Source organism: Oncorhynchus clarkii, chromosome 27 (genome assembly GCF_045791955.1).
Source record: "Oncorhynchus clarkii lewisi isolate Uvic-CL-2024 chromosome 27, UVic_Ocla_1.0, whole genome shotgun sequence".
Lineage (NCBI taxonomy): Eukaryota > Metazoa > Chordata > Actinopteri > Salmoniformes > Salmonidae > Oncorhynchus > Oncorhynchus clarkii.
Genome location: NC_092173.1, coordinates 23,325,636 through 23,613,993, shown reverse-complemented (window position 1 = coordinate 23,613,993; position 288,358 = coordinate 23,325,636). Strand labels below are relative to the sequence as shown.

General features: G+C 42.3%; 12 protein-coding genes and 1 pseudogene across 21 annotated transcripts; 9 read left to right on the top strand and 4 right to left on the bottom strand.

Annotated features, from left to right (window-relative positions):
- Positions 1-49,041: 49,041 nt before the first annotated feature.
- On the bottom strand, positions 49,042-50,427 carry LOC139385740 (proline-rich protein 2-like). The gene is made up of 3 exons (XM_071131012.1): positions 50,296-50,427; positions 49,323-49,903; positions 49,042-49,222 (listed from the first exon to the last, which is right to left on the bottom strand). Exons 1-3 carry the CDS (start codon positions 50,425-50,427, stop codon positions 49,042-49,044), a joined length of 894 nt encoding a protein of 297 aa, XP_070987113.1.
- A 7,456-nt stretch (positions 50,428-57,883) lies between these two features.
- Positions 57,884-88,120, top strand: LOC139385537 (protein Aster-B-like). Of its 2 annotated transcripts, XM_071130678.1 has the most exons (20): positions 57,884-58,022; positions 64,128-64,344; positions 66,644-66,664; positions 67,815-67,838; positions 70,026-70,046; positions 77,763-77,847; positions 78,089-78,192; positions 78,365-78,460; positions 78,592-78,672; positions 78,793-78,908; positions 80,802-80,988; positions 81,233-81,416; positions 81,588-81,734; positions 81,852-82,116; positions 82,212-82,315; positions 82,434-82,640; positions 82,807-82,897; positions 84,780-84,887; positions 86,682-86,802; positions 87,388-88,120. In XM_071130678.1, exons 1-20 carry the CDS (start codon positions 57,895-57,897, stop codon positions 87,475-87,477), a joined length of 2,397 nt encoding a protein of 798 aa, XP_070986779.1. In that variant the 5' UTR covers positions 57,884-57,894; the 3' UTR covers positions 87,478-88,120. The 2 variants fall into 2 exon arrangements, with proteins under 2 accessions (XP_070986779.1, XP_070986780.1); XM_071130679.1 differs by lacking the exons at positions 57,884-58,022; positions 64,128-64,344; positions 66,644-66,664; positions 67,815-67,838; positions 70,026-70,046 and adding an exon at positions 75,194-76,541.
- Positions 88,121-97,873: 9,753 nt separating this feature from the next.
- Positions 97,874-112,014, top strand: LOC139385931 (dapper homolog 3-like). The gene is made up of 4 exons (XM_071131230.1): positions 97,874-98,104; positions 102,517-102,649; positions 110,001-110,114; positions 110,293-112,014. The coding sequence occupies exons 1-4, from the start codon at positions 97,874-97,876 to the stop codon at positions 111,771-111,773; spliced, it is 1,959 nt and encodes a 652-aa protein (XP_070987331.1). The 3' UTR covers positions 111,774-112,014.
- A 1,663-nt stretch (positions 112,015-113,677) lies between these two features.
- Positions 113,678-116,126, bottom strand: LOC139385932 (C5a anaphylatoxin chemotactic receptor 1). Its single transcript, XM_071131231.1, has 2 exons — positions 116,088-116,126; positions 113,678-115,183 (listed from the first exon to the last, which is right to left on the bottom strand). Exon 2 carries the CDS (start codon positions 115,169-115,171, stop codon positions 114,119-114,121), a length of 1,053 nt encoding a protein of 350 aa, XP_070987332.1. The 5' UTR covers positions 115,172-115,183; positions 116,088-116,126; the 3' UTR covers positions 113,678-114,118.
- Positions 116,127-142,190: 26,064 nt separating this feature from the next.
- LOC139385739 (peptidoglycan recognition protein-like) lies at positions 142,191-144,712 on the top strand. The gene is made up of 6 exons (XM_071131010.1): positions 142,191-142,205; positions 142,427-142,477; positions 142,620-142,678; positions 143,925-144,140; positions 144,231-144,349; positions 144,438-144,712. Exons 1-6 carry the CDS (start codon positions 142,191-142,193, stop codon positions 144,710-144,712), a joined length of 735 nt encoding a protein of 244 aa, XP_070987111.1.
- Positions 144,713-145,797: 1,085 nt separating this feature from the next.
- LOC139386388 (forkhead box protein G1-like) lies at positions 145,798-147,105 on the top strand. The gene has a single exon (XM_071131946.1). The coding sequence runs from the start codon at positions 145,798-145,800 to the stop codon at positions 147,103-147,105; it is 1,308 nt and encodes a 435-aa protein (XP_070988047.1).
- Positions 147,106-153,624: 6,519 nt separating this feature from the next.
- Positions 153,625-154,972, top strand: LOC139385954 (small nuclear ribonucleoprotein Sm D2). Its single transcript, XM_071131268.1, has 3 exons — positions 153,625-153,757; positions 154,167-154,346; positions 154,541-154,972. Coding segments are annotated over exons 1-3 (357 nt in total). The 5' UTR covers positions 153,625-153,755; the 3' UTR covers positions 154,716-154,972.
- Positions 154,973-159,997: 5,025 nt separating this feature from the next.
- LOC139386060 (vasodilator-stimulated phosphoprotein-like) lies at positions 159,998-189,361 on the top strand. 3 transcript variants are annotated; one of them, XM_071131476.1, is made up of 15 exons: positions 159,998-160,129; positions 160,250-160,302; positions 177,646-177,817; positions 179,565-179,745; positions 179,910-179,976; positions 183,297-183,379; positions 183,494-183,729; positions 183,903-184,030; positions 184,195-184,246; positions 184,363-184,390; positions 184,501-184,546; positions 184,688-184,744; positions 188,711-188,780; positions 188,874-188,931; positions 189,093-189,361. In XM_071131476.1, the coding sequence occupies exons 2-15, from the start codon at positions 160,298-160,300 to the stop codon at positions 189,128-189,130; spliced, it is 1,221 nt and encodes a 406-aa protein (XP_070987577.1). In that variant the 5' UTR covers positions 159,998-160,129; positions 160,250-160,297; the 3' UTR covers positions 189,131-189,361. The 3 variants fall into 3 exon arrangements, with proteins under 3 accessions (XP_070987577.1, XP_070987578.1, XP_070987579.1); XM_071131477.1 differs by lacking the exon at positions 160,250-160,302 and having other exon boundaries at positions 160,033-160,129; XM_071131478.1 differs by lacking the exon at positions 184,688-184,744 and having other exon boundaries at positions 160,097-160,302.
- Positions 189,362-191,514: 2,153 nt separating this feature from the next.
- Positions 191,515-217,686, top strand: LOC139386025 (clathrin heavy chain 1-like). 4 transcript variants are annotated; one of them, XM_071131409.1, is made up of 33 exons: positions 191,537-191,871; positions 192,497-192,704; positions 201,711-201,979; positions 202,269-202,430; positions 202,567-202,680; positions 202,804-202,977; positions 203,923-204,120; positions 204,293-204,493; positions 204,679-204,831; positions 204,965-205,087; positions 205,242-205,379; positions 205,540-205,704; positions 205,898-206,078; positions 206,223-206,386; positions 206,524-206,649; positions 206,769-206,911; positions 207,106-207,340; positions 207,456-207,578; positions 207,783-207,928; positions 208,083-208,266; positions 208,415-208,607; positions 208,872-209,029; positions 209,169-209,441; positions 209,609-209,776; positions 209,963-210,112; positions 210,287-210,418; positions 210,532-210,642; positions 210,823-210,993; positions 211,194-211,415; positions 212,158-212,178; positions 216,034-216,071; positions 216,156-216,231; positions 216,406-217,686. In XM_071131409.1, the coding sequence occupies exons 1-32, from the start codon at positions 191,830-191,832 to the stop codon at positions 216,184-216,186; spliced, it is 4,917 nt and encodes a 1,638-aa protein (XP_070987510.1). In that variant the 5' UTR covers positions 191,537-191,829; the 3' UTR covers positions 216,187-216,231; positions 216,406-217,686. The 4 variants fall into 4 exon arrangements, with proteins under 4 accessions (XP_070987508.1, XP_070987509.1, XP_070987510.1 ...); XM_071131407.1 differs by lacking the exon at positions 216,034-216,071 and having other exon boundaries at positions 191,515-191,871; XM_071131410.1 differs by lacking the exon at positions 212,158-212,178.
- Positions 217,687-232,708: 15,022 nt separating this feature from the next.
- LOC139386024 (trafficking protein particle complex subunit 4-like) lies at positions 232,709-234,677 on the bottom strand (annotated as a pseudogene).
- A 265-nt stretch (positions 234,678-234,942) lies between these two features.
- LOC139386202 (small ribosomal subunit protein eS25-like) lies at positions 234,943-237,284 on the top strand. Its single transcript, XM_071131678.1, has 5 exons — positions 234,943-234,998; positions 235,704-235,799; positions 235,906-236,089; positions 236,864-237,034; positions 237,230-237,284. Exons 1-4 carry the CDS (start codon positions 234,996-234,998, stop codon positions 237,028-237,030), a joined length of 450 nt encoding a protein of 149 aa, XP_070987779.1. The 5' UTR covers positions 234,943-234,995; the 3' UTR covers positions 237,031-237,034; positions 237,230-237,284.
- Positions 237,285-239,400: 2,116 nt separating this feature from the next.
- LOC139386023 (gamma-sarcoglycan-like) lies at positions 239,401-253,019 on the top strand. Of its 2 annotated transcripts, none has more exons than XM_071131406.1 (8): positions 239,401-239,784; positions 243,245-243,442; positions 246,886-246,990; positions 247,808-247,895; positions 248,705-248,821; positions 249,909-249,981; positions 250,124-250,247; positions 252,796-253,019. In XM_071131406.1, the coding sequence occupies exons 2-8, from the start codon at positions 243,248-243,250 to the stop codon at positions 252,961-252,963; spliced, it is 870 nt and encodes a 289-aa protein (XP_070987507.1). In that variant the 5' UTR covers positions 239,401-239,784; positions 243,245-243,247; the 3' UTR covers positions 252,964-253,019. The 2 variants fall into 2 exon arrangements, with proteins under 2 accessions (XP_070987507.1, XP_070987506.1); XM_071131405.1 differs by having other exon boundaries at positions 239,440-239,784; positions 243,248-243,442.
- Positions 253,020-255,873: 2,854 nt separating this feature from the next.
- Positions 255,874-287,862, bottom strand: LOC139386022 (sacsin-like). 3 transcript variants are annotated; one of them, XM_071131402.1, is made up of 10 exons: positions 287,742-287,862; positions 287,398-287,516; positions 286,277-286,427; positions 282,089-282,179; positions 281,863-281,948; positions 275,305-275,416; positions 274,977-275,123; positions 273,350-274,832; positions 273,120-273,211; positions 255,874-268,978 (listed from the first exon to the last, which is right to left on the bottom strand). In XM_071131402.1, exons 2-10 carry the CDS (start codon positions 287,460-287,462, stop codon positions 257,403-257,405), a joined length of 13,803 nt encoding a protein of 4,600 aa, XP_070987503.1. In that variant the 5' UTR covers positions 287,463-287,516; positions 287,742-287,862; the 3' UTR covers positions 255,874-257,402. The 3 variants fall into 3 exon arrangements, with proteins under 3 accessions (XP_070987503.1, XP_070987505.1, XP_070987504.1); XM_071131404.1 differs by lacking the exons at positions 273,120-273,211; positions 273,350-274,832; positions 274,977-275,123; ... (4 more) ...; positions 287,398-287,516; positions 287,742-287,862 and adding exons at positions 271,593-271,920; positions 272,261-272,274; XM_071131403.1 differs by lacking the exons at positions 273,120-273,211; positions 273,350-274,832; positions 274,977-275,123; ... (4 more) ...; positions 287,398-287,516; positions 287,742-287,862 and adding an exon at positions 271,593-272,229.
- Positions 287,863-288,358: the final 496 nt, after the last annotated feature.

Genomic DNA, 288,358 nt, shown 5'->3' with positions numbered 1-288,358 from the left:
AAACTTCTTACCTGGGAATATTGAAGACTCATGTTAAAAGGAACCACCAGCTTTCATATGTTCTCATGTTCTGAGCGAGGAACTTAAACATTAGCTTTCTTACATGCCACATATTGCACTTTTACTTTCTTCTACAACACTTTGTTTTTGCATTATTTAAACCAAATTGAACATGTTTCATTATTTATTTGAGGCTAAATTGATTTTATTGATGTATTATATTAAGTTAAAATAAGTGTTCATTCAGTATTGTTGTAATTGTCATTATTACAAATAAATAAAAATCGGCCGATTTAATTGTTATCGGCTTTTTTTGGTCCTCCAATAATCATTATCGGTATCGGCGCTGAAAAATCATAATCGGTCGACCTCTAAACTGGACCATTACCATTTCAGACTAATCACATCTATATCTCCCTCAAGGGATGCAAAACCAGTTTGTTCACACCGTGTTATCTGTCAATGGTTCACATACACATACAGTAGTCCTTTCTCTTGCTGAATAGTCCTGTCTTGGTCTGTCAGTCAATGGTTCACATACACATACAGTAGTCCTTTCTGCTGCTGAATAGTCCTGTCTTGTCCTGTCAGTCAATGGTTCACATACGCATACAGTAGTCCTTTCTGCTGCTGAATAGTCCTGTCTTGGTCTGTCAGTCAATGGTTCACATACACATACAGTAGTCCTTTCTGCTGCTGAATAGTCCTGTCTTGTCCTGTCAGTCAATGGTTCACATACACATACAGTATTCTTTTCTGCTGCTGAATAGTCCTGTCTTGTCCTGTCAGTCAATGGTTCACATACACATACAGTAGTCCTTTCTGCTGCTGAATAGTCCTGTCTTGGTCTGTTTTGCTGTGAGGGAACTGATGGATGAAGACTGAAAAGACTAACAGTGGGCGTATGTGTTACATAAGCCACCACAACTCAATATTAATAATCCCATCATCAATTATTTAGCTATTTTCATCTTGTTGGGTAGCGGCGACACAGCTAGCGAACATAACTAGATATTGACATTTTTCTCCATCTGCTCTCTTGTAGCCTTAAGGGAACCACTGCTTCTGACTGCCTCTGCAGCACACAGCTATGAATTAAGCATTCATAAAAGAAGCTGTGACAAATGACAACACTTATTTCAGGGCTGTGCCGTTGATCCAGACCCACATTTGATGCCTGTTTGTCATATGCTGCGCTGGCTCCAGCGTTCCCCTCCCATTCTTTGTATTGCTATGATTTACAATGTAGTGCAATGGGGGCTGTCACTGCCAGCAGGGTGTGTAAGCGCATGGTCAGAGCAGCCTTGATGGGAACAAGGCACTGCTTCTTGCCCAGGTGATATAGTGTAGTGAGGGAAGGTGGAGGATGGTCTACTGGAAGCTCTACGTCCACTGGCTGGCTTTCCGTTACAATACGATGGCCATGTTAGAGGTTATATGTGCAGCCCCTCGCAGTCGCAACACCACAATACATTTACTTCATGCATTATTCACTCCCACTGTATATCCCTGAAAATGGATGGTCTGTCATTCTAGCCTTTGCACACCAATAAAGTACAGGTTCCAGGTTTCCTTGTTTGCAGTGAGGTTCTGTCTGTAGCAAGCCTCAGGTGAAGCTATTGTAGTCACATCTGGTTCAAGGTCATTTTCAGTGTACTTGAAAGCAATGCAATAAGCATTACTTGTGATGTAATTGTCCCTGTTACCACAAAAAAATCGAATCAAATTGTATTTGTCACATGTGCCGAATACAACAGGCGTAGTAGACCTTACCGTGACATGCTTACTTACAAGCCCCTAACCAACAATGCAGTTCAATAAATAAAGTTATGAATGAAAGTTTAAAAAATAAGTAACACAAACAATAACGAGGAAATATGCTGGGGGTACCAGTATCGAGTCACTGTGTGGGGGTACAGATTAGTTGAGGTCATTTGTAAAGGAGTCGTAAATAGGCTGGGTGGCCATTTGATTCATTGTTCAGCAGTTTTATGGCTTGGGGGTAGAAGCTGTTAAGGAGCCTTTTGGTCCTAGATTTGGCGCTCCGGCACCGCTTGCCGTGCGGTAGCAGAGACAACAGTCTATGACCTGGATGACTGGAGCCTTCCTTTCACACCACCTAGTAAATCGGTCCTGGATGTCAGGAAGCTTGGCCCCAGGGGTGTACTGGGCCATACGCACTACCCTCTGTAGAGCCTTGCGGTCAGATGCCGAGCAGTTGCCATACCAGGCGGTGTCGCAACCGGTCAGGATGCTCTCGATGGTGCAGCTGTCAAACTTTTTGAGGATCTGGGTACCCATGACAACTCTTTTCAGTCTGCTGAGGGGGAAAAGGTGTTGTCATGACTTCTTCACAACTGTCTTGGTGTGTTTGGACCATGATAGTTCGTTGGTGATGTGGACACCAAGGAACTTGAAACTCTCGATCCGCTCCACTTCAGCCCCGTCGATGTTAATGGGGGCCTGTTCAGCCCGCCTTTTCCTATAGTCCACGATCAGCTCCTTTGTCTTGCTCACATTGAGGGAGAGGTTGTTGTCCTGGCACCACACTGCCAGGTCTCTGACCTCTTCCCTATAGGCTATCTCATCGTTATCGGTGATCAGGCCTACCACTGTTAGCAAACTTAATGATGGTGTTGGAGTCGTGCTTGGCCACACAGTCGTGGGGGAACAGGGAGTACAGGAGGATGCTGAATGCTGAGCTGTAGACATTGAACAGCATTCTCACATATGTGTTCCTTTTGTCCAGGTGGGAAAGGGCAGTGTGGAGTGCGATTGTCATCTGTGGATCTGTTGGGGTGGTATGCGAATTGGAGTGGGTCTAGAGTTTCTGGCATATTGTGCTAATGTGAGCCATGACCAGCCTTTCAAAGCACTTCATGTCTACCGACACGAGTGCTACGGGCGGTAATAATTTAGGCAGGTTACCTTTGCTTTCTTGGGCACATGGACTATGGTGGTCGATTTGAAACATGTAGGTATTACAGACTCGGTCAGGGAGCGGTTGAAAATGTCAATGAAGACATTTGCCAGTTGGTCAGCGCATGCTTTGAGTACGGCTCCGCGGCTTTCTGAATTTTGACCTGTTTAAAGGTCTTGCTCACATTGGCTACAGAGAGCCTGATCACACAGTTGTCTGGAACTTATTCTCTTGTGCATGCTTCAGTGTGGCTTGCCTCGAAGCGAGCATAAAATACATTTAGCTCATCTGGTAGGCTTGCGTCACTGGGCAGCTCACGGCTTGGTTTCCCTTTGTAGTCCGTAATGTTTTTCAAGCCCTGCCACATCCGACGAGCGTCCGAGCCGGTGTAGTAGGATTCAATCTTAGTCCTGTATTGACACTTTGCCTGTTTGATGGTCTGTCTGAGGGAATAGCAGGATTTCTTATAAGCATCCGGATTAGTGTGCCACTCCTTGAAAGTGGCAGCTTTCAGAGGCATGATAACTTGCAGTGATGACGCAAAAAATGACTCAGTATCCCCCCCTTACCCTGTCCCTTTCTTGTTTTTAAACGGTGAGAGAAGTGCTACACCTGGTGGAGAGAGGCTGTAAAACATAATTCGTTGCTTTATGCGTGCTGTACTTTACGCCATGACAAGTCACGATGTAACGTACAGCGTCGGAGGGGTCCATTTTATAAAACGTTTTTCCAATTCTATAGAGCTATTACCATGTCAATCAACGCTTGAATAGAAACTTAGTTCACACCCCAGATTTTGATGTCAACACAGTTGTTACAGTCCCATTTGTTTTCTTTGCAGCCTCATTTGAATGTCGCGATTGCGCACATTTGGACGGAATGGACGGAATGGGGTTAGCGTACGTTAGCTCTTTAACAAGCAGGGCAAATCCCTTCAATTGTATTGTATTCCCTGAACTCAGTCATTTCAACATTGCGAAAAGTAAATCTGTTACAGAGGAAGTACTGTTTTATTCTTACATTCTTACTCAAGGGTTATTGTGTGTATAAAAATGTGACTATGAGCTGTCTGTTTCATAAGGTAAGGATTGTAACCTGAAGGAATGTATGACTCTAGATTCTACGGCTACAGGTACAGCTTTAGTCTAAGCTCAAGTGCGACCTAGCTGTGTATTTAGTCAGTTAATGTATAAACATGGTACGGCGGCATTAATAGTTAAACTGGCTTGTGTGACTTATGGACCACTCTGGACATTCTAAGCACTTTTTAGCTGGACTTCACAGAGAACACCCATCAAACATGCTGTGAGTACAGTACCTTAATTACTGATAATGCTATAGGCTGTACCAAGGGTAAATACTTGGCCATTGTTTAGGCCCTATTCCTTAGGAGTTGGCTGAATTTCTGTACGACAATCCAAAACAATACACTACTATGTGCGCTTTGTCTGACTCAAAACAGTGTTTCTAATCATTGCCTAAAACATGTTTGATAGGGTCTGAAGTTGTCTTAGATGTACTGTTGTCTGTCTAGAGTTTCAACTGTTTCAATGGCAAATATATTCCAGTTTGTATGGAAATCCCAGTGTGGATTGTATATAATTATTTCATGCAGCAGTAAGATTGAAAGTGAGACAGTCAGACATGGTATGACACTTTTTTTCAATCAGACACTTTTAGCCTTGAAGCAGATTTAGGTCAGATATTTCCAATCTCTGACACAAGGGACGACAACTCTGTTAGGAGAATATATTGGAGTTGGGTCTTCTTTAAGTGTCTTACCAGATATCAAAACTGATCCAGATATCAAAACTGATCCAGATATCAAAACTGATCCAGATATCAGAACTGATCCAGATATCAAAACTGATCCAGATATCAAAAATTTTCCATTTGTACTGTATGACATCCAATAAAGATTTGTTACAGTTTTAGATAAGTCATCTAGTTATACATCAAATTGACCCATTTGGTTAGTGTGAGTAACTTACTGTAGTTACAATGGAACTTATCGTGACAGTTTAACAAGTAATGGTTAGTGTTCAATCTGCATAATGCAATACAGCTATGTCAAGTTTATATTTGGTGAATGACAAATGTTAACCCTGCTCATGTTTTTTGTAAGTGTCTATTTCTTGTGAATCAACCACTGTTGATACTTATACAGATAACATAATAGGAGATATGGTTGTCTAATAGTCTATTAAAGTCCTCAATTTTGTTTGGATTGTCTCTCAGAAACCCATCATGAAAAGCAATTGCTTTGGAAAGAATTCAAAGCCCAGAGAGAACCCCATTACCACTACTCTGGCTGCCTCTAAGTCTGTAATGCCAGTGCTCTCTAAATTCACAGTAACTATCATGTTTTAAGCACATAGTGAATCAATTGTGTATGAGTTATTAATGATTTAGTGAGGCCTCATGCCACCTCCAACATTCATTGCTTGTGTTCTGAAAGAGGCATGAACAGTTGTGCAGCATATACACTCCATACACTTGCATAAAGTCTAACCAACACACACATGCACACAAACTCAGAGCAGTGAGTTTACTAAAAACCTACACCTGATTTCTTGTAGAGCAGGTGCAATCCAGACATTGCTGAATGTTTCACTTGGGTATACATCTCCCTCCAACCCTCAAAACAACCTTGATAACTACCTGGAAAACTTAGGCAGAGCTTCACTGTCTGGCGCGCCAGTTGAGAAACCACAGAACCTAAGTTGACAGTGGGGCATATTACCTAAGCAAAAGAAAGGCCCTCTCTAAAAACCTCTGGAGTCATGGACACAACCACCATTTCACAAGGTCTCCAAACACGTAATGATTGACTGTTCTTCACTGAAGCATTGTTTAGCCTAGTCTGCTGTTTTAAACTGGTTCCTCAGAGGCAACATGATGAACAAAAAATATTTCACCAATGACTTTACTTTTTAATATCATGAATAAGACTGAAGGAAAGAGAGCTCTCAGCTTCTCTTTGGATAATTCTGAACATCTGTCTTATGCAAATGTATTATGTTAAAAACTTCCCTTTTATGATCATGTTAAAGGTAATGTCAGATATCTTTGAAAGTGATCATCCTCAGATGTCTGACCATTTCTCCATGTCAGCTACCTACAGGTAACTGCCAAAATAAAGGAAACACTTGAGTAAATGGAGGATGCAAAGTATATTGAAAGCAGGTGCTTCCATACAGGTGTGGTTCCTGAGTTAATTAATCAATTAACATCTCATCATGCTTAGAGCCATGTATAACAATGCCCAGTTGCCAATTATTTTTGCTACCATGACTAGAAGAAGAGACCTCAGTGACTTTAAAAGAGGTGTCTCAAAAGAGCACAAGAGGTTTAAAGTGTGTGTGTTCAATTGAACACTTATGGTAGATTCTGGAGTGGCGCCTGAGACAGTGTTTTCCATCAACAAAACACCAAATGATGGAGTCTTTAGTGGAAGAATGGTGTCCCATCCCTCCGATAGAGTTCCAGACATTTGTAGAATCTATGACAAGGCGCATTGAAGCTGTTCTGGCAGCTTGTGATGGGTAATACCCTATTAAGACAATTTATGTTGGTGTTTCCTTTATTTTGGCAGTTACCTGTATGTCTTCAGAGTTTCTGGATGGACTTAATATACCTCCAACTGGGAATCAAATCAGTACTTCACACAGAGATCGAATGGGTAGCCAAGCAGCACAGCAGGACTGGTGGGATTCTCTTAAGTGCCACAGTATAGGTGAACTTCTTGTATGATTCATGATCAGTGTTTGTGTGTCTTGTAGGGCCATCTAGTGGGTATAACTAAGAGGTATATATATTGTGGTATTACACGTACTGAAGTTCGCATTCTCAGGACACAGAATCACCGTAGCAGTGAAATTCTCTGTGAATGTACCTGAAGGAGTGGGTAGGGCCACATCGTATGTTTTCACTGGATTTATAGTGTGAGTGAGTGTGTATTTGTGTGTGACTGACATGTGTTCCTCTCTGTTGTGTTCTGTCACCCAGCAGCCAGCAGAGCAGCCAGCAGAGTAGCCATGACGATGACTCCACTCGCTCCCTGACTCCCTTCAACCTAGAGGAGAGGTAAATATAAGAATATTCTGAATTTACTTGTATGTGTGTTTTGTATTCTACGTTTTGTATGTATGCAAAAGTATTTAATCATTGGTGATGGTCTGGTTTGATGAAAGCAAGGGGAGAGCACTGACGGTATGAATCAGGATGCTCAAATGACTGTATTCTCCGTCTGCTCCTTATACTGCTGCTTTTTCACCACTAGATGGCAGTTGGTCCTCAGCACTGCTGGGCACTGCTGCATCTGGATTGTGTAACACCCATTATTGACCATTTAGATGCATTTTCCATGTTGTTGGTAATGAGTGCAATGAACATGTTCTTCTTTGGGGCATGTCAGTCTTCCGTTTAGTCATTTGTAATCCTTTCAATTTGTGATAAGGTAAGGATTCAAGGCACTTGATGTTCTCTTCACTAAGTGAGTGACCTGTGGTAATTAAGCATGCTAAATTTGCTAGCAATTGTAATTCACATGTTAGTGGCAGTGCTTCAAATGTGAGTGAGAACATACTTTTCCTTAATGTGGGAACCTACCTCTCCCTCTCTTGGGCTGTGTGTGAGTGGGTGGATAGCTTCGGCTCCAGCTCTATATTACCTCAGCGGTGGGGATATACTGAAGTGTTCTCAGGGAGCACAGATGTCAGGCATGGGAAGCAAATTAGATAGAGCATGGTGCCTGCCTGACTGACTGACTGACTGACTGCCTGACTGACTGCCTGCCTGCCTGCCTGCCTACCTGCTGGCCTGGTGAGAGAGAGGATCATACCTCAGCTATGAGATACCACATCAGGAGGAACTCAATGGCCTGCAGCTCATTCTGGAGAGAGGAAGGGCTGTTTGAAGCTTCCAAAGGCACCTGTCATATCTGCCTCTTTCAAATGCTGCATTTTTGTAATGAAAATGGATTCGTCATACTGTGGTTTAGTGGTGAAAGAAAAAGATTAGACATTCAAACAAATCGCAGCCAAATTGACTGTGAGGAAGCTTAAAGCCGTGATAATGGCTTTAAAATAAATGAAATACAGAGTATTAACCATTATTGAAAAATCAGCCGCCTGAGCTGGTGCTGTTGGAATACCCCCCTTTTAACTCTTTATTTCTCTCTTTCTTCTATAGTATCTACGATAGATTACAACATTCTACTCTCCCTTTCCTCTCTCTCTCTCTTTCTCACTCTCTTCTACTCCCCTCTCCTCACTGCTCTTTTTCTCTACAGTTATTCCTGCGCTATTTCTCTGTGTACTGCTCCGTACCTTACGTTTGACTTTATGGGATTTGTCCTGCATGCTCCTCTTTTCTCTCTGCTTGTAATACCTGGCTACTGCTGCTGGGGGGTAAACGGTCTGTACCCAGCTTTAGAGGACATGGAATGTCCTGTCTCCTCTGCAGGTAACAGCTATATTTAATGTCTGCTCTGGATTTTGTCGATGGCTGTCTGCAGCGGTATGCTTGCTCGCAGAGCAGCTACAGCACGGCACAGATTAGCTGGTTTACCGGTAGGCTAGCTGGGATGCCGGTAGCAGTGTGTGGATGTTCCGGTGTAATAGGAGCAGGCTAGGTTATTAGCATTAAGTATTCATTGCACGAGTTTAAGCGGTTTTGCCTCGACAAGTGGATTTTGTGGTTTGTTGTCTTTGCTTACTAGTTTACAAGATTATCCAGGATGACCCCCTCTTCTCTCATTGTTTTGGTGCCTGTTGTAGAATGCTGCGACTGGACAATAACTGTTGATTATGCCATTTTTCTCAGGATACATTTGAGGCTTTGGTCACAGCCTGACCCCACTGTTATAGATACCAAGATGATGAGACAATGACTTGTCAAGCTATTCACCTGTATGAGGGAAGTATATGAGGATGCCCCTGTGAGTGACATCTGCTTTCTCTCTTCTCTGCCTTCCAGGTCTGACAGTGCAGCGGACAAGATCAGGTAAGCCTGCGCTCTTCCTTATACGTCCTATTCTCAGCTGGGTGGTGGATCCTGTGTTGTGGGTTTATGGTATGGTGTATAGATTGGGTTTGTGGTGTTAGATGGCGTGGTGTATAGGTTGTGGTGTTAGATGGTGTGGTGTATAGGTTGTGGGTTTATGGTATGGTGTATAGGTTGTGGGGTTAGATCGATCAATCAAATGTATTTATAAAGCCCTTCTAACATCAGCTGATGTCAAAGTTCTGTACAGAAACCCAGCCTAAAACCCCAAACAGCAAGCAATGTAGGTGTAGAAGCACAGGGTTAGATGGCGTGGTGTATAGGTTGTGGGGTTAGATGGCGTGGTGTATAGGAACCTGCTGTCCTGTCACCCCATGGACCCCAGCCCGCCCACCCTGCATGTGACAGATGGCTTTGTCCCTGCTGACTGAGGTGTCTGAATACACTTTACATTTGGAAAGGCGAGTCGTGAATACAGTTGCAAGCCATGGAATGTCATTGTTTGCTTTTACTGGACAAATAACATCAGTTACAATGTGGGACACAAACAGGGCTTTGTTAGTGGACAGCAGGTTGCTGCGATTAGTCTGTTAGCTACTCTGTTTGGTCAGGTTTGGAGATCTGTGTGCAGTCACTTCATTCTGAAGGTTACACCTGTGGAGACACTTGCCAGGTCTGAGTAACACGGCTTTTTATGACACAAGCCCAAAGGTGAGTGATAGGATTGTAATGGGGAGGTATGAGAAATGGTTTGTATGTGCAGTATGGTAGTTGTCTTTGTTCATCTGTCATTACTCATTGTGTATGTGTGCTATCCACTCACAGTTTGGTAGGTCTGTCAGCAGTGTGTTGTTGTAGTATGTGTGTGTATGTGGGATGACTGGTTGTTGCTGTGTTAAGGTTGGGATTACTGATTTAAGTGATATTATTTTTTTTAGGTAGAAAGAGGGTTGTTGATGACAATGTTGAAGTATTTGCAGTTGAAGCTGCATAACACAGGGAGCTGATCCTCAGTTGTCCCTCATCATTCTTAGGCACGTTTGAGGTACTTTGTCTGGGTTTACCATGGTTACACAGATATACACTACCGGTCAAAACATTTAGAACACCTACCCATTCAAGGGTTTTTCTTTGTTTTTACTCTTTTCTACATTATAGAAGAATAGTGAAGACATCAAAACTATGAAATAAGACATGGAATCATGTAGTAACCAAAAAAGTGTTAAACAAATCAAAATATTGTATATTGCCACCCTTTGCCTTGATGACAGCTTTGCACACTCTAAGCATTCATTCAACCAGCTTCACCTGGAATACTTTTCCAACAGTCTTGAAGGAGTTCCCACATATGCTGAGCACTTGTTGGCTGCTTTTCCTTCACTCTGAGGTCTAACTCATCCCAATTTGGTTGAGGTTAGGGATTGTGGAAGACAGGTCATCTGATGCAGCACTCATCACTCTCCTTCTTGGTAAAATAGCCCTTACACAGCCTGGAGGTGTGTTGGTTCATTGTCCTGAAAAACAAATGATAGTCCCGCTAAGCCCAAACCAGATGGGATGGCATATCGCTACAGAATGCTATGGTAGCCATGCTGGTTAAGTATGCCTTGAATTCCAAATAAATCAGTGTCACCAGCAAAGCAACCCCCACACCATAACACCTCCTCCTCCATGCTTTACTGTGGGAAATACACATGCAGAGATCATCCGTTCACCCACTCCGCGTCTCATAAAGACATGATGGTTAGAACCAAAAATCTCAGATTTGGACCAAAGGACAAATTCCCATGGTCTAATATCCATTGCTCATGTTTCTTAGCCCAAGCTTAGCTCTTCTTATTGTTGTCCTTTAGTAGTGGATTCTTTGCAGCAATTTGACATGAAGGCCTGATTCATGCAGTCTGCTCTGAACAGTTGATGTTGAGATGTGTCTGTTATTTGAACTTAGTTACTATGCTGTTACTAAGCAGTAATGTATTACGGCAATGTTATGTTACTACACCTAATAGTAAATGCACATGCGCACTATGGGGGCTGTTGAGCAGGAGAGGTTTTGACTTAACGAAACTAACTGTACTCCCGTCTCCTGCCTGGTCATTTCTCCACAATATTACATGAAGCATTTATTTAGGCTGCAATTTCTGAGGCTGGTAACTCTAATGAACTTATCCTCTGCAGCAGAGGTAACTCTGGGTCTTCCATTCCTGTGGCGGTCCTCATGAGAGACAGTTTCATCATAGCCGTTGATGGTTTTTTCAACTGTACTTGAGGAAGCTTTCAAAGTTCTTGAAATGTTCCGTATTGACTGACCTTCATGTCTTAAAGTAATAATGGAATGTTGTTTCTCTTTGCTTATTTGAGCTGTTCTTGCCATAATATGGACTTGGTCTTTTACCAAATAGGGCTTTCTTCTGAATACCCCCCCACCTGGTCACAACACAACTGATTGGCTCAAACGCATTAAAAAGGAAAGAAATGCCACAAATTAACTTTAAGATGGCACACTTTTTTTGGTTATGTCATAGTTCTGATGTCTTCTATTATTCTACAACGTAGAAAATAGTCAAAATAAAGAAACGCTTGAATGAGTAGGTGTTCAAAAAAAATTGATCGGTAGTGTATCCTCTTTCATAACTATTTTATTCCATTTTCAAAATGCATTCCTGTTGGTCCAGATCATGAAGGACAGGACATGATCAGGCAAACTAGTAGAGTCTGGTGGGGTGTGTCTGGTCTGGTCTGGCCTGGCCTGAGTTGAGTGGCCAGTCATGTGGGTGGTGTGACAAACAGACAGAGCCAGGTTTGGACCACTATAGCTACTGACTACCATCACATGAGGCACAGATAGTCTACTGAACTACATCTGAATCTGTTTATATTGTGTCCAGCAATTAAGCTCCCTGCCTTTCAAAATTACTGATACAATAAGGGATAAACGCAGACTTTCTGTGTACATTACCTTGGAAAAAATGGACGACACAGCAGCGTTTAATTTGCGGAGTTAATTTTTCCAAGGTAATGTACAGAATGGGTTCGTTTATACCACAGTTGCCAAAGAAAACAATACTAAGCACACATTTATCTGTAAATACTTTGTCATCTTTTGGTTGCCAGAGACACGACCCAGTTGTTCGTTCTTTATGTTCCGTTGCCATGTTCACTGGCAATGTTCTTACCCCTTGCTTGCTAGCTAGCCTGCTATCTATGGCTAACATAGTCACGACCAGCAAAGTAGCTGTTTTCTATTGACATTAATTTAGATACAGACATAACAATGATTCTTTTCATTATCAGATGCTCCAAAAAATGTCTCGAATTGTGTATCAAATTTCAGTATGTAGTTGTTGGTTTAGCATTGTAACTTTAGCAAGTATGGTCTGCATGTGTAGGCACATATTGTATCATGATTGCAAGGTGTCCTGATATATTTTCCAACTGTCCCGTTATATGGTTTTAATGTCCATTTTAGAATTTCCTTCTAGCCAATCAGAAACGAGTATTCAACAATGCTGTGGTGTAAGCCCTAATACAGTGCCTTCAGAAAGTATTCACACTCAGAAAACCCTCCAGCCAATGTCTATTTTCACAGCATTCAGCTCCTGCTCTGGTCCAAATCAGCTCTACTACCTCTTAACTCAGCTGTGTTAAGCATGCAACTACCACCCATGTTCGCAGTGAAAAAACAAATCACCTACTTAGGCATTACCATAACCCCCTCTATTCACACTACTTGCAGGAATAACTACTTAGAAACCTTTCAAAATATACAAAAAAAGATGGTCCGCTATGGCCACTTATTTGCATGCTAGAATCTCAGTTATTTAAGTAAATGTCCTCCCTCGTTTTAATTTTATGAGTTCCATGTTACCACTGCCTCCTATAGACTATTGGTCTAAACTTGACTCTGTCATAAAGAAGATAATTTGGGGGAGCAAGTGTCAATAGTTTCACCAATTAGATTACAATATGAATTATTTTCTGGATTGACTACGAAAAATGTGCATCATTGTTTGGATGCATTATAGCATACTCAGTAAATGTGTGGAAAGCTACACAGAAGCATATGAGATCTAATCTTAAATGGCATTCAGACTCACCAATGTGGCGTAATAATGAATTCTTAGCATGTAAGAAACCACTTATATAAGATTCTTGGTCTAAGAAGGGTATTTATACTTTCAGACATATTCAATGTGAATGGACTCCTCTGTTTCCAGGAAATCCGTCAGTGTTTTAATGTCCCAAGTTCATAATTATCAAAAAAGTTAATAACTCCGCCTATCTATGTGAGCCTACGGGTTCCCCTGGGGAGCAAATTAGCAGTAAAACCATTGGTCAAACTTCTAACGGATAGACACCCATCAAAATGAGTTGTTTCTGATATCTATAGTCAAAAAAAATACATATATATACAGTGCCTTGCGAAAGTATTCGGCCCCCTTGAACTTTGCGACCTTTTGCCACATTTCAGGCTTCAAACATAAAGATATAAAACTGTATTTTTTTTGTGAAGAATCAACAACAAGTGGGACACAATCATGAAGTGGAACGACATTTATTGGATATTTCAAACTTTTTTAACAAATCCAAAACTGAAAAATTGGGCGTGCAAAATTATTCAGCCCCCTTAAGTTAATACTTTGTAGCGCCACCTTTTGCTGCGATTACAGCTGTAAGTCGCTTGGGGTATGTCTCTATCAGTTTTGCACATCGAGAGACTGAAATTTTTTCCCATTCCTCCTTGCAAAACAGCTCGAGCTCAGTGAGGTTGGATGGAGAGCATTTGTGAACAGCAGTTTTCAGTTCTTTCCACAGATTCTCGATTGGATTCAGGTCTGGACTTTGACTTGGCCATTCTAACACCTGGATATGTTTATTTTTGAACCATTCCATTGTAGATTTTGCTTTATGTTTTGGATCATTGTCTTGTTGGAAGACAAATCTCCGTCCCAATCTCAGGTCTTTTGCAGACTCCATCAGGTTTTCTTCCAGAATGGTCCTGTATTTGGCTCCATCCATCTTCCCATCAATTTTAACCATCTTCCCTGTCCCTGCTGAAGAAAAGCAGGCCCAAACCATGATGCTGCCACCACCATGTTTGACAGTGGGGATGGTGATGAGCTGTGTTGCTGTTACGCCAAACATAACGTTTTGCATTGTTGCCAAAAAGTTCAATTTTGGTTTCATCTGACCAGAGCACCTTCTTCCACATGTTTGGTGTGTCTCCCAGGTGGCTTGTGGCAAACTTTAAACAACACTTTTTATGGATATCTTTAAGAAATGGCTTTCTTCTTGCCACTCTTCCATAAAGGCCAGATTTGTGCAATATACGACTGATTGTTGTCCTATGGAGAGAGTCTCCCACCTCAGCTGTAGATCTCTGCAGTTCATCCAGAGTGATCATGGGCCTCTTGGCTGCATCTCTGATCAGTCTTCTCCTTGTATGAGCTGAAAGTTTAGAGGGACGGCCAGGTCTTGGTAGATTTGCAGTGGTCTGATACTCCTTCCATTTCAATATTATCGCTTGCACAGTGCTCCTTGGGATGTTTAAAGCTTGGGAAATCTTTTTGTATCCAAATCCGGCTTTAAACTTCTTCACAACAGTATCTCGGACCTGCCTGGTGTGTTCCTTGTTCTTCATGATGCTCTCTGCGCTTTTAACGGACCTCTGAGACTATCACAGTGCAGATGCATTTATACGGAGACTTGATTACACACAGGTGGATTGTATTTATCATCATTAGTCATTTAGGTCAACATTGGATCATTCAGAGATCCTCACTCACTTCTGGAGAGAGTTTGCTGCACTGAAAGTAAAGGGGCTGAATAATTTTGCACGCCCAATTTTTCAGTTTTTGATTTGTTAAAAAAGTTTGAAATATCCAATAAATGTCGTTCCACTTCATGATTGTGTCCCACTTGTTGTTGATTCTTCACAAAAAAATAAAGTTTTATATCTTTATGTTTGAAGCCTGAAATGTGGCAAAAGTTCGCAAAGTTCAAGGGGGCCGAATACTTTCGCAAGGCACTGTGTGTGTATATATATATAAATATATATATATTTATATATATATATTTATATATTTATTTATTTATTTATATATATATATATATTTTTATATATATATATATATTTATATATTTATATATATATATATTTATTTATTTATTTATTTCACCTTTATTTAACCAGGTAGGCAAGTTGAGAACAAGTTCTCATTTGGCCAAGATAAAGCAAAGCAGTTCGACACATACAACAACACAGAGTTACACATTGAGTAAAACAAACATACAGTCAATAATACAGTAGAAAAATAAGTCTATATACAATGTGAGCAAGTGAGGTGAGATGAGGTAGAGGCAAAAAAAGGCCATGCTGGCGAAGTAAATACAATTTAGCAAGTAAAACACTGGAATGGTTGATTTGCAGTGGAACAATGTGCAAAGTAGAGAGAAATAATAGGGTGCAAAGGAGCAAAATAAATAAATACAGTAGGGAAAGAGGTTGTTTGGGCTAAATTATATATGGGCTATGTACATGTGCAGTAATCTGTGAGCTGTTCTGACAGCTGGTGCTGAAAGCTAGTGAGGGAGATAAGTGTTTCAAGTTTCAGAGGTTTTGAAGTTCGTTCCAGTCATTGGCAGCAGAGAACTGGAAGGAGAGGCGGCCAAAGGAAGAATTGGTTTTGGGGGTGACCAGAGAGATATACCAGCTGGAGCGCCTGCTACAGGTGGGTGCTGCTATGGTGACCAGCGAGCTGAGATAAGGGGGGACTTTACCTAGCAGGGTCTTGTAGATGACCTGGAGCCAGTGGGTTTGGCGACAAATATGAAGCGAGGGCCAGCCAACGAGAGCATACAGGTCACAGTGGTGGGTAGTGTATGGGGCTTTGGTGACAAAACGGATGGCACGGTGATAGACTGCATCCAATTTATTGAGTAGGGTATTGGAGGCTATTTTGTAAATGACATCGCCGAAGTCTAGGATTGGTAGGATGGTCAGTTTTACAAGGGTGTGTTTGGCAGCATGAGTGAAGGATGCTTTGTTGCGAAATAGGAAGCCAATTCTAGAGTTAACTTTGGATTGGAGATGTTTGATGTGAGTCTGGAAGGAGAATTTACAGTCTAACCCGACACCTAGGTATTTGTAGTTGTCCACATATTCTAAGTCAGAGCCGTCCAGAGTAGTGATGTTGGACAGGCGGGCAGGTGCAAGCAGCGATCGGTTGAAGAGCCAGCATTTAGTTTTACTTATATTTAAATGCAATTGGAGGCCACGGAAGGAGAGTTGTATGGCATTGAAGCAGAACAAAAACCATTAACTCTGTCCACTGTATGGGAGAACGATTTTACACTGACAGACAAACTGGGAAACAGTGTGGAAAAATATATTTGGATCACCTAGAAACCCCAATCTCCAATTAATTAATTTTAACATTTTCCATAGGTTCTATCTAACATCTCAAAAAAGACATGGAAATGCCCGGGAGTGGTTGAATTCTGGGGGAAAGTCAAGGATGTAATATCTGTACTTACAGATCAAATAATGCCATTAGATCCAATAGTGATGTTTCTTTGTGATGACTGTGATTTGCACTTGTCAGAGCGCCAGTGGAGAATGTGGTTGGCAGGAGGTGTATTCCACCTCATGAGTTACCATTGCAACAATGGCTACTCACATTTAAGGAAATTGTACTTATGTACACGCGGAGGGACCTAGTGAATGACCTGCAGAGAGCTGGGACCAAAGTAACAAAGCCTACCATCAGCAAGGGCATTGAAGATGAAACGTGGCTGGGTCTTTCAGCATGACAATGATCCCAAACACACCGCCCGGGCAACAAAGGAGTGGCTTCGTAAGAAGCATTTCAAGGTCCTGGAGTGGTCTAGCCAGTCTCCAGATCTCAACCCCATAGAAAATCTTTGGAGGGAGTTGAAAGTCCGTGTTGCCCAGCAACAGTCCCAAAACATCACTGCTCTAGAGGAGATCTGCATGGAGGAATGGGCCAAAATACCAGCAACAGTGTATGATAACCTTGTGATGACTTACAGAAAACGTTTGACCTCTGTCATTGCCAACAAAGGGTATATAACAAAGTATTGAGAAACTTTTGTTATTGACCAAATACTTATTTTCCACCATAATTTGCAAATAAATTCATTAAAAATCCTACAATAGGATTTTCCGGATTTTCTTTCTCATTTTGTCTGTCATAGTTGAAGTGTACCTATGATGAAAATTACAGGCCTCTCTCATATTTTTAAGTGGGAGAACTTGCACAATTGGTGGCTGACTAAATAATTGTTTGCCCCACTGTAGTACCAGTCAAACATTTGGACACACCTACTCATTCAAGGGTTTTTCTTTCTTCATACTATTTTCTACATTGTAGAATAATAGTGAAGACATCCGAACGATGAAATAACACACATGAAATCATGTAGTCACCAAAAAAGTGTTAAACAATTATAAATATATTTTAGATTCTTCAAAGTAGCCACCCTTTGCCTTGACAGCTTTGCACACTCTTGGCATTCTCTCAACCAGCTTCATGAGGTAGTCACCTGGAATGCATTTCAATTAACAGGTGTGCCTTGTTCAAGGTTAATTTGTGGAATTTCTTTCCTTAATGCGTTTGAGCTAATCAGTTGTGCCATGACAAGGTAGGGGTGCTATATAGAAGTCCATATTATGGTATGAACAGCTCAAATAAGCAAAGAGAAACGACAGTCCATCATTACTTTAAGACATGAAGGTCAGTCAATCAGCAAAATTTCAAGAACTTTGAAAGTCTCTTCAAGTGCAGTCGCAAAACCCATCAAGCACTATGACGAAACTGGCTCTCATGAGGACCAACTTAGTAAAGGAAGACCCAGAGTTACCTCTGCTTCAGAGGATAAGTTCATTAGACTTACCAACTTCAGAAATTGCAACCCAAATAATTACTTTACAGAGTTCAAGTAACAGACACATCTCAACATCTACTGTTCAGAGCAGACTGCGTAAGAAGATACTTACTTGGGCCATGAAACATAAGAAATGGACATTAGACCAGTGGAAATCTGTCCTTTGGTCTGATGAGTCCAAATTAGATTTTTGGTTCCAACTGCCGTGTTTTTGTAAAATGCAAAGTAGGTGAACGGATCATCTCCGCATGCTTGAGTCCCACCGTGAAGAATGGAGGAGGAGGTGTGATGGTGCTTTGCTGCTGACACTGTCTGTGATTTATTTAGAATTCAAGGCACACTTAACCAGCATTTTTACCACAGCATTCTGCAGCTATACGCAATCAAATCTGGTTTGCACTTAGTGGGACTATCAGTTGTTTTTCAACAGGACAATGACCCAAAACACACCTCTAGGCTGTGTAAGGGTTATTTGACCATGGAGAGTGATGGAGTGCTGCATCAGATGACCTGGCCTCCACAATCACCCGACCTCAACCGAATTTTGATGGTTTGGGATGAGTTGGACCGCAGAGTGAAGGAAAAGTTCTCAGCATATGTGGGAACTCCTTCAAGACTGTTGGAAAAGCATTCCTGCTGAAGCTGGTTGAGAGAATACTTTGAAGAATCTCAAATATGAAATATATTTAGATTTGTTTAACACTCTTTTGGTTCCTACATGAACCATATGTGTTATTTCATAGTTTTGATTTAGTAAAAATACCTTGAATGAGTAGGTGTGTCCAAAATTTTGACTTGTACTGTGTGTGTATATTATATATGTGTGTGTGTATGTATGTACGTATATATATATATATATATATATATATTTTCCTTTATTATTTTCCACAAACCCTCCCATCCTTCCCTTAGTTGGAGTAAACTAATTGACAGTCACACCAGCCTTCGCTTTGGCTCCCACTCCTGTCCAGCTCAGGCATCCAGCGTCGCCGGTCTTCTAGCTGCTGCCGAACATACTGCTGGCAAACGCCCTTCACTCATCAACCCCGGACTTGTCTCTTCATCATTACACACACCTGGTTCCAATCCCTAGTCTATCACTGTATATATACTCCCTCTGCCATTTGTCTGTGTCGGTCATTGTAAGTGTTACTTGTTTTCCGAAGAGGAATTTCTCCTATTTCCAAAGGACTTTATTACATAGCGCTTTGGGTTCACCCTGTGCCTTTTTGTTTATGAAGATATTTTGAACACAACAGCGTTTGAGTTTTATCACGCTTTGATCTATGGTCCTTAAATAAATTCAGTACTTCTAAACCTGCGACTGCCTCCTGCCTACTCCTCTCTACACCAGTGACATTGACAACACTTAGGCTTCTACTTCCAGTTTATACATACTATATAAATTTTTACAGCCACAGTATATTTAAGCATTATGGCCTGAGGGGGTGTGATATATGGCCAATATACCACGGTTGCGCGACGCAACGCAGAGTGCCTGGATACAGCCCTTAGCCAGGGTATGTTGGCTGTACCACAAACCCCTGGGGTGGCTTATTGCTATTAAAACTGGTTACCAACATAATTAGAGCAGTAAAAATAAATGCTTTGTCATATGCTTGGTATAAGGTCTGATATACCACGGCTGTCAGCCAATCAGCATTCAAGGCTCGAACCACCCAGTTTATAATGTACATTAGTTATCTTTTCTTTGTTTTTAGTTCCATCCTTCATCTCCCCTCAACCCCTCCCATCTATCTCCGAACACCATCCAGTTTTGATTTCTATTTGTCATATATTTTTCAACTCTGATGTGATGTTTCACAAGTTCTGAACCTTTCTGTTCTCATAGTTTCTACAGCTTGTAAATTAGATACCATTTTTTGTTAGGAGTATTATTATATTATTGATCGATTGACTATGACTTTTCAGGTCACCCAGCAGTGCTATTTTGTAGAATGAACTAAATGTTGCAATACTTCAGCCATTCCTGAACCTGCGACCAAAAACAAGCTACATTTGGACTGTACCACAACAAATGATTTAATGGTTTTGTCTCTTCTCAGCAAAATCTGCAGAGCTGGGATGGTTGTATCCCCCATGTATATATAACATTCTATTGGTTGCAAGAATTTTGTTTCATAATTTAATTTGAAAAACTCAAAGTTTTGAATCCGGCACCATTTTGTGTATCAGTTCATAAATCATGTGCTGTAGAATCAGTACATCGAACATCTCTTCCCACTATTCTGCAATTTGTATGGCAAGATGTACATTTTTTGGACCTTAAATGAAACTTGTATACTTTTTTATTTATTACAATTTTCTTTGAAATATCAGAGTAAGAACTCGACTGACACTATGAAAGCTCAAACCAAGTTTATTCACCCCAAAGGATTGAACAGCTGAACAGACAATGACATGGTTCCACAAGTGGTGGTATATATACCCCAATTTGGGGTGGATCTCCTCCTCCTCTCTAAACACTACATCTTTGTTGCTAGGCAGGAACAAAGATGACCTGACTTCGGCCCCCTTCCTCACTAATCCACAGCTATCCACCCTTATCACTGCCTACTAAGATATGATCGTCTTTCCTTCACTCTGTACATTCCAAGCTTAATTGCCTCTACCATATACATTCCTCCTACAGATAACCATTAACTTCTGGTGTAGACCCTAGACTATGGCACCCCTCATGTCTCTAGTATAACTGATGATTAACAATATTTAAAGTTTAGAAATCCAAACCCATCAGCTGCAATTAGTTGGTTGTAATTTTGGATAGATCAGACATTTCCATGTATTTTTTTTCGCTGCTTGTGTGACATAACTCAACCAGTTGTATTTATATGATTTACAAAGATTATACCGTTATTTTTTTAAATCCCCAAAATATTGCTTTTTTTTAGCAATCAGTAAATTTGAGTTTAACCATAACATTTCTTGTAATATTTGTTTTGTCTACTTTCTATGGCTTGTTTTTAAAAAATTGAGAGGATTTCTTTTTCAAATAACCAAAAGTGAAAGGTGGTAATCTGAATAAAGGGAAAAGGGCCATTCTTTCTAATCTGCTAGAGAACCAGTTCAGATTTAAGATGAAATGTTGTATTACTGAAGCCTTTAGTGAGAGGTCTAATGCTTTAATACTTAATAATTTCTGCCCCCCCCAAATTCATATTCATTATATAACTTGGCCCGGTTAATTTTGTCTGGTTTGCCATTCCAAATAAAATGTCATATTTGTTGGTTATATAATTTTTTAAAAACAAGTTGTTAGGTGTAGGCAGGGCCATAAGCAAATGGGTGAACTGGGATATGACTAAAAAGTTAATCAGGGTGACTTTTCCACAAATAGACAGGTATTTTAATTTCCATGGTATCAAGATCTTATCTATTTTTGCTAACTTTCCATTAAAATGTATAGTAGTGAGATAATGTATTTCTTTCAGGATATGAATACTGAGTATGTCCACTACACCATCAGACCATTTTATTGGTACACTACATGGTAATGTAAAAGTTTTTTATTTTTTTGTGATCCAATATGTAATATTGTAATATTATCATCATTTAGTTGTAATCCAGAGAGGTTAGAAAAATTCTATAGATCCTCTTCCTATGGAGGAATCCAAATTGTGGATAAAAAAACAAACATGAATCAGCGTACAATGACAACCTTTATTTTTAAGCCCTGGATTTACAGCCCCTTGATAGAATTGTTGGTTCTGATTTTAATAGCTAACATTTCGATGACCATATTAGATATGCCGATAGTGGAAAACCTCTTGACAGTTTAATACTTTGAGAAGTAGCCATTATTTACTTGTTTACACTTACAGTATGATTACTATACATAACTTTAACCCATTGTATGAAATATTCCAGGCATTTATATCTAAATTCCACTCTTACTTTATCAAAAACCTTTTCAAAGTCGGCTATGAATACCAGGCCTGGTTTCAATGATTTTTCATAGTGTTCTATTGTTTCCAGTACTTGTCTTATATTATCTTCAATGTATCATCCATGTAAAAAAAAAAACTGCCTGATTAGGATGAATAATATCCAACAATACCTTTTTAATTCTATGCGCTATACATTTTACTCAAATTTTGTTTGCATCACAACACTGAAGTGTGAGGGATCTCCAATTCTTTAAATGAACTGGAACTTTATATTTACCACCTGGGTTCTGTTTCAGTAATAGTGAAATCAGACCTTGTTGATAATAATCTACCATTTTTATAGGAGTTGTTAAAACATGCTAATAATGATCCTCCGAGTACATCAAAAAGGTCCTGGACTTTAAGGCTTGAATTGCATCAAGAAGTTCCTCCTCTGTAATTTGGCCTTCACATGAGTGTTTCTGTACGGCTGTTCATTTAACATTATTAATAGAAACGGTTCGTGGAGATGGAGGAAACTGCAATGAAAACACATGCTTAAAGTACTTTTCTTCCTCTTTCAAAATATCATTTGGTGAATCATGGGTGACGCCATCATTTGTAACACGTTTCAGTAAATTATTTTTGGTAGCATTTCTATGTTGAAGATTCTAAAATAATAAGGTGCATTTTACTCCGTATTCCATCCAGTTGGATTTTATAATATATTACACTTGATCTTTCTTGAATAAGTTCCTCCAGCTTTTTTTGTTTTTCCACTAACTTATTCTGTGCCTCTGTGTGTTACGGTTTTCTTTGGGTGAAGGAGAGTCGGACCAAAACGCAGCGTGGTATTCTTGATTCATGTTTAATAAAGACGACACACGATCAATACAAAAACAAGAAATGTATCGAGAAAACCTAACAGCCTATACTGGTGCACAAACAAACACAGAGACAGGAACAATCACCCACGAAACACTCAAAGAATATGGCTGCCTAAATATGGTTCCCAATCAGGGACAACGATAAACACCTGCCTCTGATTGAGAACCACTCTAGACAGCCATAGACTTACCTAGAAAACCCCACTAAGCCACAATCCCGATACGTACGAAAATCCCAAGACAAAACACCCCACATAAATAAACCCATGTCACACCCTGGCCTGACCAAAATAATAAAGAAAACACAAAATACTAAGACCAGGGCGTGACACTATGGTCCAGTTTTTATTGCTATACACTACCGTTCAAAAGTTTGGGGTCACTTAGAAATGTCCCTGTTTTTGAAAGAAAAGCTACAAATTTTGTTCATTAAAATAGCATCAAATTGATCAGAAATACAGTTTAAAATTGTTAATGTTGTAAATGACTATTGTATAGTGGGGAGAACAAGTATTTCATACACTGCCAATTTTGCAGGTTTTCCTACTTACAAAGCATGTAGAGGTCTGTCATTTTTATCATAGGTACACTTCAACTGTGAGAGACGGAATCTAAAACAAAAATCCAGAAAATCACATTGTATGATTTTTAAGTAAATCGTCAGTGTATCAAATACTTGTTCTCCCCACTGTAGCTGGAAACGGCAGATGTTTTGTGGAACATCTACATAGACAACAGCATTTGTGGGTTAAGTTTCAGGTTCAAAATGGCCAGAAACAAAGAACTTTCGAATGAAACTTGTCAGTCTATGCTTGTTCTGAGAAATGAAGGATATTCCATGTGAGAAATTGCCAAGAAACTGAAGATCTCGTACAATGATGTGTACTACTCCCTTCACAGAACAGCGCAAACTGGCCCTAACCAGAATAGAAAGAGGAGTGGGAGGCCCCGGTGCACAACTGAGCAAGAGGACAAGTACATTAGAGTGTCTAGTTTGAGAAACAGACGCCTCACAAGTCCTCAACTGTCAGCTTTATTAAATAGTACCCACAAAACAACAGTCTGAACGTCAACAGTGAAGAGGCGACTCCGGGATGCTGGCCTTCTAGGCAGATTTGCAAAGAAAAAGCCATATCTCAGACTGGCCAACAAAAAGAAAAGTTTAAGATAGGCAAAAGAACACAGACACTGGACAGAGGAAGATTGGGTAAAAAGTGTTATGGACAGACTATTCTAAGTTTGAGGTGTTTGGATCACAAAGGACGACATTCGTGAGACGCAGAAAAAATGAAGATGCTGGAGGAGTGCTTGACGGCATCTGTCAAGCATGGTGGAGGCAATGTGATGGTCTGGGGATGCTTTGGTGGTGGTAAGGTGGGAGATTTGTACAGGGTAAAAGGGATCTTGAAGAAGGAAGGCTGTCATTCCATTTTGCAACTCCATGCCATACTCTGTGTTCGGTGCTTAATTTCCTCCTACAACAGGACAATGACCCAAAGCACAGCTCCAAACTATGCAAGAACTATTTAGGGAGGAAGCTGTATTCTGTCTATAATGGAGTGACCAGCACAGTCACCGGATCTCAACTCGATTGAGCTGTTGTGGGAGCAGCTTGACCGTGTGGTACGTTAGAAGTGCCCATCAAGCCAATCCAACTTGTGGGAGGTGCTTCAGAAAGCATGGGGTGAAATCTCTTCAGATTACCTCAACAAATTGACAACTAGAATGCCAAAGGTCTGCAAGGCTGTAATTGCTGCAAATTGAGGATTCTTTGAAGGACACAGTTATTAAAAATCATTATTTATAACCTTTTCAACATCTTGACTATATTTCCTATTCATTTTGCAACTAATTTCATGTATGTTTTTATGGAAAACAAGGACATTTCTAAGTGACCCCAAATGTTTGAACTGTAGTATATACAGTATCTGTACTGGTAGTCCCTCTATTTTCTTTGTTAACCCAAATTGCTTTCGTTTTAAGGATTAGTAGTGAAGTGTATGGCCTCTAAAGGCACAGTTGAAACCACAGTCACACAGACTCAGCCGTTGATAAAATATCTGATCCAAAAATAGAACATTTATTGCGTGGGTGGAACGATTCCTGAAATTGCATTTTTAATTTGAGCGTCTCGTGTCTTTGTTGTTTACCCTTACCATAAATAAAAAGTTTACATTTTATTTATCATAATATATATTAGTAAACTTACCATTAAAAAGTACCATGATGATTGAGTGTCCATATAGCTGTACCATGATATTTGCACTGCTACTGAGTAAGCCTCCAATTGTTCTCCACTATACCACCCTCTAAAACCTCCCCCCATCCCAATGTGGGTTGTCGTCCCAGTGACTGGAAGAACAACCCTGTCCATCTGGATCCTAGGGCCTTTGAGAGGTTGGGACCCATCCTTTAAAAAGAGCACACAGTGCCACCTAAAGAACAGAAGCAGATTAACAGCCACTGGGCGTGATGATGGATGACTATGATAATTCTGGGTTGGGGCAGGGCAGCTAGAGTACTATGCAAAAGATTTAGTCAGGTGTGAAAAAATACTGAAAAGTAAGAATGCTTTCAAAAATATACATGTTTATAGATTATATTTATCAATTAACAAAATACAAAGTGAGTGAACAGAAGAAATATCTACATCAAATCAATATTTGGTTTGACCCCCCTTTGCCTTCAAAACAGCATAAATTAATGTAGGTACACTTGCACACAGTTTTTCAAGGAACTCTGCAGTTAGGTTTGCCCAAATATCTTGGAGAACTAACCACAGTTCTTCTGTGGATTTAGGCAGCCTCAGGTGCTTCTCTCTCTTCATGTAATCCCAGACAGACTCGATGAGGTTGAGATCAGGGCTCTGTGGGGGCCATACCATCACTTCCAGGAATCCTTGTTCTTCTTTACGCTGAAGATGGTTCTTAATGACGTTTGTTGTATGTTTGGGGTCGTTGTCATGCTGCAGATTACATTTGGGCCAATCAGATACCTCCCTGGTGGTATTGCATGATGGATCTGCCTGTACTTCTCAGCATTGAGGAGACCATTGATTCTAACCAAATACACAACTCCATTTGCAGAAATGCAGCCCCAAACTTGCAAGGAACCTCCACCATGCTTCACTTTTGCCTGCAGACATGTACTGCTGTCCAGCCCTTCGGCGAACAAACTGCCTTCTGCTACAGGCAAATAGTCCATCAGTCTTCCGATTGCGAAGGGAAGTAAGCATGATGTGTCTCATCTGTTGCAGTAAGTTTCCTTGGCCGACCACTGCGTCTACGGTCCTCAACGTTGCCCGTTTCTTTGTGTTTCTTCAAAAGAGCTTGGACATCTGGAAACCCCTGTCTGCCTTGACATGTCTGTCTGGGAGAGACCTGATGCAGTACAACTACCTTGTGTCTTTTTGCTGTGCTCAGTCTTGCCGTGGTGTATTACTTTTCACCTAGTTAGGTGAGTTTGGCTGTTCCTCATCCAGTTTTATTCCTCCTACACAGCTGTTTCTGTTTCAGTTAATGATTGTATTTCAACCTACATATTGAATTGATGATCATTAGCAATTGTTTAATCATACACCTGACTATATGCCTACATATATCCTTTGACCTAAAATCCTTAAATCCTTGCACAAATCCTTTGACTTTGCAAGTGTACCTACAAGAATTGATGCTGTTTTGAATGCAAAGGGTGGTCACACCAAATATTGATTTGATTTAGATTTTTCTTCTGTTCACCCACTTTGCATTTAGTTAATTGATTAATATAATCTATTAAAATGTCTATTTTTGAAAGCATTCTTACTTCACAGCATTTTTTCACACCTGCCAAAAACTTTTGCACAGTACTGTATGTCTGTAGGAGATACTGTGAGGTCATGACGCAGCTGCACTTCTCCTCCCCATTCCCTCTCTCCCCTCTCTCTCTCTCTCCATGCAGTGAAGATAAGTGCTGATGTGCCTATTCACAGAGACGCCGCAAGGCTCCAGTCTAGAGCAGCTTGTGCTGCTAATGCATGCCTCATAGCTCCTACAGCACTGAGAGAGAGAAAGGAGGAGGGGAGAAAGAAAGGAGAGGGAGAAGGATTGATAGAGAGGAGAGCAGAAGGAAGACCACCCTCATTAGGCAACCACATCTCTGTGAGCCTACCATGAACCGTCCCACACACACCATGGGAAGCCAACCAATCAGAGCGTTCGCATCCTTGATCTATCCTCCTTCGTGCAACTGCTCATCCACACACAGTTGAGAGCAGCAGCAGCAGCATCCGTGGAGGAGAGGTACTGTAGGAATGTACGTTACCCACAGACCACCTGACCTGAGCCGCAAACAACCTCTTTACTGGAGTTGTACAGGAAATACTTTAACATTTTTATCAACCATATGGAATTCAATGCAGAAGGTGAGGGTCGGATGTTGTGTTTTCAATTTTTACTTTGATGGTTATAATGGAAGCAATCAAGTCACTCAACCTTAATTCTTTGGACTTAATTCTTTGGGATGAGGGTTTTAATGTTTCTCAGATGACCAGCCTACTAAGACGTTTCCTGTCTACGTTTAGACATCACTTTTTATGCTGGCATGAGACTTGAGCTGTCTTTTTTTAGAGCTTGGGTGTGTAGTGTGAGAGGGGACGTGGTGATTGTACGTGTGGAGGCCGGGAGGAGGACATAGCAGGCCAGTAGTGTTGTGACAGACTGAGGCTGAGAGAGGGACACAGTGGGACAGAGAGCAGAGGGGGCGAGGCCATGAGAGCCAGGAGAAGGGACAGGATGGTGTCTGTCTGTTCACCATGCACAAAAACAAGGTCAGGTTCTTTGTCTTGATTCTTATCAAGTTTTTACCTATAGTTTATTAAGTCTTGTAAAATTAGTCTATTCTGCTTTTGCTTCTACAGTATTTCCTCTGTTAATGGAATGTGGTCTCTTCATATGAGGTTAAGAAATGTCATCTTATGTGTATAAAAGTGCAGTACACTTTTCTACTTTTCTTTTTCTAAGTGAGTAGTGTGTAAAACTGCTGTGTTAAAGGTCCAACGCAGCCGTTTTTATCTCAATATCAAATCATTTCTGGGTAACATTTAAGTGCCTTACTGTGATTATTTTCAATTAAAATGGTCAAAAATAAACAAAAATAGCTTCTTAGCAAAGAGCAATTTCTCATTCAAGAATTTAGCTAGGACTGTAGGGTCTGAGTGGGGAGGGGAAAACTGAAAACTAGCTGTTATTGGCAGAGAAGTTTGGAACTGTCTTTCTTAATGGTGTATTAAAAAATGTACCGCCTGGTGATGTCACCAGGTAGGCCAAAATTCCATCCCACCAGAACAGGCTAAAATTTCAGGTGGTCTTTTCAAACAGTTCTTATACTAAAAGGGCATTATCATCATGTTCACAATATATAAAACACAGGAAAATCACCTTTTTGACTGCACTGGGCCTTTAAGACGTTTTCTTTCTGCTGATGATGACATTGACTTCTCTAATCTTTTTGTTAAATGCGTTTTGTTTCAATATCCAATGAACCTCCTGCAACTGTTTCAACAGCCCCAGTGTCCTCCCCTAAGCACTTCATAACAAACATAATACAGTATGTGGAATTTGATCGATTGTTACAACACTTATCTATGTAACATAATCAGATCAACACTCCTGTTAGCTGACAGTAGCATAAATCACTACAGAACATTAGACAATTATAGATGTTTAGAATTGTTTAAGACCTCCAGTGGAGTATAGGGATTTTCCAGGCGGCTTGATGGCCTTCCAAATCTGTACTGGGATCTGTGCTCCCCTGTCGGCTCCATTACGGGTAATTTGGCTAGATTTATGTTCCCTGTAAAGCTGAGAACCCAGTGCGGCCTGCAGGCACTACCTGTAACCCCACAGTGATGAATACCCGACAGGTAATTTTCTACTATCCTTGCATAACTCTGTCTCTTTTTAATTACTGTGAATGATTGTCCCTAATGAGCACATAGAGAGGGCTATTAGGAGAAGTCCATGTCAGTCTGCCATTACTGCAATGTAATGAGAGGATGAAAGGATTGACCATTTACTGTGAGAGAGGTAGAAGAGTGATTGCCATCTAAATGCTCTATATCAAACACTTCCCATTAAAAGGGGTCACTTGCTTTAGTTTTCACCTCTTGTAGAATTGATGGAATATGATATGTTAATTATAGAGGTAATGGATTGGTCCAAGTTAACCAGTTTACCAAGAGGGGTTTCTCTGACACACATAATAATATATGTGTCTTGGCTCTTAGGTAGATTTTTTTTAGACTAAGATTTACCACCTCGATGTCCCCACATCGAGGCTGATTTATTATACACACAAACACACCCAGTCAGACAGTCTATCAGTCACAGTCTCACATGGTTTAAACAGCTCCTGCTACATGCTGGGTGGGTATCTGTCTCACCTGAGATCTCTCTACACAGGTGACGCTAGTTACCCAGCTAGTCATTCAGTGGTCCCAACTGGTGTATTAATGATATATATGGCTGGTTCTCTATGTCTCTCAGCTCTGTCACCAATAGGGAACTGTACATTTTGTACTAAGGTTTTCCCCTCACTGATCCATCCTTACACATCCATTAGACCATGTGTCTGCAGGTAGAACTGAACCTGAGCTGCTGTGATGTGCTGACTAATCATCAGACCTCTGGTGACTGGCTGTAATTCTGTTAAGGTCATTAGTGAGGCCTCCCGGGTGGCGCAGTGGTTAAGGGAGCTGTACTGCAGCGCCAGCTGTGCCACCAGAGACTCTGGGTTTGCGCCCAGGCTCTGTCGTAACCAGCCGCGACCGGGAGGTCCGTGGGGCGACGCACAATTGGCCTAGCGTCGTCCGGGTTAGGGAGGGTTTGGCTGATAGGGATATCCTTGTCTCATTGCGCACCAGCGACTCCTGTGGCGGTCCGGGCGCAGTGCACGCTAACCAAGGTTGGCAGGTGCACGGTGTTTCCTCCGACACATTGGTGCGGCTGGCTTCCGGGTTGGATGCACGCTGTGTTAAGAAGCAGTGCGGCTTGGTTGGGTTGTGTATCGAAGGACACATGACTTTCAACCTTCGTCTCTCCCAAGCCCGTACGGGAGTTGTAGCGATGAGACAAGATAGTAGCTACTAACAATTGGATACCACGAAATTGGGGAGAAAAAGGGGGTTAAAAAAAAGATCATTAGTGAATCTATCCTGCTGCTTAGGCACTGTAAAAGCATGTATCTCACCATCAGAAGCCAAGCTACTGAATGCTAATTGTATTGCTTACCGGCACTCATGTACCGGTACATGTCCACAGGGTGTACACACAATATGTCATTATGGGCAGAGCCCATCTGTCTAATACACAGTTAGGTAATTAAGTTAGATCCTTAATTGTGGAGTAGCAGTGGGCTGGTGATGAAAACACTGCAGGCCCACATGGGTAACATACCAGGGATACTGCAGAACTACAGAGAACTGTCGACTGGCAGATGTGTTCAAAGAGGACATGCAGATCCCTCGTTTTCTAGGAGTTCTCTCCCAGACTTCATAAATCAAGAGGTGTAATCTGTATCCTATCTGTCCAGACGTGATTGATTTTCCCAAGCTGGCCTAAAAGTTCCATGTATTATTAATTCTGGGGCGGTCCACCTCTAGCCCAGGGGTGGGGAGATATGAAGCACCCTGGTTCAACGTCACCCCTCTGAGCCCCTAATTACCCCAGAGGGGCCAGCTCTCTGAGGGCGTTGGTCTCTCTCACTCTGCGTACTCATGGGATGAAAGCCCTAGAGGTCTGGCACTTATCAAAGGATGATCAGAGGGAAATGTGAGGGTCTGGAGGGACAGATAAACCAAAGCAGATGGTAGAACATGTCGTCTGTGTTGAAGCCACCAATTTAACAATACCTCTCAGGAAAATTTTGCCAAATTGTGATTTTTGTCAACAACAAAAAATCTGCTGAATGAATTCACCTCCAAATAACTAGAGGGTTTGATGGAAAATAATCAGCCAGCCAAGCTCAGAGAACCACTTTAATGGGTGCCGGGAAGCCCACTTTCACACATAAGTGAGAAAGTGGAAAGTTATGAGTCTGCCTAGTGAGTGGAATCCAGTAATGTAAGACTCTTACCCTCTGAGGATATGAATTGATAGAACGAACTAAAGGCCACCGAACAAAGTGATTAATGGGAGATGTGGGCGCAGCGCCTCATGTTGAGTCACTGGTGATAGTGATGGATGGAAGAGAGAGAGAGAGAGAGAGAGAGAGAAAGGCCTGGATGGATGAGCCACCGGCCTCCCACACACATCACTCCATGGCCTTGGGTGATTGTTTTGTCTGTGTTCCCTGTAGTCAGTGGGCAATGGAGAGTGGCAGGGCTTTCCACCATATGGGTCTTAATTTTTCACACATCCCTTGGTAACCCAATAGCCCTAAATGAGTTAGGTTAGGATAACTCTATTATTTTGATATAAGTAGATATCACAGAGTTGGCTCTATTATTATAATCTGAATGAAGCCTGTCTGTGTCTCTTATGCCATTATCCACACACACTCTTTATAATAATATAGCAGAAACAGAGCACACATCATCCTCAGCTGTTAAAGATCATGCCGCTCCTTTATCATGTTGAGCAAAGCCAGACAGGGACAATGTTCATATCCTCAGGCGTCTGCTAGCCTGGGCCTCCTTAAATAATGGGGGTTCTGCTGTATGTTATTCCTCAGAGGACCAGGTATACAGATACTGACTCACCGCCAGTGGGCTGTTGTGAACTGACAGAAATCTCATTGTGCTCCCACCCCCGCCCAGCGGCATACTGGGAGCTAGGTATCATGGTTATTCGCCTGTGTGCCTACCCATGTCCCGTTTCCTCAGCCATATTAAAGTCTCACACCTTCTTCTCTACCGATAGGCCAAGCAGAGGAAGTGGAAGAATCTGATATGGAGACCACAAAGGTAGGATATGCTGTATTCACTAAACAGACACAAGTACTGTAGTTTGTTTAAAAACACTCAAATCAAAGCCTTCAATATTGTACCATTCATACTGTACTGCTTATAATGTATATCCTACCCAGATGAAACACTTCACTCAGCTGTAACCATATTCAGGAATACCACAAGAGGGGGCATTCTCCATAGGGTGTGGATGCCCTGACAGCCCCTGGCACTGTGTAGACTCAATGGCTCCAGTCAGTCTTCACTAATCACAGTCTCATTAAATACTGTACTATATTTTCTGCCACTTGTCCTTATCTGCAAGCCCATGGTCTATTAGGTCTCTGTCAGCATTGCATTGTACAGGGACAGTCACTGTGGCTTTTGTGTGCTCTCTGCTGCACTGTACTGCCTGCACAGTCAACATGGTTAGCTGATCCAGAGGTGGTCCACCACTGTACTCTATTGTATGTCCCTAAAGAACAGGACAGCTGTATCCTAAAAATAGATCCAGGCTAGATGTATTTTAACAGAATGCTTCACCTGAGTTACCTTGGTGCATTCTATCTCTTTGTAGGTTTCTGGAATGGGATGTTTGGGGCTGCAAGGCTGTTTTGTGGAAGCTTTGTTAAATGATGCTGCTTTTTCACAGTGAGTGGCGTGGATCATCTGCTCAGCTCAAAATAACTCAAGTTCCATCCTTGAACGTCTTGTGGGGTTTTGTGGCATGACAACCAACAGTAAACTGATGAAAAGGCCTCTGTCTGTCTGTCTGTCTGTCTGTCTGTCTGTCTGTCTGTCTGTCTGTCGCTCGCAGGAAAGGTCTACATATGGCCTTCAAACAGCAGGCAAAGTACTCCTGACTTTGATAGTGATGCGTCCCATACATCTCTATTGCAACAGAGTATTCTTTCTGGAGTCTGGAAAAATACCAAATATACAGTTGAAGTCAGAGGTTTACATATACCTTAGCCAAATACATTTCAACTCAGTTTTTCACAATTCCTGACATTTAATCCTAGTAAAAATTATTCCCTGTCTTAGGTCAGTTAGGATCACCAATTTATTTTAAGAAAGTGAAATGTCAGAATAATAGTAGAGAGAATGATTAATTTCAGCTTTTATTTCTTTCATCACATTCCTAGTGGGTCAGAAGTTTACATAAACTGAATTAGTATTTGGTAGCATTGCCTTCAAATTGTTTTACTTGGGTCAAACGATTCGGGTAGCCTTGCACTAGCTTCCCACAATAAGATGGGTGGATTTTGTCCCATTCCTCCTGACAGAGCTGGTGTAACTAAGTCAGGATTGTAGGCATCCTTGCTCACACACGCTTTTTCAGTTCTGCCCACAAATTTTTTATAGGATTGAGGTCAGGACTTTGTGATGGCCACTCCAATACCTTGTCTTTGTTGTCCTTAAGCCATTTTGCCACAACTTTGGAAGAATGCTTGGGGTCATTGTCCATTTGGAAGACCCATTTGCGACCAAGCTTTAACTTCCTGACTGATGTCTTGAGATGTTGCTTCAATATATCCACATAATTGTCCTACCTCATGATGCCATCTATTTTGTGAAGTGCACCAGTCCCTCCTGCAGCAAAGCAGCCCCACAACATGATGCTGCCACCCCCGTGCTTCACGGTTGGGATGGTGACCTTCAGCTTGTAAGCCCCCCCCCCCCCCATTTTCCTCCATGGTCATTATGGTCAAACAGTTCTATTTTTGTTTCATCAGACCAGAGGACATTTCTCCAAAAAGTACGATCTTTGTCCCCATGTGCAGTTGCAAACCGTAGTCTGGCTTTTTTATGGCGGTTTTGGACGAGTGGTGTCTTCCTTGCTGAGCGGTCTTTCAGGTTATGTCGATGTAGGACTCATTTTACTGTGAAATAGATACTTTTGTACCTGTTTCCTCCAGCATCTTCACAAGGTCCTTTGCTGTTCTGGGTTATATTTGCACTTTTCGCACCGAAGTACGTTCATCTCTAGGAGACAGAACGCATCTCCTTCCTGAGCGGTATGACGGCTGCGTGGTCCCATGGTGTTTATACTTGCATACTATTGTTTGTACAGATGAACGTGGTACCTTCAGGCGTTTGTAAATTGCTCCCAAGGATGAACCAGACTTGTGGAGGTCTATAATTTTTTTTCTGAGGTCTTGGCTGATTTATTTTGATTTTCCCATGATGTCAAGCAAAGAGGCACTGCGTTTGAAGGTAGGCCTTGAAATACATCCACAGGTACACGTCCAATTGACTCAAATGATGTAATTTAGCCTATCAGAAGCTTCTGAAGCCATGACATCGTTTTCTGGAATTTTCCAAGCTTTTATTAAAGGCACAGACAACTTAGTGTAAACTTCTGACCCACTGAAATTGTGATACAGTGAATTATAAGTGAAATAATCTGTCTGTAAACAATTGTTGGAAAAATGACTTGTCTCATGCACAAAGTAGATGTCCTAACCGACTTGCCAAAACTATAGTTTGTTGACAAGAAATTTGCGGCGTTTTAATGACTCCAACATAACTTCCGACTTCAACTGTAAAAATACACTACCGTTCAACAGTTTGGGGTCACTTAGAAATGTTCTTGCCTTTGAAAGAAAAGCATTTTTTTTTGTCCATTAAAATAACATCAAATTGATCAGAAATACAGTGTAGACATTGTTAATGTAAATGACTATTGTAGCTGGAAACAGCTGATTTTTAATGGAATATCTACATAGGCGTACAGACGCCCATTATCAGCAACCATCACTCCTGTGTTCCAATGGCACGTTGTGTTAGCTAATCCAAGTTTTACATTTTAAAAGGCTAATTGGTCATTAGAAAACCCTTTTGCAATTAAGTTAGCACCGCTGAAAACTGTTGTTCTGATTAAAGAAGAAATAAAACTGGCCTTCTTTAGATGAGTTGAGTATTTGGAGCGTCAGCATTTGTGGGTTTGAATACAGGCTCAAAATAGCCAGAAACAAATAACTTTCTTCTGAAACTCGTCAGTCTATTCTTGTTTTGCAAAATGAAGGCTATTCCATGCGAGAAATTGACTAGAAACTGAAGATCTCGTACAACACTGTGTACTACTCCCGTCACAGAACAGTGCAAACTGGCTCTAACTAGAATAGAAAGAGGAGTGGGAGGCCCTGGTGCACAACTGAACAAGAGGACAAGTACATTAGAGTGTCTAGTTTGAGAAACGGACGCCTCACAGGTCCTCAACTGGCAGCTTCATTGTCAGTTCCCGCGTCAACAGTGAAGAGGCAACTCTGGGATGCTGGCCTTCTAGGCAGAGTTCCTCTGTATAGTGTCTGTGTTATTTTGTTCATTTTAATATTTTATTTTTATTGGCCAGTCTGAGATATGGCTTGTTCTTTGCAACTCTGCCTGGAAGGCCAGCATCCCGAAGTCGCCTCTAACTTTATACGGTTGTTTAGCTATGGGGAAGAGGTGTCCTGGGGGGGCAGCCTCGACCTTAATAATACCATCCCCCACCAGGAAACTCAGAGTGTGGTTTGAAAGGACAAAGGTTTGTAAGGACACAGATGGGGTTGCTTGCCTCCAGTGGTTTGCATCTGAACACAGAGCTATAAACAGATAAGAGGCCTGAAGCGGAAGTTGATCTCACCATGCATGCACATGGGCATTCAGTTGTTATGAGAATAGAGGGTAAAGGTTACGTCATAATGCTGTGACTACACTCAGCAGGCATCACTGTTGTGTACAGTTATATCCATTTGGAAAGGACCTAATACTCCAATGTGCAATTGACTGTTTTTTACTTTGTATTAAAGAGTAGGGGGAGTATTAATAATGTCAGTCTGGTGCTTGTTGTCTTGACCATATTTAGAATTTATGAAATTATGAGTTTCCCAGCTTTATTAGAAGAATGGCACAATCAAATCGAATAAAATTGATGGTCAAATGCTTCGTAAACAACAGGTGTAGACTAACAATGAAATGCTTATTTACAGGCCTTTCCCAACAATGCAGATAGAAAAATAAAAAAATAATAACAGGAATATATACACAATGAGTTGGCTCATATGTATAGGTAACTGCCAAAATAAAGGAAACACCAACATAAAGTGTCTTAAATTGGGCGTTGGCCCACGAGCCACCAGATCCACCAGAACAGCTTCAATGCGCCTTGGAATAGGTTCTACAAGTGTCTGGAACTCTATTGGAGGGATGCGACACCATTCTTCCACAAGAAATTCCATCATTTGGTGTTTTGTTTTGTTGGAAAATACTGTCTCAGGCGCTCCAGAATCTCCCATAAGTGTTTGAATGGGTTGAGCTCTGGTGACTGAGACACACACACACACACACACACACACCCTTTAAACCTCCTATGCTCCTTTGAGACTCCTCTTTCAAAGTCACTTTGTAGCCGCAATAATGGGCAACTGGTTATTTTTCTACATGACCCTAAGCATGATGGGATGTATTAATTGCTTAATTAACTCAAGAACCACACCTGTGTGGAAGCAACCAATTTCAATATACTTTGTATCCCTCATTTAATACTTTGTTTTTGCAGTTACGTGCATGTCCACTGCAATGATGAATAAGTATTGAAGGAGGAAGTCAGGGACAAGTAGTGGGTACAGTACTGTAAATACAATACTGAAGTTACAGACAGGTCTATGAGCATCACCAATGAGGTCACAGCCAAACAAAATCCATACAGAATGTAATAAAATGCTGATGAGAGCAGTACACAATCCCCTAGTCCTCAGCACACCATATGACATCACTTCCTGGAACAAGCACAGCTGACACTATTTTTAGCGTTCAGGGCCGCACTTGGGTTGAGTCATTGATATACTGCAATGGTACCGGAGCACATCTCTCACGGAAATGTCTAAACAGTATCCTTCAATTGCTTACAAGCGTCGGTCAATACTGAAGCCACTTTTTCAAAACTCTTCACACAGTCTGCATTACCAACATGCATCTTGACCAAACAGTTACCTCACCTCCCAAACTCACTCAAACCACCAAAACACTTCATAGGTCTAAAAATAAGCTTGTTTGACCATAACACTGGCAACAATTCTCACTCAGAAAGCATACATTGTCACTCATAACACACTGATCTAAAAAAACACTAACAAGGAGCATTACATAAATAATCTTTTCTCTTTGAAGTTTGAATGATTTTTCACATTCATCAGTATTTCATTATAGAATAAGAATAACATTTTCACTTTATTGACTGTACTGAAGTATATGTAACAAGAATGAATCAGAAATGCAGCCATTTGCTTCGAACCAAATAATCCCGAAGCCGTCCTCTTTTGTCTGTTTGGTAACAAGAATAAAAACAGGACACTTGGGTAGGCTTTCAGATGAAATTGCAGTCAGCTGGGTTTGGAATGATTAAATATTCTGCTGAGATTTTCTATATGTTTCAATCTGGTTACTGCAGAAATGCACAACATTTGCCATCATTCTGTTTTGAATGTGTTTTTAACAGTTTTGGAAACAGTGTGTTAGCATTTAAAAATGTGCTGCAAGTATATAGTTTTGCAGGTGGTGGAGTATGAATGAGAAAAGAGCTAATGGATTTCGGAGAATGTGGTTTGGTCCACATACACTTCTGTTTCGCTGACTGTGTGAAGAGTTTTGACAATGTGACTTTAGTTTTGACCAATGCATGTTAGCAATTGAAAAAACTGTAAGGTAAGGGTTAAGGTTAGGGTAAGGGTAGGGGTTAGGGTTGGGGTTTAGGGTAGGGATGTCCCGAGTTTCCCAGATAGCACTAACCCATCTCTTACTGTGGCAGAACACTGCTGCTGTTCACTGCAACCTAAATCTTGTTTGTCACATCATTTACTACCACCTCCATTTGACCCCACCACGCACAAGGAGAGAAGAAAAACAGAGGTGTGTTGATACCCTGTTGTACTCAAGTCTGTTGTGATCTGTTGTTTCTTTCTCCGTCCGTCATCAGTCAATAGACAAGTGTCTCTTGTTCAGTCAAGGTGACTGAAAACTGTTTGTATTTTTCCTCTAGCTGGCTATGTTAGAGTTGTGTATTGGTTTCTTTTTGCATGATTGAAAACCAGAAGGCATCCAAACAGCCTGTTCCCTGGCCCCGCCCCTCTCCTCTTTTTGTTCTGTGTTAATTGTGTGTGCTGGGGATTTGTTGTGAGAGCTTGTCTATGTTGTGTGCGTGTACGTGTGTGTGTGCATGTGCTTGCGTGGCTGTGACAGTAGGGCCATTACAGCTCTGTGTCTCTACTCATTGGCCATGTGGGGTTGGCGTTTTAAAAAATATATCTATATATTTAACCTTTATATAACTAGGCAAGTCAGTTAAGAACAAATTCTTATTAACAATGACGGCCTACACTGGCCAAACCCGGACGGCACTGGGCCAATTGTGCTCCGCCCTATGGGACTCCTAATCACGGCCGGTTGTGATACAGCCTGGATTCGAACCAGAATGTTACACTGTTATGCTGAGTTGCATAACAGTGTCATAATAGATGTACTGAGATGACATCATAAATGTAGAGATGTACTAAAACTACACATGAATGTCCTGATCTACAAGACATTGACATTGCTGTTCTTAAAAAAATATGTACATTTCAATAGGACATAACATTTGTATTTCTATTGATACATTTCTAAATTCCTGTGATAGAGCTGATGATAACTGACACACACCGTTAATAGTCAGTGTTGCTGCTAGTGTAATGCACTCAGTGTTGATGAGAGGGACAGATCTGTCCCAGGGTCAGATCTAGGCTTCCTGACAGGGAAAAGGCTATACAGACACTCCTGACATGCAAACCAATATTTTATTTTAGCATTTCTTAAAATTAGGTTACGGTTAGGATTAAGGTAAAGGTCAGGTTAGTGATTTTGCAGGTCAGTGGTCTCCTTATAATCTCTCCCACCTGACAGGCTTCCTCTCCTGCAGGGAGCTGTCCATTCAGCAGCACTCTGCTACTGCACTGGACCCTCAGCCTCACAGAGAAACCTCCAAAGAATTCTCCTGTTGCATTCTGTACAGTGCAGAAAAACAGCAAGAGCTGAAATCATCTTAACGTCAAAAGATCACTGGATAAAACTAACTAGTCAAAATAAATTAATAAAGTAAGTAGTGACTTTGCCACAACAACGTGCAGAAAACAAGACATAACTGCCCTAAAAACATCACAGACTGTAAAATGGCCACCTGAGCTTCCTCCTCTATGCCCATAGATGGCCAATGCCATTGATTACATTCATTACTCTGATTACATTGTTAGAGCCACAAGAGGTTTTGCGTCATCATTGGCTACACGGAAGCTGTCTTCACACACAGTCATGGAAACAATAATCACTCATGTCAATTTGTATCCAAAGACTGGGAAAGACCAAATGTGATGTGTCATTGCTGAAAATTCTGCTGGTTTCCAGGAAACATCATGTGGAGTGGAAGACGTGGTCATTTGTGTCACTGTGTTACTGTGTAGCCCAGTGGCTCTCTGGGTATTGTTTTTCTGGGACCTAAAGTATTACTCTCTTTGGTAGTGGTTAATCTTTCTCTTTGGTTGTCCATAAAGGAGCTGGGCATGAGTAAAGTATTATCCTGCTGTGTGAGTTAATCTGAGTCGATGACCCCCTCACTGTTCTATCTTTCTGAATCAGCTATAGCACACAAGGAGGGTCAGGACTGGCACTAAAGCTATAAACAATGTCTTCTGTCCTTGCTTTGTCAAATCAAATGGTATTGATCGCGTACACATGCAGATGTTCTCACGGGTGTAGCGAAATGCTTGTGTTCCTAGCTCCAACAGTGTAGTAATACCTAACAATACATGCAAATCCCCAAAATAAAAAGAAAGGAATTAAGAAATATAGAAATATTAGAACGAGCAGTGTCAGAGTCCGGAATATAAATTAATAAAGTAATATATATATATTATGGTGTGTATAGACAGTATGTTTATAGAAAAGGTGTGTACAGCAGTAGTTATATAGGATGAACCATGATTAGAGTACAGTATATATAAATGAAGTGGGTAAAAAAGTATGTAAACATTTATTAAAGTGACCAGTGTTCAATGACTATGTATACTGAACAAAAATATCAACGCAACATGCGACAATTTCAAAGATTTGACTGAGTTACAGGTCATATAAAGAAATCAGTCGATAAATGAATGAATTAGGCCCTAATCTATGGATTTCACATGACTGGGAATACAGGTATGCATCTGTTGGTCACAGATACCTTAAAAAAAGGTAGAGGGGCGTGGATCGGAAACCAGTCAGTATCTGGTGTGACCACCATTTTCCTCTTGCAGCACGACACATCTCCTTCGCATAGAGTTGATCAGGCTGTTGATTGTGGCCTGTGGAATGTTGCCCCACTCCTCTTCAATGGCTGTGCGAAGTCGCTGGATATTGGTGGGAACTGGAACACGCTGCTCAATGGGTGACATGTCTGGTGAGTATGCAGGCCATGGAAGAACTGGGACATTTTCAGCTTCCAGGAATTGTGTACAGATCCTTGTGACATGGGGTGGTGCATTATCATGCTGAAACATGAGGTGGCGGATGAATGGCCTCAAGATCTCGTCACGGTATTGCTGTGCATTCAAATTGCAATCGATAAAATGCAATTGTGTTCATTGTCCGTAGCTTATGCCTACCTATACCATAACCCCACCACCACCATGGGACACTCAGTTTACAACGTTGACATCAGCAAACCGCTTGCCCATACGACACAATACACGTGGTCGGCGGTTGTGAGGCCGGTTGGATGTACTGCCAAATTCTCTAAAACAATGTTGGCTTATGGTAGAGAAATTAACATAACATTTTCTGGAAACAGCTCTGGTGGACATTCCTTCAGTCAGCATGTCAATTGCATGTTCCCTCAAACATTTTGACATCTGTGGCATTGTGTTGTATGACAAAACTGCCCAATTTAGAGTAGCTTTTCATTGTCCCCAGCACAAGGTGCACCTGTGTAATGACCATGATGTTTAATCAGCTTATTGATATGCCACACCTGTCAGGTGGATGGGTTATCTTGGCAAAGGAGAGCTGCTCACTAACAGGATTGAAACAAATTTGTGCACAGAATTTGAGAGAAATAAGGTTTTTGTGCATATGGAAAAATTCTGGGATCTTTTATTTCAGCTCATGAAACATGGGACCAACATTTTATATGTTGTGATTATGTATGGGAACATTTTATGAGAGTGTTGACATGTTTTGCCATGGGTAGTGTTGGCAATATCTGAATGTTCTTTTCACAACACATTGAGACATTAACAGTATTATAGATAGGGGGGAGAGGAAGCTACAGTGCCTTGCAAAAGTATTCATCCCGCAAAAGTATTCATCCCCCTTGGCGTTTTTCCTATTTTGTTGCCATACAACCTGTAATTTAAATGGATTTAAATTTGGATTTCAAGTGATGGACATACACAAAATAGTCCAAATTGGTGAAGCGAAATAAAAAATGAAAAGTGGTGCATGCATATGTATTCACCCCCTTTGCTATGAAGCCCCTATATAAGATCTGCTGCAACCAATTACCTTCAGAAGTCACATAAATAAATAAATAAAGTCCACCTGTGCGCAATCTAAGTGTCACATGATCTCAGAATATATAAACCTGTTCTGAAAGGCCCCAGAGTCTGCAACACCACTAAGCAAGGGGCACCACCAAGTAAGCGGCAATATGAAGACCAAGAAGCTCTTTGGTGTTCACAAAAATATGGAAGAAGGTACTCTGGTCAGATGAGACTAAAATGTAGCTTTTTGGCCATCAAGGAAAACGCAATGTCTGGCGCAACCCCAACACCTCTCATCACCCCGAGAAAACCATCCCCACAGGGAAGCATGGTGGTGGCAGCATCATGCTGTGGGGATGTTTTTCATCGGCAGAGACTGGGAAACTGGTCAGAATTGAAAGAATGATGGATGGCGCTAAATAAAGAGAATTCTTGAGGGAAACCTGTTTCAGTCTTCCAGAGATTTGAGACTGGGACGGAGGTTCACCTTCCAGCAGGACAATGTCCCTAAGCATACTGCTAAAGTAACACTCGAGCGGTTAAGGGAAAACATTTAAATGTCTTGGAATGGCCTAGACAAAGCCCAGACCTCAATCCAATTGAGAATCTGTGTTATGACTTAAAGATTGCTGTACACCAGCAGAACTCTTCCAACTTGAAGGAGTTGGAGCAGTTTTTCCTTGAAGAATGTGCAAAAATCCCAGTGGCTAGATGTGCCAAGCTTATAGAGAAATACCCTAAGAGACTTGCAGCTGTAATTGCTGCAGAAGGTGGCTCTACAAAGTATTGACTTTGGGGGATTGAATGGTTATGCACGATCAAGTTTTCAGTTTTTTGGTCTTACTTCTTGTTTATTTCACAATAAAAATATTTTGTATCTTCAAAGTGGTAGGCATGTTGTGTAAATAAAATGATACAAACCCCCCAAAAATGTATTTTATTTCCAGGTTGTAAGGCAACATAACAGGAACTATGCCAAGGGGGGTGAATACTTTCGCAAGCCACTGTATATCACTTCCCGAAGCTACAGGGCACACAGTGTACAGTGTACATAGGGCAGCAGTCTCTAAGGTGCAGGGTTGAGTATCGGTTAGTAGCAGTGACTAAAGTAATGTCTGTGATAGTGTGACGGGGTCTGCCAGGGTTTGTTCTGGTCACCAGAGCGTTAACATGATCTCACCCTCCTTTCACACCCTGTCTCACCCCCTCCCTCCTTTCTTCCTTTCTCAAAACCATTGCTTGCTTCTTAAACTCGCTCTTTCTCACAAGGGAGGTGCATCAGAGACGTTAAAATGAAACAACTTCATTTAGCTGGCAATCTAAGTAGGCCTAATCTTAAGTGTTGACAAGTGTTTTGTTACAACCCATCATGTCCTAATGAATTTTAGTATAATGAATAAACATTATTGAGTTTGTGTCATATGTATTCTGCTGTAATTCTGTCTGTCTAGTGTAATAAACCAGAAAGTCAGTAAAGGTCTGGGTTGTGGCTGGTAACAGACATGGAGAGTGGTTACCATTAGTATTAGCTGTCTTAATGAGGTGTGATGCATGCCCTCTTTAAGGCGATTACAATGGGGAATGTGATGCACTCTGACCCAGTGCCTGTGGTTTAGTTGCCAATTGTGTTTGGAGAGTGTTATTGTCATTAAGGGGGCATGGAGAATGGGCTTTGTGACACTAATGCCCTGTAGCTTCAGGAAGTGATATTGGTTCCTCTCCTCCCTGTCTATAATACTGTTAATGTCTCAATGTGTTGTGAAAAGAACATCCAGATATTGCCAACATGACCCATGTCAAAACATGTCAACACTCTCACAAAATATGTTCCCATACATAATAACACACACACACACACACACGAACACGAACACAAACTGACTGAATACCCCAGTGCACAATACAGTATGTGCCCTGTATTAACAGATTAAGAGGTCTAGCTGCTGATACTGATTACCTCTGGGTCTGACAAGATAAAGCGTGAAACAACTGCAATAGGTCCCCCTAAATCCCTTCTCATGCACATCCAGCATGGCCCTGGGGGGTAAACACTTCAGCGACCCCACTAAGAGGTCACTTTCCTGCGGCACGTGACCCCCAGCAATTCCCTCTACCCCTCTAAAGCCCCAGGACCATGCAGCCTGGTTCATGCAGGAGAGCGACTGAGTGAGCCATCTAGGGAAGAGGTGGGAGGACGGAAGAGGACAGAAGGGAGGTAGCAGGGCGGAGCATGCTCAGTAGGGACCCGGCAAGTTCAGCTGTCATCTGCAGTGGGGTCTGAAAGAAAGAGAATGAGAGAGAGAGAGAGAGAGAGAGAGAGAGAGAGAGAGAGAGAGAGAGAGAGAGAGAGAGAGAGCACTTCCTAACGTCCTACCAAATGTATGGCCATATTAGAGAGACATATTTATTTTCCCTTTTGTACTTTAACTATTTGCAAATCATCACAACACTGTGTATAGTCACAATATGACATTTGAAATGTCTTTATTCTTTTGGAACTTTTGCTTTGGCAATGTAAACATATGTTTCCCATGCCAATAAAGCCCCTTAAATTGAGAGAGAGAGGGAGAGAGAGAGAGACCGTACTGCATATCTATAATGTGGGCTAACTTACAACACACAAACAAACATACACTCAGGCGGAAGGCATCACTAGCGAGGGAGAGATCCCAGCCGAGAGGAGAGGAGCACATGAATGAGAGGAGAGGTGAGTGAGCGAGTGAGTGTTGGCATAGTGGTACTTACTTCTGGGTGGAAGAGGAGGAGGGGAAACCCAGGGAGGAGGCAGTGTGATTGGTAATGATTTGGCACCGGCCCCAGTGTGGGAAAGTCTGCTGTTGATATGATATTTGGAGTGGGTTTAATCTACACAGATGCAGCAACAGCAGGACAGGGAGTGAAGCCAATACACAGAAACCGAACTTGGTACCAGAGCATTTTGTATTATTCTGTATGTAAATCCGAGACACTCCATTTAGTCTATGTTACATTTTGTATGGTTACATAAGACAAAAACTAAAGTAGGGTGGTTGGTCGGAGTGGATGGGGGGTCGTATAATGTGAACTTCTAGCAACCCAAAGGATGCGAGTTTGAATCTCATCACGGACAACTTTAGCATTGTAGCTAATTAGCAACTTTTCATGTACTTTTTAGCTCCTTTGCAACTACTTAGTATTTAGCTAAATCTTCTCTAACCCTAACCTTAACCCCTTTAGCTAACTCTTCACCTAGCCCTAACCTTAACTCTTTTAGCTAACCCTTCTCTAACCCTAACCTTAACCCCTTTAGCTAACTCTTCATCTAGCCCTAACCTTAACTCTTTTAGCTAACCCTTCTCTAACCCTAACCTTAACCCCTTTAGCTAACTCTTCATCTAGCCCTAACCTTAACTCTTTTAGCTAACCCTTCTCTAACCCTAACCTTAACCCCTTTAGCTAACTCTTCATCTAGCCCTAACCTTAACTCTTTTAGCTAACCCTTCTCTAACCCTAACCTTAACCCTTTAAACTAACTCCTAAACTTAACCCTAACCTTAACCCTAACACTTAGCCTAGCTAACGTTAGGGAGTTAGCTAATGTTAGTGACCTAGCTAGAAGTTGTAACCTCACACGCAAATTGATAACATATTGTTCATTTTACAAAATGTACACGTTTTTACATATAATACGAATTGTAATTTGTAACTTTTTATACGAAATGGGTGATGGACATCCAGCAATTAATACATATTAATACATATCATAATAAATGGAGTGTCTCGGATTTACACATAGAATAATACCAAATGCTCTGAGACCAGGTTGAGGAACCAGGGGATAGAACCCACTGCATGTGTCTGAGTTTTGGCCTCCTAGTGGCTGGTGTGTGTGTGTGTGTGTGGGGGGGGACCAAACACTCCCACTCAGAGTGGACTATAGTATTTGCCTGTAGTTTTGTTTTGGGCACTTCAGAACAGATATGTAGCATACTGCAGGGCTGAGCCCCCATCCTTCTGTTTCTATAGGCAGTCCCATAACCTCTCTCTCTCTCACACACACAACAGTAATGTATACAGTATTTTCACAGTTACATAACAATGAATTTGTATGATTCGTAATGATTCCGATGGAAGCATCCAACACGTGGGAAAACGCTGGACAATTTCCTCTATCCCCTAACACTTGCATACACAGACACACTGTATCTCTCTTGCCTGGGTGTGCTAGAATTTCAGGACAAAGTCCCCTCTCTCTCTCTCTCTCTCTCTCACACACGAAGGGAGAAGGGATGGGGAGGTATACACTGCAGTATCATGGGGGAATAGCATGTCTGTGTTTTCCTCTGGAAAAAGCCTGCAAGATTGTTCTCCCTGGACTGGAGCTTTGCTGTTGCCTCTCTCTCGCTCGCTCTCTCTCTCTGTCTCGCGCTCTCTCCATCTGTCTCTCTCTCGCTCTCTCTCTCTCCTCTTTCGCTCTCTCGCTCTCGCTCTCTCTCTGTATTCACCATATTTTCTCCAAGTTGCCTGTTGTCATCGCCATTCTTTATAAACTTCCCTACGGCGCTGTCTGAGCTTCCCAGCGATATTTCTGGCATTGAAAGCGTTTTTTCAGGTCGCCTAAGTTCTAACTATGTAAAAAAGTGTACCGTACCAGTCAAACATTTGGACACACCTACTCATTCAAGGGTTTGTCTTTATTTCATACTATTTTCTACATTGTAGAATAATAGTGAAGACATCAAAACTATGAAATAACACATATTGAATCATGTAGGAACCAAAAAAGTGTTAAAACAAATCAAAATATATTTTAGATTTTAGATTCTTCGAAGTAGCTAACCTTTGCCTTGATGACCGCTTTGTATTCTCTCAACCAGATTCATGACGTAGTCATCTGAAATGCTTTTCCAACAGTCTTGAAGGAGTTCCCACATATGCTGAGCACTTGTTGGCTGCTTTTCCTTCACTCTGCGGGCAAACTCATTCCAAATAATTTCAATTGGGTTGAGGTTGGGTGATGGTGGTGTCCAGGTCATCTGATGCAGCACTCCATCACTCTCCTTCTTGGTCAAATATTCCTTACACAGCCTGGATGTGTGTTTTGGGTCATTTTCCTGTTTGAAAAACAAATGATAGTCCCACTAAGTGCAAACCAGATGGTGTGGTGTATCGCTGCAGAATGCTGTGATAGCCATGCTGGTTAAGTATGCCTTGAATTCTAAATAAATCACAGACAGTGTGACCAGCAAAGCACAATCACACCTCCTTCTCCATGCTTCACAGTGGGAACCACACATGCGGAGGTCATCCGTTCACCTACTCTGCGTCTCACAAAGACATGGCGGTTGGAACCAAAAATCTCAGATTTGGACTCATCAGACCAAAGGACAGATTTCCACTGGTCTAATGACCATTACTCATGTTTCTTGGCCCAAGTAAGTCTCTTATTATTATTGGTGTCCTCTAGTACTGGTTTCTTTGCACCAATTCGACCAAAAGGGCCTCATTCACGCAGTCTCCTCAAAACTGTTGATGTTGAGATATGTCTGTTACTTGAAATCTGTGCAATCTGAAGTGCAGTTAATTGCCAATTTCTGAGGCTGGTAACTCTAATGAACTTATCCTCTGCAGCAGAGGTAATGCTGGGTCTTCCATTCCTGTGGCGGCCCTCGTGAGAGGCAGTTTCATCGAAGTGCTTGATGGTTTTTGCGACTGCACTTGAAGAAACTTTCAAAGTTCTTGAAATGTTCCACATTGACTGACCTTCATGTCTTAAAGTAATGATGGACTGTCATTTCTCTTTGCTCGTTTGAGCTGTTCTTGCCATAATATGGACTTGGTCTTTTACCGAATGGGGCTATCTTCTGTATACCACCTCTACCTTGTCACAACACAACTAATTGGCTCAAACACATCATGAAGCTGGTTGAGAGAATGCCAAGAGTTTACAAAGCTGTCATCAAGGCAAAAAGTGGCTACTTTGAGGAATCCCAAATCTCAAATATATTTTGATTTATTTAACACTTTTTTGGTTGCTACATGATTCCGTATGTGTTATTTCATAGTGTTGATGTCTTCAACACTATGAAAAAAATGTAAAACCTTTGAATGTGTAGGTGTGTCTGAACTTTTGACTGGTTCTGTATATATATATATATTTTTATTATTATACATTTTCGAAATGGAGTAACATTTTCAGTGTTAACTTAAATGACTAAAACCAGATACAAAGTATTTAGAAAAGATACCAAAATAAAAGCTACACAGTCAGGGAGAATTGAACATTCCAAAAACAATGAATTTAGCAGTATTGATTTTGTGGTTTGGTTTGAGCAAAATGACACAGCATGAGCCATGGAGCCATGGCTCAATGCATAGAATATGTAGGAAATTAGCTCTCAGATCCTTGACGAAATTTGTTAAATTGACAGGAAATTAGCTCTAATACTGCTCCATGGAGAAATGTGTATAATTGTAGGAAATCGGCAAAAATGACCTTACATTTTTCGACACCACCAAGATGGGGGCCTCTAAAATGTTCTCTAAAAGTCAGCCACACCGATGGTCAACCGCTCCCACTGCAACATCCCCTGCCACACCCACCATCTAAGCCCCTTTTAAATCCAGAAACCTGCTTTCCCAGTATATCCAGCACCCTGATGTAAAACTTAGTAATCCTATTTCAGTATTTATTTTAGTGGATTATTTGATCTTTTTTTTTAATGGGACAAAATTGATGTAATACATAACAAGGATAATGTAATAACATGATGCTGTTAATGTATGTGACATAGACAAGCACCATAGACTAGAAACATAATGCAGAATAATCTGACACAGGTTGGTATGTTTTACTTTCTTAGCTTCCTTTTATCCAATTATTGTCAAATGAAACAAGTTCTTAAGTGCTCAGAGATGCACCTTTCATCCTATCATGATCAACACAGTATAAGTCCTTTGTGTGTTTGATTGCTGGCATTGGCCCTTATCTGTTGATTTATGTCTAAGAAGGGATGGTGATGACTGTATCTCAGCTTTGGGATTTTTATTGGATCGACTGTCATTCAAGAGGAGGTGGATTCTGGCTAAGACACATCCTGTGAAAACTATGTGCCATCTCTGCGTGGTTTGACAACCATTTCCTGCATCATATTCTCACAACGTTGTATCCAAGCATTCTAATATTCCTGTGGGAGGAAAACAGATATCACACTGTGCCAAAGGCAGCGGCTTTTCTTTATATAGGCTGAATGGTTATTGAACAAGCCTGTTGTAATGATGTATATAGTATGGAGTCAGGCCCGGGCAGTTGTGTGCAAATTGAAGCTGAGAGCATTTAGTCTTAGTGTTAACACTCCTCCTGTATTCACACAGGGCCTTACACCTCGTCATTAACGTACAGTGAGCCGTGTTATTTAGGAACAGCCAGGCGTACACATCGTCTGTCCGTTTTCCATTAAGCTTTTTAAACGCATAGTAAAAAAAGAACACTTTCTAATATCACCGTACGTGATCAGAGTTTTTCCGCTCTGTTTACTATGTCCGCCTTTTACAAGACAGAGAGACAGAGTGACAGACACCTTTTATGTTTTTTGAGAGTGTCACGGCCGTTGGAAGAACTGGACCAAGGTGCAGCGTGGTGAGCATACATATTCTTTTATTTTAGAAAAGACGCTGAACAAAACAGTAAACACTACAGAACAAACCGTGAAGCTAAAGGCTATGTACCATAAACAAAGTCAACCTCCCACAAAGACAGGTGGGAAAAGGGCTACCTAAGTATGGTTCTCAATCAGAGACAACGATAGACAGCTGTCCCTGATTGAGAACCCTACCCGGCCAAAACATAGAAATACAAATAATAGAACACAGAATACCCACCCCAACTCACGCCCTGACCAAACCAAAATAGAGACATAAAAAGGATCTCTAAGGTCAGACCGTGACAGTACCCCACCCCACCCCCCCACCCCAAAGGTGCGGACTTCGACCGCAAAACCTAAACCTTTAGGGGAGGGTCTGGGTGGGCATCTATCCGCGATGGCGGCTCAGGTGCGGGACGCAGATCCCGCTCCACCACTGGTTCACACCACTTTGGTGGCACCTCTGATGCGGGCACCCTCGCTGCGGGGCCCCGGACTGGGAACCCTCGCTGCGGGGCCCCGGACTGGGAACCCTCGCTGCGGGGCCCCGGACTGGGAACCCTCGCTGCGGGGCCCCGGACTGGGAACCCTCGCTGCGGGGCCCCGGACTGGGAACCCTCGCTGCGGGGCCCCGGACTGGGAACCCTCGCTGCGGGGCCCCGGACTGGGAACCCTCGCTGCGGGGCCCCGGACTGGGAACCCTCGCTGCGGGGCCACGGACTGGGAACCCTCGCTGCGGGGCCACGGACTTGGAACCCTCGCTGCGGGGCCACGGACTGGGAACCCTCGCTGCGGGGCCACGGACTGGGAACCCTCGCTGCGGGGCCCCGGACTGGGAACCCTCGCTGCGGGGCCCCGGACTGGGAACCCTCGCTGCGGGGCCCCGGACTGGGAACCCTCGCTGCGGGGCCCCGGACTGGGAACCCTCGCTGCGGGGCCCCGGACTGGGAGCCCTCGCTGCGGGGCCCCGGACTGGGAACCCTCGCTGCGGGGCCCCGGACTGGGAACCCTCGCTGCGGGGCCCCGGACTGGGAACCCTCGCTGCGGGGCCCCGGACTGGGAACCCTCGCTGCGGGCCCCGGACTGGAGAACGTCGCTGGGGGCCCCGGACTGGAGAATGTCGCTGGGGGCCCCGGACTGGAGAACGTCGCTGGGGGCCCCGGACTGGAGAACGTCGCTGGGGGCCCCGGACTGGAGAACGTCGCTGGGGACCCCGGACTGGAGAACGTCGCTGGAGGCTCCGGACTGGAGACTGTCGCTGGAGGCTTCGTGTCATGACTACTCACTGGAGGCTTCGTGCCATGGATCATCATTGGAGGCTTCGTGCCATGGATCATCACTGGAGGCTTCGTGCCATGGATCATCACTGGAGGCTTCGTGCCATGGATCATCACTGGAGGCTTCGTGCCATGGATCATCACTGGAGGCTTCGTGCCATGGATCATCACTGGAGGCTTCGTGCCATGGATGCTCACTGGAGGCTTCGTGCCATGGATGCTCACTGGAGGCTTCGTGCCATGGATGCTCACTGGAGGCTTCGTGCCATGGATGCTCACTGGAGGCTTCGTGCCATGGATGCTCACTGGAGGCTTCGTGCCATGGATGCTCACTGGAGGCTTCGTGCCATGGATGCTCACTGGAGGCTTCATGCCATGGATGCTCACTGGAGTCTTCTTGCCACGGATCATCACTGGAGGCTTCTTGCCACGGATTATCACTGGAGGCTTTGTGCCATGGATCATCACTGGAGGCTTCTTGCCATAGATCATCACTGGAGTGGAGAGACACACAGGAGGCCTGGCTCTGGGAGCAGGCACAGGACTCACCAGGCTGGGGAGACATACAGGAGGCTTAGTGCGTAGAGCTGGCACAGGGCTTACCGGGCTGGGCAGACGTACAGGAGACCGGGTGCGTGGAGCTGGCACAGGATATACTGGGCCGTGGAGACACACCGGAGGTCTGGAGCGCAGAGCTGGCACAACCCATCCTGGCTGGATGCTTACCCTAGCCCGGCAACTGCGGGGCGCTGGCACAGGACACACTGGGCTGTGGATGCGTACCGGCGACACAGTACATGTAACCGCAAAGCATGGTGCCTGAAGGGTCACTTGGTCCTTTGGTGGTGGGAAGTTCTGTCACGGCCGTTGGAAGAACTGGACCAAGGTGCAGCGTGGTGAGCGTATATATTATTTTATTTCAGAAAAGACGCTGAACAAAACAATAAACACTACAAAACAAACCGTGAAGCTATGTGCCATAAACAAAGTCAACCTCCCACAAAGACAGGTGTGTAAAGGGCTACCTAAGTATGGTTCTCAATCAGAGACAACGATAGACAGCTGTTCCTGATTGAGAACCCTACCCGGCCAAAACATAGAAATACAAGTAATAGAACATAGAATACCCACCCCAACTCACGCCCTGACCAAATCAAAATAGAGACATAAAAAGGATCGCTAAGGTCAGGGTGTGACAGAGAGACACCTTTTGTGTTTTTTTTGAGCTCCTGGCGATTATGGAGCAGTTTTGAATGTAACCATTCTCTCTCCAGATAAAAGGCATATGTCAGGTTTTGATTTGTCATAGGTCAGCTGATAAAGGCAGAATGTACATTTTGCTGTTTCCAACCCCACTCTGCATGTATTTGTAAAGCACGAAATGTGAATTGAATTACCCTTATATTCAATTCAATTCATTGTGTTTCTCTTTTCAATGTTTTCATTATAATTTTCAAAGATTTACAGCATCATTTCTAATAGTTAATTGTGTTTTTCCATATCAGGTTATTTAGATGTATTAGTATGATTCTTTCTAGATAATCACTCACCTCAGACTAGTCATACTGTAATACAGTAGCTGAGTGTACAGGTACATGAAGTATTGACTTGATCACAGTGGTTCCCTATAGTGGCCAGACTTCTAGGGGTCTAGGGGTACATCAGTAAATTGGGACCCAAATAAAGAAATACCCCCCCCCCCAGTCCTGCCTGTCACAATCAAACATTCTCACCACTCCCATGTCCAGAGACCTGCTTCTCCCACTACCTCGCCAGATGGCACTGTCCCTGTCCCGTCGGCTGTTGGTGCCATGCCGTGTGTCCCGTGGAGGGATTTGTCCTGTTGGCAGCCTGTTTCCGCTCCCTCTTGTCACCGCTCGGTGACCCTGGCCCCCACAGCCCCAAGCACGCTGTCTGTCTGTCCCCAAGTGGCTCTCAAAGCAGGGCAGCAGGGACGGATGTACAGTGGTAGTTTCACTGTGTACAGTGGTAGTTTCACTGTGTACAGTGGTAGTTTCACAGTTCTAACCCCAGAGGAAAGCACATCGATCCATGCTCAGAGGATGCTGCTGTCACTTTGGAGCCTGTGCAACACAGCTTGCAGTCCCCCAGCAAAGTGCACTTTAAAACATCATGCCAGTAGATAACCCAGTGTGTGAGTGCTATCCTAATGTGTCCCAACACCCATTGACAGGCTAAATATCTGATTGTGAGGCTTGTCGCCCAAATGGCTTGTCGCCCTGGAAACCGCATGGCCAAACACAGCTATGCAATGCTGCATCTGGGTTGCCATGGCGATGGTGTAAACAGCCCTTTGGCCCAGAAAGTCGGAACAGAACAGAGGCTTCCAATATTGGGGGGTTGTTGGCACACCGTCTTAAAAGAACGCAATACTAACCCGTGCGGGACTAGTAGTAAACCAGACCTGGGGCAGAACAGGCCATTTAGCCATCTAGCTACTCCTATGGACCCCATACACTTCCCACGTCTTAGTGCTTCTCTCAACGTTGGTCAGTTGTGCCATCTGGGTCTCCCCTGGGTGCACAACAATGAGAGCAAAAAAAGTAGGTCAGTTTTGATGTGAGCCTAGGCAGGCTTATGTAGGCAGGGTGAGACTGGGCCATGGGCAGGGTAAGAGCCTGGGCCCTTTGTCCCACAGCACTAGCCAGAGCACCCACAGAGTCAGTTCTTTCCAGCACCAGACCTCAGGCTTTTGTTGGGGTGTTTTCTTTACATGAAACTGAATCTAAATCAGACGTGTGACATGTATAGATATGGTGCGTATCATTGTAATATATCTGATGCTGTACTATGTTAGTACAAAGTTGACAAATGGGTCTTTTTGATATCTTCAAGAGATTCTTGTGTATGCAGCTTTCAAATTTAAGAGCATGAGAAGGTTAGGTGTTTAATCCACTTTACATCAGCATTTAGGCTATGTGAGTGACCCAACTTTGGACATAGAGTCCCACCACCTTGGATAAGTTATTTTTGTGTGAACCTGTGGGGGAAGTTTTCCGCTCGACCTGATGGACTTAGTGGGATGTTGTATCCAGGCAGCATACACCTCCTTAATAGGCTTTGGAGAAAAAATATATAAATCACAACTTCGCCTGTGGTATTTTTACATGTTCTCGATCTTGAGGAGCCACTCAAGTTCATTATGGCCATGTTTACACAGGCACCTCAATTCTGATATTTTTTCCCACTAATCAAATCACCTCTGAAAAAGATCTGCTGTGAAAATATCTAATGTGATTGGTCAAAATACCAATTAGTGGAAAAAATGGTCTGCCTTTGTAAACGCAGCCTATGTGAAGCTAGGTAGGCCTATGTAGTCTACTGAAGTGAAATTACCTTTTTGCCAATTTAAAACAACATTTTCTTAGCGAGGATGACAGTATTTAAAGAAGTAACTTCAAATGCAAATAACTTCAAAGTGAAAATAACTATAGCAAGCATTTTTTTCACTGCAACAGAATGACTAATGGCTAAGTGTAAATGGAACTGTCTTTGAAGTGCAGTTTGACATATGGCTTCAGGTCTGTAGGCGGCATTGGACCATTAGATTTATGGTCCATACGCCAGGATAATATCTCAAGTATTCAATTGTTTCCTCATTTTATTACACCAGCTATTGGTGGTGATGGAGGCAACTATGGCAACTGAAATATTGAGTCCACTGTATATTGTTAGATTAAAGTGTTAATCTGAAAATTACTAAGCACCTTGTAAATAGATGCTTACGAGAATTGAATGAGAAGCTTGTATTGTCTATTGAGGTAAACACATTTCACAATTAGAAATGGCCTAGTTCTTACTTTTCTTACACCTTGGTTTGTAGGTGGATTTGGGTGTATGGACTGTGTTGTATGTTTGTTGTAAATGTTATATCAGTGTGCTCTGGGGTGTAATGGGCCTTCTGGGGATTGGTTGTATAATTTAGGAAAGGCCAGTGTCGTGTCTTTACTATCATTAAATTGAAGACTAGTCTATGTTTGTTTTTCTATGTTTTGGGGCATTTCTATGTTTTCGGCCTAGTATGGTTCTCAATCAGAGGCAGGTGTCATTAGTTGTCTCTGATTGAGAATCATACTTAGGTAGTCTGGGTTGCACTGTTTGTTTGTGGGTGATTGTCTATGTTGATGGCTTGTTTCAGCACAGGTCTCATTTTGTAGCTTCACGGTCGAATTTGGTTTATTGTTTTTGTTACTCGTTTGTATAGTGTTCAGTCTTTCTTGATTAAAGATTTACCATGGACACTTACCACGCCGCATTTTGGTCTTCCGATCCATCTCGCCTCTCCTCTTCAGATGAAGAGGAGGACGACCGTGACATCGACTAAGAAGTCACTACAGAGTGATAATTATAACAATTGAAATGCTAATCCTTTGCACATGAACGCTCACTCATTCGGAAACAATTGCAAGTAATATATATACACTGCTCAAAAAAATAAAGGGAACACTAAAATAACACATCCTAGATCTGAATGAATGAAATATTCTTATTAAATACTTTTTTCTTTACATAGTTGAATGTGCTGACAACAAAATCACACAAAAATGATCAATGGAATTGAAATTTATCAACCCATGGAGGTCTGGATTTGGAGTCACACTCAAAATTAAAGTGGAAAACCACACTACAGGCTGATCCAACTTTGATGTAATGTCCTTAAAACAAGTCAAAATGAGGCTCAGTAGTGTGTGTGGCCTCCACGTGCCTGTATGACCTCCCTACAACGCCTGGGCATGCTCCTGATGAGGTGGCGGATGGTCTCCTGAGGGATCTCCTTCCAGACCTGGACTAAAGAATCCGCCAACTCCTGGACAGTCTGTGGTGCAACGTGGCGTTGGTGGATGGAGCGAGACATGATGTCCCAGATGTGCTCAATTGGATTCAGGTCTGGGGAACGGGCGGGCCAGTCCATAGCATCAATGCCATCCTCTTGCAGGAACTGCTGACACACTCCAGCCACATGAGGTCTAGCATTGTCTTGCATTAGGAGGAACCCATGGCCAACCGCACCAGCATATGGTCTCACAAGGGGTCTGAGGATCTCATCTCGGTACCTAATGGCAGTCAGGCTACCTCTGGCGAGCACATGGAGGGCTGTGCAGCCCCCCAAAGAAATGCCACCCCACACCATAACTGACCCACCGCCAAACCGGTCATGCTGGAGGATGTTGCAGGCAGCAGAACGTTCTCCACGGCGTCTCCAGACTCTGTCACATGTGCCAGTGGCAAATTTGCCAATCTTGGTGTTCTCTGGCAAATACCAAACGTCCTGCACGGTGTTGGGCTGTAAGCACAACCCCCACCTGTGGACGTCGGGCCCTCATACCACCCTCATGGAGTCTGTTTCTGACCGTTTGAGCAGACACATGCACATTTGTGGCCTGCTGGAGGTCATTTTGCAGGGCTCTGGCAGTGCTCCTCCTGCTCCTCCTTGCACAAAGGCGGAGGTAGCGGTCCTGCTGCTGGGTTGTTGCCCTCCTACGGCCTCCTCCACGTCTTCTGATGTACTGGCCTGTCTCCTGGTAGTGCCTCCATGCTCTGGACACTACGCTGACAGACACAGCAAACCTTCTTGCCTCAGCTCGCATTGATGTTCCATCCTGGATGAGCTGCACTACCTGAGCCACTTGTGTGGGTTGTAGACTCTGTCTCATGCTACCACTAGAGTGAAAGCACCGCCAGCATTCAAAAGTCACCAAAACATCAGCCAGGAAGCATAGGAACTGAGAAGTGGTCTGTGGTCACCACCTGCAGAACCACTCCTTTATTGGGGGTGTCTTGCTAATTGCCTATAATTTCCACCTGTTGTTTATTCTGTTTGCACAACAGCATGTGAAATGTATTGTCAATCAGTGTTGCTTCCTAAGTGGACAGTTTGATTTCACAGAAGTGTGATTGACTTGGAGTTACATTGTGTTGTTTAAGTGTTCCCTTTATTTTTTGAGCAGTGTATTTACGCTCAGTGTGTTGTCTTGATCGCTGGTGAAAAGTTTGTTTCTGTTGGAGTGTTTCGTCCTCTCTCTCTCTCTCTCTCTCTCTCTCTCTCTCTCTCTCTCTCTCTCTCTCTCTCTGTGTCTTGGTTAGTTAGTTCAGAGTGACATTCATTCAATTGTTATAGAATGGATGTTTCGGCGGTTGTCGTTCTCCGCGTACAATGATACCGAATTCCTAGCTGCAGACTAGTAATTAATATCAAAGACTTGTTCTTATTCTGTCGGTATCAATAGTCTAAGAGTTTAACCACGTGGTATGGTTAAAAGATTCAGCAATGGTCTACAACCTTTGTCCTCTCCTAATGGAGAAAAACATGGTCTGGTGATAATTTCTCAAAGTTGGGTTTTATTCGGAATTGAGGAAAAGGGGCTGTCCCAGGATGCCAGACCCTAACTGGGGTAAGGGGCAGTCCTCTGATTTAGTTCAAATCAAAAGGGAATTGTATTTTCCTTCATTAAACAGTTCAAAATCATATTACACAATTTTACAAACAGTATCATACTCACTCATTCATCTTATACAACAATTAGATGTAAACCTCATATCTGAGGCTATTATATAAACAGCGTTATGGTAGTGTGGCCACACCGTCTCCCATGAGCTTCCCCAAGTTGTAACAAACGGATCAGTTCTTAGCTGGATTCTTCACCGATCTTTTATACTTTCTCCGGATCATGAAATTTGTTCGTACCTCACGTTCTGTGAGGTGGAAGAAATTCCTTTGTGCTCTATGAAAATTTACTCTGCCTCTTATACTGTGTGGCAATGTGGCAGGGTCTTCTCCTCAGGAATTTACGACCTCTCTCTGACCACAGCAGCCTAGTTGAAGGAGGCAGGGAGAGGGGATGGGGCTTGCTATACCCAAAGAGGGCAACGTCATGACACCAGTGATGTCAGCCCCTCCCTTCATGAACAGCATGAATAATTGAGTGGCCAGCAGGCTCAGAGCACCAAGCAGTGGCAGAATGCAAAGCCTTTCAATCCCTCAGACTCTCTCTCCCTCGGACTCTCTGTCCCTCTCTCCCTGTCCCTCTCAGACTCTCTGTCCCTCTCTCCCTGTCCCTCCCTCAGACTCTCTGTCCCTCTCTCCCTTTCCCTCCTTCAGACTCTCTGTCCCTCTCTCCCTCCCTCAGACTCTCTCTGCCACCGTCTCTCCCTCACACTTTTACTCTGTGTGTGCCTGTGAATATTGGATCAAACTAGCGATTGCGAGAATCGAGAACACCCTTGCTTGGATGCAGACATAGCGGACGCACCAGTCAGGTGAACGGAAGAGCTGAGAAACGCAAGGGGAACAGGAGAGAAGGGAGTCTGGGAGTGAGGGAGGGAAGGAGCAGACTCAGATAGATAGAAACAGAGAGATAGAAATAGGCTGTGCACTAGCCTCAGTACACTCTCCAAAGGGAACGCTCTGCGCTCTCTCTTGTCTCTGCTTCCTCTCATCCTCCTGGCATGCTCCGGAACCCATCCTCCCCCCTTCCCCTCATCCTCCTGTCCCTCCTCTTTTCCCCCATCTGCGGCTCCCGCTGGTTGAATGAAGCCTTGGCTTGAAAAGGGGCTGACTGCATCGGAGCTGGGTCTACATGGCTACCAGGTTAGTAGGGAGGGAGAGAGCAGCCTGCCTGTCTGCATGCAGAAAGACAGACACACTTCTGCTGCATTCCAGTGCTGAAGATGGGGGTGGGGGTGAAAGGGGAGTGTCAGTCAACAGCCCAGCGATCCTCTTGTCCCGTTTGGCAAGTGTTGTCACGGGGACGTAATTTAGCTCGTTATTAAGAGATCACGCTGGCTGGAGGAGATCAGAGCCCTAAGCCTGCTAAAGGAAATCTCCCAGAGTTCTCTCTTTTCTTCTCTCTATTCTTTTTCTGTTCTCTCCCGGGAGAGAGGAGTAGAAGGAGAGCTCAGATGAGTCGCTGGATGAACAGCTCCTTGCTGCTCCTTTCTCTATATGAGGATATGGAGGTTTTTGAGTGCGTCACAGCAACCAACGGAGGCTGGATGTTTGTGAACAATGTAAAGGATGCTGTTGTGCCTATGATTGACTGGTGAGGAGTTGGGACAGTCAATCGGCTTTGATATGGCGGCCTTGTAGTTCTGTGGCCCCAGGGGATTTAACGTCTATGTGTGTGTGTGTGGGGGGGGGGTGGTAGGTAGGTAGGTAGTTGGGGATGTTTTGGGAGTCGGGTAATGTGTTTATTGTGTGGGTGTGCTTATGTGATGTTTGTGGTGTATTTATGTGATCTTTGTGGTGTATTTATGTGATGTTTGTGGTGTGCTTATGTGATGTTTGTGGGTGTGTTTATGTGATGTTTGTGGGTGTGTTTATGTGATGTTTGTGGGTGTGTTTATGTGATGTTTGTGGGTGTGTTTATGTGATGTTTGTGGGTGTGTTTATGTGATGTTTGTGCTGTTTGAAGCTATGTTCATGCATGATTTGAGTGTGTAGGAGTATATGGATTTTACCTCTGTGAATTGTTTGTATGACATTTGAGAGGCCATTTGCACTGTGTGTGTGCGTGTGTGTGTTGCCGTTGAGCTCGGTCCACCCCTGCCCTTTGGAGCACAGTGAAGCACAAGGTCCATTGCCAGATGGGTATTTTCCAGGGTCAGCAAAAGCGTCAGTGAGAACAAGGCCCCTCGAAACAGCCCGGAACTCTGGGCATTGTGAAGCGAAGCGTTGCCCTCCCCGTTTGGATAGCCTGAGCCCAGAGATTTAGAGCACATTACAAAAAGACAGCAACAAAGTGTCACCAGCAGACTGATTTGCTTTTCTCACTGGGCATGTGTAGATTACCAAGCTCATTATAATGCTTTTCAGCCTGCATCTTATTGCTCAGTGTTCTTTCTTTGACCATAATTTGCTTGTGTGGTCCATATTTGGTCTATTTGTGTTCCATGTGCAGTCCAAGTGCATAGTTTTGTCATTCTGCTGCAGTATGTGCAGTCCATGTTCTTATCAACCTTATCTTACATACAATACAATCAGGACTGTGATTGTTTCTGGTGCTGTAATGCAGATGAGCCCAGCTGCTTCCCTGCCTTAGGGACCTACTGTATCTCCACACACAATCTAGTCTCAGGGCAATTCGTAGGATTTGGTACGTAAATGTTCCCTGTATTTAGTATGATGTATTACTTTACATTAGGTTACATTATGAATGGAATAGCGGTTGTACAATACCTTAGGAATGAGATTACGAATGGTATCATATGTCTTACCCGTTTGTACAATAGCATGCGAGTTGCTTGAATGAACTTATCATACATTGCGGAGATTGCATAGTATTATGTCTTCCTCTGAGACCAGGTTAGTTGTTGCTTCATAACAACAGAGGATAATTATGGTGAGAATTTATTTTGGTGTTAAGGAGAACTAAAGTTAGAATAATTTATGTAGCAGGTTAGTTGAATTGGGTTAAGTTTAGAATTAGGGTTGCTGGAAGGAAAAGTTCTAACTTTACAACTGTCGCTGACGCGACTTGAACCTTTGGATTGCTAGACGGTTGCAGTATACGCTCATCCATTCTCCCCAACCAACATCCCAACTTTTGTTTCTGTCTAAAGTAACTAGAACATTAGTAGATATTATACTTATTGGAGGTGTTCAGAAATAAGGTGTTGTATGGTTCTGAGGCCAGGCTTCAAAACAGTATGCAAATGGTGTCATTAGATGGCACATTGAGTATTATACTAATGTAGCAGGGGAAAAGTTGCTGGTTACCCAGTTCTACCCAGTCCTCAATCAAAGTCAGCCATGATAGTGTTGTTTCTCACTCCCTCTCCAAATCCCTTATTCCAAGTTAAAAGGCCAAGCTCGACAGAAGGCCTGTCTCTGCCCAGTAGGTTATATATAGAAGCATATTATGAATATTTAAAGACATTCTCTCTAGTCCCAGTTGCTATAGCAATATTCATATAGAAGGTGCTTTGTTGTACTTCATTGTGTGAGCGAGGAGCCGGTAAGGATTTTTAGCGGTTTTATCCACAATTCACCATGCATTGTCACTCACTAGTCATAAGAACCACATCTTTTTCTCTTACGAGTCACTATAACCACATCCACCACATGTCCACACAAGGCATTTCATGGAGTGGAGGGGGTGGTGTATGGAGCATTCCCCTACCATGACATGCAACGGGTTCCCATGGTAATAAAGGGATTCTATGCTCACTCATTTCAACCCATTACACTCCTTCACCCAGTATGTAGTGTTGTTGTATTGGAAAGTGTGTCATAAATGTTTGTCATTGTATACAAATGGTGCTGCTACTTTAATGTTTTGTGTTATTGTTCTGGGTCAGCTTCAGGTATAGGCCAACATCCAGAAACAGCTGTCTCTATTGTTCTACAGTAGGGTGCCATTTTTACCGCCCATGCATCTGTCCTCTCCTCTCGTGCTGAACAAACGAGAGACAATTAACTTGACAGGAATGTGTAATGGTCTGTCACACACGTTACGTTTGGTTCATAAAGTAACCCATTGTAGTATGTGTATTTTATATTTTCTGCATCGCTGGGAAGGGCTCGTAATTACACGTTTCACTGTTAGTCTACACCTGATGTTTACAAAGCATGTGACAAATAACATTTGATTTCATCTGGCTAAGCCTATGACTCTCTTGTCTGACTGTACATGTTAGCAGCATGTGTACCTGGTCTTGTCTAATGAGCAAAGACACACACTACTGGGAATGAGCTGATCAAACCTCCATTTATATGCTGAGGATTTATGGGCTGTTATTGGCTGCCTTTATAATGTTGATTGACGTGTGATCCAACTCTGAACGCTCATGATAACTGTCTGCACTGTTCTAAAAACATAAATAATCTAAAACGCCTTCAATGCGTTTAGGCTCTCTGGGTGTGCAATATTAGTCGGCTTAGGTTCATAATGAATATTTTCAAAGACGGGTATATAGGCTTCTATCCAATCAGATGACAGATAACAGAGCTGACAGCAGGTGTCAGGGCCTGTGATCATTATGACCCTGTGGTCAGTCAAGGCCATTACACTTATGGAGTGGACTGGCCATAATGGGGTTATAAACCCATAGGCAAAGGTGATGATGATGATGACTGGCAGATATCTGACTGGGTAGTTCTAGTACGGTGTGTGCTCAGCTCAGATCTTAACTCTGTCTGGTTCTGTGGATCTGATGAAACCCAAGTGAGTGAGACCATTAGTAACTGACCCAGGATGTGACATGGAAAATGATGCAGCTCACACAGCCCACTGGCATATGAGAACTGTTCTGTGTGTACTTGTGTGCATGTGTGTCAGTGTCTGCGTCAATGTCCGCCCAGGTACATCTGCGTCCTGTGAGTATGTACGTGCATACTTCTGTTTATGTGTGTGCTGCTGCAGTGCGTGCGTGTGTGTGCGTGGTGTGTGCCTGCATAATGTGTGTGTATCTCAGACAGACTCTGGGTTCAGACACTGATTAACATGCAGGAGAAATAGCAGTGTCCTCTGCTTTGTACCAGCTCACTGCATTATTCACTGATACCACAACACTACATATTATGAGGGCAGCTTGTGAGACATTTCATATACATCTTGTGCAGTTTTACATGCATACATTGACATATACCAGTACATACACATTGTATACAGATACATACGCCTGTACTCACAAATGCTCAAACATATGCTGAATCATCATTGTCTATGATTGTATGTTGAAGTATTATGCAATAGGTACGTGTGCATACAGTCAGTTCTCCAAAAACCTGCAGTACATACAGTATGTACTCTACACAAACACAAACACACGTTTGCTTATCACATAACACCACATAATTTGTTTGTAACCACAATGTACTCTATCAGAGCTGATGATCCATTAGTTAGATGAGAGATCAGCTCTGGGTACTGCAGAGCACAGTGCACCTGGTATGTATCCATGCAGACAGGCAGACAGCGGCCACCAGTACTATTCACTATGATTTAGTCTATGCTGCATGCAAGGCTTCTTTGAAACAGTAGAATGGTATAATTGCTTCACTTCTTTTCTTTGAGGTACATACACCATTGGCTGGCCATGACTTAATGGGTTTGCATAACGCCACGTCAAGTAACCGGGGCTGTCCGGCGCCCAGCCACACAGATCACTGACAGCTAGGCCTTTTGATACCTCCGTCTTCATTGTGAGTAGTGCCCATCCTGGCTGCAGACAGAGCCTCCATGGGATTCTGTGGATGCATCCGGAATGGCACCCAGTTCCTTATGGAGTGCACTACCGTTGACCAAAAGCAGTGCATTATAAAGGGAATAGGGTGCCATTTGGGATGTTGCCTGTGCAGGCTGGTCTCAGAGGCGGAACATAATAAACAGGTTAACCTGTGGTTCAGGAAGGGAAGCAGCCCTCGCTCCACTCCTCTAATCTTCCTCTCCTCCTCTCCAGTCCTCTCCTCCTCTTATATTAGTGCTGCATGTTTCTCTACCTCTATCCATTCATCTATAACATAGGCAGGTGAGTTTGACTGAGTCAGAAGCAGAGACCATTGGGCAGGCTGGAGTTGGCGGAAGATGAGAGAGAGAGAGAGAGAGAGAGAGAGAGAGAGAGAGAGAGAGAGATTGCACCATAACTCAACTGAATATCAACATTATAATAACCATGCTGCTTAACTGTCCCTGTTACTCTTAGTCTCTGCTCATGGACTTCTCATCTGTCCAGATTAGTTAGAAAAGCATGAAAATGGGATTGCAGAAAAGCTATCCGATAAAGGTTTAAATGTCAATGTCAGGAGGATTTAAGTATAATTCTATATTTTCACATGATCCTTTTTCAGTGTGTATTTCCACGTACAACCCGGGGGAAGGTTTCTCCTGGCTCTTTAAAGATGCAGTTTGTTGTTCATACATCTCAATAAGCAGCAGTAGGATATGATATCCATTATCTGACGCATGGTTTTCACTAATCTTCATGAGTGAGGTAGAGTATGTGATCTGTTTTTGACCATGCTATTTTCTCTGCTGCTAGCTGCTGCTGTTGTTGTTATTGGTCTCTGGGTTTTGTGGGCTAGCTGCTGTTGTTATTAACTGTGTTAGTGGGTGGCGTTCAAGACTATTTGCCGTGATGTAACGTGATTACTCACTCTGGGGATGAATGGAAGCATGGGCCTCAGTCTTTGCATGTTACTCTAGTAGGCCTAGCATTGCCTGTGGGACGGTAATACATTCACATAATTTACATGGCTTACATTTCAATAAGGTATTTAAATTAACTGAAGAGTTCTACAATTAGTTCCTCAGTGTTATTAATGTAATGTCTGTTATTTTTTGTCATGGGTTTTGCTCCGGCCCTACATTCACAAACAGTGCAGAATATGTGTTTTCATGATCAATCAATTAATCAAATGAATTTATAAAGCCCTTCTTACATCAGCTGATATCTCAAAGTGCTGTACAGAAACCCAGCCTAAAATCCCGAACAGCAAGCAATACAGATGTAGAAGCACCGTGGCTAGGAAAAACTCCCTAGAAAGGCCAGAACCTAGGAAGTAACCTAGAAAGGAACCAGGCTCTGAGGGGTGGCCAGTCCTCTTCTGGCTGTGCCGGGTGGAGATTATAATAGTACATGGCCATTTAGGCCAGATTGTTCTTCAAGATGTTCAAACGTTCATAGCTGACCAGCAGGGTCAAATAATAATCACAGTGGTTGTAGAGAGAGCAACAGGTCAGTACTTCAGGAGTAAATGTCAGTTGGCTTTTCATAGCTGAGCATTCAGAGGTCGAGACAGCAGGTGCGATAGAGAGAGAGAGAGAGAGTCGAAAACAGCTGGTCCAGGACAAGATAGCACGACCGGTGAACAGGTCAGGGTTCCCTAGCCGCAGACAGAACAGTTGAATCTGGAGAAGCAGCACGACGAGCATACTTAAATTCACACAGGACACCAGATAAGACAGGATAATTACACCAGATATAACAGACTGACCCTAGCCCCCCAGTACATAGACTATTGCAACATAGATACTGGAGACTGAGACAAGGGTGGGTCGGGGGACACTGTGACCCCGTCCGACGATACCCCCGGACAGGGCCAAACAGGCAGGATATAACCCCACCCACTTTGCCAAAGCACAACTGTAATTAAGAAGTATAATTAATAATCTCTCTCCCTCTCTCTGTCTCTTTCTCACCCCCAGCACTGCCAGTAACTCCAACAGGAGCACGCCCGCTTGCTCGCCCGTCTTGCATCCTAAACGCTCACGCTCGCCCACGCCCCAGAGCCTGGAGCCTGGTGAGAACATGGTGGAGAAGGGCCACTCTGACCACTCTGACAAGTCCCCCTCCACCCCCGAGCAAGTGGTACAGCGAACCTACTCTCTGCAGTCCGCCCGCAGCGGGGGCAAGAACTCCAAGGTGAGCCTCATTGCGCAGGTGGACCATCTCTGTCTCAGGGCTCTCCTCTTTCTACCAATCACAGTACAGCACAGTACAGGATCATAGTCCTCCTCCACCAATCACTCTACAGTACAGGATCATAGTCCACCTCTACCAATCACAGTACAGTACAGAATCATAGTCCTCTTTCCACCAATCACAGTACAGCACAATACAGGATCATAGTCCACCTCAACCAATCACAGTACAGTACAGTACAGTACAGGATCATAGTCCTATTTTACCAGTCACAGTATAGTACAGTACAGGATTATAGTCCACCTCCACCAATCACAGCATAGTACAGGATCATAGTCCTCTTTCCACCAATCACAGTACAGCACAATACAGGATCATAGTCCACCTCCACCAATCACAGTACAGTACAGTACAGTACAGGATCATAGTCCTCTTTCCAACAGTCACACTACAGTACAATACAGGATCATAGTCCTATTCTACCAATCACAGTACAGGATCATAGTCCTATTTTACCAATCACAGTACAGTACAGGATCATAGTCCTATTTTACCAATCACAGTACAGCACAGTACAGGATCATAGTCCTATTTTACCAATCACAGTACAGCACAGTACAGGATCATAGTCCTATTTTACCAATCACAGTACAGCACAGTGCAAGATCAAAGTCCTCTTTCCAACAATCGCACTACAATACAGATCAGGATCATAGTCTCAAATAGTACCTTCAACAGTGTAGTTCAATATGACTTGTTCAACACACAGTGCATTCATAACTCACAAATAAATCATGTCAGCCTGGCCTATCACTTCAGTTCAGCAAGATATCTGTATCCTCACTGAACACCTCTTCCAGTACAATCTGAAATCAACATTTATCTGGTGAGGTGATACAGGGGGATTCATTTGTACCCGTGACGTAATGTCTTGATAACCTACAGATGTTTCCAGGAAAGTATTTTGTCTACTTGCATTCCATAAAACATGTTCTATAAGAAATAGTCAACAAGAAGGAGTTGAGATATAGTGATATCTTGTGAAATGACATGGTTTATTCAGCTTTTTATTTGCCATTTCAAATTGATTTTACCCCATCATACCTCGGCATCGGCACACCATACTAAATCAAACATGCCATCCTCGTGTAGCTCCAATTTACAGATGTACAATGTACTCCTGATACACAGTGCTTTGTCTCTGATAAGGTAATGTCCAACTCCCATCATCAAACTATAGGTCAGATCCAACTGTCACTCTGGTACAAATGGCCAATCATAGACTAAGTAACGAGACCCTCAGCACATCAATTGTAGATAAGGACCCATTATCATCAGCAAAGACGCTTATACCACACATCCACCCTATTCTTCCCCTATCACCTCCCTCAATCCCTTTTTCCCTCCATCCCTCTCTCCCTCCATCCCTCTTTCCCTCCCTCCCTCCATCCCTCAATCCCTTTTTCCCTCCTTCCCTCTCTCCCCCCCTCCATCCCTCTTTCCCTCCCTCCCTCCCTCCATCCCTCAATCCCCTTTTCCCTCCATCCCTCTCTCCCCCCCTCCCTCCATCCCTCTTTCCCTCCCTCCCTCCCTCCATCCCTCAATCCCTTTTTCCCTCCTTCCCTCTCTCCCCCCTCCCTCCATCCCTCTTTCCCTCCCTCCATCCCCTGGTCCTGTCAGAGCGGCATTGTAATAATCACAGGCAGGGCGCTCAGTCAGCCATCTCCATCGCAGCACTCAGTCATTAACTGTAACTATCTCAACTCTGCAAGGCTCGTTCTGACACAGGGTAGTAGGCAGGTCAAGAGGCTGTAGTCTCGCTTCTCGTTCATCAGCGTATGAACTGAAGAGTAAGGTAGCAGAGGGAAGGACAGGAGCTTTGACTGTGGGTAACTAGGCTTACATCTCAAGCAAGACATGAACATGATAATATTGGGTGATATATTTAGTCATTTCCTCTGAATATCTTGTTGTTGTGAAGTGATAAGGAGAGTGGTAGTTGGCAGTCACGGCTCTCTCACTTCTCATCCGTTTTCCCCTTCACTCACTGCTCACAGTGCTCCCCAGTCCTTGTGGTGTCAGACGCCTGTTGCTTTTGTTGTCATTGTGTTCTCCTCTTCTCTCATCCTTTTTTCTTCTTGACAAAGAGTGCTTGCTTTCTCTTACTTTCACTGCCGCCATATGAAATGTCTGTGATCTGAAACTGACTGTTTTCAACTCTTTTTTTGGTTCTTTCAGCTGTTGTATCTTGCAGTTTTTTGGTTTCTGATTTCTTTGTTCTTCTCCTGATGCATGCTAGTCTCACAAGCGACATTCCAAAGTAAGCATTACTCTTTTCTGTTCTTTACACTGCCACCCCACCCCCACCTCACCTCCGTGTCTTGTGAGCTGTCGTGTGCCCCCCCCTCCACCCACATCTTCCATCTGAACACACTCCAGATGGCACCCATGTTGCTATGACCTTTTCCTCTACCCCCCTCTACCTCCCTGCCGCCCTTCCTCTCATCTTCCTCCCTGCCGGACTGCTGGCTTTCAGACACGTTTCGGGGGTGGGGGGGGCACTGTAAAATTCCTTCTGCATCCCTTTCCACTCCTGTGTGACATTAATTTCTGATCAATCCTGAGACTAGAGCTTTCTACATCAGAAGCTCCTTTTCTCTGCCTCGCACCACAAGCCCAGAATACACCGCTCCTCTCCTCAGGCAAGACAGCAGCAGAGTCCGTGTGTCATGGGTTAGTTAGTAAGGACCCCTTGATGCACGTCAGCACATTCTCTGCAATCGGCTGCATTCAGCTTTGTCACGGACTATGAGACAGGCAGACAGGGTGATGTTAATGGGAGCCAAGTGACATTCAGTCAGTTGAGTTGGTGTTCAGGCAGTGTCCAGCCCATTTCACAGCACGCCCAGTCGATGACATCACCCCTCAGGCCCATGGTGTGGCCGAGTGCCAGCCCTCTCTGGCCCCACATGAGCCCCTGGCCCGTGGTCAGCAGGAGTCACATGACCCAGGCACTTTGTGCAGTTGCCCAGGCAACGTGAGCTCTGTCACCCTAGTCTAATGCAATCCAGATAACACACAGGCAGGCGGGGAGAGAGAGGGGCTCCTCTCTGTAGACGACCTGGGCCGGTGGTCCCACACTAACTAACTGACTGGCCGCTGACGACTTTGCTCAGTCTCCCACTGTCACCAATCAATGAGGCTGTTTATGGAACCATAAACAGTGAGCAGCACTAAAGCGAGAGTACATAGAGACTCAGCATGACCTATCTCAGACCAAAACACTGAGACATGGACACATCATGAAAGCAGAGTTAGATAGTACAATAGTGTTTCTTGGATCGTTTAGTGCGGTGGCCTAGTACTGTTAGTACACTTGCAAATAAAAACCCAAGCCTGTTCCCCTATTGTTGTTCAGCTCTTTCCTTCATGCTGGTTAACTCTTCATTTTCTCATTAATTTCCTTTCAGTATAACAGACTAAACCTGATTAAAGTAAGCATTCCCTTTTGCTTTCATTTGCCCTTTAACCCCCTAGTCCGATTTGACCAGTGACCTCCTCTTCCCCTCCTCTGTAAATGTGTGATGTCAGTCATCGCCCCTAGCTGTCTCTGCCTCCTCTCAGACCAGAACTTCTTCCTCTCCTCTCTCTTCTCCCTCCTTAAAGTGTTCTCTCTGCTGAAGACCTGTTAGTTGGACCACCAATACAAACACTGCTGTGCTCTAGCCTTGCCAAGAGTCTCACCAGTAAGATGTACTGAAGTCAAGTCATGATTGTTTCTGAGGAAATAGAAGTCACTCCTTTTGTACAATGTTATATATCAAAATGTTGATATAAGATCTCAGTTGGTAGGGCATGGTTGTGGGTTTTAGTAGTTGTGGGATTGTGGAATGTAGCAGTTGGTTGTGGGTTCGATTCCCACGGGGGACCAGTACAAAAAAGTATGAAAATGTATGCACTCCCTACTGTAAATCTCTGGATAAGAGCGTCTGCTAAATGACTCAAACGTAAACATTTCAAATAATATATAATATTGTTGTTGCTGAAAGCACTTTGAGATTGTAATGAAAAGCCCTCTAAAAGTTTAACAATTAATAATAATAATGAATAAATAATAATAATAACCATGGTCAATCACCTGAGGACATTCATCTTTTTAAATCTGAATAACTGAGTCAGTTCTGTCTGGGTCTTCTTGGCCACAGGAATGTTTAGTTCAGGTTTTTCTTTAGGCCTGTTGTACTGGGTGGATCAGGCCTGCTCAATTCTGTTCCTCAGAACTAGATTGTTGTTCTAGTGTTGTTTGACGATATGGGGGTTATACCTGATAGGTTTGTCTGGGTAATAGCTAGCGCTGGTCAGTTCTGGTTTGGTCCGGTTGGTTGGTTGGGATGTGTAAAGTAGTTAGTCGTTCCAGGTCTTTCTGATCCTCAGGGGAATCCAGACCAAGACACTACTACCGTACACAAGCTCTCTCTGTTACGCGGTCCACTTAATCAGTGGGTGTTAACCTGCTTCTTAGTGCAGCTGACACACTTACCCAGACACAAATGTGCTTCGTGGGGGAGGCAAACATTTGATTTAGACACTCATGCAAATTACACACGTGTAGGCTATAAAGATGCACTTACAAACATGCAATTAAACAAACTCCAAAACACTTGCACAATGGCATACACACACACACTTTGCAGACACCTTAAAGCTTAAATCTTCTCTCTCATGCCTCTTTCACCTTCAGAGGAGATTATCCCTGTCCACGTCAGAGCCCAGAGTCCAGGGACATGACTGGGGCCTCACAACTCTCAGACAGGAAACGCTACACGCTTATCTGATAGCGGAAATATTTGAACATGATCTACATTCACATCTCCAAAGGATTGATTTACAATAGTAGTCTCGCACCAGTATGTATGCCTCTTGTATGTTTTCGCTGAAATTACAAACCACATATTTTGTTATTGCCTGGTTAAGTTTATTATTATTTATGTTTTAATGGCATCAAGAGGAAGCTGTCACATTTAAAAACCACTAAAATCATGGTTGATTATCCTGCCCTTTCTCCACCCACTGGATGGTCCCTAGCATGAATCCCTCTCTGATCACAATGCTGAGACATATTACACTCTCTTTATAGCCCCATAAAACAGAAGCAGGTGAGTTATGGTTAGAATAAACACTGTTGTTATGGTGCTTCCAATAACCGTGTGTATACTGCCCTCTGCTGTTAGAAAATATACAACACACAGCAGTACACAATTCACCTCCATAACACAAGCAGTTAGAAGCAACTCTAAATCATTAATAAATAAACACTTAGAAACAAAGTTGAACATATTGTACCACACCCAACCCCAATCCACCATCTGCTTAGCAAATAACCATGTAAATTAACATTTGTGAGGCCCAGAAATCAATGAAAAGGCCAGCTAAAATATGTGACAAGCTCAAAGGGATATAACTCTGTTGGATATCAGAGGCCTGTGTTTATGGTAGGAGGTGCCCACACAAAGGTTGACATTTACACCTTCTATAAATACCCACTGTCTGTTTTTATCATCCCCCGGCCTCTATGTGTTTATGATATAGAGCCCTGTGGCCAAGTGTTGTTGTGTTCTTGTCTCATTGACTTACAATTGTCTTTGTTCTCTCCACTCTGCGTCGCTCCTCGCTGTCTACAGAAGAGCCAGAGCTGGTACAACGTAAGTTTCATCCTCTTCTTACACTTTTTGTTACAGTTTTTTACAATCGCTAGGACCCAGTTCTCAATACTTAGGTCATTTTTTCAAAACTCTTCACACGGTTCTCCTAACCAACTTTCAGCTTGGCAGAGCAGTTCATTTCACATCCAATGCTACCAAAACACTTCATACATGTCTCAAATCAACTAATTATTCCATAACACTAGCAAAGTTTGTCACCCAATAAGCACACTTTGTCACTCATAAAACAATGACCTAAAAAACACTAACAACAGGTAGCAATACACAATGTTTTCTTTTGTAAAAATGTCTTTACAAAACAAGAATGACACCTCTCTACTGTTTAGAATTCACTGCAGTATATGTTACAGGAATGAATCAGACATGATGCAATATGCTTCAATATGTTTTATGCCATTTTTTGGCATTGAGAGATTCCAAAATACAAGAATTTGTAGGCATCCAGCATTCATTGCGTCCAGGAGGGACATTTGATCATGTGAATGGTGGTCATAAACCTTCCACCTCCATGAGGAAAACAATTCCTCTATGGGGTTGAGGAATGGAGAGTAAGGTGGGGGGAAAAGTGACACCATCCTGGGATGGGCTGCAAACCACTCTGACTGTATGGGAGTGGTGAAATGTCACACTGTCCCGTACAATTACAAACGTTGGCCGTTCGACTCACTGCAACCCTTTCCTCACCTGGTACAACCCTTCCATAGAGGTCATCCAGGAATGAAATGAGACGCTCGGTGTTGTATGGCCCAATTAGCGGTTTGTGTAACAGCAATCCATCAGAGGATATTGCTGCACACATTGTGATGTTGTCACCCCTCTGGCCTGGGACATCCACTGTGGCTCTTTTCCCACATTCCTTCCTCAACGCCGTGTTTTGGCCAAGTTGAAACCAGCCTCATCCACAATGATGAATATGTGGGGTGTTTGCCTGGCTTCAATCTCCATGACTCTCTTAAATAAATCCACAAGGCAACATAACAGTGAGGCTATTATGGTAGTTTACATTATACCTAAAAACATGCCATTGTGTGCCTCTGCCCTGTTTGGTTTTGTTCAAAACCAGTTCTGTATTTTGTAGTCATCTTACATGGACATATTGGTTCCTGAGTTGCTTGACTCGTCCAGAGTTCCTCTCAAAGGGGACAACTTCTTCATCCTGACTTGATGTTGTTTCAGGACTCTAGAAATAGTTATGCTTACATTGTGAATATTTCTAAATGTAATGTTGTCTGCAAACAATCTCTGTGAGTTGTATGCCATTGTTTCTGATGACCATATCAACGATTCCAGTTTCTTGCACAGCAGTGAAAATCTACCTCTCCCGCCTGTAGGAGGTAACCGTTGGGTCCTAAGCAGAAATACAAAAACAATGACACACAAGTGGGTTTGGAGACTTTGCTCAATTTACTTCTGTAATGTGCAGTTCAGTCAGATGCCCTTGCAGAATACACATCTTACCTGTTGTTTTGCCAGAAATTTCTCACAATAGATGCCACTGTTGAACATTGCTGATTTGGCTGCACTCTCAGACCTGCCTCTCTCATTGATAGACCATCATTTATTACATGATCAATTATAGTAGCCCTAATCTCATCTGAGACTACAGCTCTTGGTCTTCCTCTCAGTCTTCTTCCACCATCATATGTACACCTCTCCCTCTCCCAGCCACTCTTCTTCCTCTGTCAGCCACTTCTTTATCTCTGGCTGGGTCCATGTTTACATTGCAGTACAGCATTGTTCCTAAGATGTCCCCTTTTGTATAGATGGTAATGAAATTGAAAGACTAACTCCTGGGTAGGTGTTCAGCTACAATGGGAATCAGCTGAGGTTGGTCTTATTGTTTTGATAGTATTTCATATTTTACATTTGGAATATATTTCAATATGGTATTACTGTAGAAATGTAGCAAATTGCTGTCTTACTCAATTTTGTGTTATGTTTTGTTTTGAACTTAAGTTTAACAGTTGCAACATGAGCAAATTGGCTTGTAGGTACATAGAGTTTTGGTGGTGATTGTGTCTGAGTGAGAATTCATGATATTTGAAAGATGTAGTCATTGAATGCATTTTGTGCCAAAGCAATGAAACATGATCCACAGTTTAGCCCACATAGACTGCTGTTGTGCTCACTGTTTGAAGAGTTAAAAAAAAGTGACCTAAGTATTGAGAAATGGGTCCTAGCAATTGTAAAAATAAAAAAATAAAAAATATATATATGAGGTGTGTGTGTGGGTTTGTGGGTGGGTGCGCACGTGCTTTCGATTGTGTGAGGTTAAGGATTCTAGACCCTGATTAGAATCACACGAGGGTATATTCCTAAGGTCACTTTCATATGGAGCTCAGGCTTACCCAGGACGCTAACCAGTGGGATTTACAGTTCTAGGCGTCTAGTGTTACAGTGTGATGGCATGCTGAATTAATAAGAAAAATGACTGAGGATTAAGAAAAATGTAATGCTTTGCACCATTTTGTTGCAACTCCCATACCTTACTACAGATGTGATTCATAGATGAATGTTTGACAGACAGAAGCATGTTGTAGCGAAAGTATGGTGACAGCCTGAACCAGTGATCTCAGTCCAACACCAAGACCATTACACCAAGAGGTCCTGACTTAACACAAGGTTGTCGGCCAGTGTACTAAGAGACAAGGTTGCTACATTTTAATGGGGCTATAATTAATTCCTTTCGTTATGATTCTTCTTCTGAAACAGCCAAGTAAATCTACTTGATGGCTCAGTTGGCCATCTGTGAGAAGTGGTTTGATACCCTGACATGGTGTTACTATAAAGCCATGGTTTCTCTTATGGTGTCTCTGTGGGACTCCATTTTATTTTCCTTTGTTTCTGTTGTTTTATTCCTTTCTTTTGTTGTTATTTGTGTCTATAAATGTACCTTCTCTCCCCAGCATGAAAGACAACACATCCTGAGAGTAAGCATGACTTGTACTCTTGTGCAATTTTTCAAATATCTTTCTGCTTAGTCCTTCTTCTTGTATTGCTTGACTGGTCTCTCTTTCCACTAGTCTTCTCCTCATCCCTCATTCATCAGTATGTTGTTTCCACCTGAGAGCAAAGCCACAATATGCAGAGGGACTATAGGCTACTCAGAGCTGTGATGGTGGTGACGCAATGGGTGTATTCATTAGTCGGAGGCCATTGCGAAATGTTTGGTCTGCTGCGAAAATTTCAGCAACGGAAACTGTTTACTCCAAACGGGGGGAAAAAATGTTTTGCCATGAAAACGAGAGTTTCTATTGGACAAATTCAGGTATATCTCTCCCTGTTTCACTCCGTTTGGTTCCTAGAGTAAATGGTAAACCATTTCCATTTTTGCAACAGGCTAAACTTTTTGCAACGGTCTGCGACTAATGAATACACCCCAGGTCGTAACAAGTCTGCTCAGTGTATCATACTAAACCCACGGACCATGGTCAGTGTCTGGAGCAGCCCTGAATGCCTTGAATGACAGGGGAATGGAGCATGGGACTGGTTAGCATGTTCCAGTCCTCCCAACTCTTCAAATGTGCTCGTTTTGTCATTATGGCCACATTGGGTATAGTTTGGCATTGTTGCTTAGTGAAACTTGAAATGGAGATTCTCCAGAATGTTAAGAAGAATTATGGTCAACATCTAATGCTTTCTGATACTCTCCTCTAGCTACTTAACTTCATTTCTCTCCTGTTCTACCATTACTAAACGAATACATCATAATACCAATCTGCTCCCAGAAACATTAACTAACACTAACTATGTAATTATGCCTAACCTCTGTTCTGGACCATTGGTATGTGTCCGATGCAGTGCTTTACCTGAGGGTATGGTAGGCTATGTGGTAGGTCATGTCACAGTCACTGTGTTTCTCTACATGGCAATGATGTTCTCCCATGGCACTGAACCTACTGTGATTACATCACAACCGTCCTGATATGAGGTCTGAGCCCAGTAGAGACACACAACAGGCACCCTGCCATATCAACCTTCCTAATGACTCTGTTGCAATGCTTTCATGGCAATTGTACAGGACCTACGCAGGCAGTTGAGGTATTAACAAGGAAATCAATGTCTGCCAGACACCAAGTAAAGTGGCTCATAGTATCGACAGTTAAGTGGCAGGTTTAAGAGACTGCTTTTCTCCAAGAGTTTTGTGAGGTGAAATATCTACTCTCAGGTCTAAACATTCTAGAGTTCATCCCTCTGCACGAGAGAGAAAGAGTGAGAGAGGAAAGAGCAGGAGAAGGTGAGCAAGAGGCTGCCATGTTTACTCTGAGGTAGATTCTCACAACAAGGATACCACTGTAGAGCTGTATCTCCTAACACATGAAAGGCTCACCACTCTTCAGAAAACTTTACATAAATCCACACTGGTTATTTTTACAATGTTTACAATGTAGGGAGCCGGGGTGCTTGTTTGAATTGTCAAGAAAAGCAAGCAGTGTGTATGATACAGGACAGGGTGAATCGTCAGAGATCCTGGCTTGGCTGTGTTTCTAAACCAGACAGCCCCTCTCTGCTGAGCTGTTCCCACATCTGGTTCCACCACCCTCCCACCATCAACACACCATTGGCAGGGAAAGTGTCAAGGAATAGTGTGTTTCAGATAGTCCTCACACACATGCAATCAAATACACATAGGCATACACCTTCCTGGCCAGTCCTCTCCAGAGTGGTTTGTAGCAACCTACTGTCAGTGGGGTGAGAGACTGGCCTCATTGTTTATGGGAATGGATATTTAACAGCCCCTTTAAAATAATGGGGCCCCACCCTGGTTGACTGTACCTGTCTCCGACATCTCTCACTGTTTACCTAGCAGGTTAATGGTTAACTAAAACCTCAGGGACTGTCTATATCCCCATCATCACCTGGCAGCTACACTGTCTTAGGACTTGTCACATTGTCACCTGGAGAAGAACGGAGATAGTCGAATCAATAGCTTCTGCATTTGCTTTAATCTTCATTTTCATTTTTGGGAAAAGCTCTTGGAAAAACGTTGAATTCAGATACTAGTCGGTTATCTGACATCCTGAATGCAGTTTTTGATGACAGTGGGCCCAGGTCGCAAACGTCTGAAGAAACGTTGTTCACGGGATGCAGAGGCATTTTCAACGGGGTGAATGAAGGCTGTTCACGTCTGAGAGGGATCTGTGAATGATCTGAACTGTTTTCAACAGTGTGCTGAGGATTATTTTGATTCCCGTTCAGTTTCCTGGCGCTTATTTCTTCTCACTGATTTGGCTAGATGTTGAGTGGGGTTGTGGAAATTGCGTAAGCAGGAAAGGTGTGGAATTTGTTTCTGAATTCCGGTGCACAGATGTAACCAATCACAAGTGAGCCTAATGGCATGCCAATTGAAGCCACAGTGTTTGTTTTGTTGCTGATGTATTTGATCATTGTGTCAACCTCTCACCACTGTGCTGATAGGTTGATTTGCCCAGCTCATAGTCAGATGAGAACCAATCTCTGTGCCTGTTTGTCTAGTCTGGTCGTAGTGACTGACAGGGATCTGGTTTCAGGACTGCATTACTGACCTTAGGGGAGAGTTGTGGGGGACAGAGAGTAGGGAAGTAGGCCACAGGGTTCCAGGGGGGTTTTAGTGATAGTAACACCTCTAAATGTGTTAACCCTCCTGTGTTATTGCTCTCTTATACCTGAATGGTCAAGGACAACGACAGGGGGCATACTCTCAGAGCTACACTGCTCCAACTGCATTAGACTGAGCCGCAAGTCTTGGCATGAGACTCCATGCCGCACCACTCAAGATTAATGGACTTGTTTTTCCTCACTGAAGGTTGTGTGCACATCTGTAACTCAATCACCTTGTCAGCCAGTGAGACGGGACTGCACCGCTTTCCAGTTAGGAAACTATCTCTCTTTCTCTGTCTTTCACTCTGTTTTTCTCTTTACCAAGAATATTTCTTTGCTTTCGCTGCTGGTGTGTCTGAGCTGCGTTCACCAAGGCGCTCTGAGGCGTCTGGATCTGGACAGCATTACACCCCCTGACCGCACCTGCCAGAGCTGCTATTATAATAAAATACTTGTGGCCAGGATTACTAGAGGGTCAACGGCTGAAGGAGAAACAACTGGACTCATGTGGCAGCAGTCAGCCGGGTCCAGCTTTCACACTGAAAGGAAGTAGCACCCATACCGGGTTCAATCACAGCAGTCTCCAAGCCACAGCCACTGGACACACAACAGCTCTGTCTGTTTGTCTGCAGCAGACCTGGACCACTGGATCACCAGCATTGAAATCCACCGTTCTGAGCACCCCACAGGGTTTAGGTCCGTCTGTGTGTCTGAGGGTAGTGTATGGAGGCTCACAGGGGACTGCCGTCGGACTGGGAGGCAGTGCTGGAGCTGGATGAAGCCCTGGCTGGGTGGCTCCCACAGGATCCGGCCCAGGAAGAGTTTGGGTGGGAGTGGGACTGGGCCGCCTCGGACCCCCCAGACCAGGACTTGGAGTCAGAGGAGGTCCCTGCAGTAAGTTACTGACCCCCAGAGAGCTGATGCCAGGAGGGGGAGCGCCGGGGAGGGAAGAGGGGGAGAAGGTTTGGATGGTTTTTGTACTGTACCTGTGCCAAGAGCATAACTCGGTGGTTCCCTGACCCAATTATATTTTGCCAGGCAAATTAAAGGAAGTCAGTAGCTATTTGCATTCCCATAGTATGCATTCACCCTTTCCCTAGACAAAGTAAGAAGGCTGCAGTTTAAGGGGCATAGACAGGCATTTGTTGTGAAAGGGAGGCTCTAATACTCTTGATATTTTAGGCAGTTATAGAGAGTACTTTCTGTGAACATTTCTAGACAGTAAAAATGTCTGGCGCGTAATACATAATTCCAGTCTTCAAAGTTCTCGAATTTATCAAGTTTTCTTGACAGGCACCACTGGTTTTCATTCATAGCTTAACAGAAACAGATAATTTCTATCCATTCTGGGCTGTTGTTGTTATATGAGTATTGAACCTACATGATGTTAATGTGAACAGTCTGTTGTTTTCCTTCAAGATTGAAGCAGGGAGAGGTTTTTCCCCTGAAGGGATGTCTTTGGTTACTGTATTGGCAGGCATTGTTTCCTGAAGCTGTTCCTACTCAAAGACAGCATCTGACTTAGACACATAGAGCACTCACCCCTGCACTCACACTCAGAAGGCGTCTGGCTGTGGGTCACAGCAATACTTCCCTCTTTAAACAAGCCTGTCCTCTGAATCCAGGCCCAAGATAAGATTTACCCAAATGCCTGAGAATGTAACAAGAGAGAATGAATTCCTTTGTGTGAGAATTTAACATTTCTTCTCATGACCTAAACCAACAACCAACCAGACTAGGTTTTATAAGATAAACTATAGCTATAAGGGTTTGCTAACGTAGCAGGTTTGATGTGTGTCTTTGTCTCCCTCTGTCCTACATATAAACTGTTGCTGCACAAAAGCACCATTGTGTGTGTTCATACAGTACATTGATGTTACCGTATATTGTTGTCTTGGGAATGTGACTCACATTAGGAATGCTCATGATAATCAAAAGCATGCTTATTGGATGTCCTGAAGTGGCAGAATGTCAAGAGGGGATCGTGCTTGGTATCAAGTCTGGTTTTAAATGTAGTCCAGTGTGTGTATGTGAGCGAGAGAGTGTGTGTTCAGGAATGTATGTGTGAGTCGTCCCTCTCTAAGAGGTTACCATTGTTGCTGTCCGTCTCTCCAGGTGTTGAGCCCCACATATAAACAGCGTAATGAGGACTTCAGGAAGCTCTTCAAGCAGCTACCGGACACAGAGCGACTCATCGTGGGTGAGTTACTAACACAAAGTGCTAGGCCACTAAGGCCAATTAGGTCATTGATATGGTGGATATAGGACATCAGCTTGGTTTTGGTCAAGTTAGCGTTGGCTGGTTGGAGTCAATTCCATTTAAACTATCAATTTAGGTCATTCATCTTCTGAATTGACTATATTGAAATAGAATTAACCCTGACCCTGATGGGTAGATTATGTATTCTTCCTGGGCTCTGACCTTTGACCTCTGCTGGCAGATTACTCCTGCGCCCTGCAACGAGACATCCTCCTGCAGGGCCGACTCTACCTCTCAGAAAACTGGATCTGTTTTTATAGCAACATCTTCCGCTGGGAAACGCTGGTATGCACTGGGCCTCTGCCTGGGGCTTTCTGTTCTTTTGATCTTATCTATATGTCTCTGGTGTTGGTGTGTTTACAGTATTGAAATGTAATTGATTGTATTTCTATGGTTTGCAGCACAGTAGATATTTCAGTATTGTTCAACAGATATATTTTTTTGCATGTGTGTGCAGCTGACGGTGAGGCTGAAGGACATCTGCACCATGACAAAGGAGAAGACAGCCCGCCTCATCCCCAACGCCATCCAGGTGTCCACAGACGGTGACAAGGTAAGACAGGACAGGGACTGGATCTTCGGCATTCACTGACTGAAAGGAGGCTCAAACCTTCTCCTCAGCCTCATTTCAAAGCATATTTTTTGAACTGATACAAACTCATTATTTTAATTCTCTCCCCACAGCACTTTCTCACCTCATTTGGAGCGCGGGACAGGACCTACATGATGATGTTCAGATTATGGCAGAATGCACTGTTGGACAAAGTAAGCAAGCAACCTCAATTAACCTCATCATAAATAGATGTTCAGTATATTGATACTTTTCTTTTCCATTGAATCCAAGTCTCTGCCGTTCTGAGTGTCGTCTCTAACCCTGTGCTCTAGCCCCTGTGCCCCAAAGAGCTATGGCACTTTGTCCATCAGTGTTATGGCAACGAGCTTGGCCTGACCAGTGACGACGAGGACTATGTTCCCCCTGACGACGACTTCAACACCATGGGGTGGGTGTGGTTTCCAAGGCTACAGATAAACACTGCCTCTTCAATTACCATCGTTGATTAAGACGCCCTTGATCTGCAGCGGGTTGTTATGAGAGGCTGGCCTCATTACTGAAGTGCAGTTGAAGTCAGAAGTTTACATACACTTAGGTTGGAGTCATTAAAACTCATTTTTCAAGAACTCCACAAATTTCTTGTGAACAAACTATAGTTTTGACAAGTCGGTTAGGACATCTACTTTGTGCATGACACAAGTCATTTTTCCAACAATTGTTTACAGACAGATTATTTCACTTATAATTCACTGTATCACAATTCCAGTGGGTCAGAAGTCTTACATACAGTAAGTTGACTGTACTTTTAAACAGCTTGGAAAATTCCAGAAAATGATGTCATGGCTTTAGACGCTTCTGATAGGCTAATTGACATGATTTGAGTCAATTGGAGGTGTACCTGTGGATGTATTTCAAGGCATAACATGTCATGGGAAAATCAAAAGAAATCAGCCAAGACCTCAGAAAATTAATTGTAGACCTCCACAAGTCTGGTTCATCCTTGGGAGCAATTACCAAACGCCTGAAGGTACCATGTTCATCTGTACAAACAATAGTATGCAAGTATAAACACCATGGGACCACGCAGCCGTCATACCGCTCAGGAAGGAGACACGTTCTGTCTCCTAGAGATGAACGTACTTTGGTGCGAAAAGTGAAAATCAATCCCAGAACAACAGCAAAGGACCTTGTGAAGATGCTGGAGGAAACAGGTACAAAAGTATCTATATCCACACTAAAATGAGTCCTATATCAACAACCTGAAAGGCCGCTCAGCAAGGAAGACGCCACTGCCCCAAAACCGCCATAAAAAAGTGAGACTACGGTTTGCAACTGAACGTGGGGACAAAGATCGTACTTTTTGGAGAAATGTCCTCTGGTCTGATGAAACAGAAATAGAACCGTTTGGCCATAATTACCATTGTTATGTTTGCAGGGAAAAGGGGGAGGCTTGCAAGCCTAAGAACACCATCCCAACCGTGAAGCACGGGGGTGGCAACATCATGTTGTGGTGATGCTTTGCTGCAGGAGGGACTGGTGCACTTCACAAAATAGATGGCATCATGAGGTAGGACAATTATGTGGATATATTGAAGCAACATCTCAAGACATCAGTCAGGAAGTTAAAGCTTGGTCGCAAATGGTCATCCAAATGGACAATGACCCCAAGCATTCTTCCAAAGTTGTGGCAAAATGGCTTAAGGACAACAAAGACAAGGTATTGGTGTGGCCATCACAAAGTACTGACCTCAATCCTATAGAAAATTTGTGGGCAGAACTGAAAAAGCATGTGCGAGCAAGGAGGCCTACAAACCTGACTCAGTTACACCAGCTCTGTCAGGAGGAATGGGCCAAAATCTACCCAACTTATTCTGGGAAGCTTGGGGAAGGCTACCTGAAATGTTTGACAGTTAAACAATTTGAAGGCAATGCTACCAAATACTTATTGAGTGTATGTCAACTTCTGACCCACTGGGAATGTGATGAAAGAAATAAAAGCCAAAATAAATCATTCTCTCTACTATTATTCTGACATTTCGCATTCTTAAAATAAAGTGGTGATCCTAACTGACCTAAGACAGGGAATTCTTACTAGCATTAAATGTCAGGAATTGTGAAAAACTGAGTTTAAATCTATTTGGCTAAGGTGTATGTAAACTTCCGACTTCAACTGTACACACTCACACACAAACACTAACACACAAACACACACACACATACCCCTCTCAGCCCTGCTTCACATCCCTCTCAGCCCTCTGTCCATTATCATGTAAAAGCAATACTCCAGAACTCATAACCCTAACCTCCAGCTGGGTCCTGTTCCCCTACGATGGTGGTGTAGATTCTGTGAGGAGATTCCTAACGAGGAGAATGAGATAAGTAATGACAACTTGTCTAAGAGCAGTGCCGAGGCCAAGCACGAGGGCAGCCCACCATCCATACACAAGAAATGCATCATCACCAACAGCACCATCAGCTCAACCATCAGCAGCGAGCCCCTCTCTGTGAGTCTCAGCGACATAATAGAGGTCAGAGGTTAAATCAATTACTGTTTTGTGATTTGTTTTGATGGAGGGGAAATGCATTTGTTATTCTGCCTATAGCCTGCATATGGGGAATACAGTTAACTCAACAGAATGTTTTCTATAATTTGATCACCAGAACTGAATTAACATAAAAAAAATGAACACATACCATCCTACTCATAACTATGTACTGTAGTATCCTACAGTGTATTTCTAGTGACTGACCCCCTCCTCCTCTGTGTCCTAGTTTGACCTCCCTCCAGACGAATACATCGACTGCCTCCCTAACGGGGAGCTGCTGACCTTGCCCCTGGTGCTGGAGCAGAGGCTAGCGGAGGCCAGCGGCCTGGTGCCCTCAACCTCCCTAGACTTCAACGACAATGAAGACATCCCCACCGAACTCAGCGACTCCTCAGAGACCCACGACGAGGGTGCGATTTCAATCTTCCGTCCATTAACAGATTTTCTGCATATATACTGTATATTGCTTGAAACGGGCTCTTCTGTGATGTCATTAAGTTTTGGTATTATTGTCACCATATGATATTATGTCCCCAAATGCACTTAAATCTAAAGTGTGTTTCCCCTTTATGGCTCTCCAGCAGGGGAAGTGCAGGCCTTCCACGATGACCTTAAAGGGAGACAGTACATCGATGAGGTTTACAAGTTCAGTGTGGACAAGATGTACGACATCCTCTTCACAGAATCCCAGTTTATGACCGACTTCATGGAGCAGCGCAGGTTCTCTGGTTAGTCAGACATTCTGTTTGTTGGCGTTAGTGTCAGCATCACATTATTGGCTCTTCCATTGGTGTTGTCTTGTGACAATGTAGTGATAGAATGTGTATACATATAACGCCACACAGATATAGTGTTTCACTCCTGGAAGAAGGACGACGCAGCGGGGAACCAGACGAGAGAGATCATGTACACCATCTCCCTGTCCAACCCGCTGGCCCCCAAGACAGCCACTGTCACAGAGACCCAGACACTGTACAAGGCTAGCCATGAGAGTGAGTGCTACATCATCGATGCTGAGGTCATCACACACGACGTGCCCTACCACGACTACTTCTACACGCTCAACCGTTACATGCTGACACGGGTGGCCAAGAACAAGTGCCGTTTAAGGTGAGGAGGGCCTTATCATAGCAGCTGTTGGAATAACATGTGGCTCTTGAAACTATTAGAACTTCATTTAGAAACACTGCCTGTCTTGTCAATAGGGTGTCCACTGAGCTGCGTTACAGAAAACAGCCATGGGGATTAGTGAAGGGCTTCATCGAGAAGAACTTCTGGAGCGGGCTGGATGAGAACTTCCGCCATCTTGGTAAGTTCCTCAACCAGCTGTTAAGTCTGTCACACCAAATGTTCAGCAACATTTAATATGATGACCGTAAACCATCCTAATGTGTGAAAGTAAAAACTGCTTCTGTGTGCCCTGTCAGAGTTGGAGCTGTCGAAGGTGGAGGATGTGGTGTTGGAGTCGGCCCGGCCCTCTCCCAAGGTCAAGGTGGTGAAGACGTCTGTGAGGCGGAGGAAAAGACCACTGGTCCAATTACGGAGCCAGCACCTGGGCGACGCCCTCCTCAGCCCTGTCACCACGCCAACCGACGACGAGGTCATCCACCGCATCAAACATGTGGGCGTGACAGGTCAGATGGCAGGGGGACACTTTTAATACTGTTATACACTGTTCATTCTTATACACTTTCATAAGGTACATACATACATTACATACACTCTTATACATTTTCACAAATGTATATTGTGTTAAATATATCAAGTTGACCCTGTCTGTGTTTGGTCTGCCCCCCTCAGGTTCCACTCAGACCAGGCACATGCCTGAGCACCTCCCTGGAGGCATTGCCCTCTACAGTGTCTCCAAACTGCTGCTCATCATCAGCTTTGTGTGAGTACACTCTATCTCACACACACTCCTACACACACACACACATACACACACACACGCATACATACAGTATACACACTCACTTTCAGATCCATCTAGTTTCATTTGTAGTCGTCTCAGTTCAACTCTCTTTAAAATCTTTAGTAGTTAGCAAAACTCTGACTCTGGGTTAAACATTTGTTTGTTTTTGTTTGTGTTCTGAATTTGATTCCTCTCTCCTCTCCTCTCCTTTTATTGCTTGCCATAGGATCTGTCTAAGGTACATCTGTCTAATGATAAACCACTTAGCCCTGACTAGGAAACATACTTCTCCCTCATTGTAACTGGTTCATTAACCTTTTACTGTAATGGGCTAAATCAGGGAGTTTCTTGGTAGTCTTAAACAAATGTACTTTGAAACAAAAATATACACCTCACACACATGGTTATGGGCTTACAAAAACGAAGACACCTGTACCATGCCAGATATAGAGTTGAAGTGTCTTCAATTCTGAGTTTGCATCCCAATATCACACTTTTATACCAAAGGTATGTGGAAACCTGCTCGTCAAAAATCTCATTCCAAAATCATGGGCATTACTATGGATTTGGTCCCCCCTTTGCTGCATAACAGCCTCCACTCTTCTGGGAAGTCTTTCCACTAGATGTTGGAAATTGCTGCGGGGACTTGCTTCCATTCAGCCACAAGAGCAATGGTGAGGTCGGGCACTGATGTTGGGCGATTAGGCCTGGCTCGAATTCGGCATTCTAATTCATCCCAAAGGTGTTTGTGGGGTTACGGTCAGGGCTCTGTACAGGCCAGTCAAGTTTTTCCACACAAGTCTCAACAAACCATTTCTGTATGGACCTCACTTTGTGCAGGGGAAAAAACTGTTGCCACAAAGTTGGAAACACAGAATGGTCTAGGTCATTCAATGGAACTAAGGGGCCTATCCTGAAACATGAAAAACAGCCCTAGACCATTATGCCTCCTCCTCCAAACTTTACAGCTGGCAGTATGCATTGGGGCAGGTAGCATTCTCCTGGCATCCGCCATAAACAGATTTGTCTGTCAGACTGCCAGACTCCAGAGAAAGCGTTTCCACTGCTCCAGCGTCCAATGGCGGAAAGATCCAGCTTGGCATTGCGCATGGTGATCTTATGCTTGTGTGCGGCTGCTCTGCCATGGAAACCCATTTCATGAAGCTCCCGACGAACAGTTATTTCGCTAATGTTGCTTCCAGAGACAGTTTGGAACTCAGTAGTGAGTGTTGCAACCGAACATAGATGATTATTGCATGCTATTCGCTTCAGCACTCGGCAGTGTCGTTCTGTGAGCTTGTGTGGCCTACAACTTTGCGTCTGAGCCGTTGTTGCTCCTAGACATTTCCACCTTACAATAGCAGCACTTACTGTTGACCGAGGCACATTTAGCAGGGCAGAAATTTGAGCATCTGACTTGTTGGAAAGGTGGCATCCTATGACAGTGCCACGTTGAAAGTCACTGATCTCTTAAGTAAGGCCATTCTATAGCAAATGTTTGTATGGCTTTGTGCTCGATTTTATACACCTGTCAGCACCTGGTGTGGCTGAAATAGCCAAATCCTCTCATTTGAAGGGGTGTCCACATACTTTTGCATATATAGTGTATGTCACAGAAGACTGAAATAATAAAACCGCTTGACATAGAAACACCAGATTTTTGGCTGAATTGAAAATAAAAAAAGGTTTATTAATTATGAAATTATTACAAATATTAATGACATTCCACCCATGACGCCACTAAGTCACTTGACTGCAGAAAATGCTGCTGAATATACAGACTAAGGCACCTCTGTATCTTTCATTACTCATCTTCTTTCCTTTGTCCCTTACATTCTTCTGATTTCCTCTCCTCCCTCAGCCTGGTTTTGCTGGTGTTGCTCAACATGATGCTGTTCTATAAGCTGTGGATGCTGGAGTATTCTGCACAGCCTCTTACCACCTGGCAAGGGCTGCGGATACATGAGAAGTACGCTAACCATCTATAGGTTTTTAGTGTTATGCCTATTGCCTACATAATACTAGAATTTACAGTGAGGGAAAAAGGTATTTGAGCCCCTGCTGATTTTGTACGTTTGCCCACTGACAAAGAAATTATCCGTCTATAATTTTAATGGTAGGTTTATTTGAACAGTGAGAGACAGAATAACAACAACAAAAATCCAGAAAAACGCATGTCAAATATGTTTTAAATTGATTTGCAATGAAGGAAATAAGTATTTGACCCCCCTCTCAATCAGAAGGATTTCTGGCTCCCAGGTGTCTTTTATACAGGTCTTATGAGCTCTTAAAGGGAGTGCTCCTAATCTCAGCTTGTTACCTGTATAAAATAAACCTGTCCACAGAAGACCAAAGAGCTCTCCAAGGATGTCAGGGACAAGATTGTAGACCTACACAAGGCTGGAATGGGCTACAAGACCATCGCCAAGCAGCTTGGTGAGAAAGTGACAACAGTTGGTGCGATTATTCGCAAATGGAAGAAACACAAAATAACTTATCAATCTCTCTTGGCCTAATGCTCCATGCAAGATCTCACTCGTGGAGTTGCAATGATCATGAGAACGGTGAGGAATCAGCCAAGAACTACACGGGAGGATCTTGTCAATGATCTCAAGGCAGTTGGGACCATAGTCACCAAGAAAACAATTGGTAACACACTACGCCATGAAGGACTGAAATCCTGCTGCGCCCGCAAGGTCCCCCTGCTCAAGAAAGCACATATGCATGCCCGTCTGAAGTTTGCCAATAAACATCTGAATGATTCAGAGAAACTGGGTAAAAGTGTTGTGGTCAGATGAGACCAAAATGGAGCTCTTTGGCATCAACTCAACTCACCGTGTTTGGAGGAGGAGGAATGCTGCCTATGACCCCCAAGAACACCATCCCCACCGTCAAACATGGAGGTGGAAACATTATGCTTTGGGGGTGTTTTTCTGCTAAGGGGACAGGACAACTTCACCGCATTAAAGGGACGATGGACGGGGTCATGTACCGTCAAATCTTGGGTGAGAACCTCCTTCCCTCAGCCAGGGCATTGAAAATGGGTCGTGGATGGGTATTCCAGCATGACAATGACCCAAAACACACGGCCAAGGCAACAAAGGAGTGGCTCAAGAAGAAGCACATTGAGGTCCTGGAGTGGCCTAGCCAGTCTCCAGACCTTAATCCCATAGAAAATCTGTGGAGGGAGCTGAAGGTTCGAGTTGCCAAACGTCAGCCTCGAAACCTTAATGACTTGGAGAAGATCTGCAAAGAGGAGTGGGACAAAATCCCTCCTGAGATGTGTGCAAACTTGGTGGCCAACTACAAGAAACGTCTGTGATTGCCAACAAGGGTTTTGCCCCCAGTACTAAGTCATGTTTTGCAGAGGGGTCAAATACTTATTTCACTCATTAAAATGTAAATCAATTTATTGCATTTTTGACATGCGTTTTTCTGGATTTTTTTGTTATTATTGTGTCTCTCACTGTTCAAATAAACCTACCATTAAAATGATAGAGTGATCATTTCTTTGTCAGTAGGCAAAGGTACAAAATCAGCAGGGGATCAAATACTTTTTTCGCTCACTGTATATGACTGTGTACTTAGTCAAACCCAGACTGCATATGTCTGTTTAGTTTTACTTGACAACCACATGGGCTTTGCCTGTTTTCCCAATCACAAAACACTTATGCTGCAGAATTGCCCCATAACAATTAGCTTGGAGTTGCTCTTGGCTGTGGCATCTGGGTGTGTTTGACAGTATGTGTGTGTTTCTGTCTAGTAAACTGCCCCAGACGCAAATGGAGTGGGCCCAGCTCCTGAAGTCCCAACAGCATTACCATGATGCTGAGCTGCAGAAGTGGAGAGAGATCATCAAATCCTCCGTGGTACTATTAGACCAGGTAGGGAACAGTAGTACTGTTAGACCAGGTAGGGAACAGTGGTACTATTAGACCAGGTAGGGAACAGTGGTACTATTAGACCAGTTAGGGAACAGTGGTACTATTAGACCAGTTAGGGAACAGTGGTACTATTAGACCCGGTAGGGAACAGTGGTACTATTAGACCAGTTAGGGAACAGTGGTACTATTAGACCATGTAGGGAACAGTGGTACTATCAGACCAGGTAGGGAGCAGTGGTACTATCAGACCAGGTAGGGAACAGTGGTACTATTAGACCAGGTAGGGAACAGTGGTACTATTAGACCAGGTAGGGAACAGTGGTACTATCAGACCAGGTAGGGAACAGTGGTACTATCAGACCAGGTAGGGAACAGTGGTACTATCAGACCAGGTAGGGAACAGTGGTACTATCAGACCAGGTAGGGAACACAGAAGACAGATACAGTAACAGGCATTAACACAATGCCAAGTGTGAAATTCTTTAGGTTTTTGTGCAGGGTCTCAAAGTGTGAAATATATTTTTCATAAGAAACTAGGATTATAGTTCTTTGGGGTGTTTTAATTTGTTCTGTTTTTCTCTACAGATGAAAGACTCTCTATCGAACCTTCAAAGGGGCATTGACTTAAGGGACTACAGCTCAGAAGCTGAGGGGAAAAGAAGCCGTTACCACTGACATACGACCTTAGGCCATGCGGGCAGGGTGTGCAATATAGGAGCTGTTTGTGTGTAAGTATGCAAACGAACAAAGAGAGACAAGAGATCGACCGACCGCGAGGCGAGCTGGGCCCAGTGTGACAGGGATGGCTGCCTGCTGACACCCCCCCCCCCCCCCTCAGCTCACAGAGGTCACGACCCCGCAAGTCAGACTATGGACAGAAAGTGCACCTATCACAGAAAGGAAATTAACAGTGGCGTTCCCACAGCACTGAAGCATTGTGGGAAGGTGACAGCCCAGCTTACCTTGACCCCACTTCTGTCTCTTATTTTTCTTTGTCTTTTAATGTTGGAAGGACATCGTCCTATCAGCCGTTGCCGTGTGGGGAATAGAGGACAACAAAAGCTCAGCATGTGATTTTACTCCTCACCTTAACTCCTCTCGATGAGCGTCTGTCTGTGGTTCCATTCCTGCTCTGTGAGTGTCTAAAGAGGAACAAAAGGGGTCCTACAGTCTCTAGGCTTTCTACACTCCCTTGACTGTTCCAAACCGACCATCTCCTCAAGGTCCACGCTGCAGTGTCCCTTTTATTAAACCCTCTGATCTTGGCCACAGACCATGCTCTAGAGTAGCAGGATCACCAGCAAAGAATATTATAGAGTGTGTGTGTGTATGTATATATATATATATATATATATATATATATATATATATATATATATATATATGTGTGTATATATATGTATATGTATGTGTGTGTGTGTGTGCATGTGGAAGCACAGTTCCACTGAAATGTCTCTACTGCCTTGTTTTTACCGGTGCTCAACAGTGCATCAGGGCTGGTTTCCCTAATCACCTAGAGCTAGTCTGTTGTGTTGGAATATGAATAATGATTGATTTAGGTGGATCAGGGTCCTTCTCACAGGTACTCAGTACAGAGAAAAGTTAAAAGATTTCAGGATGTTATTGGAGATAGAGAGGATATGTATTGTGGTGCGTCAAAACATCCATGCTTGGTGACAAATGGATCTCCTGTTAACAACAGGAATTTGTGGAATTTAGAGTCTTCTTGAAGGTTTATGAATGAGCTTTGTTGTATTACAACTATTGTACTAGTTGGGTAATGCAGTCAATTGCCCATCAGACTTATCAACTATTTTGACCAATGTTTAAGAATGATAGCTAGCCTAAACATGTTTATCAATTTATTAATTAGTTAACTTATTGTCACTGCTACTTTTACAGTACGGCAACAATACAGAGCTTTCATTTATCAGTTACTAGTGACTTGTTTTATGCACACAGTTCCATTATTTGTTGCACATTTATCTAAATGAGTTTGTACAGATCCGTAAGACCCGAGAATGTAGTACAAATTGAGCAGTAGGCTTTTCTGTGGGAAAAGACAGCATGCAGACTAAGAAGTCATTGATACTTGAAAAAGGGATACTGCAGCCAGACAATTAGGGAGACCTGTGTTCTTATGTAAGTGTTTTATTACTAAACTGTGACTATATCTCTTATAAATGTTTGACGATGGAAAGAATTATATAAATATATTTGAAATATATGTATATTTATTATATATTTCAAGATATATACACATTGCAGATATTTATTGTTTATTTATGTATAAAAGGAAAGTTATCAGAGCTCTAGGCAGGTTCAAGAATTTATAAAGAAAAATGTTTCTTCAGAAAAGCATGCCAGATATGTCTGTGACATGTCTAGTGTGCATGTGTGCTTGAGTGTACTGTATGTTTCTGTGTGTGCGTGTGGGTGCACATGTGTTAATTTGTAGTGACATTTCTATCATTCTACACTTGGATGTGTCTCAACATTTCATGATGTACATGATGTAGCCAAATTGCCTTTCATCATGCCCACGCGTTTGGATGCAGCCTTGCATTAGCCTCTCTGGCTAACAGTTTACAATCAACCCCATATGGTCATTTCTGTGTGCCAAGTGGCTTGACTCAACCACACACCCCCTCTTTGCTTATCCTATCAACAATCTGCGTCCCCACTTATTCCAAATCATACACCCACCTCCACTCTCCCTGTCCAATGTTTGTGTTGGAATCTGTACACAATTCATTAAATTGAACCAAAACAATTTATCATTGATTTATTTATCATTGATTTATTGAAAGGCAAGTAAATACCTGCTGGATTAACCTCAGCTAGGCAATGTCTGAAGAAGTGTAACCCCTAGCTGCGGCAGGAGCTCAGTAATAAAAGCACTTAATAAAAACAGTACTGCACTTTATGGATCTTCCAAATAGGTTAATGAAAGAAACTCATTGGTATTTCAGCCATTATGTTATAGGGAAAGGGAAGCCCTTTTTGCATTCTAGAAAGTATTTCTTGTACCCAACATAGAATGCTTACTCTGTATCTTTGATTGAAAAAAAAATGTCTCAAGCATCCATTCAACACATTTCTATTCACTTGATGATGTAATTATGTGACAATGTTAGTCCCAAAAGAGCAATTCCAGCCAGCTTTGTGTTACTCGCTTAGATATTTCAGGGTTTGACAGGACAGGAGTGGGTTGTATGTGGACGTTGGAGGAGTGGGTATCTATCTCTTTAATGCACGGATGTCAAACAAATTTTGCCCCGGGGGCCACATTCGTTCTTCAACGAGGTCTGGAGGGCAGCTTTGAAAATGGGTTATATTTCCTCGCCATCAAAATTGGCAAAATAATTTGTCCTCTTATCTATTGATTTTAGAATTTTCGATGCTCTGTCTTGCTTTCCTTTCGGTGATTATTAGCGAGCTGGTCAAGAAACTGTATGAATGTAAGTCCATTGTATAATTTCTACACACAAAGTATATTGAGTTTGTTTGAGTATGTTTGACCCCCCTGCTGTAATGTGTGCTGTCGTTGCATTGGTGAGTTACTGATTAAGTGATCGCTCCTGGACAGACTGTACGCAAGACTCCAGTTAGTGAATGAGTTGTTATCCTGAAAGCATGTTTTAGGCTTTGCTCTCCTGGCGTGTCATATGATGACTCTTGATATTGCAAGGTGTATTATTGGTCATTTATGGAAATCTTAACATCTGAATCACAGTGGTTGGAAATGTTTCTGTTTTATAGAAATGACTTTCACAATCCAGCTATATTATACTGAAAGATATGGTGAGTTTTCTTTTTTAAATATGTGATTATATTTCATATGTGAAAATGTGACTGAAATGCTTTGTTTCTTTTTAAAGTGTATGGACTTTTTGAGTTAGAAAATTGCTTGGATTTCTGTATTTATTTTAGTCATTAAAATGGACCATCTCAAATAATCTGAAAGAAATATGGTAACATACCATGGGTTCATCATGTTAGCATCTAGAATGTCTGCATAAAATGGGTGTATTCATTGTTATTCATTCCAATTGTTAACTTAAAGTAATCTCATTCTGCAATTCATGGCAATACCACAAAACATTACAACTAGATTATGAGTATGTAATTAGCTGTTATGCAGAATTCTAACATGTTATGTGTCATATGAGTAAACATCTTATGGTGGTGCTTAGTCATAAGGGTATCGTTTATGTTTGTTTAAACAACAAGCATTATACCATATTGTAACAGTATTCATAGACTTTATGGATGATAGTTCAAGATCGAGTGTTTAGATTTTAGTTTTTTCATCTCTATTACAGTGACCTGTCATAGAAAACACTGGATATTCAATCATATTATTCAACATTCCACTCAATCACCATTACTATCTAAAAAAATATAACCCATGACCTCTCATAGATCTGTTTTGTTTGTTTTTTGCATTACCAAGTATGATTGTATGATTCTATTCTTGAGCTATTCTTCCTCTAAAGCTGTCTTGACAGCGCCATTCTGTTGTCATCAACACTGCATACATTCTGTGCTTCACTGACTACATGAATTGAAATCTGCCTTGCTGTTACGATTAGAGCAGTAGCAAGGCGCTGTCCCACTCGTACTGAAATCTCTGGCTAACGCACAAAAGTAGTCCTGAACAAATGTATAGCAACGTTCTACAAGTGTGTCTTGGCATTATCTCACTGGTTTAGCTCAGTTCAAAAAGAAACCTAATGTATGTTTTTCTGTCCTGTTTTGAGCTGTAGAATGTATCTTAATTCGATTTATTCATGGTATATACACTACCGTTAAAAGATGGAGTCACTTAGAAATGTCCTTGTTTTTTAAAGAAAAGCAAATTTTTTGTCCATTTAAAATAACATAAAATGTATCAGAAATACAGTGTAGACATTGTTAATGTTGTAAATGACTATTGTAGTTTTTATGGAATATCTACATAGGCATACAGAGGCCCATTATCAACAAACCTCACTCCTGTTTTCCAATGGCACGTTGTGTTAGCTCCAAGTTTATAATTTTAAAAGGCTAATTGATCATTAGAAAACCCTTTTGCAATTATGTTAGCACAGCTGAAAACTGTGGTGCTGATTAAAGAAGCAATAAAACTGTCCTTCTTTAGACTAGTTGGAGCATTTGTGGGTTCGATTACAGGCTCAAAATGGCCAGAAACAAAGAACTTTCTTCTGAAACTCATCAGTCTATTCTTGTTCTAAGAAATGGCTATTCCATGCGAGAAATTGCCAAGAAACTGAAGATCTCGTACAACGCTGTGTACTACTCCCTTCACAGAACAGGGCAAACTGGCTCTAACCAGAATAGAAAGAGTAGTGGGAGGCCCTGGTGCACAACTGAGCAAGAGGACAAGTACATTAAAGTGTCTAGTTTGAGAAACAAGTCCTCAACTGGCAGATTCATTCAATAGCACCTACTAAACACTGCCTAGAAGGCCAGCATCCTGGAGTCGCCTCTTCACTTTTGTCATTGAGATTGGTGTTTTCTGGGTACTATTTAATGATTCTGCTAACGAGACATTGGAATTAGCTAAAGTTCCTTTGAAACACAGGAGTGGTTGCTGATAATGGGCCTCTGTACGCCTATATAGATATTCCATTAGAAATCTGCCGTTTCCAGCTACAATAGCCATTTACAACAATAACAATGTCTACACTGTATTTCTGATCGATTTATGTTATTTTAATGGACAACAAATGTGCTTTTCTTTCAAAAACAAGGACAACTTTTGAATGATAGTGTGTGTGTATATATATATATATATATATATATATATATATATACTGTGAGTATACGTTGTGTATATCTGCAGTGTACACACACTGACAAGAGAATAAAACCTGCGCTGTGCGTGGGTTTTGACTTGCCGAGAACTTTGCCTAATAGAAACTAAGATAAAATGGTTTTCTGGTAGATGAGAAGTAGAGATGGGAAGTATGAATAAAAAAGTATTGCACAAAAACATTCAAGATTTGTGAAGTTTACTCTTTTAAAATAGTTTTTCCTCTTGATGAAGCCAACAAGAACTACATCATCAACTGTACATGCAACATTCAACTGTACATGCAAGGCAAATAGGGGACCATTGGTGAGTGGAACATACAGTAGTTTAGGAATCTATCTTGATGAATAAGCTAGCTTCAGGGGTTCTTACTGTCTTGGATGATAACAACCTACACTATGTATATTAAAGTATGTGGACACCCTTTCAAATTAGTGTATTTGGCTATTTAAACCACACCCGTTGCTGACAGGTGTATAAAATCGTGCACACCGCCATGCAATCTCCATAGACAAACATTGGCAGTAGAGTGGCCTTACTGAAGAGATCAGTGACTTTCAATGTGGCACTGTCAGGATGCAACCTTCCCAACAAGTCAGTTTGTCAAATTTCTGCCCTGCTAGAGCTGCCCCGGTCAACTGTATGTGCTGTTATTGTGAAGTGTAAACATCTAGGAGCAACCATGGCTCAGCCCCGAAGTGGTAGGCCACACAAGCTCACAGAATGGGACCACAGAGTGCTGAAGCGCGTAGCGTGTAAATACGGTTGCAACACTCACTACCGAGTTCCAAACTGCCTCTGGGAAGCAACTTCAGCAGAAGAACTGTTAGTCGGGAGCTTCATGAAATGGGTTTCCATGGCCCGAGCAGCCGCAAACAAGATCAACATTAGCAATGCCAAGCGTTGGCTGGAGTGGTGTAAAACTTCCCGCCATTGGACTCTGGAGGACTGGAAATGCGTTCTCTGGAGTGATGAATCTCGGTTTGTCGGATGCCAAGAGCACGCTACCTGTCCCAATGCATAGTGCCAACTGTAAAGTTTTGTGGAGGAGGAATAAAGGTCTGGGACTGTTTTTCATGGTTTTGGCTCCTTAGTTCTGGTGAAGTGAAATCTGAACGCTACAGCATACAGTGACATTCTAGATGATTCTGTGCTTCCAACTTTGTTGCAACAGTTAGTGCTGCAACTAACGCTGCTCGGATCTCACGCAACCCATTCAGCCATGGCAGATTCTCTCAGTCTACACCCAGTATCTGCCCAGGGGAGATATACAGTATTTAACCCTCAGGTTGCCCATGGTAATGCAATTATGTTCCTGCTTCAGGCATTATTCTACAACAACTCGGTATGCCCTCCCAGGTCACACATGGCTGTGCCATGGCCCTTCACACATGGCCCTTCCCAGTCATGTGAAATCCATAGATTCGGGCCTAATGTATTTATTTCAATTGACTGATTTCATATGATTTTATATGAACTGTAACTCAGCAAATCATTGAAATTGTTGCATGTTGAGTTTATATTTTTGTTCAGTATAAAAAATATATTTTTTTAAATAACTATTTAAAAATAACAATATTTGAATTAAACAAAATACATACAAAGAAATAACGACATGAACAAAGGGAAGTTATATTAAAATATATTTATTTATTTAAATAAATAGATCGTTTTTTTATTTTTATTAAGAAATAAATTGGAAAATCATCCAGATTTTTAATGGGTGATTGTTGACCAAGCAATAGGCACTCAAGGTGTTTTTGAGGCCGCCGCCCTGGTTGTCAAGGCTGGCCTGCCAAACAAATATTGCCCAACCAAAGCCCCTATTGGTCACTGAAGCAACTTTTTGGGTGTAACTTCTCATTCTGGCCCGAGAATAGAACCACATCTGTAGTTGGAACCACATCTGCTTCTGAATGGAACCACATCTGCTTCGCAGCTACTCTTGATGTTTCTGATTTAGTATAAAACTATTGAATACATGATAGTTTCAAAAGATTGTCTAAATTATGAGGGATGCAGTGCAGTCCCTTTTTATAGTTCAATGGGTATGACGTCACAAGGGATTTGCATTGTTGGTTGTTGCATCAAGTGAATGTGATTACGTCATTGCCGAGGAAAGCTGTAAATAGCGGGTTCAGACGCTCAATCTGTATAGTTTGAAATATCGTCTATCATCATATTACCAGGACGCAGACGCTCCTCTCGTGCTCGCACAGTCCCCAGGAGGCTCAGACCCAGTGGGGGCAGAAGGAGGCATTAGGCTGTGTGGGGGCAGAAGGATGCGTTGGGCTGTGTGGGGGCAGAAGGAGGCATTAGACTGTGTGGGGGCAGAATGAGGCATTAGGCTGTGTGGGGGCAGAAGGAGGCATTAGGCTGTGTGGGGGCAGAAGGAGGCATTAGACTGTGTGGGGGCAGAAGGAGGCATTAGGCTGTGTGGGGGCAGAAGGAGGCATTAGGCTGTGTGGGAGCAGAAGGAGGCATTAGGCTGTGTGGGGGCAGAAGGATGCGTTGGGCTGTGTGGGGGCAGAAGGAGACGTTAGGCTGTGTGGGGGCAAAAGGAGGAATTAGGCTGTGTGGGGGCAGAAGGAGGCATTAGGCTGTGTGGGGGCAGAAGGAGGCGTTAGGCTGTGTGGGGGCAGAAGGAGGCTTTAGGCTGTGTGGGGGCAGAAGGAGGCATTAGGCTGTGTGGGGGCAGAAGGAGGCATTAGGCTGTGTGGGATGGTCTGTTGGATGTTTCAGATTCAGACCCATTCTGATATGATGAATTGCTTTCAAAGATCTGACTAAGCATTTACCAACGTTTAGGACGTCTTTTTTTTGTCTTTATTTTTGGTGCAGTCTGGACCGGCCTTGATTTCAACATCTAAGGATTTCAATTTTGGTCGGACCTGGGCCAAATCTGAATTAATAATAGATGTCTATGTTTGGTTAAGATTTTGTCGGATCTGGACCGGCCTTGATTTCAACATTTACAGAAGTCCAGTCCGGACCGGCGTATATTTGGCCCAAACATAGACATCTATCAGATTTGATCTGGTCCGGACCGGACTTGATTTGGCACAAACATACACGTCTATCATTGGTTCAGATTTGGTCTGGATCGGACCAAATCTGAACCAATTAAATGCATCTACGTATGTTTCACAAGTTTGGACAGTACAGTACAGCACAACAGAGCTCAGTAGAATACAGCAGAATACATTACATTATACCAGTGGTTCCCAAACAGTGATGGGGCGTGAAGGGTCGGCAGGCAGGGCACGGGGGTCCTAATCCAATTAAATAAATAATAATAATAATAATTTTAAGGAACTCAGTCCGGCTTTCAATTTCTCTTGAAAGTTGTAATAGTAGAAAGCACAAGGTGCAATTTCAAAATTGGGTAGTGTATCATCAGTTTTTCTCTTGTCATGTTAGTCATTGCATACCTTAGAAAGTGATGTATAACTTGTCAGAAACTAGCTAGGCTTTTCATCCCATAGAATTGATTGTAATGTTTGAGTCACTCAACTATCACATGTATAGAATTGCAAGAAAATTAGCTTTAAAACATCAAAATGTTCTCTGCACCCCATGACAAAATGCGTACAATTACAGGTAATAAGCTTTCAGCCTGCAAAATGTTCTCTCTGCCAACAAGAGGGGTGGGAACAGTTTGTGTCATGAACAATTCTTGTGCCCATAGAAATACATCTGATGCGCAGGGGTGCATGGGATATTCCCCAATGCTGGAAGGAGGGCCTGAGTGAAAAAGTTTGGGAACCCCTGCATTACAATACAGTACACAGGGCAGTAAAGTAGAGTAAACTATACTGTACTGTACTCTACTGTACTCTACTGAATAAAACGCTACTGTCCTGTACCGTACCGTACTGTACTGTGATGTTAAAACTTGTGAAACATAGCCTAGAAGTCTATGATTCCTTCAGTTTTGGATGTGGTCTGCAACGACCAAAATTGGTACTTGTTTGGGGGCTGAGCTCCTTAGAATGATATTCAGCATGCTTTGCAATTGCTTGGTTTTACATTTGCATTTTGGTCAATCAGTAGATGCTCATATCCAGAGTGACTTACAATCAGTGCATTCAACTAAGGTAGATAAACAACAACATATAGGCTGACAGTCGTAGCAATAAAATAAGTATTTGGTAACCATTATTGAGAATGTTATTCCAGTTGAAGTGGTCTGTTGGTTTATTCTTTAAATTTTGACGTCATTGCTGCCAGATTTAAACCTTTTGAAAAATCCCCGACTGGGCTATATTTAGCCAAAGCATAGATGTTTATAATGGGTTCAGATTTGTAATTGGATCTGACAGGTGGAGAAAAAATAAATATTCTGTTACAATTTTCAGTTGGCTCCTCTTTCCAATATTAAATGGCTTGTGAAAATATATTGTGATATAACACTTACTTTATTGAGAATGTATGTGTAATTTAAATTTCGCCATAGAATAAATGACAAAAAAAAAAACGTATTGTCAAAGTCATTTTGTATTTTCAACATCTGGAAAATATGTATTTTCGATGTCTTTTCATCTTTCATTCAGCACCTAAAATGCACCGTTGATGTCAACGTCTAGAAAATAATTCAGAAATATATGTTTTACTTAATTTTGCTTTCTGGGATATGCCCAAAGAAACCGTTGATAATAAAGGGTTGATGGCCTCTCCATATCTCTTGACCTTGTTATTTATCGTCATATTTAATTCAATATGCCCCAGTAAAGCATGCCATCGACAGGATAACCAGATATCCAGCCAGCCTCAACCCACAATATTCGAGTGTGCATGGCTGGGGTGGATGTGTAGTGCTTAAAAGTAGTGAGAACATACATAGGGAATGGGCTATAGCCAACCCATCAAGACACGGCAATGTTTCATCCCATGACAGTTGAGGCATGATTGCAAGAGGTGGATGCCGTCCCGGTTTTAATCATCACTGTTATATAAGAGCCAATAGGGTGTGAAGAAGGGCGGAGCACACAATTCTACGTCTGGCAGCTGCGAAATAGAAAAGGTTTAGCCCACAGCCACAGTCACCTTGCTGCAAATAGGCAACCATCACTATAGCCGAATGTAAAGAAAGCAGAATGGATATCCACATGTGCGATGAAGAACAAAATTGGATGCAACACCGGGGTTAAAAAAACATGTAAAATACGGAGTGGAGTTAAAACCTTTTTGTAAAATAAATATTGAAAGTAATTCAGGTTTTTCTATCAAACCATTGGAAGAGGTTTTGGAACCATGTATCATGCCTTTAATTTCCCAATGACTGCGGAGCGCAGTCGGAATAAGGATCGCCTGGAGGCCAGTCTGGCCGGACTCGGTGAGCTGGAGCTCAGCAAGCAGAGGCAGGAGTGCCTGGTCCTCGGTGCTCTGGCTCTAGGGGAGCCCATGCTCGAAAATTCCATAAGGAACGAGCTATCGGGTTTCAGCAGCTGGGGGCAAGAAAACTTGACATTGAGACGTCAGCTGGTAAGAAGTTAGAGAGATGGAGGTAGTTTGGACATTGTTGCTTTTTTTGTGGCAAATAGGTACGCAAATATACTTCGTGGAAACATCGTTGTAGTGCGCAGAATGGTTATTTGCCCAGGGTGGTCGGTCACCACCGCGATTAACCCCCACCACCAATGCTTTGTTGACTACCGGTTAATTTTTTTTAATTTTATATAGGCTATGTAGCGTATTACATAGCCTATATAAAATAAGACTTATTTTTTTGCCGTTAGTGGACAATGCATTGGTGGTGTGCGCCTATTGTTCAGCGACGACACTTATCTGCAAGTTACTTAACTTGATTAATGGTATCCCCATCTGAAAGGATCTAATCGTTCCCATCCTTCGGGCGCAGATTTATGCCTTGGAGCAACGAAATGGGGGGTGGAGCGGTCCACCGTTTAATTACCCATTGTTCCCTGCATGGCCCTACATGTATGTGGTATTTTACTTAGCAAGTGTTTATACAAATTAATTCGTTGACTTTTCTTTTTCAAATTCGTCTATAACGGGAGATGATGGACTATATGAACAGTTACATTTCTATTAAATCTATGTTGACAGGCCTATGTATTTATGTGATATTAATAGCATAGCATCATATATAATGTACATACATATAAGTTATGAGGCACGTTTCTTTCGCATGTGGAGATTTTCGACGTCCTTATGGGAACTAGCCTATGATTATGCTGCCAGAAATAGGCGTTATCCGTGTCCCACCACTCAAATGAGTAGGCTATCACCACGCGTATAGAGAATCCGGCCATCCAACCGATGTCATCCCAAATAATAATACAAATATCTCTAGCTATCCATGACGGCAACTACTACACACGCATAGCATTAGCCTATTATAGAGCTAATGGGCTTCTGTAAAAACTAAAACCTCTTCAAATAATACATATTTTCTTTGGAATGAATGGGATGTCACAATTTTCTCCTTATGCCCAACTTTCTCCCTCTATCCTCTAAAATACACGTAGGTTTAGTAGCCTTCAGACTACACTACACCCTCGACTCGCACACGTCCCACTGTCTTCAATAGAAAGCTCATATAAAAGAGGGTGAAAGCAATTAAATCAGCCACCTTCCTCTCCTCCAGCCTCCCCCGCGTTCCTCTCCTCGGCCGCGGCACAAACAATGGGCGCATATGGAGCAGAATACTAATGAACCCAAGGGCCTCGGTGCGCAGACAGGGGAATCATGCCGCAACTTTAAAAACACAACTGAAACAGATCACCAATGAGATGTCAACGTAGAGCAAACTGTCTCTGCTTCGAATGGGATGGTAAAGAATATTTCTTAGACTGTGCGTGGAGTGACTGAGTACCCCTAAATGCTGCATATTTTCTCACAATGTGCAGTGCGCATTTCATCAAGTCATTCTGGTCGGTCCATTAGAGGGATCTGTCATTTGGATCGATGGATATTAACTACATTGTCTATCCAAGCATGCAAGTAATTACACAGAAAATTCCTTGGGGAGTATTGGTTGGAGAATGATCTGACATCAAGGTCTAATTGAACCACCTCTATTCAGCTCATCTACCCAACCCAAACATCACTTCTCCATGTTCACCACTGGACCCAATCTCATATTGCATGTAGAGAGTCAATGTTGTGTGGAGGCTTTAAGACAGGTTCACACAGAAGCAACTGACCCATGCTGCCCTCTCCTGGGAGGGGGGGACAGTTCCCTTGGCAGGGGCTCTGGCCCCAGGGCCACCTGTCCTGTTTATAATGACCCAGTGTGAAGTTGCTGACAGCCATGCCATGCCAGACAGCAGCTGGTAAAGCACAAGACACTCTGAGACACCCTGCTGTGTGTGTTTGAAGATCTCAATCATTAGCTAGCCTTTGTGTGTGTTCATATTCACTGAATGGGCATGTGTGTGTGTGTGTGTGTGTGGTGTGTTTGTGTGTGTGTGTGTGTGTGTGTGTGTGTGTGTGTGTGTGTGTGTGTGTGTGTGTGTGTGTGTGTGTGCTTCTGTGTCTCTATTGATGTATGTGCTTGGCCTCAGTTTGTGGTAATTTTGGCATGTCTAAGATGTCCTGTGCCCATGTGTCTTCCATAGAGGGCAACATCATTAGTGAGACTACCCCTCTCAGCGGTGAGTGACTGATGTCTGGGTGGGTGAGAGCTGCCTGGGCCTGGGGCTTTGTTCTTGTAACATCCCCCTTCTTCATTAGCCTAGCTTCCACCTGAGCTGGAGGCTCTTAGCAGCTGTGTCACCTGAGCACTGACTGACTGATTGGGAAGTCAAGCTGGATAGAGTCCATTCAGAGCCAGTTGTCCCTGCTGAGGAGGCAGGCCACTGAGGCCAGAGTGTGCAGCCTGCATGCCCCATTCACGCCTGTTATGTAAACATGGTGTGTGTGCATGCATGCATGTGTGTGTGTGTGTGCGCGTATGTGTGTCTGTGTGTGAACGGTGGCTTAGTCAAGCGGTGGAGTAGTGGGGGCCAGGGTGGTATTGTATAGCAGTAGTTTCCGGCCTCCCACAGTCCTCTCCCTTTGGTGCCAGTCACAACATTGCTTTAATTATAGTGGGGCTGTGTTCCTGATTCCATGGCTCCCCGGCTCTCTGCCACAAAGCTGCCTGGCTGCTCCCCTTCCCATCCCCCTCTCTAATGGAGAGAGCACAGGAGGCAGTCAAATAGTAATGATGACAGGCAGTGTGCGGTATGAGATCTGGGAGCCAGGAGGCGTCAATTAATAATGCGGCAGAATCAAAGGTATCACATGAAAGGGAGCCCGCTTGAGATCCCTCCAGAGCTACACACTCTGGAAGTCAGCAGTATGTTGACTGTATGTTTGTTTGTGTGTCCTCAAAGCTTTGTTTGTGTTCTGTGTCATTACGTTTTAATAAGCCAGCCTTTCACAGTGTCTGCTAGTTCTATCCGTGAGAGGATAGCTTGCCAGAGGACCTAGGCCTAATGATCCATTTTGTGAAAGTGTGTCACGGATAAATTGATTTCCAATACACTGTTTTCCTCTCTCTTTTCCTCTCTCTCTTTCCTTCCTTCCTCGTATTATTTATTTTGTTCGGACTCAGGTAGATATAAAAACCTAGAGATCTCTTCCACTCTCCTATTAGGAACCACCATAATACAATGGTTTTGTATTTGATATTAGTTTAGTGGCAGAAAACATCTCTCCAATAGGTTTTATTGCATAATGAATGCTTAGGCGGACAGCCTGGCTTCGGTCTTTTGCCTGTTCATAAACACAGCGCCGCTATCAAACTGATCTATTCTAATCTGTCTGAGACAAAGCACCCAGAATCCCAGCAATTATTCCAGTGCTGCTGAGTGACCAAAAAAACAGCCATCCTGATGGCCAGATATGGTGCAGCTTGTTGTTTTTTTACTCAGTGTCGATATGAATAGGAAAGTTGAGATCTACAGTATGTGGAGTGTTTTTATACTCTCTAGCTCATTATGTTAGCTTTCATTGGTATGATGCTGGTTTGGCTCATGTGAAGGTTGGCTCCTTGTAATGCCAAAATGACAGGCTGTATTTTTCATTCATCTGTCACTGCACGCTCCACATACTGTATGGAATCATTTCCCCTCCCCGCCACACTGCTGAAACCTTGGTAACTTTCAATGAATAATTTGCATCCCAGCAGTGTACAGCTACATCCTTTTTTAAGTAAGCCCCCCCCCCCCCCCCCACACACACACACACTCAGAAACACTCAGACACACTACACACACACACAATCAGACACACTACACACTCAGACACACACACTCAGACACACACACACACACACACTCTACAGTGAAGCGTCTCCTGTCAGTTGTCTAACAGCCTCTCCATCCCCAAGACTCTGTAATGTAGAGTGTCACATCATTTTGCTGACATCTGTTAATTACATAATTTAATGCAGCAAAAGTCAGAACAGGCTAATTGAAGTGTGTGTGCGTGTGCGTGCTGGGGAGGCCATGCATAGTGTGTGTTGACTGTGAGTACTCAGATGACCTGAAATTGCCTGGCTGATTAAACAACCCCCTGGTGTATGAGATGTGTGTGTCCTGCTGCATGTGCATCCACAAAAATAACATCTCGACACAGTTCCCACTACAGTGAATTATTCATGTTCCAGCTGGCTGCATCCTCAGGTATCTTACATAACTGGGATTGGGCTATAGTAGCATGCATGCAGCCATGCACACTGATGTGTATAGGCCTATACTACGACCACTATCCAAAGGTGTGAATAAAACATTCTGTATACGGTTATTTGTTTAAGGTTAATAGTGTGTTTTGGTCATCCAGGTAAATGTATGAAAAATTACTACACTTGGTCATAATTCACATTGACTTATAAATATGTATGTCTAGTGTATGTGTTATCATGCCAGCGTGTTGGTCTGTTTCAGAGGGCGCTCCAGAGCTCCCCCTGGGGGCTAATGCTGGCACTGGAACAGCAGGTTTGTGAGCTGAGAGTGGACACAGATGATGTCATCTATGAGGGGACCCAAGGTGACACGATGGACAGTCGGCCCAGCTCAGGTACTCCTCATGCAACCTGGAGGCAAAAGAAATGCACACCTGTTTAGGCAAGGTGCTGGCTAGCAGAGTAGAATACTTGAAAAAGGACAGGAGAGCCGCACACTCTAGGAGCTCAGATGCAATAATTTTATAACCTAATAACTAATGTTTCGACAGACAAGCTGTCTTCATCAGGGTACAATTTAAGCAATAAGGCCAGACGAGGTGTGGTATATGGCCACTATACCACAGCTAAGGGCTGTTCTTAGGCACAGTCCTTAGCCGCTCATCCATATACAGTGGGGAGAACAAGTATTTGATACACTGACGAAAAGCAGAACTTAATATTTGGTACAGAAACCTTTGTTTGCAACATACGTTTCCTGTAGTTCTTGACCAGGTTTGCACACACTGCAGCAGGGATTTTGGCCCACTCCTCCATACAGACCTTCTCCAGATCCTTCAGGTTTCGGGGCTGTTGCTGGGCAATACGGACTTTCAGCTCCCTCCAAAGATTTTCTATTGGATTCAGGTCTGGAGACTGGCTAGGCCACTCCAGGACCTTGAGATGCTTCTTACGGAGCCACTCCTTAGTTGCCTTGGCTGTGTGTTTCGGGTCGTTGTCATGCTGGAAGACCCAGTCACGATCCATCTTCAATGCTCTTACTGAGGGAAGGAGGTTGTTGGCCAAGATCTCGTGATACATGGCCCCATCCATCCTCCTATCAATACAGTGCAATCGTCCTGTCCCCTTTGCAGAAAAGCATCCCCAAAGAATGATGTTTCCACCTCCATGCTTCACGGTTGGGATGGTGTTCTTGGGGTTGTACTCATCCTTCTTCTTCCTCCAAACACGGCGAGTGGAGTTTAGACCAAAAAGCTCTATTTTTGTCTCATCAGACCACATGATCTTCTCCCATTCCTCCTCTGGATCATCCAGATGGTCATTGGCAAACTTTAGACGGGCCTGGACATGCGCTGGCTTGAGCAGGGGGACCTTGCATGCACTGCAGGATTTTAATCCATGACGGCGTAGTGTGTTACTAATGGTTTTCTTTGAGACTGTGGTCCCAGCTCTCTTCAGGTCATTGACCAGGTCCTGCCGTGTAGTTCTGAGCTGATCCCTCACCTTCCTCATGATCATTGATGCCCCACGAGGTGAGATCTTGCATGGAGCCCCAGACCGAGGGTGATCTTGAACTTCTTCCATTTTCTAATAATTGCGCCAACAGTTGTTGCCTTCTCACCAAGCTGCTTGCCTATTGTCCTGTAGCCCATCCCAGCCTTGTGCAGGTCTACCATTTTATCCCTGATGTCCTTACACAGCTCTGTGGTCTTGGCCATTGTGGAGAGGTTGGAGTCTGTTTGATCGAGTGTGTGGACAGGTGTCTTTTATACAGGTGACGAGTTCAAACAGGTGCAGTTAATACAGGTAATGAGTGGAGAACAGGAGGGCTTCTTAAAGAAAAACTAACAGGTCTGTGAGAGCCGGAATTCTTACTGGTTGGTAGGTGATCAAACACTTATGTCATGCAATAAAATGCAAATTAATTACTTTAAAATCATACAATGTGATTTTCTGGATTTTTGTTTTAGATTCCGTCTCTCACTGTTGAAGTGTACCTATGATAAAAATTACAGACCTCTACATGCTTTGTAAGTAGGAAAACCTGCAAAATTGGCAATGTATCAAATACTTGTTCTCCCCACTGTATTTATATGTACATATTCTCATTCACCCCTTTAGATTTGTGTGTATTAGGTGGTTGTTTGGGAATTGTTAGATATTACTGCACTGTCAGAATTAGAAGCACTAGCTTTTCGCTACATTCGCATTAACATCTGCTAACCATGTGCATGTGACCAATACAATTTGATTTGATATGGTTGGTATATTGATTGATTTGGTATATTGGCCATATACTGTATCACAAACTCCTGAGGTGCCTTATTGCTATTATACACTGGTTACCAACGTAATTAGAGCAGTAAAAATAAATGATTTGTCATACCTGTGGTATATGGTCTGATATACCACGGCTGTCAGCCAATCAACATTCACTGCTCAAACCACCCAGTTTATAATGACAAACACAGTGGGTCACTAGTTTATATAGTTCCAAAGGATACACACAGGTGTGTGTAATTATGGCCAGGTGTGGCTTGATATCATTGGTTAATTTACATATATAAATACAACATATAAAAACATGAATGGATAGCATACAATCATAGATACAGTTTGTTGAGGGCATTTAGCTGTCCCCAGTTTCCCTTGAAAACAGTTTTCCCCTTTAGCCAATTCTTTCGAATCAAATATGGCTGAGATGCAAAGAAAATTAAATGAAAGGGTGTACAAAAAGGGTCAGATTAATACTGTCGTTGAGAAAATCCAAAACAAATCGAGATATGATCTCTTTCAAGGACCGTCTCACAAAAGAAGCATTCTTCCCTCTTACTACTATTCAAAGTGCTCTGAACAAATTAAGGGAATCATTCACAAACATTGACACATTCTAAGATCCGTTGTCAGTATCGGTATTGTGTTTTTGGACCCTCCCTTGATAGTAATCTCAGAGATCAGTTGGTAAACTCTGATTTACCACCCCAAAATACCCTTCCACAACATCTATTTGCACCTCTACCGGATGGAAACTACAACTGTAATGGCTGTGCTCAATGTAATGGCACTTACAAATGTAGATCCTTCAAACATCCCCAAACAGGAAAACAGATCCCAATCAAAGGTGTTATCACATGCTCCACTAAGGCAGTTATTTATCTTCTAACTTGTCCTTGTGGTAAAAATTATGTGGGTAAAACGAAGCGCATAGTAGCACCAGTAGGTGCAAGAACTCAACGTACTGTACCCAGTAGCAGCCCACTTTTTGGAAGCAAACCACTCTATTTTGTTCCTACGTTATATCCGCATGGAACTCGGCATCCTCCCTAGGTGAGGAGGTGACCTTGGCAATTTATTGTTAAAACGAGAGGCTGCCTGGATTTTTAAGACCTTTGCTCCCTTCGGTCTCAAAGTTGACTTTGATCTGAAGCCATTTTAGTGATTATTGTGATTTTGCTATTCATTGTAAATGTTTGTAGGCATATGTAGCCAAACTGTATCTATGATTGTACGCTATCCATTCATGTTTTTATGTGTTCTATTCATATCTGTAAATTAAAAAATGATATCAAGCCATACCCAGCCATGATTTCAGACACCTGTGTGTTCTTTGACACTAAATAAAGTAGTAACCCACAGTGTTTATAAAAAATAAAAATAAAAACATATTTTTTTAATTATTATGTTTTTTTTAAGGGTTGGATCAGCTTTAATATTGCATATAGATTGTTGCTTCCATCAATTTAATTGTCTGCATAATTTCCAATCCCCCATATATGTTTTGGGTAAATATATATATCCATAAACATGCATACTATATATACATAAACATAAACATTCATACATATACATATATATATACATGCATACATATATACATACACTTTTTTTTAAATATACCCTTATTATGCCCTGCAAACCCTACCACCCCTCCCCCAATTGGAGTAAACGAATAAACAATAACACTTAGGCTTCTACCTTCAGTTTATACAACTTATACACATTTTACAGAAACAATCTATTTTACAATAGTTATATTTTGTTTGTTTTTAGTCCTTCCTCTATTTCTGTTGTCCATCCAGTTTGATTTCTATTTGTAACTGTGCTATTTCACAAAATGTCTGAACCTATATACATTTTACAGACCCCTTTTTCCACAAATAGACAGGTATTTTCCTTTCCATGGTAGCAATATATAATCTATTTTTTCTAACTTTCTATAAAAATGTATTGGAGTGAGATCATTTCTTTCTTTCAGGATTTGTATACCGAGTATGTCCACATCTCCGTCAGACCTTTTTATTGGTCAACTACACGGTAATGTAAAAATTGCATTTTATTTGTGATCCAATACGTAATATAGTAAGTACACTTATCATAATTTGGTTTAAAACCAGAGAGGTTAGCAAAATTATCTAGATCCTCTATGAGGCTGTGGAGGGATTCTAATAATGGTTTTAAAAGAAAACAAGAATCATCGGCGTACAATGACACCTTTGTACCTTAATATTATTGTTGGATCTAATTTTAACAGCTAACATTTCGATATGCCGATAGTGGACAACCTTATTTTACTCCTCTTGACAGTTTAAAACTTTCTAAGATGTAGCCATTATTTACTATTTTACACCTAGGGTTACTATACATAACTTTAACCCATTTTATAAGAGATTCTCCAAAATGTAAATATTCTAGGCATGTATATATAAACTCCAGTCATACTTTATCAAAAGCCTTTTCAAAATCAGCTATGAAAACACTGAAGTGTAAGAGGCCTCCAATTTTTTTAATGGACTGGATCTTTATATACAGTGGGGCAAAAAAGTATTTAGTCAGCCACCAATTGTGCAAGTTCTCCCACTTAAAAAGATGAAGAGAGGCCTGTAATTTTCATCATAGGTACACTTCAACTATGACAGACAAAATGAGAAAGAAAATCCGGAAAATCACATTGTAGGATTTTTTATGAATTTATTTGCAAATTATGGTGGAAAATAAGTATTTGGTCAATAACAAAAGTTTATCTCAATACTTTGTTATATACCCTTTGTTGGCAATGACAGAGGTGAAACGTTTTCTGTAAGTCATCACAAGGTTATCACACACTGTTGCTGGTATTTTGGCCCATGCAGATCTCCTCTAGAGCAGTGATGTTTTGGGACTGTTGCTGGGCAACACGGACTTTCAACTCCCTCCAAAGATTTTCTATGGGGTTGAGATCTGGAGACTGGCTAGACCACTCCAGGACCTTGAAATGCTTCTTACGAAGCCACTCCTTCGTTGCCCGGGCGGTGTGTTTGGGATCATTGTCATGCTGAAAGACCCAGCCACGTTTCATCTTCAATGCCCTTGCTGATGGAAGGAGGTTTTCACTCAAAATCTCACGATACATGGCCCCATTCATTCTTTCCTTTATCAGTCGTCCTGGTCCATTTGCAGAAAAACAGCCCCAAAGCATGATGTTTCCACCCCCATGTTTCACAGTAGGTATGGTGTTCTTTGGATGCAACTCAGCATTCTTTGTCCTCCAAACACGACGAGTTGAGTTTTTACCAAAAAGTTATATTTTGGTTTCATCTGACCATATGACATTCTCCCAATCTTCTTCTTCAGACGGGCCTGGACATGTACTGGCTTAAGCAGGGGGACACGTCTGGCACTGCAGGATTTGAGTCCCTGGCGGCGTAGTGTGTTACTGGTGGTAGGCTTTGTTACTTTGGTCCCAGCTCTCTGCAGATCATTCACTAGGTCCCCCCGTGTGGTTCTGGGATTTTTGCTCACCGGTCTTGTGATCATTTTGACCCCACGGGGTGAGATCTTGCATGGAGCCCCAGATCGAGGGAGATTATCAGTGGTTTTGCATGTCTTCCATTTCCTAATAATTGCTCCCACAGTTGATTTCTTCAAACCAAGCTGCTTACCTATTGCAGATTCAGTCTTCCCAGCCTGGTGTAGGTCTACAATTGTGTTTCTGGTGTCCTTTGACAGCTCTTTGGTCTTGGCCATAGTGGAGTTTGGAGTGTGACTGTTTGAGGTTCTGGACCGGTGTCTTATATAATGATAACAAGTTCAAACAGGTGCCAATAATACAGGTAACGAGTGGAGGACAGAGGAGCCTCTTAAAGATGAGAGAGGCCTGTAATTTTCAGGTCTGTGAGAGCCAGAAATCTTGCTTGTTTGTAGGTGACCAAATACTTATTTTCCACCATAATTTGCAAATAAATTCATTACAAATCCTACAATGTGATTTTCTGGATTTTTCTTTCTCATTTTGTCTGTCATAGTTGAAGTGTACCCATGATGAAAATTACAGGCCTCTCTCATCTTTTTAAGTGGGAGAACTTGCACAATTGGTGGCTGACTAAATACATTTTTCCCCACTATACCACTTGGATCCTGTTTCAGTAATAATCAAATCAGACCTTCTTGTTGTGTGTCCGATAATCTACTGTTTATATAGGAGTGGTTAAAAAATGCTAATAATGGTCCTCTGAGTATATAACATTTTTTTGATATACTTCCACTGGTATGCCATCCAGCCCTGGAGTTTTCACAGCCTTAAAGGCTTTCATTGAATCAAGAAGTTCCTCCTCTGTAATTTAGCCTTCACATGAGTCTTTCTGTACAGATGTTAATTTTACATTATTAATAGAAAAAAATCCATACAATTCGGTTCGTGGAGATGGAGGAGACTGAAACGAAAACATATTCTTAAAGTACTTTACTTCCTCTTTCAAAATATCATTCAGTGAATCATGCGTGACTCCATCATTTGTAACATGTATCAATAGAAAAATGTTGGTAGCATTTCTATGTTGAAGATTGAAAAATAATTTGGTGACCCGCAGTGTTTGTCATTATACCTGTCACGCCCTGATCTGTTTCACCTGTTCCTGTGATTGTCTCCACCCCCTCCAGGTGTCACTTATTTTCCCCAGTGTATTTATCCCTGTGTTTCCTGTCTCTCTGTGCCAGTTCGTCTTGTATGTTTACTCAAGTCAACCAGCGTGTTTTCCCGTACTCCTTTTGCTATTCTCTTTTTGATACTCTTCCCGGTGTGGCCCCTGCCTGACTCTGGACTACTTTCCTGCCTGCCTGATCATCCTGCCTGCCCTGACCTTAATTCTGCCTGCCCTTTTGGATTCTGAACTGGTTTTGACCCTTTTTCCTGTCCACAACCATTCTCTTACCTTGCCCTATTGGATTAACACATATTGTAAGACTCCAACCATCTGCCTCCTGTGTCTGCAGCTGGGTCTTGTCTTGTGTCATGATAATACCCTGATGAAGACAGCTTGTCTGTCGAAACGTTGGTTATTAGGTTATTAAATTATTACATCCGAGCTCCTAGAGTGTGCAGCTCTCCTTTTATTTTTCAACTTCTTATGCTACCACCTGTCAATGTCTGACCTCAGAACTTTAACCCCTGAACCACATAAGAGGGGCATGGGGTACTTATATTTTTCTTAATGTAGTAACACAATTTTTTTGTGTGTTTGACTCATGTTCTCTATATTTTCTGTATACTCTTTTTACATTAATTGTGGCCCTATATTTCTTTGAAGTACATGTATAATGACTTTAACATTTCATTAGTTTGAACAAATGTTTGTATGCCCTACTTTCTGCTGTTATTGGTTCTGTGATTTGTGAAAGAGCTGAGACGTCAGAAATTAGTTTGTCAACATATGGTTTGAGAAAGCCTGAAAGAGCCGAGGTCTAATGAGTGACGTCATCTGTGTTTCCCAGGGTTCTATGAGTCGAGTGAGGGCCAGTCTCCAAAGGGGCATTCCTGTCCCTCTGAGTTCCCAGAGCCCCCCTCTGGCTGGGGCTACAGCAGCACTGAGAGGCCCAAGTCTCTGAGTGAGTTCAGCTCACTCTCACTATCAACAGCTCTCTTTCAACCCCAATAGGGTTCATGGTATCATATCAACAATACCATGGGCTGTCTTTACTTTATTACGTTGTTATTATAGTTGCATTAGGTACTGGTATCAGTAGTAAAACAAACACAACTTCTCTCTGTGCTCTCCATCTACAGAAGATGCCCTCCAACTGACAAGTGAGAGTCTGATGGAGCCAGCCCCTCGTGCCACTGTGCCCCACTCCATCTCTGCCCCCTATCCACCCCTGGAGGGCATCGCTGAGGAGGTGACGGCTGAGGAGCCCTGGCAGTGGGACCCACACTCTGCCCAGGGTTGGGAGGACCAGGCCACTGAGGAGGATTTCCAGCAGGCTCTGAGGGTAGAAGGCTACATCCTTGGTCTCATCCATCGCTACGCGTTCTCACCCCGGCCCTGCATGCCTCGTACCAGCCTGGGGCCTGACCCCTCCATCTCCTCCTCATCCTGCATTAACAGGCAGAGCAGCCTGCAAAGGAAACCCCCTCTTCACACCCCTGAGCACTGCATCCCTGACCCACAGGACCTCTACCCTGACCGTGAGTGCCAGGCCTGGGGGTGTGACCCTCTAGACAGGGAGGCGTGGGGGGGAGAGGCCCCATCCATGGAGGAGGACTGTTATCTGTCTTTACCCTACCCTCACTCCAGACCTCACTCCCTGGCCGGGGGGCATCCACCCTCCCTGGACCCCCCTTGTGGAGCAATGGACCCTTGTTTAAGTAGTGAGTCTGATTCCCCCCAGCACTACCCACTGTCCCACTCCCCAGCTTCACATAAACACCTTGTCAGAGCGCAGTACATTCCTGGGCAGGCATGCCACGCCCCTGTACTATCCTCACACTATCCTCCAGAATACTCCCCCTCACATTATCCTCCAGAGCTTTCCAAGCCCAGCCAAATCTTTGTGTCCCCAGACCAAAGCAGCTCAAAGGCCAGGGCCACGGGGAAGAAGAGTCATGAGGAGGGACAGAGCTCCAAGAAGCCTGACGACAGGACCTGCCGCTCCCAGTCTGAGAACAGTTTGATGGGGCAGAGGGCTTTCCCTAAGCACAGGTACAGCACAGCCGAGCGCCCCCAGCACCAGAGGTGCCAGGGTCCACACACAGGCCCCCAGCACAACAACACCGCTGGGGGGCAACGCTGGTGCTCTACCCTGGAGCTCAGCCAGGAGGAAGGGGAGACCCAAGGTGAGCAGGCCCACAGATGCCCACCTCGTAGGGTCCGCTACACCCAAGCCTGCTCTCATGCAAACCCCAACCACCACTCTCAGGTCCATGCCCAGCCTCGCCTCTCAGAGTACCCGGAGAGAGCACCTCTGTGTCGGGGAGAGGAGGGCCGTGTGCAGGCTGCCCCTGGGGAGTCAGAGTTCAGCATGAGTGAGGTGTACTCCCCTGCTTCCAGCTCCCTCTCTAGTGACTCCGATGAGGGGGGGCTGGTGTGGCCCCAGCAGCTGCCCCCTCGTCTGGCCCCCTCCTCTTCCTCCTCTTACTCCTCACCTCAGGCCTCCTCAAAGGACTCCACGCAGCCCAAGGCCTTTGTTAAAATCAAAGCCTCTCATGCCCTGAAGAAGAAGATTCTGCGATTCCGCGCCGGCTCTCTCAAAGTCATGACAACAGTCTGAAAATATGTCAGTCACTGATTGTTTCTACTGCCCATATCCTGCACAGTCTGATGGTTCAACCTACATCACCTACAGTTCACACCCTAATGTCTACCTCTGCTGGTCCGTGCAGCATTGTCATAAAATCAAAAGCTATTTTACCGTCAGGAAAAACTCAGATGTCTGTAACTGGCCTAAGATCAGTATCATGATATCATCTAGCTAAACCACATTTCACCATCAGACTGTGCATTAACTCTGCATTAACCATTGAAAGTCATCCTCTGATGGTAACACTGCCATGTCACATATGGACACCTGAAAGTGAACCGCTACCTCTCCTCTCTCAGCTGCACCACCACCACCTGAACCTGAAGCCCATGTCTATAGCACTGGCCCTGTTGGTGACTATAGTGAGTGGTCAACACACTCATTTCTGTAAATACCTACCTGTGGCCTTGTTTGTATGAATGTAGTTTGTAAATAAAGATGTTGTGGTCTTTTAGGCCATGTGATTCATTTTACACTTTCTAGTATTCAACCTAGAATAGTGGACACCAGATAACCTGCTGGATATTTCTCACACATAAATACAGTTATTTTCACATTAGATCTTATTCATAGCTGATCTGATTGATCAAAGACCAATTAGTGACAAAAATATCAGGATTGAGCTGCCTGTTAGACATAGTCTCTCTCTGGCAGCCTAAACTGCTTTCAGTGTGCTAGTTGTATAACAGAAAGTGTACATCACCCCCCTGTGGTGTATCAGTAAAACTGCTTTAAACTTTGCTCAGAACATCTGCTGCATATTTTCATGTACCAAGATATGAAAATATGTTCATTCTAAGATTTTGTACATGATTGAGAGCATGGTATCCTAACCCTAACCCAGGCCTTAAACGTTTTATTTCTATTAGTTTTTTATGTCCCAAATGCGAACCCCCTCATCTTTAGGCAAGCACAGAGCACAGAGCACAGAGCACAGAGCTTGTGAATAATAAACAATTTGGTCACACATTATTTGGATAGTCTGGATTTTCCATCTGTAGATGCTCTACAGATGGTCATACTGTCAACAAACTGCCTGCTAAACTTACGGTTAGAATTAGGTTTAGAATAAGGGTTAGGATAAGGTTAGGGTAAGGGTTACGTTAAAGGTTAGGATTAAGGTTAGGGTTAGTAGTTAGTTGAAATGTTACTGATAGTCTATAGAGCATCTACATATGGACTATCCAAATAAAGTGTTAACAACAATTTCAAAATGGCACCAGTGAACTGTATTTCTAGGGAATGCAGGGGTGATTTATTGAGGAAGTGGCACTGTTGATTACCACATATGGTAAATGTCCAATTTAGGTATAATACCAGGAGTCGCTTGTCAATTTAACCGCTCTGACACAGTTCCACCTCCGACACTCCAAAACAAACGCTATGGGGATGTCAGCTAAATCGGATCTGATTGAATAAAGCCTGTAATTGCACAAGTGTGATTGCTGGCAGAGACATATTGCAGAGAGGACAGGGCTTCCTGTTCTGTTTCACAACACTGTATGTTGCACAACACTGTATGTTGCACAACACTGTATTAAAGTTCCTGTATTAGAGTTTCTGAACGCCCTCATCTTTAGGCAAGCACAGAGCACAGAGATTGTGAATGATTAACAATTTCCAAGTGGCACTCTAGTGAACTCTAAGAAATGCAGGGGTGATTTATTGAGAAAGTTGCACTGCTGATTACCACAGATGATATCTGAAAGAGAGAGTTTATCACAGTTGTGCCAGAGGAAGACGACATGGGTGAGGGATGATGGGATGAAAGCATTTTAAAGAGCAAATTTGTTTCATAAAACATTTTATTTCAACAGGAATACATGTATTTATTTTCTTAATTTAAATGTTTAACACAATTCATGTTCTGGTGTGCTCATTAACAGTTCTTGTTATTATCTGAAGGCAAAAACATTTATATGAAAATGAAGTAAAATCTAAACATAGCTGATGTTATGGAGGTGTAAATGCGTTGGAGCTGTCAATTCGGTGAGCAGCTGCTCTTGATCCTTGTCACGAAGCCACACCTGTCCCCCTTGCGTTAGGATATATATAAAGTTATTACGCTTAAGTTGAAAATCATTAAAATAATTCATGAGGATTTCTATCAGCCTAACCTAGGTGTAGATTGCATCTCACATTCCAGTGTTAAAACTTGTAAACAAGGCTGCATGGGATTTCTCTTAATGCGACTTCATGCAGCAAATTTGCAATGTCCACTTTAGTTATAATGCCAGGAGCCGCTTGTGGATTTGACAGCTCTAACGCAGTTCCACCTCCGACACGCAAAAACACATATGCACACACACAGAACTTCACATATTAATCTCCTGGGTTCTTTCTGATGTGCTCTTGAACATGCTCTGTCTGGTTACCGACTCCTCTGTGGCAAAGTTGAACATATTGCGCAGGGAGCGATTGATATTCTGCTTAAAGCCTCGTCCCAGACACACATAGAGCAGAGGGTTGAGGCAGCTGTTACAGTAGGCCAGACAGAGGGCCAGAGTGTGGACCAGCTGTACGTTGGCGCTGTGCGATGAGTGCCGGGGGGTTGATAGAACCAGGAAGTCCAGTATGTGCAGTGGAAACCAGCACAGGAAGAAGCTCAGCGACACGGCAACAATGACCCTCAAGGTGCGTCTGGAGCGCGCCTCACTCACCCTCCCAGGCCCCACCCCAGACCCCCGCCTGGCCCTGCTGTACACAACCCAATGACAAGTCACAATGGTGATGAATGGCAGCACGAAACCCACCAGGAAGCGTACTGTAGTGTTAGCCCAGGCGCTGGCTACAGTGTACAATCCCAGGCACTCTGACTTACTGGTGCTTAACTGGACCTCCTTCACATAGACAAACTGGGGGATGCTGCCCAGCAGTGCCAGGATCCACACCCCAACACATACCCATCCAGCCTTGCGAGGCCTCCTCCAGTTCTGGCACCACACGGGCCAGCTGACCAGCAGAAAGCGGTCCAGGCTGATGAGTACCAGCAGCAGCACGCTACAGAACATAATCAGGTAGAGGAGGCCCTTGAGCAGCTTGCAGGCCACGGGGCCAAAGGGCCAGTGCTGGTCCATGGCCAAGGGCACCATGAGGAGGGGCAGGGACAGGCAGCACAGCAGGTCAGCCAGGGCCAGGTTGAGGAACCACAGAGAGGTGACGGAGCGCGGCATGCGGAAGCCCGTCACCCACACCACCAGAGCGTTGCCCGGGACACCCAGCAGGAAGACCAAGCCATAGAACACCAGGGCGGACAGGTGACGGGGCCCGAGCACAGGACCAAGGCCCCCAGGCTTGACCAATTCACAATCAGTGATGTTGTAGAGACTCAACTCCTCTTCAGTGAGAATCGAGCACATATCATCCATGATTGGAGGTGACTGTTGAGGGGAAAGGAAAAGACAGTCATTTGATAGCTACTATAATATTATTCTTGATAGAAGGGACAATCTCTACTTTTTTCACAAATACTTTTCCTAATATTAACAACATTTGAAATAGATATTTTCATAGGATATATATAAACTCTGTCAGACACCTTAAAAGGCATTTCATTTTTACATGTATTATCCAAAAAGTGTTTAAAGGCATTGATAGTTTCATGATAAAATTAGATTATTCAAATATGTAATACAAATCTCCAAACTTATTTTTGTTTAATTTTGTTGACAAGCTACTAACAGAGTTGACAAAAACATTTAAAACAGACATATTTTTGCCTCTAAAAATAAAAGTTCTATAACATTATTTGTGACATATAGAAAATCCTTTGCTCTGGACAAGGGCATTTCTGGGCATAGAGCCCACATGGAAATTAACAATATTGAAAATATTTCCCCTTATAAAATTCCACTAAATGTAATTTCTAAACTCAAATTATGCAAAAAAAAAATAATTTTACTATAAAATAAAGTTTCACTGCATGACAAGGATTGTCCCACCTTTCAAGAATCCCGGGAATTGAGAATTGTATACATATTTAAGCATTATATGTTTATAATTACATACTATTTTGATGAATTGCTATCTGCTATTGTTTTATTTGAAAGATTTCATCCATAAGTGTCCATATCCAGACCAAAATAAATAACCATAGGACTATTATCATGTCATTCATGCTGGCTTAGTTATGAAGTGACACAAATCCAGACAGAATTTTACTAAACAATATGACTTTTAAAAGTCATCATTCAAGTGAACAATACCTCTAAAATGAAATAATTAGAATCAGATAACTAATCACCAAACACTAAAGTTAAGGTGACAGTAAAGGTTGTCCTTTACCTTAGATTTCAGACGTATGGCTCGGACGTCCTCTTGTTGATGACTGTACACACCCTTTAAAACCAGGAACTGTTCTTCTTTTGCACAATTTCTGTCCACAGACCCCTTGACAATTATGACCTAACCTCCTTATGATCAGGAATTGTCAAAATGTCAAAACATTACCAAATATAGACAGGCAGATACAGTGCCTTTGGAAAGTATTCAGACCCCTTGACCTTTATCCACATTTTGTTAGCTTACAGCCTTATTTTAAAATGGATTCATTTTTTAAAATGTATATATATATATATACAAAAGATGTATATACAACATAAGTATTCAGACCCTTTACCCAGTACTTTGTTGAAGCACCTTGGACAGCAATTGCAGCCTCGAGTCATTTTGGGTATAATGCTACAAGCTTGGCACACCTGTATTTGGGGAGTTTCTCCCATTCTTCTCTGCAGATCCTCTCAATCTCTGTTAGGTTGGATGGGGAGCGTTGCTGCACAACTATTTTCAGGTCTCTTCGATCGGGTTCAAGTCCAGGCTCTGGCTGGGCCACTCAAGGACAGTCAGAGACTTGTCCCGAAGCCACTCCTGTGTTTTCTTGGCTGTGTGCTTAGGGTCGTTGTCGTGTTGGAAGGTGAACCTTCATCCCAGTCTGAGGTCTGGAATGGGTTTTCATCCAGGATCTCTCTGAACTTTCTGCATCCATCTTTGCCTTGATCCTGACTAGTCTCACAGTCCCTGCTGCTGAAAAACACCCCCACAGCATGATGCTGCCACTACTATGCTTCACCGTAGGGATGGTGCTAGGTTTCCTTCTGACGTGACGCTTGGCATTCAGGCCAGAGAGTTCAATCTTGGTTTCATCAGACCAGAGGATCTTGTTTCTCATGGTCTGAGAGACTTTAGGTGCCTTTTGGGAAACTGCAAGCGGGCTGTCATGTGCCTTTTACTGAGGAGTGGCTTCCGTCTGGCCACTCTACCATAAAGGCCTGATTGGTGGAGTGCTGCAGAGATGGTTGTCCTTCTGGAAGATTCTCCCATCTCTACAGCTCTGTCAGAGTGACCATCTGGTTCTTGGTCACCTCCCTGACCGAGACCCTTCTCGCACGATTGCTCAGTTTGGGCGGGCAGCCAGCTCTAGGAAGAGTCTTGGTGGTTCCAAACTTCTTCCAAATAAGAATGATGGAGGCTACTGTGTTCTTGGGGACCTTCAATGCTGCAGAAATGTTTTGGTACTCTTGAATTTACCACAGGTGGACTCCCATCAAGTTGTAGAAACATAGCAAAGGGTCTGAATACTTATGTAAATAAAGTATTTCTGTATTTTATTTTTAATACATTTGCAAACAATTCTAATAACCTGTTTTCGCTTTGTCATTATGGGTTATTGTGTGTAGATTGTTGAGGATAATTAAAAAAAAAAACATTTTAGTGTAACGTAATAAAATGTGAAAAAAAATCAAGGGGTCTGAATACTTTCCGAAGGCACTGTATATTGTGGCCTAGTACTTGTGCATAGCTTATCCCCAAAAAATGAAGGAATTTCCCCAGAGCCACATTGCTAATGCTAGCACCTATTACTATCATTGTTATGTTCACATCAAGCCTTACAAAATCATAGTCCAACTACACTATTAAATCTGAATTTCACAATTTTATTGTTAAAGTCATTATGGTTATTACTGTACTGTTACATAAAAGATGTTGACAACATTGTTTTATATTTACAATTGGCTGGGAAGCCAAAGCTATACACACACGTGTTGAGTATGATGACAGCACCTGTACTGCAAATTTGTTTAATATCTAGATGTATCTACATATTCAACTGTCAACAGCAGATACAACAGCTGTGTTCCATTTTGATATCAACAAGCACCTTCAGGTTTGCATGTGTTTACTCATGTGTGTGCCCTAGCCTAGGAAGCCGACTAGCTTTAAGGGCGAGCTGCCCGAAAAAAAAAGGTCAAATATGTGTACTGTCTTAATAAAGAAAAAAATCCACCACCATTTTCGGGCAGTTTAAAATGTTGCACACCGTGTTCAACTAACACACATTTTCCAGTTTTTTTCCGTCTTTTTCCGTCACCTCGCCATTTAAGCTAGTTAAGGAGGAAAGTGATGTCTTTTGCATCCTGAATGGTGGATGCTTTATGTACGAGTCAGTCCATGGGGACCGGAGTGTATTTACTGGGAATGCACATCAATCCTAGACCATGTAGCGACCACTAGATCTAGCGACCACTATCGACTGACTAGGCTATGGGTGTCCATAAAACAGTGGTCTAGAGCAGCGTTTCTTCCCCTTCTAGGGGGAAGAATAACCAACCCATTATCAAGCTTTGAATATTTGAATCAGCTGTGTAGTGCTAGGGCAAAAATCTAGACGTGCACCCAGGGGGGACCCAGGACCGAGTTTGGGAAACCCTGGTCTAACCCAGGGGTATTCAACTCTTACCCTACAAGGTCCGGAGCCTGCTGGTTTTCTGATCTACCGGATAATTAATTGCACCCACCTGGTGTCCCAGGTATAAATCGGTCAATGATTAGAGGGGAACAATGAAAAAAAGCAGTGGACCTGGCTTCGAGGTCCAGAGTTGAGTTTGAAGGGTCTAACCTTTATGGGTGGAGTGCCCATATTCGCTAACCTGGCTGACAACTCTTTTGTCCAAAGTGGTGTGGAGTACCAGGCTTCAACCCCATAATTAAAACAATTAAATAAATACAGTACCAGTCAAAAGCTTGGATACACCTACTCATTCAAGGGTTTTTCTTTATTTTTACTATTTTCTGCATTGTAAAATAATAGTGAAGACATAAAATATGAAATAACACATATGGAATCATGTGGTGAACAAAAGTGTTAAACAAATCAATTTGACATTTGAGATTCTTCAAAGTAGCCACCCTTTACCTTGATGACAGCTTTGCACACTCTTGGCATTCTCTCAACTAGCTTCATGAGGTAGTCACCTGGAATGCATTTTAATAAACAGGTGTGCCTTGTTAAAAGTGAATTTGTGGAATTTATTTCCGTTTGAGCCAATCAGTTGTGACAAGGTAGGGGTGGTATACAGAAGATAGCCCTATTTGGTAAAAGACCAAGTCCATATTATGGCAAGAACAGCTCAAATAGGCAAAGAGAAATGACAGTCCATCATTACTTTAAGACATGAAGGTCAGTCAATCTAGAACATTTCAATCACTTTGAAAGTTTCTTCAAGTGCAGTCGCAAAAACCATCAAGCGCTATGATGAAACTGGCTCTCATGAGGATCGCCACAGGAAAGGAAGACCCAAAGTTACCTCTGCTGCAAAGGATAAGTTCATTAGAGTTACCAGCCTCAGAAATTGCAGCCCAAATAAATGCTTCACAGAGTTCAAGTAACAGACACATCTCAACATCAACTGTTCAGAGGAGACTGTGTGAATCAGGCCTTCATGGTCAAATTGCTGCAAGAAAGGACACAATAAGAAGAAGAGACTTGCTTGGGCCAAAACCACGAGCAGTGGACATTAGAACAGTGGAAATTTGTCCTTTCGTCTGATAAGTCCAAATTTGAGAATTTTGGTTCCTACCACCGTGTCTTTGTGAGACGCAGAGTAGGTGAACGGATGATCTCTGCATGTGTGGTTCCCACCATGAAGCATGGAGGAGGAGATGTGATGGTGCGGGGGTGCTTTGCTGGTGACACTGTCTGTGATTTATTTAGATTTTAAGGCACACTTAACCAGAATGGCTACCACAGCATTCTGCAGAAATACGCCATCCCATCTGATTTGCACGATCATTTGTTTTTCAACAGGACAATGACCCAAAACACACCGCCAGGCTTTGTAAGGGCTATTTGACCAAGAAGGAGACTGATGGGCTGCTGCATCAGATGACCTGGCCTCCACAATCACCCAACCTCAACCCAATTGAGATGGTTTGGTATGAGTTGGACCGCAGAGTTAAGAAAAAGCAGCCAACAAGTGCTCAGCATATGTGGGAACTTCTTCAAGACTGTTGGAAAAGCATTCTTTATGAAGCTGGTTGAGAGAATGTCAAGAGTGTGCAAAGCTGTCATCATGGCAAAGGGTGGCTACTTTGAATAATCTAAAATATATTTTGCTTTGTTTAACACTTTTTTGGTTACTACATGATTCCATGTGTTATTTCATTGTTGTGATGTCTTCACTATTCTACAATGTAGAAAATAGTAAAAATAAAGAACAACCCTTGAATTAGTAAGTGTGTTAGTAGGTGTGTTAGTAGGTGTGTCCAAACAAAAATGTCCTTCTCTCCACAGATGGGTATCAGTGATTTTCTTAAATTAAATACCCTTGCTAGATATTGTTAGATATTCTCCTTCACACTACTCCTTCAGATAACACTTCTCCCTAAGAGCTGTCCTTGGTTTTATTTATGACATTTTGCATAGAACATTACACTACTGTCTAACTTAACTTATTTACATAACATAGAAGCTTATCCCCTTTCATTGTTGGACAATATTTGAACTGTAGTTCCATTCTGTCCAAGAATCTGTTTCATGTTGACTTGTGACCCATGGTCTGTGAGGGGTTTCCTCAGGAAGATAGCAGGGGTATAGGGGTGAGGTTGGTGGCTCAGTTCAGAGCAGGTGAACTGCTTGGTGGTAGAATGGGTGTTTCATCCCTGAACGCATCTGAATGGAGGTCTGTAAGACAGAAATAATAATACTTTACCAAAGACTTATAAAGAACGACTGATTATCCTATTGATCTTTCGTCTATGCAAGCAAAGAAGCATGGATGTATGAAAGTAAGAGATTCTGAAAAGAGAATGAGAACACGCATTTACAGAGATTGAGCGAGAGAGAGATTTAAGAGGGAGAGAAAGAGAGACAGACAGAAATACAGACAAAGAAATCCATACACAACGTACCAATGAGGGATGTGTTCTGCTCGTGGATGAGAACAGACGTCTCTTCCTCCTCTCCCCAGTCTGCAATATTGGCCGGGGGGATACACTGCTCCAGGAACAGATCTTCATCCTCCTCAGAACAGAAGTCCATGTCCTCTGGGGGCCACCGTAACTCGCCACTCTCCACTTCGCTCACGTCCGTGGGTTCCACCACGATGGAGGGAAGCCGCTCCTTCTCAGAGGGACTGAACTGCTGCAGGTGATTGGGAGAGCCCTCTGGACTCAGATACACCTCCACTGGGTCTGGGAAGATCTGGAGGCAGAGGGAGGGTCCAGAGGTGGGTGATTGAATGTTGGGTGACATGGATGGTGACATTAATTCACCGGTATAGATTCTTGTATTGTAAAAATGAGTTAAAAGACCCATCAGGATCTATTGTTCAACAGCATGCCATTTATTAAGGGTGTTTGGAACGAGAAACATGTCTGTGATGTTGAATATTGATGCAGAGGTGGATGGGTGGCTGGGTGGCTGGGTGGATATGTACCTGGAAAGATAACCTGTTCTCGTTATTCCTCTGCGATGACATCTCGCCCATCGATGACTCCTGGGCACCAAGCACCTCCATCCTTCTGTGTGTAAAAGATAGTTCAGCTAACTGATAACACACACACACAGTATACAAAGCCACTGGGGTGAACTACAGGAACACGGCACATGAAGACAGAAACACATTCACACTCAACATTGATGTATCACTTTACATGGCTGAGTAGACAGGCGCATACTCATACTAATGTCGTGTCTCTGACCGATTAAATTATATGACAGGCTATTTTATCAAATCGATTACCTAACGTTTGATTGATTACTTGATTGAATTATACCTTGCAACAATTAACTCGTTAATAACCTGGGGCACCAGGTTCCAAATAAACTCTTAAAGATCTGAAGATCTTTTATATCAATAGCAGTCAATTATTAATCGTCACCTTACTCAGTCTCATATGAATGTCGTAAAACTCTTGGTTCACGAACGCTAGCTAACAAGTTGAATCAGCAATACAAAAATTGGCATAATTATTTATTTACTAAACACCTAAATAATCACATAATTACATATACATAGGATGGATCATACATCGATTACTAATCATGTCATAAAAGAAAAAGTCCCTAGCGGACGAAACATATATGACGGCTGGTTACACAAAGAAAGGGGGTTGGGTTTGAATGAAAGAGAAGGAAGACTGAGGGATAAAGGGGATTGGGTCTCTATCGGACCTTGAGAAGCTATGCTACCGTAAATACAGAATCGTAAGTTATTCGTAAGTTATTCTAATAACTGCTCATTCTGAAAAGGAAAAGGCAAGATATATATTTTACACTGAGCTGCGCTTCGATAGGTGAGTCAAAGATCGCAGAGATCGCAATTGTCCTTTGCAGAATATTTCTGGTCGTAGTGTTGTAGAGCGGATACGTTGAAGTCTGTCGTTCTCAGGAGATTGTCTGTCCTTTCCTAGGCCACATACGTTTACAGCTGCAGCTGATAAATCAACTTCTAGGATGTATCACTTCTTCTTTAGTGAATAAGAGTTCATACCATTTTGCCATAATCAGCTCGTGCTGAATTCTGGCTGGTCTAGTAGAAATTCATCCTTCCAGCATGCTGATCGTCATCTTTGCGTGTTCTGGTCTCATGTAAATTTCATTATGTAGAAGAGAAGAGAAGAGAGGGGTTTCATCCCTCTCCAACCAATGTCTGTTCACTTGAGCGTGGCCACTTATTAATCGTAGTTTACTTATGAAAACAATTATCTCATTTAGAAGGCTAAAATTACATTTAATCTTTTCACAAAAAGTTTAATATTTAACAATTTAAATTGCACAACAATTCCATGTAAATCTGATAACTAGGATGTGTAGACCTTCCAAGATAACATTTATGTTGTCCTGTCATCGGTAAAAATGTCTCAGACAACAACTGATCTGACATTATATTCTTTCAGTACCAACAGATACTTTCAACTGGTTGGATTACAGAAATATGGTTCCATTCCCAACCTTTTGATGTTACTGTATTGCAAAGTCTCTCTCTGTGGTAACAATGGATTTTCAAAAGTACATTTTTGTAGAGTGGAGAGAGAAGGGGAAAGGTATTTATGGGGGTTATAAACCGATGGGGGGAAGAGAGGGAAAGGGGGTTTTATGACCCTCACCCAACAGGCCGAAGTCATGACACTACACTGTACACATACACAATTCTGCATGCACAAGTGTCTCAGAGAGGAATACATGACACTACACTGTACACATACACAATTCTGCATGCACAAGTGTCTCAGAGAGGAATACATACTATTGACCTACAGAAAACCTTGGAACAGGTGGAACTGATTGAACCCTAGTTTGGCTATCCTGGCACCAGAGTAAACCCTAGATTTTTCCCTTATATGGAACCCTCCCTGTGTTTACCAGACACAACCTTGAAGGATCATCATGTTTTTACCTGGATGACTAATTGACTTTCTCACGATGCTCAGAAGCCTTGTCACTTCAACCAGCAGGCTCTGGACATCCTGCAGTCACACAGTTGTTGTTGACAGATGCTTGCTTGCCCTCTATCCCTCCCTCCCTCTTCCTGTTGCTCCCCTTATCCCTCTCATCGACCAACCCCTCCCGTACACACACCTTTCCCAGTGAGACCAACTTGGTGCTAGTACTATACACACACTGTCTCTGTCACTCTGGTCTTGTCAAACTGGCTCAAGCATATTCCCAGTTACAAATGGACAGCAGGAAACTACTCACCCCAATGACCTCTTTAAGTACATATTCACTAGTGTACCTCATGACAACCACATCTGGTTTTCTCAGCATAATTCTCTCTAGCCCCTCATGCCCATAAATGGAGGCCACATTACATGCCCCTTATCAATTTGAAACAGGCCCTTCTTAGGCCAGAGGGGTCAGTGCTATAGCTGATTGGCTGGGGCTGGTCTTTGAGGTACCAGAATGAATCCCAGTTGTGGTGAGCTTAGTCGCCACTTTCACATGGCCCCTACACACACACACACTTAGCACTGAGCGCTGAGCTTCAGATTAGATTGCTTATGGCTGCCAGGGCGGTTTGATCATATAAAAATAGAATATGTCCTCGTCCATCTTTTTTTCATTATGTCAAAGATTGGCAGAATGTGGCCATCATTTCGCTGCGTCCAAAGCTGAGCTTCCATGCTAAAACCCCATATGACTTCCCTGTGATGCCAGCTATCCTCTGATGGCCAAACAGACACATTCCCTGAGAGTCATCTGCCATACATGGGTCAGATCCAGGTGAAATGTAATGTTTTGCACATCGAGAGACTGAAATTTTTTCCCATTCCTCCTTGCAAAACAGCTCGAGCTCAGTGAGGTTGGATGGAGAGCATTTGTGAACAGCAGTTTTCAGTACTTTCCACAGATTTCCGATTGGATTCAGGTCTGGACTTTGACTTGGCCATTCTAACACTTGGATATGTTTATTTTTGAACCATTCCATTGTAGATTTTGCTTTATGTTTTGGATCATTGTCTTGTTGGAAGACAAATCTCCGTCCCAGTCTCAGGTCTTTTGCAGACTCCATCAGGTTTTCTTCCAGAATGGTCCTGTATTTGGCTCCATCCATCTTCCCATCAATTTTAACCATCTTCCCTGTCCCTGCTGAAGAAAAGCAGGCCCAAACCATGATGCCGCCACCACCATGTTTGACAGTGGGGATGGTGTGTTCAGAGGGATGAGCTGTGTTGCTTTCACGCCAAACATAACGTTTTGCATTGTTGCCAAAAAGTTCAATTTTGGTTTCATCTGACCAGAGCACCTTCTTCCACATGTTTGGTGTGTCTCCCAGGTGGCTTGTGGCAAACTTTAAACAACACTTTTCATGGATATCTTTAAGAAATGGCTTTCTTCTTGCCACTCTTCCATAAAGGCCAGATTTGTGCAATATACGACTGATTGTTGTCCTATGGACAGAGTCTCCCACCTCAGCTGTAGATCTCTGCAGTTCATCCAGAGTGATCATGGGCCTCTTGGCTGCATCTCTGATCAGTCTTCTCCTTGTATGAGCTGAAAGTTTAGAGGGACGGCCAGGTCTTGGTAGATTTGCAGTGGTCTGATACTCCTTCCATTTCAATATTATCGCTTGCACAGTGCTCCTTGGGATGTTAAAAGCTTGGGAAGTCTTTTTGTATCCAAATCCGGCTTTAAACTTCTTCACAACAGTATCTCGGACCTGCCTGGTGTGTTCCTTGTTCTTCATGAAGCTCTCTGCGCTTTTAACGGACCTCTATCACAGTGCAGGTGCATTTATACGGAGACTTGATTACACACAGGTGGATTGTATTTATCATCATTAGTCATTTAGGTCAACATTGGATCATTCAGAGATCCTCACTGAACTTCTGGAGAGAGTATGCTGCACTGAAAGTAAAGGGGCTGAATAATTTTGCACGCCCAATTTTTCAGTTTTTGATTTGTTAAAAAAGTTTGAAATATCCAATAAATGTTGTTCCACTTCATGATTGTGTCCCACTTGTTGTTGATTCTTCACAAAAAAATACAGTTTTATATATTTATGTTTGAAGCCTGAAATGTGGCAAAAGGTCGCAAAGTTCAAGGGGGCAGAATACTTTCGCAAGGCACTGTAGTATCTGTGCTATGTGCATGGCTAAGCTGTTTGTGTGTCGTCTGTGACGTAACATTTTCAGCTGGCTTAGCCTAGATGTAATCTCCTCTCTGCCTCCTGAACAATCCTCTGCCAGCCTGTCAGTAACAAGCTAACACAGTTACTCACTTCACGGTAGCATAGGAGGATTGGGGGCAGGAAACAGGAACAAATCACCATGTGTAAACTGATGACAGACCACAGATAACACAAACATTTTCAGTTCCACTACTGATACACACACCCATTCACCAGTTTGACTCTCTACTTCCCCAAACCATCAAGCCCACACTATCTATAAACTTTGCTACTGGTGCTTTCTTAGTATAATTTATACACTCTACTAGGAGGTCCTGACACAGGTCTCCATCTCCATAACAGTCATCATCAACTATAACTAGAGCATCACTGCATACCTGTGTGATCCACACACACAATCAGAGAGGAGTCTTACCCTTCTGTGGCCAGGCAGAAGTCCTCCCCATCCTGCCAGACCTCCACGCCTTCCAAGGTGGTCACTCCCATGGTGGGCATATAGGGCAGAGGAGGTGGTGCAGACGGAGGGGTGCAGCTCCTACAGCACTCTCCCTCCGCCGGCCCCTCAGGAGAGCAGCTGGTCTCCAGGGCGACGCCTGGATGGGCTGTGATGGGGTCCACGTGGGAGGGGTTCTGATGGTGGAGACTCTGTGGTCAGTAAGGTCGCTCCCTCTGTGGGTCAACACGGGACTGACCTAAAAGACAAGAAACATGTCTCCACTAGTCCACAGCCTCCGGGCTTCTCTGTCTAACAGCTGCCCCTCTCTCCCTCACCCTCTCCCTCTCCCTCTCTCCCTCCACCTCTTTCTATCTCTCTCTCCACCTCTCCTTTTCCCTCTCCCTCTCGCTCGCTCTCGCTCTCCACGGGCAGGGCTTTGCAGTAGTGTGATTGTGGGATTATTGTCTCTTTTGATTACGGGGGCTGGGTGGGTGACGTCAGCCAGGCCTGCTTGTCCCTCCGCCAAGTGGGCACACAGTGCAGAAGATGTGGGGAACATGAAACAGGCACACCATACAGCCCGGCGTTGACTGTGCACTGTTACATTGGCTCAGTGAGTGTAAGTGTGCGGCTGCTCACACGCAGTCTGATGAAGAGACGTTTCACTCTTTCAGTCAAGACTAGGTAGGCTGTGCCCCCACCACATCTCTCTCTCTCCCTCTCTCTCTCTCTCTCCCCCTCTCTCTCTATATATATATATTTTTCTGTCTGTCTCTCCCAGTGTGTGCTGTCACTCTCGTCAGAGTGGATTTGGACAATTCAAGGGAATTAGCCCTGGGATCAAAGGCTCAGTGGTGTGGTGGAGATATATATAGCAGCAGGCAGCAGGAAAGCCATGTCCACTCAAACGCAACATCAGTCACAGCACTGTAATCCCCACAGTACACATCCTGTGGTTCAGGCAGAGAAAGGACCGACCACTGCCAGTCAACCTGTTTAATGGCCTCACTGATTGATTTTCCAATCACGCACCTGTGCAGAAGCCACTGATTGATATGTTAACGCATGATACTATTAACCTAGTTGCCTGATTGATTTATCTCAGTGAACTATAGGACATCATAGAATTGATTGGTTCGATTTCTTAACATTTGAAATGATGAAATATACTTATTCATTTCACTGAGGGAGAGAGGGTAATGTATAACGTTTACATTATGTCAGGATATGTTATTGTTAGCCATCAGGGATCCTATGGGAGGAGAAGAGACACAGTCTGGTACAAGTCACCATGAGTTGGAGAGGAGTGAGGAATTTGGGAAGAAGTCAGGTTAGATGAAGTGAGGAAGAACATATATCACTAATCTTCTGGATATCAACAGAGGTTTATTGGTTCAGATGTGTGGGGGGCTCAGCATAGGAGAAAGGGTTAAATATCAGTGCTTGTGTGAATATGGTGTCGTGTCTTTGGCTATGCCGGATTAAGTGATATGACATGCTATTCTATAAAATAATTTATCCGTAATTAATATCACCTGATTGAGCTAATCATGTAAATGTAATTAACTAGAGAATCGGACACCACTAAATAATAAAATTTTACATCAATAGCAGTCAATATTAATCCTCATCTTAATTCAGTCTCATCTGAAAGTTGTAAATTCTTAGTTATCTGCACGAACCCTGCCTAACAAGTTGAATCAGCAATACAAAATTGGGTTTCATTATTTATTTACTAAATACCTAACTAATCACACAGAATTACACATACACATAATTAAATCATAATTTGATTACAAATTACGTCATAAAGGAAAACGTCCCTAGCGGGCGGAACAGATATGACAGCTTATTACACAAAAGAAAAGGGGCAGGGTTTGAATGAAAGAGCGGGAAGACTGAGGAAAAAAGGGAAGAAGCTGTGCTATCGTAAATACAGAATCTTATGCATTCTAAATTACCGCCCATTTGGAAAAGGAAAATGCAATTAACATTTACTCTGAGCTGCGCTTCGGTAGGTTGGTGGTAGATGGAAGGCCGTGTTGCCCAACCGAGTCCTTTGAAGAATGTCTCTGGTGGTCAATTGGATATGTTGTAGTAACGTCGTTGTGTGATAGACTTCGTTCTGTAGTTATTATCTGAACCATTCTGACATAGGACCGTCATCCTTACATCTTCGGAACAGAAAGTTATATTGTCATCAAGGGCTTATATAGGAAGGGAGAGGAAGGTGGGTTTGTAAAGTTTTATAGCCCATGTCCCTTCACAGGGCGGGCCACTGATTGAGCAGCCCTATCTTATGAAAACCCACATCTCACATTTTAGAAGCTAAAATCACATTTCATCCCATCACAAATAATTTCATATTCAAACATTTAAATTGAACAACAATTCCATGTGAATCCGATAACTCTGATGTGTAGACTTTCCACTGTAGAGTTTATGTCATCTGATCATTGATGAGAATGTCTCAGATGACAACCGAACTGACAGCATATTCATTAAGTACCACCGGTCGCATTGGTCGCATTACCATAATATAGTTAATTTCCTCCCACCTTCTGATGTTCCCCGAATCTCTATGTTAACCAAGTAGGGTAGAGAGAGGAAAAAGAGGAGAAGACGTATTTATGACTGTCATAAACATACCCCCCAAGCCAACGTCATGACAATGGTTTTTGTCTTCCGTAGCTGAATGACTCAATGGGTGAATAATTTTGGTTTGAGCTTTACTAATCGTCCGTTAAATTTGATAAGGTTAATTTAGAACCTAACAGTATGTACGTCAATGGTTCTTTTTTGTTGTTGCAAAAGCAGCAGCCACACTTCCTGGGGTCCACACAAAACATGAAACATGACATAATACGTACAGAACATGAATAAACAAGAACAGCTCAGCTGTTTATGTCGATGTCACAATAAGTACTGACAGTTTGGTATGACGCATATGAACTGGTTCCCAAATTCTCTGATGTAACCCCCCCGATGGTCACAATCAAAATCATGATATCAACCCTCAGGCACAGATTGAGACATGACATGAGAGGTCAAGAGCCATGAGGTTATGTAGTCAGAATGGTATCTACAAAGATGGTTTTCTATACCATCTATGTGATATCTACACAGTCTCCACAGTGGAGAGGACCATGCCATGTCCTAATGTTGACCGGTTTATTAGGGTAAGAACACATTGTATCATTGTGTACCTCACCCCTTTACAGACACCTGCTATACTCTTTTTACAATCAGAGGATCAAGCAAATTGTTCTGTCCTCTGACATTTTTGTCAGTATCAATCTTGTGAAAATGTAGTTGAGTCCGAGTGCTGTCATCATGTTTGACTATCAGTGGACACATTTTGCCAACAGTACCCGTTGTACTGGTTCATTCATCCAGAAACATAGCTCACCAACTGCTCTTTTGTTTCCTGTCACAATCATTTTTTTGTCCAATTGTCATTTTTTGTCCACTTCCCTTTTACTTACTTGGGGCAGAGTTCTACTACTTTAGGTTGAAATTTGACAATATATCTCTGATAAAAATGTGTAATTAAAAAGTTTGGGGACTCCAAAATCTCCTTTTCATCCCTGCATCAAATGACGTAACACATTTTCTGAATGTCAACACTTAACCCCTTCACTCACAAAAACTCTGCTATTGTTATTAGAGTGTTGAATGTGCTGAAAAGAATCTCAAGAATGTTGGTGATAACAGAGGACATTGTGCTCTGCCTGCTTGACAATACACCTTTTTTCAAAGGTGCAGTTCAACTCCTGTTTATTTAGCTTACACTCTGCATATACAGTACATGATGGCGTAAAGTTGTTACAACTGTACATTTTTCAAACACACCACATTCTCCTCTTATCTTAATTATCTAAATGGAATTTACGCAAATCATCTCCAAGCTTTATCGTTTTATTCTAGCTTTCATTCTGGTTACATCTTGTACACCTTAAAATGTCTGTCTACATGTCTGTCTGCAAGCAGCCAAGTCGTCAAACCAGTCAGGATATTTAGAACATAAAACTAACTACTGTTGTATACATCAAAAATATATTTGATGTAATGAGATTTCTTTACAAATGTACATTCATAATGCAGACATAATTCATATTTTACAACAGCTAGTTCATTAATGCATGGGAATTGTTGGATTCTGGGTCAACTTTGAACATTGTTATATGCATAAGCATAGTATATAACAAAAGTGGAAGAGACTGGTTTATATGTCAGAGGTTAATGGTTCTCTGTAGAAAGACAGATGGCTTTGGAATGTGTTGGGTTAATGGGAAGAGGTCACAGCATTGCTATAGGGGAACTCGAATGGAATTCTGTGGATTAGGTGAAGGAGGGGTTGAGGTCAGGTCAGAACCCCTGAAGGGAGAAATTATGGTTTATTACCCTATTATCCTCTTCCTGTGGAACCGTAAGATGTAAGGATTGGAGAGAAGGAGGAGTGTCCAAAGTGGAGTATTTAACCCATCAATCCTGGTGGGAACATGTCTTTGTCTGGACACAGCTGCGTCGACACTTTGGGAATAATTAAACTTGGTTAAGCTTCTCTAGTGTCTGTGAGTTATTTACTCTGAAAAATTAGAACCTACCAGATTCCAAGAACACAGGATGAGATGTTACTATCCTTTGTGCAAGCACTTCCAAGAGTTAATGAACAGTGAGCCTGGTGAAATTTGGGGAGCGCATCGGAATGAAATGACATATGACTTTCTAACACAACAACAATTCATTTGCCTCTGCTCCATTTCAATGCATTTATCTTTTCTATAGAAGTAAACTCATCCTCAGCTGTAGTTGCACATGGATTTTGAACATGGCTGTGGAGACAATAATGGAAACCTTAAGCCTGGTACTAACCTACACACAATAGTGACCTAAATACCTAACTACATTTCTTATGAAATACAGGTTAGTTGTGCAAGTAATCTTTGTAATTGAATGTCATGTATCCTTTGTTCACCTACGTAGTTGTTTTTTAAGAGGCCTATGATGTGAAATGTATAATAAATATATATATATATATATACAATATATCCTAGATCTCTGTGTGTATGCAATAGTCCAATGCATTTGTATATGGCATATGATGAATGTCCCTGACAAATCTTTACAGTGAAAGGGAGCTAAACAACTATATTGTATTCTGGAACACAGAACCCAAACCCACCAATCCTGATCCAACCGAGGGTTGCAGCGGTGGCCCAGCGAGTCCTATACCAAGTAGGCCTTCTAACTCTATTTTATGCTGTTATAAAGTTGACAAGATAAGTGCATAACATATATATCTTATGGCATCTGTATTTTCCTGTATTTAATCATCATAATTGCTGTGAAAAAGAAGAATTTGTACGTATCTTATTGGCAAATCTTTGAGTGTCACGCCCTGACCGTAGATTGCTTTGTAAGTTTCTATTTTTAGTTTGGTCAGGGTGTGATGTGGGTGGGTATTCTATGTTTGTATTTCTATGTGTTTGGCCTGGTATGGTTCCAAATCAGAGGCCTGGTATGGTTCCAAATCAGATTGAGAACCATACTTAGGTAGCCTGTTTTCCCACTCTTGTTTGTGGGTGGTTATTTTCCATTTCAGTGTTTTTTCACCATTCGGGACTGTTTCGTTTTTTTCTTCATTCGCTTGTTCTTTTGTTTCCTGTGTTCAGTGTAATAAATATGACGAACACTTACCACACTACATATTGGTCCGATATTTCCTACTCCTCCTCAGAAGAGGAACACGACAAGCGTTACATTGAGTATGTATGAAATACCCTAGGCCTGGAATGATCTCTCTCTCTCTCCCTCTCTCTCTCTCTCTGTTCATTCTTCCATTCTAGGAAAGATTTAGCCTTCACAGCCAAACTTAACATCTGTGACAGCTACCCAACTCACAGAGGTATCCTGAAGTTTGCCAACATCCTGGTCAATGAGGGAGATGGCTACAGTACTGACACAGGAAAATTCACCTGCTCGCTAGCCTCTAGTGACTCCCCTTCCCGCATGAGGGAGCGTAATCATCGACTGACACTAATTAGCATAACGCAACGGACATAAATATTATTAGAAAATATTCCTATTCATGAAAATTACAAGTGAAATATATTGAGACACAGCTTAGCCTTTTGTTAATCACCCTGTCATCTCAGATTTTCAAAATATGCTTTACAGCCAAAGCTAGACAAGCATTTGTGTAAGTTTATCGATAGCCTAGCATAGCATTTTGTCCAGCTAGCAGCAGGTAACTTGGTCACAGAAATCAGAAACGCAATCAAATTAAATAGTTTACCTTTGATGAGCTTTGGATGTTTTCACTCACGAGACTCCCAGTTAGATAGCCAATGTTCCTTTTTTCCAAAAATAATATGTTTGTAGGCGAAATAGCTCAGTTTGTTCTTCACGTTTGGCTGAGAAATCGCCTGGAAATTGCAATCACGAAAACTCCGAAAAAATATTCCAAATTAGCTCCATAATATCGACAGAAACATGGCAAACGTTGTTTATAATCAATCCTCAAGGTGTTTTTCAAATATATATTCGATAATATATCCACCGGGACAATTGTTTTTTTCAGTAGGACCGATTGGAATAATGGCTACCTCTGTATTTTACGCGAGAATCACTCTGGGAGCCATCAGGTGACCAGTTGCGCAATGTAGCCGCTTACGGGTATTCTTCAACGTAAATGCGTAAAACTACGTCACAATGCTGTAGACACCTTGGGGAATACAGAGAAAAAGTTATCTGGTTGATAGCCCATTCACTGCTCAATAGGGACGCAATACGCAATACGGGAACGTTATTTTTCCAAAAATGAAAATACTGCCCCCTAGTCACAAAAGGCTACTAGCTGGCTTGTACCACTTCACACTGTATATGTCCACCTACGGGCGTGCCCAGTATAGTATCTTAAAGAATGGCCAGTGGGTAGTCTCAGCATACCATACCAGCCTGCCAGACAATTGTTGCCAGGTAGCCAGCATTGGTAGTGTGATTGAGCTCCCTAAAGGAGACCATGTTTGGGTTAATCTGTGGGGGCCTACAAAGCATGACATTTTTGCTACTGAAGATAATGACACTGTGTTTGTTGGGTTTCTTATGGGGTAGTCCTGGTCTGTATGTATGCAGTGCCCATTTACTTGTGTTCAACTCATCATATTTTATCAGTTAACATCAATAACGCATTTGTAATTTTCAGAGAATAAAAGGGATGGATCTCAATTTACATAATGGGGACCTGGAGGAAAAGGGGGGAGGATCATGTTTTTTACATTCCAGTCAAGGGGAGGGTTTTGAATTTATTTACTCTAGTCTAGAGAAGGGTCATCTAATTTGTAATTGATGAAATGTCAATATTCCTCTGTTTTAGAATTTGTGGTTTATTAGGTTAAATATGTGTGCCCAATGCCACCCCTCATCTCTGATTCCCCGCTGGGCGCACAATATCAAGTGCGCCTATAGGCTATTTAGTGTGGTCTCAATCAAATGATCCAAATGATCCATAGTCTATAGGCTCTAGGCTATACGAAGTGCATGCCCAAAGAAGAGGAAGTTATATTTCTAAGGAAATTAACTTCCTTCCTGAGTCTTTTGCACTGCTGGGATGGTGTGATAAATAATTGTCGATTTAGGCCTAGTCCAACAAATGCGATATCGTGCTTGCGGATTAGACTATATGTTCTGTTCAGCTTGAGAAGGACAGCATGAATATGAAAAGGAGGACCTGATAACTTTGATAGCTTGCTACCACTATAATTGATTTTAAGAAAAACAATATGTTTTTTGCCCATTATTTTTTTATCAGAGGTATTGACCTCACAGAAAGACAGATTCAAGTAACTTGGTGCTGAAACTTGAAGCAGGCAGCCGCGGCACAAGAAATCGAAACAATCATGGTGCTGAAAGTAGGCATATTAGAGTAGGAATAATTCATTTAAACTGTCTTCATTATAGTGTGACTTTACTAACAACAAGAGGGATTGGAGCAATTTTCTTCCTATTTAAGAAATAAGAGGTAGGCCTACCTATTTGACAGACGAAATTAGGCTATAGGCTGCAATCCAAACTCCATGTACTCTTCAAATAGTCTGAGTGTCGGTGAAGGAAATTAAACGATACCAGGTAGCCTAGCAGTTAAGAGCATTGGGCCAGTAACTGAAAGGGCGCTAGTTCAAATCACTGAGCCGACTATGTGAAAAACATGTTGATGTTTCCGTGAGTGGTATTGACATTCAGAATTGACTTTGTTTAGACATCCAGCCTGTATTCTAGTTTCATGACCCGAGACAAATCTTCAAAGGCACAGTATTTATTTATAAGGAGTGGTACATGTGGGAACGCTTTACTTGCAGCAACATAACATGTTATGACACGGTCATAACCATATCATAATATGTCATAACAGCTGACACAACCTGTTATAATATGGTCATAACACTGTCATGACACATACAGTACATTTAGACCTGTTGGGAAATATATTGCACATTTTATGGCTGGTTATGACACCTAGCTACATAAGAGTGTAAAAACCCACAAAAACGACCACCGTAGTTATTTTATGGCTGGTTATGACACATACATAGGAGTGTCAAAACCCACAACTTACCACACAAGGCTAAACATTCCATTACACCATAGCCTAAGGGAGTCTCCCATTCTTCTCTGCAGATCCTCTCAAGCTCTGTCAGGTTGGATGGGGAGCGTTGCTGCACAGCTATTTTCAGGTCTCTCCAGAGATGTTCGATCGGGTTCAAGTCCGGGCTCTGGCTGAGCCACTCAAGGCCATTCAGAGACTTGTCCAGAAGCCACTTCATTGTTTTGGCTGTGTGCTTAGGGTCGTTGTCCTGTTGGAAGGTGAACCTTCGCCCCAGTCCTGAGCGCTCTGGAGCAGGTTTTCATCAAGGATCTCTCTGTACTTTGCTCCATTCATCTTTGCCTCGATCCTGACTAGTCTCTCAGTCCCTGCCGATGGAAAAACCTCCCCACAGCATGATGCTGCCACCACCATGCTTCACCGTAGGGATGGTGCCAGGTTTCCACCAGACGTGACACTTGGCATTCAGGCCAAAGAGTTCAATCTTGGTTACATCAGACCAGAGAATCTTGTTTCTCATGGTCTGAGAGTCTTTAGCTCACTTTTGGCAAACTCCAAGTGGGCTATCATGTGCCTTTTTACTGAGGAGTGGCTTCCGTCTGGCCACTCTATCATAAAAGCCTGATTGGTGGAGTGCTGCAGAGATGGTTGTCCTTCTGGAAGGTTCTCCTATCTCCACAGATGAACTCTAGAGCTCTGTCAAAGTGACCACCTGGTTCTTGGTCACCGACCTGACCAAAGCCATTCTCCCCCGATTGCCTTGTTTGGCCGACCCAGAATAGTTTTTGCTCTATAAGCCATTATGTATTCCATATGCAGTGATTCACATTGGGGGAATTTATTTGACCGCAATTTAATGCAAATGCCACTTAAATATGAACAAATATGAATAATTGTTCATGTTTAGACAATTATTTTTCATATATCATTAACAAATACAGGTTATTGACACTTTTCTACTAATAAGTGGGGAACTTTTATTTAGAACGTTTCTGAAATCCCGTGAACCGTAAAAAACATTTATGTGTTGCTGACGAGACGCTGATGCTAGATAGCTAGCTTGATAGTCTGAAACTGAGTTATGATATAATTTAGTAGATTATATTTGTAAACAAATTCAAATGGCTATAGAGGATTTGTTGGGATCCGATTTTGTCAAGAACGGCAAGAAGCTCTTAAGAAGTTAGAAGATGTATAACTAAGTTAGTAGTAGCTAGATAACATTATCCTGCTAGCTAAAGACTAGCTAGTAGCTATTATATTTTGTTGCAGTCTTCTTCTCTGACAGGACCAGGATAGTCTACCTAGTTATAATATTATAACAAAATTGTTCCATTCTGTTACAACAACAACATGTTGTATCCCAAAGAAGACAAGGAGAATCGCATCCTGCTCTATGCAGTAAGTGTGATGACTGATGTTCATTCATACCCCCTCCAAATGGATTAGCTAGCTAGTTTCATGCACTACCTTATTGGTTTGGAAGTGTTTGGGCATTAAATTGTTTAAACAAGTACATGCATGAATGTAGTTTACATTTTTGACTGTTGTGTGTATCTCGACAGTGCAGGAACTGTGACCATCAACAAGAAGCAGACAACATCTGCATCCATGTCAATAAGACATAGATGCATAGATCCCCCGCTTCTCCTTCACCCAAATCCAGACAGCTGATGTCCTGAAAGAGCTGCAGAATTTGGATCCCTGCAAATCAGCTGGGCTAGACAATCTGGACATTCTCATCCTAAAATTATCCGCCGCCATTGTCGCAACCCCTATTACTAGTCTGTTCAACCTCTCTTTCGTATCGTCTGAGATTCCTAAAGATTGGAAAGCGGCTGCGGTCATCCCCCGGCTGCGGCACTCTAGACCCAAACTGTTACAGACCTATATCCATCCTGCCCTGCCTTTCTAAAGTATTCGAAAGCCAAGTGAACAAACAGATCATCGACCACCTCGAATCCCACCGTACCTTCTCCGCTATGCAATCCGGTTTCCGAGCTGGTCCCGTGTGCACCTCAGACACGCTCAAGGTCCTAAACGATATCATAACTACCATCGATAAAAAACAGTACTGTGCAGCCGTCTTCATTGACCTGGCCAAGGCTTTCGACTCTGTCAATCACCGTATTCTTATCGGCAGACTCAACAGCCTTGGTTTCTCTAATGACTGCCTCGCCTGGTTCACTAACTACTTCTCAGATAGAGTTCAGTGTGTCAAATCGGAGGGCCTGTTGTCCGGACCTCTGGCAGTCTCTATGGGGGTGCCACAGGGTCCAATTCTCGGGCTGACTCTTTTCTCTGTATATATCAATGATGTCGCTCTTGATGCGGGTGATTCTTCCACCTCTACGCAGACGAAACCATTCTGAATACTTCTGGCCCTTCTTTGGACACTGTTAACAACCCTCCAGGCAAGCTTCAATGCCATACAACTCTCCTTCCGTGGCCTCCAACTGCTCTTAAATACAAGTAAAACTAAATGCAGGCTCTTCAACCGATCGCTGCCTGCACCTGCCCGCCTGTCCAACATCACTACTCTGGACGGCTCTGACTTAGAATACGTGGACAACTACAAATACCTAGGTGTCTGGTTAGACTGTAAACTCTCCTTCCAGACCCACATCAAACATCTCCAATCCAAAGTTAAATCTAGAATTGGCTTCCTATTTCGTAACAAAGCATCCTTCACTCATGCTGCCAAACATACCCTTGTAAAACTGACCATCCTACCAATCCTCGACTTCGGCGATGTCATTTACAAAATAGCCTCCAATACCCTACTCAACAAATTGGATGCAGTCTATCACAGTGCAATCCGTTTTGTCACCAAAGCCCCATATACTACCCACCATTGCGACCTGTACGCTCTCGTTCGCTGACCCTCGCTTCATACTCGTCGCCAAACCCACTGGCTCCATGTCATCTACAAGTCTCTGCTAGGTAAAGTCCCCCCTTATCTCAACTCGCTGGTCACCATAGCATCACCCACCTGTAGCACGCGCTCCAGCAGGTATATCTCTCTGGTCACCCCCAAAACCAATTATTTCGTTGGCCGCCTCTCCTTCCAGTTCTCTGCTGCCAATGACTGGAACGAACTACAAAAATCTCTGAAACTGGAAACACTTATCTCCCTCACTAGCTTTAAGCACCAACTGTCAGAGCAGCTCACAGATTACTGCACCTGTACATAGCCCACCTATCATTTAGCCCAAACAACTACCTCTTTCCCTACTGTATTTATTTTGCTCCCTTTGCACCCCATTATTTTTTATTCTACTTTGCACATTCTTCCACTGCAAATCTACCATTCCAGTGTTTTACTTGCTATATTGTATTTACTTTGCCACCTTGGCCTTTTTTTGCCTTTACCTCCCTTATCTCACCTCATTTGCTCACATCGTATATAGACTTGTTTATACTGTATTATTGACTGTATGTTTGTTTTACTCCATGTGTAACTGTGTCGTTGTATGTGTCGAACTGCTTTGCTTTATCTTGGCCAGGTCGCAATTGTAAATGAGAACTTGTTCTCAACTTGCCTACCTGGTTAAATAAAGGTGAAATAAAAAATACCTAATCTCCATATTTTAGTTTTTTCTCTGCTCTTTTGCACACCAGTATCTATATCAGTATTTATACTTGCACATCCTCATCTGCACATCTATCACTCCAGTGTTAACTGCTAAATTGTAATTACTTCGCCACTACGACCTATTTATTGCCTTACCTCCTTACTTCATTTGCACACACTGTATACAGATTTTCTATTGTGTTATTGACTATACATGTGTAACTCTGTGTTGTTGTTGTTGTCGCACTGCTTTGCTTTATCTTGGCCAGGTCGCAGTTGTAAATGAGAACTTGTTCTCAACTGGCCTACCTGGTTAAATAAAGGTGAAATAAAAATTCATTTAAAAAAGATCACCCACTCGGTTGAGTAGGTGATCCCTATTTCCCACCACTTATGCTCAGACACTCAAATAAACCTCTGTCATGGGCAATTAGGCCATCTGTCTTTTCTCGGTCTCATCTCTCTTTCTCATTTCTGTATCATCTCTCCCCCTGAGTCTGACTCGCTAATAGGCCTACTAGCTAGTGGAGGTGCCGATGGTGATGCTGACCTGGCGGGATTAGCATCGCCACCAGGAACAGTTTGCCCCTCACTCCTCTCGTCCTGCACTGACAGTTCTTTGGCTCGTTCTGGGTTCGATTCACCTTTCTCTGTTTTTTTGGACTTGAAAAATGTCAAACTAGTTTGCCTTGGATTATTTAAAAAATGTTTGGCTTTCCCACGATGTAAATTCAGTAGGGAGACGACTAGGCTACGTGACGATATTACTTAGAGACATCTTCACGACACAACTCTTCGTTACTTATGCCACTGGCCCTACCCCATAACCTATATGTACAAATAAGAGGATAGGAGGATTACATAGAAGGCTCACCGCGCTTTTACATGATGGTATTTCTGGGGTACGGGATAAATAACGAGGCAGCTCGATTTAATGCTGATCGCTTTCATTAGAATGACTACAGTGCGAACAGTGAAATAATTAATAAATCATGCCGCGAGAGGTACCGGATATGGCAAATAGGTGCCGGAACAAATAAAGTCAAATCTGAGAGGTGCAGGATCCTGCTCAAATTAAGCACTGCTCATCTCTCTCTCACACTCTCTATCTCCTCTCTCTGTCTCGTATCTGTATCTTCTCTCTGTCTCATATCTGTTTCTTCTCTCTGTCTCACATCTGTCTCATATCTGCAGGGCTGCCAACATGCACTTATTTTGCGTACCAACTACGCAATTCTCTGTCCATGTATGCAGGTACGAGATCCGAGTTAAAAGTACGCATAAATTAATAGGGCCTGTTTTTTTTGTTTTTAAAAAACATTTAATAAAAAATAAATCCACTGAGTAAATCTAACATCCCGATTCTCGAGCTGCAACACACAGACATGTAAGGAGTTTGCGTCAAAAGACATTGAAATGAATACATCATCATTCGCCGTAGCTACCTCGTGTCTGCCCCTCCTGTTTGTTGTGATGCTGAGTTTGCCGACTGTCAGCTGTACGTTAACACATGGACAAATCCCTTTTCGACTCCGTGTGTTGTGGAAAGGTAAACAGTAATTGTTTTAAGCTAACGTTAGCGAACATAAGATGGACATTCAGTGGGCTCTTAAGTGTAAGCAGTTCAATAGATTTGCTAGTGAAATAAATTAAATGCTAATAGGAAAAATAACTGGTCGCATTTGTGCGAGTGTGATATACATTTAATTATGCGTCCCATTAGTTGCATTTTTCACGTAACATTACGAGGATCACGCAACCTGATAGACTGGAACTGTAATCATGATCCACGTCACAAAAATCATTACAAAGGTATAATAATAAATATAAACATCTTGGCATTAAATGGAGTCGGGAGTTTAGAAGACTGCGCGATGAAGAATGAATGAGTGTCCGGTATTAGCTATAGAGGCAATGCTTCTAAAATGCCTTTGCACTAGATTTGAGACTTTATCAATTTCGAAAATCTGAAATTACGTACGCGCTGCAAAGAAATACAATAGGCACCTTTACATAGTCTGAAACACCTGACTCTTCTAGCGAACAGCGTTCCCTTTGCGGTAGCCTACTTATGCTTTGTGTAGCCAGTTTGCGGTCTGTGTCGATGCTATAATTTGATTTTGTTTTTATGTTTTCAAAATGAGTTCGCTTTTAGTGTTGATTAGGAACCGTGTCTAAAAAGCCAATACTTGTGAGCTGGCCCTAGTGATTGGCCCTGTTTGAGAGGTGACAAGCGTTCCTCTACCCACTGTTTCCTATCATAGCTTTTTCGTTTTTATTATGGATAACATGTTTATTTGATACTGATGCCCTGCGTCAAACATTTGTTCTTATATCAGTGTATTTTTTTTTTATCACGGATAAGACGTTTGTACATTTTGTACCTTAAAAAGCTAGGGGGCAGAATTGTCACTTTTGGGTAAATAGCGTGCCCAATTTCAACTTCCTGCTACTCATGCCAATAATATAAAATATGCATATTATTCATAGATTTGGATAGAAAACACTCTGAAGTTTCTAAAACTGTTTGAATCATGTATGTGAGTATAACAGAACTTATGTAGCAGGCAAAACCCCGAGGACTAACTGTTCAGAATTATTTTTATTTTTTTCCCATCTCTCTTCCCTATATTATCTTTGCCATTGGAAATTTAATAGAAATATACTTTCAGTTCCTACATCTTCCACATGATGTCGCAAGTGTTTGGAATATGGCTGAGGTTATTTCTTTGTCTTTCTTTCTTTTCGTTCATTTATTGAATACAGATTGCCCCGTCTACAATTTGATTGATTATTAACGTTTAAAAATACCTAATGTTGTATTACAAAAGTAGTTTGAAATATTTTGGCAAAGTTTATAGGCAACTTTTGAAATATTTTGTAGTGACGTTGCGTTTTTCTTAAGCTGTTTTTTTATGGATCAAACGGGCTTTATAAATGGAAATTTTCGATATATATGTGCGGAATTAATCGTACAAAAGGACCAATTGTGATGTTTATGGGACATATTGGAGTGCCAACAAAAGAAACTCGTCAAAGGTAATGCATATTTTATATTTTATTTCAGCGTTTTGTGTAGCGCTTGCTACGCTAGCTCTTTTGTTTACTACTGGTGAAGATGGGTGCATGCTATCAGATAATAGCTTCTTATGCTTTCGCCGAAAAACATTTTTAAAATCTGACATGTTGGCTGGATTCACAACGAGTGTAGCTTTAATTGAGTATCTTACATGTGTGATTTAATGAAAGTTTGAATTTTATAGCATTTTATTTGAATCTGCGCTCTGCATTTCCCCTGGCAATTGGCCAGTATCCTCAAGAGGTTTTTAACAAATAACTTGTTATTATTTGTTTAATAAAATGTTTTAAAAAACTCCAAGAATAAAGGCCCTTTGTGCGTTCTTTCTAATTAGATATTGATTGTGACTTTCATCATATGTGTAAATGGAACGCTGTCAAGAAAGACATTTTGCGATCAGACTCAAACAGCACAGTACGAGCGCTGAGGAAAAGAAAACCCCAATTCGGTGTGTGCTCGAGTTGAATCTCCCAATTTGCCAGGTGGATCTGGTACTCTTAAAACTTGGACAGGGTTGGCAGGTCTGTCTCTTCTCTATATCTCTTCTCTCTGTCTCACCTCTCTGTCTCTTATCTCCTCAGTGAGCTGAGCAGATCATTGCAGATGTGTCCCAGGATCCAACGCTACCTCAGACAGAGGATCACCCCTGCCCAAAGTGAGGGTGGCCAACACAAACACACTCAAACAAACCCTCGTTCTCTATCTCCCTCCTCTAGCTCTCTGAAACCAGGCAATTTCTCCACACTATTTATATTCACAAACTATCTCTATCATTTCAAAATAATGTCAGCTGACAAGGTAGAAATCTGTCATTCTGCCCCTGAGCAAGGCAGTTAACCCACTGTTCCCCGCTGAAGACGTGGATGTCGATTATGGCAGCCCCCGCACCTCTCTGATTCAGAGGGGTTGGGTTATATGCGGAAGATACATTTCATGTGAATGCATTCAGTTGTACAATTGACTAGGTATCTCCCTTCCAGATAAATCTAAAATATTGATCTCTTCCCTCTCTTTTCAAGTGCGGCCACAAGGTGGCAGTGTTTTTCCAGTCACACAGTATGAAGGCTGAGGTACGTTGCTAATCATAGAACACCCACTGTCCCCAAATAGTTGGTAAATCTAGAAATACTAGAGTATTATAGAGTCCACTGAGCTATATGGAGACATTGGTATGTGGTGTATATGAAAGTTACTGCTTTATTTTCTATGCAGGATGTCATGAGGCTGTACTATGTCTGCACAGCCCGTCACTGTGGACACCGCTGGGCAGAGTGAGGAGGATGAAGAGGAGGTCTGATGTATGCATCCACAGTCTCTGCTGTTGCCCAACGGTCCACCATGTCTCACTGGGGTTCACTGTTGCTGAAAACAGAAAGACAGGTGGTTGTGTGGGCCTAAAATACTCTGCCAAATCAGAAACTGTTACAGGAATACTAACTTTGTGTGTTAAATCTTCATCATCTTGTTGGAGTGTACGTACAGGAACTGCTAAGATTTGTATGGACCATTTAAATGCCATTTCTTACCATGTTGTGGAGGAACACCTGTTGGGACATAATTGTGTTAATGTATTAGCTCTAGTACTTTTTACATGTATTTGAAATAAAAAAAGACAAACTTTTGTTGTGAAATGCTTCTGTTTTCTTTCAAAAACTTGATTGAAAGACTTCTCTAAGACTGCATGCCACTGTTGTGTATTTGAAATGTTTCCTGAATTTCCATTGTTACGCAATCATGTGACCTGATCTCTGTTGCAATACTTGCATCAAAAAAAAAGATCTGAAATATAGAAGGTAAAAAAGGTGTTATCTTTTATAGTTGGGCATATGAAATGTTACTCTTTAGTGGTGTAGCTTCGACTTCTCTTTTTGTATCTAGGTGTAACGGATGTGAAACGGCTAGCTTAGTTAGCGGTGCGCGCTAAATAGTGTCACTTGCTCTGAGACCTTGAAGTAGTAGTTCCCCTTGCTCTGCAAGGGCCACGGATTTTGTGGGGCGATGGGTAACGATGCTTCGTGGGTGTCAGTTGTTGATGTGTGCAGAGGGTCCCTGGTTCGCTCCCGGGTATGGGCGAGGGGACAGACTAAAGTTTTTGGCCACTGCAGTGTATTTCCAAATGTGTATTTTTCAATGCGTTCTAGACCCACTGAGTGTAATAGTGTCATTGGGAAAAGCATGAGTAATATGATTGGCATGCACATGAAAGGAAAGTACGCAGAACATGTAATAACCCGCTGGAGAAACACAGCCCACATACCCTTTAACAATATGTTGTTAACAAGTCACTTATTCTGAGGAACGTCAAGGAAACTACCTCTTTTCAATGACCTCTAGCGACGAAATGAAAAGTAATTCTGGATAGTATAATACATGGACGTAAGAGTCACTGGTAAGGAAGTACCTATATGAGTTCTGTCGAAAGGTAATGATTTCTGATGATACTTTGTTATGAATGGGTAAACTAAAGTGAATTGTTAGGTCTACAGTTTGGATATGGTACAGATTTACTGTGGTTAGTTACCCATGTGTATGTATTTCAATAGAGGTGGTTACTCGGGGACAGTGGGGAGCAGCAGCCCCTCAATGCCGGGAGACCCTCAAGTATCCTGCTCAAAGAGTTGTCATACACCACACGGCACTGCATTGCGGGGGCATCCAAGAATGTATGGACCAGCTCATCCACATACAGAGAATGCATATGCAGGATAGGAACTTTGATGACATTGGATACAAGTGAGTGACCTCTCCTTTCCAGGTATTTTCCATCATTCATTGTGTTAGGATAATACTATATGCATAATACCTGTTTTCTGGCATTTGCAGCTTTCTTATTGGGGGAGATTGCACAGTGTATGAGGGCTGTGGCTGGGGTGTTGTGGGCACACATACCAAGGGCAACAACCACAACTCTTTGGCCATTGCCTTCATGGGCAACTTCAACAGTAAAAAACACAATATTGGACTTTCCATCTCCCGGTCCTTACAGTGTGTAAGGCATTGGTACCAATGGGTTATGCTTCTCTGTTTCAGATGAGAGCCCCAGTCCAGCAGCCCTGTCATCTGTTAAACAGCTCCTGCAGTGTGGGGTTTCCCAGGGACATTTTCACCCTGTATTTATCCTACTTGGGCACAGAGACTTGAGGGACACCGAATGTCCTGGGGAGAGACTATATGCTGCACTAAAACATCTCAAATCCCCTGAACATAACATCATCCACAGACTCAATTGCTACTGGTTCGAAAGACAGAGAGAGTTGGCTGGTGGAAGAGATTACCCAAAACATCGTAGCCATGGCCGATACTAGCAGGGTTACCTAAACTCGGTCCTGGAAATTGATGTGCAAACAGATTCTGAAATTATCTGTTCTAAGTTGCCACCCATTCACAGTGTAATTGTAGAGGTCAAATATGAAAGTTGTAAAATGCATCTGTTTAGTAGAAATATTAAGACTAAACGTTATTATTTATTTTGGTATTCACATAAAATTGTCCACATACCATTATATTCCTTTTTCTATGAGTGTGCTGCTATAAAGTTTTCTAGGAAATAAGAACTGAGAAAGGTGTAAGAGTAACTCACATTAATAGAGTAAATACAAAAAAATATGCTGCTGAACAAATACTAACTATTGACAGAAAACTGGATGGGACTTCAGTTTTGGGTGGCCAAAACATATTGTCCTTGTGTTGTGCTGGATGAGTTTAAGCTTTTGGAATTTAATTGAAATGTCTTCGCAAATCACACACAAAAAAATTAATAATAATAATTTGTCAAAGGGAGAAAAGCTTGTAGGCCTACCTGTAAATGTTTCAACATTGTAAGCGATGTTTAAAGGCACAACATTCCAAACAAGTGTACTCTTGTATTGCATGGTGTAGGATTAAGGGGGAGAAAAGAGAGGAAAATATTAAACATAAATGCAGCTTCATGCTGTACGCCTTGACGTTACAACAAATCTTACTTGTCAACTGTTGTGCAGGAAGCCGCATGCCCTGCAGGCAGACGTCTAGGCGTCACAAGCTGCCCCGCACCTATGTCTCTTTTAAATTCTCTGTTTGTTTACTTACCTTAAGAGTTTACCTCCTCCTGAATTACTTACACACCTTCACCTAATTCGTCTTTGATTGGCTGTTTGCCAGGTTATTGTGTAAACAGATGGAAAGGAGTAGAGAGAGGCAGTACCAAAGGGCGAGACTCAGGTGAGAGGTTTGAGTGTCACGCTCCTCGGAAGTGTTATAATTGAACCTGTGAGTTCATCGATCAGTCAGTGAAGTTGGCAGCGCACGAGGGGCGCATTTTGTCTTTCGCACCCTAATACGTTGTGCGTCTTATTTCGTGGATTTAGACATTCCTTCTCTTCGGACTGCCAGACACCGTGGGAACTGGGTGATGTTGAATATGGAGGATTTGAAAGCCCCTGTCAGATTTTTCAACAAGTCTTCATTCAGCATCAGCAGCCTGCTGTTTCGACGAGAGGGAGTGATGAGTGACGACGGCACCGCACTGGATGGGATCCTTTCCCGATGCTCCAAGCCCCTTTCCAGAAAACACATTTATTCGGGGCTATCTGCTAGGCCTAAAGAAGTTAGTGCTCAAGATGGAAAATATGATTTACATAGAGACAAAAACTGTGATAATACAGAATACGCCGTCCAAGAGGACAAACGAGTCTCCAGAAATGGCAAAAGGGAAGACGGAGAAGATACGGAGAGAGTTGGAGAGGTGAAGACATGTGGAGGAGTAGAGGGAAAAGCCAAACCGGAGAAACCTCCTTTCAGCTATAACGCTCTGATAATGATGGCTATTAGCCAGAGCCCGGAGCGAAGGCTTACCCTCAACGGCATTTATGAGTTCATCATAGGTAATTTCCCTTACTATCGAGAAAATAGACAAGGATGGCAGAATTCCATCCGACATAACCTGAGTCTGAACAAGTGCTTTGTCAAAATACCTCGCCATTATGATGACCCAGGCAAAGGCAACTACTGGATGCTTGACCCTTCAAGTGAGAACATGTTCATAGCTGGCACAACTGGTAAACTCCGGTGCCGTTCCACGGCGGGCACCCGGGCAAAGCTGGCAATTAAACGGGATTCCCGTTTGACCACCACTGCCGCCGGGCTGGCGTTCACTGGGTCATTTAATTGGCCGGTGCCATCGTTTCTAAACCTTCAACATCCTGCGCACTCATACCCGGGCACAGGTTCATATGTAGGGCCCCATCAGTCCAACTATGCCACCTCGATCCTTTCTCAACGGTCACACCACACCACCGTGAGTGCCATAAATGCTAGGGCAGACCGACTCTTCCAAACAAACCAAGAGTCGTCTTATGTTGGCATGGGTGGAGGTGCGCAGTACTGTCGCCATCACCAAATGAGCGTAGCCACAACATTCGCCTCTTCATCATTGCCATACACTTTGTCTCTCCCTAACCCTTGTTCCTTTAACCTGCTCTCCGGACAAGCGAGTTATTTTTACTCGCATCACCAGGTACCCCACCCGGTGACGTTCAATGCATGGTGCCAGGAGGAGTACCCCTCATCCAAGGCATCTCCTGCCGGACACATTTACTCCGGAAAGAATGGACCATCGGATTGCTTGGGGAGTTTATGCATGGGGTTCCCTAATTATTTTCTTCCAAGCAGCCACACGAGCACCCTCAACACCAATCTTTCTTGGGATGCAGGGAAATGACCATATTTAATTGTATATTTAAATTAAAAACGTATGTTCCCCTTTAAGTATTGTATCTTTCTAATGTCTACCAATACTGCGAAATTGATTTAAATAATTGATGTGAGTTTGCTATTATCCAAATAGTCCTATCTGTCTTTGGAAAGAAAACGTTTATTTCATCATCCGTTTTTAAATAATCGCCAATCACGCTTGAATGTGCAATTTCCATCTAATCCTATTACTAAAAACACCACTCACCATTTCATTTTTTTTTCAGTGCAATAACCTACAATAATGTTGTATTATTTCACGAATAATGGGCAATATTTGTGGTGCGTTCAGATAATTAAAAGTGTATTTTCCTTTGATAGCATTTCGTTAGTAGCCTTTTAAAATACCAAATATAATACCAACTATACGTCACAAGATGAGAGATGCTGTAAGATAGTTTCACACTGGTGAATGATGTCGTAAAAAATACAACTATTTGGCATCTGTTAAGCAAATTAACAGGGTCGAGATTGTTATTGCGAGATGTTGCATCACCGTTTAGGCTACTTTTACGCACAGGCTCATCACTCGCTGACATTTGTATTCGTTTTTTCGTTCTTGGTGTCGTAACTCCGTTTTGCGATTTTTAGGCCTAAGTCTTAGGGATGTTGGCTATATGGAACATCATTTAAAATATATATAAAATAATGAAAATAACTTGTACAACAGTGTCCCATGAGTGCTCTCCAGATATCTGTAGAAAACTGGCGAGATTGTCCAATGATAGCCTTATTTCCATTAATATAAATTGAGAAATTGATGTGCTTGAACAATTCACTGTTAACTTAAAACAAACTTAAAATAACAATCGTCTTCTTAAATGTCCTCTATCAATCGTATTGCTTGAGGAAGGATGTGCGTAATTTATTTAAAACGAAATCTTTAGTCACGTCTGGAAAGGTATTGGAATAAAGTATTTACTCTGATGCAACTAAAATAATGTATACATTAGAAACAAAAGTCAATAATTGTTTTGATACTCCAGGATTAAAAATAAAACATTGGCTAAGAATTTTCTCTTCTGCACTAGTCTATTTCGTCAAAATCAAAACTATAGGGATTGTCTCCATTTGTGTCTCAATATGAACACAATACTGTGTTGAGCATTTCCTACGTTTTAGAATACAACTCAACTAAATACAGTGGCAAGAAAAACCCTTTGGAATTACCTGGACTTGCATAAATTGGTCATGAAATTTGATCTGATCTTCATCTAAGTCACAACAATAGACAAACACAGTCTGCTTAAACTAGTAACACACAAACAATTATACTTTTCATGTCTTTATGGAACACACCATGTAAACATTCACTGTGCAGGGTGGAACAAGTATGTGAACCCTTGGATTTAATAACTGGTTGACCCTCCTTTGTCAGCAATAACCTCAACGAAACGTTTCATGTAGTTGCAGATCAGACCTGCACAATGGTCAGGAAGAATTTTGGACCATTCCTCTTTACAAAACTATTTAAGTTCAGCAATATTCTTGGGATGTCTGGTGTGAACCGCTCTCGAGGTCATGCAACAGCATCTCTGTCCGGTTGAGGTCAGGACTCTGACTGGGCCACTCCAGAAGGCGTATTTTCTTCTGTTGAAGCCATTCTGTTGTTGATTTACTCCTGTGTTTTGGGTCGTTGCCATGTTGCATCACCCCAACTTCTGTTGAGCTTCAATTGGCGGACAGATAGCCTTACATTCTCCAGTAAGATATCTTGATAAACATGGGAATTCATTTTTTCCGTCTATGCTGTCCAGGCCCTGAGACAGCAAAGCAGCTCCAAACCCTGATACTCCCTTCACCATACTTTACAGTTGGGATGAGGTTTTGATGTTGGTGTGGTCTCCACACATAGTGTTGTGTGTTCCTTCCAAACAACTCAACTTTAGTTTCATCTGTCCACATAATATTTTGCCAGTAGCATTGTGGAAAATCCAGATGCTCTTTTGCGAACTTCAGATGTGCAGCAATGTTTTTTTTGGACAGCAGTGGCTTCTTCTGTGCTGTCCTCCCATGAACACCATTCTTGTTTATAGTTTACCTTATCGTAGACTCGTCAACAGAGATGGTAGCATGTTCCAGAGATTTCTGTTAGTCTTTAGCTGACACTCCAGGATTCTTCTTTACCTCATTGAGCACTCTGTGCTCTTGCAGTCATCTTTGCAGGACAAACTCCTAGGGAGAGTAGCAACAGTGCTGAACATTCTCCATGTATAGACAATTTTTCTTACTGTGGACTGATGAACATCAAGGCTTTTAGAGATACTTTTGTAACCCTTTCCAGCTTTATGCAAGTCAACATTTCTTAATCTTGGGTCTTCTGAGATCTCTTTTGTTCGAGGCATGGTTCACATCAGGCAATGTTTCTTGTGAATAGCAAACTCAACATTTTTGAGTGGTTTTTAAAGTGCAGGGCAGCTCTATCCAACAACTCCAATCTCGTCTCATTGACTGGACTCCACATTAGCTGACTCCTGACTCCAATTAGGTTTTGGAGAAGTCATTAGCCTAGGGATTCACATACTTTTCCCAACCTACACTGAATGTTTAAATGATGTATTCAATATAGATAAGAAAGATACAATAATTTGTGTGTTATTAGTTTAAGTTATTAGTTTAAGCAGACTTTGTTTGTCTGTTTGTTGTTGTGATTTAGATGAAGATCAGATCTAATTTTATGACCAATTTATGTAGAAATCCAGATAATTCCAAAGAGTTTGCATACTTTTTCTTGCCACTTTATGCTTTGAGAAATGCTTCATCCCAGAGGTGGTGACTATGTTCTGCATGATTTGTATTATATCTACACTAGCTATTTTTGTTATCTTTTTCCCTTTAAAGCGTGCAAATGTTTGTGTACAGGGAACTCTATGCATGTCATACATACACTGTAGGCTATATGTGTAATAATGTGATCCATTTTATAATGTGTGTGCAATAAAAACAAAAATAGTGATATAAAAGTGATGAGTTGTATGACATATGCATTCAAAACATAACAGTCAGTTCTGTGATACTTGAGGTACAGGAAGGGAGTATCAAGGAATAAACACACACACATTCCCCCAGCCCATTCAACACGTTTCTGTGTCAGACTCACGGTCATATTTCGACAGAAACTTCAATAGCACCTGTTGAAGAAACCCACTATTACCACCCCAAATAGCCATGCTGCTGTATCTGTAAGTATTAAAGTTCTAAATCAGCCATTTGTATCTCAATATCAAGCATTTCTGGGTAACAATTAAGTACCTTACTTAATATATTTTTTTATTCAAATGGTAAAAAAATAAACAAAAATTGCTTCTTAGCAAAGAGAAATTCCTCAAGCAATAATTTTGCAAGGACTGTCCGGGAGTGGAGAGGGGAAAACTGAAAACTAGCTGTTTTTGGCAGAGAGGATTGGAACTCTCTTTCCTATTGGTCAATTAACTAATTTACTGCATGGTGATGTCACCAGGCAGACCAAAACTCAATGCTGTTTCAGTGTAAGAGCTGTTTGAAAAGACTGCCTGATATTTCAGCCTGTTTTGCTAGGATGATCTTCATTTTCATAATTTCAAAGCATTAGTCCATCCTCATATTGTGGAAATAAACACTACATGAACAAAAGTATGTGGACACCTACTCGTCAAACATCTCATTCCAAAATCATGGGCATGGAGTTGGTCCCACCTTTGTTGCTATAACAGCCTCCACTCTGTTGGGAAGGCTTCCACTAGATGTTGGAACATTGCTGGGGGGGACTTGCTTCCATTCAGCCATTCAGCCCCAGTCAGCGTTCCAGGGTTGAGGTCAGGGCTCTGTGCGGGCCAGTCAAGTTCTTCCACACCAATCTCAACAAACCGTTTCTGTATGGACCTCGTTTTGTCCACAGGGGCATTGACATGCTAAAACAGGAAAAGGCCTTCCCAAAACTGTTGCCACAAACCTGGAAGCACATGCTAAAACAGGAAAGGGCCTTCCCCAAACTGTTGCCACAAACCTGGAAGCACAAAATTGTTGAGAATGTGCAGCGTTAAGATTTCTCTTCACTGGAGCTAAGGAGCCTGAACCATGAAAAACAGCCCAGACAATTATTTCTCCTCCACTAAATATTACAGTTGGTACTATGCATTGGGGCAGGTAGCATTCTCCTGGCATCTGCGAAACCCAGATTCATCCGTAGGACTGCCAGATGGTGAAGAGTGATTCATCACTCCAGAGAACCCCTTTCCACTGCTCCAGAGTCCAATGGAAGCAAGTTTTACACCACTCCAGATGACGCTTGGCATTGCGCATGGTGATCTTATGCTTGTGTGCGGCTGGTTGGCAATGGAAACAAAATTCATGAAGCTCCCGACAAACAGTTCTTGTGCTGACGTTATTCCAGAGGCAGTTTGCAACTCGGTAGTGAGTGTTTGAAAGGTGGACAGATGTTACGCGCTTCCGCACTCGGCGGTCCCATTCTGTAAGCTTGTGTGGCATACCACTTTGCGACTGAGCCATTTTTGCCCCTAGATGTTTCCACTTCCCAATAAGAGCACTTACAGTTGACCGGGGCAGCTCTAGCAGGGCAGACATTTGATGAACTGGCTTGTTGGAAAGGTGGTATCCTATGACGGTGCCACGTTGAAAGTCACTGAGCTCTTCAGTAAGGCCATTCTGCTGTTAAAGTTGGTCTATGGAGATTGCATGGCTGTGTGCTTGATTTTATACACCTGTCAGCAACAGGTGTGGCTGAAATAACCGAATCCACACATGTTTAGGGTTATCCACATACTTTTTTATATACAGTTTATACAAACATTGTAAACTCATATTTTTGACTGCACTGGGCCTTTAAGACCATCAAAAGTTCAAAACTGAAACGACATAGGTGTGATAATGGACAGAGCCGGCCTTGACTGTGATGTATAGGGAGCAAGATAGATTGATAAACATCACAGTCTGGCTGATCTCATTGATCTACTTCTACTGTTTTGCCTGCACGTGACATCACCACCTGATGAATTTTCCCTCACCTTTCTTGGGGCTCATCTGAGATATAAGTTAACAAAAATAGACGTGTGAGGACAAAGATGAAGACAGATTTCTGGAAGTTTTTATTTTGTTATTTCACCTTTATTTAACCAGGTAGGCTAGTTGAGAACAAGTTCTCCTTTGCAACTTGGCCAAGATAAAGCAAAGCAGTTCGACACATACAACAACACAGAGTTACACATGGAATAAACAAACATACAATCAATAATATAGTAGAAAAATCTATATACACCATGTGCAAATGAGGTAGCATAAGAGAGGTAAGGCAATAAATAGGCCATGGTGGCAAAGTATTTTACAATATAGCAATTAAACACGAAGTGTGCCTCTATCAAACAAAATAGACTTCATGGGGACTGTAGCCACCTTTCCTAGACGGCTGCGGGTAGACCAGGATACTGCTCTTAGGGTGGATCATGTAACCTTACACCAACACTGTTGGCAAACTTAGCATATAGATACAAAGATTATAATAACATTTTCATTACTCACATGAGTAAATGTGGTATAGAGATAGAGAGGGAGAGAGTTAATCAACAGGTAAGCTAGTACAGAATGGGGCTTTGTGTATCCTGGGGCAACTGTAATACGGTCCTGTTTGCTGTTAATTCAGTAATAAATAACAGCTATCCTCTGACAGGCGTTGATAATAACCCCACACCTATGAATCCCTCAGCCAGCAGACTCACAGTACCACAGGGAAGAGAGTAAATCAACATGAGGAGAGGGACTGAGGCAGGCCTCAAGATGCATCTGAGCACTCAGGGGCAGCTTGTGCTCCCCAAAACCCTGTAGCTAGACCACACACACACACACACACACACACACACACACACACACACACACACACACACACACACACACACACACACACACACACACACACACACACACACACACACACACACACACACACACACACACACACACACACCTTGACATAGGTGTATGGACAGCTAGCAGTCTAAAAAGCCCACTTTACAAGAAACAGTCAAAAATCCCAGCCCCTCTGGAATAATTAATCCGGGGCTTATGGGAGACATTAAGGAAGTGAGTGAGTGAAGAGGGGCAAGTCTAAGCTATTTGGTATGTTTCATAATGATAGTCAAGCACTGTAAATCAATCCCAGACCTGGGCCTCCCAAATCAGCACACTGTGGGTGTGATCACCTAGCAAGGTAGAGCCGCCACCCTGTGAAATAAGGTTGGGAATCTCCTGTGTGTTTTCAGTATCAAATTACATGTTCTTTCTCTCACAAATAATAGTTTTCTTCTAAAATCATCTTGAGATTAATACGAATAAGCTCTAAATTATAGTTAATTTACTCTACTGCATTCTACAACTGAGACAGCATTTACATCATTGCATAATTAATTCAAATGTATTGCATAATTAATTAAAATGTATCCAGATAATGTATTCTAAATAAATGTTAAGGAAACCCGGAAGTTATTGTAATATTTTTAAATGGGACCCGGAAGCCGTTGGACAGACAACACACGAGTGTGGCGTTGGAGAGATTATAGAAGCCGGGGAAAAAGCTAACATATTTACTAGCTAGTTTCACTGCTAAAATCGTCTTTCGTTTAAGAAAATATGTAAGTACTTTAAAAAACCAATGTGTTCTTTGTTTGGGTACAGTAAAACAGACCTCATCACTGTGGAAAGATGTGTAGCTAAATTTGGCTAGCTGGCTGGCTAACGATAGCTGTTCGTTACCCATCCATGATGATCTAACGTTATTAGCGACAGTAACTAGTGTAGCTAGCTAACATGTATTGTAGATGACCCATAATGATCATAATAAAAATAGGAATTTATTAGCCAGCAAGCTAATACATTGGCCTCTTCATGTTAAACAGTTTTCAAACTTTGTTAGCAGCTAACTGTTGGTCTGAATTAACTTTAGTTGTGTCAAGTCGCCATCATCATCATGTCTATAAACAATGTTTGAATTGCCTGGAGTTGAACTCTGTTAACAATGAGTATCCTCAATAATCCTTCCAGGAGCCTGTTAAATAAACCTAAGTCTGAGATGACTCCTGAGGAGCTCCAGAAGCGGGAGGAGGAGGAGTTCAATACTGGGCCCCTGTCTGTGCTCACCCAGTCTGTCAAAAACAACACACAGGTCCTCGTCAACTGCCGAAACAACAAGAAGCTGCTTGGCCGTGTCAAGGCATTTGACAGGTATTTATGTAGTTAGGCCACTGAGTTGGGAAGTCATCCATTGGAGTTATACAGTTAATCACAAATGTCCAGCAAATAGAGACACAAGATAATGTCTGCATTTTGTCATCACATGTTACCTATATCCTCCCAAATGCTTAATTCTTAATACTTTTTGGTTAACTGCATACATTTGTATTCCCTTCTCAATGCAGACACTGCAACATGGTCCTGGAGAATGTGAAGGAGATGTGGACAGAAGTTCCCAAGAGTGGCAAGGGCAAGAAGAAGTCCAAACCAGTAAACAAGGACCGTTACATCTCTAAGATGTTCCTGAGAGGAGACTCTGTAATTGTGGTGCTGAGAAACCCCCTCATCACAGGAAAATAGACTGCTAATTTGCCCACTTCACCTGTCTTTGTCAAATAGATGATGGCAGGCAGTGGGTTGACTGTCATTATGTGAAAATTATGTTTTGTTTTGAGTCAGAGAGGAATCTGAGCTGTGTGTTTAGAATTTAGTGTGAGGAAATGATAACTTCACTCTTTGGATTGCTGATTAGGATCGTTCTTGGCATTCTATTTTGTTTAGGGTGCTCTTTTAGTTTTTCATTTTAATAATAAAAGATGAGAAGTATGGTATTCAAAGTGTTGTATGTTTACACACTCTTAGAACATACAGTAGAGAATACATCTCAAAATCATTTCAGGCTCGAAAGCAAGGGATATGTTAGGATGAACAGCACTCTGACTCTTGACTCCTCTTTCTCCTTCCTTCTCTCCATCCTCTAGCCTGTTTCCCCTGGCAGAAGCTTGGGTGTCAGTGTTGATTTCAGACGGCAGCGCTCAATATGTGACAAACTGCCGTTTTAAAGACCTGTGCATTATAGATGAGACCAGATGTGATGACTGTCACTTCACACCCCGCTCTGTTCTCTGTATCATCTTGTCCCTCGCTGTGGCTCACCCTCTCCTGACCACTTTGTTAGCTAATTGTCGCAATAGCATCTATTTCTTCTCAAACAGTTGGCACTTAAACCAGTGTGGTTGGCTTGTGTGCCAAGGTTATTTCCATTAAGTGGCATATATGCAAGAGCACAATCATTTTCATTAAATCACACGTCTGAATTAACAGACTGCATGTCTCTTTAGGTTTGGTCAAAGGTCAGAGTATTCCCTGCTGGGCATAAATAATAGGACAGTTAGTTTTACATAAATCCAATTATGTCTTCATGATTGGCATCCTCTAACCTTTAGAGTCCCAGAGGAGGAGGGACATGATACATTAACATTGTTGAGGAATTTTGGCAAACACTTCCTTTTCTCCAAAATAACAAGTTTCCCATCTTGAATGTTGTGAAGTTGATGCCATTTTCATTTAAGTTTAATTGAATGTGCATTGGAATTTTAGCATGTTTGCAGAGCTGTCAGAATCAAGATCTCACAGTTCCCTGCATGCAATTTAGCCTAAATCTCACTCAGTCTTAAGTGTTGATCCCTATTCCATATTTCCCATTGGGGCGAGTCCTCTTATAGCTGACTATAACTATTGTGCTTCTCTATTCCCACAGCTACTCCATTCCTATACATGATTGTTGTTCTGCATCATATGCTTTCTGCTTTTGAGAGTTTTCCCATGCTCTTTATTGGCCCACCTAGCCCTTCAAAGCCTGGGGCTGTCCTCCAGGTCTCCCCCATTCGAAGGAACATATCTTGGGCAAATACATCCTCTTCATGTCCCACACCCGCTTTCCCTGTTATCTGCTCACCCTAAGGGTCCCTGTACCTGTGGTATCACTTTGTGTGTGGGTGGTGCTGCTCTGTCTGATTTACAGCCCTCGGGTGAAGCCTTCTGGGATTGGGATATGTGTAAGCCAACTCATTATGTATCTGATTAGAAATGGGAGAAACATTCCCATTTATCATTTTTTGTTCTCTTACTGCAGTAGTTCATGCTATCACCAATAATACAGTATATTACTGCAGTAGTTCATGCTATCACCAATAATACAGTATATTACTGCAGTAGTTCATGTTATCACCAATAATACAGTACATTCAGTCTCTTGAGTGTTCTGTTTAGTTACAAACATGCACACCTATTCATTCATTCCTATTGAGTTCTAGAAAAGGGTGCCATGTCTCTTTATGTTAGACTTCTTGAGTCCAGTTCCCTCCAGATTTTGGGGTGTGGATCTTCAGCAGGAAGGGGGATGTTTTATTCAGTAGGCAGCTGGGGCAGAAGGCGCGTAGGAGGGGAAGTGTGATTATGATAGCATTCGGGCATGTGTCGATACTCCGCGCAACACCCTCGCCCGGCATGAGGCACACACTCGCCATCGATCGTGCTCGGTAACCCGAGCTGCCACAGTTTGTTTCCAAGCAGATCCATGGTCGGGGTGTCAGTGCAGCGAGGCAGGTGGAGAAAGAGTGATAGAGTAGCAACTCTATAACACAGCAGTGGAGGCTGCTGAGGGGAGGACGACTCATAATAATGGCTGGAACAGAGCGAATGGAATATTTGATACATGCCGCTCCAACCATTACAGTCCTCCCCAATTAAGGTGCCACCAACCTCCTGTGACACACACTTGAGGTCACCTCATCCCAGTGAAAAAGTGATGCTACCCCACACATCAAGGCCAACATTATTTAATGATTTTTTTTGTTAATTTAATTAGGCCTAAATATAGAAGTATTAATACATAGACGTTCCATATGTTACTGGCAGACTAAAGGAAAATGTGGAGACACAATGTGTACTGCTACATGGCCAGGCCAGCTATGTTGCTCTGCTATGTGTTGTTCTTTTTCCTGTTATCAATCAGATAAAGGTGAAATTATAGACTACATAGAGACAAATGTATTTTCTGTATACAACCTGACTGGAATGTTTTTTTTTCTCTAACAAAATAGTAGGTCTAAACTTCATCAATGTCAACCCATAAAACCATTCTCCTCTTAATTAAAACCTGTAGTATCTTCTGCCATCTAGCGGTGTATATTAGTATTGTATGTTGTTTGGCCGCCCAGTAGAGGGCTTGCTTAAACTTTTTAACTACTGCAGGCTACATGAGTGCAGAATGCGGAGCAACACTCAAGGTGCGTGTCAAACACCACCAGTCTACAGACGAACAAAAAGTTAAAGAGGGATAAACCTCTAAGGTTTGATAAAGCATTGTCCCCATGAAGACAAAATGAAGAGTTTCAGCTGTGCATCTTCCTTAAGGTAGACCTATCTTCTTCCACTGTGCAGTGACTTACATATTTGAGGTGATCCTCCCCTCCCCAATTTCCCTAGTAGAGGTCATAGACCTAGTCAGGGTCAACTCATTTGGGCTACATTTCTTTCGCTTCCCTCTGCCTGGCGACCAGCCCAGATCTCAAACACATAGTGTCTCTACCCCTCCCCCGCTCTCCTGTCCACATACACTACTTTTAACTGAATGGCATGTTATTATAATTAAAATGTTCTAATAAATCTAGGCTGTATTAACAAACAATCTTTTGGACATTGTGTTAGGTGAGAAGATCATTAACTTGTCTCACCTGTTTCTGAAATTTCCTGAAAAATAATCTGTGGTCAAAATAACTTGCATATGGTTCTATTATCTATTATGCGCAGTGAAATAATCCATGACCCATATTAATCCCTATTAAAATGATTAGTACTCAAGCCCCCTGCCTCTACCACCATTCCAGTTTTTCCCCAGACTAATTTTCAATCTCTTCTCTCATTTTTGCTACAGTCCTAGACTCACTGACATGAGGGCATACACACACACACACACACACACACACACACACACACACACACACACACACACACACACACACACACACACAATGTACCCGAGTCTTCCTTTTATTTATCACTCTCCAGCCGCTCTAACATAACCTTGGTCTCTACCTTAATCTAACTCTCATATTATCTAATCATTGGTGTCCAAGTCCATCAGGCCCCATGTGAAACTGTGCCAACTATGGAGAGAACTGACGTCACACTGTGGAAACATGGTACAGAGGACAGGAGGGGAGAATCCTAACATTACAGCACGGTCTTCTTCTGGGTGAACCACTTTTTGGGAGTAGAGGGACTGTCTTTGACACACAAATACATTTTCAATTTCTCCCCAGTCTTCCACAAAATGACATGCTTTTCTGAGGAAAATCTGATTATATAATTAACATGAGCTTGAAAATGTGTACTCTATTTTTGGGTGCAGTTTCAGTAGTGGCCAGCAGAAAGCAGATTGAATGGAGGGTGCTAAAATTGTGTGACAGGCTGTCAGTTGCTCAGTAGATTGTAGAATGGTCAGCTGTTGTGTGTGTGTGTGTGTGTGTGTGTGTGTGTGTGTGTGTGTGTGTGTGTGTGTGTGTGTGTGTGTGTGTGTGTGTGTGTATTAAGGCCTATCAGTGCTTCAGATGTTTACACAAGCCATCGAGACGTAATGCATTCCTCCCTTTTCTGCTCCAGTTCCCTCCCCCCATACGGAGAAAATACAGTGCAATATTTCATGGTGGTGACAACACTGTTTAATTAAGCAGTAAGGCCCAAGGGGGTGTGGTATATGTTCAATATACCACGGCTAAGGGCTGTTCTTATGTGCCTGAACACAGCCATTAACCGTGGTATATTGCCATATATCACAAACCTGAAGTGCCTTATTTCTATTATACACTGGTTACCAACATAATTAGAGCAGTAAAAATAAATGTTTTGTCATACCCGTGGTATATGGTCTGATATATCACGGCTGTCAGCCAATCAGCATTCAGGGCTCAACCCACCCAGTTTATAATTCACTTGCATCCTGCCAATGAACAGTCCTTAGCCGTGGTATATTGGCCATATACCACACCTCCTTGGGCCTTATTGCTTAAATAGTCTTTCCCATTATCTTCCTCCTTCATTATGTATGAAGTTAGTAGGCCTATAGTGGTGGCAGGTAGCCTAGCGGTTAGAACGTTTGGCCAGTAAACAAAAGGTTGCTGGTTTGAACACCTGAGCCAGGAGGGTGAAAAATCTGTCAATGTGCCCTTGAGCAGGGCACTTAACCCTAATTTGCTCCAGGTGCACTGTACTGGTGAATGTGGCAATATAATTATTTGTTTTAACATACATTGAGTCTACAGCTAGTTTCTTAAACTACTTGTCTCACCATTATTAACGTTATGTGCACAACGTTGACTATAGATAGGGCAGTCATGTTTAGTGCAACAGGCCTATGTTGCTTAAATTCAAAGTACAGTATGTTCTCAACTTTCCACCAACTGCCTTGAACACCCGAATTGGAGTTATGCCTTTCAACCACTAGGGAAATGCAGAGTGGTGTGGATTTTTCCCAACGTTAGTGCTATCCGGGATCCTTGGGACATGGACATCCCTAGCCAAAACCCAAACCTTAACCCACTTAAAACGTACACTTCAATGGGGGGTAGGGACGTCCTAAGGATTCTGTATTGCAATACGTTTTTTTTCTAACTACAAAGAGGAGGGGCCGGTGAACATGGAAAGAAAGCCTACTTCGAATTGAAAGCTGGAGGCGGGTTGAGTTTAAACACCAATTAAATTACACAGACCGAGAAGGTCTGGAGAAGATTCACATCATTATCGATCAACGTTCCCACGTTGACAAAATTGAGAAAGAGGCTTTAGTTTGTCCTGACAGTGTTCGCTCGTGCATGGTAGTCTGTTTAGAAAGGAGAGATGAGTCTTGGATCCTGATTGGAGTTGGCAAGCGCGCTCCACTACTGTATCCAGTCTTTCAACTCCTCTCTCCCCGAAACCAGGAAATCATCGAGGTGTGCTTCTCTTTATCCTGCTTGTGGATCGTAGGCTATCCCTTTACGTGTATATAGATGTGTATCTTGCCGATATCGTCGTTTTTATTTTATTTTTTTGTTTTTGAACCCCGGGCTTAGATCTGAGGCCGAAAAAACTGCATCGGAGAGGATCTCCACTCTCTAACAATGAGGTAAAGCGATTCAAATCTGATCGGTCTGTTCATTTTGTTTTGTGACTACAATACAACATATCGATTTTGTGCGCTTGTAGTGATCGAGCATGGCTGGTGCAAGTTTTTGTTTTGAGTCATATGATTTATCATATTGTAACTTCGATAGATCTCGAACTGTTTTGGTAGTATAGTTTTGACTCGAGATAGCCTAAACATGTCAGCATCAGAGTGACCGCCAGACTAAATCAACTTGTTTCAATGCAGAGCACCTTATACAATGTATCACTTTGTAGCGCATGAGTGAGAGAAGAAAAATAGAAATGCCAGCTCGAGCGGTGTCTGTCCCCTTGTCATACGGTAGTAGCCTGTTGCTCTGTCATAGTTTAACATATTGTCAAGTGTCCTAATTCCAGTACAATAGGCCTAAGCCTAGAGGGCATTAGACCGGGTAATTTGTACTTTACTTGAATTACAATTTGTGTCCCATGGTGATTTACATGTATCATGGAATCAATATTTATTGTGTCCTATTTGGGACATTTTGGTGGGAAATGGAACTGCTATCTGTAATGGTGCCCTGTGGTAGAGCACGCTGTTTGTGCATGCTAGACGTGGAGTTGTCTGGTTAGCTGGCCTGCCATAGTTCCACTTCTAGACATGGAGTTGCCTGATCGGCTGGCCTGCCATAGTTCCACGTATCCATGCAAGGACCCTATTTCCCCCGTAGTTGGCCAACCAGGCCTATACACACAACCAAATTGCGCCGAGCATGGAACAAGCCAGTCTACGAATTCCACATCCTGTTGCAGCCTGTGAAGTTGGCAATTACACGATTTGAAGCCAAGACTAGTTAGGCCTTTTCTGGAATGTTTTTTTTTTCCTGACTCTAACACAATGGCCCCTCGCATATCACCTGGGCCTATGTACATTTGTATTCTATAATCTATCTGGGACTCTATCCACAATGTATATTTGTTGTGATTCTATAACCTGTGCAACAAGTTGGTTAAGGATACATAATCTTGAATCTCTCACTGCTTTTGCAAAACCAAGTTGGGTAAGTAAGGCCTTGTATTGTTTTTAACCTGTTGCTGGTCACTTTGGTTTACTTTGTTAAAGCCAACACTCATTTCTAGGCCTAATGAATGAATGGGCTCTGTCCCCATCTGAGGTCATGTCATTTACCTTGCTTACATAATGGGTGAGGAATGTAATGTTGTCTGTCACGTAATCAAGTTAATCAGCATAGTTTAACATATGTGAATGTTGAGACGAGTGTTGCCAGCTGGTTAAATGTGCCATGGTTTCTCCCAATACAGGTAGGCCTAGATCCTGAGGTTACCCAAATCTAATAAATAGAAACCTCAGTCAATACATCCAAGGAAGTTTTATTACACAAAGATAACCATATTCTCTGTCCACCCTGGCTGTGCAAACATCCTCCCTATAACCATAATCAGCTGAGACGGTTTCCTCCATGTTTCTCTATCTCAGACTACACTGTCACACAGGAAATGCATCAGTCTTCGTTAATGGCAGCTGGAGGATTCATTGTTGTTATCAAAGCGACACCTGCTGTGACTCGTTCCAGGTGTCTGGTACTAACTGGTGGTGAGACACGGTAGTGATGATACCATAGGGCTGGTTGATATCTGCACCAGACAGGATGCTCTTGCTAGCATTACTTGGGGCCCAACAGGTACGCTGTGGCGTGTAAGGGCTTTAGGCAGAAGTCTTCACGTTTTTTGATGTTTTTCAGAACTGCAGTTTCCTCTGCTTTGAGCAACAGTAAAGTGGGCAGGACAGTATGGATTTCTTCTCTTACATCTGTAAGCAGAGTCTGAACATCAGACAGGATGGCATTGTCTCCCTCAATCCGTGCAAAGGTTACTGCTATAGGTTTCGGGCTGCTTACCACTCTCTCCCAAAATACATCATCCAGGAGGATCCTCTTGATGGGGCTGTCCATATCAGCAGACTGTGATATGTCAATTTCTTCAAGAGACTCCTTCCCCTCCAGGGGACTGTCAAACATGACAACACCACCCCAACGGGTGTTGCTGGGCAGCTTCAATGTGGTGCTCTTATTCTTCTCACTTTGCTTGGTCAGGTAGATTGCTGCTATAACTTGATGACCCTTCACATACCTAACCATTTCCTTGGCTCTCATGTAGTGTATCCATTGTTTTCAGTGCCATGATGTCCCTGAGGAGCATATTCAATGCATGAGCAGCACAGCCAATGGGTGTGATGTGAGGGTAGGACACCTTCACTTTAGACCAAGCAGTCTTCATGTTCGCAGTATTTCCTGTCACCAGTGCAAAAACATTCTGTGGTCCTAGGTCATTGACTGCCTTCAGCTCATCTGCAGACCAGTGTGTCTGTTGTCCCTTGTGTCTGTGCTCTTGTAGAATACTGGTTGAGGGGTGGAGATGATGCAATTAATTATTCCTTGCCCACGAACATTCGACCACCAATCAGAGAAGATTGCAATACAGTCTGCTTTCTCTATGATTTGCTTGACCTTCACTTGAACTCTGAACTCTGCATCCAGCAAATTTAGTAGATAATGCATTTCTATTTGGAGGGGTGTATGCTGGGCGAAGAACATTTAGAATTCTCTTCCAATACACATTGCCTGTGAGCATCAGAGGTGAACCAGTTGCATACACAGCTTGAGCAAGACATTCATCAGCGTCAAAAAAACTTCTGATTCCAGGAGGACCATGAGCTGTTGCTATCGATAAGGTGTTTGGTTCATCATTTTCACCTCGAATAGAAGTAGAGGGACTTTTGTCAGTGTTTGTTTGTTTGTGAGCACTGAGGGAACTTTATGCACTTGGCCAGATGATTCTGCATCTTTGCATTCTTCACATGATTTGTCACAATATTTGCAAATGTACACACCTTTTCCTTCTACATTAGCTGTAGTGAAATGTCTCCACACATCAGACAGTGCCTGTGGCATTTTCCTGTAAAGATGATTAAATAAAAAACATACAATTCCATGTACAGATAAATAGTTAAGCAGTTAGATTAAACAACTCCTTTGTAAGATAAATGTTTTAAAATGAAACATGTATGGAAACAAGTGAATTAACACTCAGTTAGCAGGCTCAAGCTAGCTAAAACCCACATAGTAGAAAAAACTATACTAAAGTATCAGGAATTGTTAACAAGTTAGAAATTATTTAAACCCACTTTGCTGTAGGCTACTATTTACTAGTCAACAAAAAATCATGTATGTCCTATAAAATGTATTCACCCCACTCAGTATTGTAATCAAAACTTACCAGAAAGTATGTGGTCCTAGGCTCAGACAGTGTAGTAGTGTGGGCTCAATAGCATCTCATTAGTGTGCAAGATCTTGAGAATCAGCTGTGCATGTGATGGAAGAATGTGATGGAAGAACTGTGCATGCAGAGGGTTGCAATTCCATTGAATTGGGGATAGTTTAACCAAAATATGCCACAAGACCTAGAATTGCCTTGTGTATCCCACAAAAAAAGGTTCACTGTATTAAGCTAACTTTCTTTGATGAATTAAAGCAAAATTCCCAAAATTCCTGGACTTAACTTCCCATGGAAAATGTCCCAGAAATTTCCTGGAAAGTTTTCCAACCCTATACAGAGCGACTTACAGGGTTAAATGCCTTGCTCAAGGGCCCATCAACAGATGTTTCACCTAGTCTGCTCTGAGATTCAAACCAGCAACCTTTCAATTACTGGCTCAACGCTCGTAAAATCAAATCACCCCAAACACACAGGACGGCTACCTGCCGACGTGTGTTTGGGGTGATAAAAGGCTTCTCTCACGAGTTTAAAATATTCCCCTTTCACTCTCTCCATGCTGAGCACGTATAGTATTGATCTACTTAAAAGCAGGAACACACACTCTGACTCACCTACAGTCTCCTTTTATTTCTCTCATGTCATTCTTTGTCTGCCTGCCTGTCTGTATTGAAATGGGCTATGGAGGCCAGACTGGCTTGTGTAGATTCACATGGAGTGTATTTCACTTGCTACCCTCTCCTCCCCTCCCCCTCTACCATCATCAGTGAACTTTTAACCCCTAGCTGAGAAGTCAGAACTTATTATGGCTGATGTTGTTTTTCTAACTTTGTCTCTTTGATGGCACAGTCATGTAACAGTCATTTTATGGCACATAATCATTGTGTATTTGTCATCACCAATCGTTGGTATGATTTATTTTTTCATGTCTCCATAAGTAGACTATTTCCTTAATTCCTTTGTTCATCAAAGTAGATTCAGATGGGTTCCCTGTACGAAAATCAATTGGACTCGTGTGGAAATCAATTGAACTTGTGTGTTGTAGTATTCACTGAAAATACTTTGTGCGTCATCATTAACACTGAATGACACTGGCCGAGCAATCTGTGACATGCTTCATCACAAGCTCTCCATTTAAAGCAATTAGATGCAGTGCACAATGTACAAAAATAAGCCTATATTGTCGCAATAGGGACATCCAGGTTCCTTGGTGGTTGTGGGTTTTCTTCTATTACTAAGCATCTAGATTACAATATCCCCCCTTGTTTAGCGCTGTCACTCACACGTCTAGGCGGGTGCAGAATGGTGGCTAGGGCATGGTAAACAGGAAGCAACAGTTTGGCTTTGGTTACTGACCAAAGAATACACCCTCTACACCCTCCTATAGTACGGTATACTGACGGTGAATGAAATGCATGTCTCATAATTAGGCTCAACTCTCAATTCTTCCTATGAAGTTGCGCAAACTCAACATTTCGCAGTGTGTGTTGGGATAGCACTTTGCTCTGGGGCATCCTGGCTTGTTTGATGTGGCTATTGCAGGGTCTAATTATCTGCTACCCCCTCAGCTAGCGTTGGGACACTTGTGCATAAAGCGGAGGTGAACGTGCAAATTGAGTTGAGGGGAAGGGGCGGTTTGGGATTCTGCCTGACACTCCCATGTACACCATTCTGTTCCTTCCCTCCACCCTAGCTAGTACACTTTCACACACCCATATCCCTCAATCCCAATGCTCCTAGTTTCTCCTTTTATATCCCATCAATAGGAAATGTCGTGCTGCCTGTAGCTGATCCTTATAGATGCTGTAGGTAAGGAGGAAACTGTGGTTTCTCAGGGCCACTTGTGTCTCTGGAACAAACATCATATTTTCCTTATGATTCCCTGGGCAACTCCAGGTCTTGGTTGGCTTTGTCCCAACAAGCCGAGGGCATCATAGCTTACACAGTGTAAAATTGCACCGTCACTGGAGCTGTAGGTGAGAAACTAAACACTAGGCATTGGACACCATAGAATTAGGAACTCAAATAGTAATTTTAATAGGATCTCTGTTGCATGCTGTAAAATCACAAGCATGAATGGTCGCTGGCTGAGGCTGAGATGGGCTAGGTCTGACCTGGTGAAGCTAAAGCTTGTTGCGGAAGCTATACTGTAAAGTTTTAATGCACAGTCAGCAATGGCTGCAATTTCTCCCTCTTGTTCTCTTTGTCGCTCTCCATTCATAACTCTCTCTTCCTCCCTAGGTGAAAATGGAAAGGGAGATCTGTGGAAAACAGCTTTATAGCGTCAGCCATCGCCAAAAACTCTGTCACAAATACTGACTTTCCCTTCTGCCATACATGAGGATGCTAAGACAATGCATTAACTGGATTTGTTTGGAAGATTAAAATAGAGGCTCAAGCGATGCCACTGTTGGTTAAATAGTGAGTTTATTTTTTTAGATTTGACATCAAACTATTTCCTGCATGGGTGATATTTTTTGTGAATGATTAGCGAAGCGACTAATGTTGTTTACAGAAACTATCAGCTTTTGTGCTATCGCTGGACTGGTTGCTTCTTCACATCTCCCAGTTGGGTCTCTCTGTCTGAGATCTGTGTTGAATAATTCTAGGTTTAGTCATTTGGATACATTTTCAATGGGTAGTGAATTTGTGAATCATCTCTACTGAATGTCCACTATGGCATATAGCTGTAAAAAGTACCACCTCGTTTAAAAGGTAGATTTACTGATCCTCATTCCGTTGCTTCATTCTTAACTAACAAGCATGTTCATGCAATTAACCTTAGTGACCACGAGGCAAGTTTAACCATTTAGAAGACACTTTTATAAGATGGTATGTGCATACTATCACAGAGTAAGACAGCGCATTTCATAGATCCATGATTTGATTGTGTACTTCAGCAAAAAAAATGTACTTGAGTCTTGACCATTGTTGACACTTTTTGAAGCCGATAAAGAAAATTCTACTACTCAGCATCTATATAGCTGATGCTAAGTGTCAAGCCACAGGCATGCAGCACTCGCAGACCTCCATAAAGGTGAGGTATCAACTCAATTTAGTTTATATCCTTCCTCCCTTGCTCTTTTATGCTCTGTGCGCTCAGCTTCATACCCATAACATATTCTCTAGAGATGGGGACAGAGTTATATGTCTGGACAACTGAGAGAGTGGGGAGATACTCTCATCATGTCCCCACCCCCTAATGGGGGGGGGGGGGGGATCTTCTCCAAGGGGTAATGCCTCTTCCTCAGCCTCAGGGAGGATACGCTTGGCCCTGTAAAAGGAATTAAGTGAACGCAGAGAGAAGAGAGATGATTCGACGGTCCAAATAAGGGCATAGTGAGTGCCAGTCATGGCACCCCCAGAGCGCTTCAGGAGCTGGAATGCTGCTTTTGCTCCTCGGCCTCTTTCAAGTGGTCAGAGGCCTGGCCCAGACAGCCAAGGAACGTTTCCACAACATTGGAGAGACGATTCCAGAGAAACTCCGGCACCGATGAGTCAGCACACAAAGAATGCTGAGTGGTTTGGACCTGACCGAGAAAGAAAGAGGAAAAAGTGAGAGAGTTGGCGCATGAAAGAGTTTGAGAGGCAGAACATAACAAGAGACAGAGAATCCAACACCTTAGAGAGGGAGAGCGAGCCTGGTGCTGTGTTTATTTAACTAGGCAAGTCCGTTAAGATCAAATTCTTATTTACAATGACTGCCTACAGCGGCCAAACCCTAACCTGGACGATGCTGGGGCAATTGTGCGCCGCCCTATGGGACTCCCAGTCACTGCCGGTTGTGATACAGCTTGGACTCGAACCAGGGTCTGTAGTGATGCTGAGATGCAGTGCCTTAGACTGCTGTGCCACTCAGGCGCCTGGTGCTGTGTGCCTCACAGGGGAGAGACTAAAAGCACTAGTCTGCATGTAGCGGCATGCTAGGACCTGTGTGAGGAGAGGCAGGCACGAGGAAGGGAGATGGAGAGAAGGAAAGTTAACAGCAGTAGGCAAAGGATTACAACAGGGGTCCTGGTCCTCCTCAATCTTTAGTTTGAGGCTTCAGTAGTCAGCCAGTCAGTCCATATGGTTTGCCTCTTACAAAAACTACCTGTTCTTCAAGGATCTGAGGTATTCGGTCCATTTATCATCCTATTCAGTGTACAGCCTATGTGTTTTTGTGTTTGACCGATTTTAACACTACTTGTTATTCAGTCCTGTTACTGCCTGTGTCCCACTGTGTTAGTGTCAATTGGGCCAGAGGTACACTACAAAAGTATATGGACATCCCTTCAAATGAGTGGATTCAGTGTGTATAAAATCGAGCACACAGCCATGCAATCTCCACAGGTAAACATTGTCAGTAGAATGGCCCGTACTAAAAAGCTTAGTGACTTTCAATGTGGCACCGTCATAGGATGCCACCTTTCCAACAGGTCAGTTGGTCAAATTTCTGCCCTGCTAGAGCTGCTCCGGTCAACTGTAAATGCTGTTATTGAGAAGTGGAAACGTCTAGGCGCAACAACTTGACTAACTTGACTGGCCTGCACAGAGCCCTGACCTCAACCCCATCGAACACCTTTGGGATGAATTGTAACACCGACTGCGAGCCGGGCCTAATCGCCCAACATCAGTGCCCGACCTCACTAATGCTCTTGTGGCTGAATGGAAGCAAGTCCCCGCAGCAATGTTCCAACATCTAGTGGAAAGCCTTCCCAGAAGAGTAGAGGCTGTTATTGCAGCGAAGGGAGTGTGGACCAACTCTATAATAATGCCCATGATTTTAGAATGAAATGTTCAATTAGCAGTTGTCCACATACACTACATGAAAAATATATCACTGAGTCTGTCACTGTGACAGCCCTGTACTTGACTGGAGGGTAATTTCATTGAGGACAATACTGTCAGATGATACTGGAAACTTCAAAACTAATGCAATTGTTTTTGTACGTAAACTGAATGAGAGGTCACACATGGTTGGTCACCTATGCCCACGTTGTTTGTGTGTGTACTCACCTTGTGGTGCTAGAGATACCCAGGTTGTGCGCTGTATCCAGGAGAGACAGGACCAGGTTATTTTTACTCTGCCTTTATGAATGTGTGTACTCGGCATCTTCATCATCCACGACTTGGAACTGGGGTCTTTACTTTTATCAAGGCTGAGAGAGGGAGTTAGCATTGCTTTACTTTTTGTTTTGGCTCCTTTTAAACTAGACATTTTTTAGTGGGAAGAGGTCATGTGAACAAAAGTAATTCCACTCATATTTCCACTAGGCGTGAAGTCCTAAGATCTGAATAAACTGAGATGTGATGCATCTTATTTCATTATCTTTAGTCATGTTGATCTAGTCATGATATACAAATTAGAATAATAAAAAGCTTTTGGAGTTCAAGCACCATTTTTGGTTGGTACATGACTCCATCTGTGAGCAAATTAAAGCGCATTAGACTTTCTATTGATTTGATGTGCTAGACTGGACAGTTTGTCTGTCATGACTGACCCCACAACATCATAGCACACTGACAGGACATAGCAAGCACTCAACATATGAGTATCCAACATGTTCTGCCAAATGAACAGAGGCCAAAGTGGAACAGTGGAGGGAATGTCCAAATTGCTAACATGTTGGCACAGGGATTGAGATAAAAAATAATGGTTGACTGATTAACTGGTAGCCTAAGTATGAACGCAGAGATGAGGATTGAGGGATTAAGAGGGACGATGGGGGACAGACGTAGAGACAGAGAGGGGGAGGGAAGAAAATTAGGAGTGTGGAGCAGAGCATGGTGGGAGGGCCAGGTAAACAGAGCGAGCAGGAGAGACACTGGACCTGGCTGTACTTGTCAGTACAAGCTCTGAGCAAAGCCTTATACAGACTTCTCAGAGCGTGTGCCTCTGTTGTGCACTGCAGTTTCCTGTTAACCCCTCACTGACTGAGAAATTATAGGCTCCGATTCTGGCTCTAAATGTCTGAGCTTCTATATTTTGTTTATTTATTCAACGAAACGTTGTCATTGAGTTTGGTTTGTTGGTAGGTGTTGTCTGTCTGTGTATTCAGACTGTAAACTTTATCATAATGTTTATCAGTTAGGTTGCTAATTTGTCATCTTGACAAACAGGATATTTTCCTAACCTTTGCAGCAGCACTTGGTTATGATTTTGACATGTGCTGCAGCCACGTCCAACACAGTTAATGTTTCAAGGGTATGTGAAAATTCCTCAGATTAAGACTGTCCTGTCCATTCCTTGTTTGAGTTGTTATTTTAATGCTCAGCCAGCCAGTGACCTATTGGCTCTCACAGTACAACACCTCTTAATTAAATGAACTGGTCAGCTAGTTAATGCTTAGCTTAATTGCTAGTCTGGACTCTTAACTAACCTTCAAGGACTGCATTATGTGTGCTGCTTGGACACTGTCACAGGAATAAGTTGTTTATGGACTTTTCCCCCCCATGGTTCATTCAGATGTTAACGTGTAGAAAAACATGTGCACCCATGTAGCATGCCTGCCAACCCTGTGGACTGTGTGTGTGGCCTGCTTTAACATGGGAGTCTCAATGTCTGTAGATGTATCAATAATTCACTCCTCACTCTGTCCTCCTGAGCCCCTGCTTTCTCTCCAATTAAAAATGCATCCATTTCCCAGTCCCTTTTCTCTGTACCTTACCAGTTTGGAGCTGCCCTCACTGCTCCATACCTGGGTGGGTTGCATTCACTAAAAACAAATGTGAGCAAACCTTTTTTAAATGGAATATTGGCATTCTTGCTGGAAAAGTTTGGCTTGTACTTCTGTCTACTGACCACGATCCACATCTCTTTCCTCACACGTTGTCCCCAGCCAGGGACATCTTTATTTAATTTTTCTTTCTAGCACTTCCTCCTTTCTGCACATGCTTACCTAACAAACATTTAGGTCAACAGTGGGCACATGAGTGGCTAAACCTGAACGGGTGAGTTTGTTTGTTTGTGTGTGTGTGTGTATGAATGAGCGTGTGTCTATTGTTCACTAGTCAGGTTGAGTCAACCCTTATTAGGCATTGCTGGGAGCAGGAAGTGGGCTGTGGCTACAGAGCTGTGTCACAGGAAGTGGGAGATTGTATCACAGACTGGAGAGAGGTGAAATGGGAGAGAAATGAGGCATGCTCTCTGACGGTCTGCTCCCTCCTTCGCTCAGTCTTCCTCTCTCTCATCACACTTACTAGACTTTAAGCCAAAATACCGTGGGCTACACATATACTGCAATGTAAACTGGCGAACTTGTTGTGAAAGAGCAAGTAAGGCATTTCACTGTACTAGTGAACGTGACAATAACTTGAAACTAGCTAGCAGGAGTTATGTGTATTGTCAGCTAATTTGATGTGTAGGGATGAGAAAATAAACCATTTCAATTGTCTGCACATGCTTGTAGATTGTTGCATTATTCAATATTGTAATGTTTTAGAAGAAAGATTGCTCGGATGAAGTAGTTTGCTTAGTGGCTACTGTGGAAGGTAAGACAAGGATGTAATGTGAATTCAAAAGTTGAAATCTACAGTTGAAGTCAGAAGTTGACATACATCTTATCCAAATACATTTCAACTCAGTTTTTCACAATTCTTGATATTTAATCGCAGTAAAAATTCCCTGTCTTAGGTCAGTTAGGATCACCACTTTATTTTAAGAATGTGAAATGTCAGGATAACAGTAGATAATTATTTATTTCAGCTTTTATTTCTTTCATCACATTCCCAGTGGGTCAGAAGTTTACATGCACTCAATTAGTATTTGGTAGCATTGATTGTTTAACTTCGGTCAAATGTTTTGGGTAGCCTTCCACAATAAGTTGGGTGAATTTTGGCCCATTCCTCCTGACAGAGCTGGTGTATCTGAGTCAGGTTTCTAGGCCTCCTTGATTGTACATGATTTTTCAGTTCTGCCCACACATTTTCTATAAGATTGAGGTCAGGGCTTAAGCCATTATGCCACAACATTGGAAGTATGCTTTGGGTCATTGTCCAGTTGGGAGACCCATTTGCGACCAAGCTTTAACTTCCGGACTGATGTCTTGAGATGTTGCTTAAATATATCCACATAATTTTCCTTCCTCATAATCTATTTTGTGAAGTGCACCAGTCCCTCCTGCAGCATAGCACCCCCACAACATGATGCTGCCACCTCCGTGCTTCACATTTGGGATGGTGTTCTTCGGCTTGCAAGCCTCCTCCTTTTTCCTCCAAACGTAACGATGGTCATTATGGCCTAATGGTTCTATTTTTATTTCATCAGACCAGTGGGCATTTCTCTAAAAAGTACGATCTTTGTCCCCATGTGCAGTTGCTGCTGTTCTGGGATTGATTTGCACTTTTCGCACCAAAGTACGTTCATCTCTAGGAGACAGAACACTTTTCCTTCCTGAGCGGTGTGATGGCTACGTGGTCCCATGGTGTTATACTTGAGTACTATTGTTTGTACAGATGAATGTGGTACCTTCAGGCGTTTTGGAAATTGCTCCCAATGATGAACCAGACTTGTGGAGGTGAACATCTGACCCACTGGAATTGTGATACAGTGAAATAATCTCTGTAAACAATTGCTGGAAAAATGACCTGTCCTAACTGACTTGCCAAAACTATAGTTTGTTAACAAGACATTTGTGGAGTGGTTGGATAACCAGTTTTGACCTCCTGTATGTGTGACTAGGGGGTTGTGTGTGTGTGAGCCTTGACATGAGCCAGAGCATCGGGGAGGCCCTCACCATCTGTCATTGTCACCCTGCCAGCACCATGTCACCATGCCTGGCTCTAGTTGGTGACACTGGTCTGTCAGTGCCACTGCACATAAGCCTACTTGCGTAACACTGCAGTATTCTCCTATAGATCGGTTTGTATTTCCAGTAGTGTCTACATTTTGTTTAATTTCTCTTATATACCAGGTGCTGTGATAGTGCCACGGTTTGTATTAGCTGGTACATTTTTCCTAAGAACAGGTTGCATTTCCAGTGTTATTTTTCTGTCTGTGGGACTTAATGCAAAACTGCCCCAGGAGCCTGCATGGCAGTCAGCTATCTGTAGGGGCTCTCCCTGTGGGTGGGTGGGAGGAGATGTTGATGTTGTGCAGGTGGAAGGTTCCAGATCCTCCTCTCAGACCCGGAGCACAGCCGAGCTTCCGGACTTTGTCAGCCTCCATTGTTGTTCCCAAACAATCTTATTTTGGATCAAACCATCTCTCCTATTGTCATAAAATTTGCGATTTAATGGGTCCTTCCATGAAGAGTGCCTTTTTGTGTCCATTTTGATATTTTTAAGTAGAAATTGTGGACCAATATTGAATTTTAAAAGCCTGTTATATTAAATGATGTGCATTTTAACATAGACCACATGGCGAAATCAATAAGATTTTAAATATGAATTAAGACTTGCTAAAGTGCCAAAATTCTTAATTTTGACATGTCCCTTTTGTGTATCCTCTATTTATTTTACCTTTATCTAGGGAAGTCAGTTAAGAACTAATTCTTATTTTCAATGACGGTCTAGCAACAGTGGGTTAACTGCCTTGTTCAGGGGCAGAACGACAGATTTTTACCTTGTCAGCTCAGGGATTCGATATTCGATAGTTATTTTGTTGCTTGACAAAGTAATTTCTGAAGATGAAATAAATCATAATCGGATTCAGTGATTTAATTTACATCTGTCCCTCGTTTTTAAGGTCAACCCTGTTACTTTTCCTGAACTCTTGTTTTAATACGCTGAAATGATTCCTTTTTTTAAATATTATTTTCAAAAGAAACATTGTAAATCAAACAAATCATTGTGTAAAAGCTGGTGAGCTGGTTCTAGTCTTTTTGTCCAATTTCTGCTGTTTTGTGTTGGAAAACCCAGGGGGTCGATTGTAACACGTCAACCATGTTACTCATAGGGGGCTAGAAATGTTTTAACAATTTGAAACATTTTTATGAAGCTTGCATTCAATTGCCACTCGCTGTTGCAAACAAGTTTCCATTCCCCATCACCAGGAGATTCATGGCTGATTTTAAGATGGACATCGTCAACTCTTACGTTCAATTTGGCACTTTATTATAGTCATTTTTTCATTTAACTTCTTGACATGGGGAAAACATGTTTTTTATGAAATTGAACATGTGCTTTTTATGACATTTCACCTCATTTTAACATTTGATCAAAAGTAAATATATTTTTTTTACCAAGTTACACGTCTCAAAAGGCACCAAATTGGTGGAATGACCCTACTGCGTTCTTGCTCTTTTACTCCCTCTGTCTCTGTCTGGTCTGTTTTGCCTACTCTTCGTCTATCTCTTCCCACACTGTCTTTCACTCTTTCACACATACTAACGTCTGGTAAATGCATCAGTGCATATATTGTCATAATACACATGTCAAGGGAGGGCCTACACTTTGACTATACACCCACAGGTGTATACATGGCCTGTTGATTGTGATGAAGAGACACCATTCAATATGGTGTATTACCTGTTGCCTCCTCCCTTCATTAAGAGTTTATTGTGCTGGCTTGCATCAGTGGGTCAATTGACAGCCATAGTGTGACAGTGGCTGGGTGAGTTTGACCAGACCAACTGGATGATGGACTGGCTCAACTCTCAAGATTGTCTTGTTTTTTGCAGCATGTGAACTGGCTAATGTTTCTGATTCTTTCTCCCCCTCTGCTCCCTGTCCCGTCTTCTCCCCTCCCTCTCTTCCTACTCCTCTGTACTCTACCATACTTGCCCCTGGTTCCCTCCTCCATTTACCCCTCCCCCAACACATCCCTTAAGTGTTTTTTTTGCATAATAAGTAATACTAAATAATTACATTGTACAATAACTGATTTTTCAATACCGATCATTGGAGGACCAAAAAAAACGGTACCGATTGATCGGCCAATTAAAAAATATATATATTTGTAATATAATATATATATATATATATATATATATATTTTTTTTTTAAATGAATGACAATTACAACAATACTGAATGAACAATGAATATTTTTATTTTAACTTAATATAATACAGAAATAAAATCGATTTGGTCTCAAATTAAATTATGAAGCATATTCAATTTGGTTTAAATAATGCGAAAACACAGTGTTGGAGACAAGTAAAGTGCAATATGTGCCATGTAAGAAAAGCTAACGTTAAAGTTTCTTGCTCAGAACATGTGAAAGCTGGTGGTTCCTTTTTAACATGAGTCTTCAATATTCCCAGTTAAGAAGTTTTAGGTTGTAGTTATTATAGGACTTTCTCTCTATACCATTTGTATTTCATATACCTTTGACTATTGGATGTTCTTATAGGCACTTTCGTATTGCCAGCCTAATCTCGGGAGTTGATAGTCATAAACATAAACAGCGCGGTGCATCCCAGCATTGCTAAGAGCTGCTGTTTGAATGAATGCTTATGAGCCTGCTGCTGCCTACCACCGCTCAGTCAGACTGCTCTATCAAATCGTATACGTAATTATAATAAACACACAGAAATACAAGCCTTTGGTCATTAATATGGTCAAATCCGGAAACTATCATTTCGAAAACATAACATTTATTATTTCAGTGAAATACGGAACCGTTCCGTATTTTATCGAACGGGTGGCATCCATAAGTCTAAATATTCCTGTTACATTGCACAACCTTCAATGTTATGTCATAATTATGTAAAAATCTGGCAAATTAATTACGGTCTTTGTTAGGAATAAATGGCCTTTCAACAGTAATATTGTTGCTAACATTAATTTAACTACATATGCAGGTTTAAAAATATATACTTGTGTATTGATGTTTATGGTTAGGTACATTATTGCAACGATTGTGCTTTTTTTCACTAATGCGCTTTTGTTAAATCAAGTGGGTCTCCCGGGGTGCCAGCTGTGCCATCAGAGTCCCTGGGTTCGCGCCCAGGCTCTGTCGTAACCGGCCGCGACCGGGAGGTCCGTGGGGCGACGCACAATTGGCCTAGCGTCGTCCGGGTTAGGGAGGGCTTGGTTGGTAGGGATGTCCTTGTCTCATCGCGCACCAGCGACTCCTGTGGCGGGCCGGGCGCAGTGCGCGCTAGCCAAGGTTGCCAGGTGCACGTGTAGCCTCCGACACATTGGTGCGGCTGGCTTCCGGGTTGGATGCGCGCTGTGTTAAGAAGCAGTGCGGCTGGTTGGGTTGTGTATCGGAGGACGCATGACATTCTACCTTCGTCTCTCCCGAGCCCGTACGGGAGTTGTAGCGATGAGACAAGATAGTAGCTACTACAACAATTGGATACCATGAAATTGGGGAGAAAAAGGGGTAAAAAAATTGATGTGATTCGATGGTAAATTAACAGGCACGCATTGATTATATGCAACGCAGAACAAGCTAGTTAACCTAGTAATATCATTACCATGTGTAGTTACAGTGGGGCAAAAAATATTTAGTCAGCCACCAATTGTGCAAGTTCTCCCACTTAAAAAGATGAGGCCTGTAATTTATCATAGGTACACTTCAACTATGACAGACAAAATGGGAAAGAAAATCCGGAAAATCACATTGTAGGATTTTTAATGAATTTATTTGCAAATTATGGTGGAAAATAAGTATTTGGTCAATAACAAAAGTTTATCTCAATACTTTGTTATATACCCTTTGTTGGCAATGACAGGGGTCAAACGTTTTCTGTAAGTCTTCACAAGGTTTTCACACACTGTTGCTGGTATTTTGGCCCATTCCTCCATGCAGATCTCCTCTAGAGCAGTGATGTTTTGGGGCTGTTGCTGGGCAACACGGACTTTCAACTCCCTCCAAAGATTTTCTATGGGGTTGAGATCTGGAGACTGGCTAGGCCACTCCAGGACCTTGAAATGCTTCTTACGAAGCCACTCCTTCCTTTCCGGGCGGTGTGTTTGGGATCATTGTCATGCTGAAAGATCCAGCCACGTTTCATCTTCAATGCCCTTGCTGATGGAAGGAGGTTTTCACTCAAAATCTCACGATACATGGCCCAAATCATTCTTTCCTTTATCAGTCGTCCTGGTCCCTTTGCAGAAAAAAAATATTTGTCCTCCAAACACGAGTTTTTACCAAAAAGTTATATTTTGGTTTCATCTGACCATATGACATTCTCCCAATCTTCTTCTTCAGACGGGCCTGGACATGTACTGGCTTAAGCAGGGGGACACGTCTGGCACTGCAGGATTTGAGTCCCTGGCGGCGTAGTGTGTTACTGGTGGTAGGCTTTGTTACTTTGGTCCCAGCTCTCTGCAGGTCATTCACTCGGTCCCCCCGTGTGGTTCTGGGATTTTTGCTCACTGTTCTTGGGATCATTTTGACCCCACGGGGTGAGATCTTGCGTGGAGCCCCAGATTGAGGGAGATTATCAGTGGTCTTGTATGTCTTCCATTTCCTAATAATTACTCCCACAGTTGATTTCTTCAAACCAAGCTGCTTACCTATTGCAGATTCAGTCTTCCCAGCCTGGTGCAGGTCTACAATTTTGTTTCTGGTGTCCTTTGACAGCTCTTTGGTTTTGGCCATAGTGGAGTTTGGAGTGTGACTGTTTGAGGTTGTGGACAGGTGTCTTTTATACTGAACAAGTTCAAACGGTTGACATTAATACAGGTAACGAGTGGAGGACAGAGGAGCCTCTTAAAGAAGTTACAGGTCTGTGAGAGTCAGAAATCTTGCTTGTTTGTAGGTGACCAAATACTTATTTTCCACCATAATTTGCAAATAAATTCATTAAAAATCCTACAACGTGATTTTCTGTCATAGTTGAAGTGTACCTATGATGAAAATTACAGGCCTCGTCTTTTTAAGTGGGAGAACTTGCACAACTGGTGGCTGACTAAATCCCGTTTTGCCCCACTGTAACTAGTGATTATGTAAAGATTGATTTTAAAAAGAAGAAAAAAAGTTTCATGCTAGCTAGCAACTTGAATTGGCTCCTTGCAGCCACAAGGTCCTTTTGATGCTGCACTCACGTAACATGTGGTCAGCCTGCCACGCAGTCTCCTCGTGGATATAATCGCCGTCCAAAAAGGCAGATTACCGGTTGTTATGAAAACTTGAAATCGGCCATGCTAATTAATCGGTCGACCTCTAACAATAACTCTTTCTGTCTCTCCCTTAGTGAGTCCAGTATCTGCCAGGCTCGGGCCACGGTGATGATCTATGATGATGGGAATAAGAAGTGGCTCCCGGCAGGAACCGGGCCTCAGAACTTCAGCAGGGTCCAGATCTACCACAATCCCTCTACTAACGCCTTCAGAGTGGTGGGACGCAAGATGCAGACAGATCAACAGGTTGTGTGTGTGTGTGTGTGCGTCTATTTACATTATCTATGGGTTTAAGTCTGTGTGCGTACATGTTTCACTGATTGTGTGATGTTGTACATCAACAGTACCAACAAGCCCTGCCAGCTGTACAACTGTGAATCAGCCCTTTTTCCACCTGTGGCCATGCGCAGGCACACGAACACCACTAACTTCCTCAGTAACACAAGCACAGACTCTACACCAGGTTCTCTGTGCTGGGTCAAAGGGCTGTGTTCTGCCTCCTATAGTTCCCCCATAAGGGCCAATAGGCTAATACAGGCCTGGGTGGCATGGAGCACATGGGGCCTATCAATACTTACACCACCTCCTACTGTTACAGCTTTAACAATAAAACTAGACAAACAGCACTATATATACTGAACAGAAATATAAACGCAACATGTGAAGTGTTGATTTCATGAGGTGAAATAAAAGATCCCATAAATTATCCATATCCACAAAGCTTATTTATCTCCTATTTTTGTGCACACATTTGTTTACATCCTTGCTAGTGAGCATTTCTCATTTGCCAAGATTATCCATCCACCTGACAGGTGTGGTATATCAAGAAGCTGATTAAACAGCATGATCATTACACAGGTGCACCTTGTGCTGGGGACAATAAAAGGCCACTCTAAAATGTGCAGTTTTGGTACACTAGACTATGCCACAGTCTAAAGTTTTGAGGGAGTGTGCAATTGGCATGCTGCCTACAAGAATGTCCACCAGAGTTCTTGCCAGAGAATTTAATGTTTTTTTAGAGAATTTGGCGGGCCTATTCCCACCCATGGTTGCACCCCCCCTGCCCAGTCATGTAAAATCAATAGATTAGGGCCTAATGAATTTATTTAAATTTAAGGATTTCCTTTTATGAACTGTAACTCAGTAAAATCGTTGCATTTATGTTCATTAATAGTATCTCACCACCCCATCCCTCTCTCCATATCATCCTCTCATTAAACATCCAGTCGCCTGAGTGTTCCCCCTAGACGTTTGTTTCCTGAGAGGGGTTGGCCAGCTCAACCACTTCCTGTGACAATTTAAGGATGCCTTCCCCATCTCTCATTACTGTTGCCTCTGTTTGCATCTCTCCCCTCCCTCCCGCCCCTTTGTTCTCTTGCTCTCTCTCTTTCTGAGTATCTCTGTCCCTTCTCTCTGTGTCTGCGTCTCTCTCTCCCTGACTCTTTTGGCGCGGGGAGTTAAGGCGCTCGCTCCTCCGCTCTGTGGAATTCAGGGATTGTAAAACAGAAACGATGCATCAGCACATTCAGACTGAGTCACTCAAACCCAGAGCACTGTGACTTGTATTGAATCATCAGGCTGGTGCCACCTGCTGGGCGGATATAAACCTAGGGTACATTTCTCTTGTCCAAACTGGCTTCCTCTACCTTGATCTGAAAGCACAGGCTGAGTGCAATATGGGAAAAGCTTTCAATTAGGGAAGATTAGACTGAGATGCAACCTAAACACGAACACTTAGAGCAGGGCAATATATAATCTAATGGATCCACATACCGGTATGGATTTTTATCACTGAGTGTCAGTATTAAGGTCTAGTATTGCCATAACCAATGTAATTCCTTCCATACAACATGAGTAAAGACTGTTCTCTTATCTAAAATCTCAATTTCAACTATATGGAGCCCCACCTTGTTTTTTGATAACGAAGTGGTATCCGTGATATGCCAATGTTGGGAGTGTCATGTCTTGACTCCGACCCCCTTCTCTCTCTAAGGTGGTGATTAACTGTCCGATTGTAAAAGGCCTGAAGTACAATGAGGCCACGCCCAACTTCCACCAGTGGCGGGACGCACGGCAGGTGTGGGGCCTCAATTTTGGCAGTAAGGAGGATGCTGCCCTCTTCGCCAACGGAATCGCCCACGCACTGGAAGTGCTCAATTCCCTGTCAGACGCAGGTACTATTATCGTACATGCAGCCTCAACATGCTTTGCAATTACCTAAAGGCACAGCACTGTCTGAGAAAGAATTGCGAGAGATGCATGTGTAGAAACATGAGCATGACTTGCATCTCACAGCTTTCTTCCTAAGTCATACTCTCTCTCCCTTCTCCATCTCCAGGTTACGCTACCCTCCCACGCCCAGTGTCAAATGGACCCTCCCCAGAGGAACTGGAACAGCAGCGGAGGTACCAAGTGTGGGATATCTGGGGTGGGAGGGGGTAGTACAGTACACTCACCTTTACTTCCAGATTGAGTTGTAATTAAGGGTCAATACAAGTATCATGACAAAATATCTTCGTATGACCAGAGTCCCACTGATCTGGTTTTACATAACCACACATGCACACTGACTCAAAGGATTTGTCGGCATTAGCCTACCGCTGCTTAGCCCTCAGCCAGCCTCTTGAGGACGGAGTCTGTAAAGCAAAAGAAGGTCAACTCTTTGACGTCGAAATCTGTCCTTTCCCACCAACTCCTCTCCCTGTGGACCCCACACTCGCCAAGGATATGCCCAGCTTTTACCCCTCATCTCATTTAGTCTAATGGGCAATATATAACACACTGGGGAGGCTCTGGGATAGGCTGGCGAGATCGTCCATCAAATGGTGGTAGTAATGGTCACAGATATGATTGTCAAGATGGTACCGACTGTAAGGGGCGACATCTTACGAGCTCCAACTCCTTTGCTATATAGTGACTTTTATCGTGTTTATCTTTTTTTTTGTACAGAAATGTTCAATTGCTGGAAATGAGCTGTTCCAGACAACTGTGTGATCACGCTCTCCGTAGCCGATGTGAGCAAGACCTTTTTAAACAGGTCAACATTCACAAGGCCGCTGGGCCAGGCGGATTACCAGAACGTGTACTCCGAGCATGCGCTGACCAACTGGCAAGTGTCTTCACTGACATTTTCAACCTCTCCCTGTCGGAGTCTGAAATACCAACATATTTAAAGCAGACCACCACAGTCCCTGTGCCCAAGAACACTAAGGTAACCTGCTTAAATGACTACCGATCCGTAGCACTCACGTCTGTAGCCATGAAATGCTTTGAAAGGCTGGTCATGGCTCACATCAACACCATTATCCCGGAAACCCACTCCAATTTGCATACTGCACCAACAGATCCACAGATGATGCATTCTCTATTGCACTCCACACTGCCCTTTCCCACATGGACAAAAGGAACACCTATGTGAGAATGCTTTTCATTGACTACAGCTCAGCGTTCAACACCATATTGCCCTCAAATCTCATCACTAAGCTAAGGACCCTGGAACTAAATGCCTCCCCCCTGCAACTGGATCCTTAACTTCCTGACGGGCCGCCCCCAGGTGGTAATGGTAGGTAACAACACAAACGCCATGCTGCTCCTCAACACAGGGGCCCCTAAGGGATGTGTGCTCAGTTCCCTCCTATACTCCCTGTTCACTCATGACTGCACGGCCAGGCACAACTCCAACGCCATCATTAAGTTTGCAGATGACAGAAGTGGTAAGCCTGATCACAGACAATGATGAGAGACCTGACTGTGTGGTGCAAGGACAACAACCTTTCCCTCAACATGATCAAGACAAAGGAGATGATTGTGGACTATAGGAAAAGGAGGACCGAGCACGCCCCCATTCTCATCGACGGGGCTGTAGTGGAGCAGGTTGAGAGCTTCAAGTTCCATGGCGTCCACATCACTAGTTCCACATCACTAACAAGCACACCAAGACAGTCGTGAAGAGGGCACAACAAAACCTATTCCCCCGCAGGAGACTAAAAAGATTGGGCATGGGTCCTCAGATCCTCAAAAGGTTTTACAGCTGCACCATCAAGAGCATCCTGACGGGTTGCATCACTGCCTGGTATGGCAACTGCTCGGCCTCTGACCACAAGGCATTACAGAGGGTAGTGCGTACGGCCCAGTACATCACTGGGGCCGAACTCCCTTCCATCCAGGACCTCTATATCAGGCAGTGTCAGAGGAAGGCCCAAACCATAGACTGTTCACTCTGCCACCGTCCGGCAAACCGTACCGGAACATCAGCTGTCATACACTACATACAGTACCATGCGAAAGTATTCGGCCCCCTTGAACTTTGCGACCTTTTGCCACATTTCAGGCTTCAAACATAAAGATATAAAACTGTATTTTTTTGTGAAGAATCAACAACAAGTGGGACACAATCATGAAGTGGAACGACATTTATTGGATATTTCAAACTTTTTTAACAAATCAAAAACTGAAAAATTGGGCGTGCAAAATTATTCAGCCCCTTCACTTTCAGTGCAGCAAACTCTCTCCAGAAGTTCAGTGAGGATCTCTGAATGATCCAATGTTGACCTAAATGACTAATGATGATAAATACAATCCACCTGTGTGTAATCAAGTCTCCGTATAAATGCACCTGCACTGTGATAGTCTCAGAGGTCCGTTAAAAGCGCAGAGAGCATCATGAAGAACAAGGAACACACCAGGCAGGTCCGAGATACTGTTGTGAAGAAGTTTAAAGCCGGATTTGGATACAAAAAGATTTCCCAAGCTTTAAACATCCCAAGGAGCACTGTGCAAGCGATAATATTGAAATGGAAGGAGTATCAGACCACTGCAAATCTATGTTTGAAGCCTGAAATGTGGCAAAAGGTCGCAAAGTTCAAGGGGGCCGAATACTTTCGCAAGGCACTGTACGTGCACACACACGCATACCAACACAGCACGCACACACTTTTACACTAATTTGCCGCTGCTACTCTGTTCTTTATTTTACTCTTATTATATATCATGATGCCTAGTCACTTTACCCTGCTTGTACATACAGTATCTACCTCAAGTACCTCGTAGCTCTGCTCATTTTATTTGGTACTGGTACTCCCTGTATGTAGCTCCATTCTTGTGTATTTCATTCCTTTTGTTGCTATTTTATTTTTAAACTCTGCATCATTGGGAAGGGCTCGTAAGCAAATGTTTGACAGTAAAGTATACACCAGCCTTCAGTCAACCAAGAGTGCTTTTAAAGTGTGTGTGTGTGGCAGCTGCAGGTCTTGTGGGTGACAGATGTGCTGGGGTAGGGGACCTGGATTGACACCGGATTAGGGCTTCTTGGCCAAATGTGTAATTTCAGTGCTGGACTAATCAGGAGCTCCTTCACCAACCCAGCATAGCCGCCTATTCAGCACAAGTTAATAACAGATATGCTCTTCAGTCTAATGCTGCTCCAGAGCCATTTGTCACAATTAGACAAGGATTGTTTGAAAATGGTTGTTGCTTTAATTAAATAACTGCTGATACACTTGCCATGTCATTAGTGTGGAAAGATGAAAACCAGAATGTAATTTCTCTGCCAGGTCACCTCTGGCTTGAGACCTCATTTTCAGGGAGGATGTGGTGCCTTTCCATTCATCCCTTCACCAGATACATTGTTATATTATTTGTGCCTCTTAATCTGTTGACTGTTTTGGTGTGTTTAGTTTGTTTGTTTGTCTCTTAGTGTTAATCCCCATGAGTTTTATCCCTGTAGGCTGGAGCAGCAGAGGCTGGAACAGCAGGAGACAGAGCGTCAGGAGAGAGAGAGGCAGGAGAGAGAGAGACAAGCTGCAGCAGGTCAGAGGTCACACTGACGGCAATACAATTAGCCTATTTGATCACACCTTTATTTGTTTTACCCATTCCCTGAACGTAGTACACTGACTGTCTTAACGTTTTATTTATTTTTAGTGCCCGCTGCATCGTTGGCTCCCCCAGCACCTCCCGGCCCTCCTCCACCCCCCGGCCCTCCTCCGTCTGGGCCCCCTCCACCCCCGGGACCTCCTCCCCCAGGACCCCCGGCCGCAGGATCAGGACCCCCGCCCGCCCCACCACTGCCCTCCCCGGGAGGAGATGGGGGTCTAGGGGGAGGTGCAGGGGGCCTGGCGGCAGCCTTAGCCGGGGCCAAGCTCCGCAGAGTGGCCAAGGTGAGAGAGAGAAAGTGGCATCAGGATTAGAATTAGCATAACGATAGATACAAAACTATCTCCACATTTATGCAACCACCATTCATTTCTGTTTTGCAATGCTAGCAAGAGCTAAAGTGTTGTGTCGATACTGATACTCTAACATCTCCTGTGTCTTCTACTGCCCTCTGTAGGAGGATAGTGGTGCTGCTGCTGTTGCAGCACCGGCTGCCAAGCCTGATCAAAGCCGCACCAGTGCTTCCATCGGTGGTGGTGGTGGAGGAGGCTTGATGGGTGAGATGGCATCCATCTTGGCACGGAGGTAGGTGGCACTGAAGAACGCACTCCTATAAATGAACAGATCCATACGCCTCAGTCTATAGCGCTGTGTATGCCCCTCTATGGCACTGATCTAGCTTGGTGAATCTTTAATTAAGTGTTGTCTCAAACTCTTACTCTCCTTTTATGTCTGTCTGTCTTGTTCAGGAAAAAAATGGCAGACGGTGGGGCTAAGCCACCTGCTAAGATGGCAGATAATGTAAGTATTTGTTAATTTATTGGCCAACTATGTTGTGAATACAGATTTGAAAGGTGTCCATGTAGTCAGAAAACACACAAGTTTTGCTTGTCTAACTGTTTCTTTTCTCTCTACAGGAATACTCAGAGTCCCAAGGCCAAAGTGGTGAGAACCGTCTGTGTGTCAGTCTGTTTTGCTTGTATCTGGAAGACAAATTTGTTTAATATTAGACTTTTATACAGTTTGGATTTAAAATATGCCTCTCTGCTTTTTAGACACTCTTGGACGAAGACCTTGGGAGAAATCAGCCACTATGCCAAGGTAAGGTTTCAGCTTCCTATGCTCTCTCCGTGTCTGTAGTAAGAGCAGCCTGTGTGGACGCATGTCAATCTCAGAATTCAAAGAGGTGTGTGTGGTGTTGATTGTGTCTCGTTCTAAGAGCAGTGTGTGTCTCACAAACAGGAATCACTCCATCTCCAAGAGCATGGACTCCACCTCTCCCTTGTCCCAAGGTCCCAGGTACAAAGTCCCTTCCCTGACAAGACAACAGGACTGACGCTTTGCTGCTCTTCCTAACATACCGTCCCACCTCCCTTCCCTCTGTCAGGTCAACAGGGGCACAGCTTCAAAGAGTGGTGCTGGGCCATTGTTCTGTTGACAGCACCACCTAGTGGACTGCAGAACGCTGTGACTTCTGTGACAGCTTTTATCATCTCTGCTCAAAAAGCTGCAGGATTCCATTCTGATATGTGAATTGATTTATTTATTTGTACCAAAGAAATCAAGTGATGGACAACAATACAGATTTGTTAAAAAATATATATTTTAAATGTTGTGGAGGTGTGGTTGGAAGCCCAAGGGCTTATATTAAAAAAACACCACAAAAAAACAAAATCCAATACACGAGTACAAAAACGTTTGTTAAAACGGATAACAAAACCTACTAATTATAAATTAATTGATCAGTAATCACACAAACCATTTTAGTATGAGAGTTAAGCTATATGAAGGGGATTACTGAATAGTTTGGTTCATCAGGCTGACCCCCAGTTATCGCTTAAGGTTATTGCCAAAACAGAATCCCTCAATGTGAAGATAAGCATTTCAGAGTATGTTACTTCTATATCTGATAGATAATCGACTATGTGAGAGAGATTTCAGAATTTACCTGGAAGAATCCATTGACGGGTTTAGGTAAACTGTCTCGGGAGGTACGAATATTTGTAGATGAAAGTGCACAATTGGCGTACATTAATGTCGTAAATAGACACGATATTGAGTTTCTTAAACAAAGGTGCAGATGGAGCCAGGTAATTAGAGGAGGTAGCTAGTCTTAAGTAATTTGTGTAGGTAGGAGGCATGTGTACTGGCCCAGACAATATTACAGTAAATGAGATATGGGTACATTTTAAACTATAGTATAGAGTTAGGAAGCAAGCCTGATGACCCAAACCACTAATCTTTCTGATGATACCAACAGATTTCATCACTTTGCTGCAGACAAATTGAATATGATCTTTCCAGGATAACTTTTCATCAATTACAACTCCAAGGAATCTAGTGGATGTGACTTCCATTTCATTCCTACCAATTGAGATTTTTGGCTCTTTATAAATAAATAAAATGTTTTTACAATATTTCTTATTGTAAAGAAAATGGGAAGTACGGTAGAAGACACAGCAGCACGGTCATTGATATAGATTAGGAATAACAAAGGTCCAATTATCGATATCTTGACCCTGGTAGATGCACAGCCATTTGAATAAACACCTTGTTCTCTACCATAAACATAACTATATAACCAATTATACACTACCGTTCAAAAGTTTGAAGGCACTTAGAAATGTCGTTGTTTTTTAGAGAAAAGCACATTTTTTGTCCATTTAAAATAACATCAAATTGATCAGTAAATTCAGTGTATATATTGTAAATGACTATTGTAGCTGGAAACGGCTTTAAAGAAAATGTTTTTTATGGAATATCTACATGGGCGTACAGAGGCCCATTTATCAGCAACAATCACCCACCCCTGTGTTCCAATGGCATGTTGTTAGCGAATCAAAGTTTATCATTTTAAAAGACTAATTGATCATTAGAAAACCCTTTTGCAATTGTTAGCACAGCTGAAAACTGACCTTTAGACTAGAGTATCTGGAGCTTCAACATTTGTGGGTTCGATTACAGGCTCGAAATGGCTAGAAACAAAACTTTCTTCTGACACTCGTAAGTCTATTCTTGTTCTGAGAAATGAAGGCTATTCAGTGCAAGAAATTGCCAAGAAACTGAAGATCTCGTACAACGCTGTGTACTACTCCCTTCACAGAACAGCGCAAACTGACTCTAACCAGAATAGAAAGAGTATTGGGAGGCCCCGGTGCACAACTGAGCAAGAAGACAAGTACATTAGTGTCTAGTTTGAGAAACAGATGCCTCACAAGTCCTCAACTGTCAGCTTCATTAAGTAGTACCCGCAAAACACCAGTCTCAGCGTCAACAGTGAAGAGGCGACTCCGGGATGCTGGCCTTCTAGAGGTCCTCTGACCAGTATCTGTTCTTTTGACCATCTTAATCTTATCTTTTTATTGGCCAATCTGAGATCTGGATTTTTCTTTGCAACTCTGCCTAGAAGACCAGCATCCCGGAGTCGCCTCTTCACTGTTGACATCAATTTGATGTTATTTTAATGGACAAAAAAATAGGCTTTTCTTTCAAAAACAAGGACATTTCTAAGTGACCCCAAACTTTTTAAAGTATTCAGACCCTTTACCTAGTACTTTGAAGCATCTTTGGCAGCGATTACAGCCTCAAGTCTTCTTGGGTATGACACTATAAGCTTGGCACACCTGTATTTGGTGTTCTTCTCTGCAGATCCTCTCAAGCTCTGAGGTTGGATTGAGAACGTTGCTGCACAGCTTTTTTCAGCTCGTTCCAGAGATGTTCGATCGAGTTCAAGTCTGGGCTCAGGCTGGGCCACTCAAGGACATTCAGAGACTTGTCCCGAAGCCATTCCTGCGTTGTCTTGACTCTGTGCTTTGGGTCGTTGTCCATTTGGCAGGTGCACCTTCTCATCCATCGGAGGTCCTGAGCACTCTGGAGAAGGTTTTCATCAAGTATCTCTCTGTAATTTGCTCTGTTAATCTTTTCTTCTCCTGACTAGTCTCCCAGTCCCTGCTGCTGAAAATCATCCCCACAGCATGATGCTGTCACCACCATGCTTCACTGTAGGGATTGTGCCAGGTTTCCTCCAGATGTGACACTTGGCATTCAGACCAAAGAATTCGATTTTGGTTTCATCAGACCAGAGAATCTTGTTTCTCATGGTCAGAGTCCTTTAGGTGCCTTTTGGCAACTCCATGCAGGCTGTCATGTGCCCTTTTTACCGAGGAGTGGCTTCCGTCTGGTCACTCTACTGTAAAGGTGGAGTGCTGCAGAGATGGTTTTCCTTCTGGAAGGTTCACAGAGGAACTCTGGAGCTCTGTCAGTGACCATCGGATTCTTGGGCACATCCCTGACCAAGGCCCTTCTCCCCTGTTTGTTCAGTTTGGCCGGGCACCCAGCTCTGGGAAGAGTCATGGTGGTTCCAAACTTATTCCACTTAGGAATGATGGAGGCCACTGTGTTCTTGGGGACCTTCAATGCTGTAGAAATGTTTTGGCTACCCTTCCCCAGATCTGTGCCTTGACACAATCCTGACTCAGCTCTACAGACAATTCCTTCTACCTCATTGCTTTGTTTTTGCCCTGACATGTACTGTGAACTGTGGGACCTTATATAGACAAGTATGTGCCTTTCCAAATCATGTCCAATCAATTGAATTTACCACTGGTTTACTCTAAGTTGAAGAAACATCTCAAGGGATGATCAATGGAAACAGGATGCACCTGAGCTCAATTTCTAGTCTCATAGCAAAGGGTCTGAATACTTATGTAAATAAGATATTTCTGTTCTAAAACCCTGTTTTCACTTTGTCATTATTGGGTATTGTGTGTAGATTGCCGAGGATTTTTATTTATTTAATCAATTTTAGAATAAGGTTGTAACGTAACAAAATGTGGAAAAGGTCAAGGGGTCTGAATCCTTTCCGAATACACTGTAGATGCCTTTTTCTTATTCAACAGTTGAGGGATGATTTTCCAAGTTTACTTTATATTATTTAAGGATTCTTGGAATTTGATATCCCTTGATGTAGTATAGAATGGAATATTGTGTGTTTGGCCTGTTATTTCTGGACATTTGGTGTTGTGGTCAACAGTCAAATGTCATTGAAACTTTGAAAGCCATCCTTGGGTTGTCTGTTTTTCACAGAATGTGGTTTTGTATGTGTGGTGCTTCCTGAGGCTTCTTTGGTGGTGCTATGGTGATGGGTTGTATTGACAGCGTAGGTTGTCACAGTGATGAGCCTATGCTCGATCTTAATCAGTCCCTCCCTTTCTGCCTCCCCTACCCACTTGCTTTCTTTCCCCCCCATTGCCACACCTCATCCAGGGTGAAGCAAGCAGGTGTTAATAATGATGCTGGAGGTGGTGAAGAGACTGATATTGAGAGGATTAAACAGGTAAATATTATTTTCTGCTGCACCTCGAATGCCAAGACTAGTAAAGACATACTAATACTGTAAATGATATAATGTTTTGATTGCTTTTTGCAGGAGATTCTTGATGAGATGCGGAAGGAGTTACAAAAAGTCAAGGAGGAGATAATCGGAGGTGAGACTTCAGATATTTGTTTTGGGCCTCAACCATGTTTCACACAGACTGTTCCAATGACGTTAGTATAAAAGTCCAAATTAGGTGAGGGAGAAAATAGCAAAGGCACTACTTATTTTGTCAGATGTTGTATTGATTGTTCCTTGTCTCCTGTTCCACAGCCTTTATTGAGGAGCTACAGAAGAGGGGCTCCACATAGTTCTGCTAGTGTGTGGCGGGAGGAACTGAGGGATAGAATGGATAGAGGACGTTATGGCCCTGTGTGGACCTCTCCCCCATCACCCCCTCCAGTGTACCCCAGGGATTTTTCTTTATCTTCCTCACATTCACATACCTACATAATTGCATTTAATTGTACCTTAACCCAGGGAACCGATTTAACAACCACATCCAAACAAAGGACTAGATCACCTGCTGCGATGATACCAGCTCTCCTCGCTCATCCCTTCTTGTCTCCAACTTTTCCTTCATTTCATGACAACCACTGCAGAGCACATAATCACAGCTGTTGTTGCTCTTACGCCTTGTCATGTACAGTTGTATTTCCCCCCCCCCCCCCCCCCCCCCCCCCATGTATCTGTCCCATAGAAATCGTGCTCCTATTCACTACCTTTGTCAGACAGACCATTGTATTTACTGGGGTATTCAGTAATCAGGGAAGATCATATCATTCATTCTTGTTACTGTAATGGCAGAGTGGGTGGTTGGCTTTTGTAAGAATCCTCTTTAACCTGGCACAACTTCAACCTCATACGGCCTTCAAATAAAATATTTTAGATAGGCCTAGCTTTCAAGGGTTATGTTGTGTTGTCTTGGCCTATTTTGAGAATGTGGGAGGACCCTACCAGATTGTTCATGGACCCTGTGGTTGAGGGCTTTCATCCACAGCACACACTGCTCCCTGCAGGCCTGGTGCACAACGGCAAGAGCTTATACTGCCTTGAAGCAAAGTCTACCGCTCCCAAGTGGACTGTTCTGTCAATGGCCTCAATAGAGAAACTACGCAAACTTCAATTCTACAGACTTGGAGAAGTCAGAGGAGACATGCAAAGGGAATGTGATGGACGACTGCCCGGAGTGCTGTGAGAGAGGAGAGTGCTGTGGTTCTGTGCTATGGAGGGAATCCTTGTTCTTTCTGCAATGTACTTGGCCTAGAGAAAGTGTGTATTTTGTGTGCCACTCCCTGTGCCACACACTCATCTTTACCTTCTGCTCAAAACAAGACACTAATCATTGGCCAGTGCAGTTGTCCTAAACTGTACTGTTTTGTTTTCAATTTTAGGTGTGTTTTCTAACTACATTGAAATATAAAAATAAAAAAATCCATAACTATGTCAATTGGCCATGACCAACTGCCTTGGAGAATAGATCTTTGTTTTGAGGGAAAATATTAGCAAAACTGAATTAATGTTTCTATTTTAATTTGAGGTGAATGGGAATTGTTTTGATTGTTTTCTTTTTAAGAGAATATTTTGGGTTACTGTTTTTTTTTCTAATAGAGTTTAAGCTTTTTACACTGAAATATAAATAAAACATTGTAGAGACACTGGATTGGAGATGCCTTTTATAGTCAAATACAGCCGCTTCTTGTAACGTGAGTCTTGGGTTTTACCTTTTGTTGGTCTTGCCATTGAAGTGCATTTCCATCCTTTTCAAGCCTTTAATATTTTCAGGATATTCTGGCTGTCAAGGCATTGAATTGAATTATGGTGTTGTGCATGTATTCAATACAGCTCAAACGCATTTATGAACATTTTAAATAGGAAAGAATGAAATGTATTTAGATATTTTCAATATGACTCACAGCATAGGGGTGGGGGATATAGGAATGTTTCTCTAGTTTTGTTCCTTTCAGAGTGAGGGATCAAATGTTTTTCTCTATTAAAGTGTGATTGGGGACCCAACTAAAACGGTTGTGTCAGGGTTAGATCTATGGTTAGAGTAGGATCCCATTTATGATCAACTGGTCCAATGATTCAGACAGGACATACATGAGACCTTATGCATGCTACAGGACAGTAACATGCACGATAGAACAGCACCTATGAGTTTAGAATTAATTTCAACGAGTCATTCTAGAGCTGAGACCTTGGGACAGACACTATATTTAAACATATAAACATGAAAATCCTAAACTTTATGAACAACATGCAGAGAGGACATATCCACTTTTAAAGTCCGCTGCCTATGATGAAGCGTGAATTATCCGGAACTGACGTAAAAGGGCGAATGATGTGGCACAAATTGGAAGTCAATGTGAAATAAATAAGTATAAATAAGTGTTTGCCATCTTAGATAAATAAGGTTTGTTTTAGACTGTTCAGAGGCCAAAGGCAAAGATGAAATGACAGCTGGAACAATCATATTGGTTTGTCTTTCCTTCCAGAGATATCCCCAGCGGCTTCCGGATTGATAACATTCTGACAAAGATGGTGGCTAAATGAAGACATCTAACTCTGGCCGTTTACCTTCGAAAAAAAATTCCCAGTTCCGGTTTGCTTAAGGGGGTGGCGCTCAATGCGATAGCAGCTATCGGTTTAGTTCACTGACTGTATATGAACAAAAACGATTAGGGAGTTGGATGTCTTGCTTCCTCTTCCGTCTCAGATTTTGATCCGTTTCCGCCGCCATTGCAGGTTTGGACTGAGATCAGTGTTTAAGACACTGCCATCCATCCATTCCGGCAGTGTAGAAAACGCATAAACATCCGGGGGCTACACTTGACATAATATTTTGGAAAATATTCCCAATAACAGCTTGCTTGGACGTAAATATTCACTGTCTGACTACGACTTACGAATCAGTGAGCGAGGAGGTCGTAGCTAGCACGGTGCTAACCTAGCCAGCTAGCTTTTTAGCTAGAATTCCAGGACTCCGTAGAAGCAAAGGAAAACCGCAATGGCTCAAATACTACCTATTCGCTTCCAGGAGCACCTGCAGGTATGAAAACAATATAGCGAAATACTAGTCGTGGCGAGGGCTCGTAACTATCGCACTAAACCCCTCCAGATCTTTATCGGTTGCTTGACGATTTTTCGCTAACTGTTAGCTAGCTAAGCTAACTGTAGCTGGCAGTCCAACACCCGCAGCGAAATGAATGACCTCTCCTCCCCGTTGCCATATTATGCTAGCTAGCTAGCGAAAAGACTAGCACAGCGACAGCGAACGTTAACTTTCTGTGGTTGCCATCAAACGTAACGTTAACTGCTTTTATATGATGGCTGCTATTTTGATTTTAATTGGCCTGCTAACTCAAACATATGTCATGTTAAGTAATGGCTAACTACTTCACTAGATAGATACGTTTCTGTTTGACAGTCCATTCAATAACAGCCAGATAGATACATTTAGCTATTTCTGCTAGTGTTGACACTGATCTTAGATTACCCCTACCCTGGCATTCAAGTGAGGCAGTTGTTCAGTAAACTAAAATGGTTTAATCCACAGACAGATGTTCTATGGTTAAAACAACATGGCTTCCTACAATGCCTAGCTAGTTAGTATTATTTATTTTGATGTAGTTGCAATCAAAATCTTTCTAACAATGTAATTCCATTTCCTTTAGCTCCAGAACCTGGGGATCAACCCAGCTAACATTGGATTCAGTACCCTGACTATGGAGTCTGATAAGTTCATCTGTATAAGAGAGAAGGTGGGCGAGCAGGCACAGGTTGTCATCATTGATATGGCCGACCCCAACACTCCAATCCGTAGGCCCATCTCTGCAGATAGCGCCATCATGAACCCTGCTAGCAAAGTTATTGCCCTCAAAGGTAAGGATTTCCACTGAGCCTGACTTGTTTCCTTTGACTGAACTAATATGGACAGAGGCTGTGTTTTTAAAAACTTAATTCTCCCAAACTAAGTGGCTAATAAACTTTCACTGCTGTAGGCCATCATTTTCCTATGTGTTGCTGTCCTAATATTAAAGGGAGTTGGTGTACGTACAATTTTGTTTGTCAGCAAGTTAATAATCTAGGCCTGTCACATTCTGCTTCACCTGTTAATGACCATATACAGGCCTGTCCATTTATTTTTTTGTTTACAAAAAATCAGAAGTAAAACTGCTTGTGAGTTGCAATTTATAGTCTACATTTGAAACAATTGAACCCCTTTTGTACACTGATAAAATTGTCATACTATCATGAATGCTTTTTCTATTTTTGCTTGTTTTTGCTCTTTTCGTTTCTTAATGCTTTCTTATATGTTTGCAGACGGTGAGTTGGATTTTATATATCATGAGTTGTGGAAGTTGTAACCATGTTTGCACTGTGTTGGAATGTCTGCCCAGTACTGTATATGTTCTGTTTACATAGGAAAGAGTGTTCGAAAGTAGAATGGAAGCACAAGGGGATTGATTTCAAAAAACAGGAGGCTATAGGGTAAATGGCAAACAGAATAGGGATGTTCAAGGGAGTTCATCAAGACCTCTAGGTTTGAGGAAAAAAGGGTTAAAGTAAAAACATCTGACAATACCTTCTGCACCTTTTATATTGCACACTACTGTCTCAATTGCGTAGAGGTCAAGGCTAATGCATAGGCTGAGCAAGTGAAACATTCCTCTGAAGCAAGATCCTTGTGATAACTTTTGATAATGTATTATTCATTCCCCTATTATTACTATATCCAGTTTGAGAGCTGGTCTTGGACTATAGGCCAAAATAGTCATGGTTTGCATGATTTTTGTCAGTGCATCCTGGGCTGCAGTGTAAGAACCTTGCATTCAGAGACAAAGTGTATTGCAGATTAGACTTCAAGAAAATCAGATATGCAATGCAACATTTCAACACTAGACTATTGTAGAACATTTATTTGTATTTGTTGATTGATTAATATTGATTTGACATTTTATGTATTCTCTTAAGCGTTCACTTGTCAGACAAGATACTTTTGGTCATTAGTGTATGTGGACACCTGCTCGTCGAACATCTTATTAAAAAATAATGGGCATTAATATGGAGTTGGGCCCCCCTTTGCTGCTATAACAGTCTCCACTCTTCTGGGAAGGCTTTCCGCTAGATGTTGGAACATTGCTGCAGGGACTTGCTTCCATTCAGCCACAAGAGCATTAGTGAGGTCGTACACTGATGTTGGGTGATTAGGCCTGGTTCACAGGACTTCGGCGTTCCAATTCATCCCAAAGGTGTTAGATGGAGTTGAGGTCAAGGGCTCTGTGCAGGCCAGTCAAGTTCTTCCACACCGATTTCGACAAACCATTTCTGTATGGACTTCGCTTTGTGCACGAGGGCGTTGTCATGCTGAAACAGGAAAGGGCCTTCCCCACACTGTTGCCACAAAGTTGGAAGCACAGAATCGTATAAAATGACTTATGCTGTAGCATTAAGATTTCCCTTCCCTGGAACTAAGGGGCCTAGCCCAAACCATGAAAACTGCCCCAGACCATTATTCCTCCTCCACCAAACTTTACAGTTGGCAGTATGCATTCGGGCAGGTAGCATTCTCCTGGCATCAGCCAAACCCAAATTTGTCTGTCGGACAGATGCCAGATGATAACGTGTGATTCATCACTCCAGAGAACCCATTTCTACTGCTCCAGAGTCCAGTGGCGGCAAGCTTTACACCACTCCAGCAGAAGCTTGTCATTGCGCATGGTGCTCTTAGGCTTGTGTGCGGCTGCTCGGCCATGGACACCCATTTCATGATGCTCCCAACGAACAGTTATTGTGCTGACGTAGCTTCCAGAGGCAGTTTGGAACTCTGTAGGTAGTGTTGTGGCCCGAGAATAGATTATTTTTACATTCTACCTGTTTCAGCACTCGTCGGTCCTTTTCTGTGCGCTTGTGTGGCCTACCACTTCACGGCTGAGACATTTTTGCTCATAGACGTTTCCATTTCATGATAACAGCACGTACAGTTGACCGGGGCAGTTATAGCAGGGCAGAAATTTTACGAACTGACTTGTTGGAAAGGCGGCATCCTATGACGGTGCCACGTTGAAAGTCACTGAGCTCTAAAGTAAGGCCATTCTACTGCCAATATTTGTCTACGGAGATTGCATGTCTGTGTGCTCGATTTTATACACCTATCAGCAACGAGTGTGGCTGAAATGGCCAAATCCACTAATTGAAGGGATGTCCACATACTTTTGTGTGTACAGTACCAGTCAAAAGTTTGGACACACCTACTTGTTCCAGGGTTTTCCCTTATTTTCACAATTTTCTACATTGTAGAATAATTGTGGAGACATCAAAACGATGTAATTGCACATGGAATCATGTACTAAACAAAAAAGTGTTAAACAAATCGAAATATATTTGAGATTCTTCAAAGTAGCCACCCTTTGCTTTGATGACAGCTTTGCACACTCTTGGCATTCTCTCAACCAGCTTCATGGGGTAGTCACCTGGATTGCATTTCAATTAACAGGTATGCCTTCATGCGTGTTGGGACACAGTAGGGGTGGTATACAGAAGATAGCACTATTTGGTAAAATACCAATTCCATATTATGGCAAGAACAGCTCAAATAAGAAAAGAGAAACGACAGTTCATCGTTACTTTAAGACGTGATGGTCAGTCAATCCGGAAAATGTCAAGAACTGAAAGTTTGTTCAAGTGCAGTCGTGAAAACCGTTAAGTGATATGATGAAACTGGCTCTCATGAGGACCACCATAGGAAAGGAAGACCCAGACTTAACTCTACTGCAGAGGATAAGTTCATTAGACTTACCAACCCCAGAAATTGGCAATTAACTACACCTCAGATTGCAGCCCAAATAAATGCTTCAGACTTGTTGTATCAGATACATCTCAACATCAACTGTTCAGAGGAGATTGCATGAATCAGGCCTTCATGGTCAATTTGCTGCAAAGAAACCACTACTAAAGGACACCAATAAAAATACTTTCTCGGGCCAAGGAACACAAGCAATGGACATTAGACAGGTGGAAATCTGTCCTTTTGGTATGAGGAGTTAAAATTTGAGATTTTTGGTTCCAACCGCCGTGTCTTTGTGAGATGCAGAGTAGGTGAATGGATGATCTCTGCATGTGTGGTTCCTACCGTGAAGCATGAAGGAGGAGGTGTGGTGGTGCTTTGCTGGTGACACTGATTGTGATTGACTTATTTAGAATTCAAGGTACACTTAACCAGCATGGCTACCACAGCATTTGGCAGCGATATGCCATCCACTAAGCGCAAACCAGATGGGGACTATCATTTGTTTTTCAACAGGACATTGACCCAAAATGCACCTCCAGGCTGTGTAAGGGCAATTTGACCAAGAAGGAGTGTAATGGAGTCCTGCATCAGATTACCAGGACTCCACAATCACCTGGCCTCAAACCAATTGAAATGGTTTTGGGATGAGTTGGACTGCAGAGTGAAGGAAAGGCAGCAAACAAGTGCTCAGCATATGTGGGAACTCCTTCAAGACTGTTGGAAAAGCATTCCAGGGGACTACCTCATGAAGCTGATTGAGAGTACAAAGCTGTCATCAAGGCAAAGGGTGGCTAACACTTTTTTGGTTGCTACATGATTCCATATGTGTTATTTCATAGTTTTGATGTCTTCACTATTATTCTACAATGTAGAAAATAAGAAAAACCCTTGAATGAGTAGGTGTGACCAAACTTTTGAAATAGTACTGTGTATATACAGTGGCAAGAGAAAGTATATGAACCCTTTGGAATTACCTGGATTTTTGCATAAATTGGTCATAAAATTTGATCTAATCTTCATCTAAGTCACAACAATGGACAAATAGTCTACTTAAACTAATAACACACAAACGATGATATGTTTTTATGTCTTTATTTAAGACACCATGTAAACATTCACAGTGCAGGGTGGGGAAAGTATGTGAACCCTTGGATTTAGTAACTGGTTGACCCTCCTTTGGTAGCAATAACCTCAACCAAACGTTTTCTGTAGTTGTGGATCAGACCTGCACAACAGTTAGGAGGAATTTTGGACCATTCCTCTTTACAAAACTATTTTAAGTTCAGCAATATTCTTGGGATGTCTGGTGTGAACCGCTCTCGAGGTCATGCAACAGCATCTCCGTCGGGTTGAGGTCAGGACTCTGACTGGGCCACTCCAGAAGGCGTATTTTCAATGGTTGAAGCCATTTTGTTGTTGATTTACTTCTGTGATTTGGGTCGTTGACATGTTGCATCACCCAACTTCTGTTGAGCTTCAATTGGCGGACAGGCCTAACAATCTCTTGCAAAATGTCTTGATAAACATGGAAGGTCATTTTTCTGTTGACGATAGCAAGCTGTCCAGGCCCTGAGGTAGCAAAGCAGCCCTAAACCATTAAGCTCCCTCCCCCATATTTTACAGTTGGGATGAGGTTTTGATATTGGTGTGCTGTGCCTTTTTTTTCTCCACACATAGTGTTGTGTGTTCCTTCCTTCCAAACAGCTCAACTTTAGTTTCATCAGTCCACATAATATTTTGCTAGTAGTGCTGTGGAACATTCAGGTGCTCTTTTGCGAACTTCAGATGTGCAGCAATAGTTTTTTTGGGACAGCAGTGACTTCTTCCATGGTGTCCTCCCATGAACACCTTTCTTGTTTAGTGTTTTACATATCGTAGACTCGTCAACAGATGTGTTAGCATGTTCCAGAGATTTTTTTAAAGTCTTTAGCTGACACTCCAGGACTCTTCTTAACCTCATTGAGCATTCTGTGCTGTGCTCTTGCAGTCATCTTTGCAGGACGGCCACTCCTGGGGAGACTAGCAACAGTGCTGAACTTTCTCTATTTCTAGACAATTTGTCTTACCGTGGACTGATGAACATCAAGGCTTTTAGAGATACTTTGTAACCCTTTCCAGCTTCATTCCAGTCAAAAATTCTTAATCTTGGGTCTTCTGAGATCTCTTTTGTTCAAGGCATGGTTCACATCAGGCAATGTTTCTTGTGAATAGCAAACTAAACATTTTTGAGTGGTTTTTAAAGTGCAGGGCAGCTCTATCCAACATCTCCAATCTCGTCTCATTGACTGGACTCCACATTAGCTGACTCCTGACTCCAAATCCTGACTCCTGACTACAAATAAAATTTGATTTGAATTAGGTTTTGGAGAAGTCATTAGCCTAGTGATTCACATACTTTTTCCAACCTACACTGAATGTTTAAATGATGTATTCAATATAGACAAGAAAGATACAATAATTTGTGTTATTAGTTTAAGCACACTGTCTATTGTTGTGACTTAGAGGAACAGATCACGTTTTTTTTTTACCAATTTATGTAGAATTCCAGGTAATTCCAAAGGGTTCAGATGCTTTTTTTTTGCAAATGTATAATGTGAGTGATCAATGTGTCATTTCTCTTTGCATTAGATGGGCTAGTTTTATTTAAAAAAATGTAGCTCTGATTTGTAGTCCAGGTGTATAGCATTACACAACTGGAAATGTAGGCCTATAGACTTGAGTGGTGAAATTTGTTAACAATAGCATGTTCATCATAGGCTACAGACACAGGAAATTAATGAATAGGAAACCCTTTCCTTGCTCCAATAATAAGCCAGTGATTGGAAAGCCTGAAATGGAATGGTTGTCAGTCAGTGCATCCAAAGACACTTCTCGTACGTCATCGCATCAGTTTGTGTTTTGTGGTCTTGGGTTAATCAGCATTCAGACCCAATCCCAAACTTCTTAATTAATCTCAGGATGAGCATACTGTGGTTAGGAATCCTGTAGAGCTGCTTGAACTCCCTGAAGTTCACCTATGACTAGGCACATACAATAGTAGGACTTTTTAACAGTAATTAATGGAAGACCTTATACACTTCCATCAAAGTATTCATACCCCTTGACCTATTCCACATTTTGTTTTTACAGCCTGAATTCAAAATTGATTAAAATAAATCTTAACCATCTACACACAATACCCCATAATGGCAGTGAAAACATGTTTTTAGAAATGCTTGCAAATTTTATTAAAGTATTCACACCCCTTTGCTATAACACTCTAAATTGAGCTCAGGTGCATCCAATTTCCTTTGATCATCCTTGATATCACTACAACTTTATTGTAGTCCATCTTTTGAACAATTCAATTGGTTTGACATGTTTTAGAAAGAAACACACCTTTCAATATAAGGTCCCACAGTTAACGGTGCATGTCAAAGCAGAAACTATACTGTTGTCGTGTCTTTGGCATCATTAAACTGAAGATGAATCTTTATCAAATTACTCTCTAATTATTGTTACTTGATTAAACTGATTAATCATGTAACTGTAATTAACTAGGAAGTTGAGGCACCAAGGAAAATATTCAGATTACAAAGTTGTAATTTTCCTAATTACTTTTCAGATATTTTCATATCGGATCAATAGTCTTCTGATTAATTAATTATTTATTTTACCTCACGTTAGTCTCATTCCAAACGTCGTAAATTGTTGGTTATCTGCACAAACCCAGTCTTCACTGAGTCACACATACATCGTCTTAGTAAATAAATGATTTAACTAAGTAATTCACAGAAATGCATAAACAAACAGTAGATAGTTACAAGGAAATGATAACGGAGTTTCCCTAGTGGGATAACCAGCATCGGCGGCTTGGTGTACAAAAGGGAAGTTGGGGTCGTCTGAGATAAGACAACACACAGTTGATAATTATAACAATTGAAATGCTAATCCTTTGCACATGAACACTCACTCATTTGGGAACAATTGCAATCAATATATATATTTACGCTCAGTGTGTTGTCGGGTCTCTGTTGAAAAGTTTGTTTCTGTTGGAGAGTGTCCGTCCTCTCTGTCGTGGTTAGAATGGATAGTTCAGAATGACATTCATTCATGTCGTTATAGAATAGATTTTTCGGCGGTTGTCGGTCTTCGCGTTCAATGATACCGAATTCCTAGCTGCAGACTAGTAATTCATATCAGACTTGTTCTTATTCTGTCGGTATCGATAGTCTAAGGGTTTAACCACATGTCATGGTTAAAAGATAAACAGCGTTATGGTAATGTGGCTGTATTGTCTCCCATGAGTTTCACAAAATTGTACCAAACGGACCAGTTCCTAGCTGAATTCTTCACCGATATTTTATACCTTCTCCAGAACATAAATGTTGTTCGGACCTCAAGTTCTGTGCGGTGGAAGAAATTCCTTTGTTCTCTATGAAAATCCACTCTGTCTCTATACTGTGGCCATGAGGAGATAATCTCCTCTAGGAATTTACGACCTCTCTCTGACCACAGCAGCCTGGGTGTAGGAGACAGGGAGAGGGGGATGGGGCTTGCTGTACTCAAAGAGGGCAACGTCATGACAATGAAGTCCAAGGATTTCTCCATAGATCTCCACGATAGAGTTGTGATGAGGCATATGTCTGGGGAAGGGTATTAAACCATTTCTAGTGTGTTTTAACATTTCCAAGAGCACAGTGGTCGCCATCATTGGCAAATGGAAAAAATATGGAACTACCCAGACTCTGCATAGAGTTGGCCATTCGACCAAACTGAGCAACCGTGCAAGATGGACCTTGGTCAGGGAGGTGGTCTAGAACCCAGTGACCACTGACGGAACTATAGAGTTCCTTGACTGAGATAGGAGAAGCTGCCAGAAGGACAACCGTGTCTACAGCACTTCACCAATATTGGCTTTATTGGAGAGTGGCCAGACGGAAGCCACTCCTGAGAAAAACGCACATTACCGCACATCTGGAGTTCGCAAAAAGGCACGTGAAAGTCTAAGAGCAAAAGATTTCTTTGGTCTAATGACAAATGTAAATCTTTGGCCTGAATGCAGAGAGCTATGTCTGGAGAACCAGGCACAGCTCATCACCCTTCTAACACCATCCCTACATGAGGCATGGTGGCAGCAGCATGCTATGGGGATGCTTTTCAGCGGCAGGGACTGTGAGACTGGTAAGGATGGAGGGAGTCAAATACAGGCAAATTCTTGATGAGAATCTGCTTCAGAATGCAAACGACCTTAGACTGGGGACAAGATTTATGTTCCAACAGGACAATGAACCTAAGCATTCAACCAAAGCAACGCTGGAATGGCATCAGAACAAGAATGTGAATGTTCTTGAGTAGCCCAGTTAAAACCCAGCCTTGAATCCCATTTGGAAATCTGTGGAAAGGCTTGAAGATTGCTGTTCACTACTGCTCCCCATCTAACTTAACAGTGCTTGAGGGAATGGGAGAATCTCAAATTCCAGATGTGCAATGCTGATTGCACATATCCAAGACAACTCAAAGCTGTAATCGCTGCCAAAGGTTCTTCTACAAAGTTTTGACTCGGGTGTGAATACTTATGTATGTCATTTTCAATAAATTAGCAACATTTCAAAATATCCAGTTTTCCCTTTGTCATTATGGGTTATTGTGTGTAGATGGGTGAGAAATCTAACACCATTTTCAATTCAGGTTGTAACACAACAAAATGTGGAATAAGTCAAGAAGTGTGAACTTTCTGAAGGAACTGGTTTGTAAATGATCAGTTCAACCAGTCACTAGTGGTTGCTGTTTATTAGCCTCATGTGGATTGGTGATGTCTTATCTTTTTTTTTGTATTGAGTCTTTTCCTTCCTGAATGCAGATCTTACCACGTTATTGGTTGCCCGTCGTTGTGGTCTTGCGTTCTGCATTGCAAGTGCTGTTTTGTTTGGTCATTTGGTGGCACTCGCACCAAACCATGACTACCACTATTTCTAAATCAAGTGAAATTTGGTATTACAGTATTTTCATTCCCCCTCTAGTCTGTTTGTGTGTGGTGATTAGTAGTTTACATTAGTTCGTGGATATACAGTGTTAGATCATCATATTGCTAAACCTTTTAATGTGTGAATTTTCAGCTGCAAAAACCCTCCAGATCTTCAACATTGAGATGAAGAGCAAGATGAAGGCTCACACCATGACTGATGACGTCACTTTCTGGAAGTGGATCTCCCTCAACACTGTAGCACTGGTCACAGACAACGCCGTCTACCATTGGAGCATGGAGGGAGACTCCCAGCCAGTCAAAGTCTTTGACAGACACTCCAGTCTAGCAGGCTGTCAAATCATCAACTACCGCACTGACGCCAAACAGAAATGGCTGCTTCTCATTGGGATTTCAGCACAGGTACTGAAATAGAGGGAATTAGATTGGATTTATGGTTGACGCTAGCTGTATTCTACTGAAGTGACTTGCGTTTTTTTAAATGAGTTTGTCATAGAAGTTAATCCGTGTGAGTGTCAACACTAATGTACAGCAATACACTGACCTGATAGATGCTAATAACTTGTTTTTTGGCTGTTTTGAAGCTTGCACAGCATTATGAAATGTTCTGCCCTGATAAGGCTTAATGTACCTTTGGAAAATACTGCTGTAGCACAAGCTCTTGTACAGTATGTGTATTCCTTCATTTTAGCAAAACCGTGTGGTGGGAGCCATGCAGCTGTACTCTGTGGACAGGAAGGTGTCCCAGCCCATTGAGGGCCACGCCGCCGGCTTCGCCCAGTTCAAAATGGAGGGTAATACAGAGGAATCGACACTGTTCTGCTTCGCTGTCCGAGGGCAAGCTGGAGGAAAGGTAGGAATCTCCAGCTTGGACATGGAGTACTCAAGGAGGGCTGGAATGGAATGGAAAAAGAAAAATGAGCAAAGAAGACCGGGAGATGTCTCATTGTTTTTGTTTTTTTCCTCTGAATGTGTTTTTGCTTTCCTAGTTACACATAATTGAAGTGGGAACCCCACCAACAGGCAATCAGCCGTTTCCAAAGAAGGCAGTGGACGTGTTCTTCCCTCCTGAGGCCCAGAATGACTTCCCTGTAGCCATGCAGGTACTGGAACCACTTCACAGACTAGAACTCAAACATGTTCCATACAGTCATGCAGGCCCTCTGCATTAATACCTGTTATGCTACAGCTTCTGAAGCCTTGTGTCCCTGCTCTCTGTCCTCTAGATCAGCTCTAAGCAAGATGTTGTCTTTCTTATCACCAAATATGGCTACATCCACCTGTATGACCTGGAGACTGGCACCTGTATCTACATGAACCGGATCAGCGGGGAGACCATCTTTGTTACAGCCCCACATGAACCAACCGCTGGCATCATTGGAGTCAACAGGAAAGGACAGGTATGTCTCCACTGGGTAAATGGGAGTGTTTTAGTCCTTTTATCAGGAGTAACCAGATGCCAGTGGGCTGATCAATGAGTTTCCTGTCCAAAACACACACAGAGCCATTAAATATTCAGGAGGATGGAAAGCTGATCCATGTCTGTAGAGCCTACTGCTCCAGGTCTCCTCCTCAGAATTCACAAACACTGTATACTGTACCTGATGGCTGAGTCCCATATATGTGACAGTGGAAAAACAGCGTGTGTTTGTGTGGAAGTGTGCTTTTGTCAATTTAAAAAAAAAATGGTATTATTATTTCTAACCTTTTTATTTAACTAGGCAAGTCAGTTAAGAATGTTTTTATTATTTTCAATGACGGCCTAGAAACAGTGGGTTAACTGCCTTGTTCAGGGGCAGAACGACAGATTCTTACCTTGTCAGCTAGGGGATTCGATCTAGCAACCTTTCGGTTACTAGTCTGACGCGCTAACCACTAGGCTACATGCCTCCCCAAATTGACGTGTGTGTGTGTCCGTCACTTGGTGACCTTGGCTGAGGGAAGCCTTGTTTAATACTGATCTAACGGCACCTCCAGCAGAGAGCAGCATGTGAAACACAGTTGGAGATCCTGTCAGGCCAGGCGTCCTAATCTCCTTAAAGCTCCTGGCTCTCTAACCCTCCAGTCTGCTGCTCCTTTATATCTTAATGTAACACACACACACAGGGCCATGGAGCAGTGTGTTTCTGTGTAGTTAATTCACAAATGCTATTCTCTAGTCTAGCAACATTCTTTTTACACGTTCAATTAAATTCTGAATAAATATGTGAGTTTAACAAAGGAATTATATACCAGTTTTGTTAAATGTGTCAGTACATATAAACTAATGTAATAGTACACATATTTTAATGTCTGTGTAGTAGTGGACTCTCTAACCCTGTCTGTGTGTTAATGTGTTTGTCCAGGTGTTGTCAGTGTGTGTGGAGGAGGAGAACATCATCCCCTACATCACTAACGTGCTCCAGAACCCAGACCTAGCCCTGCGCATGGCCGTGCGCAACAACCTGGCTGGGGCCGAGGAGCTGTTCGCCAGAAAGTTCAACACCCTGTTCGCTGCAGGGAACTACTCTGAGGCTGCCAAGGTGGCCGCAAACGCTCCCAAGGTACTGCCAATGCACCAAAACGCACAAACAATTAAAATCATGATCTGGTAAATGTTTTTTGGATGATATTTCAGCTGCCTTGTGTATAATAAGGTTTCTACTACTACAGTCTTCTATCTATCATGTTCACATTTTTTGAAAGTCAAAACGCTCCTTTCCTCCTCCTCCCCAGGGTATCCTTCGTACCCCGGACACCATCCGTAAGTTCCAGAGTGTGCCGGCCCAGCCAGGCCAGACCTCTCCACTCCTGCAGTACTTTGGCATCCTGCTGGACCAGGGCCAGCTCAACAAGTTTGAGTCTCTGGAACTGTGCAGGCCCGTCCTACAGCAGGGACGCAAGCAGCTGCTGGAGAAATGGCTCAAAGAGGACAAGGCAAGGAAACCATAGTTATCATAGTTATTTTTATAAAACAACAGTTTTATTTTCCAATTATGTATTGCTCAACATATAGCACTGGGCTTGTTCAAATATCCCTGTAACTATTTGGCTGGCTAGGACTTTATTCGCGACAGTGTTGGTTAGGGATTTGTAAAAATTGCATGTGTTTTTTTAAATAGCTGGAGTGTTCAGAGGAGCTGGGGGACCTGGTGAAATCAGTGGACCCCACTCTGGCTCTCAGCGTCTACCTCAGGGCCAACGTGCCCAACAAGGTCATTCAGTGCTTCGCTGAGACCGGACAGTTCCAGAAAATTGTCCTCTACGCCAAAAAGGTTAGTTGTGGTGTTTCTAAGTCCTTTCCAATATAACATTTGACTTGACACAAAATGGAATTCTTTAATATGGTCAATTTAGATTGTATTCCGTTTTTAACTAACTGATGCGTTTTCCGTATTTCCCTTCTAGGTGGGCTACACTCCAGACTGGATGTTCCTGCTCAGGAATGTGATGAGGATCAGTCCAGAACAAGGCCTGCAGTTCTCCCAGATGCTGGTGCAGGATGAGGAGCCCCTGGCCGACATCACACAGGTCAGACGGCTAAACGTCTTCACCACCTCAACCATTCATTTATCGTCCTATTTCCCTTACATATACAAAAAAAAACTTGTTCAGTGCTGAGGTGCTGTATACAGTAACATGATTGATGTGTGGTAGCTGATGTATTGTCTGTTTCCCTGTTCAGATCGTTGACGTGTTTATGGAGTATAACCTGATCCAGCAGTGTACCTCCTTCCTCCTGGATGCCCTGAAGAACAACAGGCCTGCTGAGGGGCCTCTGCAGACACGCCTGCTGGAGATGAACCTGGTCCACGCCCCACAGGTACACACACATCACACCCCATTCCACACAGACCCAACACTTACACAGCAATTGTATGCATGTTTTTTCTTTTAGTGCCACACTCTTATTTATTTCTCTTTCACTGACTCGTGATGTCATGGATTTTAAGTTAATGTATGATGTTTTTTTTCTGCTTCAGGTGGCTGATGCCATCCTGGGCAACCAGATGTTCACCCACTACGACCGTGCCCACGTTGCCCAGCTGTGTGAGAAGGCTGGCCTGCTGCAGAGGGCTCTGGAGCATTACACCGACCTGTACGATATCAAACGGGCTGTGGTGCACACACACCTGCTCAACCCTGAGGTATAGGACACTATCTAACACAACCACACACTGCATGGAATAGAATGTCCTGGAGTGTTCATGGTCTTGGTGAACAAGTGTGTACTTGCTGTGTTTTGCTCTTAATAAGCATAAGATTTATCGACTAATGTGTGCATTCTGGTATTTTTCCTGTCTGTGCACTGACTCTATGTATATTGACTCTGTCCTGCAGTGGCTGGTGAACTTCTTTGGCTCCCTGTCAGTGGAGGACTCTCTGGAGTGTCTTCGGGCCATGCTGTCGGCCAACATCCGTCAGAACCTGCAGATCTGTGTCCAGGTGGCCTCTAAGTACCACGAGCAGCTCTCCACCAACTCCCTCACTGAGCTCTTTGAGTCCTTCAAGAGCTTCGAAGGTAAGCAGACCATACACCTGACGCAAACCACCTAGTCTTGTCCTCACCTGCATGGAACATGGTCATGACTGTCTCAACAACCACATAGTTGTTCATCCTACCTCTCTATCTATGGGGACTAAGTTCTGTCTCTATTCATTCCAGGTCTGTTCTACTTCCTGGGTTCCATCGTTAATTTCAGCCAGGACCCAGAGGTCCACTTCAAGTACATCCAGGCAGCCTGTAAGACGGGACAGATCAAAGAGGTGGAGAGGATCTGCAGAGAGAGCAACTGCTACGACCCCGAACGAGTCAAGAACTTCCTCAAGGTAAGGAAGATAAGTAGGCATACTATAGTATGACATCACAGCTTACTTCAGTCTTTATTTGGTTAATTACCCTGAAAGCCAAGTCTAGCTGTTAGTTTGATTCTGTGAGCTGATATCAATATTTCCTCTCTTCACAGGAAGCTAAGCTGACTGATCAGCTCCCCCTGATCATCGTGTGTGACCGCTTCGACTTTGTCCACGACCTGGTCCTCTACCTGTACCGCAACACCCTGCAGAAATACATTGAGATCTATGTGCAGAAGGTACATAAACTCATATTAACCTGCATAACAGCTTTTTGTTTGTATACACACACACACACACACACACACACCATTGTACGATATGTGAATTTTCTATAAGAAAAAATTGTTTGTGTCAGGTGAATCCCAGCCGTCTGCCGGTGGTGATTGGAGGGCTGCTGGATGTGGACTGTGCTGAGGATGTGATTAAGAACCTGATCCTGGTGGTGAAAGGACAGTTCTCCACTGATGAACTAGTGGCTGAGGTGGAGAAGAGGAACAGGTAAGGACTGTGGGGACCGGGAGAGGGATGTCTCAGCCCAGACCGGCTTTATGCTGTAGTGCATTTAATTGTGACATTACTTCTGAAAGAGAAAGTAGGATGAAGGGGTGCTGTTTGACCCACTTAAAAGTGTAAATATATCTAGTTTATGAGCACCTGAAACTTGAAGATGTGTATATATTTGTTGGCTCCAGACTGAAGCTGCTTCTGCCTTGGCTGGAGGCCCGTATCCATGAGGGCTGTGAGGAGCCAGCTACCCACAATGCCCTGGCCAAGATCTACATCGACAGCAACAACAACCCAGAGCGCTTCCTGCGTGAGAACACCTTCTACGACAGCCGCGTGGTGGGCAAGTACTGTGAGAAGAGGGACCCCCACCTGGCCTGCGTGGCCTACGAGAGAGGACAGTGTGATCAGGAGCTCATTAATGTGAGTGGGGAAATAAGAATTACATTTTTACTTGACTAATACATTGAAATGTTAATTTTACACTGTTTGCGTATGTTTTCCCTCAAATACTGATCATCTTACATTTCCTGTACAGGTGTGCAATGAGAACTCTCTGTTCAAGAGTCTGTCTCGCTACCTGGTTCGCCGTAAAGACCCTGAGCTGTGGGCCAGCGTGCTGCTGGAGAGTAACCCGTTTAGAAGACCCCTCATCGACCAGGTATGGACCTGTTCCTGCCTGTTTGAAATGCAAACCTCATCCTCACTAAAACCATGGCCCAAAATGTTCTGTGATGTCCCACCAAAACGTTGCTTATATTTCGCACGATGGTTAAATAGTTATTTGTGACTTGTTTGGCTATAAGTTTGCAGAATGGTGACTATTCTCTCCATTCTGGAATGACGTTTGTTTTCTTTCATTCAGGTTGTTCAGACGGCCCTGTCTGAGACACAGGACCCAGAGGAGGTGTCCGTCACAGTCAAGGCCTTTATGACTGCAGACCTCCCCAACGAACTCATTGAGCTGCTGGAGAAGATCGTTCTGGATAACTCGGTCTTCAGTGAACACAGGTACTAGGGCTACTGAAGCTCTGCTACCTGTGCTCACTGGCAGACTGAGCTGTCCATTGTGTGTCTGCTCTTTCAATATCAGGCTTGTTTGTAACTTTAAACTTGTTGTTTTAGTTTGTCATGCTGAGCAGAGTTCATCTGTGTTTTTATTCAGAAACCTGCAGAACCTGCTGATCCTGACAGCCATCAAGGCGGACCGTACCCGTGTGATGGAGTACATCAACCGCCTAGACAACTACGATGCCCCCGACATCGCTAACATCGCCATCAGCAACGAGCTCTTCGAGGAGGCCTTCGCCATCTTCAGGAAGTTTGACGTCAACACCTCCGCCGTGCAGGTCAGTGGTTGAGTCTTTTGCTCTGGCAAATGGACCATTGACCAAAATGTTGCTTGTTCAATTCCCGTTGTGGGCAATGCTACTGTTCTGTCTGAATTCTATGGATTAAAAGGTGAACTTGACAAAAGTCATTTCTGTGTGTTTTTAGGTTCTGATTGAGCACATTGGGAACCTGGACCGGGCCTACGAATTTGCTGAGCGCTGCAACGAGCCTCCAGTGTGGAGCCAGCTGGCCAAGGCTCAGCTGCAGAAGGGTCTGGTGAAGGAGGCCATCGACTCCTACATCAAGGCTGATGACCCCTCTGCCTACATGGAGGTGGGCCAGGCTGCAGCCCAGAGTGGTAAGAGACAAAGAAAATGATCCACGTATTGTCCAGCATACAACCAACATTAGGGTTTTTCAATGTAGGCTTGCTATTGGAGGGGAAGGTATTCACCTGCATCCAATTTGGGGGAAAAGTAGTCTGGGTATCAGTCTCTAACATTCCACTCCTTGTGTCATATGCTAAAGAGACGGGACTTCCTGCAATCTCAAAGTTGCAGAATCCAGGCTAGGGGAAAAGGGTTTAGTGAAGTAAATATAAATGTTTCTCTACTATCCTCAGGTAACTGGGAGGACCTGGTGAAGTTCCTTCAGATGGCCCGTAAGAAGTCCCGTGAGTCCTACGTGGAGACAGAGCTCATCTTCGCCCTGGCCAAGACCAACCGCCTGGCTGAACTGGAGGAGTTCATCAATGGACCCAACAACGCCCACATCCAACAGGTACACTCTGAACACAAAATACACATACTGGCGCATACACACACCGGCATACCCCCACACACGTTTACCTGACACATCCTTCTCCATCACTGCTGACCAGTATCATACCTTTTTCTTATGAAGTATTTCTCTATTCCAGGTGGGTGACAGGTGTTATGATGAGAGGATGTATGATGCGGCCAAGCTGCTCTACAACAACGTGTCCAACTTCGGGCGGCTAGCGTCCACCTTGGTCCACCTGGGAGAGTACCAGGCCGCCGTGGATGGAGCCCGCAAAGCCAACAGCACCCGCACCTGGAAAGAGGTGTGCTTTGCCTGTGTGGATGGAAATGAGTTCCGCCTGGCACAGATGTGTGGCCTGCATATTGTTGTCCATGCTGATGAACTGGAGGAGCTCATCAACTACTACCAGGTAAGGCCCATTTGGTTCAATTACTACCAATATTCTCTCTCATAGAAATTGCCTTATCCTGGCCAGAGTTAAAGAGAATAATTTACCAAATCATACCATAGCATGTGATAAATGTGTTTTTAATGGTCCTGTGTTAATTGAAGATCCATGGTTGTGTTTGTCTCTAGGACCGTGCTTACTTTGAGGAGCTGATCACCATGCTGGAGGCAGCCCTGGGTCTGGAGCGGGCTCACATGGGCATGTTCACCGAGCTGGCCATCCTCTACTCCAAGTTCAAACCCCAGAAGATGAGGGAGCACCTGGAGCTCTTCTGGTCCAGAGTCAACATTCCAAAGGTAAGATAGATGATAGAGGTAAGATAGATGTCTATATGCAAGCGGATTGAAATGATCTGCAAAGTCTTTATATTTTGATATTTGTTCATATGTTATTTGAATGCAGCAATGTGTGTGATTTAGTGATTCATATCTTTGTGTGCTGTTTTTGGGGTGGGTGACGATAATGTTAATGTGTGTCTTCAGGTCCTGAGGGCTGCAGAGCAGGCCCACCTGTGGGCGGAGCTGGTCTTCCTCTATGACAAGTATGAGGAGTTTGACAACGCCATCCTCACCATGATGAGCCACCCCTCAGATGCCTGGAAGGAGGGACAGTTCAAAGACATTGTCACCAAGGTAACTGACTGACTGCAACAACACACAAGCTCAGCATGTCATGTTTTAGATTTGCAAACATTTCGTATTGGTTGTTGTCATGATCTATTCCTTGGTCATTGTATGAGGCCAAGTATTTGTCACTGACTAGAAATCCACATCCTGCAGCTGAATGTATGAGGCTTGTGATTCCAGGTGGCCAATGTGGAGTTATACTACAAGGCTATCCAGTTCTACCTGGAGTTCAAACCATTGTTACTGAACGACCTGCTCATAGTGCTGTCACCACGACTGGACCACACCCGCGCAGTCAACTTCTTCATGAAGGTACTAGGATGCTACTCTGTCCATACTTGATAGCTTCTTGTATGGCAATCCTTGGTATTCAGAACGACCTGCTTGACTGTTCACTGACTGGACTTTTCTCTGTCCACCTCCAGACCAAGCAGCTGTCACTGGTCAAGCCGTACCTGCGGTCAGTGCAGAACCACAACAACAAGGGTGTCAACGAAGCACTTAACAACCTCTTCATCACAGAAGAAGACTATGCGGTACTAAGATCTTTTAACATAAGCTTAGTTTTTCATACTTTGGCGAGAAGAATCTGTGAAAACACTGAAATTACCATTGTGAAAAGAGAAAGTTCCTTTGTTGAAAAAAAAAGTCTGCATTCATTTTCTGTCATGCAGAAATGACTTTCTCTCTTATTGTTACTCCTCTGTCCTGTCCAGGCCCTGCGTGCCTCCATTGATGCCTACGACAACTTTGACAACATCACCCTTGCCCAGGGCCTGGAGAAGCATGAGCTGATTGAGTTCAGGAGGATCGCTGCCTACCTCTTCAAAGGCAACAACCGCTGGAAGCAGAGCGTGGAACTCTGCAAGAAGGACAAACTCTACAAGGTCCAGCTTCTCCTCAACTTTATATCAAATACTAATATTTTGTCTAAAGACCAGTGATCATCAGCTCACACAGATACCCATGCTGCTGTTGTTTTTGTAAAATGTATGGATCATAACATTGCTTTTTGACGTCACTGTCTGAATTCTTTCCCTGTGTCTCCCTTGTTTTGATGTGTATGTCTGTGGTGTTTTGTGTGTAGGACGCCATGCAGTATGCGTCTGAGTCGAAAGACCTGGAGCTGGCTGAGGAGTTGTTGGCCTGGTTCCTGGAGGAGGACAAGAAGGAGTGCTTTGCCGCCTGCCTCTTCACCTGCTACGACCTGCTGAGGCCTGACGTGGTGCTGGAGACGGCCTGGAGGCACAACATCATGGACTTCTCCATGCCCTATTTCATCCAGGTCATGAGGGAGTACCTCTCCAAGGTGGGTTAGGTTGGCCACGCCTTGGATGGCAGTTCACCCCATAGGGTATTTTATACAGAGTGTGGTAAGGGTTTTTTGTGCTTAGGTTATCAGTGTCTACAGTGAAAAGTAGGTTACTATTAACATGGTGAGGCAATTCGTTGTCAGGTGATGTTTTTAATGTACCAATTTACCTTTTTGAGGAGGTCACCTTTTTAGGATCTTGTAAACAACCACAACTTCAGCCGATCACATCCTCATCCTGTTCCGTTTCTCTCAGTCATGTTACCGGTAATCATGTCTTCCGTTTTGATTTGGGTTTTCATCTCTGCTACTTTTCCATACAAATGTTAACGTCAGGAGATTCATACTGCTTAGTATTCTTCCATGCCACATATATTTGTCATATGGCAAGAAATAACAGATATCACTTCTTGTGGTAGAACATAATGGTAGTATCGGCTATAGTCTGCTGGGATCCAGGACAAACAGGAAGAAATAGACTGCTATGTAGACCAATTGTACATAATTATGCATGTTGTATGATGATTACTGTAATGATATTTTAAAAACAGGTCTGCTGATATAAAATATCTAACTTGAAAGTACCACATTTGTATCAAAAGTGGCTTATTTCCATCTCTCACTGAGTTTTTTTTCTTTCTTTTTTTTTCTCTCTGATTCCACGTTTGTTTGTTCTCTCTGTTGGGAGAGAGTTGGTTTTGTTTTTCTTCTTAAGTTGCCTCTCTGAATTCCCTTTCAGGTTGATGCGATTAAGGAAAAGGTGAAAGTCCAATCCATTTCCAGTCATTCTTTTTGACCCTCTGTAGTCTGTAGTTTGGAGGAGTGAAACTAGAGGAAACTGCATGAGTCTGTCCCCTCCCCATGTCACTGCTGCTTCTGACTCCACACCTTGACTAGACCCAGAATGGTCTGGAGTGGGGCTCTCCCACCCTGCCTCTGGGGAGCTGCTGGGCATGCTGGGGTTTGGGATGGCTCTATTAGCTATTGCTCTTTGTTCCAGGGTTGAATCAGTGACTGACCAATCAGGATTCAGGAACTCATTCACCCCAGCAACACCCAAACAGAGGGATGTTTAGTTCCATTCCTTTGAGGCTGCCCACATAAACCAGCAAACTCAGTAACTGTCCAGGAGCAGGAAAGGAGAGCTCTACTCTGGATAACCTACTGTAGTCAGACAATACTCTCCTTTAGACCTGTAGATACTAATGAAAAACGACCACTGTCTGTAATATCACTGGTCTGCTGTTGGCTTGAGGCTGTGATAATCTCTACCACTTGCCATTTAGTGGTCAACCTTGGTAGAGTACTGGGGTTTGATTTGTACTGAAATGAATGCTGAAACAGCCCTGGGACCACATTGAATGTGGTTTGACCAGAGCTTAGGGCCAACATTGTTCAATTTTGTCCTTTTATAGTGAAGTAATGTAGCCTCATATTTGGGCTATGCACAGCTGGAGACAGCTGCAAAGTGGGAGAATAGAACACATTGTGTATGGAAATTTTTATCATTCTTTCAGAGTACCCTTTTATGTAACGGTTTACGGAATTAACTCTCAAAGTAAAAAATGCCTAGTTTTAGATGTCACAATTTGTTGAGGATATTTACATGTATGGAGATGTTTTTTGCATTTTATTATAATTGTGTTCCTTTTATTTGTTATATTAGTTGTACTGTAGTGTCTTTGCTACTCCAGAACTGTAAAGTGTGGTCTGTTCAATGACAAGTGGGGTACTGTGTGTACATAGTGTGTAGAACGCGTGTAACATACCTCCATTGTATTCAGGGCAAGCATGCGTTTCCCCCGCCCATAGCATTAGCAGCATTTTTGGACAGGCTTGGAGACATTGTTGTTGGCTGTGCCTGCTTCTGGACGCCTTGACTGGCCGTACAAACCATCCCTCCATCCTCTCACTCCCTCCACTGTGGCTCTCTGCCTTTCTCATGCACTCTTCTAAACAGAGAAATGACCTAACTGCTGCTTCAGCATGTCTCTTTCCCCTTCAATGAACCTACAGCCTGTTTACCTGCATCTTAAAACAATGTACTGACTGTTTTGGCAAGTATGTAGAGAACTGAACCCTACGTTGTGATCTGACAGGAGAGAAGTATATTCATAGATGACTTATGGTTTTGTTGAAGTGATCTTGTGAATTTTCAGGATGCATAGGTTGTGTATGTCTCTCATATTCAAGATGCTGCTTGCTTGAACCTGTAAATTGTCAGTCTTGCCTTTTCTTTTACAATTCCTGCTCTAAGCTGCTTAACTAATCAAGCAGACCAACATAAGATAACAATAAGATTTCCCTTATTTGCTGGTTACTGATCATTTTAGTATAAATCTAATATTTCCATTTAGAACTTTTTATTATTATTATTGAGGTTTCCAGTTGATTCATTGAATCTGTTTGTTCAACTTCATGGTAGGGAAAGTTTGTTGTTGGTGTTAGCATTGTGATAGTGCTTGTAATCCCTGGTAGTTATTTTTCTGTGACGTTGGCCCATATTAGAGCTGTTGAAATGGGTTTGGTTCTCTACATACTGTCCAAACACATGGAAATAGATGCATCTGGTGGCTGGATGGTGGGACCATCTTTATTTATTTGTATTTACAGTGCCTTCGGAAAGTATTCAGACCCCTTGACATTTTCCACATTTTGTTAGGATTCAGCCTTATCCTAAAATGTTTTAAATAGCTTCTCCCCCATTAATCTATACACAATACCCGATAATAACAAAGCAAATAACAGGATTTCTTTTACATTTTTGTTAATTTATTTTCATTTATTTAATCCATTTTAGAATAAAGTTGTAACGTAACAACGTGGAAAAAGTCTAGGGGTCTGAATACTTTCCTAAGGCACTGTGTGTATGTATACAGTACCAGTCAAAAGTTTGGACACAGCTACTCATTCAATTCTTTATTTCTACTATTTTCTACTTTGTATAATAGTAGTGAAGACATCAACTATGAAATAACACACATGGAATCTTGTAGTAACCAAAAAAGTGTTTAAACAAATCTAAATATATTTGAGATTCTTCAAAGTTTCCACCCTTTGCCTTGATGGCAGCTTAGCATTCTCTCAGCTTTTGCTTCATGAGGTAGTCACCTGGAATGCATTTCAATTAAGAGATGTGCCTTGTTAAAATTGTATTTGTGCAATTTCTTTCCTTCTTAATGCGTTATAGCCAATCGGTTGTGTTGTGGCATGGTGGGGGGGGGGGGGGGGATATAGCCTTATTTGATAAAAGACCAAGTCCATATTATGGCAAGAACAGCTCAAATAAGCAAAGAAAAATGACAGTCCATCACTACTTTAAGACACGAAGATCAGTCAATCTGGAAGATGTCGAGAACTTTGAAGTTTCTTCAAGTGCAGTCGCAAAAATCATTAAGCGCTATGCTGAAACTGCCTCTCATGAGGACCGCCACAGGAATGGAAGACCCAGCGTTACCTCTGCTGGAGAGGATAAGTTATTTAGAATTACCTGCACCTCAGATTGCAGCCCAAGTAAATGCTTCACAGTTCAAGAAACGGACCCATCTCAACATCAACTGTTCAGAGGAAACTGCGTGAATCAAGCCTTCATGGTCAAATTGCTGCAAAGAAACCCCTACTAAAAGACACCAGTAAGAAGACTTGCTTGGGCCAAGAAACACGAGCAATGGACATTAGACCGGTGAAAAACTGTTCTTTTGGTCTGGAATCCAAATTTGAGATTTTTTGTTCCAACTGCCGTCTTTGAGACGCAGAGTAGGTGAACGGATGATCTCCACATGTGTGTGTCCCACTGTGAAGCATGGAGGAGGAGGTGTGATGGTGCTTTGCTGTCTGTGATTTTTTTAGAATTCAAGGTACTCTTAACCAGCATGGCTACCACAGCATTCTGCAGTGATACACCATCCCATCTGGTTTGCGCTTAGCAGATTATCATTTGTTTTTCAACAGGACAATGAACCAAAACACACCTCCAGGCTGTGGTAAGGGCTATTTGACCAAGGAGAGTGATGGTGCTGCATTAGATGACCTGGCATCCACAATCACCTGACCTCAACCCAATTGACATGGTTTGGGATGAGTTGGACTGCAGAGTGAAGGAAAAGCAGCCAATAAGTGCTCAGCATATGTGGGAACTCCTTCAAGACTGTTGATTTAAGCATTCCAGGTGAAGCTGGGTGAGAGAATGCCAAGAGTGTGCAAAGCCGTCATCAAGGCAAAGGGTGGCTACTTTGAAGAATATAAAATATATTTAGATTTAACACTTGTTTTGGTTACTATGATATGTGTGTTATTTCATAGATTTGATTTCTTCACTATTATTCTACAATATAGTAAAAATAAAGAAAAACCTTTAAATGAATAGGCGTCAACTTTTGACTGATACTGTATGTATTAGTGTTCTGTTTAGGCTTAGCTGTGTGTATCTAATCTGAAATTAGACTCCTTTACAACCCTAATGCTGGGCTGTCGTGGTCAAGCTTGGTAGCTAGTATCGCCAGTAGCCACTAGTAACAGTGCCTGACTAAAAAACCCTCCCACACACCGTAGCATGGCCTGCCTCTTGCGGCCTGTTTAAAAACAAATCTTGACTTTATTCATCTCTGCCTGTCAGGAATGGTCCCATCGGCCAGCCAGTGAAATAACCCAGAGGTCAGTTATATTGGCATCTCATTAGAGCTCCCCTTGCTGGTTGTGTCTGTGGTTAACATGCTCACCTCTCTCCCTGCCTCTCAGGTCGACAAGCTTGACGCCTCCGAGTCCCTGAGGAAACAGGAGGAGCAGAACACAGAGTCCCAGCCCATTGTTTATGGTACGGTGGCCTGACCTCTACATAACCCTGCCGCTCTATTGGTTGAATATGTTAAAGGGGGTCTATAATGCTTTGAAGTTGTAGCACCTGGGCAGTGTTAACCCTTTGGAGTTTGTTTGTATATTAGTAGTCTTGTCACGAAGCTCATGCTAGTGTCCTGTGTTTGTGTTGCAGGCACGCCCCAGCTCATGCTCACTTCAGGCCCTGGTCAGGCTGTGCCCCCCCAGCCTGGCTATGGAGGCTACGGCTACCCAGCAGCACCCACCGGCTACGGCCAACCTCCCCAGCCTGGCTTTGGCTATGGCATGTGAACGCCCACCACCCCTGACCCCTTAGTCACCTGTTTGTCTCTCCTTGTGTTCCTCACCAGCTTACCATGCTCACAATAGGGGATACAAACAACAAGAACCTGAGCTCTTTTAAATTATTTGTATTATGTTCTCCTTTAAACTGCAATGGACTTTTATTTGTATTGTTTTGAACAGAAATTTGACTTTATTTTCTTCACATTCCATATTTGACTACTTAACACTTACTAGAATGATGATTTTGTGTGTAATCGTTTTTTTATGGGGTTATGTATGTAAGTGGACTTGAGAAAGAAGCAATTAACTTTTTTTGAAGTAGTTGGAGAAGCATCTAATTTGCACTCTCGTGAGAAGAAACTAATATAGAAACTCTTAATTTTGATGTACTGAACGTGTGAACAGCTTACATTGTCTATTCGTCTGTCTGTATAATGCATTTCATTATTGTATATTCTGAAAAAAGGTTACATATAATATTTGAACATATATTGCCACTTCAACACTAAGTAACAATAGTATATTCTGCACAGGCGTGTAGCTTTGAGTTTGAAATGCGTACGGACGTATGTGTCTGAGTGTGTGTGTGTGTGTGTGATCTAAATAAGAATTTTAACCCCCCTTGTTCTATACTGGCTCTCCAGTCAACCCCAATAGATGTTAGTCCTCCTTTGTTGGCTCCATGTGTTTAATCTAGGTGACCTTCTGTTGTGCTGTGTACAGTGCTTGTGTGAGACTATGTGCAGGGGGATCGAAGGCTGACTCTTCAGACCCGTACGTTTGTATTTAGTCACCACCCTCCTTGTGCTGAGGTCTGTGTATGCCAGGTGTTGTGGTGTTCTAGGTCACCATATTTTTGTGTGTACAGAAGAAGGATAGTTTAAAAAAAAAAAAAAAAGTGGAGATCTTGCTCGTCATCCTCCACAGCCCTGTCCCGTTTGGTTCGGTCAGTGCGATTGGCTCTGAGAACAAATGGAGGAATTGGAGGACAGGGCCGTTCTCCTTTGGTGTCCTAATGTCAACTTGTTTAGATCAGTAACACTCCTGTAGGTTATGTATTTCAATGGTTATTATGAAGAATTGGTTCAGTAGTACAGCATACAGTTCTTTGTCAAGAATGGTCTGAAATAAAAGCCTGTATTTACCTTGATGTATTCCCAAAGTGCTTTGAGCTGTGTGTGTGTAAAGTATCATCCTAATCTCTGAACATTCCTTTATAATATTAACAATAAAACATTTTCATAAAGACCATGCTGGAAGAGAAATATAAAAGACTAAAGTCTATCCTGTAGATAAAATCTTGGTCCCTGTATGACGAAGTTGTTAGGCACAGTCAAATTATTATTATACAGTCTATATAAGCAATCCATTAATATTTTTCCTTCAATCAGTTACGGTAAGTAGTTCATGTGCACTGCTTAATCAAGGTCATGCCTACAGTAAAATAAAAAAGGTTCATGGTATGTAATGTATCCTCTTTATTCAGAAATTACATGATAAATAATAAATGTACTACATTAGATTTCTTCATTCTACCCTGTCAAAGTGATGGGGGTGCCAATTTATCTCCATTGTTGAAGTCTTTCATTAGTATCAGGGTTTGTGTTCTAGTGAGCCAGAGCAGGAAGAGCATGGACCCTTCTCTCCGCTTTATTGCAATACTTCTCTGGAAGTCCAGCAGCCCTACAAGTAAAATTAACAAACAATTACAAAATTCCATTTCCTAATAATTGCTCCCACAGTTGATTTCTTCAAACCAAGCTGCTTACCTATTGCAGATTCAGTCTTCCCAGCCTGGTGCAGGTCTACAATTTTGTTTCTGGTGTCCTTTGACAGCTCTTTGGTCTTGGACAGAGTGGAGTTTGGAGTGTGACTGTTTGAGGTTGTGGACAGGTGTCTTTTATACTGATAACAAGTTCAAACAGGTGCCATTAATACAGGTAACGAGTGGAGGACAGAGGAGCCTCTTAAAGAAGAAGTTACAGGTCTGTGAGAGCCAGAAATCTTGCTTGCTTGTAGGTGACCAAATACTTATTTTCCACCATAATTTGTAAATAAATTCATAAAAAATCCTACAATGTGATTTTCTGGAGAAATAAATTCTCATTTTGTCTGTCATAGTTGAAGTGTACCTATGATGAAAATTACAGGCCTCTCTCATCTTTTTAAATGGGAGAACTTGCACAATTGGTGGCTGACTAAATACTTTTTTGCCCCACTGTATGTAGTTAGCCCCACCCAGTCCCTGTACATAGCTAGTCCCCACCCAGTCTCTGTACTTACTTGAGCCACATCAATTTACAGAAATACTCATCATAAATGTTGATGAAAATACAAGTGTTATACATGGAATTAAAGATATACTTCTCCCTAATGCAACCGCTGTGTCAGATTTCAAAAAAGCTTTACGGAAAAAGCAAACCATGCTATAATCTGAGAACAGCGCTCAGAGAACAAATACATATATCCGCCATGTTGGAGTCAACAGAAGTCAGAAATAACATTATAAATATTCACTTACCTTTGATGATCTTCATCAGAATGCACACCCAGGAATCCCAGTTCCACAACAAATGTTTGATTTGTTCGATAATGTCCATCATTCATGTCCAAATAGCTACTTTTGTTAGCGCCTTTGGTAAACAAATCAAAACTCACGAAGCGCGTTCACTAGTTGCAGACGAAATGTAAAAAAGTTCCGTTACAGACTGTAGAAATTTGTCAAACGATGTATGGAATCAATCTTTAGGATGTTTTTAACATAAATATTCAATAATATTCCAACCGGGGAATTCCTTTGTCTTCAGAAAAGCAAAGGAACGGGAGATACCTCTCATGTGAAATGCGCGTGACCAGCGCGTGACTGCTGGCAGACCTCTGACTCATTCCTCTCTCATTCAGCCCCCCTTCATAGTGGAAGCCTCAAACAAGTTTCTAAAGACATTTGACATCTCGTGGAAGCCTTAGGAAGTGCAAGATGACCAATAGCCACTGTAACTTCAATAGGGGCTGAGTTGAAAATCGACCAACCTCAGATCCTGGTTGGATTTTTTTCTCAGGTTTTTGCCTGCCATATGTTCCGTTATACTCACAGACATCGTTCAAACCGTTTTAGGAACTTCAAAGTGTTTTCTATCCAAATATACTAATAGTATGCATATATTAGCAACTGGGACTGAGGAGCAGGCAGTTTACTCTGGGCACCTTATTCATCCAAGCTACTCAATACTGCCTCCCAGCCATAAGACGTTTTTAACACAGGCAGTCCAACTCTGATCTTTTACTCAATTGTTGGCAAAAGAGCTGATCTGATTGGTCAAAATAACAATTTGTGGAAAAAGATCAGACTTAGGCTGTATAAACGCAGCCTTAGCTGCTGCTCCTCCTTCTTCCTCACCAGAGCCTGGGAGACACACACACCACACCCTTCTGTTGTTTATTATTCATTATGCCTACAGTAACTGCATTACGATTCATTCATTAATGATATTCATGAGTTGCAAGAGCACAAACAGATCTTGGACCAGGCTAATTAATGAGGAATTTCTAACTGAAATTCAAAGTGGAAATACATAAGCCTGGCTATAAGAATGGTGTACTGTACAAAGAGACTTGTCTCTAGCTAATAATACTTCCAGCTCCTCCATCTGCATCCTCTCCAGGTTCTCCAGCATCTGCTGGCCTTCGTGCTCCTTCATCTCATTCTGCAACATCCTGTCCTCCAGACGCTCTTCAATCTGATTTATAATCAGCTGATTTCCCCTATAGACACACACAGGGAAGACAGCTGAGGTGTTACAGTATGGAAAAGAGATGTTGTGTATTTGACTTTAAATGGGCCATTGTGTGGGTGTGTATGAGCCTGGAGGTGTGTTGTGTCATTGTGCTGTTGAAAAAGAAATGATAGTCCCACTAAGCCCAAACCAGATGGGATGGCGTATCACTGCAGAATGCTGTAGCAGCCATGCTGGTTAAGTGTGTTTGAATTCTAAATAAATCACTGATAGTGTCACCAACAAAGCACAACCACACCATAACTCCTCCTCCTCCATGCTTTACAGTGGGAACACATGCACACATGCAAAGATCATCCATTAACCCACACCGCGTCTCACAAAGACACAGCGGTTGGAAGCAAAAATCTCAAATTTGGACTCCAAACCAAAGGACACATTTCCACTGGTCTAATGTCCATTCTTTATGTTTCTTGGCCCAAGCAAGTATTGGTGTCCTTTAGTAGTGGTTTCTTTGCAGCAATTCGACCATGAAGGCCTGATTCACAGAGTCTCCTCTGAACAGTTGATGTTGAGATGCATCTGTCACTTAAACATTTATTTGAGCTGCATTTTCTGAGGCTGTTAACTCTAATGAACATATCCTCTGCAGCAGAGGTAACTCTGAGTCTTCCATTCCTGTGGCGGTCCTCATGAGAGACAGTTCCATCATAGAGCTTGATGGTTTTTGCGACTGCATTTGAAGAAACGTTCAAAGTTCTTGAAATTTTCCGTGTTGACTGACCTTCATGTCTTAAAGTAATGATGGACTTTGCTTATTTAAGCTGATCTTGCCATAAAATGGACTTGGTCTTTTATCAAATAGTGCTATCTTCTGTATACCACCCCCACCTTGTCACAACACAACTGGTTGGCTATAATGCATTAAGAAGGAAAGAAATTCCACAAATGTACTTTTAACAAAGCACACCTGTTAATTGAAATGCATTCCAGGTGACTACCTCATGAAGCTGGTTGAGAGAATGCCAAGAGTGTGCAAAGCTGCCATCAAGGCAAATGGTGGCTATTTGAAGAATCTCAAATATAAAATGTATTTTGATTTGTTTAACACTTTTTTGGTTACTACATGATTCCATATGTGTTATTTCATAGTTTTGATATCTTCACTTTTATTGTACAATGTAGAAAATAGTAAAAAAAAATAAAGAAAAACCCTTGAATGAGTAGGTGTTCTAAAACTTTTGACGGGTAGTGTATGTTAGGTCATGCAAGATTGTGGGCCTCTCTGATTCCACTTACCATGATGATCTTCAAAAATCGTCCACTCTCATCAACTGAAAGAAATAACAGCTATAATATTGACAGGAATGTAACCATTATAATAACACAACGATTATCCAATGTTGTGAAGCACCTAGTTAGCTATTTTTCGGTCTTTATTATGGGTTAAGTGCTTGGCATGTCCCTAAAAATTAGAGATGTTTTGTTGTTGAGTATCCATGGAAACCCCCATCTTCAACAGGGGAAGAGTACGTGGCCTCTGTGTCCTTTTTGGCATAAGCCATATTAATCATCTCTTGTCTTGGATACTTTGTATCAAGGTGAATCAGATGTGCTTTGATACCATGTGAAATAATATTTGGCTTCAGTACATGCATGCATGCAGCATGTGCGATATTATATACAGTATGTGCAATGCATGTTGCTGTATGGTGGAGGTGGTGCAATCACACTTTGTGCTCACTAAGTGGCGCTAAAGTACCTCATCTCTGCAAATTAGACTACCCAACAACTATGTAACACACCGTTGTTATGACAAAACATAGTTCATTGCATTTTCGATAGAAGGTGTATGTGGTGGCGTGGTCATTGACTCGAATATCGGGTTTGGTGTACAGAGATTGAAAGAAATAGCCCACTGGGCACAGACGTCAGACAATTCAACGTAGATTCCACATTGGTTCAACGTAACAACGTTGATCCAACCAATGTGTGCCCAGTGGGCGGCAGTTTATGTTGACAGGAAACGTGGACTCACGATAGAGGTAAACAGCAGAAAACAAATTGCATGAAATTCAGGGAAAATTATAATGTATTGTACATTGCCTTCAGAAAGTATTCACACCCCTTGACTTTTTCCACATTTTGTTGTGTTACAGCCTGAATTTAAAATATATTCAATTTTGATTTTGTGTCACTGGCAGACACAAAATACCCCATAAAGTCAAAGTGGAGTTGTTAAGACATTTTTACAAATTATTTAAAAAAAATTGAAAAGCTTAAATGTCTTGATTGAATAAGTATTCAACCCCTTTGTTTTTGCAAGCCTAAATAAATTCACCCCAGGAGCAAAACAATGTGCTTAGCTTAACAAGTCACATAATAAGTTGCATGGACTCACTCTGTGTGCAATAATAACATAATCATATCTGTACCCCACGCTTGCATTTACGTGCAAAGTCCCTCAGTCGAACAGTGAATTTCAAACACAGATTAAACCACAAAGACCAGAGAGATTTTCTCAAAAAAATGAAGAAGAAAAAAAACAGACATTGAATATCCCTTTGAGCATGGTGAAGTTATTAAATTACACTTTGGATACAGGTCGTCCTTCCTAACTCAGTTGCTGGAGAGGAAGGAACCCGCTCAGCGATTTCACCATGAGGCTAAAGGTGACTTTAAAATAGTTAAGAGTTTAATGGCTGTAATAGGAGAAAACTGAGGATGAATCAACAACATTATAGTTACTCCACAATACTAACCTAAATGACAGTGAAAATAAGGAAGCTTGTACAGAATACAAATATTCCAAAACATGCATCCTGTTTTCAACTGCAAAAAATGTGGCAAAGAAATTAACTTATGTCCTGAATACAAAGTGTTATGTTTGGGGCAAATCCAACACAACATGTCACTGAGTACCACTCTTCATATTTTCAAGCATGATGGTGGCTGCATCATGTTATGGATATGCTTGTCATTGGCTAGGACTAGGGAGTTTGTTGTTGTTGATAAAATGGAATAGAGCTAAGGGCAGGCAAAATCCTAGAGGAAAACCTGGTTTAGTGTGCTTTCCAACAGACAATGGGAGACAAATTCACTTTTCAGCAGGATAATAACCTAAAACACAAGGCCAAATATACACTGCAGTTGCTTACCAAGATGACATTGAATGTTCTTTAGTGGCCTAGTTAGAGTTGACTTGAATGGGCCTGAAAATCTATGGCAAAACTTTAAAATGGCTGTCTCGCAATGATCAACAACCAACTTGGCAGAGCTTGAAGAATTTTCTAAACAATAATGTGCAAATATTGTGCAATCCAGGTGTGCAAAGCTCTTTGAGACTTACCCAGAAATACTCACAGCTGCTAAATATGATTCCAACATGTATTGACTCAGGGGTTTGAATACTTATGTCAATTAAATATTTCTGTATTTCATGTTCAATACATTTGCCAAAATGTAAAAAAACAACAACATGTTTTCACTTTGTCATTATGGGGTATTGTGTGTAGATGGGTGAGAAAAAATATAAATTGAATCCATTTTGAATTCAGGCTGTAACACAACAAAATATGGAATAAGTCAAGGGGTATGAATACTTTCTGAAGGCACGTGTGGTTCCCACCATGAAGCATGGAAGAGGAGGTGTGATGGTGTGGGGGTGCTTTGTTGGTGACACTGTCAGTGATTTATTTAGAATTCAAGGCACACTTAACCAGCATGGCTAACACAGCATTCTGCAGCGATACGCGATCCCATCTGGTTTGCACTTAGTGGGACTATCATTTGTTTTTCAACAGGACACCTCCAGGACTATCATTTGTTTTTCAAACACACCTCCAGGATGTGTAAGGGCTATTTGAGAGTGATGGATGTAGGGATGGAGTGCTCCATCAGATGACTTTGCCTCCTCAATCACCTGATTTCAACCCAAATGAGATGGTTTGGGATGAGTTGGATCATAGAGTAAAGGAAAAGCAGCCAACAAGTGCTCAGCATATGTGGGAACTCCTTCAAGACTGTTGGAAAAGCATTCCAGGTGAAGCTGGTTAAGAGAATGTCAAGAGTGTGCAAAGCTGTCATCAAGGCAAAGGGTGGCTAACATGATTCCATGTGTTATTTCATAGTTTTGATGTCTTCACTATTATTCTACAATGTAGAAAATAGTAAAAATAAGGAAAAACACTTGAATGAGTAGGCGTGTCCAAACTTTTGACTGGTACTGTATAAATAAATCAAAGGTTATTTGTCACGTACGCCGAATACAACAACAATACTTACAGTGAAATACTTACTTACAGGCTCTAACCAACTGTGCAAAAAAAGGTATTTGGTGAACAATAGGTAAGTAAAGAAATAAAAACAACAGTAAAAAAAGACAGTGAAAAATAATAGTAGCGAGGCTATATACAGTAGCGAGGCTATATACAGGCACCGGTTAGTCGGGCTGATTGAGGTAATATGTATATGTAGATATGGTTAAAGTGACTTTTTAGGGCCTTCCTCTGACACCGCCTGGTGTAGAGGTCCTGGATGGCAGGCAGCTTAGCCACAGTGATGTACTGGGCCGTACGCACTACCCTCTGTAGTGCCTTGTGGTCGGAGGCCGAGCAATTACCGTACCAGGCAATGATGCAACCAGCCAGGATGCTCTCGATGTTGCAGCTGTAGAACCTTTTGAGGATCTGAGGACCCATGCCAAATCTTTTTAGTTTCCTGAGGGGGAATAGGCTGTGTCGTGCCCTCCTCACAACTATCTTGGTGTGTTTGGACCATTCTAGTTTGTTGGTGATGTGGACACCAAGGAACTTGAAGCTCTCAACCTGTTCCACTACAGCCCTGTCGATGAGAATGGGGGCGTGCTCGGTCCTCCTTTTCTTGTAGTCCACAATCATCTCCTTAGACTTAGTTACGTTGAGGGGTAGGTTGTTATTCTGGCACCATCCGGCCAAGTCTCTGACCTCCTCCCTATAGGCTGTCTCATCGTTGTTGGTGATCAGGCCTACCACTGTTGTGTCGTCAGAAAACTTAATGATGGTGTTGGAGTCGTGCCTGGCCATGCAGTCGTGGGTGAACAGGGAGTACAGGAGGGGACTGAGCATGCACCCCTGAGGGGCTCCAGTGTTGAGGATCAGCGTGGCAGATGTGTTGCTACCTACCCTCACCACCTGGGGGCGGCCCGTCAGGAAGTCCAGGATACAGTTGCAGAGGGAGGTGTTTAATCCCAGGATCCTTAGTTTAGTGATGAGCTTTGAGGATACTATGGTGTTGAACGCTGAGCTGTAGTCAATTAAAAGCATTCTCATGTTGGCATTCCTTTTGTCCAAGTGGGAAAAGGCAGTGTGGAGTGCAATAGAGATTGCATCATCTGTATCATATGTCTAATGTACACTGTCCATTTAAAATATATTACAACAGGCAATCATCATCACAAATTGGACACGTAGTTGAAGTGCTGAAACTCAAAAAGTCCACTACTTGGATACTGTACAGTACAAATACAATTCAATTGTGCTGTCCTTTGACTGTTTATGATGATTTGGACCTTTAAATGGCTGACTTGATGGCTGTCCAATTGCAAAATGGTACAATGGCATTGGCCATATGATATATTGCAGGTTCATACTTCCTTTTTAGGATATGGAGGGGACCGCGTACTCTCATCATATCAATATCTGGAGAGGTACCAGTGGCCCTGAACACATGGCAAAAGGAATTTTGCAAATCGCATGCACGTAAGCAGAGTTAGAGCATAACCTGTAAACCAAAGTTATCCTATGGGAGATTTCCGCTAGCACGTCGTGGAACACCTTCTCTGCCATTCATTATTTTCAATAGAATGCATAGCCCCTCGTTAATTAACCCTTACTTATTGTATGGGTCATAAATAGGGTGAATTCAGAAAAAGTGGAAAACTTTTTTTGCATTTCTGTCATCTGTAGCCTCTTTCGACATCTATCCAACATATTAGCCCAACACATAATAGCTACATTTAGGAAATACTCAAGATATTTCCTAAATCACACAAACAGGGCAAATGTTGATGTCATATTCACAGGCGGTATTACACACTCATGTGTGTACACTGAGCCAAAACCCTATTTTCAGTGTGAGTTCGATAAATTGGGACCACAGGTTAAATAAACTGGGACACCATTTTTATAGTCCTAATTGTACCCCAATGATAATTCAAGTCACACTTTGTTGTTATGATCTTGAAGATTTCAGAAATGTATCATGTGTTGGGCTAATATGTTGGATAGATGTCGAAAGAGGTTAAAGAAGACGCAAATTTAAAAAAAAAAGAAGACCACCACCCTACTATTAGTTCTGTTTGGTGCCATTGTACTCTAGAAAATATCAAAATTAATCACGATAACAGTACAACAAAAACCAGAGCCCTGCCTACCCTACGTATAGGGTCCCTAATGTAAACTGGATCTCTTTCCTCCATTGGAAAAGCCTATAAGACTGTCCCACTTTAGCTAGCAATGGTCGGTAACACGGGCAACCAAAAAAACAAAATTTAAACATAATATTGGCAACTTTATTTATTTTGATGCACCAATACATAGTATCTTTTTAATTAATAGACTACTTGATGGCCAACAGATGCAAATGTGTCATTCTCCGCATTTAATGTCAGTTTCTTTTAGGACTTTTCCCTGTAACTGTAACGATATATATAGGGAAGGTAATCAGGGGAGTGATGAAGAGCAGGGGCGCGTAACGATGGTAACAGTTGTGCGCCATCACTAGCAGCCTGGTGACCTAGAGGCCGGAGAGGGAGCACACGTGACAATAACAGAAGCACGCGAGGGAGTTCCATAACTTCCATTAGGCCACTGTAGTCTACAGTTTAATACAATCAATATGTTGAAATTACTATATCACTGGAGTCATTGCAAATCAATTTGATTTGATTTGAAATCAATTTGTCCCACTTGTTTAGCCTACCTGGAGCTGACAAACTGATTTAATAAATAACCTACAACTTCAGTGTATTGTTGTTGTAGCCTTGTCTTATTATGCAATTATTAATGGCCATGTTTTGTTAATTAAATTGGAAGTTATCAAAGCTATATCGCAATTGACGATCAGTTGTTAGAATGTATTAGATTGACGGTTACAGTCAGTCAGATTAGGCTACAGGTAAAAATATATATACTATGTTGACAAGCATATTATGTTCATATTTTTATTTAACTAGGCAAGTCAGTTAAGAACTAATTCTTAATTACAATGACGGCCTATGAACAGTGGGTTAACTACCTTGTTCAGAGGCAGAACGACAGATTCTTACCTTGTCAGTTTGGGGATTCGAATTAGCAACCTTTCGGTCTAGAAACCTTTTAAATTACGATATATATATATAGGGGCGGCAGTAACCGAGTTGGGCCATTAACCGAAAGGTTGCTAGATCGAATCGCTAGATCGAATATTAAATATCATTAATATTAAATCCAGTGATTGAAATTACGACTCCATCCTCAGTAGCAGATTCCAGCAGATGATTGATTCGTGACTGCCGTTGACAAATACAAATATTCTCCCTATAATAATCTCAAAATGTAGACTAGTTTACCAGCACAGCCTACCCTCACTCTTTCTGCAAGCTGTTAGCTAGAGCGCAGGTGCCAAGACCATTTTGCCATTGAACATGCAATGGATGTCACGCCCTGGCCATAGAGAGGCTTTTATTCTCTATTTTGGTTAGGCCAGGGTGTGACTAGGGTGGGCATTCTAGTTTCTTTATTTCTGTGTTTTCTATTTCTTTGTTTTTGGCCGAGTGTGGTTCTCAATCAGAGGCGTTGTCTCTGATTGGGAATCATACTTAGACAGCCTTTTTACCCACCTGTGTTTTGTGGGTAGTTATTTTCTGTTTAGTGTCTGCACTTGACAGAACTGTTTCCGTTTTTCACTTTGTTATTTTGGTTCGAGTGTTTTTGAGTAATAAAGTATCATGAACACTTACCACGCTGCGTTTTGGTTCATGCCTTCCGACGAGAGACGTTACAATGGAAACACATTAAACTTTATATTTCTATTCGGTACATGAAAACTTAAGCGAAGAGTATATGTTGTGTGCACTACGTCATCACGCACAGATTTGTATCTGCAACAAATCAGTTTGGAAAATTTGCATATTTTCCTTATGCAGATATTTGAGTATTCGCATGAAAATCCGTTGCCAATTGGATGTATACCTAGCTACTGATGCATTTTCATACAGAACAACCCACAGTGATAATGGGTTTGTGTTTTGTGCTGATGGTCATCTCTGTTCACACACCCCCTGGGTTAAGGAGGATCCACCCTCTGGCCTTGCAGGCACCCTTGGAATCCCCAATGAATCATTAACTAAGAACACTAATAACATCCAGTCATACCAGCGGGAAGGGACAGTCAGGATCAAGAGGGGGAGGGGAGGGGAGGGGGGGGGGGGGGGGGGGGGGTATATAAGAGGAATTAGGAGTGTCTTTAAATTATTATTATTTTTTTACAGACTGTTGGACAAAACAAGCCGCGGGAGATAACAGAATCGGAGTAGGTCCATTCCATTCTTGGCCCTTGTAGAACTCAGATAAGGCAGGGGAAATCAGTCTTAGAGTAGAGAAGTTGACCATTAACCCCAACTATTGATTACAGCTGTGCACTGTGGATCTTGACACCAAAGTTCAGTCACTGGCTGCAGAAGTTTTCCACCCTTGAACAACAGGAGCATTTTCCCTCCTCTGTAGTTTTGTTTTTTGAATCCTCCTCCTTGAATCCTCTTTTATTTAGCACTTTTCTGCACTGCAAAAACCATGGCAACCACAGGGTATGGATACTACCGCAGCACAATTTGCCTGACCATGTTTGTGGGCTATACGCTGTACTACTTCAATAGGAAGACCTTCTTCTTGGTGATGCCCTCTCTCATGTAAGATATCAAGATAGAAAAAGATGACATTGGTAATAGAATCCTCACTATTGTCTTTTCCTCTGTTTCTGTCTTGCATGTCCCAAACAACAATTAACAACCAAAGTTTAGATACTGCTGATAGTGGTCTGACTTTGATTGATTTCATTGAATCATTCTCTGTCCACATTTCTAAGCCAGCAATGATCCTATGGGGAGGTATCAGTTGATGCTTTATGTATGTTGATATGTGTACCCGAAATCAATAAAACATTGTGTTCTGCCTCTGTATTGTGTGTACTATCCCACAGGCATGATCACTAGTAGCCAGTCTCTGGCATATGCTATCAGCAAGTTCATCAGCGGCGTGCTGTCGGATCAGATCAGCGCCCGCTGGCTCTTCTCCATTGGCCTGTTCATGGTGGGTGCCATCAACGTGGCCTTCTCCTGGTCCTCCACTGTGGCCGTTTTCTCTGGTTCCTCAATGGCTTGGGCCAGGGCCTGGGGTGGCCCCCATGAGGCAGGGTGCTGCGCAAGGTAGGACCAGGAAGCAACACTGTAGTCCTATGATATGAAGCTGTCAGACATGTATCAATCAATTGCCTGCACTGTTAAAGGATTGGTCAATCAGTGTACCATTTTGTACAATGCATTTGGAAAGTATTCAGACCACTTTACTTTTCCACATTTTGTTACAATACTCTATTCTAAAATGAATTAAATAGCCCCCCCACCCCCCATCAATCTACACACAATACCCCATAATAACAAAGCAAAAACAGTTTTTTTAATTTTTCTGCAAATTTCTAAAATAATAAAAACTGAAATATCACATTTACATGAGTATGCAGACCCTTTACTCAGTACGTTGTTGAAGCACCTTTGGCAGTGATTACAGACTTGAGTCTTCTTGGGTATGACGCTACAAGCTTGCACACCTCTATTTGGGGAGGTTCTCCCATTCTTCTCTGCAGATCCTCAAGCTCTGTCAGGTTGGATGGGGAGTGTCAATGCACAGCAATTTTCTGGTCTCTCCAGAGATGTTTGATCGGGTTCAAGTCCAGGCTCTGGCTGGGCAACTCAAGGATTTTCAGAGACTTGTCCAGAAGCCACTCCTGCGTTATCTTGGCTGTGTGCTTAGAGTCGTTGCCCTGTTGGAAGGTGAACCTTCTCCCCAGTCTGAGGTCCTGAGCGCTCTGGAGAAGGTTTTCATCAAGGATCTCTCTGTACTTTGCTCTGTTGATCTTTCCCTCGATCCTGACTAGTCTCCCAGTCCCTGTCGCTTAAAAACAGCTGCCACCACCGTGATTCACCATGGAGTATTGTGTGTAGATTGATGAAAAAAAGAAGAAGATTTAATCAATTTTAGATTTAGGATGTATCGTAACAACATTTTGAAAAAGTTGAGGGGTCTGAATACTTTCCAAATGCACTGTATATCCCTGTCCATTCAACACCAGTCGTGTCAAGCCATGCAGCACATCACTAGTCTGATATTATGATATGTCATTCCCTTCTGTTCCTCAGTGGTTCGAGCCCTCTCAGTTTGGGACATGGTGGGCAATTCTGTCCTGCAGTATGAACCTGGCTGGGAGTATAGGTTCCATTATTGCAACATTGATGGCCCAGAGCTACAGCTGGAGGACGACCCTGTCCATCTCAGGTCTCTCTTGTTGTGTGGTCTCCTTCGTCTGCCTGCTGTTGATCAGGAACGAGCTCAAGAACGTGGGGTTGCCCAACATCGACACTGGGGTGGGGGGGGGGGGGGGGGGCTAGAAGGTCAAAGCAGGTCAGAGCTTGGAGCTAACCTCATTTGGTTCTGTGGTTGAAACATTTGCCTTAGACTGCTGCGCCACTCGAGAGCTACTCTCTAAGCTATGTGCTAGTGTGACTTAAACCTCTCTCCCTTACCAGGCTCACCCAGTGATGAGACCACCTTCAAAGAGTTCATCCTGTCCCGCTACCTGTGGCTACTGTCTGTGGGCTACCTGGTGGTATTCGGGGTGAAGACGGCCTGCACTGACTGAGGTCAGCTCTTCCTCATCCAGGACAAGGGCCAGTCAACACTCATTGGTTTGGAAGTCTGATACATTAACACCGGCATTGTACCTCTGTTTTACGAAGGTTGACGTCTATTTTCATGTCTTGTCCTGGAGGCAGAACAGCAATTTCCCCTTAGGTAGGCCAGCTGCAAAGTCTAAATTTAGCTATATTGTGAAAATTCATGAAATCAAAAATGTGCTTTTTGGTATTAATTTAAGGTTAGGGTCAGGCATTATGGTTAGCAGTGTGGTTAAGGTTAGGTTTAAAATCAGATTTTATGACTGTGGCTGTGCCCGTTAGTGACCACTTTGCAGAACTACCTCCAGAACAAGATTCATGACGGAATACGCTAACCTGCCTGTTTTACTAGTGTGCAATAGCTTACTGTTGATAACTCAATAATAATTGCTTCTTGTTAGGTTTGCCTGAAAGCAGCTCTTTTTCACAGGCAGTTCCTACATGAGTGCCCTGGAGGTTGGAGGCCTGTTGGGCAGTTTAGCTGCAGGATACTTCACTGACAAGGCTGTGGCACAAGTGGGTTGACAGTGGCATCATACATTATTAATTCAGAGATCTATAAAAAAAATCAAAGCAGTGTTTGTTAGGTACTATATTAATTTTTGTACAGCAAGGAATGAAAAGCCATGGAAACCCCCGTCATTTTCTCTTGATCTCCATGATGGCTGGGATGTTTGGTTCCATGTATCTATTCCGGGTCACTGTCACTCCAGACAGCCCAAAGGTATTGTAAAGACATTATATTCCTCAAATCTCCTTTCAGAGCCAGTACACTATCAGTCTATGTTTGTTAGTTCATGGTTTTCTTTTTTTATGTTATAAATTGATATGGATCTTCTTCTTGGGGGTTACTTTTGGCTTCTCATCTTACGGACCAATAGCCTTGTTTGGCGTGATAGCCAAAGAGTGCTCCTTCAAACTATTGTGGAACATCACATGCTATCGTTGCACTAATGGCTAATAGTAGGTTTATCTCAACCTAATCGTCTCAAATTCTAATGAATGCTTTTCACACATATTTGTGTAATGTCTTGGCTTTACTAGCAGTACCAGACATGTAGTTCAATGACTAAATCTGTATATCCTATTATTTATGAGAACCCGCCTAATTGACATCCCTGTATTGTTATCAGTTAGTGGCTTCTGCTCTGGACTGCCATTCAGCACCATCGCCAAGCACCACGGCTGGGAAATGGCCTTCTGGGTAGCAGAGATCACCTGTCTCGTCACTACCATCAGCTTCTTCTTGCTTGCTTAGGACCATCAGAACCAAGATGGGTCACATCCCAAGGAAGGCGGACTGATTATTACACCTCATAACTCTCTGTTGCCAATATGGGAAACTTAGGATAAGAATGTACATTTTCATATTATATATATATATAATATGATATATTATTTGTGAAGTGTTTTGGAATTGACAGGAGACATCGTCCTGTATATTCTTGTTTTAAGAGATGGTGAGACATGGAGTTGATCCAGGGATTATTTATTTTTACTGAAGATATATTAAGACAGTATTCAGGTGCAAGTACATCAACTATGTTGTGCTACTTAAAACTATTTTCAATGCTCATGGCTTAAAATAGATCCAAGATTTAATTATTGAAAATGTGTGTCAATATGAATTTAATTTGAGCATAATCTTATCATTCGAAACCAAGGCACTTTAATGTACGGTTCATTTCTGAAAATGGCACTTGACACATCTCCTTATATGGGTGCAATCTTTTTGATTCGATAAAAGACTTGAATAAAATACCTTATGTTGTGCTTATCTTTACTTCTAAATGATTGCATTGAAAAGATAGATGAGATATGAAAACATTACATAATGGTGTTCATTCTTAAAGTATGTACAATTTTGTTTTTCAAATCTGTATTTACATTGTATCCCAGTAGAACATATCCTTATCATATACAAGTTAATCAAGGCTCCTGAGTGGCACAGCAGTCTAAGGCAGTGGTCTAAGGCACCGCATCTTAGTGCTAGAGGCATCACTACAGACCCTGATTCGATCCCGGGCTGTATCACAACCAGCAGTGATCGGGAGTCCCATAGGGCGGCGCACAATTGGCCCAGCGTCGTCTGGGTTTCGCCGTCATTGTAAAATAAGAATTTGCTCTTACCTGACTTGCTAGTTAAATAAAATAAAAAAATCAACATTAGTTCTGAAATAGCAGCACTGCTTAGAGACATGTTGACCCATATGCTTGTACTGTAGCTTCCCAGTCATAACAAACACAATTCAATGATTGGTTCAACAACAACATTTCAGGAGCAATTAATCCTCGTTCCTACTCAAGATCCAGGTCCAAAGTTAGCAGATAAAGCTGGTATCTCAAATGCATCCTTAAAAATCTGATCAAAGAGTTCAAACCTGTAACAAGAGAGGGCAATATATATCTTGCCATGATTGCTAATCAATGAAATGGATAACTGATAGAGACTCATGTGACAGAGGGCAGATATTTGACATGTGAAAGTTACCTGATAGGCATCTCCAAAGAGTAGAAGGGGTTCTTGAGGACGAAGTCTGAATAGATCTCGTAAATCTTCCTCAGGAGTGCATCAATGCCAGACTGCCGGGGGTCTGTCAGCACAATGAACTTTATACCTGAAAAATAAGTTGACACTGAGGCAGATTTCATTTTTCAAACAAGTGCATTGCATGTAGGCATCACACACAGAGACTGATAGCAGTGTTTGAATGCATGGCTTTACCAGTGAGTGTCTGAAAGCAGTGCAGAACATATCTGTCTCCAGCATCTCAATTCCTGCACTGCCAACTTCAGGGGACAGCTGTGAACCAATAGCAAACAACCTAGGAAAAGTACAACACAACATGTAGCAAGATCATGGAAAAGCAAATGTAACCATAGACCAAAGGATTTATTCATGTCAGAGCTGACAGTTGTAATCACCTGAGAAGTGTAACTACTTACGAATGAAACATTGAAGCCAGCATCAGTTTTTCATTGGAGCTCAAGCGAGCCCTTCCGAACAGTATGGACAGCGGATAGTTTGTTGAGTCTTTCAAGTATTCGATGATCTCCTTCCCATCCGCCGTGAATTTACCGTTGACGTCCAATCCATTGATGGACAGTAAAGCATTGCCCACTAGATTAATAGAATTATGCGTGCACAATGTTAACAATAAATAGAAGCATAGAGAATGCAACATTGGAGTTCCAGCCATGACATGTACTACCAGCTATCAATATGTCAACTTTGTAAGCACTGATGCGATCACTTGACAGTTACCTCGGATTCCATCGCGTTGACCAAATGATACAACAACTTTCTCATCGTGGATCTTTAACACAAAATCTAAAGGATATCTGAATGTTTTCTCTGCTTCTGCTCTGTGTACATAATTGTCATACTGGTAAATTAATCCACCCAGTCTTATTTACAACATACACACTGAATATCGCCATCTTTGCCCTTTTTTTCCGCACAGCTGACAGAATTGTCACGTGACAGGAAATATTTCAGACAAAATCTAAAATAATCTTGAACAGAGATAACTTTACATGCGTGTTCATTCGTATTATTATTTTTGTTTAATATGGCATCTATATTTATTTTGCAGATTTGTTTATTATTCATTCTAAAACCAATCTATAGAAACAGTATAGCAAGAATAAACTACATTTCCCAGAACCATACTTCCACATCCACATGTACGGGTTCTCTTAGGGGCTCGTGCACGGGTTGAACTTCCTTTCACTCCGACATCTTAACGGTGGGACATCATGGTAAGAGTTTTAGCGTGATTTTTCCTTAAATTCGAGGGCGGAAAAAATATTTGACTCGAAAAAGTTCAGATTCTGGATAGATCGGGATGGGTAGGTGGAAAATATTATTTGTCCGCAGCGTTCTGACCATGATTATGGATGGAATAGCTCACTTTACGATTCCAGTTGGCCATGCTTTCTAGCTAACGGTAGCTGGCTTGGCTACGTTAGCTGACCTGCGGCTGATGGTGCACTGCGTGATCAGCCAACCATCGGTTTATGTTGCAGACAATCAATTGTCTTATGTCCCAATGTGTAGATATCTCATAGTCTGACCTTTCCCACACATGTATCAATTAATCAGATTATGCAAACTGTCCGCTAGTTCTCTGCAGACCACGGTTGGCTGGAGTCTAGACCACTTGGTTTAACTGGAGTCGGTTGTTGATTAGCTGGCTAGTTGTTAGCCTGTAACTAGGCCGTCGCTAGTTAATTTAGGTCCAACTACATTTACAGACACTACTAAAATATGCACAGGCATATATCCTATTTGGTTAAATTCCAATTAATAGACTAACGTTAGTGACTATCTGAATTAGCAAACCAACTGACGTTACGTTATAGTGCACTTACAAATTACCAGCAGAAGTTTGCTAGTTTTGGGAAATGTGTGGTGGTTCATTCCGCATCAGTTAGATAATGGTACTGTGATGTGGCTTATTCCAGCCTCCTAAAGACGCCAAGGGGAAGGGGAAGGATTCCGGGAAGTCCAAAAAGGACAAGGATCCAGCCAACAAATCCGGAGGCAAAGCCAAGAAGAAGGTATGTCCTGATATCCATTGATCTCTTCTTGGGGGTTTATTCCTTTGGTGTCATAAAATGGTTGCACTGTCAGGAGTGAGCAACTTCTCCCATTTACTCTGAGCAGAAGTGGTCCAAGGGAAAGGTGAGGGATAAGCTCAACAACCTGGTCCTCTTCGACAAGGCCACCTATGAAAAGTTGAACAAGGAAGTGCCCAACTACAAGCTCATCACACCAGCAGTTGTGTCCGAGAGGCTAAAGATCAGAGGGTCTCTGGCCAGGGCTGCCCTCCAGGAACTGCTCAGCAAAGGTAAACCCTGACCCCTGCTCTTGATTCTCAACCATAGTGTTTACTCGTAGTGAACTTGATTTAAATTAAGAAGTAGTCGGGTAGCCAAATCTGACTTTATGTAAGACAGGGCCCTAACATCAAAGTGCAGATGGTACATGTTTGTCAGAATAGACATACACTCTTTTTAATGGACTGCTGGTACACTACTGTCATGTTTATCTACAATAGTGTTGTTTTTTGGCATGCTACACTCTGTGTCAGTAGTCTGAGGACAATGATCTGGTTCAATTTTGAGCTTTGCTACAGTGAACCCCAGTTTGACTCAACAAGGCACTGACTCTTGTAGGTCTGCCACAGAGCCAACTGGTACAGATACTTTTACAAAGCCAGTAAGCCCCACTTACATATACCGATGTTTAGCACTCCTCTCGCTTGCCATCCAAATGGAACACTAAATATTTCGTACTTGCAACTCTCTTTGCAAAATTAACATGTTTTGTAATGTTCATAAGTCCTGTTCCCATCAATGTCACTTTTAACCCCTGTCGGCAGTATAGTCTTCCCTCGGGGGGAAAATACCATCATTTTGGTAAACATTGGCGCTGATCAGTGACTACTAAGACTGGCACTGTAACCTCTGCTCTTTCAGCATCAAGTGTTGTGTATATTGTCCTAACTTGTGTCAGGGCAGTGAGTGGGTCTAACTTTTCTGGGTGAGTTGGTAATGTGGGACCATAGTATTTCAATATCTGTAAAACATAAATGGCACGTTCCATTCTGCCACCCCTCTAGGCATGATCAAGTTGGTGTCAAAACACAGATCGCAGGTGATCTACACACGTAACACCAAGGGTCCCGAGGAGGAGGGTGGTGTTGTGGTTCCAGACAAGCCAGAGAAGCCTGAGAAGGCAGCTAAGGCAGCAAAGGGAGAGAAGGGAGAGAAGGAAGAGAAAGCATAAACTGGTATGTTATGATATTAGTCCTGATGGAACTAGCCTACATTATATTGGAACAAACTGAATGTTCCTCGCTGCAATTCACTATTGCTGGTATTACCTGATTTTAATGTGTTGGCGTTGAACATGTTACACACATATTAACAAGCAGGTTGGAGGACTTATGCTATAAATACCATCTAAAATCCAGTTTTTTTTTCAGGTTGTGATTCCTGTGTTCAGATGTGATGTACGGTGAATAAAATTCTTAAAAGAGATTTGCATTTCGTTTTTTGTATTCCTTGTGATATTCTCCCTGATGTAGCTCCAGATCATTTAGCTTGAATGAGTTGACACTCGATTGCATTTGGCTGGAGATCTGTGAATCTAGTTTCAGAATGACAACTCTATTTGATATTCTAATGTACACATCAATTGATCTAGCAATATCCACAAGGTGCAAACCTTGATTTTGAACAAATTGGGGTTACAATATCACACAATGTTTCCTCTGCATGAAAACACTTAAACTCACTTCAACTTCACTATGAACATCATTGCCAAATCCAGGGCCTCAGACCTGCCAATAACAAACCCTGCCATTGACTGTTGGTGTTTTTTTTAGCTTTGCCCTTGCATCAAATAAGTTTGAAAATGTAATCCCGATGGGAGAGGACAGTGCTGTGGCGTGTAACATAAAACTAAGTGGTGTGAAGTGTTGTGGCGGTATTACACTATCAAAATGGTGCTTTGGGACTGAAGACGAGCGGGCTGAGGCGTCCCCTTGGAGGCCCACTGCTGAGGATGTTTACACCTCACTTAGTGTGTTGTGTTCAATTAGTATCAATGCTTCCCTTTATAATGGAACTCGCCCAACCCTACATTTGTGCTTTCACTTGAGCTGTATTTGTTAATTTTGTCACCCATTAAATTCAGTAGGACCTCCGGGTTCCTGTATTCCAAATAAGGTGGATTGTTTCTGATGCATTTCTGGTAGGGTTGGAACTTAACCATAACCCCTACTGTAACCTTTTAACTTAAACTTCTGGGGGGGGTTCCAAAGATCCCGAATAAAGAGAGACCAATGCGTTTCTGCTTTCATCCATGTTGGGAGTCAGCAGTGGATGTGTGTAAAGAGCTGCTACAGGCAACTAAATAGTGAGTTATTTATTGACAAATGGCATGAAATAAATGAATTTCTCTGCTTCAGTTTAGGGGCTTGAGCCGGGGGTGGGTGAGACGCGGGGTAGCTTACTGATGGATGCTGCCGCTTGTCATTGCACAGCACTACCTTGAGCGGCGATGGGGGGAAAATAATAGTCCGCGGGACACTGACAGATGCTCAACCTCTTCTGCCACCATCGGGTCCTCTGGCATCACGCCTATGAGAGCACAATAACTTTTGTTTCCCTAATTTTTCTCCCATTTACGTATTGATTTATATGGTTAACTGTATGCAACAGTGGTTAAATGTCACATTAATATTCACATGTAATTTTGTCTTAGCAACTAAATGATCTTTCATTGGGTTTTATTCTCTATATCTGTTCATTTTGCAAACTATAAACCATCCAATCAGATGGCACTTTGTGTTGAGTAGTGGTAAACATTTTCTCTGTCTGGGTGGGCAAATAACCTTTTTGTCAAATGACCAAGAAATGCATTTAAAGTAAATATTTGACCTAGAAACAGATTAGCATATGGACTGTTTGTATTTTGTTACTGTTCCATCTCTGTTGGTAGCAATTTGCCATGTCTTCATATATGACAGTAGTATGAATCAAGGTTCAGTGAAATGATACAAAGCTCTATGCATAACAAACTCCCCACACTGCTTCCATTTCAACTTCTGCTACAGTAACGCCCCTATCTATTAATACAAGTTGTATTAGTCATATGTATGGAATACGCGTTGTATATATCATCCAGAGAAACGCTTACTTGCAGCTTCCTTCTCGACAATGCAACAATAACAAATAAAAGATAGCAATACAAATTTATGCAGTGGCTGCTGAGGGGAGGACGGCTCATAATAATGGTTGGAATAGAGCTAATGGAATGTCATCAAACACATGTAAACCGTGTGTTTGATGTATTTGATACCATTCCACTTATTTAGCTCCATCCATTACCACAAGCCCGTCCTCCCCAATTAAGGTGCCACTAATCTCCTGTGGAACATAATGTAAATAGAACAAAATGTTTTAGCGTAAGTATTTAATACATGATGTAGTTGTAGCCTGTCTGTCTCTTCTGTTCCTGACAGCCCTCCACAAGATCGACCAGGTCTACCTGTCATACTGAAGCTGTCAAGAAGACTACTGCCAAACTCCCAAGTGAAAGCTATAGCTGAAGCTTCTTAAATTAGACTCAAGCTCATGCTTTGCAAGTGACACACTGGTATTCATGGAAGCTAAGGGCACATCACATTCCAGACAACTGATTTCCCACCTCGACACTTTTGAAAATATTTCCCAGAGTCACAGATACCCTGCTGTATCAATGAGCGTTGGCTGCTCGCAGAGATGATTTGAGAGGGTAATCAAAATAAGGGAAGCCCAAGGTAGAGAGAGAGGCACATTTGATATGCAGGAAGTGGGAGCGCCGTCTCATGGTGATTAGTTGGGGCAGTTCCATGGCTAGATTTATGGCACGCAGCTGTTGAACGCCTGACAGACATCCGAGGCAAGGGATCCACTGCTGCTACCCCTTTTACTGCTGTTTCAGAAGAGCTCTGTTTGCTACTGGAGAGGGAGCTCGTTGTCTCAGCACACAAAGGTAGGCAACATGCTCTCATTGTCATTGCTACTGTACTAGTCAGTGCTCTGTGAATATCTGCAGCTTTTGAATACTCTAGTGTTTAAACTCAAGTCTTCACAGTCTAAACTTTGACCTGTCTTGTGATTGGTGGTGACATTGGTGTCCTTATTGTTTTGCTTGTTTGTTTTCACTTTTTTATTTTAGATGTGTAATTTTTATAGAAAGAAACACTTGAATTTCAATGTAAGTGGATTTATTGTCCCAGAACTATTGTTTCATGTGCTTGTAATAATTTTACCATACATGGTCAAGAATATTGGGGGACAGAAAAAAGTTGTCAGTGTACTTGTTACAATTTCAGTTAATTTCCCTTGTTACTGTATCATATTCTGTTGATTAGTTTTACTCATGTTATGTCCTGTGGCTCTTTTTAAATTTAGAACCCAATGCTATGCCCTATTTTTAGAAGTGGAAGCATTACAGCAGATGTGAGACATGGACACAGCAGCTTAGACCGAGACAAAACACTTAGCAGAGAACTAAAAGGGCTTGGCCTTCGATCGCCTTCTTTCCGACAGCTACCATCTGAGCTCCTGAGTATTGTTTTTTCCCCTCAGCAGTCTTTATGTGAATATCCTCCAGCTAACTCACTGTGGGGATTTGGAAGTTCTGCTGGCACCTGAGCAGGTCAACGTTAGGTGACTGAACATGGCAGTAATCGTAGCATCACTGGTTTGAGGTTAATGGACAAGGGCCCCAAGATGAAAAGCAATGTTAAAAGTCTATACGGTGAACTCAATACTCTTCATAATAGAAGGACAGTGAAGTCTTATTGGGCTTTTTAAATTAGTTTTAAAACCCTTTTCATGTGATCAGGCCTCATAAAGTGTTACGTTCAACGACTAGGTTTGTGTTCTGTGAAAGTGACATGACTAGCATTTTGTTTCCTAAAGTACATTAGCTGAGGAGGATTCTTTCCATTGCGGTCCAGTGGTGAGGTTGTTTAAGGAATGTTTATTTGGGTTGCTATGGTAAGATTGGTCTGTGGCTGGGCTGGCACGCTGAAACTGGAGCCTGAAAACCTCAAGAAATTCTGCCACCAGGCTGCTCCCACGCTGTTGTTTTAGCAGTAGCTCTCCTCCTAATTCTCCTCTTTAAATTAATTAGGGAAAGAAAATTCATTAACACCTCAATTAACATTTCAGTTATTTAACCTTTATTATTAATTTTGGCATTTTATAGAGTATTATTACAGTGTTTTTTTTTTTTTTTAGCACATGTATGCACTTTCTTAAATTCATACTGCTAACACACTGTATGGGCATCTCTAATTTATATTATATGGTACCATTTTATAAAGAAAGGGTATAAGCCCTGTGTGGATGGTTCTTTTCAGTTAGTTGCAGTTTGTATTCACTATAAGATGGGTCAAGAGGAAACCAATTTTGGGAACTGTTGCAATCCAATTTGTCATTGTGATTTATTCTGATGACTCAGTCCAATTAATAATACAAATGAGCATTGGTATAAAAAAAAACATACCACACAACAAAGATTACCTCCACATTTCCTTGGGTTAGTTTTTTTTGCTACATAATTTGTGTGAATAAGGGTTATTTATCACTGCTAGTCTGTGGATACAGTGTGACAGGTCCTGGGGAAAGATGGGACCTGGTGGTGAGAGATACTCTCTATCCTTTATGCCAACACACTTGCTGCCTTTGCAAGTTTGCATTTTTATGGTAACAGCAGGAAACAAGCTGTTTGTATACGCAATGACTAGGCGTTTATCATCTTCTCTGAAACATCTCTTCTTAGGGGACGGACCCAAGTAGGGAGCATGTATACTATTAATCCATCTACCTTTGATATAGTCACTAAGATATATCGCTGAGGGAGCAACATGGTGGCATTCAGTAAAAAATGTCTTAAAAAAACAAAAATTAGGATTTATAATAAAAACAAAGAGCTATAATAGTGCCACACATTGCCAGTTAACTTCCCCAGCCTCTCCAGGTAGGTCTAACCTTATTATTATTGGTTGGGAGCCAGCCAAATTACACGGAGGTGCTGTACTAGCTTAGCATCTGTTCATGTCAGGAAAGAATTATAGATCACAATGAAAAGTTGCTCCTTAAACATGGTGGAGACCATGTTTACTCCTCCAATGAGGCAGAGCATCTGTCCATATGTAAATCACCCAAGCTGCTATGTCTCCATTCCACACTGGCATGAAACAAATCAACCAGACAGTCAGTTTACCATTTGTTTAGTTTTTGTCAACAAGCTAATGTCAGTATGAAGTTAACAGCAGATCTTGGGGAAACTGGGATGATACAGAAACTATGTTGTGTGAAATATTTTGCAGTATTGGTGTCGACCAGTGGAGGCTGGTGAGGGGAGGATGGCTCATAGTAATGGCTGTAATTGAGTAGATGGAATGGAATGCTTCATTGCATTAATTCCATTCCAGCCATTACTATGAGCTGTCCTCCCCTCACCAGCCTCCACTGGTGCTGACAGAGATTAAATTAATTGAACAAATTCATTCATTTGTATCACCTTTATCAGTCACATTTAATCATGGTGTCTGTATATACTTTATTCACTCAGTGTTAAACACGATTCTAGGATTCAGTGTGGAGATTATTTGGTGAAAGGGCTTGTTTCGTTGTCATTGTTTGTGAAAGGCATTTTTTTAGCTACTGCCTACAACTCAATTAATTTTCTTCAGGCATTGACTTGAATGAAAGTATCAACGTTGATTAATCAATTAAATGTGACACCAGCCCTGGCTCCATTATTGTAGGGCAAAAAAGCTATGGCTTTGTGCTCAGCCCTCAGACTATATTCTCAGCGCATCCTTTAGAAATATTACTGGGGTTTTTATGTCTCTGTGTCATATCATTAATCCACCCTTTACAGAAGAGTAGAATGCTTGAAAAAAAAAGCTCTAACTGGTCAATAAATGAGATAATTTTGCTCTTATATGACATAAATATGAAGAAGCAGCAAAGCCTTTGCCATTTATATCTCTGGTACTGTTGATTTATATGAGTGTGCATTCCGATAGAACACAAGAATCACACTGTTCAGTTCTACAGTATAGGGGCTGGACTTTAAAACTAAAGCCAATGGAATGAGGAGTTCTCTCTCTTGCTGTTAGCCATCTTTGAGATGTCAGAAATATATTCACGTTTTCCATGTGTTCTGGACAGATATCCAGCTGATCATTAGTGACGGAGGTGTTTAGAGTCATAAGAACAGGCATTGTACTGTACATGGTTGCTAATAATATGAAGCAAATTCCAGTAGATTTTGATTTATTCAACCTTTATTTAACTAAGCAAGTGATGCATGATGATGATGATGATGATGATTTTAAATAACTGCCACTTCAGGGTAATGTATTGTCTGACTGACTATACATGTCCATTGATCTAAACTGCCTATTTTCTTGTCCATGTGTTTTCCCCAGCAGATGGTGAGGGAGCAGTATGTCAACACCACCCAGGACAGCAGTGTCCCTGCCCCGGTCCCTGACTCAATCTATAAGATCGGGATCTACGGTTGGAGGAAGCGCTGCCTCTACCTGTTTGTCCTGCTGCTCATTATCATCCTCACTGTGAACTTTGCCCTTACCATATGGATCCTCCGGGTCATGTGGTTTAACACGGTATGTTGGGTCACTGACATGGCTCTCCAAAAACTGCTTAGCTCTAGTTCATTAATAACACGTTACCTGACCTTTACTGTAGACTACAGACAGATTTAAAATCAAATCAAATTCTACCTTACAGTGAAATGCTTACTTACAAGCCCTTAACCAACAATGCAGTTAAGAAAATAAAACTTTGGGGGCAGTGCAAATAGTCTGGGTTGCCATTTGATTAGCTGTTCAGGAGTCTTATGGCTTGGGGGTAGAAGCTTCTTGGACCTAGACTTGGCGCTCAGGTATCGCTTGCTGTGAGAACAGTCTTTGACTAGGGTGGAGTCTTTTACAATTTTTAGGGCCTTCCTCTGACACCACCTGGTATTGAGGTCCTGGATGGCAGGAAGCAATATTTTGGAGTGGTTGTATGGACAAAACGCCATATAATATTATTCCTGAATTAATGAAAAATTAGAAATGTTTGTTAATGAAACAAAGAAACATCCCTCCAGATGCAAATGTAGATTTATGAAGATGCTCTAGAACAGTGGTCAACCAACCGGTCCATCGCGATCGACTGGTCGATCTTCTAGGCATTCCTAGTCAGATCACCTAACATTTCTGTAGAAAAGTAAACGATAAAAGGATTTTGCGCTCCTTTATTGTTATTTTTATTCGACTGCGCTTTTTGGCGGAAGGTGCATTTGATTTAGAAGCTCTGCGCGCTGGATACGCAGCGTGTTCCCATTTAACCTTTTCATTTGTCTGTATTGACAAACTCCGCCTACCAGGCTGACAAGAATAGCCAATCAGATAGCTCGAATCACCGTGCCTATAGGTTCCACGACCCACAAGAGTTTGATATTATTATTTAACTAGGCAAGTCAGTTAAGAACAAATTCTTATTTACAATGACGGCCTCTTGCGGGGACAAGGCAGGGATTAAAACATAAATATAAAATAGGACAAAACACACATCACGACAAGTGAGACAACACTACATAAAGAGAGACCTAAGACAACAGCATGACAGAAACACATGAAAACACAGCATGGTAGCAACGCATGACAATAACAAGGTAGCAGCTCAAAACATGGTACAAATATTATTGGGCACAGACAACAACAAAGGGCAAGAAGGTAGAGAAAACAGCACCACGCGAAGCAGCCACAACTGCCAGTAAGAGTGTCCGCGATTGAGTCTTTGAATGAGCGTTTTTTGCAGCTCGTTCCAGTCGCTAGCTGCAGCGAACTTAAAAGACAAGCGATGACCGTTAACATAATGTGACTGGCAGAGTGTTGAATGTGGAGGACGAGGGCTGCAGTATGTATCTTAGATAGGGGGTTTGAGGCTTAAGAGGGTTTTATAAATAAGCATCAATCAACAAGTGGATCTTGCGACGGCTATACAGGGGCGGTAGTGGGAGAAGATGGAACGAGATGGATTTTGGCCGACATTCTACACATTTTCTCTTCGATTAAACATTTGATCTCAATACAGTTTTCTGTTCCCGAAACTACACTTTGTTACGAACAGAGTGAACTACGTTTTGAAGAATGTCCCCTTCGCCAACGTTTTAAAAAATTGCGTTGTTCAGGAGTGCAAACGCAAATTGAGTTATTGCACACGCGCACTTCAGAGTAGGCGTTCCCTAAATGAAATATGCGAATGCGTTCTAAAACTCGCCAATAGTATCTCTCTAGCCCGTGCTTGGCTCTGCCCCTCCTTGCTTGTTCTACCCACTATGACTAATTTGTTCCCGTTTGAAACGACAGGCTGTGGTCTATCTTGATTTTAGCTATAAGTATATTTGACTGAGCCCTCTCTGCATTGTTAAAAAAAAATCCTCGGGAGGCTCTGCATTTGCGTCACACCATCCATACGGCGCCACGACCTCATTTCTGATCAAACATAAATTGGCTCTTAGTAGCCAAGTGTATCGACAGGCCAACGTTTTGTATTACTAGCAGCTCCTCCTGTCTATATTAAAATCGAGGAATATTTCACATTCTCTGGTCATAGGAACAACATGAATTTGTCCATGAGGCAGAAATAATGCGGTGCGATTCGAGTTTCGCCATCAATGGGAGGAGGTGTACCCTCTCTGGTCACTCAACTGGAGGAAAGAAGAGAGCAGAGGCGGATCCTCTGTTGCTCTCTCCTTCCCTCCGCCGAGACTGACCATCCAGTGCAGGTACTATCAGTTCAGTAAAATAAAAAGCAACTTATTTCAATGTATGCTCAGCTGTGCCTCACAAGTGATACAACAACTAATCTATTTTGTTATCAAAGCTCGAGTTTTGAAATATAATATGGTCTGAGAACAATATTGTCAGGCCAAGCATATAGCCAATATGATGTGATAATGTATTAGGCCAAAACTGTTTTGATTAATATTGCATTGATTTACAATTTAAGCAATGTTTAAAAGTGATAGAAGCCCGGCTTATACCTGCTTCTAACTTACGTCCTTTGTCCTGATTTTGTCCACATTCTTATTGTACCCACAGTTTTAGACAGGTGTAGACAATCAAAAGACACATTGATCTGATTGTGATCAGATCATCCTGCCACCCTCCGGAAGTAGTCAGAAAACGCATTGTGTCTGGATATCTTACAAGTGTAGACAGATCTGGACAGAGAAACCATTTAAATCATCATTATTCCGCACTCTAAAATCATTGACAGGTGGAACCATTAACTGATTACATCAATATGTGTCTTACAATAAATACATACTATTTAGCTGTGAAATCATTTATATAAAGGAAGAGACCAGGAAATCAGGTCACAATGCAGACACAGTGGACAGATAGCAGACACATTTTAATACCATGTGTAGACACAATTAGAATTTAGACAAGATCAGGACAAAGGACACATGTTAGCACCAGGTATAAATAGGGCTTAGGAGTTACTGAAACAACACAACACACCCTGGGAATGTAGTGACTGCATTGGCAGAGCAAACACATAGATCTCTGCTGCTTTAGTTTGAGTTTACCCTCAGTCCTGGGGGGTATAGCCACATGTCTCTTATCCTTGGCATCCAATGGCTGCCTGGTGGGATGAATAAAAACCAACATTCGCCCTCTAGCACAGTAAGCTTCGTTTTATACACATTTCATGATTCCTCCGTACTTTTGGAATATAGCCTGAGAGAAGTAGTTATTATGTGAAATTGAAATCAGAGATTTTGCTTTTCTTTCACACTAGATCATTATCAAAGTCACTATTGCCTGGGGTGCTATGAATCATATATTCACTGCAGTGTGTTTAACTCCCAACACTATACCCAGCAGAGACCATCACCTAAAATAGATTCACTCACCATCCAGAGTTAGAAGCAACACATGGTGTCACAGAAATCCTTGGAGACACAGTATGGTCATGGTTACGGAGTGAATTTCTTGTAGGACCCTGTGCACTGCCTTGCTGAGTTAATTCTTTCTGCTTGTCATTGCAGGAAGGGATGGGACACCTAAAAGTAACATCGGACGGAGTGAGGCTTGAGGACGGCGAGTCAGAGTTCCTCTTTCCTCTCTACGCCCAAGAGATCCACTCCAGAGAGGTAAGCAAACAGGCTCCTACACTCCTCCTTCTCCTCTTCCTTCCTCCTCCTCCTCCTCCTCAAACACTCATACCCAGTCCAATAGGGTTGTGTTGATTAAAGTGGTTTGTTTTCCCAAGCTCTGACTCATTGTCAGGAATCCATAGAAATCAAAGTTGATTGTTTGTTGAATCTAGGATCGCTTCCTGTTAAAAACGCTGGGCAATTACATCAAACAACTGTCCTGAGGTATAGTCAGATGATCTGTATTTTGACATCGTTCTCTTGCGTAGTTGGGAAATGTGTCTTACTCAATAAGCTTTGGCAGTCCCTGTGGATGTACAGTGTAGCAAGTTCCTTATTTACCTCCTGGATATTTGTGGTGGAAAACAGTCAATGGTGTGCAATCGAGCAGCAGATGGTAACACTTTGCAGCAGTGCTCAACATGCTTATGGTTTTTCCTCATTGTGCTGTGTTTTCCTCCACTCTATCTTTGAGCTTCATTAAAAAGGCAATGTATTCACCATTTATGGACTGACACTTTCATCACTGAAGCCGACAGTTTTGAATTAGATTCAGTGTTCATTATACACAACCTGCTTTTCAAGACTTGCCCAAATAGGCTGCATCTCTTTAGCCTATTGTAACTCAGTAGTGCTTTCTGAAAGGTATGAATGAAGACCAGATACCTGAACCTGTGAGCATAACGATGCATTTTGTAACATTCATTGGCAATGCATAATTTTGTGTTGTGCCCCATGTTCAATTAAAGTCCTGTCCAGTGATATCTGACATGCACAGGATACTTTTGATGACCAAAGAGTTGTTTTTTTCCAGGACTCCTCTCTCTTGGTGAACTCGTCTGAAAACGTCACCCTCAATGCCCGCAATGAAAATAATGATGTCACCGGAAGTCTCTCTGTAGGTAAGTGGACAGAAAACACACACACCTAGACACATACAGCAGGCTAGCAATGTTTATAAATTGCACAATTCAACTGATATATGGACACTTCCGCAATTTAATTCATGGACTTGTCCTGCAGCTGTACTGTATGTAATACAACATTAGCAATGACAAAACGCATCTCCCCTTTCATATTCCATCAGATTGCCATTAATACCCCATGCCCAGCTTTCTGTCATCAGTACCAGAATGGCCTATCTGTTACACCAGGGGCCTCAGTTCTACAGAGACTATTATTTGCGCACATTTTATGGCTGGCCAGTGGGATTCGTAGAGGAGTGTGCCATAATTAGAGGGGTAACAAATGACTAAACTAATTACAGTGTTTCACGAGACTGTTAGGTATCCTTGGTCATTATGCCATCAAAGGCATTGACCTATCTATGTGACCCTCTGTGAAGGACATTTAAGGGTTTTAAAGACCAGTTATTTGGTCTATTCTCCCTCAGACATACTGTAAGTAGTTTGGAAAGAACATCTTGTTCTGTTCTTCTATAGAAAATGGTATTGAAGTGTATTAAATATCTCACTGGCCTATTTCTGCCCAGAGACAGTTGGACAGTAGGCCTATCGGCACCCTGGCTTTATTTCTTCTGAGAGAGAGGTGACAAAGTGAACAAATTCATCAAAATTTTAAAGCTGCGTGCAAAATGTACATGTTTTAATGATACAGCATATGATATCTCAATTATGCTAAGCCTATGTCCCCCAGTCCCACAGCTTTAACTGCTTCTGGTCTCTAATAATTCTCCCTGGTGTCATTTTAGGTCCAGATGTGGCCCAGGGAAATGCACAGAACTTTGTCATCAGCTCCAACACCAAGACGCTGTTTTCTGCAGATGACAAAGAGGTGGTTGTTGGGACAGACAAGCTCCGTGTCACAGGTACAATCATGTCTGCAGTGTCAGTGTCACACCACTAAGCCCATACATGGGTATACAGCATTACAGATATGAACTACAAACAGGGTTATCATTCATTTTATTGTAATTAATGAGAGCAATGTACTGAATCACTGAGTGTTTTCTTACATATCAAAGTAATACATTTTCATTTGACATGGTAGTTACTGGACTGGAGCAGTTTTACTTTTTCTGCGAAGTTGTCCTTGAAAAGGTATTGAAAGTCAAGCTCATTCATCTAAAAATGACAGGAAAGGTGACGGAAACACTGCTTTTTAATTTGTTGGTTTATAATTAAAGTATATTTATAATATAACGTAAATTGAAGCTACAGTAACTAAGAACTGAAGTTAAACATATCAGAGTCCACCCAATTGATTATAGACTGTATGCTCAAGTTGTCTATTTTGCCTAAATCTCTTTGTTGTGTCCAGTTTTAGTATTGATGGGAGGTCAGTGCCCTCGTGCTGTGTGGGGTAATTAGCTGAAGAGAGTGTCCTTTGATAGCTTCATTATGTCTCGGACATCTGGAGCCTGACGTACCGCTGAACGGTGACGGTCATTTCACTTTAGCAAGACACTGAGCAAAAGTTAACACAACCTTGGCCAGAAAACCATGCACAAACAGAACAAAGCTAAAGATGTGTATACTGTTACAATATCACTATCAGACCTAGTGAGACTCTATAGTGTGATGTCAGGTGAGCATATTTGCGTGCTATGGTAACATACGATTGGCAAAGGCTGGTGGTAATAAAGATGTAATTAGCTAGCCAAGGGAGCTGTCAACCACAATGATTAAAGCACTGCAAACATTCTCTCTCTCCTTCAAGTCTGGTGGTTGGAGGTGACTCTGAGCCAGTGCACATGTCATCCTCTCACTAACACCAGTTGACAAGCACCCAGGGGAACAATTGACTGCCAGGACCTGTAGACCCACTCACAGTACATAGCAGAATTAAATAGAATACTATATGTAACCTGTATCTCTATGGTAACACCAACGATGTTTCATTATAATTGACTATCAACTTAATAAGGAGCACCTTGTGTGTTTGCTTTTATTTAGGTCTAGAAGGTGCCCTGTTTGAACACTCTGTAGAGACGCCCCTGCTCAAAGCTGAGCCCTTCAAAGACTTGAGGTAGATGCTGGATCCCATAACCGTTGACATCTTGGAATAGGCCAATATGAAATATGAACTCTTAATTCCAATCAGTTTATTGATTGTTTTATCACAGTCATATGTGGAATTGATCAAACTGATGTTCTCCTGTGTGTTCCAGGCTGGAGTCTCCAACCCGCTCTCTCAGCATGGATGCACCAAAGGGAGTCTTTGTCAAAGCACTGGCCGGGAACATCGAGGCTGCATCTAACATGGATTTTCTATTGCACTCCAGTGAAGGACTGGTGAGGCAATGTGTGATTTACTTGCTGTTGACTGGCAGTACTGTACTTATATTTTACACTACATGTGACAGAGCCATGTACATTTACTTACTGGCCTTGATATCTATAAATAGCAGCGATGCTGTCCCCTAGTGGAATGTAAATGTACAGTGCATTCGGAAAGTATTAAGACCCTCGACTTTTTCCACATTTTGTTACGTAACAGCCTTTCTCTAAAATTTCTCAAATAGTTTTTTCCTCATCAATCTACACACAATACCCCATAATGACAAAGGAAAAACAGTTTTTTAGAATACCCCTCAGACCCTTTACTCAGTACTTTGTTGAAGCACCTTAGACAGCAATTACAGCCTTGAGTGTTCCTGGGTATGACGCTACATGTTTGGCACACCTGTATTTGGGGAGTTTCTCCAATTCTTCTCTGCAGATCTTCTCAAGCTCTGTCAGATTGGATGGGGAGCGCCGCTGCACAGCTATTTTCAGGTCTCTCCAGAGATGTCCGATAGGGCTATCTACTGTATACCACCCGTACCTTGTTACAACACAACTGATTGGCTCAAACGCATTAAGAAGGAAAGAAATTCCACAAATGTACTTTTAACAAAGCACACCTGTTAATTGAAATGCATTCCACCTCATGAAGCTGGTTGAGAGAATGCCAAGAGTGTGCAAAGCTGTCATAAAGGCAAAGGGTGGCTATTTGAAGAATCTCAAATATAAAATATATTTTGATATGTTTAACAGTTTTTGGAGGTTTCTACATTATTCCATATATGTTATTTCATTGTTTTCATGTCTTCACTATTATTCTACAATGTAGAAAATAGTACAAATAAAGAAAAACCCTTAAATGAGTAGGTGTCCAAACTTTTGACTAGTACTGTATATGTATGTTTTTCAGCAGTGGCGTGTATACAGTGGGGCAAAAAAGGTATTTAGTCAGCCACCAATTGTGCAAGTTCTCCCACTTAAAAAGATGAGAGGCCTGTAATTTTCATCATAGGTACACTTCAACTATGACAGACAAAATGAGAAAATCACATTGTAGGATTTTTAATGAGTTTATTTGCAAATTATGGTGGAAAATAAGTATTTGGTCACCTACAAACAAGCAAGATGTCTGGCTCTCACAGACCTGTAACTTCTTCTTTAAGAGGCTCCTCTGTCCTCCACTCGTTACCTGTATTAATGGCACCTGTTTGAACTTGTTATCAGTATAAAAGACACCTGTCCACAACCTCAAACAGTCACACTCCAAACTCCACTATGGCCAAGACCAAAGAGCTGTCAAAGTACACCAGAAACAAAATTGTAGACCTGCACCAGGCTGGGAAGACTGAATCTGCAATAGGTAAGCAGCTTGGTTTGAAGAAATCAACTGTGGGAGCAATTATTAGGAAATGGAAGACAAGACAAGACCACTGATAATCTCCCTCGATCTGGGGCTCCACGCAAGATCTCACCCCGTGGGGTCAAAATGATCACAAGAACGGTGAGCAAAAATCCCAGAACCACACGGGGGGACCTAGTGAATGACCTGCAGAGAGCTGGGACCAAAGTAACAAAGCCTACCATCAGTAACACACTACGCCGCCAGGGACTCAAATCCTGCAGTGCCAGACGTGTCCCCCTGCTTAAGCCAGTACATGTCCAGGCCCGTCTGAAGTTTGCTAGAGAGCATTTGGATGATCCAGAAGAAGATTGGGAGAAAGTCATATGGTCAGATGAAACCAAAATATAACTTTTTGGTAAAAACTCAACTCGTTGTGTTTGGAGGACAAAGAATGCTGAGTTGCATCCAAAGAACACCATACCTACTGTGAAGCATGGGGGTGGAAACATCATGCTTTGGGGCTGTTTTTCTGCAAAGGGACCAGGACGACTGATCCGTGTAAAGGTAAGAATGGGGCCATGTATCGTGAGATTGAGTGAAAACCTCCTTCCATCAGCAAGGGCATTGAAGATGAAACGTGGCTGGGTCTTTCAGCATGACAATGATCCCAAACACACCGCCCGGGCAACGAAGGAGTGGCTTCCTAAGAAGCATTTCAAGGTCCTGGAGTGGCCTAGCCAGTCTCCAGATCTCAACACCATAGAAAATCTTTGGAGGGAGTTGAAAGTCTGTGTTGCCCAGCAACAGCCCCAAAACATCACTGCTCTAGAGGAGATCTGCATGGAGGAATGTGCCAAGATACCAATAACGGTGTGTGAAAACCTGGTGAAGACTTACAGAAAACGTTTGACCTCTGTCATTGCCAACAAAGGGTATATAACAAAGTATTGAGAAACTTTTGGTATTGACCAAATACTTATTTTCCACCATAATTTGCAAATAAATTCATAAAAAAATCCTACAATGTGATTTTCTGGATTTTTTTCTTCTAATTTTGTCTGTCATAGTTGAAGTGTACCTATGATGAAAATTACAGGCCTCATCTTTTTAAGTGGGAGAACTTGCACAATTGGGGGCTGACTAAATACTTTTTTGCCCCACTGCACCAGCAGTGGTGCGTCTGACCACGCCCTTTGTTGTGTGTTGTCTGTGTAGGTGATTCTGGATGCCGAGACGGTGCGTCTGCCTAATCTCCCCCTGGGACAAGGAGGTGTGTCTGGAAACGCTCAGGGACTCTACGAAGTGTGTGTTTGTCCCAGCGGAAAGCTGTTCCTGTCCAAGGCCGGGGTCACCTCCACGTGCAGCGAAAGCCAAGAGTGCTAGTGAGCGTCTTTGGCATCAGATTATACCCTGGTGAATAAAAATGCCTTTATATTGGGTACTCTGAAACACTTTCATATGAATCCTCAAAAAGGCAAAACAAACAACCACAACTTTTCATATCTGAACAAAACTGCCAGTTAAACTGCAGACATATCCTCCTAAGTAATTATTTCATGGTGCATGGTTAAATTTGAGACCATTTTACTATGTAACTGAAACAGTGACATGACAACTTTATACCACAATAAGCAGTATAGTTGTTGATACCATCTTATGTTTACACTGAGTTGAGATTGTTTATTTTAGAATTATGGTATTATGGCTGGGCAATAAGGAGCTGGTTAACAGATTAAATCCTATGCAATATGTTTTTTTTATATGCAATAATATAGGACTTTGTGTGGGCCCAGTTTCCTGGACCCAGATGAAGCCTTGTCTGCAATGGAGAATCTCCCATTGAAAGTGATTTTTAGTGTAGGCTTAATCTGGGGCTGGGAAACCGGCCCTTAGTGTATTAATATGTTGTGCATATGAGCAGAAAAGCATTATATGATCTAGTCTGTAGATAAGCTGAGTATACCAAACATTAGGAACACCTTCCTAATATTTTTGATACACACAGGAAACGGTTGTGTGAAAAACCCAGCAGCGTTGCAGTACTTGAAACGAACCAGTGCGCTTGCCACCTACTACCATACCCCGTTCAAAGGCACTTTTAATTATGTTGTCTTGCCTATTGACCCTCTGAATGGCACACGTACACAATCCATACCTCAATTGTCTCAAAGCTGAAAAATCCTTCTTTAACCTGTCTTCCCCCTTCATCTACACTGATTTAAAGTGGATTTGACATCAATAAGAGGTCAATAGCTTTCCTCTGGATTCACCTGGTCAGTTTGTCATGAAAAGAGCAAGTGTTCTTATTGTTTTGTATACTAAGTGTATAATATAGTTAGTACAAATACAACCTAGTTATTGTCTAAGAAATGGAGTAGAAAATAGAGGTACAGTTGAATGTGTTTGTTACACATTCATTATGCAACATTGAGCAATCTGATACATCTGATCCTGTTGCTCGAGATTTTAAAAGTTACTGTTTTCCCAAGTACTTCATTTCATCTCACAGTTCACCAGCTGCCACTGTTTTTTTTCCTTTTAAATGTATGCATTTACTGTGTGAAATATTTTTATATTGGGGTTTAGAGTATAGTCAAACTAATCAGTATTATAAGTAATAACTTTGTAATAATGGAAAATTAAAGGGATAGTGCGACATTTTGGCAACTTTTTCTACTTACCCAGTCAGATGCACTCATGGATACGATTTGGATGTCTCTGCTGCAGTTTGAAGGAAGTGGAAGGTACTTTCTGGAGCCATTGTTAACGAGTGCAATGACTGGTAGTGTACAGGAACAGCAAGCATGTATTTTCAACACTCTCTCAAATGTTCTATATTTTGTTTATCAATACATCAATGTGTTTCTATCTTCTGTCTTGGTATAGGCTCTGAAATTAAATAGGCCCCATGTCGCACTCCTAATACTATTGCACTGCAATACTGTAGCCTACCCATAGCCTACTGTCACATACTATCAAGGCTACCGGTCTATTTACTTTAGAGCATGCTTGGCTATTTAATTAGCGATTGATAAATGGTAGCCTACTATTTGTTGCATAGCGGGAATAATTGAAATCAGTTATGTCAGAAAAGGAGACATCCTGCAATATGATTATGATTTAGGCCAATATAATAAAAGTCAAATAAATATTAGACAACATGCTGCAATCTCCTTACCAATAGCAAATGCAACTGTTTTATCATTAGGTCTACATTTGAATGTTTTTATTTCCCTACCATCATTATAATTCCTGTGCATCAAACACTTCCCATTTTCCCCAAACAAACCATAAGCCTATTTGTTGCAATACAGTTGATCAACCTTCGAAAAGTTGTGCACACACATGGTTTGGGATTTGTGTGGAGATATGCACACTTTCCTGTCATGTTCACAATTGATAAATACCAACCTTTGCAGAAAAAGTGGCATACGCAAGGTTTAGAGTATTTTTTTTGTGCACACACACCTTTGATAAATGAGGCCCCTGTACCCTGTGTGTTCTACTACTTTAGGGAATATTTATTGTACATTTAGATTTTAGCAAAAATGTTAGCTTGTTAGTTATATTGTCACCACTTTGACTCTGACAGATTCTAATGCATTACTGTTCACTGTTAACCCATGCTTTATGTGTGTTTGCTTGTACTTGTACAGCACGGTATGAAAGTTAATATTGTGAAGTTGACGATGTTTTGATAAATTGTGGAACATGTGCCAGGTTTTGTATGTTTGAATAAAACATTTGTGCTATTCTTGTAAAAAGCTACTGTCTTTAACAGAATAAAATGCATATCATTGTTTGAAATGATGTATCTGAAAATACATTTTCCATTAACATTATAAATACCAGGGGGGGAAAAAGGATAATGTCTTTATTTTGAAAGTTTCATAATCATCTTATTATTTCTGTCTTGTGGCAATAGATTGGAAGCTTTTCTACAGTGATGTCCAATGCGTATTAATTTTCTTCCATAATGTATAGCAGTGATGCACTCTAGTGGAGCATCTCTGCAACAGTAGTACATCATGAAAATTCCCCAGCCATGGCTCAGAGGCAATAGCCAAACATGCAGTATTTCCTGTTCTTTGTTTACATGTCTATAGACAATCCCATGCCACTGCCTATAATCACAGAATACATGCCCATACATTCTTGTTACTTCTCCAGTGTTTGAACTTAATTCCTGTTCCAGTTATAACCAATTCATTAGTTACGCTATTACAGTTCAAATGAAACAAAAAATATATATATATATATATGTATGTATGTAATTGGATGCCAGCAACTGTACCTTTTAATTCTTTAATGGATTCTCACTTTTAAGGTTACCATTAAGTGTATTATACTGGTTATGTATTATACAGAAGGAGGGTTGACTCAATTTACGTGGGGGGGATTTATTAACTATGGCACTGCATACATCAAGATTTACATTTTCCTCTGCTAAAGTTTGTCAAAGATCTCTTCAAAGGATTCCCCTTGGCATTAAACAGATATGAAAAAGAAAAAAAAAACATGACATTTTAGTGTATCAACAATATGTTGCCAGTGGATTTCTAGTCCCAAACATCATTCATGAAAATTAACAAAAACAAGCACCACACAGGGATGCCACCTGCAATATTCCTCTAATATGAAAAGATCAGACAACCAAATGAAACAGAGCTTGATTCAACTTTGGCAAAATAAACATGTGTTACATTACCTATCTATAGAACACCATGGATCTTCGTTATGGTAAAGGATGAATTCTTGCCCTAAATCATTTTGGTCAGCTCCCAATCCGTAATTAATCATTTTGACCCATGACGTTTTCAAAGCAAGTAACTGCTTACTTATCATGAGTACTACAAAAAGTACCTGATGTATCATACATACTCGTCAGCATACAGATAATTACAGTAGATGTAGTGTACAGTTGTGCTCCTAAAAGACACCATTCAAAGTATGATAAACTGACAAACAGTTCAGTGGAGACACAGTCAATGATGATAAAACAGAATCTAAAGTATAGATGCATGAAAGCTAGAAGTAACATTCAGAATTTTCCATTCAGTCTATTTCTCCCAATCTGCTGGGGTGTCACAAGCACTCTACAAGTGCAAGAACCGGATGAGTTTTGAGAAAGGGCTTTGTCCATTTACAAGCAAAGACTATGATACAGAACATTTACAACTTATTAAAAATAAAAAATAAACCACCTTTAAAATATAAAAATGACATTTTAAAAGTACAAATATGATTGTAATTGTGTTGGTTGATTTTCAGATGTTGCAAATAGAACACACTGCATGACAACAGTGACAACATGAGAGAATTGTCAAGAATCAATAAACTTGACTTTATAGATGGTAACAAACAAAATACAGACAAATGGTTGTCTATGGCAGGAAAAATATACTTGTATAAAAGATCAAGTAAAAAAGCAGCATAGTTGTACTCAATTATCTGACAGCAAATATCTTCAACATGGGACTTTGATTAAAAAAAGTATTGCTGGGGCATTTGTATGTACAGCATTGCAGCTAAAGATAATTTCTGTCTTTGTAGAATGGTTCAGCCACATCAAATTACTTTCAGGCAGCTTGTTGTTAGGATATGAAGAGCCATACATGTATACATTATGCATTGGCCACAGAACCAATATTGGTACTGGCGTGCTGCATATCTAAGCTGCCAGCTGGATACTTAATTTTGCCTCAAAACAATAATATACTAATCAGTATTGCACACAGCTACTATAATATTTTGTTGTTCAGTGGATCTATGCATATTTGTTTTATTTAAATGGTCTAATATGTTCCAATCACATGGCGGAATTAGATTTTTTGTTGCACAAAAGTTTCAAGTTTGATGATGATCCGTGCTGTACATTCCATCACTCTCATTGCCACCTCAGACGTGAATCTGTCATTGGGGATCTGGGGAAAGGGTAAGAGGTCAGGATAGCGAGTTCTTAGGCTGTCCACACCATATCCCTCCAAGATGTTGACATCCTTGGCAAGTCCTGCTAGCTGTGGGTTGTACTCCTCCACTTTCTGTGCCAGTGAGGTGGGTTTCACATCCTTATCTGATTTCCCTCTGACAGAATAGTCGGCAGCTATCAAGGCTAGTTTCGTAGCTAGGTAGCATTTAAAACACACCCACTCATTGGCATTTTTGTGAAGGTCATTCCGTGCAGCAGAAAAGTTGGCTCTTGCTTGCCTGAGCCACCTGCGGGCTTCCATAGGATTGCCAACAGACTTGAAGGTCGGGGGCACAAAGAAGCGATTAGAATGTGATGAACCTGCATAAGTAGTGAACTGCTCCCGGAACTGCTGTTTCTCAGACTTATGGCTTGTTGCCTCTTGGTTCCACGATGTGTAAAATCTTTGAAATGAAAACTTCTCTGACTGGAAGCGGGTGGAAGAAGTTGAGAAAGTTCTCCTGGATGCTCGGTCAGTGTTCTGCTGATCTGTCATAGTCTGCTTCTCCATCCTGTTGATTTCATTCTGTAAATGCTTGAAGACCTCTGTAGCTACGTCTAGATTCTCTGCATTCTTGTCCGGATGCCACTTGAGATACAACCGGCGAATGATCTTCTTCCTTTCCGTTTCAGCGAGTTTCCAAGCTTGCTCAATAACTAAAGTCATATCTTTTAGGATTTCTGGCAATGCACTAAGTCTTATCTTTTTGGGAGATTGTTTTGTGGGAGGTACTTTGTGATTTTCCTTTCTAGTAAAAAGGGGAGGCACCAATCGTGGACCAGGACCAGGAGATTGACATTCTTGGGGGGTTGTTGGAGTCGATGGGGCTCTGCTGTCTCGGATATGAGTACTTTCCTCTTGTCTAGAGAATTTGTACAGATCAAGAGAACTGACTATTTTGTACTCACTATATCCAATGTCAATTTGGAAGCATTTCCCAAGGAAGCTTGGGTTGTCCTCCTCATCTTTCTCTACTTCTTGAACAATGATGGCATACGTGTACGTGGGCTGATATCCGCCATAGACATCCCCTCCTTCAGAGTCCACAAGGTAACCCACATATTCTCCTGGGTAAAACACATTCATTGGATCCATAAGGAGTATATGGTGTATCTCAGCTGGTATTGGTGTTCCAGGGAGAGGAAGCTCGAGTTTTGAGGCCTCTGTGGAGTCATACTTGACGCCAAGGTTGTCCAGCTTCTCTGTGATTCTGTAGATGTCGTTACAGCCCAGCATAGCAATTAGATAGGAGGTGTCAGATATCAAGTTGTCCGTTGCAGATTTTAGAGTCATCGCCAGTGCTAAGAGAAAATTTATGTCTTTGCTGTCTGAGTGTTGGATGTAGAGATGAATCACAGCTGTCCCGTACCTTTTCAGGAAGGCAAGAGTTTCACTCCGGCTATGTGGGATAGGGCTGCAACCTTTCACTCTTAGTGTCGTCTGGAGTTTCTCAAAACAAGACACCTTCAATCCCTCACAAAGTGCTTTGCACAATCGTATGGCTTTTTCTTCATTCACAAGGAATGCATTGTCATTTTCATGCTTCATTATTCGTATCAGTCCTGTGATGAACTGTTCTGATGACAGTAGAAGTTGAAGGCGACCCTGAAGCGAACAGAGAGCTCCAAACTGGCACATTTTGGGAGACTCCTCATCCAGTTGCTCCTCGAGGATACTACTCAGGAGTCTTGGTCTTAGCTTCTGTGGGAGCAGCATGATCAGCTTTGTGTGGAAGGAATGGTCCTTGCCAAGATAACACTGACTCATGTCCACAAGCATCTGAACACCTACATTACCCTGAATTCTGCTCTTGTAATGTGGGGCATCGTCAAACACTAAACTGTTGGATTTGGTTAATCTACCATCGTGACTTGGCAGGTAAAATATAAAATCCTTGAGGCTCTCAAGGTCTTTGCGTATCTGAACTGGGTCATTCTGTAGGCTTTTGAATAGCCCTGAGACAGCCCTTTTCACAGTTCTCATTTCATTCGGATCGAGCTGCTTACCCTCTGAATTTCTGTGAATGCGGCACAGCACTTCAGCGTATTGTTTTGTTGATACAACATCCTCTGTGCCCAAAAGCTTAAACATCTGATGAAAGATGCCAAGCTCTAGTGGTAGTTTGTATAGGTATGGCTTGAAGTCAGATTCATTGTCCAAGTTGATGACTACCTCCTCTGGCTTTAGAAGTTTCCAGCCCTCCTCAACCATGACAAAACTCACCCCTAGTAGCTGCAAGCGAAAGTCTCTTTTATCTGCATTGAGAAATTCGTAGGTGGATCTCAAGACTTTGTTTCTTGTTTTCACCATGTCATCGTCAGGATTGGATATGTTGCAGATATTTTTGCAGTTGCTTATCACTTTGTCCAAGGGGGGTTCCAAGTTGACACTTAATATCCGCAGCACTAAGTCCAGTTGTTCTTGGCCAGTCAGTGTGCTTCCCTCCTGGTCTTTAATGGCTGCTGGTGTGGCCTTCTCTGTGAGAATGGGACATGATGTCCATAGCAATTGAATGATATCAGTTTGTTTGAATTTTGGATTGACTTGAGACTCACTGAAACGTATCAGAGGGAGAGTGCCATTCATCTCTTGGAATTGAGCATGGAGCCGGATCAGCTCAGTGGGTGCACGCTCAGGACAAAGGAATGCTATCATTGACAGCTCTTTGAGGAAAGCTCCAACAAATAGGTCTGTCCTCTCATTGAATATGTGGTTAAGGAGAACATCAACAATCATTTGGGCTTTTTCTTTGGACCAGTTCTCTGTTTGAGCTTTGATGCTGACTTCTTTTGCATACTGGAGAATTTGCTGTTGAGAGACAATGTGTTTGAGACCTATATTCCTTAGGAATGTGATCCATGAGGTGAGAAATGCTGTTCCATTTTTTGGCTTTGACACTTGCTCAACCTTCTTGAAAAAGTCATTGGGTATGAATGCTTTTGGAGAGAGCATCACTTCGAACACCTTTACGGTTTGATCGTAGAACATTTTGGTAGACCTGAGTCTGTTGGTGTAGTCATAGATTAATGGCAGACCTTCCAGTTTCTCATACAGCTGATCCTTCATCCCACATGACTCCTCCATTGCCAAAAGCCTCTCCTTCAGATATACAAGGTGCTCAATTTTTGCATCGTATGACAGGCTGTCAAACTTTGGAAGGAGATGCCTCAGGTAGACTTCCAGATCATCAATTGGGACACATCCAAGGAAACTGTACAGTTCCTTCAATTGTGGATTGTCAGCAAGAAAGGCGAAGGATGTTGTATGTGCCCATTTTTCCATATCTGCAGAGGGAATGCTTTTTGCCAGAACATAGCATGACCCAAAGTTTGCAATACTGATGTATCTGCCACTGACTGCTTTGAAGCATGGGAGCAATTTCAGAGTTTGAATGTCCTCTTGGGAGAGGTTGATCAAATTACAGTTGAAGTACAACAGAAGAGCCTCAAAGTCTTTGTCAGTTAAGCTTCCTGTTTTGAAAGCTGCCGTCTGAATCATGTACTCCAGTGCTTTGAGGATGCTGGATGGATTATCTATGTTTGCTGTATGCTGTGCCAGAAAAGGCAGGACAGGATTCTCTTTGAAGCATATTTTGTTGACAGCAAGTTGAATGCATCCCCCTTTCATTATGATGTGAAAGACTTTGTCATTTTGCCCATTTGGAAAGATAGCTGCGCTTATCAAACTCAAGGGAAGCAACACATCGTGATCAGGGACAACCAGCTTGTTGCTTGAAACCATGAATTTGATTCCTGGCAGCAAAGCCCAGTCTTTCAGTAGCTCAAGTACAGTCTCGAAATTGGGTTTGATGCCTGCCTGCTCTTCCTTGACTGCAATGTTCTCACTGATGAAGTTCCATGCACCTTTCAGCCAAGACTCACTGGCGTAGCTGTCTCTCCACTTCACAGGGATTCTTGTTCTGTATTCACGTGGTAGAACAGAACTCAACAGTTCCCCAAAACTGCTGATGTCGAAGACCTTTGCAACACCTGAATTCATCAGGATGTTGTTGTACTTCATGTACAGTGTATTCATGAACAGCTCTTTCCTTGATGAGACCAGTTCATGGTGTGTGGACAGAAACTTTGGTTTCTTGGAATCAAACACCTGGAGTATGTTGTCCATTGTCATCAGCAGTGGTAGCCCCTCTATGTTGATTTCATTCTCCTCTACGTCTTTGAAGCAGTAGTCAACCAGAAGCTTCAGGCTGTGGAAGAGCTTGTAATTCGACTGCTGGAGTCGACAGGGAAGTTTCCCAACTTGGCAAGATGTGTCTGGGGACGAGAATGTGAGGAGAAATCTTCGTACATCCTCTGGGGTAACATAGCTCACAGGAATGCCTGCATCATCTAAACAGAAGTAAAGACTTGCTGTTTCATCACAACTGTGGACCAAGTTGAAGCCCACATCCGAAAGCAGGGCCTTGAGTCGGAAGACGTTTTCTGCAACAGACTTGCGTGAGGAGATGTTGTATTCTGTGTTCTTCAGATGTTGAAGTTCATCCTGCAGTAGATTGTCAAAGAATGCACGACCTTTGTTGGCAGAGGATGTGTTCACCCAGGAGATGTATACGGCAGAGTGCATGTCTGTGTTGTCAATGTGGGGAGCCCTAACGACAGGAAGGAGACGTTTCAGGTCAGCATGAATGCAGGTGTACACTGCTTTGACAAGACAGTACCAATCTGGCTGGATGTCAAGTCTGTTGACTGGGAAGAAGTACAGGAATTTCCTCAAAGTGTCTTTAACGATGTGAATTGGTGTTCCCTGTAACACAGTCATGGTGGGATCGGGTCCCGGGAAGTACTGTCGTTTCAGCTGAATCAACAGCTCCACATAGGCAGGAGCTATCAACGATGTCATCAAGTTGTTGTTCCAGTCACTCCTCACTCCTACTCCATTGTCGTCCCGCCATAGGTTTCTCCTGGCAGAATCTAATGCAAAATGGCCATTAACATGAAAGGGCAAGCCAGTCTCCATTGAAAGGGGCAGAAAGCAGAATGCTCTGTGGGGCTTCTTGTAGTTGTGGCTTACACATGCAGCCACCCCTCCACGTGGAAAGAGAGTAATGTCTTCATTTTTGTGGGCTGAAATCACACTCTTTGAGACTTTCTCGATGCAGGAGAAGCCAGATCGATTGCAGACCATCCAAGTTGTTAGATTGCCATCGGAGTCCTCTATATCCATTGAGTAGGTTATCTGCTGGACTGGAATTTGAGTGAGCTGCTTCCTTTTTGTCACACTATCTACCACTGATGTGTGAAATTGCTTGCGTTTTAGACGGTCACCATCTGTGATTTTAGCAGTCACAGAGTATAGCACCTTCAGGTCTCCTGAGGCTTTCTCTATTTCACAGATGGAAATTTTCTCCATGTGGTTGAGGAACATGAGGAGTTCTGCCCCATCGGTTTTTAGTTTATCCAGAAGGTTTTGCACCATTCTGTCTGATGCAGGAACAGAGCTGATCTCTGATATTTTGGCCATTTCTGTTGAGCGTATGGGGAATCTGAACATTGTGCAATGTTCAAGTTTGAAATGAGATCCCAGGTAAAGATTTAGCACGTCAGAGAATTGAGATCTAAAGTCAGAGTCCAAGTCCCTAAACATTCTTCCCGGACTAACAGATGTCGCCCCGGGTGCATATCGTGCATGTGGATCGAAGATGCAAAGAATGTCATTGTTTGACATGAAAGATGGGCAGTCTGTGATGTGATACACAGAGTTGAATCCTATGCCATATTGTCCAGTTTTGCCAGGGTTTGCTTCTTTTGTTCCTCTTCCTAGGTTCTGGATTCCTCTGACATCATCCTCAGTGAAAGGCTGATTGTTGTAGACACACAATGATGGGCCTTGCATTGGCAACCATTTGTCATCAAATATTCTGTCTGTGGGGTGGGTTCTTGGATCGAACACAAAGTAGATTTCAGTGGCTTTAGCATCATCTGCATTCTGCAGGAGCTCCTTTAGCATTTCTTTTTCTGATGGGTAAGCGTTGAGAATACTTTTAATTCTACTTGTGAGTTTCTCTTTTTGTCCAAACTCACTTCCAAGAGTAGTGAAGCAGATATTTGAGGCATACCTTTCCAGGGCTTTGTGACGTTTGGGAACTGCTCCTAATTTCACAGCAACCTCTCTTGGAATATCTGCATGGCAATATTTCACAGTTGTGTCTCTGACTTTGATCCAAGGACAGTCATTGTAACACAGAGACTTTGATGGCTGCAGTGTAAGATGGATGTCAGGAAGGAGAATTTCCCTGTAGGTAGCTTGGCAGAATTCTTGTTTTTTGTCTCTGATTAAGCCCCATATTCCTTCACTAATGATTCTGCGAGAGAGCTGAAAGCTATCATCAGAGAGTGCTCTTCTCCCACACTCCTGTTTCACTAATTCAAGGACAGCTGAAAAGTTCTCAACTGTGAAGCTTGACTGAACCCCAACATTCTCAAAGAGCTCACGGCAACTGTTTCTGTACTTGTTGGGAAGCTGGTAGAGATATGGTGCTGCATCAAAGTTCTGGTAGAATGCAACTTTGGAGGGCTCAACGTAAGTGTTCTCCACCAGAATGGAGCAAAAGGTTTTCAGCTCCTCATTGATCTCTGTCTTTGCTTTGGCATCCTGGAGCATTTCTTCATGTAGGTATTTGTAGCAGGCATTGGTAATATTTTCCTGATATAAAGTAACTCCGTCAAATGACTTAGCAAGTTCCTTAAGTTGACTGACAACTAGTCCAACTGTTGGCTTTCTTATCAATCCGAGAGAGTCTTTTACAGCCAATGTGATCGGGCCGCACCCTTTGAAAGATGGAGAGTTCTCATTAAGGATGGGCTTCATCAAGCACACTGTGTCCTGGTGGTCAGTCGTAAAGAGCTCTTTGGCAGAAAACATGGTGGACGGGGGGAATGTATTCCCATGCCATGGTAGTGAAAACCCTGCGGGCTTTGTCAGAAAAGGAAGGAACTTTATGTCCTGTAGCTTCTCCAGTAGTTTACCTGCTCCTGAGTCTGTCATTTTCAGCTTCTCATCAATGAGACTGAGAATAATGCTGCTCCGAAGACATGCAGCAGTGTGATCATTTTCATTTAGATCGAACACAGATTCAGCACGATCAATCAAATCCTCCCAAGAGAGGTCATCTTTGACCATTCCCAGCTGTACTAGCTTGACCAAGCACACTGGATTCATGTAGTCTTTCGAGGTTCCTTCTGGAAATCTTCCATCATCAGCGTTGTACAGTTTTGCAACTCTTCCTTCTGGATGGATTAGTCTGGATGGTAAGACTAATTGTTGATTGGGGCCAGAGCATGGGATGCATGGAGTCTCCCTAAGAATTGATGCAAATTCCTCCAGTTTGTCATTCAAGACATAATGCATTAGGGGATTACGAAGTTCGTTGTCGATGTCTTGGATATGGGGGAAAAAGACATCTAAGAAGAACTGCTTTTCTGTCAGGGTGTTCTCTATCAGCTTCCCTTTGCATCCAGCATCATCAAAACCTTCTTTGACCCATTCAGGCAGCTCAACAGCACAGAGGTCTTGCGAGCTGCTCTTCTTGAGGTATTTTAGGAAAATCTTAAAAGCAGCAGGACCAATGTCTGGTCTACAGAGCAAGGAGTCATCTAGGAATCTGACATACTTGATCGATACCCAGGTTTTGCCATCTGAGAAAACTTTTGCATGGTCACAGTCACCCCCTTTGGCAATATCTTGGTAGACTCCTTGGCTGATCACTGTAAAGTCATCGTGTACCACACTTGGATCAGGCCATGCTACGTAGTAGCTGTAGTCAAGTAGTTCTCCACTTTCTGCCATTGAGCGCAGCATATTGAGTGCTGCTATGTATGCCTGGACAATCACATGTCTCATGAACACTGAGTTCCAGTGTCCTTTGGTGTCCGTCTTCCAGATCTCTTTGCGGTTAGATGTCACAGCAAAACAGCCGTTTATATGAACTGGCAAGCCTGTCTTGATTCTGAGAGGTAAATAGCAAAACACCTCTCCTATCGGGTTGGTGTGGTTGGTGTTTGCCTTCACTGTCCATTTTCGATTCTCCTCCTCTGAGAGCAGAACAGCTACACCCCCACAAGGCACCAGTCCAAGTCGTTTTCCACTCTCACCAAGTGAAAATTTTAGCGCTTCGGTCACATCCATACATGAACAAATGAGCCAGTTTGTAAGATCAACTGCCTTTTGGGGCATTTCGTCTGTGAGTCTTCTGTTCTTTCCGTCTTTGGCAGCCATTTCAAAGTATGAGGAAGGATCCTCCTCTGAACCTCTGAAGAGGGGTGACTGGAGATCAACTATGCGCTTGAACACATTGTGAAACTCCTCCACCACAATGCGTATGATACAGCCAGACTTGGGAGTGTCAGCCGGTACCCTGTTGGTGGTTGCAACCTTTTTCATGACTTTTGCTGCAGATTTCAGGATGCTCAGAGGCCCATATGCAGCTTTGGATGACCATACACTTTTATTGATAGTAACAACATCCTGTGCTGCTGCTGGATTGGGCTCTTCGTATTTCAGGTACTTCAGTACCATGGAGCCCACATGCTGCGTGAAGAGAATGAGCCGGTGGCCACATATACTGAACTCATCAACAAGGGAGTAGATGTCTGGGGTGTTGTAGTAGACACTGCTGATTTCACTCACTGATGCCTCTTGCTCAGTCCTGAAGGGGAGTCTGAACAGTGTTCCATCGTACTTGTACGGAGACTCTTGTGCAAGAGGAAGTTGGCAATTGAAGACATTGATGAAGGGTTTGAATTGATTGGGGAACTTTCGTAGCCGTTTCTGTTGTTTGCTCCAGTTGATCTTGATTCCTGGGTTTGACCGGTCTCTAATGTGCTTGCTGATGTGGTTGATGTTTGGATCGAACATGATCATGAACTCTCTACTCATTATGATGGGGATGTCAGTGATGTGATAAACTGAGTTGAAACCTAGGCCAAATTTGCCAACTTTGTCTGCCTCACATCTCTTCATTGACCCACCTAACCTTGTTATGTTCAGAAAGTCAGTGTCAGAGAATGTAGAATTGTTGAATGACCACAAGGAGGGGCCATGGCATATAATCATGCCAGGGTCAAGCAGGTTCTCTCGAATGTCAATATTCTTCCGCATGTCTATCAGGAAGCTACACTCTGTAGCACTCGCATCATCTGCATTCTGAAGAAGTTCTTTGAAAATATCTGCGACAGATGGATATTCTTCTAGAATGTTCTTTATTCTCACTGTCAGAGGCTCCCGTTGGCCTGATTGTTCAAAGCCAAGGTTTTCTGGGTTTATCAGTCTTGTACTCAAACATGGTACGTTAAGCCATTCTGCTGTTTTCATGGGGATGTCATCATGGACTAAGATAATGGGTTCTGATGTATCATCAAGCAAGTCATGTAGATCCTCCACTTTAATGTCGCAGTAGGTGCATTCGTGAATGGGTTTCATGGCCAGTTTGCTTGGATCCTTATAGCAAAGGATTGGTACATGCATGTCAATGTCCACAGAAATGTGACTGTTATACAGCCATCTCAGAATATTTATCAGGAGGAGGAGATCATGCTTACTTTCTTCTTGTGTCATTTCTTCCTCACACCTTTGCCTTACTGTTTTGATCACATCGAACACATGGTTTGGGACAACCTCTTCAACCGAACCACAGAATTTGAAAAGTGTGTGAAACTTTGCTATGGTCTTTGGCAAAGAGTACAGGTAGGGTTGCAAATCTAGGTCAGGAATGGGTTTTAGAACTGTGTGGCTTGGTGATGAGAAGGTCTTGCCAGTCCACACCCAATCAAATGGCAGTGACTTCATTGCCTCTCTTGCATCTTCAAGGTGTGCTTGCATGAAATCATAAATCTCAATAAGGATCTGTTGGAATTGATACCAGTCTTCTGTGGTAAATGCTTGAGATCTGTGCCAGTCATTCACTGCCTTCAAATGCTGTAACACTTGATCAATCTGTGGCTCTATAGATAACTTCAGGGCCTTCTTCATGCCGGAAGAAGTGCGCTCCACAAGTGCAACTGAAGAGCCTACCAGCACTGCATGGGATATATCGCACATTTCTGAGAATGAGCAGATGTTATGGCTGTCTCCCATCCAGGCAAGCGACTTTGGGTAGTTTACAGGTCTGTCCTTGCAGACTGGTACCCATTTCAGTTTTTGCAAGGATGTCTGAGCTTCTGAAGACTTGACCAGCTTGGTTTGTCTATTCAGAATTTGCAGCAGTGTTTTCGCTTTCTGTATAACTGGTACCCATTCTGGCTCATTGCCACCCTGTAATTCCTCGATCTTCTGTGCCACATGAAGTACATCTTTTTCGCTGAGTTGCACTTCACTTTTAAGTCCAAGTTGTCTCAGTGAATGTAGCATATCAGGAGAGGATGTATATGTATTTGTGGGAAACCTATTCTTCTCCTCCATGTAGAACAGATTCTGTAAAATCTCCAGCTCAGGGTCAAAAAGGTCTGTAGCAGCAACAGATTTCCCTGCAAATGTATGAATGAACTTTAGAGCCGAAAGCCATCCAATCACAGCTTTGTTTTCATTCTTTAGGAATGACAGATGCTTAAGGGCCCAGAGCATGATTTTAGTGATATCCTCTTTTGAGTAAAACCCTTTCTCCATGTCTTGAACAACCAACTTCAAGCATTCAGTGGTTTTCACCTGTTCCACGGTCAGCATCTTAATGAGACGAATCGATGCCTCATCACTGCAGCCCACAACATTGATGGATAGTTTGACATCTGGTGGATACTTGGCAGTATGGTGTAAAGCCCTGGCTCCTCTCAGTGAGGTATATGTTGGGATGCCTTTCTCTGAACAAGGCCCTACTTTCTCAAAGATGGTCAGCTCCAGGAGGATACGCTTCTCTTTCTCTGTGATGTCAGACAGTCCTGCCAGGAAGTCCCTCAGTGCCACTTTCTGTTTGCTAGAGAAAGATGAGACCAGGCTGGCGACTCTCTGGGTTGATGACCTGTCCATGATTTGCAGTAGCATACTGGGAGATGAAGGATGGATGTAGTTCTTCAGTAGAGGATGCTGCAAACACAGGTCCAACCTTTTCATCATTACTACTCCAAGTTTTTTCATGATTTCAAGAAGGCTTTCAGAGAGTGGGGCCTCCTCCTCATCCACAATGATAATAGGGGATGGAGTTTTGAGACGATGGAGCTCGATTGAGTTCACACTTTCCACCAGGGGCACATTTGGGATCAAAGGCATGTCTTCAAAGGTACTAAGGTCATCAGCAAAGTTAATATACAGATGCTTCCAAACCATCTTTAGCCAAGCATGTGTAGGATGCTTCTTCTCTCGGTTCCCAGGGTCCCACTGGACTGTGAAGTCTCTGGTAGGCCAGACTGTTGAGAGGATCTCCTTTATGAGTCGAGCTGACCGTTCAGGTGTTAGCAATTGTACCTGAGTGCAGGGTCTTCCTGTAGAAGATAAACATACAAGTTAATATAAATCTTAATAACTTTCTCAATTATAATTTACAGGAACTACATACAGTGCATTCAGAAAGCACTCAGATCCTTGACTTTTCCCACATTTTGTTACATTACAGCCTTAATCTAACATTGATTAAATTATATTTTTCCTCATCAATCTACACACAATACCCCATAATAACAAAGCGAATACAGTTTTTTTTTAAATGTGGCAAATTTATTACAAATTAAACACAAAAATACCTTATTTACATAAGTATTCAGACCCTTTGCTATGAGACTCGAAATTGAGCTCAGGTGCATCCTGTTTCCATCAATCATCGTTGAGATGATTACCATTTGATAAAGGTTAAATAAAAAAAACTGTGGTTCACCTGTGGCAAATTCAATTGATTGGACATGATTTGGAAATGCGCACAACTGTCTATATAAGGTCCCACAGTTGACCGTGCATGTCGGAGCAAAATCCAAGCCATGAGGTTGAAGGAATTGTCCGTAGAGCTCCGAGACAGGATTGTGTCCAGGCACAGATCTGGGGAAGAGTACCAAACATTTCTGCAGTATTGAAGGTCTCCAAGAACACAACACAGTGGCCTCCATCATTCTTAAATGGAAGAAGTTTGGAACCACCAAGACTCTCCCTAGAGCTGACCGCCCGGCCAAACTGAGCAATCGGGAAAGAAGGGCCTTGGTCCGGGAGGTGACCAAGAACCCGATGGTCACTCTGAAAGAGCTCCAGAGTACCTCTGTGGAGATAGGAGAACCTTCCAGAAGGACAACCATCTCTGCACCACTATACCAAGCAGGCCTTTATGGTAGAGTGGCCAGATGGAAGCCACTCCTCAGTAAAAGGCACATGAAGGCCCGCTTGGAGTTTGCCAAAAGGCACCTAAAAAGACTCTCAGACTATGAGAAACAAGATTTTCTGTTCTGATGAAACAAAGATTGAACTCTTTGGCCTGGATGCCAAGCTCCAAGTCTGGAGGAAACCTGGCACCATTCCTACAGTGAAGCATGGTGGTGGCAGCATCATGCTGTGGGGATGTTTTTCAGCAGCAGGGACTGAGAGAATAGTCAGGATCGAGGGAAAGATGAACAGAGCAAAGTACAGAAAGATACTTGATGAAAACCTGCTCCAGAGCGCTCAGGACCTCAGACTGGGGCGAACGTTCACCTTCCAACAGGACAACGACCCTAAGCACACAGCCAAGACAACGCAGGAGTGACTTCGGGACATGTCTCTGAATGTCCTTGAGTGGCCCAGACAGAGCCCGGACTTTATCCCAATTGAACATCTCTGGAAAGACTTGAAAATAGCTGCAGCGACGCTCCCCATCCAACCTGACAGAGCTTGAGAGGATCTGCAGAGAAGAATGGTACAAACTCCCCAAATACAGGTTTGCCAAGCTTGTAGCTACATTCCCAATAAGACTCAAGGCTTTAATCTTACCTTACTCAAAGTACTTCAACAAAGTACTGAGTAAAAGGTCTGAATACTTATGTAAATGTTATATTTGCACTTTTTTTTACAAACATTTCTAAAAACCTGTTTTTGCTTTGTCATTGTATTGTGTGCAGATTGATGAGGAAAGAACACAATTGTATACATTTTAGAACAAGGCTGTAATGTACACAAAATGTGGAAAAGGTCTGAATTTTCCGTATGCACAGTATATAGAAGCCCAAAGTTGAATCTAACAATGTTTGTCCTGCAGGCATGCTAGGTGATTTATTAGCTTTACTGCATAGCCCCAGGTTCATTCCCATCAACACCACCTGTATCAACAAGAGATATTTGCATTTTGGCTCTGCAATGTTGTAGGGATCGACAGGACAATTAGAAAATCAAGTTAAATAAAATATGATAATTTCTATCAAGACCATATGGGCTCAATTAGGCAAACTACAACCCTTTCATTACAAATACTTAGTGTAAATAGATTTTGATTAACTACAACACTCCAAAAATTCACAGCACAGCAAAACATGACAACTACATTAAGTTACCATGCACAGCATGGCAAGCATAACACACACTTAATATGCTCATTTTTATTTTTTATATTTATTTATGCGTTATTTTACCAGGTAAGTTGACTGAGAACACGTTCTCATTTACAGCAACGACCTGGGGAATAGTTATAGGGGAGCGGAGGTGGATGAAAGAGCCAATTGTAAACTAATATTTAGTAGACTCACAATGTCACATCACAATTCTATAATGAGTTCTAACTAAATTACTGATACACAAAGATTCCTGCAATGAGCAAAGACAAAATACGTTCCAGTGAGAATTCACACTGCCAAAGACACTTTTCTGGGAACTCACACAGCTAAACCAATACAAACACAATATGGGCACTATGAAATGGGACATTTTTCCAATTAGATGGAAGGGAACATAATTTTTCAAATGCTCCCACTTCCACAAAGGTATTCTATTGTCTTTATCAATGTTGAGGCAATGTTAGCTACTGTCCACATTAAATGTATGATATAGATTAGATTAGAGTTTCCATAGTGTCCATTAAAAGCAGTGTATTGGTTTGGGTTAATGTCAATGATTCCGGGACACAACAAAACATGTCGAAGTACCTACCTGAACACCCCCAAATAAATTGTTGTACTGCAATTACATTTAAAGTACATGTTTTAAACATGTAGGTTATCACGTTGATAACAATTTAAATTGAAATGTAACTACATCCCCTGATTCCCACAAATCAAATTGTCATTTTATTTGTATACATTTTATTTTAAAATGTAACTGTACTGGATTTTACTTTGAAGTACTAGTTTGCATTGATAGCAGAGGATACAATCAATCTACCAAGAGACTCTGATGATGAGGTGGCAATTCTGAGGATGAGCCCATAGAGCCCTATTGGGTGGGGTAGGCCTTCAGGCTGCAGCAGCAGGGTACAGAGCTGCAGTAGCAGACAGTCAATGCCTGTAACAGCCATTGTAGGGCAGTGATCATACAACACAGCTGAGGTAGGGGAATTCTAGTGTCTCTGGCTGAGGTTCATACAAATTCCGTTCTGCATGGCTATGTGTGAAGGGTCTATTGTGTGAGACAACCTTCTATGTGACCCACTTAATGAAGTGTAATGGTGATAGTACAATCCCTGATACATGCAGTAGCTCCCAAAGTGGTGTCCTAGCTATGAGGTGGCATTGACAGACCAGCAGAGAGCCAGAGAGGCGTCAGGAAAATGACTGAGTAGAAATTTAGAACTGTGTCAACTCGTAAACCTAAAAGGATACATCTGATAATGGATCAATATTATTCAGGTTTGTAGTCTTGTTCTGAAAGGCAATATTCCAAATTAATCCACAACGCTTATTTACAAAAATGCAATGGCTATAGTTAGAGCAGCCTATTATTGCCTTACCCCTTCATATTATCTACCACTGGCAGTCAGAATGACGTGTACCTCTCTGCCCAGGCTAGACCTTTCAACAGTTTCACAGACAACTAGCTCAATACAAAGAATCCTTCAATGCCATATTATGTCCAGATTATACACACTGTGAAAATGGTTTTATTCACACATAGCGGTCAGGATGTGGACACATTGTTTTATCTGGACCGTGCAGCATAGGGCTTTAATGGACAAATAAAAAAATTCAGCATATTCCCCGACTGGCTCCTGGCCCTTTTGGCAAACTCCAGGTTGGGTATGGGAGCGAGCATGTCCAGGATCTGATAGCAGTGAGTGGAATGTGAAGCACAAAACCAACTCCCCCATCTGCCAGCTCACACACGCACTCAGCAGTTATATATGATCTATCAGCAGTGCACCAGGTTTAATGTCCCACAGGGGGCAGCAGGGCAATGGGATGACCAGGCGTTACTACTACCTGGCTACAAACCTTACACATCCCTCACAGACCACAGCCATTGAGTTTATGAACTAGGCAGTGAAGTCAATGAAGCTGCCGTGTAACCCTTCTACTGTAAGTTGAGCTACAGTTTAGAGTGCATGTCTTCTAGATTCATCAATCTTATTTCCTAGAAATAATGTTGGTATCCAAATGTAGGACTAAGGTGGCTCCTCCGATGACACACATACCAAATATAAAAATAAAAGGATATTAATTTAACATCTGAGTGGGGGTTTACCTCTGCTTTTGGCTGCATCCTTCAGGCTGCTCATAACTGATGGTTTAATGCCCTCCAGTATGAATCGTCCCTCCAGTCCAGGGTAAAGAGACCTTAACACAAAACAGAGAGTATGCACTCAGGCTGCAATCTAGCATATTGCTGACAGTCAACAATACTTGCATTCAAATTTGAGGCTTTATGTGGTTTTGAAAAGGCATAGAGAAAGTCTCAGAACTTTAATTCTGTACCTGGGGTACTCTTCTGAAGCAATGTAAACTGCATCCTTATCACTGACAGAGGAGGAGAACGCTGCAAATGTCTCATCTTGCAAAGGCAGCAGCTCTAGACCAATTAGGTCGCTGTAACTGTTGTCGCTGAGGACAAACTCCAGCAGAAGCAGTTTCTCCTGAGAGGACCCTTTGTGTTTGGCCTTCCTGATCACCTGCCGCACCAGGGGAGGGGTCACCTTCTTCACAGAGGCAGGACCAGTCACGTACGTGTTCACAACTGCATCCACAGCAGCAGGCACCCTGGCCACCTGCATCCCTGAGCTTTGGAGGTAGCTGATAACCATCTCTGTGATGTCCACATCAGTGTCCAGCTCCGAAAACACAGCCTCGTCCACCTGGATCCAGCTGTTAGTGAGAGAGTAGATGACCTGTTGCTGTAGCAAGTCATGAAACAGAGGCTCCAGTATGGGTTTCCAGCGAGGCTTGATCTGGTTGGGGTCTGGCCAGGCCCCATATGCACCTCTGGGGGAGAGGGGGAAGTCTTGGTCCGTCTTGGTCTGGATCCTCTTGATGGCCTCCATGATGAGGGTGAAGTAGGCCCTGGGGATGACGGTGACGACGAGTAGCTCATTCCAGAGCGCTGCAGGGTCCCTCCACTGGTCCACCTCCCGCCATTTGATGCTCCTGCGATTGTCTGTGAGGCCGAAGAAGCCGCTGACGTGGACTGGCAGCCCCGTCAGGCTCTCCTCTCCAGGGGGGAGAGGCAGGAAGCAGAACGCTCGCCCTGAGAAACCAGACGTGGCGCCCTTGTCCTCATCGATGCGGGTGAGAGGAAGGGCGATGCCGATGGTGGGGATGAACTTCAGGTCATCTGCCAGGGAGTCCAAGTCACTGCACAAGCCCCGACCCCCCACTCCATTACACACCAGCCAGGTGGTCCTCTGGGTCTCCTTGGCTGTCTCGTCCTGGGTCTCGATGTTGACCTGGTAGGTGGCGCACGTGACAGTACCGTTGGGCACTCCGTTGCTGTAGCTGTCTGTGGCCAGGCCCAGGGTCTTTAGAGAGTTAGGACGCTCTAGCTTGTCTTCTGGGTTTTCTCCTGCGGTCACCTGGAAAAGCATGCGTTCTGTACCGTCTGACTCACGCACATGCAGGGAGACCTTCTGAACACTCTTGAGGAAGAGAAGAACTGTGTCAGCGTCGGCTTTGAAAGACTCAAAGAGCTCCAGCACCTTCTCTTTGTTGTAGATGTTGGCGCTCAGCTGGGAGGGTTTAATGCGGAGGGGGAAGCGGAACAGAGTTCCAGAGAAGCTGCCGTCCTTGATAGTTTTACCGGAGTTTCCAAATAAGCCAACATAGGGTGCAAACTGGTCAGTGAGCTCTGTGATCTCCTTCATGTCTGTCTTCAGATTCCAACACTGCCCAGACTCATGGGCACCAAACAACGTCTGGTGAGGGTCCAGCATGCCGATCTGTTCTCCACTGAATATACTGGGGACATCTGAAACATTCAAACAAGATTTTTTTAAATTTACTGATTAAATGTAACTTTTAAAAAGTGCAGATTGAAAGATATATGAAACATAATACTGATTAATCACCTTACTCATATGCAGATAAAATAATATTTCAATAAAAGCCTCACCTGTTATGTGGTATACAGAGTTGAACCCAATACCAAATCGTCCAACTTTCAAAGGATCATCTCTCTTTCTGCTCCTTGCTATCTCCTGAATTCCATTCCAATCTTCAGTCGTGAACACTGCATCATTATACACATACAAGGCCGTTCCTAGAACCAAAACATGAAATAAAATCATCCAAATAAGATAAATCTTGATGACAGTTTTCAGATATTTTGTAAACCAACGAAAGAGCACAATATCTCACGACACTGAAACTTTAATTACTGAAAACAAAAATGGCCCTATATCTGGTAAACTGAATAATCTGTGAGAATGACTAAAACCTACCTTGATACTGAGCCATGTCATGTGACCAAAGTGACTCCACTCCATACTCTTTCTCATCGTACATAAACTTAACCTCTGTGGCTCCAGCATCCTCAGCATTCTGTATCAGCTCCTGCAGAGAAAAACAGTGAGCTAATTTAAAACGACTTAAAAGTTCAGGGCCTTGTTTTATAACATTAAGATGCATACATAAATATTGTATATACAGTACCAGTCAAATGTTTTGACACCTACTCATTCAAGGGTTTTTCTTTATTTGTACTATTTTCTACATTGTAAAATAATAGTGAAGACATCAAAACTATGAAATAACACACATGGAATCATGTAACCCCCCAAAAAGTGTTAAACAAAGCAAAATATATTTTATATTTTGGATTCTTCAAAGTAGCCACCCTTTGCCTTGACAGCTTTGCACACTCTTGGCATTCTCTCAACCAGCTTCACCTGGAATGATTTTCAAACAGTCTTGAAGGAGTTCCCACATATGCTGAGCACTTGTTGGCTGCTTTTCCTTCACTCTGGGTTGAGGTTGGGTGATATTTTATTTATTTTCACCTTTATTTAACCAGGTAGGCTAGTTGAGAACAAGTTCTCATTTACAACTGCGACCTGGCCAAGATAAAACAAAGCAGTGCAACACAAACAACAACAGTGTTACACATGGAATAAACAAACATACAGCCAATAATAAAATAGAAAAAGTATATATACAGTGTGTGCAAATGAGGTAGGATAAGGGAGGTAAGGCAATACATAGGCCATAGTGGCGAAATAATTACAATATAGCAATTAAACACTGGAGTGATAGATGTGCAGAAGATGAGTGTGCAAGTAGAGATACTGGGGTGCAAAGGAGCAAAATAAATTAAATAAATAACACTATGGGGATGAGGTAATTGGATGGGCTATTTACAGATGGGCTATGTACAGGTGCAGTGATCTGTGAGCTGCTCTGACAGCTGGTGCTTAAAGTTAGTGGAGGGCCAGGTCATCTGATGCAGCACGCCATCACTCTCCTTCTTGGTCAAATAACCCTTAAAAAGCCTGGAGGTGTGTTGGGTCATTGTCCTGTTGAAAAACAAATAATACTCCCACTAAGCGCAAACCAGATGCGATGGCGTATTGCAGCAGAATCCTTTGGTAGCTATGCTGGTTAAATGTGCCTAGAATTCTGAATAATCACTGACGGTGTCACCAGCAAAGCACCCCCACACCATCACAATTCCTCCGTTATGAGACCAAATGACAAATTTCCACAAGTCTAATGCCATTTGCTCGTTTTGCTTGGCCAAAGCAAGTATCTTCTTCTTATTGGTGTCCTTTAGTAGTGTTTTCTTTGCAATAATTTGAAAATGAAGGCCTGATTCACGCAGTCTTCTCTGAACAGTTGATGTTGAGATGAGTCTGTTACTTGAACTCTGAAGCATTTATTTTGGCTGCAATTTCTGAGGCTGGTAACTTATCCTCTGCAGCAGAGGTAACTCTGGGTCTTCCTTTCCCGTGGCGGTCCTCATGAGAGCCAGTTTCATCATAGTGCTTGATAGTTGCACTTGAAGAAACTTTTGAAGTTTTAGAAATTTTCCGGATGTCTTAAAGTAATGATGGACTGTTGTTTCTCTTTGCTTATTTGAGCTGTTCTTGCCATAACATGGACTTGGTCTTTTACCAAATCTTCTGCATACCACCCCTACCTTGTCACAACACAACTGATTGGCTCAAACGCATTAAGAAGGAAAGAAATTCCACAAATTAACTTTTAACAAAGTACAACTTTTAATTGAAATGCATTCCTGGTGTTCGAGAATGCCAAGAGGGTGCAAAGCTGTCATCAACGCAAAGGGTGGCTACTCTGAAGAACCTCAAATATAAATTGTTTAACACTTTTTTGGTTACTACATGATTCCATATGTGTTATTTCAGTCTTGTGTTATGTGTTATTTCATGTCTTAACAATTATTCTACAATGTAGAAAATAGTAAAAATAAAGAAAAACCCTTGAATGCCTAGGTGTGTCCAAACGTTTGACTGGTACTGTACACACAAACATGCATACAGAAAGATGTTATTGCATACAGTGTATTGTGGTTGTTGATATTTTTTCTCTATCACACTATTACATAGTTAGAGAGCCTCTGAACCATCAACTTCACGGTAAGGTTCAACCTTAAGGAGCCTTTTCGTCCCCCAGAAGTATTGCATCTTCCATGGCAGTGTGAAATGAGTGGAAGGTTTCTAGGTAATGAGCTTCAATTGTCTAACAGTGAGAGAGAATGTCAGGCCTATTTTCGGATCCAAACCTAGGACTGTTGCAGTGACCATATTAACGCCACACTGACAGTCATGAGTCATGACCTCAGTAAAATTCCACGTGACCATTGAGTCATGGTAATCTCCTTTTATGCACCCTGGACATGCTTTGGTAGTACCCAACTTGCTAACTACCATCAGGTCCTAATGGCCTGCTACTCAGGGCTCTATTGTCCCTCTAACCACTCTGACATCAATGCAAATTAAATGGGAAATCACATCAAACACTTATCATCAAAACAGCAGGCATATCAAACTCACCTCACTGTGATGATCAATTTGAAGAAAAAAGTTCAACAGCAGGTTTAAACAGTTTAAAACATGGTTGTTGTGGATGTTGTTTTAAAGCCTAACAAATTAAATGGACAGCCCTTTCTAAGGTGATGATTAATTCAAAACATCCATACGCATATTACAGCATATGCATAGGCTTTTAAACCCGAATCCCCACAAAAAACGGAATAAAAATTATGATTGTGCCCTTATATGTACAATATATAGCCTACCTCATATTACACATGGCAGAAAAACCTAAAACAAAACTGATTTAATAACCTCTTAAGGATCCTCCCCTTTTTTCAATTTTCCCCTAAAAGGACATACCCAAATCTAACTGCCTGTAACTCAGACCCTGAAGCAAGGATATACATATTCTTGGTACCATTTGAAAGAAAAACACTTTGAGGTTTGTGGAAATGTGAAAGGAATGTTGGAGAATATAACAATAGATCTGTTAAAAGATAATACAAAGAAAAAAAAACGTTATTTTGTATTTTCTTTGTACCATCATCTTTGAAATAAAAGAGAAAGACCATAATGTATTATTCTAGCCCAGCTGCAATTTAGATTTTAACCACAAGATGGCAGCAGTGTATGTGCAAAGCTTTAGACTGATCCAATGAACAATTGTATTTCTGTTCAAAATGTTGTATCAAGACTGCCCAAATGTGCCTAATTTGTTCATTAATAGTACACTCTCCTCAAACAATAGCATGGTATTATTTCACTGTAATAGCTACTGTAAATTGGACAGTGCAGTTAGATTAAGATGTCTTTGGTACATCCAGGTTATTCGGAAAGTATTCAGGCCCCTTACCATTTTCCACATTTTGTTACATTAAAGCCTTACTCTAAAATGTATTAAATTCTGTATTTTTTTTCATCAATCTACACACAATAACCCGTAATGACAAAATAAAAACTAGTTTAGAAATTTTAGCAAATGTATTAAAAATACAAAACAGAAATACCTTATTTACATATGTATTCAGACCCTTTTCTGTGAGACTGGAAATTGAGCTTAGGTGCATCCTGTTTTGATCATCCTTGAGATGTTTCTACAACAAGTAAATTAAATTTATTGGACATGATTTGGAAAGGCACACACCTGTCTATATAAGGTCCCACATTACAGGTGTGCCAAGCTTGTAGCGTCAATCACTGCCAAAGGTGCTTCAACAAAGTACTGAGTAAAGGGTCTGAAACCTATGCACATGTGATATTTCAGTTGTTTTATTTTAATAAACTTGCAACAATTTTGAGAAACCTGTTTTTTTAGGGAACACCCTCCTATCCACATCGATGGAACAGTAGTGGAGAGGGTAGTAAGTTTTAAGTTCCTCGGCGTACACATCACAGACAAACTGAATTGGTCCACCCACACAGACAGCATCGTGAAGAAGGCGCAGTAGCGCCTCTTCAACCTCAGGAGGCTGAAAAAATTTGGCTTGTCACCTAAAGCACTCACAAACTTCTACAGATGCACAATCGAGAGCATCCTGTCGGGCTGTATCACCGCCTGGTACGGCAACTGCTCCGCCCACAACCGTAAGGCTCTCCAGAGGGTAGTGAGGTCTGCACAACGCATCACCGGGGGCAAACTACCTGCCCTCCAGGACACCTACACCACCCGATGTCACAGGAAGGCCATAAATATCATCAAGGACAACAACCACCCGAGCCACTGCCTGTTCACCCCGCTATCATCCAGAAGGCGAGGTCAGTACAGGTGCATCAAAGCTGGGACCGAGAGACTGAAAAACAGCTTCTATCTCAAGGCCATCAGACTGTTAAACAGCCACCACTAACATTGAGTGGCTGCTGCCAACACACTGACTCAACTCCAGCCACTTTAATAATGAGAATTGATGGGAAATGATGTAAAATATATCACTAGCCACTTTAAACAATGCTACCTAATATAATGTTTACATACCCTACATTATTCATCTCATATGTATACGTATATACTGTACTCTATATCATCTACTGCATCTTTATGTAATACATGTATCACTAGCCACTTTAACTATGCCACTTTGTTTACATACTCATCTCATATGTATATACTGTACTCAATACCATCTACTGTATCTTGCTTATGCCGCTCTGTACCATCACTCATTCATATATCTTTATGTACATATTCTTTATCCCCTTACACTTGTGTCTATAAGGTAGTAGTTTTGGAATTGTTAGCTAGATTACTTGTTGGTTATTACTGCATTGTCGGAACTAGAAGCACAAGCATTTCGCTACACTCACATTAACATCTGCTAACCATGTGTATGTGACAAATAAAATTTGATTTGATTTGATTTGATTTTCATTATGCAGTATCGTGTGTAGATTGCTGAGGGGGAAAACAATTTAATACATTTAGAACAAGGCTATATAACATAACAAAATGTGTAAAAAGTGAAGGGGTCTGAATACTTTCCCGAATGCACTGTCACTGGTCTAGCCCAATACTCCGAAGTTAAACAAATTTGAGTAATTGCCTTTGAGTGTGGACTGTATTATTATGTACACTGGATGGACCGGTTACCTTATGCTACACTCCAACATTTCTATCTGTGAGTCTGGGAGAGAACGTATACGCGATGCTGGGCGATGCTAGGCGATGCTGTTGGTTCATTGATTGTGCAGGACGGCTTACAGTTAGTCTACAATTAGTGCATTTGTATTTAATTTTGAATAGCCTAGTAATAGGGAATTTTTATATTTTAATAATTAATTGGGTGGCACATTATCTTTAGCTATACAGAATATCACGCCATCATGCGCTTCCTTCTCCCCCTCTTCTTTTTTAAACATTTCTCGACCATGCAGACCGGTTGTCAACAGTTTAGTGAAATATGTTTCCTTGCGAAAACATGTTACTATCGATGTTCCCGAATAGATTTCACTTTGTTTCCGAAATTAAGCACTGGGTAGCTGCAGGAACAAGGTTGGAGAGCCCATGGCATACAGAGTTTGGTCGGAATATCACCTTTCAGACAGAGAGAGCATGCTCCTCAAACAGTGGCTGATGCTTGGAGTGAAATAAGTGTAGTTATATTTATTTTCCAGCTGCTCATATTAAGTACAAATCCGCTATAAAACCGAAGTAAACTACAAAACGGACAGGGGGGAAAACGCCTCCATTCACGATTCGAGTGCACACAGATGACATGTATTTTTTTCCCCTGCCCATTTTACAATGGGCCATTCTAAATTGAAAGTAATTTGACATATTAGTAAAGACTAATGAGAATAGTCTGATGTGAAAATATAATCACTTGAGAGAATAGCTGTGCGGCCTGAGGCAAGGAACTGAGCGCAAGCTTTTTTTTCCTACTTTCTCAAATCATCAATAGCCGATAGTAGCACCATGTAGCCCATATATGTTTTGATTTCTAAGACATTCTAAGGTTTGTACAATTCACAAATAAAGTTGCCAAATAGGTCCTAAATGCTACATTTTTGAGTTATTTCAAATTATCACTTTTGCGCTCAACGTTCACACTCTGGAATGGGAAAAATACCCTTTCTATTTCAGCTAAGTTAAATTATATTATTCTTACTATAAAATAATCTAAAGTAAAATAATGGCACAGGAACTTAGAAGCATATCTTGTCAGCTAATGAGCAAGCCTACAGCCAATGCCATGGAGCATAGACAGATAACGTAGGCCCACAGTGTAGGCCAACTCATATTCTGTTCTTCTGAAATACATTTTCTTCATATCATAATGTTTATTTAGACCTGACTAAAATAAATAAGCAGTCTTTTGCATGACAATAACAGGTGGAAAAAATGCCAGGACCCCCACAGCCAATATGTGTTCCTCTCAAGAGTATAATCACCTTTACCTGGATGTAATACTATTAGACATGGTTGTTCATCATCACCATCAATGAATCCACGTGTTGGGCTACTAAGGACTCGTATGTTAAAGTCAGACACCATTATTACATTGAACTTACTTTCAAAATTTGTCCACCTTCAGGATACCTCCTTAGGATATCTTTCAAAAACTCGACCAATGGTGGTGTCGTCTGTCCAAACCGCCCTGTAAAAATAGCAGTGCAATAGAACGGCATGTAAAACATATACTACGCATGTAGAACTAAACTAAAGGATTATGAACACCTATGTGAGAAGTAAGAATTAATTAATCCCAGAACTATTTCCAGTTATCTATTATTTTACCTCCCCCTTTCAGGCCCCTTCCCTCCAGTGTCACGGATACTTCAGGGCTTCCCCTGGGTACCAGGGTCCCAATCTGCACTTTGTCATCCAGCTGAAGTAGGGGGAGACAGAACACACCATGAGTACTATACAATATGCTTGTCCTTAAGCTTTAGTAACTGCACTGGAACTATAATGAACATCTTGTATACAAAACCCTAAACATTAATGCTTCAAACGATGAAACAACCTGATAAATATCGTGAATTGCACATCAGATCGCATTTGTTTATTTGTTCGCTGCCATAGTAGCAGCCTATGATCATAATGCAAGACCATTAAATTGAACAGCCTTCACAGCATCATAAAGAACATTCGACTGTCAACCAGGCTAAATCTTGGGGTGGTGTTATTGCATAGGTGTCAATGTGATACACAATCCCACTCTGCACCTAACAGGATCGATACTGAGCAGAGCAGGCTGAACATGCACCAGCAGCAGGTAGGCTTACAGGAAGTATGTTATCTCTCGATCTCCAAGGTGAAACCCCTCATCTGCAGCGTCACTCGTTTCGCTCAGCACTTCTAGCACACAAACAAGCAGTCCTACACGACTGTAACTGACTGACTAATGCTGATTGTCACTTTTTCTTGCTGGCCATGGTTTGTACAATATTGTGTTACTGATATTTAAAAATCAACAACTAAATTCAACACAGGTCAGGTACTAGGCCAGGACTGAAATTAACTTTTCATTTAACCTTGTGAATGAGAGTTCATTAAGGTTGTTGGTCTTAACCTGCCAATGAATGTCCTTTTGTTGCACCAATGAGATGTGTATAATAATATCACAAAATAAAAGATTTAAAAGGTTGACAGAGAGGGCAGGGCTTTCAATCTGATTAAAGCAGGCATGAATTGTAGTATATGTTGACTGACCATAATAGGCCTGGTAATACGATACTGGTAGTGGTGCAATGTCCTACTTCTGAGCTTGGAAAGCGTCAATGCCCATAATTCTCCAAATAACTGGAATTATTCACTGCCAATTGTCCAGGTAAGCATTTCAGCTGTAACAAATCTGTCTCTCTACTCCATTCCCTGATGAAGATGTTTTCAGTTTACATTCAAAGTTTTTTTCCCTTCAGATGGTTAGCTAACCTTCTTAGTTCATTTGTTTTCGGAGAATCAGCTGACCCTCAAAGGCACACTGAAGAATATGTTTGGGGAGTATGGAAACCAAGACTAAACTTGTTACTGCCTTTAAGTGTCCCCCAAAGCAAGACATTCCCAAGCTAAGTATGGACGCTGGGACAGAGCCAACCCTTCAGATGAATAGCTGTGTTCATAATCAAATAAACTAGATCTCAACTTGCATGAAAGTCAGTCAGACACCCTTCTCAACTCTGTTGAACTGGACAGAGGGAGGGCTCCCTGTGGGTATAGAGTACCACAGTACGAGTCATAATACCCATAAAACCTAGTGGTCAAACAAGGAAATGGTTCTAATCGTTTTTCAACCATTAATTTTTCCAATAGGGGATTTTAGAAACACTTAAAATAAGGGCTGTGTTTCGTGTAGGTTTACCCTGGAGTGACGTTTTGATAACCATGTAAATCTCTCTCGGACAAGGTGACTTTCATCACAATATATTTGCCTATATTTAGCCCCCCAAAATAAAATGCTAATTAGCTGCTAATGTGGCTATCATAAAGAAGTAGAAATTCCATGATAATCTGGACGAGATTGCCGAACTGAGGCAAAGGTAAGATTTTTTATTATTTTATTTCACCTTTATTTAACCAGGTAGGCAAGTTGAGAACAAGTTCTCATTTACAATTGCGACCTGGCCAAGATAAAGCAAAGCAGTTCAACACATACAACGACACAGAGTTACACATGGAGTAAAACAAACATACAGTCAATAATACAGTATAAACAAGTCTATATACGATGTGAGCAAATGAGGTGAGATAAGGGAGGTAAAGGCAAAAAAAGGCCATGGTGGCAAAGTAAATACAATATAGCAAATAAAACACTGGAATGGTAGATTTGCAGTGGAAGAATGTGCAACGTAGAAATAAAAATAATGGGGTGCAAAGGAGCAAAATAAATAAATAAAATAAATACAGTAGGGAAAGAGGTAGTTGTTTGGGCTAAATTATAGGTGGGCTATTTAGAATCTCTGTATTAGCTAAACTTAGTACTGAATAAATTGGCAACATTTCTTTAAATTGACAATTCTGTGAACTGTCACGGCCAAGTTTTAAATTGACACAACAGCTGTTAGTAAAGGTGTCAGCTAGAGATGATGTACAGGAGCTTGCATAATGTCTACCTTGATGCTAATTAGCATTTTCAAATCTGAGAGTAAATAGGACCAAATACATTGATAAAAGTCACCTTGTCCGAGAGAGATTTACATGGTTATAAAAACTTCACTCCAGGGTAAACCTACATGACACTCAGCCCTTATTTTAAGTGTTTCTAAAATTCCCTATATGAAAAATGAATGGTGGAAAAATTATTGGAACCATTGTCCTGTTTGATTGATAGATTTTATGAGTATTATGACACCTCCACTGTGGGGCTCTATTGCAGCTGATATAGGATAGTTTGTAGGCGTGGCCTGTGGCTAATTTCTGAGGATGACATCAGAGGGGCTGACGGCAGGGATCCACCTGCTCCTTTCCCTCTGTCAGTAAAGGCTCAGCAGAACAGTGGGTCCTTATATCATGTTAATTATGGCACATTACAACCCAACATAGAATACAATGATGCTAGGCTGTATACATGAACCTAATAAAAATAATGTAAGCATTGATAAAATATATCTAGCTATAAAATGTAATGCATAACATGATTAGAGCCAAAGTGACAAAGCAAGTTGTCTGCACAGTCATTCTTCCTATAATATGAGCCAGGCCCACAGGAGGGGTTTCCATGAAAGACAGAACGGGATCTGAAACTCTATCCCATACTCCACATAGCCACACAGCATGGTGATCAATCTGTAGCAGCAAACACTCAGTTGTCTAATCCCAACCTTAATCCTGAGTTGTGGTGGTCTAATGGAGTGTAAATACATGCCCCTAGCAGTAGGCCTATCATACCATCTGTGGGACTTTAAACAAACTAGTTGCCTAGTTTAGCAATAGGTGAGACATGTCAGCAAGCACCACTGATAATGTATGTGAATGTACACATCAGAATAAATTAGTTATCCTAAATGTCATATTAGGGAATACATCACAGGCTACATCACAGAGCATACTTTTGCAAGACATGAAAAGGAACTGTGTCTGTAATCATAGGCGCTCTTGATCACTATGACTGGAATTCTATCAAAAGATGAAAAACAAAGAGCCTTGAGACTATTGAATCAATGCACAGTCCTATCAGACTGGTGATTCACAAAAAAAATGTAGTCCTCTCAATGATAACATTGTGGTGAATAATGGTGAAGATTATTTCATTGTAATGTTGTTGTGGCAATGGAGAGCCATTAAATACTTTGGACAGTTATCTGTTGGGAAAAATGTTAATAAAGGAAATACATCATGTTATTCCCTCAGCCACTGTAGTAAGGAGAAATTTGGCCAGGTCAATGCACAGGATGTGCGGTAATGAAGAGGGTATTAACATGTTCCAATATTGAATTGACAATGCAGACGGACATGTGTTGGAAAGAGACAGGCTTGACTGCACAAAGAAATTGACACTAAAAACAAACGTGGATGTCATGAGTTCTAATCCTGCCCTAGCAACAAAATAGGTATTTACTCAGCAGCACCGGCTGAGATACAATCCCTAAATCACTACATTTCTGGATGTTGTTGTTGTTATTATTATGCAGTCCAACAAAGGGGCCAATGTTGCTTCCTAGTAGAACACATATTTTCTAACAATCTAACCAGCACTGATGTAGCCTACATTGACACTGTCAGGATGGAGCACTTTAACTTACTCTATTAAAGACCTTTTCAATACATCACAAAACAATAAGCAATGGAGGAGTATGAGATGAGATGAAACAATGGGGTCAAAGGTTGTATGCACAGACAAGGGATGGTCTCTTATCAATTAATCTTACCATTGTGCTCTCATGCCACGCATGCCATCTACTATAGTCAAACCTTGCCACAAAATATTTGTACATGTTCTGTAATTAAAATAGCTACAATTTGTAAAATTGCCTTTTTACCTACCACTTTCCCATTGTGAACCAGCTTCTGCTCAATGACAGGCAGGTCAGTTTCTTCATAGATAAGTTGCTTGATGTCCCTGACAGCTGTAGAATGAGGGATCTGGTAGGCTTTCCGGCCAATATACTCATGACGGACTGTCACCCATGGCAACCTAGAAAAAAAATACAAATAATAATCATCGCACTGTGAATCATAGATGGCATTGCATTCTTCATTTGGTAGATCACAAGCATAGAGGAACACCAAGCTAACATGATGATTTTCAGGGAAGATATTTTTCTGGCAGTGCACTCATTTTATCACAAATTGAAATGTGTATGTAATTGTAACTACATGTTTACTTGGTCATCCTGAGTTCATGAGATCAGATGGCTCTTCTATTGATATGTAAAGGACACAGAATGCTAGTAGCACTTAAACATAAGGAACAATGGGTCAGAAAGGCTTGCTTGCAGTTTGTATTGATTAAAGAGAAACCTGAGTGTATAACCTTATCTAACATTTCAATACTGCTTGTGTTTCAGCTGTTTTCTGCTCTGCCTGTGAGAAATAATGTCATAAAAAAACATCAATCTCAAAAAGGTTTTCAAGACGGTGCAAATAGCAGCACTTTCCCCAAAAGAGAATAGCTAGATCCTGACTTCAACATCTAGTGTAGTCATAACACTATTTAGGTTATGTCTGAGTCATTAAATACAGAGACCTGTATGCATATATTTACTTATGCAACAAATATTGATTGTGCAGGTAGCAATAGAGGTTAATAGCGTTGCTTATTCTGCAAACCACTTGACTCAAGCTACCATCTCTGTAATGTCCACAATTCTATTTAAAAAAATGGGTGGGGCATTCAACAGGGGGATGGATGGAACACAACATGTTCTAGGCAAAGGTTCACTATAATGGCAATGCGTCTTCTATAGCCGCTTCAGAAATTACATTAGGGCTATAATTAACAGTTGTATGTGATATCTCACACCAGGGTGTCAAGACAGGTAGAGAGAATAATGGTGAGTAAACAACTCAACATAGTTTGACAGCAAGTTTGAATGGGGACCTTGATGAATTGACCTACTTCAGCCCTCATGTTTCAATCTGAAATGTGTAAAAATAGAACTTACCATGGGTCTCGACAGTTTGCCATCACTTCTAAGCCGTTTTTCGTGCTATGTCCCCGCGTGCACATTCATTGGACTTCTATTTTATGCTCTGAGCGCTGGGAAACTCCACCGGGAAAAGACTGTCGCACAAACAAAGAGGACCATTATTTTCTCACAATACACCTCACAACGTTTTCACTCTATCCATATATCTACTGTAGGTTTATTGCTATTAATTTACATTCCATGAGTTAAGTACAGTTAGCCAATGTTGCGGTTGTAGCTTTATTTAGCCATTCCCCCTTAACGGGTCTGCCACTAAGGCTACAATGTATCAATATGGTGCTCAGTTATCCGCTACTCACTTTTGTCCCGCCGAGACATTTGTTTCATGATCTTGTAATCTGCGTTTCTGAAAATGATCGATAAAACAGTCGTGAGCTAGCAAAATTGTTACTTCTTACATGATAATTCCTTCAAATGCGCTGTTTCTAATAATGTATTATCAACGCACGTGATAACTGCGGCTGTTGCCGGTTGGCTGGACTGCTGGTGGAAAGCTACTGAACTCCGGTAGTTGTAGTCACGACAGTAACACGATTAGAAACACATTGCAGTCTCTCAAATTGCGTTCATCTAGCTACTTTCTCACATAAACCAATATTATTATGGGGTGCAAAATATGCCATGGTTATAATAGCAATATTTTGCAGGTGATTCATTAGGTTATATGTTACACTTTCTATGTCTGCAGTAAATCTATTTCACATAAGAGTTTCTCATCTATTTTATAGGCCTGTTTTTAGAATGAAGTAGTTGCATAATTGTCAATATAAAGTAATCATGTTTTCATAACATTTTTGGATTTTGGTGCAGTGCAATTGGCACCAGTATCCAACGCAACGTAGAATAATTACATCATCCAACCTTTAGTCAAGGACTTTCAGCACTTTAAAACATCCATCTGCACTCGTTAAAATAT

Excerpts from the sequence above, each read along its gene's own strand:
- LOC139385740 (XM_071131012.1), bottom strand. The coding sequence starts at position 50,427 with ATGATCCATGGCACAAAGCCTCCAGTGATAATCCGTGGCAAGAAGCCT. Across the intron at positions 49,904-50,295 it reads TCCATGGCACGAAGCCTCCA|TCCGGGGTCCCCAGCGACGT; the intron begins GTGAGCATCCAT and ends GACGTTCTCCAG. Across the intron at positions 49,223-49,322 it reads CCCCGCAGCGAGGGTTCCCA|CGAGGGTTCCCAGTCCGGGG; the intron begins GTCCGGGGCCCC and ends GGGGCCCCGCAG.
- LOC139385537 (XM_071130678.1), top strand. The coding sequence starts at position 57,895 with ATGAACAGCTCCTTGCTGCTCCTTTCTCTATATGAGGATATGGAGGTT. Across the intron at positions 58,023-64,127 it reads GTTGTGCCTATGATTGACTG|CACTGCCAGTAACTCCAACA; the intron begins GTGAGGAGTTGG and ends TCTCACCCCCAG. Across the intron at positions 82,898-84,779 it reads CTGCTCATCATCAGCTTTGT|CCTGGTTTTGCTGGTGTTGC; the intron begins GTGAGTACACTC and ends CTCCTCCCTCAG.
- LOC139385931 (XM_071131230.1), top strand. The coding sequence starts at position 97,874 with ATGTATCATGCCTTTAATTTCCCAATGACTGCGGAGCGCAGTCGGAAT. Across the intron at positions 98,105-102,516 it reads TGACATTGAGACGTCAGCTG|AGGGCGCTCCAGAGCTCCCC; the intron begins GTAAGAAGTTAG and ends GGTCTGTTTCAG. Across the intron at positions 102,650-110,000 it reads GGACAGTCGGCCCAGCTCAG|GGTTCTATGAGTCGAGTGAG; the intron begins GTACTCCTCATG and ends TGTGTTTCCCAG.
- LOC139385932 (XM_071131231.1), bottom strand. The coding sequence starts at position 115,171 with ATGGATGATATGTGCTCGATTCTCACTGAAGAGGAGTTGAGTCTCTAC.
- LOC139385739 (XM_071131010.1), top strand. Across the intron at positions 142,478-142,619 it reads CACACAGTATGAAGGCTGAG|GATGTCATGAGGCTGTACTA; the intron begins GTACGTTGCTAA and ends TTTTCTATGCAG. Across the intron at positions 144,141-144,230 it reads TTTGATGACATTGGATACAA|CTTTCTTATTGGGGGAGATT; the intron begins GTGAGTGACCTC and ends TGGCATTTGCAG.
- LOC139386388 (XM_071131946.1), top strand. The coding sequence starts at position 145,798 with ATGTTGAATATGGAGGATTTGAAAGCCCCTGTCAGATTTTTCAACAAG.
- LOC139385954 (XM_071131268.1), top strand. Across the intron at positions 154,347-154,540 it reads CGTGTCAAGGCATTTGACAG|ACACTGCAACATGGTCCTGG; the intron begins GTATTTATGTAG and ends TTCTCAATGCAG.
- LOC139386060 (XM_071131476.1), top strand. Across the intron at positions 179,746-179,909 it reads CAATTCCCTGTCAGACGCAG|GTTACGCTACCCTCCCACGC; the intron begins GTACTATTATCG and ends CTCCATCTCCAG. Across the intron at positions 183,380-183,493 it reads AGAGAGACAAGCTGCAGCAG|TGCCCGCTGCATCGTTGGCT; the intron begins GTCAGAGGTCAC and ends ATTTATTTTTAG.
- LOC139386025 (XM_071131407.1), top strand. The coding sequence starts at position 191,830 with ATGGCTCAAATACTACCTATTCGCTTCCAGGAGCACCTGCAG. Across the intron at positions 205,705-205,897 it reads CACACCTGCTCAACCCTGAG|TGGCTGGTGAACTTCTTTGG; the intron begins GTATAGGACACT and ends TCTGTCCTGCAG. Across the intron at positions 207,929-208,082 it reads TCGGTCTTCAGTGAACACAG|AAACCTGCAGAACCTGCTGA; the intron begins GTACTAGGGCTA and ends GTTTTTATTCAG.
- LOC139386202 (XM_071131678.1), top strand. Across the intron at positions 235,800-235,905 it reads GAGGCAAAGCCAAGAAGAAG|AAGTGGTCCAAGGGAAAGGT; the intron begins GTATGTCCTGAT and ends TACTCTGAGCAG. Across the intron at positions 236,090-236,863 it reads CCAGGAACTGCTCAGCAAAG|GCATGATCAAGTTGGTGTCA; the intron begins GTAAACCCTGAC and ends CCACCCCTCTAG.
- LOC139386023 (XM_071131406.1), top strand. The coding sequence starts at position 243,248 with ATGGTGAGGGAGCAGTATGTCAACACCACCCAGGACAGCAGTGTCCCT. Across the intron at positions 246,991-247,807 it reads AAGAGATCCACTCCAGAGAG|GACTCCTCTCTCTTGGTGAA; the intron begins GTAAGCAAACAG and ends GTTTTTTTCCAG. Across the intron at positions 248,822-249,908 it reads AGACAAGCTCCGTGTCACAG|GTCTAGAAGGTGCCCTGTTT; the intron begins GTACAATCATGT and ends GCTTTTATTTAG.
- LOC139386022 (XM_071131402.1), bottom strand. The coding sequence starts at position 287,462 with ATGTGCACGCGGGGACATAGCACGAAAAACGGCTTAGAAGTGATGGCA. Across the intron at positions 275,124-275,304 it reads TGACATGGCTCAGTATCAAG|GAACGGCCTTGTATGTGTAT; the intron begins GTAGGTTTTAGT and ends TTTTGGTTCTAG. Across the intron at positions 268,979-273,119 it reads GGATGCAGCCAAAAGCAGAG|GAAGACCCTGCACTCAGGTA; the intron begins GTAAACCCCCAC and ends TATCTTCTACAG.